At 38.9% G+C, this 288,137-nt stretch overlaps 15 protein-coding genes, 2 long non-coding RNA genes and 1 pseudogene across 29 annotated transcripts; 7 read left to right on the forward strand and 11 right to left on the reverse strand.

Moving 5' to 3' along the window:
- Nucleotides 1-993: 993 nt before the first annotated feature.
- Nucleotides 994-40,927, reverse strand: espn (espin). Of its 3 annotated transcripts, XM_085145449.1 has the most exons (16): nucleotides 40,384-40,927; nucleotides 39,788-40,279; nucleotides 36,747-36,940; nucleotides 29,720-29,906; nucleotides 29,178-29,360; nucleotides 28,354-28,485; nucleotides 22,893-23,148; nucleotides 22,182-22,474; nucleotides 18,479-18,637; nucleotides 16,354-16,585; nucleotides 15,402-15,455; nucleotides 12,165-12,310; nucleotides 11,492-11,908; nucleotides 4,030-4,109; nucleotides 3,272-3,292; nucleotides 994-2,933 (listed from the first exon to the last, which is right to left on the reverse strand). In XM_085145449.1, exons 2-16 carry the CDS (start codon nucleotides 40,085-40,087, stop codon nucleotides 2,789-2,791), a joined length of 2,799 nt encoding a protein of 932 aa, XP_085001575.1. In that variant the 5' UTR covers nucleotides 40,088-40,279; nucleotides 40,384-40,927; the 3' UTR covers nucleotides 994-2,788. The 3 variants fall into 3 exon arrangements, with proteins under 3 accessions (XP_085001575.1, XP_085001574.1, XP_085001577.1); XM_085145448.1 differs by having other exon boundaries at nucleotides 39,788-40,927; XM_085145451.1 differs by lacking the exon at nucleotides 15,402-15,455 and having other exon boundaries at nucleotides 39,788-40,925.
- LOC146495201 (espin-like protein) lies at nucleotides 7,428-11,485 on the reverse strand. The gene has a single exon (XM_085145454.1). It carries the CDS (start codon nucleotides 9,508-9,510, stop codon nucleotides 7,465-7,467), a length of 2,046 nt encoding a protein of 681 aa, XP_085001580.1. The 5' UTR covers nucleotides 9,511-11,485; the 3' UTR covers nucleotides 7,428-7,464.
- On the forward strand, nucleotides 26,145-27,932 carry LOC146495202 (uncharacterized). The gene is made up of 2 exons (XR_014871468.1): nucleotides 26,145-27,604; nucleotides 27,691-27,932. It is a non-coding gene; the product is annotated as an uncharacterized LOC146495202 (long non-coding RNA).
- LOC146495203 (uncharacterized) lies at nucleotides 31,077-36,740 on the reverse strand. Its single transcript, XR_014871467.1, has 2 exons — nucleotides 32,887-36,740; nucleotides 31,077-32,768 (listed from the first exon to the last, which is right to left on the reverse strand). It is a non-coding gene; the product is annotated as an uncharacterized LOC146495203 (long non-coding RNA).
- Nucleotides 40,928-56,331: 15,404 nt separating the features above from the next.
- On the forward strand, nucleotides 56,332-58,075 carry LOC146495204 (transcription factor HES-2-like). Its single transcript, XM_085145152.1, has 3 exons — nucleotides 56,332-56,924; nucleotides 57,032-57,215; nucleotides 57,326-58,075. Exons 1-3 carry the CDS (start codon nucleotides 56,631-56,633, stop codon nucleotides 57,649-57,651), a joined length of 804 nt encoding a protein of 267 aa, XP_085001278.1. The 5' UTR covers nucleotides 56,332-56,630; the 3' UTR covers nucleotides 57,652-58,075.
- Nucleotides 58,076-68,206: 10,131 nt separating this feature from the next.
- On the forward strand, nucleotides 68,207-70,263 carry LOC146495205 (transcription factor HES-2-like). The gene is made up of 4 exons (XM_085145153.1): nucleotides 68,207-68,519; nucleotides 68,627-68,722; nucleotides 68,838-68,925; nucleotides 69,021-70,263. The coding sequence occupies exons 1-4, from the start codon at nucleotides 68,430-68,432 to the stop codon at nucleotides 69,344-69,346; spliced, it is 600 nt and encodes a 199-aa protein (XP_085001279.1). The 5' UTR covers nucleotides 68,207-68,429; the 3' UTR covers nucleotides 69,347-70,263.
- A 198-nt stretch (nucleotides 70,264-70,461) lies between these two features.
- Nucleotides 70,462-147,216, forward strand: acot7 (acyl-CoA thioesterase 7). Of its 5 annotated transcripts, none has more exons than XM_085145150.1 (10): nucleotides 70,462-70,693; nucleotides 81,805-81,922; nucleotides 82,864-83,020; nucleotides 92,204-92,295; nucleotides 92,604-92,718; nucleotides 93,804-93,818; nucleotides 94,415-94,501; nucleotides 109,296-109,412; nucleotides 114,025-114,209; nucleotides 135,865-136,019. In XM_085145150.1, exons 1-10 carry the CDS (start codon nucleotides 70,596-70,598, stop codon nucleotides 135,961-135,963), a joined length of 1,083 nt encoding a protein of 360 aa, XP_085001276.1. In that variant the 5' UTR covers nucleotides 70,462-70,595; the 3' UTR covers nucleotides 135,964-136,019. The 5 variants fall into 5 exon arrangements, with proteins under 5 accessions (XP_085001276.1, XP_085001277.1, XP_085001274.1 ...); XM_085145151.1 differs by lacking the exon at nucleotides 70,462-70,693 and adding an exon at nucleotides 76,288-76,691; XM_085145147.1 differs by lacking the exon at nucleotides 70,462-70,693 and adding an exon at nucleotides 80,262-81,010 and having other exon boundaries at nucleotides 135,865-147,216.
- gpr153 (G protein-coupled receptor 153) lies at nucleotides 142,104-175,961 on the forward strand. Of its 2 annotated transcripts, none has more exons than XM_085145145.1 (6): nucleotides 142,104-142,239; nucleotides 158,683-159,307; nucleotides 164,175-164,604; nucleotides 169,100-169,289; nucleotides 171,609-171,793; nucleotides 173,827-175,961. In XM_085145145.1, the coding sequence occupies exons 2-6, from the start codon at nucleotides 158,823-158,825 to the stop codon at nucleotides 174,667-174,669; spliced, it is 2,133 nt and encodes a 710-aa protein (XP_085001271.1). In that variant the 5' UTR covers nucleotides 142,104-142,239; nucleotides 158,683-158,822; the 3' UTR covers nucleotides 174,670-175,961. The 2 variants fall into 2 exon arrangements, with proteins under 2 accessions (XP_085001271.1, XP_085001272.1); XM_085145146.1 differs by lacking the exon at nucleotides 142,104-142,239 and adding an exon at nucleotides 142,284-142,392.
- Nucleotides 175,962-179,542: 3,581 nt separating this feature from the next.
- On the reverse strand, nucleotides 179,543-181,182 carry hes3 (hes family bHLH transcription factor 3). The gene is made up of 4 exons (XM_085145155.1): nucleotides 180,952-181,182; nucleotides 180,752-180,847; nucleotides 180,558-180,639; nucleotides 179,543-180,449 (listed from the first exon to the last, which is right to left on the reverse strand). The coding sequence occupies exons 1-4, from the start codon at nucleotides 181,003-181,005 to the stop codon at nucleotides 179,995-179,997; spliced, it is 687 nt and encodes a 228-aa protein (XP_085001281.1). The 5' UTR covers nucleotides 181,006-181,182; the 3' UTR covers nucleotides 179,543-179,994.
- A 6,478-nt stretch (nucleotides 181,183-187,660) lies between these two features.
- tas1r2.2 (taste receptor, type 1, member 2, tandem duplicate 2) lies at nucleotides 187,661-194,281 on the reverse strand. Its single transcript, XM_085147032.1, has 6 exons — nucleotides 193,710-194,281; nucleotides 193,223-193,520; nucleotides 192,376-193,101; nucleotides 190,705-190,911; nucleotides 190,272-190,392; nucleotides 187,661-189,001 (listed from the first exon to the last, which is right to left on the reverse strand). The coding sequence occupies exons 1-6, from the start codon at nucleotides 193,889-193,891 to the stop codon at nucleotides 188,073-188,075; spliced, it is 2,463 nt and encodes an 820-aa protein (XP_085003158.1). The 5' UTR covers nucleotides 193,892-194,281; the 3' UTR covers nucleotides 187,661-188,072.
- A 3,745-nt stretch (nucleotides 194,282-198,026) lies between these two features.
- Nucleotides 198,027-198,994, reverse strand: LOC146495210 (taste receptor type 1 member 1-like). The gene has a single exon (XM_085147044.1). It carries the CDS (start codon nucleotides 198,887-198,889, stop codon nucleotides 198,080-198,082), a length of 810 nt encoding a protein of 269 aa, XP_085003170.1. The 5' UTR covers nucleotides 198,890-198,994; the 3' UTR covers nucleotides 198,027-198,079.
- Nucleotides 198,995-199,904: 910 nt separating this feature from the next.
- Nucleotides 199,905-201,074, reverse strand: LOC146495211 (taste receptor type 1 member 2-like). The gene has a single exon (XM_085147045.1). It carries the CDS (start codon nucleotides 200,929-200,931, stop codon nucleotides 200,242-200,244), a length of 690 nt encoding a protein of 229 aa, XP_085003171.1. The 5' UTR covers nucleotides 200,932-201,074; the 3' UTR covers nucleotides 199,905-200,241.
- A 10,850-nt stretch (nucleotides 201,075-211,924) lies between these two features.
- On the forward strand, nucleotides 211,925-226,148 carry LOC146495212 (dihydroxyacetone phosphate acyltransferase-like). Its single transcript, XM_085147033.1, has 15 exons — nucleotides 211,925-212,146; nucleotides 213,338-213,538; nucleotides 213,636-213,812; nucleotides 214,489-214,618; nucleotides 214,750-214,877; nucleotides 214,974-215,049; nucleotides 217,801-217,952; nucleotides 218,056-218,186; nucleotides 218,620-218,861; nucleotides 219,373-219,630; nucleotides 219,714-219,793; nucleotides 220,043-220,183; nucleotides 222,580-222,679; nucleotides 223,636-223,729; nucleotides 223,846-226,148. The coding sequence occupies exons 1-15, from the start codon at nucleotides 212,135-212,137 to the stop codon at nucleotides 224,030-224,032; spliced, it is 2,109 nt and encodes a 702-aa protein (XP_085003159.1). The 5' UTR covers nucleotides 211,925-212,134; the 3' UTR covers nucleotides 224,033-226,148.
- A 1,311-nt stretch (nucleotides 226,149-227,459) lies between these two features.
- LOC146495213 (taste receptor type 1 member 1-like) lies at nucleotides 227,460-233,393 on the reverse strand (annotated as a pseudogene).
- Nucleotides 233,394-234,228: 835 nt separating this feature from the next.
- rer1 (retention in endoplasmic reticulum sorting receptor 1) lies at nucleotides 234,229-242,012 on the reverse strand. Of its 2 annotated transcripts, XM_085147047.1 has the most exons (8): nucleotides 241,871-242,012; nucleotides 240,425-240,506; nucleotides 240,018-240,122; nucleotides 239,490-239,586; nucleotides 238,681-238,759; nucleotides 237,460-237,595; nucleotides 236,120-236,174; nucleotides 234,229-234,740 (listed from the first exon to the last, which is right to left on the reverse strand). In XM_085147047.1, the coding sequence occupies exons 2-8, from the start codon at nucleotides 240,503-240,505 to the stop codon at nucleotides 234,730-234,732; spliced, it is 564 nt and encodes a 187-aa protein (XP_085003173.1). In that variant the 5' UTR covers nucleotide 240,506; nucleotides 241,871-242,012; the 3' UTR covers nucleotides 234,229-234,729. The 2 variants fall into 2 exon arrangements, with proteins under 2 accessions (XP_085003173.1, XP_085003172.1); XM_085147046.1 differs by lacking the exon at nucleotides 234,229-234,740 and having other exon boundaries at nucleotides 235,378-236,174.
- A 180-nt stretch (nucleotides 242,013-242,192) lies between these two features.
- On the reverse strand, nucleotides 242,193-263,372 carry tp73 (tumor protein p73). 4 transcript variants are annotated; one of them, XM_085147035.1, is made up of 13 exons: nucleotides 263,271-263,372; nucleotides 262,120-262,270; nucleotides 256,093-256,341; nucleotides 249,146-249,332; nucleotides 248,724-248,839; nucleotides 248,066-248,175; nucleotides 247,808-247,950; nucleotides 247,104-247,192; nucleotides 246,784-246,911; nucleotides 246,199-246,353; nucleotides 245,953-246,085; nucleotides 244,459-244,552; nucleotides 242,193-244,088 (listed from the first exon to the last, which is right to left on the reverse strand). In XM_085147035.1, the coding sequence occupies exons 1-13, from the start codon at nucleotides 263,327-263,329 to the stop codon at nucleotides 243,690-243,692; spliced, it is 2,013 nt and encodes a 670-aa protein (XP_085003161.1). In that variant the 5' UTR covers nucleotides 263,330-263,372; the 3' UTR covers nucleotides 242,193-243,689. The 4 variants fall into 4 exon arrangements, with proteins under 4 accessions (XP_085003161.1, XP_085003160.1, XP_085003163.1 ...); XM_085147034.1 differs by having other exon boundaries at nucleotides 246,187-246,353; XM_085147037.1 differs by lacking the exons at nucleotides 262,120-262,270; nucleotides 263,271-263,372 and adding an exon at nucleotides 257,146-257,745.
- A 3,427-nt stretch (nucleotides 263,373-266,799) lies between these two features.
- Nucleotides 266,800-283,417, forward strand: wrap73 (WD repeat containing, antisense to TP73). Of its 2 annotated transcripts, XM_085147039.1 has the most exons (14): nucleotides 266,800-266,959; nucleotides 267,402-267,431; nucleotides 267,852-267,965; nucleotides 268,127-268,279; nucleotides 269,164-269,280; nucleotides 276,483-276,555; nucleotides 277,304-277,407; nucleotides 278,360-278,446; nucleotides 278,955-279,089; nucleotides 279,358-279,435; nucleotides 279,513-279,615; nucleotides 279,720-279,845; nucleotides 280,484-280,675; nucleotides 282,143-283,417. In XM_085147039.1, exons 3-14 carry the CDS (start codon nucleotides 267,897-267,899, stop codon nucleotides 282,253-282,255), a joined length of 1,350 nt encoding a protein of 449 aa, XP_085003165.1. In that variant the 5' UTR covers nucleotides 266,800-266,959; nucleotides 267,402-267,431; nucleotides 267,852-267,896; the 3' UTR covers nucleotides 282,256-283,417. The 2 variants fall into 2 exon arrangements, with proteins under 2 accessions (XP_085003165.1, XP_085003164.1); XM_085147038.1 differs by lacking the exon at nucleotides 267,402-267,431.
- On the reverse strand, nucleotides 282,751-286,730 carry tprg1l (tumor protein p63 regulated 1-like). Its single transcript, XM_085147043.1, has 6 exons — nucleotides 286,321-286,730; nucleotides 286,012-286,103; nucleotides 285,880-285,930; nucleotides 285,664-285,789; nucleotides 285,210-285,363; nucleotides 282,751-284,682 (listed from the first exon to the last, which is right to left on the reverse strand). The coding sequence occupies exons 1-6, from the start codon at nucleotides 286,546-286,548 to the stop codon at nucleotides 284,488-284,490; spliced, it is 846 nt and encodes a 281-aa protein (XP_085003169.1). The 5' UTR covers nucleotides 286,549-286,730; the 3' UTR covers nucleotides 282,751-284,487.
- Nucleotides 286,731-288,137: the final 1,407 nt, after the last annotated feature.

Here is a 288,137-nt window from a genome sequence, read left to right on the forward strand (position 1 = left end):
AATAAATCTGGAAGTAAAGAAACACTCAACACTCAAATTGAGTAAAGTGCTGTGCTGTAAAATACAGTGCTGTGAGGAAATAACCCAACACAAACACATTTAATATGATTCAAATGATTATTGATGATTTCATTTACTAAAGAAAAAAATCTATTTAAACCTACCTGGTCCTATGTGAAAAAGTAATTGTCCCCTTTGTTAAATCATCATGTATAATCATGATGAATCAAACTGAGTTGAATTTTACTACACACACTGAGGCCTGATTACTGCCAGATGTGTTTAATTTAAAAAAAAAAATCACTTAAATAGAACCTTACAGATAAAGTGAAGTTTTGGTTTTGGTACTCTACAGTGAGAGCCATTATGAGAAACCTGAAACAGTGCACACTGAAGACTCATCCAGGAGGTCACCAAAGAACCCACAGGAACATCTAAAGAACTGCAGGGCTCAATGTCTCAGTTAGTTAGAGTTAGAGTTCACGATTCAACAATAAAAAAAAGAGACTGGGCAAAAATGGCATCCATGAGAGAGTTCTGCGCTCTACCTGAAAATCCTGAAGGAGAATGCCTGGCTGTCGGTTCACGCCCCGTAGCTCAAGCATATGCAAAGGGACAACAATCTGAAACACACCAGCAAGTCCACCTCTGAATGGCTCAAAAAACCCAAAATGAAGTGGCCCATTCAAAGTCAGAACTTAAATTGGATTGAATGCTCAACAAGTCTCCAATGTGGCTTAAACAAAACAATCCAAAAGCTTCACCAACAGTTATCACAAATGCTTGATTGCAGTTCTTGCAGCCAGCAGTGGGACAACCAGTTTTTAGGTTTAGAGGACAATTCATTTTTTGTGTAGAGCCAGTGTGTTCCCGTCCATATAAGATTTTAAGCTTCTTCAAAAAAAAGTATATATGACAAGTTTGTATGGGAATTAATTAGTGTTGCACAAGTATTATATTTTTTGGAAAGTAACACAAAAAAGGAAGCACACATTTTCTCTTTTTTTGGTAATTTAAGATTTAATTTCTTCAACTTTAACAGTCTGAAAATATGATTACACATTAACCAATATTCTATTCAAGCAAGGCTGAGACATGTATTATAATGCAATGTGGAAACAATGAGGTGACAAAATGCTGAGGGTCACTATGTACACAGTTTATATATAAAGAAAATCAAATGGCAATGACATTTACACCATCCTCAATTTCAATATCATATGGCATCCGATGAAAGTGAATTAGAATATATCCAAGTGATCAAACAGTCCCATGATATTCATGTGACATCGTGTGCATACTTGTAAAAATGTCCATCCAACAAAAATGAAACATCATGTTTTTAACCACCGGACAAACACAGCATGATTTCATTTCATTTAAGAGCTTTACTCTCACTTAAATGCCACTGTGCAAATGCGTGAACTGGTAAAACTTGCAGTATGTTTGTCTACTCAGTTCTGCCGAAAGTATTCAACACAGCTTTTCCAAATTTCTATTTGTTGGCCAAAACTGTGCCCAACAGATGTGCGAATCATTAAGAATACTTGAAAAAGAAAAAGAAAAATCAGCTTTTTTGTAGTCACTGGGGTCGACTACTGAAACTGTCGTTTCACAAAATTTGTATCGTGACTATGTGTGTAAGCAGATCTGCTCATCAAAGATTTAGAGTCCAGGTTAGTGGGACAAAGACTGGAACATGACACAGGACAAAATGTTGTCTTTTCTCAAACTTTTGAAATATTTAGTGTGAAGATGACGACTGCTGTAAGTTGCCGATGTGCATTTCTTTTAAAGGCTATGCTCACATAGAGGATGCCTAGACAAGACTTTCTGTGTCTTTTCTTTTCTTCCTTTACTTTGAGAATATCCAGGAACCCCTGGGTCAAGTATGCTTAACAAAACAACACAACTTGATACGCTTCATTCCACACATGCACACAACATGTAACATTCATGCTCAGAACAGCTTAAAGTTTAAAGTTTAGGTCACAAACTGAAAAATCTAATTTGGATCCTTTTATCCTTTTCCAGTGAAAATCAATCTATATCATTTTGCATTTTCTTTTTGAAAAATAGGATATTTTATCATCTTTTGAAATCCGCTGAGAAAGCACGACAAGCATAACTACGAGACGCTGATACGTTTGAGCAGAGATTTTGCTTTAAAAAATGGAAAAGAATTGCAACCGTGGCAGTAAAATGAAGCCTAGAAAGCGCTTCTATGAGACTGATACAAAAATGTCATGACTAAGCCATGATGGAGATGTAACACTATCTACATATAGAATGCATTAGCTGCTTCATGAGTATTTTTTTCCCCATTCATTACATAAAGGTGAGTGAGTCTGGCATATAGGCTTAAAAGTAGTCTCTTTCTATTATAAGTCTGTTAAATGTTCTAACTTTTATCTAGTCTAGTGATTTGCAGGAAAGCGGATAGATGCTATGTTCAGGACACATACATTTATCGGGTCACAAGAATCAGTGCATCTCAGAACTGTTGTTAATGTTAAAAAAAAATGAAGAAAAAAAAACAAGATTTTGTGTCAATAAAACAGGTGCAGGGTCATCCCAAGCTGAGCCTCAGAGTCCGTGTGGACAGCAGCAGCCACAGCATGGCCCTGTGTGTCTGGAGGCCAAAGAGTAACACACAGTTTAAAGGAAGACCAGCTTTTCCCCTGTGGACCTGTGCAGTGTGGGATGCAGGATCAGGGAGGGGGAAGCATTGGTATAAGTTGGGGTGGGGAGCGCTGCAGGGCAGAGGATGGGGAGATGATCCTGTTTACTATTTGGGTATATCCCCTTTCTTCAAAATGAGCTGCCGCTGCCAGGGCGCCAGTTTGGTCTCGTCATAGCCTAGGTTTCGTATTCGCTCCAACTCCGTCTTCTCCTCGATCTCCTTCACCTTTTTGGCCTGCTCCTCTTCTTTTCTACGTGCACAGGATAATTCACAGTAGTTAGAGCTGTACAGTAAATCTTCAGTTTATAGTTGTTACTTATAACATATGCAAATGACCACATCTCAAGACACGAAGCACTCAGAAGCACAAACCACCACCAAGGCATCTCACTTTTTGGGCAGTATTTACTGTTAAAAGAATAGTACTGTATTTTCTGTATATTAAATTTATTTTCTTTGCTCTTTTTAAACGTAATTAAAGACGTTTTTTAATCCATTGATCTCAGACTCACAGCACCTAACAAATTTCTCATTCAACACATTTTGTGTTACGTGTTGTATAAAGCAGAATGAATAAAATTTTCTTACCTTTTCTGTTCCCTGTCACATCAGGAGATGGTGAACACAAGAAGACAAGGTTTAAATATCTCGAACAGCAACAGCAGTTAATCCACAAGTTAAAGCAATTAAATGAGAATTTTAACACGTGCAAGTGACAAAATAGGAAGTACACTTTATACTCTAAACATCGAGTTCAAATTGTTCAACAATAAATGTCACAAAGAAGGCTAAAGATCGCACAAATCTTGAGGTAAAGCAGGATTAGTCAATATATTTTTGCTTCCACTGGAGGAAAAAAATGAATGAAACCTTTCATGTAAGGTTCTCGACTCTTTTACTTCTTCCGGGCTCTGATTTATGGATTTAAAAACAGATACAAAACTAGCCTTTTACTTTTAGTGCATATGACGCACCTGCAGTTTTGATTAGGTCCAACATTTTCCCAATGCAAACACAAAAAATACATTTAGCAAGCTGGGTATTTTTGAATATTTTGGAAATACAGAAGTACAATATAGTTGTGCAGAAGAGCTTCTTGAAATGCAAATAAACAGTAAATTAATAAAGATGGCCTGCAATGGCAAGAATTTAAAGTGCTTTGCTGTGAAAAAAAACTCTCTAGTAACCAAAACCCCAACTGGTTGGATGTTTTGGTGGCATCACAGCCACTAAGTGTTTTCTGCCAACTTATTCCTGCCCAGAGCGCCTTTATGTCATCCATTTGGGTTAAGCACTGCTAACCTGCCACCAAAAATGAGATGTGCTGAGTAACACTGGCTACTCACCTCTCTTCATCCATTTTCTTCTTCATCATGTCTCTCCTCCAGGCTGGCATTGACGCCAGGCGTGCCGCCTCCTCCTCAGCCTGTAAGGGGACAGAGGGGTCCGGGGAGAGACAGAGATAGGGGCCCACAGCAGTCAGCAATGAATTTGTACTTTTAAAGTATCTTCTGTTGTGAGGAGACTTGTGTCAAGATTAAGAGAAATCGCGAGTGCAAAATATGTACTACATGTATTTGGTAAATGTGAGCAAGTTCTTCAGTCAGTTAAGTAGCCAACTCTGCTACAGACTTCACTTGCATCATCTTGTGTGCAACCTTCGTCTTTAAAAAAGTAGTAATCTCAGTCTTCACCTTTAGGTTAGCACACAGTCATGAACAGATGTGCCCCATGAGATCATTTTTAAAATATCTGGTTATAATACACCTGGATATAATAATAGATGTGTTAACATTTGAAATATTTGAAAATTACTATTGAGTCTATTATATTAAATTAAAGGTGATATGGAGATGATTTATGTCGGTAGCACTGCATAAATCATCACTAAAGCAGGCAAGCACCTGCATAAAGAACAACTGTAATGAAATGTTAGTCCAGTCTGTTTGTTTGTGCAGATTCTCAAATGTCAGTTTTAAACAAATGGCCTTTATGTAAGACTTAAGAACCTAAACAATGGTAACCCAATATAGTTGAAACTAATGTATGAACTCACCAAAACAAACAGATCTCACAAAATGTCTGCTTCTGCTGTTTGTTTAAAATGAAACAAAGCCTTTGAAAAGGACAGTGTTTTACAGGATATTCTCTGTGTACACATATGGTAACTGGATCCTTTTTTTCCCTTTCAGGCTGTAACTGGAGGTGGAGCGGGAGAGAAAAAGGGCAGCCATCTTGGATTTCTCATCTTCGCCCAACTAGACACATTACCCTTCTGCATTCATTTTACTGAAGGATTTCACTTGCCCTAGCCAGTGTGAATCCAGGTAAGATTATCTATGGAATTAATATTTAATGAGTCCCCTGGGAATTTTGCCTCAAAAAAAAAAAAAGAAAAAGAAAAAACATGGAGAAAACAAACAAAAATAAACAAATTTACACCGCCCTCCACCAAAACCCTTCACCAAAAAGTAGCTGATAGTAGCTATTAAAGGTTTAAAAGTAAGTGTGATCAAGTCAACTGGCAGTTAAGTAAGAGTGACAGTTAAGCTAACCAATTAAAAAAGAAAAAGCTGCAAAAATACGAATTAAGCAGCTCTCTTGATGGGCTTAATAAAGTTTTTTGGTTTTGTGGGCAATATTTGTAGTGTCAGTGGACATCCACAAGGGTCAGAACACACAACCCTTTGCTGTGCCTGCATACTGTTTGGGATTATAACAATTGTAGGCTATTAGATCTATAAATTTGGAAGTGTGAAAATGACATTGTATTATTAAGATGAAGTTATTGCTTAGACTTTGCTGTGCTAGCAGCTATTTCAATAATCAATAATAGTTTTAGGTAATTTTATTGAATCTAGCATTATTTTTTGTCTAATGAAAGAAAAATAAACAAATAAACTGTAGTTCAGTCAAGACTAATTCTGTTGAAACTGTAATTACTACAGCAACCTGACCTCCAGTTCCATATATGCAAGAGCGCATTGTGCAAGCTCAGCAGATTACATCATAGTCTATTATAGTTTTGCCCATCTGTTAAGGCAGTGTTGTTACTAACATCACTCTTTACTGTAGTGTGTACGTGCTCCAACTCGGCCTGAAATATTGTGCAAAGGGGAAAAAGTTTGATAGGAAGTGGCTTTAGGTTTACCAGCTGACTGCCTTCTCGTGCGACCTGCGAGTTGATAAAGATTCACTGTAACCTCCTTATGGCTCCTGTAAGCCACAGATAGAAGGACAGCAGGGGGTGTTAAGAGGGTTATTCCAAGGTAATCTTGATGCAATAGAACAGACACTATGAGAATAGTGTGCAGTGTGCGGTTTATTGCATCGACAAGCATTGCACTTGAGGATTACACATTGAAGAGTGTGTGTTTGACAGTTGCTCTTTCATTGGTAAATCAGTGTCGTTATGTAAGTTCTCAAAAGGATGGAAAAAATATCTTAGGTAATCTATTGTTCTGGCCTTTTTGCCAAACAGGTGCATCAGTGCAAAAACTCCAAACGGTTAGTTGCTGCTTAAATCTGCTAATCCCCAAAAATGACAGTTTTATTTACTTATAACACCAACCTAGAAACCAATAAATAGAAGAACATGAAATCAATTATAGAAACTCTGAGCCAATATTTGAAATATACTTATATAATAACATAAGCAAACAATGGAATAAACACCATAAAGCAGTTGTAACATTTAATGTGATGTTTTATTTAAGTTAAAGCTTTGACTGGTGAATACTTTTAAATATGCTCAGAGAAAAAAATTGTAACTTTTGAACCATTTTCACCATATTTCATCAATTCTGTAATGTTTATTAAAAGGCACACCTTATAAGTAAATAATCCACTTGTATTTAAACAAAGACATTTGTGAACCACTAAGTAGTTCTAAACTTCAAACCCACTAAAGACTGAGCTACTTTCTCTTTCAGTTCAAGCAAAAAGGAACCATTTAGACAGTAAGGCCATTTTCCCCTTCAATAATTATCAAGAATGAAGGTAGAACAGAGGCCAGATGCTGCTCACTCGCTGTCACTTGCTGTTTTTGTGTGAGTTCACTGAGGCCAGTGTTTAACTGTCCTATAGCCAACTGGCTAAAAATGTGACAAATAGGAGAAAAGGGGACACGTTTGATCATGTGCATAGAAAGAAAGATAAATGAAAATGTAACTTTTATGTAGCAAAAACTGTGTGCAATTCCATGTCATTTTTTAAAGTCAGTGGAATATATGAATGTTATCTATAGACCTGAGTCTGTCACTTAAAAGTGAGCCACATCTTCTTATGCACGTTACATAAACCAGCGCCAATTAATCACCTACTGTATGAAAATGAGATGGGATAAAACCCTCACATAAACGCAGTCTGAAATATTCAGTGTAAAACAACTATGCAGAGTTTTACTAATCATCCCCATTACAAAGATGACCCAAAGAAACAAACAGCATTGATTTTTATGGCAAATCTTTTCCTTTTAAACTTTTTTTTCCTTGTGTTTTGTGGCAATCAATCATACTTTGTCTGAAAAGCTCTTGGTTTCACACAATATGTGCATCTTTTGTAATACAATGCATACTTCTCTCCACTTAAACATACAGAAGCTGTAATGTTAGCACAGCAGCATGGATGCTCTTTGCTGCAGTTAAGTCCATTATGTGACATGGCCTAAACATTAACAAAGCAGATTAGGTTCTCTTGTCAGCATGTTGCACTGTGCGTGCTAGTTTTCCAGAACTGATCTTAGCAGTGAACCTTCAGCACAACCTTAGCCTACATAGCTGTTAGATATCAAAAAGTTCAGCTTCCTTTTCTTTCCAAAAAGCAAAGCTTCGGTCAATGTATTTAATGATTTCCTCATTGCTGAACTCTTTAAGCTCATAGATGACTTTAATTGAATCTTCATTGGGTTCTTCTTTGGGTGGAGGTTTATCAACGTGGGGTTCTTCTTTGACTTTAACAGTAACAGGTTGGGCATCTTTCACTGGACATGGTGTTGCTGTGTCTGGAAGTGTCTCAACTTTAGCTGTTGTTTCAACATGTTGCACGCTTGCCAAGTCCTGCATGTGGTCCTGCTCTGAACCTTTCCTATTAGAAATTGCAGGCTTATTTAAACTGACATTCCCCTGAACACTGTCCTCCACTGAGTCCTTGGGGGGTCCCTGCTCCACACACTGACCATCGTGAGCCACAGCAGGTGACAAACCTTCAGAAACCCCCGGATGTGAGACTGGTAAGGAGGGTTGTTGTGATGGTGCAGGTGGTGCAGAGTGTGCATTCGAAAGTGGGAGTTCAGGAGGTGGTGGGTGGGATGGTGGGGGAGGGAGTGTTTCCTGCATTGGCATTATGGAGATGTCAGGAGACATGGAATGTAGCGATGCTGTCAGCATGCCTCCTCCCTCACGCGAATCTCCAAAGTACTTGACTTTTATGTCCTCAAAACCATCCGCCCAATCTCGCTTCTCGCACTCAATTTCCTCCATGACCTCCTTGTGAAACTGCCTTATGACCTCCCATTTGTGGCTGCCAAGACGGTCAAACATCTCATAGCATAAAAGGTGTCGGAATTTCCGCTCACTTCGAGACATGTTCATTTCCAATAGCTGGAAATAGCCAAGCATGAAAAGGTCAAGAGTTAGGCTTTCATAGCTCACAGTTGACCCGTTGATGTGCGGCAGGAAATGCTGTGGCCAATAGATCATCTGAGCACGACTCAGCCGGCGGATCTGGCGTGTGGGCACTTGACTCATGATTGCCCTCCAGTAGCCAATCAGATTCCCTACTACCTGCTTTGATTTCATAAATAGGAGGAGTTTATCGTCTTCACTGTGCATCTCTCCACCAATCTGTGCACTAAATTGGCTGTAGTCCTCCCAGTCCACGTCTAAATGATTTCGCCTCCTGCCAGTATATCTAGTCTGATAAGACTCAGAGACTGTATACTTCCGCCAATGTTCAAGGAAAAGGAAGACAATTCTCTCTTTCCTCATTTCAATACATTCCTGGACATAGCTTAGATCTGTCTGCACCTCCAAGCTTCTTGTTAGTTGATCATTATTTAAAACAGGGTCTGCAGAAAGAACCTGGCTGAACTGTTCAATATTAGTTGGCGCCATTGCCTCAGAAGACATATATGTCTTAGGAGCATGAGATGCGGTGATAGCTGGTTCTTCAACAAGTGGTAAGACTGAATCCTCCACTGAAGTTAAACCACCATTGGTATTGGATTCCAGTACGGAAGCAGAGGAACAAGGGACCTCATCCTCACAGACTGTCTCTGGATGATAACTAGACTCACTTACCACAGGGAGTGACCTCTTGCGTTTGTAAACCCTATTTGCTTGGTTGTCTGCAGACTGCGGCTGATTCTGAACTTCATAATTAGCCTTTAGGTTCTTCACTGAAACGCCGCACTGCTTTATTTCCTTTTCTACATCCTCTCTTGTTGAAAAGGATTGAGAGCGTCCCATAATTCCAGCTGATCCCACTGACTGACCTGTGCTCACATTTCTTGTGTCTTCTTGGGAATATCCAGGACATATAAGATCCAAGATGTCTATCTCTTTGCCTCCCAGAGTGGCAAGAAGGATAGCCATACTCTTTAGGAGGGTAGAAATCTTGCTGCACCAGGCTGGAAGATCTTCAGCTTTGCCATGCACCTGCTTTGGATTGACTGAGAAGTGCCCCTGATTGAGAGCAGCAGAAACTGGTAGAAGCTGGTGAAGCTCCTGCTCCAATTCACTCAGTTCCTTCTCGACTTCTGATACCTTATGCATAACCTGTAGGTTCTCAATTTGCTTCTCAATTCGGTTCAGGTCGGCCTCAGTCATCAGTTCACCAAATGGGCCCAAAATGGCATTGTGGGCGTGGGAGTAGTGCCATTCCAGAGGCTGGTACTGCCCAGTTGATGCAAACTAAATCAGAGGTCAAAGGAGACCAATAGGACAAGGAAAAAAAAGGAGGAAGGAGGGAGGGATTCCTTCAGCTTGAATTTCCTGGTACGAACACACGCTTCAGTGCAAATCCATCCTAACACACAGGATTTACATGGATTTAGTGGTGCAATGGCACTGCCTGATTACAAGCACAAAGCTTTCCAATGGAATTTTGAGTCAAAGAACAGTGACTACTTTGTTGAGTTATATGCGAAATTATATGTTAGCTAGACCAATACTGGCATGCAAGAGTTACAACATGTTAGTATTTGTATTTTAGGCACTTAACACTGCAGATGTTTCACAACATTTGCGTAATGCCTCTTAAAAGGCTCTATTCTGTTTTTATGAGCCAGTGTTTACTTTTGTCTGATATTTTTTTTATGCATCTACACAACGCTTCTACTACAAGGACGCTGACACTGCAAACCATTGCCGTTACTCTTTATGAGATCATGATCTGCTCGCACCCTGCCAGCTTCTCCCCCCCAAAAAAGATGTTGGGGAAATTAAAAAAAAGACTGCTACAATGATTAGATAGAGATGATTTAAATAAAAAAAAAAAATCCTCAATGGACACAAGTTTTCAGTATTGTTAATATGCTATTTGTGTTACTGTTGGTATCAATAATGGTTGACTTGTAGTGTGAATGGACCCGGCATCACACCACTGAATCAGCATGTAAGAACTTGGAACAGCAAAACTCCACCATCAAACACCAGCTCACACTGTGAACCCATTAGTCAAGTGTGCCAAATTCTGTGATGGTTGTTGTAGCCAAGTATTCAATTCAGTGCACTCCAAAAAGGTCTGCTATTGGCAAGAAGTACAAATACGAACAAGAAACATGTGAAGAAATGCAAAAGAAGTGGATAAATAATTGAAAAATGTGAGAACAAGGAGATGATCATTTTGTGGACGTGAACACGTTTTCATGTGTTATTAGCTGTGTTACCAGTTTAATGTTTTTATGAAAAAAATGGAACTAAACAATTAAAACACTGCACGTGAGCAGTGTGTTTAAGCTTGTTGTTTAGTGGTGCAACATTACAATTCCTTAGATAGCAGTAAATTATTAATCAGTCAAATTTAATCAAGCATGTTACATACTACTAGGGTCCTTCTTGTATTACACAGGATTAGCAAGTGTTCAGATTGTTCCGGTACAAACTGCGAATTAACATCTTGTCTAAATAGTCATAATATAGTGCTATGACTGTGCATCAGTGTATGCTGGCTGTAGTCCTTGAGAAAAATATGACCCCACTGAATGCTTAGCTTTAAACTAGCAACTTCTAAGAAAAGCCAACACAAAGAGCAAAAATGATCTCATGCAAAAATGGAACTAAATTAAACATGCCTTCGCACAATGCCAGTGTTCAAAGCATAGACAGTATAAAACATGGATGTAGTTTCTGGATAGGAAGAAGGAAGTGCTTTAAACCTGCTAAAAAGTCTATTTTTGCAAATCTTGTTCATACCATGTTTCAAAATGGCAGATTATTTGTGAAAATGTCTTGTGGTTGCCAGTGAGTGTGTGGTTTCACAGTCAAAACTCCTCATCACATCCTTTTTTTTCCCGAAATCAAGACGGTGATGGAGAAAACGCTCATCTTGAGGTTTCAAAACAAGACTGCAGAAGCAGTGGGTGATGTAACAGTAGCTACGTCCATCTTTTATACTGTCTGTGGTTCAAAATCACAAACTTCCACGCTCAAATCCAAGCAACAGCTATCCCCTTTGCTTTGCTCATGATCTGAATCTGTCATTCAGATCAATGACAGATCAAGTCATTTCTAGTCACTTTTACTGTACACTGTTAAATTTATAGGCCCACAAATGGGATAGCTAATGACACTCAGCCATTATGCCTACCTTGCGTTTGTGCTCTTCTTCCTCTTGCATCTTGACCTGAAGCTTGCGCACCATCACCTGCCTTTTCCATTCAGGGATGGCTTTCCCTTGTTCATCATGAGTAGGCACTAGAGCCTCAACATCTGTGAGACTCGTCTTCCGCCCTGAATCCGCTTTTGCTGTGCCTCCACCACTGTTCCCATTGATCACAGAGTTGGAGGACAGCTGCTCGTTGCTCCCAGATGTTGACATGGTCCTGCCAGATCCGGAGCCAGCGGGGCTGGGGCTGGGACTGGGACTGGGGCTGGGGCTGGGGCTGGGACTGGGGCTGGGGCTGGGATTGGTGGGTTGTGAGGTCACTGGTGCGCTGGTTGGCGGAGGGGATGGCGGTTTGGCTGGTGGGCTAGATGATCGACTCTCTGGAGATGTAGAGTTTTCCTGAAGAGAAATAAAGGCACAGATGGAAAAAAACAAACAAACAGGAGTCACATAAATTTTAACACATGTGGCTAAGAGAGTGAGATTTTGACTTTCATAAATCAGGCCAGAATGTGGTTAGATTTGCATATAGTTCATTTAAAATAGAGAGCGTGACATCAAATCCACAGTTGATGGTAAAAACTGTGAGTTAACTTTCAGAACGATCCCTTCTGCATGAGTCACTGTCTGTAGCTAAGGAAGCTAAGTGACCTACATTGTTTCCTGTGGGCCCGCTGTTGGAAAACACAGTGGTATAGCCTTTACTGTGAGGTGTGGGCTTGAGGCTCTTCCCTGCCTTGATCTCTGCCAGCAGCTCCGAGTTGTCGCCGGTGGGGGACATCATGTTGAAAGATTTTGCGCCTGCGGACAAAAGGACGGAGCAGGCAAGTGAAACCAGGTAGAAAGATTGAGCAGAGAGAGATGGATACAGACAGACTGAGAGAGGTAGACTGATGAGGAGAAGAAGGGCTTGAGTGGCATTTCACTGTTAAATATTTCATCCAATCAGCAAGGTAACAATGCTGACCTGGAGCATGTTGGACAATGATGGGAGGTCATAATGGTATTCTAAACCTCACTCATGGATAAGCTAGATAAGTTTCTTTTTAGATTTGATTACTCTGGTTGGCATCTGCCTTTATTCCTGCTGGGGTCGAATGTTTGCTGGAGACGTAAATATCGTTGGGCAACTGTTAAATCGGCCAACAGCTGGAGTGAGCCAGGATTAAATGAAGATGAGCAATTAAATATACTTTCATTACAGTGAACTCAAAGAACAGAGACACAGTCTCTTTCATTGTCATCTGACCATTATCGTTACAGCTCAGCTGCTGTTAAACACCCTAAAAAGATATACATTCAGTTCCCGTTTACAATAATCTACTGAATGAATCCTTCAACAAATTTAACTACACTTCAACTTCAAACTCAGTTTCAATGCAATTGAAAATTAACTTCATTTTCACTTATAAAGGAAAAATAAAATTGGTCCTATGCCAATCAGGCAATGTCAAAATATGCCGCTAATTTATGCAATTATACATTTAGATCAGCTTTTCAAAATCATTATACTAACCATAAAGAAAACCATAAAGTACTGCATGCAAGCACCACTGCAGCTGTCGTTTGAGTTCTTAAGCAAGAAAACATTTAAAGTGTAAATGGAAAAAGCTCAAAGATGATGCTGTAGTGCACAACTAACAGTTACGCATATCTTTTTACCAGGATTTAAATGTCGAATATTTTGAAGCAAACGCACAAAAGAACACCTCACCTGTTTTTGCGAATGTTTTTTTCTAGGAAAATAAATATCCTCAATCCTTCATTGTTTACTCATCCTCTATGTGCGGAATGGAAACAAAACAAAACAAAAAAAGAGTCCTACTGAAAAAGTGCTCCCTGTTGAGACAACCGCAATGCTCCGGCCGGACACAAAGACTCGCTAGCGTGCCACCCCTCCTCACTCTCCCTGCTCTCTCTGTCTCTCTCGTGGGGAGGAGAGAACAGCTTTCCATTAAAGACCTATCATCACAGTTGGGGGAAATCTAAAGGAATCACCCGTAACTGGAAGTGACAGCCAGCCATTGGCAAGCCAGCTAGGAATTAACACACACAAACGCACACACGCACACCGTGTTTCAATCCCCGGCTTCTCAGTGCCCAACGCCAGACCAAGATTCAGTTCGATCGACCTGATAAACTGTTTCGAGACACATACAGCTGCCCCTCATATTTTCTGCATCACATAGAGAGAGAAAGAGAGATAGAGAGAAAGAGAGAGAGAGAGCGAGTGAGAGAGCGAAAGAGAGAGAGATTTGCCTGTGTGTGACACCACTAAGCCTTTTACAATGTGTGCTTGATTGAAGCTGCGGCCTGTGTAAAGCTTCAGCATAAAAAAGAAAGAGCTGAAACACCTTTGACGGCTATTTAAATTCATTTTAAAAAGCTCAGTACATCGCACGAGAGGTACAAATCTAAAATATCCTGGGCTAAAATGTAACTAGATCAGTTGCACATAAGCATGATTAAATGCTTTTTCAAACTTAAAAACAGCTAAACAACATTAAACAGCTGTATCTTTAAAAAAAAGACACATTCTAAGTTGGTGTGCTTGCAACTTTTTGAAAAGAGACTAAAATTTGTGTTTTTGAGTCTTTGCTAGTATGATTGTATTTAGCCTGGGATGTGGGTGGAGAGAGGGTGGAGGTTTCTATGAAGAGAAACGGGCAAACAGTGTGACATGTTCCTATGGTGTGTTGCTGTTAAGGTCAGCTATGACCTATGATATAAAAAGCAGGATCCTTTGCACCCTTACAAACTGAAAACCACAGAGACATAAACCTCTTCATTCAGCCGCCTGGTTTGTTGCTCCGAGATTAATAGAAGGCTTTTAATTTTATGGCCTGTTTATCACTACTGGTTAATTCTGTTGAATAAATCATTAGATGAAAATGTGCGCAGTGCAATATAAAAGGTAAGCAGTTGTTCTCAATAGAAGAGCAACAGGACAATAAAGGACTCGTAACCATCGCCATTGTTGCAGCAGCATTTGGAATTAGCCACTTGTTCTGCTGCTGTGGCGTGTGTGGAGTGTTTGAGTTGTAAATTCATCTTAAGCTCTCAAACGAGTTGGTGGCGTTTAATTTTATGACCACTAAACAACTTGTTTAACAGTTCACGCGACTCATGCCATTAGCGAGCACACACCACTCTTTAGCTTTAAGTCTTTTATTGCTCTCCTACCATTGGTCGGCAGAAGGAGCATGAACAGATAGGACAGTTGGATAATTGCTGAACAAAGCGTACAGATAACATAAAGAGACTGTAAAAAGGTATAATTGTCACTTATGCTATAGCCAGGTTATACTTTAATGGTGCGTTTACTTACAGCTTTGTTTAAGGTAACAAAATGCCTCGCCTGCTGTACTTGTTACAAAATGTTTCTTAATTAGATTGTAATGTTAAATTTTCTGTTATTCTGTGTTTTATGTTGCCGTTTCGCTGATTCTGAAATCTTAGTAAAAATCTTTTTTTTTTATGTTGTTTTACCTGGAATACAGTAACTCTGCACTAATACTCGTCCTCACTGTATTGACAGGAAAACCATGCGGCATTGGGTAAAAATACATAAAAAAATGTAGGTAATCATTCAAACATTGCCTTTGTTAACAGCAATCACGGTCACATTGTACTTAAAAGTAAATTTCCTTCAGTTCAGTTTTCAAAGGGTGATAGAACAGCTGCTTTGATAAATTGGATACTCATGGTTTGAAACAATATCTTATATAAAGTTATTTACATAAAATGCTATGGACAGGTTAAAACGCTCTAGAATTTAGACAAATGTTATAAAATGTCATGTAAGTGGGAAGGACAACTGTGAACTCTGAATGTATCTAAACAGGATGAAGTGATTTAGCTTAAATGCAATTGATTCGCAGTCTCTACTTACTCTTCATCTGTCTAAGTGCTCCTCCCTCTGCCTGTGAGGCAGAGTTATCTCTGCCTTGACAGAGCACATGGTGGCAGGCAAGAAGAGGGAAAAAACAAAAGAAACAAAACAGAGAGAAGTGCATGGAGAGCAAACAGGAGAGATAAAGAACATGTAAACAGAAACGTATAAAGCAGAAAAGCAATGCTGAATTGAAAGTGACAGTTTTTAACCAAGTGACATCAATGTATTTAGAATTACAAGAGAAAAGAGTATTTTGTATATTGTCACTCTTCATGTAATATCTTTATCAGGTAAGACTGATATCTGCCTATCATTAACAAGATTCTTTAAGCAAAGATTTTTGGTATTTTTGCTCAGTTTCCAGTTTGCTTTTGTAGTATACTGACCAATAGTATAAGCAGGAAGTTATGTATGTAGACATGTATGCAAAGAATGGCAGATGTCAGCTCCAAGAACTGGATTTGTCATAATCAAATTTAGGAACTTCACTTTCACTGAATTTCCTTGTATATTAAGGAGTTTCTAGAAAAAGGAAATGCATTAATCAACGTTAGAACAAGATAGATATTTTGTTTCAAATCTTAAAACACGTATGTATTTTAAAATTCCACATTTTTAGCACTTAAAAAACAGCCTTATACATAAGTTAAAATTTCCCTGCAACTCGAGCGGCATGTGCACCGTCAGACTGCATCATCCAGTGCGTCCAGGGCACTTAAGGAAATGGCTGAACACTAAACCAGTTCTCAGGGTAATGCTAGCGCTACATCATTAATTTATAATCTCTTATTTAGAATGCTAGGGTCAGACTCAACTCATCATTACCCAGGGTGATTACTTGGTACCCATTAATACACCAGTCTCTGCTTTCTAGGACTAATATAGCAGGAAACAAAGATGGGGAAAAAAGTATTGAGATTAGGGAAAAAAGCAGGTTTGGTTGACTTACTTCCTGACGACGAAGATGGGCGTCGTTGATTGGTGGGCGTGACGTTGGCATTATTCTGAGGGGTTTGTGTCTCCGGAGGCAGAGGAGGAGGTGGCGGGGGTGTTGGCATTGGATTGCTTGGGGGGAGAGGTGGTGGTGGAGGAGGTGGTGGTTGAGGAACAGATTCCTCTGTAGTCCCATTTTCAGAGCTTTGGGCGGGATTTTCATTTGGCTCCTCCAATAACACAGAACCCTGAACCAACAAAAGGGAGGGTAAAAAAAATGTCACTCATTCTGCATTCTGAGGTTTTGTCTTAAAAACTACATTGTTGTTAACTGGAAACACTGCTTTATCCTGAAAGAATTAAAATAACACTTATTTTTGCTCCACAATTTTTTTGCATACTCTTGAGAGTTTCTTTGTGCCTTACAAAAAGTTTTTTTTTCAGTGTTGGAAATTTTTTTTAAAAATTCACTGGTGAAAAAAAGATGCCACAACATTTATCTAAAATAATATCTGAGAGAGCTTGAGATTCCTGCGCTGAGGCTTGACAGGCGCAAATGTATAGTGGCACGATACTTCAGCTTCCTCCTGTCTTTCATTAACTCATAACAACACAATGCCCTTTGCTAATAACAGCTAATATGACATAATCTCAAGGGGGAAAGGTCTGAGGGGAAAACAGCCATCTGTCACTGCCCCGCCCCACCCAGTGCATACGTCTGACACACTCTGAAAGTGTGCCGCACCTCCTGTGGAGACAAATTAATAGACCATGACATTTAACTCGACTCCACCGCTCCATTATTCCTCAGACGCGTGCTTGTCATTGTTGCCGCCTTTACTTTTCAAACCCCCCAGAGAGCTGGAAGGGGGTTGGCCATGTCCAGATGGGTCTTGGCAGCACGTGCCGCTTCTGCTGATTAGCCAGCCCATCTGCTAGGGTTGTGCTGAGACCAGGAGGGGCCCCGCTGAGGCCTTAATTGGCTCAATGAGGATTATAACCCATGTCATCCAAAACACCCCCACCCCTGATACCCATGAGATTATAAGAACACTTCTCTAGGGATGTTGGTGAGAGTCTGCCAGATTCTATTCATTCAGCTGCCTGTGAAGGTATGTGGCAACAAGCACACAGTTTATATTTAATACTGGGATTGACATGCAAATGCGAACAGAAATTTTCCTTGATCAACTTTTCAGGGCACCTACAATGGCACGTAATTTTGGACTAACCTTTTGTCCTTTCTGGGGAAATTCTGTTGTGTAAGCGCATTATGTCAATGGTGACCGAGTAGGCTAATAAATAGTGCCTAAGTCAATAAAAAAGCATTATCAAAATGTTTACATTGCAGTCTGATGTACATGTGGGGGATTTTATTACAGCCTAACACATACAAGCTGGCCACTTATCTAACAAATACGTTCAGCTTCAGTGGGATTCTCCTTTTTGTGTCCCTTTCGTTGGTGATTTCTTGCTAAGTGCTTTGTTGTCAGCGATCATACTGAGTTTGATCTACTGTAGCCTCTTGGACAGTTTACACAATGGGGTGGAGACTCAAGAGGCAATGGAAATAAGGGGATAATTTGGATCAGGTGGCAAACAAAAGTTCAAGAGGACGCAACATTATATAACATGCTGAGTGGCAATGCTTAGGCAAATAGTGCAGCCAGTTTTGTAACCGAATGCCATCGTCAGCAAGCTAAACCTCAGACTGGAATGACCTTATAAGGAGTTAAGAAAGGAAAAAGGAGAAAAGGAGCCTTCATGGAAGAACCAGGGCACACTATGTCAACCCACTACTAACCTTACATCCATCAGACTTCCAGCTCATGTACTGACTTTCAATGTCACCCAAAATTTTGAGACAACTGAATTATAACAAAGTAATATTTATTTTATATTTTTGTATAATGCACACAATATTAAGCTGCCTTGTGTTAAAAAAGGTATGTCACATAAAGAAATAAAAGCAAACATACCAGGGCAAAAAAAGCATTTTTCACACACATTTCCAGAAACATATAGACAAGTACATACATTAAAATAAGAACCTATAATACAACAAACATATATAGAGGCAGACGTATTATTATAATTTTTAACCATGTATAGTTTGCATAAACGGCAGAGCTCGGGCTCACCTCCTCGTTGGGTGCCATGATTTTGCTCCCACAAGGCTCGGCCGTGTCGCTCCCCAGGGTTTTGTAGTAGTCCCCAGTGCTGGGCTGCTTGTTGAAACTCCTTGACTTCCTGTTTGAATCCACACGGCGCAATTTGTCGTGGCTCTCTCCAAGAGTTAACTGATTAAGAGATTCAAACAAGAGAGAGAAAGGAGAAATGTAATTTATGTTGTTTAACCCACCGACTTTCACATGAGTACATTAACGTTCACTCACGTGAGTTGTTTTTTTTTTTTAGTTTGAAGTGCATGTAAAACCAGTGAATGAATGATTGCTATCGATAGACTGATTATTGGATTTGGATGCAAAAATGTATAATCATTTATGTTGTGCTGAATTGCATTGAATTATTTTATTGTGACTTATAATCATTGTCAATGCTTTGGGAGTGAACCTTTCATTCTGCGATGCTGTGTACAACATATTTACCATCTTTTATTCCCAGATTAGCCTTCTCTTGTGACCAAAGTGGCTTTATTCACTCACAACACTTCACAACAAGGCTTTAGTTTGGTTCAATAGTCATTGATATTCCATGCTAAATTTGTGGAGCTATAGGACATAATGGTTCACATGCAATGCAACTTTTACACCAGCGTAAGGGAGACCATTCTCTAAGAGCAAGGTCAGAGGTCACTAACTTGAACCTTTAGTTATGGACTCTCACTTTCCACTCCGACATCTATCCAACAATTGGAGCTGTAAAGCCAGGATATCAAAGCTGGTGTTAAAAGAAACTGTGTGGGTTAAAGCGTGCATATACATGAGAGTTACCAGGTTACCGGACAGTAGCGATGGATGCGATCACATTGCATTATGACTAACATGCTTTTCCAGGCTTTCTGTGGACAGATTTTACTAATGCAAAAAGCCTCAAATTTGCATTTACTCAACTCAAATCAAATTCAATGAAAACTTTTTAAAATTGAAATAATTGATTTTCAAAAGTGTGCACTACAAAATGTGTGTAAAAGACAACACACCACATTTTTAATGTTTAATGTCAAAAATGAACCTTAAAAGCTTTCAGCTACAAGCGTGCGAGAGTCGTTGACGGAAAAAAATACAATTACTTTGCCTTTCAAATCCAGGGCTAGGCAACAGACTTGCGGTCATTTACATTGTAATGCGTGCATAGGTCATGGCTTCGCACAAAATCCAGACAAGAGCACAGTGTTTAACATAACCAATAATGGACAGCTGACCCCTGACCTCTCCTCCTCTGTGGTGTCATGTTCTGAGTTTTTATAAGCCTATTTAACTTTGTTGACTCATGTCTGCTGTCACAGAAATGGTCCCTGAGCACTCATCAAGTAGGAGAGTAATGTGAGCTGGGGAGTGCTACAGATGGTTTGTCATCCTCCAGGGAGGTGGGTCAACAATAGCAATTGTACAAAGCATTATAGCTGCCCCCCGCTCCCATCAGCCACAGAGAAGCATACACACAGACAACCTTTCTTCCCATTATATAGATCTATCTCTCAGCATAAAGTCATATGTTTTATACACACGCACGCACACACCCACAGATAGATAGATAGATAGATAGATAGATAGATAGATAGATAGATAGATAGATAGATAGATAGATAGATAGATAGATAGATAGATAGATAGATAGATAGATAGATAGATAGATAGATAGATAGATGGTTGTTTAACCTGTTTGTTGTTGAAGAGGTTTAGCACATTTGCATGTAGCCTTGCAAAAGGCACGGTCGTATTAAAATATTTTGACATCCTATAAAAGTTAAAAGCAAACCACTGAAATAACCTTTTATAAAGTAAAGTAAATCCAAGTCTAAAATTCAAGCATGACTTTTTATGCAACACACTCATCGTTCATACAGCGGCTTAAACCGCTCCAACCTGAACCTGGAGATAATACGTGAAACAATTTGTAGCATCTTTTTTCTTCATTTTTTCCCACTACGTGACAGCACTTTTTCCTGTTAACACCTTACCTCAGCGCTGTGAGTCCTCTCTTATAGCTCTCCTCCAGTACAGACAGAGTCTCATCCACAAAAACCCAGCAGAGCAAAGAAGGTAGCTGTCACCAGATCCAGAGCTTCACCTCCTCTCTCCTCAGTGCTGCCTGTCACTTTACCTGCCCTCTCAATTTACCTACAGGTCTCATCAATAACCTATTGGGCCGGCCACAATGCTGGCAGCGATGTCACCACTAACCCGTAGACCAACCACTCCTCAACTCTACCCGTTTCCTCTTATGCAAAACACCAACACCCATGTGTTTCCCTGACCGTGGTCAGTCACATGCAAATCTCCCAGGCTTTAGGATTATGAGAATTTTCTAGCTTTCAGGGCCCAGAATTAGCAGCAAAGATCTCATGTAAGTGAGAGTTCAAAGTCCAAATTTTTCCAGAAAGACTGCAGATGCACCCCCCCCCTCCTAAAATATCTTTTAGTAAGCTTTTAAAATAATTTTTTGCACATGAAGTTCCTTTACTAGATTATGAAATGACACTGTTCACTGTTTCAAGGTAATTTGTTTTCTTTCCGACGTATGTTGCGCACAATGATCTTATGTGTGCTTTCATTGTTAAATGTTAATGATGGCCGCCCAGGGCCAGTCACCTGGGTACAAAGAAGGGAGGGAGGGGTCGGGGTACTAATTAAAAGCTCCACATGGCTGACGCCACATGCTCCTAGATACAAATACACACAGAACTCACCATGGAGATGATCTATGGCGAAAGGACACTTTCACTAACTGTGGACTTGATGACAGCGAACAACAACCATACACACGGCCCCTGTCTGAACAATTGATTTTTTTGTTTAGTCAGCTGGTTCTGCTGCCTCCTGACCTTCATATATATATATATATATATATATATATATATATATATATCTGCTTGGTTTGAGTGTTTTGTGGAAGTCAAGTAAACTTGTAACTGGACAGAGACTCATATATTAAATAAATTCACATGTACTGCAGTGTTCCCAGAACGGCTCTTTACGTTTCAATTATAATTACACCTACACAACCATTTTTAACACTAAATCAACAAAAGCATTACAGACACTAATGTTTATGCCAGTCCTAATGGCTGCTTCTTGTCAGCTACATTTTTGAGTGATCTTGGGCCAGATTAATTACTGGCATTAAGATCAAACCCATCAACCATTGTTTGTGCGTCAAGCCAGAGCCCTGCTACGGTAATGAGCATATTCTTTGCCCTCGTTAGCAATGCTAACACAATAACATCATTGTGGGTATAAGACAAGGCACATTGTTACATAAGAGTTATAGCTCACTGATTAGGCACAAGGGAAAATAACAGCTAGTGGCTAGTTTATTACCCCCCGCCTCCCATTCCTTCTGTTACTCTAGTATTGGTCACATCATGTCACTTTTGGTGTTTTCCCAAAATGAATGACATCTGAAGTTTAACTAAAAGTGAGCATGTTGAAGCTGATGTTGTGTGAAGTCACATTAAAGAAATCTTCTGCTGGTCTAGCGGTATAAATAAGCCAGGCTGTGAAACCCTATCCCTGCTGAGATAAATGCACAAACACTAATTTATATAAATATGGTTGCTTTCATTTTTCTGTCAGATTTTCCTCCATAGAGAGAAAATATTTGCACAACCTCATGGCACTTCCGACAAACAGCTTTTCCTCAGCTGAACCGGGAGCTTACCAGCCTCTCTTTTTTTTGGGATTTGTTGTCCACACGGCGCAAGTTGCTTTTGACTTTAAGGAACTCGGCTGCCAATGGCTCTTGTGGAGGCTGTGGAGCTGGGTAGCTGGGGGGTGGAGGGGGTCTCGGAGGAGACTCTGGGGGAGGCGGTGGGGGAAAGGGCGGCGGTGGTGGCGGAAGCTTGGAGGCTCCATCATCAGGCTCCTCATTCTTCTTGTGCGTATCGGAGCTGATGTCTGGGTTTAGCATATCCATGTAGGCCTGCATGTCTGAAATGGCTGTCTCTGGTGCACCTGTGAAAACAACAGCCAATTACAGGAAGGAAAATGTGTGCATTTGTAAAACATTCCCTCCAGTCTACATCTGATTACACAACTGAGAGATGAATGAGAAACATGAATGTCACACTAATGACGTCTGCACACAGGCCACTAGGGTGCAGCACTAGTATGGCACCTTTGACATCAAGCGACAGCAAGCAAACTGCTCCATGCTGTTTCCTGCGCTTTGCTGACTGTATTATTGCTGAAATACCATAATAGTAGAGTCAGGATATAGACTGAAGATAGCAAGCCTTTCATGCAACAATCTTATTAAGATGAGATTAAATATAATATCATATATGTAGGTGTTGATCTGATCGGCATTTGTCATTCTGAAATGCTTGAAAAAGATACATATTATATCCTTAATGTGTAAAGAGCAGCAGACCTGTGTGTGCAACTGCGCTCAGCTGAGCAGGTGGGCCTCGTGACGTTGTCAAGCTGCTCCTCTTCTCCCCAGTGCTGGACTGACTGGAGTTGGCTGAGTCGTAGTTGGACAGGGAGCTGGATGGTGAACCGATGTCAAAGTGTGCTGCCTGGGCGGAAGGAGGCATGGTGGTGTTTGGGGAGGACAGGCCAGAGTCTGGCTGCTTGTACTCAAGGTCCGTCGAGGGATCCCGGGACAAAACGCGGTGCTCCACACTCTGCGAGGGGACAAGTTTTATGAACATTCAATTTTCACGATTGTTCAATTTATTCTACTTGGTTGTCTGATATATGGATATCATTTCCACATTACTAAAACAAAGCAAAAAGCATTTGCACCTCAATTAATTACTTATTAATCATTAATAAAACACATCTGGTTCATTAATTTTTAGATTTAGGAAGATACAGGGTCATTATGGCAGGCTCATAAATTTGTCTCTTATTAAAATCTATATGTGCATTCATCAGCTGTTAAATCTCACTGCCACTCAGTCCCTGGTGACTTAACGAGGAGAAGAACAGCATTGCAGGCACACTAATGAAACACCTCACAGCTAGTGAGAATGGCTCTGGGGATCTTTTTGCTTTTCCCACAATGCAGGACTCAATTGGCTGAATGCGCCCCATGAGAAAGAGCACAAGAAGAGAGAAATATGTCATCGATGCCAAACGAGCTCTGTGAGAAAGAATTATTCCCCTGGCCACTCAGGAACATCAGAGGGTTAAGGCCATGGAGAGCACTGTGTGTCAGGTAGCTTGACTAATTATCTGAGTCTGAAGTCTGTCATGGGAGGCAGGTTCATAGAAAGCTAAACATTATTGAAATATCTCCATTATTAATTCTATCTATCTATCTATTAGGGGTGCAACGATATTCGTATCGATATTGAACCGTTGGATACAGTGCTTTCGGTTCGGTACGCATATGTATCGAACAATACAAAATTTGTAATTTATTTTATCAACTTTCCTTCTGACGATGCTGTCTGTGTTGAGCGCTCAGTGGATCTGCGCTTGACAGTGCAGCCTAGGCGGAGTAGTCGAACGCAGATTCACTGAGCGCAGGGCAAGCTAGCAGACAGAAGTTAGGCTCTTGTTGCAACATGGCAAATTGAACCTCCCCCACCCTAATTCAGATCTGGCGTTTGGAACTATTTTGGTTTTCATGTGATGTATGACCCTGAAGGTAAGCCATCATGGACAAAAGTAAAACAGTATGTCAAATGTGACACGCAATGCTCAATTACATTGGTGGGAACTAGTGCGTTAGCGCAGTTAGCTCGTTAAGGTGTTGGCCGTCTAGCCCCACTAGGGTTGCCAACCGTCCCTTAAAAAACGGAATCGTCCCGTATTTAGAAACAAAAGTACACGTCCCGTATTGAGCTGAAAAGGGACGCACTTTGTCCCGTAGTACAGTGAGAATCAAAAGTAGTCTATAAGTTTTAATGTAATTAACGCTTTGTTTGAAAACATAATTCCCAGCCCCGCTCCTGCTTTGTGACCAATGAGCTGACAGCACACTTATGACAATTCGAGTATGACATTCAGATTACCGCTCATCTCATTGGTTGAGGAAAGGTCGCTTGCGGAGAAAATACCGGAAGACAACAGATGACCACAACAAAAAGCATGGCCAAGAGGGAAACAAACGCCGACACTGCGGTGCAAGTCTCAAACGACAGTACACCTGAAGCTGGGCAAACACTGTGCGATTTTCAAACTGCACGATTGGCTCGCATGGGTTATAAGTTCGTAGGTCACGATGCAGGGTCTCACACTATACCGCCCGATGCTCTGATGCGACCCGAGTGCTCACACTGTGCCTCCATAAAATGAAGGTTATAACAGAAAATCTGTCGCTCGCTCTCCCTCTCTGTCTTTCACTCACACAGACACACACCACCATCAACTTTGCTAAATTGCTAATGAAAAACATGATCAGGCAGCTGTGATTGAGCAGCAATGTAAATCCAACTATTTTCACGGTTGTTGTGGTCGTGATAATTTGGTGATGCCACATCGAAAAGGCTCGGATGAGCTTTCCAAAGTTCTACAAGTTGTGCCTCCATCGCTTGTGTCCAGATCACACGCTGCACAGCCGCTCCGTCTTTTTCACCGACGTTTACGTGTTTGCGCGTGAGCAGTGTGAGCGGCTGCGGTGACACCCTCACGAGCGATTGATGAGCTGGTCATGAGGTGTTAATCGCTTCTCGTTACCCCACGTATACTACACGATGCACGTTGAAGGCCAAAATCGGGCCGATCACCAAATTGGTCGCACGACTCAAAAATCGGCTCAAAATGGGCCAAAACTCGCACAGCGTGAGCCCAGCATTAGACCAGCAATGTTTGTTCCTCTCAGAGAAAGAAAAAAGGCTGCAAAAGAACAGGGAAGAATGGGAAAAGGAAAACACCTATACATGAAGCACATGAAGAACATGAGGGGCGTGAAAGCTCGGGGAACCCTTAACCAATTTTTGTCCACCAGGCCATGGCAGAAGCAGATATGGTTTGTAAACACTGGTTTGTTTGTTTTTAAACCCTCTGGTTAAGGTTAAAATGGGCATGTGCAGTGAATATCAGCGCTATGTGGCCAGAAGTGTGATAATATAATTTATTTTGTGTAATAAACAACTGCAATGATAGATGATTACAACAAATAGATGAGTAATACATAAAAGTAATACATAGATGAATAATGATGATGAGTTATGATGCGTAATCATGGGAACAAGTGGGTTTACAAACGGGAGCAAAAGCTGAAATAATGCCTCTACTGAAGCCAATTGCACTAAATGCACTAAATGTGCACTGTTACAAGAATATTTTTCTTTCTATTGTTTTCTATTAATTTATATAATTTTAAGTTAAGCAGGACAGAGTTCTTTTGAAGAAAGATTTACTTTTATTCTCAAAAGTTAAGCATGACAATCTTCCGTTTAAGAAAGACCTGTTTTATTGTGTTAATGTTGTCATTTTGAGCTAAAAATAAATGGCTAAATGATTTTTGTTTCCCATGTGTTGATATCACAAAGAATACGCATCTACTTAAATCAAATTCAAGTCAAATGGTTAAAAAAATAATTTCACACACAAAAAAGGAGCTAAAAAATTCACCACACTGGGAAGAGTGAAAACAACTGGGTCGCCCGGCCCTGGCCACGAGGTGTCCCTTATTTATTTCTCAGGGAGTTGGCAACCCTAAGCCCCACGCACGGGGCAATCCGCGGTAGCTCGTTAATGGAGATTTGCCGTGTTGTGGCGTTAACCTCATTTCAGATTAACGTTGACAGCACTAGTGGGAACACAACGAATATGACTGCACATTTACTCCGACATCATCCTAGTGCAAAGACAAGTGGAAGCAGACAAAAACAACAAGCAGGCATGCTACAAACTTTACCAGAGTCATTTAGACAGCTGTTAGCACATGATTCTCCTTATGGGGACCTGATATGTTTAATATGCTGCTGAGAATATAGCTCAAAAGAAGCGTATAGTGTAGCTTTTATTTTGGAAAGAGCCATTTCTCTGTAATAAACTATCTTTTCCAAAGATGAGTGATTCCTCAATCAGATATATATATATATATATACAGTGGGGCAAAAAAGTATTTAGTCAGCCACCGATTGTGCAAGTTCCCCCACTTAAAATGATGACAGAGGTCAGTAATTTGCACCAGAGGTACACTTCAACTGTGAGAGACAGAATGTGAAAAAAAAAATCCATGAATTCACATGGTAGGATTTGTAAAGAATTTATTCGTAAATCAGGGTGGAAAATAAGTATTTGGTCAATAACAAAAATACAACTCAATACTTTGTAACATAACCTTTGTTGGCAATAACAGAGGTCAAACGTTTACTATAGGTCTTTACCAGGTTTGCACACACAGTAGCTGGTATTTTGGCCCATTCCTCCATGCAGATCTTCTCAAGAGCAGTGATGTTTTGGGGCTGTCGCCGAGCAACACGGACTTTCAATTCCCGCCACAGATTTTCTATGGGGTTGAGGTCTGGAGACTGGCTAGGCCACTCCAGGACTTTCAAATGCTTCTTACGGAGCCACTCCTTTGTTGCCCGGGCGGTGTGTTTTGGATCATTGTCATGTTGGAAGACCCAGCCTCGTTTCATCTTCAAAGTTCTCACTGATGGAAGGAGGTTTTGGCTCAAAATCTCACGATACTTGGCCCCATTCATTCTGTCCTTAACACGGATCAGTCGTCCTGTCCCCTTGGCAGAAAAACAGCCCCATAGCATGATGTTTCCACCCCCATGCTTCACAGTAGGTATGGTGTTCTTGGGATGCAACTCAGTATTCTTCTTCCTCCAAACACGACGAGTTGAGTTTATACCAAAAAGTTCTACTTTGGTTTCATCTGACCACATGACATTCTCCCAATCCTCTGCTGTATCATCCATGTGCTCTCTGGCAAACTTCAGACGGGCCTGGACATGCACTGGCTTCAGCAGCGGAACACGTCTGGCACTGCGGGATTTGATTCCCTGCCGTTGTAGTGTGTTACTGATGGTGACCTTTGTTACTTTGGTCCCAGCTCTCTGCAGGTCATTTGGTTCTGGGATCTTTGCTCACCGTTCTCATGATCATTTTGACCCCACGGGATGAGATCTTGCGTGGAGCCCCAGATCGAGGGAGATTATCAGTGGTCTTGTATGTCTTCCATTTTCTGATGATTGCTCCCACAGTTGATTTTTTCACACAAAGCTGCTTGCCTATTGTAGATTCACTCTTCCCAGTCTGGTGCAGGTCTACAATTCTTTTCCTGGTGTCCTTCGAAAGCTCTTTGGTCTTGGCCATGGCGGAGTTTGGAGTCTGACTGGTTGAGGCTGTGGACAGGTGTCTTTTATACAGATGATGAGGTCAAACAGGTGCCATTCATACAGGTAACGAGTGGGGGACAGAAAAGCTTCTTACAGAAGACGTTACAGGTCTGTGAGAGCCAGGGATTTTCCTTGTTTGAGGTGACCAAATACTTATTTTCCACCCTGATTTACGAATAAATTCTTTACAAATCCTACCATGTGAATTCATGGATTTTTTTTTCACATTCTGTCTCTCACAGTTGAAGTGTACCTCTGGTGCAAATTACTGACCTCTGTCATCATTTTAAGTGGAGGAACTTGCACAATCGGTGGCTGACTATATACTTTTTTGCCCCACTTTCAGCAAAATTAAATTTAAAAACTGTACTTTTGAGTTAAAATATATATTTATCATTTTAATAAATTACAAATTAAAAAAGCATGAACATTTTTTTGTATCGAAAAAATATCGAACCGTGACACCAAAGTATCGAACCGAACCGTGAATTTTGTGTATCGTTGCACCCCTACTATCTATCTATCTATCTATCTATCTATCTATCCAACATTTACATTTTTTTAGACATGTACTCTTACCATGTTCTCCACAGTGTGCAGATACTTGGCACACTGGGAGTGGCCATTGTATTCGGCCAAGTCTGCTGCAGTGAAGCCATCCTGGTCCCTTATGCCCAGGTCAACTCCATTAACAACAAGGATCTGACAGCACTGAAAAGCAGACAGAGAAAGTTCCAGAGTGGACTGATGTCAGTGTTTGTGAAACAGGCTGCTTAAACTCATCTTCAGTCAGCAACGATAAAAACTGTTTACACTCCACTCAGTTCAGTGTGACAGACTCTCAACATGTAAAATGTTTGACATATTGAGTGGATAAATGCAAGGCTTAGACTACATGTTAACACAAATTGTGTTTTGTTTCACACTGCATCAGACCAGAAAAACACCATATTATATCACCACACTCCCTCACTGATCAACTAATTAATGTAAATGTCCTAGCTAAAAGCAAAATACTTAATGTAGCAGTATCATGCTTTTCTTTGATCTTCTCTTAGTTATCATTCATTTTTCTCTTTCTCATGAAAAAGTTTCTGTTTCAAAGTCTACAGAAACTTGGAAACAGTTTAAAGCATGAATTTAACAAGCTTTCTACCAAGCACCAGTGGAAGCTGGAATAAGCTTGTTGTTCTCAGACTGAGCAACCTTTGTTCTTCCCTATTGACTTGTGTTTCAGTGAGCTTCTTAAAAGTCCACACTGATCAACTCTTGTAAAAAAAAATATATAAAAAAACATAATCATGAAAAACATAGTTTTCTCTATATACTTCAACAATTCTTGAAAGAGCGCTTCTTTACACATATTCTGCTACTGTGCTGATCCAATAAGACCTAACACACACCTCAAGTTCACCATTCTCTGCAGCATCATGGAGGGGGGTCCCTCCCCAGTTGTCAGTGACGATCTCCCCACCATGCAGCAGAAGCCAGCTGAGGACCTTTGCGTGACCACGACTGGCTGCAAAATGCATCGTCGTGGCTCCGTCACCATCTCTGTCTGTCAGGCTGATCTCCGTGAAACTCATCTGCACGAAACAAGATGGAGGTTAATGCTTAGCAGTCATCGGAAAGATTTCAGCTGCTTTTGGTCCAATTTTTGTGACTCCAGTAGTAAATGGTGGTTTTGGCACATTTTTCAAGCAAATGATGAAGGAAAACTTTGGTTAAAAGTTCAATTATGATGTGACTTCTGGTGATATCACAAGCTATTTTAGATATCACAAGCATATTATACTAATACTACTAATATTAAGTAATTTGCTTAATCATAAATATCAGTATTGTACCTTCACTTGTTCCGTTTTAAAAAAAACCCCACATTTAGCGAAGAAAAACTATTCCATTATTAAGACATGATCTACAGTGTTCTGATAGTCCAACGCACCAGCCAGACAATGACAGTGTTGTGGCCCATCTGGGAAGCAGCATGCAGAGGTGTCATCCCATCATTGGCTCGAATGCTCGGATCCGCTCCACAGTCTTTGACCAGGTATTGGACAACCTCCAGATGGCCTTCCTGGCAGGCCAGGTAGAGTGGTGTGGCACCATTTTTTGTTTGGGAGTTGACAAGGCTGTAGGAAAGTGAATCAGTAAGGAAAATGATAGACTTCTGCATAATAAGAAAAATAAAAACCAAATTAGTGATAATACAGACCTGTAAAACCCTGTTTCAATGTTATGCTTTAATGTATCATGAAAGAAAAATAATCTGGTCCATACCAGGTTCTAAATTGGCTTAAAACAACCGCTGAAGAGCAACAACGTGTGATATTTGACTTTATTTGTGTAATAAAAAAAAGTCCAAACTCCAGAAGCAGTGTGAGAAAAGCCAAGTACACCACATGATTCAGTGGCTTTTAGCAAAAATGACATGAAGTGATGGTTTTCTGACATTGTTGTGAAGGAACTTTGCCCCACTCTTATTTACAGTATTGCTTTAGTTCATTGAGATTTGTGGGTATTTGATTGCACGCAGCTCTCTTAAGGTCCCACCACCGTATTTCAGTCAGGTGTTAATGACTGACCAATACATTCTGTTGTAGATTTGCTGATTTTTCATTTTAAATTGTATTTCAATTATCACAAAGGTAAAAAAAACGAAACAAAAATAATCTCTTTGTGGCAATTCTGACAAAAGATGGCAGTCTTTATACCGAAGAGAAGAAACCTGGCTGTGTCTGCTCCTTACAAGATGATGGGTGTGCACGTTATTTGCCAGCCAAAACATCCGTTTCGTCATGTGTGCACAGAGCACTCTATGAAAATAACCTAAAACAACACAAGCCTTATCTTTTTAAATCTTCACATGTAAGCAATGGTATTAATCTAAAAAACTGAAAGTGTAAGCTGTAGTTAACAATTAGCTGGGACAGGAAAAGATACACTTGTCAGCATTAACATGCAGCTATTTTGAGAGCAGACAGCAGTGATGCACAGCCAGATCCTGCTCACCTTTATTACCCTTGGCTCCGCCTTCAATGCAAAACCTCATCTGATGCTTGTATCCCTTCTTGTCCCAGATCTTTATAGTCACAATGGGAGGTCAGAGAGTGAACAAACATATCTCCACTAAATCCTATAAGGTAGTGCTTTATTTGGACTCTGACAAATGAGCAAGGAGTCTCTTAAGAGGATTATCACTCCACTGGCTTTACCTGGCTTGCTTTGTGCTCGTCCAACAGTGCAAGTAGAAAAGACAAACTGAGTAGCCAGAGAGCAACAGAAGTTGAGTTAACTGAGAGGCAGAGCTTAAGTGGATGGTTGGTTCCTGCAGAGTCAAACACAAACCTGTCGTGCTTTCCCTTAAAAGGATTTGCCTCACTTAACGCCACATGTGAATGACAATCAGTCAGGTCCTATTCTGAGACAGGAAGAGTATATGCTAAGGAATAACTTAACCTTTGAAGATCAAAAAAAGGAGGGCCTATTGGGTGACTGAGAAAAAAGTTCCAAGCAGAAAAAGTACATACTAAATATTTCAAAATAAGAAGGGGAAGTAATCTGCATTCCTGTCATCAGGAAATGGGCAGTCAAATTATTTATTCATGAGTGTAACAAAAGTGTGAACAATTTTATCTGCACACAGCCGTCCGTGTAGAAGAAAATGTCTATTTATCATTAATCATAGCTGAAAATCTTGATGGTTACCAGGCTAACAAAGCACAGTCTCCCTTTGTCACAACTCTTCAAAGTGAAGAGGCTTGAATTCTCTCTACCAAAGAAGTGGAGAACTGGTGTAGATTTCAAAGAGCTAAGAAAGTGCTTAGCCTTGTGTGACAACACAGCTAGCAAGTGGCACAAGGGACGCTACCTCGTCAGCCACTCATGTACACGGTAACAAAGACCAAGGTTGTCTTCATTACTAGTAAAGTAATTGATGTCACACTAATGGCCTTCTTGCTTGATAAAAGCTTGTTACCCGCTCAGTGGTTTTTCCCCATCTGAATAATGAAAAATATCATATGATTTATTTAGCTTCCCAGCCTGTGAGTTCTTTGTATGAAATTGTATGTTTTTACATATTTCACAATGGAAATCTGATGGCACAATACTTAGCTCTAATCTGCACCTTTTCTATATACAGTAATTGACAGCACAGCCATAAAGGTATAACTGAAACAGCGATATAAACCAGCGGGAACATACAGGGATGTCTGATGTGGTTCTAAATATAAGCAACACTTCTGGCTTATAGCTCTAACTGACACTGTGCACGATGAAAACTGAATAAAATATACTTTGTTTGGCTTCGTAACCAAACATTATTCATGTTGAAATCTGTGAAAGTATTTATTGATTCACTTTAAGAAACACACTGCACAGATGTTATCCTGATGGCAGGTGTGCTACCTGCTTGATAAAGAAAGAAGCCTGACAAAGAAAGCTGTGGCTCAGTTGCCCACTAATCTGAAGGTTTGATCCCCAACTGCAGTCTGTGAGATGGCGTGACACTGGGTACCTGATTTGTTTTTATCATCTGTGAATGAGAAAGTGAGTGTGGGCTGTAATTTAAGCGCTTTGAGCGGTCACTAAGACTAGAAAAGTACTACAAAAATGCAGCCTATTTACATTACTGCCCCTCAGTTTAAACCTGTTTTTATTAAAGAGAGCAGAAAGTGGGTCTACTCAACATGTACCAAGACGTTATTAAGAAGATTTAAAAAAAAAAAAAAGTGCAGCTAAGCCACAGGCTGACTAAACAACTCCACTGGCCTGTTTACCCTTTACTTTCCGTGTATCTGATCGCGAATTCAAACAACATTATATTTAAACAAGTCAGAGACAGAATAAACACCAGTTTTGAGCTGCTACACCTGTTGGATTATAACAAATATGTTTTTTCAGAGAAAAATGAGAGAGCGTACACATCTTTAGAAAACACACTTAATGTTCAATAATCTCATTAAGTACTATGGTCTAAATAAATGTTTAAACTAGTTATAATGTTGTCAAAGGAGCTTGCAAAGAAAAGCGTCTGGACTTCTTTTGGACGCTTTTCTTTGCAAGGTCCTTTGACTACGATGACCTGGATGACTGAGAACCTTCACAGACATAGTTATAATGTTCTGTCTTTTCTTATGTTTTTCAGCAGGGAGGTTTTCCCGTGCTCTTGATGCTCAGATCATCAGATACATGAGCGACACCCAACCCAACACAAGGTTATTTCTTGGAGGGAGAGGACATGCTTTGTTAATAGAAATGGGTTTACATTCTGGATTTCGCTAACCATTTCAGTCATAACCAGTCCTGTTTCAGCAACTGCTACACAACAAATCTGTGAAAAGCAAGAAATGAACAAGCTGATTTGATGAAAGTAATCAAATATTTGATGCTTGTTCCTTCTGCATGTTTCCAGAGGAGGTTAAGACGCCCACTTTTCTGGATTATCTTAATGCAGAAGTGCAACCTTTTCGACTGCATGAAGAAACTGTGGCACGGCCAAAGATCTTAAGCTGCACTAATAGATTGCATAACCTGTCTGTAGCCTCTCACGCTCACTCCCTCCTTCACCATCTCACATTCATTCACTCTTTTGTGTACTGAGGCTATCAGCAGAGACACAGCCCAGGAGGGTTTTCGTTTTGGTTTACTGGGACGTGGGTGGGGGTGAAACCCAACAGACACCCTGGAAGTAAAGACACTAATGTGTCCCGGTCTGATTGCGCACCCAAACAATGATGTTTGTTACCATTCATGAGTTCTTGCGTTCATGAGTTCATGCGTATCAAGCTAATTTTTTTTAAAGATTTAAGCTAAATGTTTTATTTATAAGGATGAATAACCAAAAACACACTATTTATCAAACCATATCCACATCGCATCGGTTGCTGATAATTTGTCTATCTTTTGGGGGACACTACAGACAACTGATGAACAGTATTTTGTAGTTTGTAACTGGCGTTAGGCCCTTAAACTACCAAATGACCTCCATAAATACTGATGACAATTTTAAAAAATTAATTCCAATATGGATTCATAAGACGTGTTGTCACTAATTTGCAGTCTAGTTCTTGTGTAATATGCCATACCACAGCCTTTTCTCCCTGTTTGCCTTCCTTAAGAACAGCTTATTGGCAGCCACAGTGACCATTTCTGATGAGGGTTTAGTGGACAGTAGATGGATTAACTGAAGGTCCCCGTGTCAGTTCCTTAAACTACTTCCTGTTCATTAGGGATATGATTTTTAGTTTCTGTTCATCAGTTGTATGTAGTTTTTAAGGCCTGGCACTTCTTCTTATGTCTTTCACTTGTCTGGTTTCCTCAATTTTTTTCAGGACTTGTTGCATTTTCAGTTAAAAGTTCTTTGAGAATCGCCTTTCTGGTGCAGAAATACTAATTTATCCCTGTCAAACTGTGTTACGTTTGTTATTTTTCATAGATTCAACTAGAAATAGGAACAAATAATGTGACAGGAAACTACTAACAAAGTGCCTAAAGATACAATTAAAAACTGCTCCTTTGCTAAGTTGTTTGTTATGTGTAGACACAAAAATGGTTCATCTCTTGAGTTATGTACAGCTTTGATTCTTGAATGATTCATATTTCAGTGTTAAGTGTCTTACAAAACAAAAAAGCATGCTCAGAAAGCCTCAAAGACTATTGCTTGCAACTCCTTGGAGGCAAAGTACCAAGAAATGAGGTGTAGCTCAAGACTACTAAGTATAGGGGGAAATACTCTATGAGGTCTTGTATAAACATATTCACTCTTTTGATGTTGTATAAGGAGTTCTTTTCTAAACCTTAAACCCATTGGTTTATACTGATGAACAATGCTGTGAGAGTAAAAAGTCCTGGTGATTTTTTGCCTCTTAAAACTCATTAATACAAATTTGCAGCTTGTAATAAACCCTGAAACAACAATTTTATCTCTCGGCTGCAAAGTTGCAATCTAAACAATGCCGAGGCTACTGCTTAGAGAGCAGCTTGTCTTTTCAGATGGATTTGTTTTCCTCATTATCTTATCACCAGTTGGAGCTACTGTGTGTCACCATGGTGATGGTGGTAAACAGCAACAGTGGGAGGGGTGGTGGAGAGGAGTGAATGAAGCCCAGCTATCGGGGAGCTAACATGTCCATGAGACTCATTAAAATTTCAGATGGTATGCGTCCATCTGGGGTGCAAACACACAATATTGAAGGGTCAATGCACAAGGCTCATGCTTGTCATTTTAAGTCAGTCTAGTTCTAGAAAAGAGTTTGGGTTAAAGACTGAGTCATTATTTCATATGGTAGCAGTATGTAATTCTTACTGATAGTTGTTCAGATACAAGCACAAAGAATATCCTTTCACTGAGCAGTTAATGTTTTCTGTTTTATAACTTTTATAGTATGTCAAGTAATAATAGAGCTAGTGATGGCTACAGCAATAAACAAACCAAACGACGACAGCCATGTGATTGAGCACCTAATCCATGCATGTGGCTCTGGGACGTGTTAACTAACAGCCGTACGTGTTAGCTAAATGCATCTGACATAAGTGCTAAGGCAAACTTTGATTGTAAAATGACGACTGGCTTCTTTAAAAGAAGAAGAGGTAGAAAGTAGAAGAGGTAGAAACTATACACACACACACACACACACACACACACATATATATATATATATATATATATATATATATATATATATATATATATATCAACATGTATAAAAGATTTTATCTGGTTTTGCTGCTGCAAAGAGCTCAACCAATGACTCCCTCATCATGGCGCTAATACAGTGGTTATGAGCAAATATTATCTCTGGCACAGATGGGTCTGACACTGCATTGATTAGGGTAATATTCATTAGGAGGCAATCACCCATGCACATATGCACACATATCTTACAATTACTGGTCAATTAACTGTTCTATAGGCTGGTGTTGTATTTAAAACCTGTAATGGTGCTGTCCATTATTTAGTGTTTACATCTTACCTCAGTAGGACTTGTCTTGTTAAATAAAACAACATTTAAAAAATTTATATAAGTTAATGCTAGTTACATATTCACAAATTTGCTGTTTTTCTTAGACTTCAGGTATTAGGAAATCCAATATTTAGGACTTTTGCACTGGTGTTGTTAATCAAGTAAATAACCTGATGATTAATTCATTATCAAAACACATTTTTTTCTTACAGTTTACCAATTTTTTAATATGTACAATACAATATATACTTAAAATGCAGCTATACAGACCAATATCAGCATTATTACTTAATCAGCATCAATGGTGCAGTAGTGTGCAGTATTTTGGGAAAGTTAAACCACCAAGAGGTTTTTTATCATTTGTTTTCAAAACAATATATGAGCATTTACATTGTAATAGGTAGCATTTAGTATCAGGTATCAAATTAAATCTTTAAGTTCAACTTACTTCACCCTAGTGCCAAGTTGTACTCTACAGACTATGAGTGAAAGTTGGTGTTTTCGGCTATTTCTGTAGCAGAGTTAAACATTTTAAACCTCGGAAAAGAAATAAGAGTTGTTGCGCTAACCTTAGTAAATCACAGTACGTCATTTATCAGCGTCAGACTTTCTAAGTGGTTTTACTGAGTCTGAAACCTGAATCTGTGGAATTGATCTACTGTTACATATTGTTACAACAACAGCTCTATGCATTAATTTTCTGTTTTATATTCTTAAACATTTGATTAGATATGCAGTTAAGAAAGTGGACTGCAATTTGTATACATATCGCAGTTCATATGCCCCTCCCCAATTTAAATACAATATTATACGATTTTTGTTGACCATTTTAAAATTTAGGTGGTGGCACCCGACTTGCTTTTAGAGATTATGTTCTAAATAAAGAGCATCTGTAGTTCCTGCTCAAAACATCAACTGAAATCCTACAAGTTACCAAAATATATGACTATCAATCAACAGCAGGATGAAGACAAAATTGTGGAGACAATATCATGTTGCTCTTACTTTGGGCTGTGCCCCAATAACAGTCGGAGAGAGGGCAAGTCTCCCTTGGCAGCAGCATAGTGAACAGGCAGGGCACCTGTATTGGTGGGGGTCCCAGGGTCTACCTCACCATTCTTCAGCAGCCAATCGGTGATCTCATGGTGACTGAAGCGGGATGCGAGATGAAGAACAGTGGCACCAGAACTGTCCCTGGCCTGTAAAGCAAACAAATAAGGAACATGTTGAACTAGGGAGTCCTGTAATCCCACCTTTTAAAATAACTGTGACCAACTGTCAGCCTGACTTTGCATTAATAAATGATGATTTGATAACTAATTTAATTTGAACTGGTTACTTGTTTTTCCAGAAAACAATAACCTCCAGAAAATAGTTGATACCCATACTTTTTTCTAGCCACTTTTACTGGCTACAAAGTATATTGTACTGTTAATAATAATAATGGATTGCATTTATATAGCACTTTTTGAGACCTTCAAAGCGCTTTACAGTTCCACTATTCATTCACTCTCACATTCACACACTGGTGGAGGCAAGCTACAGTCGTAGCCACAGCTGCCCTGGGGCAGACTGACAGAAGCGAGGCTGCCACATCACGCCATTGGCCCCTCTGGCCATCACCAGTAGGTGGTTGGTGAAGTGTCTTGCCCAAGGACACAACGACCGAGACTGTCCGAGCCGGGGCTCGAACCGGCAACCTTCCGATCACAAGACGAACTGCCAGCTCTTGAGCCACAATCACCCTGTTCACTGTTACGGGAAGGGGAATCAATTTTTATTTTTTTATAAATAAGTAAAAAACCTTCATAACTTACCACAGTAGCAAGAATATCAAGCACAGAATTGCTCTCAGTGCTATAAAACAATTAGCTTTAACAAGAGGCAGACCAATAGCTAACACAGAAAACCTAAAAGACCAAACTTGTGTGGTCCTTGAACAGACATGTCATCTGTTAACATCTTACTAACACAGATGCTTAGGTCTGAGGTAGTGTACTGCTACAGACTAATGGTGTTAGCATCAAGTAGACTCATGATCACAGTTTTGTAACACAAACAAGAAAAAAAGAAAACAAAGGTGAAAACCAGCAATAAGCACTCAAGTGTACTGAGAGTTTTGACTGCATACCAGCCATGTTACCACTTCATCTGTGGGCACTCTTTGTCACTTGAAGATGGTGTGCTTATGACTGTTCTTCACGTGGATAACTTAATACTGCAGGGTTGTAGGACTGTGTTGTACTCATAATAACATAATATGAATTTGTCACTTTGTCAGTTTCACTTTTACCTCTGCTCAAGAAGGTGAAGATAAATGAGACCCATGTGGGTGAGTCAAAGCAAAGCTCCTCCTCCTCCTCATTATCATATTGGTAACATAGGTAAACTCGAAATCTGAATTTCCTTTTAAGGGCACAAATGATGCACATCTGTGTATCTTTCTGGAATATGCTGGAATATGCAGTATACTACAAATAAATATATACAAGAATAACTTTTATGTGTTTATACATTTAAGTGTTGTAAATTGGGGCCACGCTAAACTGTAAAACTGTATCTTGATATCTGTACTATAATTATACATAAGGCAAAGTTCAGCTTCAATTTGAAAAGACTTATATCAACATAGAATAACCTTTACAAGGTGTCCACATTTTGGGATTTAAATAGTAAAAGGCAAATCGATTTAAGAATCATCTGAGATTCAAAAAAAGCAAAAATATGCCCTAAGATCATTCTCGAGTGGATTTTGCACGTCCTCACAAGTTTTCTGCTCCTGTTTTCATATTTTTTTTAATAATAGAGGTCTAATTTTTATTTTTGCAAGGCATCTTTGATACCTCTTTGATAGAGTTGTGCTTTTTGAGTCTCATCGTTTTGTGGGTCCAGTGATTTCTTTAGTGACACTGTCAACACTTTGCTCTTAATATCAGCAGACAACTCCTGAGTCTAAATGTCAACTCACTAGTCGCCACCAGTTCTTATGTGCATGAGCACTAAAAAGACACACAGCTGCCCAAGAACTGTGTTAAGAGGGATAGAAAACTCCTCAAACAGGCCTTTGAGTATTGATGTAAACCTCCACAAATTAATGCTGAGAGATTTAACGTATTACCTAATAAAACGAGAAAACCCACTGAATACTTATGGTATGGATTATGTTATTGTGTTGGAGCGTTTACTATGACTCATTCCCAGGTGAAAAAACGCCATGTGCACAAATAGGAACAATAAAAGGTCGAAAAGGTTAATAAGATTTATTTCATCATGTGAAACTTCAACCACAATCCTTACAGCACCAAACACCACCCCTCATTATAATATCAAACTACACTGTCATTATGTGTTTCTTTTTGTGCCTTTTGTGAGTCACTGTTTTTACTGTACAGGAGATATTGGATTTGCAAATCCAGTTTTGCATACTTTATTACCATAGAAACATGACATAACACTGAAAATTAGGATTTTAGACTTTTTTTTTTTTTTAAGTACAATTTTCTGTGTACTTACTTTACTTCTGGTATTTAATGTGATTTCTTTCATACCTACAACAGTGTTTGAATTTGTTGCATTTCACTGTCTTACCAAAACAATATGAAAACAACTTTCAGGGCCTTGTGAAAGAGGAAGGTCCCTTTTTGAAAAAGACCAGTGGGTTTTTAAACCTTCTGCTTTTATAGTCAAAACCTTAAAGATTACAAGAGAATTAACAACATCATCAGGACATTTAGAGCACACCAAATGGACTTGGGAGCAAAATATCTGACAGTGACACAAAACAACCTGCAAACCCCACAGAAAGTTATGTTAAAATAAAAGCTTAAAGACTTTATTCCTACGGAGAAGGATTTTTAATGTGTATGTTAGGAAAAACGTGGAGGTTTAAGGCACTAAAATAGATATAATGTGTTTTAAGGAGGAGAGCTGATTCAAATAGGGGTTGGAGTAGGCTCCACAGATGAGAAATGACAGCCAAGTCGGATGAAGCAGAGTTAGGTCTGCTACACTTTTAGACCGATCCAGCTACAACTGTAGTAACTCACCTCTGGCCGACATCCACCTTGGGTCAGTAGCCACTGTAGGCATGCCAGGTTGCCTGTTGCTGCTGCGTCGTGCGCCGGGCTTGCCCCGTTAGTTGCCACACAATCGCCCGGCAGCCCTGCCTCCTCCACCAAAAACCGCAGGCAGGTTAACTTCCCCGCCCGGGCTGCGTGGTGGACGGGCGAAGCTCCCAGCGCATCCTGGACGTCGCTGGTCAGCGCATTTGCCGCTAATTGCACTTTTAAAGTCTGCACGTCCCCCTGCCTTGCGGCCAGCAGGGTCTTGTCACCCTCCACCACCATGACTGCTGCAGATTGCGCGACTCCTTCCTTCCTTTGGTTGCCTCCGTTGACCCGATCACCGTGCAGATAGTGCGGATAGGGTCAGAGTTGTATTTATAAATGAGTGGATCATGTCAGTAGCCGGGTTAATTTTGGGGTGGGGTGTTGGTGGGAGAGACGCTTGGTTATCGCTCCATGGGTCTTCCCAAAGCGCTGTTCAAATGAAAGATCCCTTTATCGTTCATAGTTTTTTGTTTTCCAGGTAGTGCAATATTTACATGCTGAAATAAAACTTCATACCCGACTGACAAACTAACCTCTTTCTTAGGCTTTGTCTGGCCCGACGTTGTAGCTCAGTAGGTTATCCGCTGTCTGTCTCCAATAGCATCCACCTGTTGCACAAGTTGTGTTCTGGGTTACCAGCCGGTCTAAACTACCTTTTCCCCCCAAATTAGTTTATTAACCTTTTTTGCTGCTGAATAACTATCGCGTATCATGCGCCCCAGGGAATATTCCGCTGTGTTTTTCTTCCTATAGCAGATGGCGACATGGGACTCAGCGCCTGTTAAATAATCCATCAGGGGGAGGATCACTGAGCCTGTTACAGGTTGCTGCTTTCTGGAAATCGGCTCAGAAATTAAAGGAGCAGTACGTACATGCTACTTACAACTCTGGATATACATTAATTATGCTGCTGGGGTGAAGGTGCTCGTCGCTGCCAGTCAAGATAGACTCACAAGGAAACATTAATTCAGCAATGGACTTTTTGAACACACCCCAGATCCTGTTTGCAAACAGCATTAATATTACATGTGGCAGAGAAATCAGCATCACATGATCCGAGCATACTTTTGCACACTACAGAGGTCCATCTAGTGGCCTTTCACGGGAGTGTAACCCCCCCCCCCCCCCAAAAAAAAAAAACAAACAAAAAAAAACACCTGTTGGGTGAGCACATAACTGCGCTGTAGAAATTCGCAAGTAAGCTGCCACTAGACCTGCTTTTTCCTTTTTTCAAATGTTACTCTTGATATACTCTTGACATACGACTTTTTTCTCTCCACCCTCCACCAAGCCAATATGTCCCAATAAAAGTAGGTTCCTCACTGAGATGAAAAAAAAAGTAACTATTTTGATTGTTATTATAGACCGCATGTTAATACGTCAATTGGCAATAGTTATACATCTTAAATGATGGCAGATTAAAAGATGAACAAGTTATTTCTGAGGAATAAAAGCTTGATGTTGAAACCGGATAAATCACGAGAAGTAGTCCTATACCGCTGTCCAATGATCGTTTATGCATTTTAGTGCATTTACGCCAGTGGTGCGTGTTTCATTGTTTGGGTGCCAGAAATGAAATAAAATAGCTTAAATTAACATTCCCTTAATCAACCACAACAAAATGCTGCTTGCAAGCTATCCAACACCAAGATAAGGCACAGATGCAGGACTCTTTAAAAAAAGTTTCATCTTTTACATTTGGAGAAAGTAAATATTCATCATAATGAAACGTATTGCAAGATTGCAAAAGCAGTTTTGTGAATTTTTTTTATTTTAATTTTTTTTATTACATATACGAATGCAAATTTGTCTTCCAGCGATACTGAAGTCCAACCTACTTGCACTTTATGGAGAAAACCCACTGAGCCTTTGAATTCATGTGTGTTCAGTGTCTAATCAAGCACCTAGCCGCACTCTGACTTGGCAAATATTTGTGAAACAATGGGTCTTTCTGGTGCACGATTAGTGACAAGATGCCATTGAAATGTCTTGATGTTTCCCCCATGGAAGATGTTCCACGATCAACTAATTGTAAGTGGTTTTACTGAAAATTTGACGGAACTTCAGCAACTAAGACAAAGTTTCAGACCAAGTAAAGTTATGGAGCAGGGTCGTTGTACTGAGTAAAAGTCTCCAAAGCTCTACTGACCCAGTAACTGCAGGGCTGCGAACCTGCTTCGGCATTACAGTAAGCACAAAAACTGTACAGGGAGCTCAATGGCATGGGCTGAGCAGCTCCTGTAGGTGCAATGTATAGATGTTCAGTAGGCCTACTCTTGTCCATAGCGCAAAAGCTACCTACTTTAAACGTTTAGCAGCTATACCTGCGGAAGGTATAGAAGCACATGTTGGTGAGCATTATCTTCTACGTGGCCTTACTGACAGTTTTAACAAAAGTTTCAAAGGTCAAGTTTCAATGCAAATGATGCAGATAGGCTGTCTGTATTTTCATGAACATATTGCAACGAACTGTAATACATTTCACCACCAAACGGTGGCAGGAAAGCCTCGTATTCTGCAGCTTATCTCCACCTGGAACAGGTGTTGATACCTCACGTTATTTGAAAAATTACAAATTTAAATAAGCTTGCACACCGGAAGACTCAGATAACATGTCTTAAAAACGACAAATTTGAAAGTCTTAATTTTTATCTCAAAAAATAAGCAAAACTCAGCAATATGCTTTGTAAACATACAGTCTTGGTATACACTGCCAGAGGAGGATTCAAACAAGACTATGCTATAGTTACAGCCTAAGACTAGGGTATTTAAATGATTAGATGTGGGGCAAATTTTGAAAAATAATGAAGCTTCACACCAGGTTAACTTTCTGCCAGACTAACTTGATTGATTTTTCCGCTCAGGCAACTTCTGCGGTATGCGGGTGGTTTCACTCCGGAGTATTTGGAGTTGGTGGCGGGGGGCGGGTTATGAGCGAGTCTCGTGCTCGGCGCGTGCCTCTTTGGCCCATCTGTCTCACAGGTCCAACTGTCATGGACACCGCGCGCCAATTTGAGGGGGGGAGGAGAATTCCCACGAGCGTGCTAACTACAATTCCCCAGAGGAAATGGACAGTAATAGCTCTCAAACAGGCTGGAGATAAACGAGGGGGGAGGAGAGGTCATTTAACCTAGAAGATTTTTTTGGCTCAGTCTAAAGTACATATATGTGGAACAAGTCCGTTAGCTCGGAAGCAAAGCACATTGTGGTCGTTTTATGGGCACTATTAAATCTTCGCACATTTCCATACGCTAGCACTGTTTGTTTATTTTCAGACACACTGCCCTGACTCACAGGAGAAAAAAAAAAGACCTTCAACTGAATATAACCTCAGCTGAATCTGAATAAAGTTTATTTTTTATTTATCACGAGACCCACAGTTTCAAAAACTGTCGACCTTTTTATAGTAGAGTATTCAACTTCTAGCTACTCACTAAAATTGGATTGTCCGTTTATTAAATACGGTATAGATTATTTGACTGCCACACTAACCCCATCTCCTTGTTTTGGGCTTATTATTTCCCACTTTGGTATGTGGACTCTAGACGTGAAAGACGGGGTACTTTTGTGCTGCAGCTGTAGCTTTTGATGATCGGTCTAACACAGGGTTTAATCAAGTGTAGGAAATTGTGGAGTCTTTTCCCAGACTGTTAAAAGACATTCCAACAACCTCAACCAGTGAGGAGCCAAATCCCCATTGAACTGGAAAGAAGCTGCCAACGGTTTTCCCCTCCCTCAGAGCCTGCAAGCTGGGATATTTCTTGCACGCGTCAGAAGTGCGACAGTTATTCAAATTGGACTCGATTATTCAGAGCGTGGGCCCCATCTAACCTATTGTGTGTTCACATCTGCTGCTGCGCGGGAACATTTAAATGAGATATTCTCTACCAAGTTCAAACCAACCTCTTGTAACCCAACAACTGAAAAATTCAGTATTTCTGACACAATAAGATCCCAAAATAATCTAGACGTGAGAGTTTACTGTGGTCAGTGACTGCCACAGATAGTACACTTGTTTTTTTTTAATTAAAAAAGAGGGGGAATCCTCAATAAATACTGGAAATTGTAACTTTAGCTTGACCATTTTAACATACTGACGATAAATGCGTTATCATCTTTAGTAAAGACACCATATATTCATTCAGTTTTCAGTCTCAGTTTATCGTGTGAGGAGGCACAGTTTTGAAAACCCGTTTATAACTAGGCTATATGCCAGAGTAATAGCTCCCTGTCCAGCCTGCTGGTCGGCGCGTGCCACAGAGGAATTGCTTTGGATTGGGTAAACTCGGGCGCGTGCAGGGAAGGGGCCTCCGGTGTGCAGCAGGGCATGCTCAACCACAGACACAGGTGTGCCTTTATCATCGTCGTGTCAAATCTAAAATTCCCAAACAAACAACGTAATTATGTAATATTAAAAAAAACCCACAAAAGGACTGTGGTAAGATTACTGTTCATAAAAAAGACACCAGACACCAAAAATAAACTTTATTTGCTGAAAGAAGACCAACACACAAAGCGAGGAAAATACTTTATTCTTTTCCATTCTCCCATCCCCAAATGCCTTCTTTCTTTCTTTCTTTCTTTCTTTCTTTCTTTCTTTCTTTCTTTCTTTCTTTCTTTCTTTCTGAAATTGATACAATGTAATTGAATTACTATTGTAATGAGGAATAGAGCATACTCCAGATATTTAAATTAGCAACCCTTTTGTATTTGTAGCTGCAAGTTTTTTGTATAGGCCTATATTAATAAAAACTTCAGTTTTCTGCAGCTTAAGTCGGTATGACAACATATATTTAGAAAATATGAACATTTGTGCTCTAAAGACATAAAGTATGGAATTCCTCTATAATGTTCGTATTTTTAATCTAAATATGAGTGCACCTGCAGTTTGAACATATATTAAAGAGTTTTTACTTTTTAACATCTGCGGTTGAGCGCAGATTTTGTGTAAAATTATACCTTTTTCCTCGCAGACTAATAAACTCCAGGCTTGTAAGACCCTAAAAGATAATCTGCATTTTTTATTATAGTAATAGTTATTGAATAATATGCATTATTATGATACCTGGAACAATGCACTTTTAGAAATATTAAGCATACGGCATTACTGACAAGTCCTATTGTCAGTAATGCAATAGGACTTTAGCAATAATGCCTATTGCTAAAGTTCCTTTCTTTAAACCTTTACTGTTGTTCTCACAGCCTTTGAGACAAAACGTAGACGTCTTGTGCCCCCTTGAACTTACCCTGCAGCCGTGATGTCTGCTCCACAGCGACCCAGTCATCCGTGAGCTGCAGTGAGAATATCTGCGGTCAGAGTTTCTCACACTCAGGGTCATTAGTGCCGGACAGAAACAGGACAACTAATTTGACAAGACAGGCGTTTTAACAATGCAACATCTGCAGCAAAAAAATTCAAAAAGGCCTTGGCAGCACTCTGATGCTCTAGTGAGTCGAATAAAAAGACAAGCTTATTTTAAAAGTTAAGCTCAGCTATATTATTCTGCTGCAGATAAACATAATTGGACTAACTCAAAAGATGGACTCCCAGTGTTCCCTTTCTAAGCATTGTTAAAGATAATCTACGATACTGTAAAACCCCATGGTCACGTGTTATAGCAGCTTTAGTTATAGGTGTCATATCAGCTTGTTGGCCAAACACTACAGCGCAAACAATATAGTCTACTTCAAATTGTGACACCAAATATCTCAGATATATACATCCATTAAAATAAAAGAGCAGCAGACAAATGTTATTATAAATAGCTGAGCTCTCCTACAAAAAGCAACACTACTACACTGTATCTAACCTTTATCTATATATTTTGTAATCAGAAAGGGTATGATGCCGTTTAAATTAAAAGTGAAAAACATACCACGTGTGACACGCCGATCCTGTGCTCGTGGATCAAGTCCCGTGTAGTCAGTCTGATGGCTAAGGTTGTATTGAGCGCCCTTTTAGAACACGAGATTTGGAGGCTCACTGACAGAGACGCTTCTGTCTGTGGGCGGGCACCCCTGCAGACCACGCCCACTCACTGGTTGAAGGACTGTGCAGGAACTTATAATAGTACAGAAAAATAATATAAAATAAAATGAAATAAAAATAGAAAACAGCAACAAGATTAAATGTTTTAAACTTCTCTGAAGTTGAACCCAGTTTGGGTTTAATGTTCTGCGCTGGACTGCGAGCTAAAGTCTCATCAGTTTGACTATAAGGGGAGCATTTCAATAGTGTACTAATTTGCTTTTGCATTCTGAAAATAAAGAAACGCAGAAGAATCGTTTCGAGCGTTTTCGCCTTTTGTTGTTATTTTTTAAGCTATTTTTTCTGGTTTATTATTCTCTGCGGAAATAATAAATGGCAAATCAAATAAAGACTTTAAAGAACATAAAGAAACCCCTCGTAAAGACCACTTCTCTATTTCTGGAACTGCTGTAGTAAAAATTATTTTTTTTCTACGTTTTTTTTTCGTGATTAACTGCCCACTTCTAGATTTCCCTTTGGGCAGCTCTTAATGGCCCCTGTGTCTGTGTAACTTCAAAAAATAATGTATCGAAGCAGGAAGCCATCTGGTGCCTTTGTTCTCTTGGCTCGTGCTGTTCTCGTGCCCCTGATACGGCTGCACAATGGATTCCCCTCAATCAGAAATCCAATATTCAAAAACCCCGCCACCACGCCGCATGTCCTGCCTGTCCAATCCCTGCCTCGAAGCTGCTGGCTTTTCTTATCCACACTATACTTCACTATTTACTAAAGAATTAAGAAAGACACAGTCTTTAAGTTACAGCTAGGTCTTCTATATACTATAGGACATACATATGACATGTCACTGACGCACAATCGAGTTTTTGTGTGCTGGTTCATTCAAGTGAGAGAAAGAAAAGTGTGTCAGAGCTGGAAACGTCAGCTATTGGCGGAGAAGCCAATGAGACGCTGTAAGTTTACCTATGTCAACTTTGAAGAGCAAAACAAATGTGCGTCACCAGATGTGTGCTTGGAGCTTGGCTTTTGGCTTTGTTAGGCTTCTTTGGATATTCAAATCCTGTCTGAGCCATCCATTTGGTTTGGGCAATGCGCAATTACACGAAAATATCTCCCCGCCTCTGAAACGAAAGACGCTGGCTTGCTATTTTGCACTGCAATAGATTTCATTTTAAAGAGGGCACAGCTAAATAATAATAATAAAATAAATTAATAAATAAGTCGTTACAGTTAATAAATCGACATTAACTACTGGCTCAATGCAATCATAGCTGCTCTTTCATTCAGTTGGTTTATTTATATTTCATCCTTTTGTCTTTTGTCAGGAGTGAAGCAACATGACATTATGGACGTATTCTTATGTGCAAACACAGTTTTAACCATGATTCCATTGTGTAAAAAAATAATACATTCTGTGCACTGATAACAGTGGCAGTAGCAATAAAATAACGCTCATAGCATAATATTTGACTAGAAAATAGCTAAAATGATTTATTGTCATGTTTAATTGTAGATTTTGATATTCACAGTTAACATCTGAAATAAATAAAGAGCCAATATAACAGTTTGATGGGGCTGATTTCTTATTACTTGATAGTGGTGTTTTAATTAGACAGGTTAGTTTAAGTTCAAATAAAAATATAAGAATATCCACCTTTTGTCTCCTATAGCGTGTGACCTGGGGGGACGCTCAGGGGACAGATTCAGTGACGTCAAATGGTCGTCGTGCATGGTAAAAAAAAAAGAAAAAAGTTTGGATTTTCCCCAATCCGCAGATGCCTTATGAAAGCGGCGTTGGTTTAAGCGTGGGGAGCTTGTTGGCACATTGTAATACGTGTTTGTTTGCGTCCCCAGATGATAAAATGTGACATCAGTGCTTTGACGACATGTATAAAAACAACGCTGGTGCTGTGTAAAAACATTAGCATACGCATATTACGCGCACTGTCCCCACATCTGATGCTAAAAAAAGCGTCATTTCTTTTATTACGCAAACAAAGCTGTTTACTATTTGTGGAGGGACACACAGACCGATTAACAAAGTGAAATGAGACTTTAGTATACTCTAATATAATCTAATAATGATCTTAGTATAATTTCCTTTTCTGTTTGTGTCTGCTTTGAAGATGAAATAGGGGCAAGGAAGTTTGGATGGTTTATGTATTTGATGATCTGAAACATGTGATACATGCAAAAATAATAAAAAATAAATGAAAGAAAATGCTTTTTCCACACACAAAGAGCAATGTGTTATGGATTGTCAGGTCTGGATTGATGAATGCACAGACAGAATCAGACACCAAACCATAACTTTAACCTGTCAAATGTTTTTATTTTACACGTTTCAGCAATGTGGACATTAGCAGTATCAGAAAAAGTACCAGAAAAAAGGATACCCTTGCAACATCTCAAAGTTGTTGAATCTCACGTCCTGGTCTGCTCTGTTCTTTGGAGATCAGTGACCATGTTGCTGTCTACCAAAAAAAGACACAAGATTCCTTCCAGGAATTATTTTTGGTTTTGGGAGATGCCTCTTTTGATTTATACCCAGGATGCCATTTCTTAGAAATCAATGCAGCGTGTACTATACAGACACATTAGAATGTCGGATATTTTCTAAATGTAATTTTTTTTGCAGTCTTTTCATCTACACCACTTGAGAGAGAGACCCAGGCACACTATGTCTAGGGGATTTTACACTCAACCAGCCATCAAGGGGAGACTGTTGGATTTCTAATTTTTGTAAAGTCTTGACTTTACTTTGTCAGCTTCTCAGAGATTACATTCTATATATCCTCCCAAGACCCTGGAATTCGTTATTCTCCTCTATGAAGGACATGAGTCTGAAACTTCTACATCAAATAGAATTTATGCAATATATCTTAGTCCTACTGTAGAGTCACTAGGACATCTTGGGCTTTGTATTGATGCCACATTTGTGGGGGTTGGGCAAACAGAGCCCTTTCTTTTCAAAATGACAGGCATTACAGCATCCACATTTTATGGCCAAGGAAGCCCAAGTGATACAATATTAAGATTCTATCGGTAAAACTCAAATTGTTTCTTGAATATCATATTTTTTATCTTCAATTTGATAGGATTTCAAAAATTTGCAGTAAAGTAAGACTTTAAAATAAAGCTTTTATTCAGTGTTCTTCGTATTAGACAAGAGGACTTATGAACTCCCATTCAATTGAATTCAATTCAATTCAATTGAATTCAATTCAATTCGATTCAATTCGATTCAATTTGATTCGATTCAATTCAATTCAATTCAGTTCAATTCAATTCAATTCAATTCAATTCAATTCAATTCAATTCAATTCAATTCAATTTTATTTATATAGCACCAAATTAAAACAGTGGTTGCCTCAAGGTGCTTTATATTGTATGGTAAAGACCCTACAATGATACAGAGAAAAAGAAATAGAGAGAAAACTCAACTATCAGATGAACCCCTATGAAAAAGTACTTGGTGACACTGGGAAGGAAAAACACCTTTTTAACAAGAAGAAACCTCCAGGCTCAGGGAGGGGCGGCCATTTGCTGCTACAAGAGTATTGTTTGATACAATTAAGAATTTTCTCTCCTGATATTCCCCATGTCCTAGTCTATACCAAATCTGTAATGACTTTTTAAATTATTTTGTTAATAAGGTCGCTGCCGTCAGGTCAAATATTTCTCCATCATCCTCCCAGTATCACACTGACACTTTGCTTACCTCTGATACCTGGTCCTCTTTTACTCCTGTTACCTTACAGGACACCAGTGTTTTGCTTGGTCATATGAAACTGACTTCAAGCCACCTTGATGTACTTCCTCCATTATTTTCCATTAGTGTGTTTGACTCTATTGGCCCCTGTATTCTGGAAATAATTAATACTTCTCTTTATACTGGCTCAGTTCCCAGCTATTTTAAACAAGCTATTGTTGAACCAATATTAAAGAAAACAAATTTGGACCCATCTCTTCCAAGCAGTTACAGGCCAATATCAAAATTACCATTGGTGTCAAAGATATTGGAAAAAACAGTTGCAGAACAACTTAACAACTTTTTGGAAAAGAACAATGTTCTGGACATTTTCCGCTCTGATTTCTGCAAATTGCACTCCACTGAAACCGCTTTACTTAAAGAGTCTAGTGGCATTCTGATGGCAGCAGACTCTGGAGAGTACTCCGTTCTGGTTATGTTGGATCTCACCTCTGCTTTTGATACTGTTGACCACAGCGTCATGATAAATAGGCTGAAGGACTTGTTTGGGATTACTGGTGTTGTTTTAAAATGGTTTATGTTGTATCTATCTGAGAGATCTTTTACTGTTTGTATGAATCATGTGTTGTCTGAAACATTAGTTCTGCCTTCTGGGGTACCTCAAGGATCTGTTTTAGGTCCGATTCTCTTTTTGCTGTTTATACTCCCTCTAGGCCAAATTATGAGACATTACAATAATATTTCTTATCATCTCTATGCTGATGACATTCAGTTATACTGTTCTTTCAAAACTTCTGAGTTTTATAAATTGTCGTGTTTAAATAATTGTCTGTCAGAAATCAAACAATGGTTAAATGACAGTTTCCTCCAGTTAAATGCAGATAAAACAGAAACCTTGATTATTGCACCTCAGAAATTAAGCAGCATATCAGTTTTTTAGACCCTTCATTCCAGCCGAGTCTCAGAAACTTAGGTGTTATATTTGACAGTTCCATGTCTCTTGAGAAACACTTTAAACAACTTGTCCGGAACTGTTTTTATCATCTAAGAAACATTTCTAAACTCAGACTACTGGTGTCAAAGGCAGAACTTGAGATGATTACTCATGCTTTTATCTCTTCTCATTTGGCATATTGTAATAGTCTTTTTACTGGTGTCAATAAATCAGCTCTGGATTGCCTTCAGACCGTACAGAATGCCGTGGCAAGACTTTTAACTGGCACAAACAAGAGCTCACACATTACTCCAGTTTTGGCTTCTCTTCATTGGTTGCCAGTAAATTTTAGGGTTCATTTTAAAATTTTAGTTGTAACTTTTAGAGCTCTTCACGGTGAAGCTCCCCAGTATATCTCTGACCTGTTGAAACCTCCTGCTTCATCTCGAGCACTTAGATCGTCAGGTCAGAGGTTACTGGTGGTCCCACATACTAGGTTTAAAACACGTGGGGATCGGGCTTTTCAGGCACTGGCACCAAGGTTGTGGAACTCTCTGCGGTTGTATTTACGCTGTCTGGACTCCACTGACTCCTTTAAAAAGCAGCTGAAGACATTTTTATACAAAAGAGCTTTTAATTAATTTTTTCACTGCTTTATATTATTTTATTTGTATTTCTGATTTTACTGTGAACCACTTTGTGATTTTTATCTGTGAAATGTGCTATATAAATAAATTTTACTTACTTACTTACTTACTACAAGTTGGTGGTGATAAGAAGCAGTGTGTAAGCTAGGGCTCTGAAGTTTTTTTCATAACAATATGTTGAAGGGAAAATATGAGCCTTTTCAGTTGAATTCAACTCTATTGAAATTGGGTTGAAAGACTTTTTTTTTTTAACAAGAAACCCAAACAACATTAGCACAAACACACAATCTGAAGGATCTCTGATTACATCAGACAGTAGTTATGCAACCAGGATTTTAAAAATGTCAAAACATGTAAACCAGAAACACAAACCAAAGGAAAGTGCTCATCTCTTAAAGCTGAACGCATTATTCATCATATCTGTGTATATGGCATACCTGGGATACCCTAGGACTTGAATAAAACCGGTTCTAGTTAATTGACAATTCACTGTGCCATCCACAAATGTGCATATTAAAGCTTAATGATGCAAGAAGAAGCTATGCAAAGAACATAATCCAAAAATGCTGCCATCTTCTCTGAGTTGAACCTCATTTAAAATGAACTCCGGCAAAGAAGAAAACTCTTCTGTGGTCAGACAAATGAAGTGAATTTGAAATCTATCCAGCTTGTTATCAGTACTCATTTCAAAAGCCTGCATAATGCTGATGATGGTACAAGGGTGGGCTGTGCATCTGGAAAGGCACCATCAGTTGTGAAAGATGTACATGCAAGCTCTAGAACAACACATTCTCCAATCCAGAAGAAGCCTTCTTTAAGGAAGGCTTCACATATTTCAGCAAGACAATGCCTTACCACATGCAACATCTATTACAACAGAATGGCTTTGTACTTGAAGAGTCCAGGTGCTGAACTATCCTGCCTGCAGTCCAGACTTTTCACTAATGGAAAACATTTGGAGCATCATGAAATGATAAGCATGACAAAGTAGACACAGAACTCCTGAGAACCTAAAACACTATATCAGACAAGACTGGGACAACACTGCTTTCCCAGATGTTCAGCAGCTTTTTCCCCTTAGTTCCCAGATGTTTACAGACTGTTGCTCAAAGAAGAGTGGATACTACACAGTGGCAAACTGTGACAACGGTTTTGAGATGTGTTGTTTCAATCAATTTTAAAATGATTAAATATTTTTCTTAAATTGATACATATTACAAATGTAAAGATTTGAGTTGTAGGTTAAATGTAAAATGTAGGTTTATGAGATCTGCAGATCATTGCATTCTTTTCTTATTTACTTTTTACACAGCTTCCCAATTTTTGAAACTGAGTTACCTTCATTGTCTATGCTATTGTCTCGCATCCCCCCCGAAACTTTGATGTGTCTTGTATTGAGAAGGACTCACACAGAATTCAATTCGGGGTTGGAGTCTGGCTGGCAAGTTAAGTCTAAGGTGTAAGCTTTCTATTTTCAAACATTTAAGCTCAGTTTCCTGTATTGGAATATACCAAAAATGCCACAGATATATAAAATCAAACACCTAGCCATACAATGTGGCTACATTTCTTAAAAAAAATAGTTCATTTTAAAGAGATCATTGAGTTGGAATGTGGTTTTCCCATGGCTGAGCAGCTGCTGTAGTGTAGGTGACCCAGTATACTTCAGTCATATAATGTGAATTCTATTACAAACTACAAAGAATATAGGGGGATGGTAAAAGAAAATTAGATGGTTTAAACATCGTCATGGTGTTAAAACCATACTAAAAGTTTACAGTAAGTGTGCAATGCAGATGACTTAGTTTACCATGGATCAAACCTTTTCTTAAGAAAATGGCAAACAGTAAAGCCCATAATAATTTTTTACAAAGCCAAAGTTAGTGCACAGTTTGTTTGTGTCTTATCTGTTGGAAAATCCAAGCTATTCAATTTACCAGGTTGTCATATCATGTCAAACAAAGGACACAGTCAAGGAATTAGAATTATTAAATATTTGACATTTCAATTGAATCAAATATTTATTTCACCAGCCTTCATCTGGAATGGCATTTTTGTTTAAGCTTTCAGGAAAAAAAGAAAGAAATAATGATAAATACACCAGTGCTGATATGCTTTTAAGAAAAAAAAAAACATCAACTGAAATGTTTGTCTTATGTCTCTCATGAGTCCGGCACTGAGTGCACAGTATCACATCAACAAAAGTCAGTCCTTGTTTGAGCCAAACAGAAGGGTACTGTAGTCTTTTTGTGTTTTGTGGTACTTTGTAGATCAAAATAAGACTCATTGCTTCTGCTACGCCTTGTGACCTCTTGGTCTTGCCGTCACTTTGCTGTGGCTTGCTTTTTGTAAAACCTTGCACTGTGACAACTGGGAAAGGCTGCAGCCTGGACTGGATAAATGTTTAGGAAAATGGATGGACGTTTGTAATTTCTAAACAGTTTCTGCTTATATATCTGTACTATGTGTGTAAATAGCTTAATAATTGATTACAATCAGATTTTTGACTGTTATAATCAAATTTGTATGAAACATGCTTTACAAAGACTTCTATGTTTCATCTTAAACACATTTAGTGTAATTTAAAATATGATATGCTTTATTTTCTTAACTAAATGTACAATACGTATTTGTGGGAGATTTTTCTAACAGAATTAATGTGGAGCCAAACATTAGTGACCATGGAAAGGGCATATTTTAAAATAAAAACAAACAAAAAGATGATATTTTATATATAGCCTAATTGTCGTCTTTAATGTTTCTGCACATTTTGCGTATTTATATTATATTCATATATATTGTTTATTGCGATTACTTCTTGCCTTTCTTTTTGTACCGATGTGGGACAATACTCTAATTTCGTTGTAAATTGCACAAAGTAAGATCGTGCAATGACAATAAAGAGTTCAGTTTGTCAATGAAAGAATGGAAACTGGCAGAAAAAACGATTATTGGATGTGTCTTTTTTTTTTTTGAGCATTTCACAAAAATATGTATTTTTGAGCTTGCCGTTATGTATTTGGTATATAAATTTTCAGTCTACTTTAGGCTACATAGAGTAAAATATTTTCTTTTGTTTGTTTGTTTTTTTGCTCCGTACGGAAAGGTCAGTCCTGAGTCTAGCAGATGCTTTCGTGTCATGTGGATAATGGTAGCGTAGAATTTGGCTTGGGTCGCCAAACATCGTTTAGGGTGCAGTCGCGATTTGAAGTCTGGAAAATCTCCAAGTCTGGAAATTTTCATGTGGCTCCGTGAAGTGGAGACGATCACCTTTGGCAGAGCAGAGTCCTTCGACGCTTTTGGTTTTACGCCTCAGTGCGCTTCAGCTCCATCTGTCTGAACGCTTTGGCTCGTGTCAGTCTCATGCCGTTTATACAACCAAATTCTATTAAATCTCATACGCAAACTCAGCGATTAGGGTTTTAAAGATGTTTTCGTTGAATGCACAGGATAGCTCTTTGCCGTTTCATCTCTTCATCCAGATTGTACCTTGTCCAAAATTATACTGAAGATGTTATAATTGGTATTCTTATTGATTTATTTCCGCGGTAATAAACAATTTGACAGTTTATTTCATTTAGTTTAGTTGAAGAAATGAAATGGGGATGTAAATACCTAGTTTTACTGGATAAAACAAACAAAATATGTGCATCTCCCACACAGTTGCTGTAAAACTTTGAGTGACTCCAATTTTCTGTACACCCTTCAACAAAGGATCACTGTGCCCTGATCGTGCACAGATGGATACCCACGCTGAAACCAAAACAAAAAAGGGTCCCAACCGAAGCCTTTCCTGGACTTTTTTTTCGTCTTATCGCGAAGTGCCAGTTCCCATACTGGACTTGGTGGCGGTTATTTGAGGCCCCATGGGGCAGGGCGCGTGCAAAGCCGTGCATGTGTAATGTTTGACAAAATAGGAAGGTTAAATCCCTGAAGCTATAGAGCAGAGCAGATTGCAGTCGATGGGACAGCGTATCTTTGCCTAAATTATGAGTTTGTTGTGCGGTATATCTGGTTTCGCGTGCGTAAAAATTTACTTCAGTGTAATGCACATGTCTCGCTCCTTCTTGTTTCCTTGGGAATTCCCTGCGCAAAATGCTTCCAATTACATTAAACATCAAAAGATCTATTACTAAATTTATTTGACATCATTTAAAACAGAGAGAGTTTATATGCATTTTTGCAGTTTTGTCTATTTTTATTATGAACTCCTAGTTCTGAGTATTCTAGATGTTTTCTCCCTTTTCTACTCATCATGTCGTTTTAACTTGACTGTTACAAAAATACAACAATTGCACCATTGCGGTCATGTCCCCCTCCCCCACCCTCGCAAAAAAAAAGGAAAAAAAAAGAGACAAAACAAGAGTGAAGCAAATTTATGGCGAGAGGACACATGATCTGGAGCAGGGGCTGGGATGCTGATGCGAGAGTGGTGCAGCAGCGGCAGACGGGGGAGGGTGGGGTGTGCATAGAGACGGGAGACGAGGAAGGCGGGGGGTGAGGTGGGGTGGGGGGTCCCATCTGTTGCTCCGATCGTGGCGCGTGCCGAACGCGTGAATCCTACTGGCAGCTCATAGGCCCGAGAAACTGACACTCTTTAAAACAGCATTTAAATAAAAGCTGTTTAAAGTTCTGGAGGTTGATGTTATATGTGTCACAGTTATCGTTTACAGATTGCATTATTCTTGTATTTACATAATTTGTAGGGAATACTTAACATTTCCATAATTCATAATTCAAAATTCATATTTAAGTGCGTCAATTAAGTCAATTTTTTTTCAATTCTTCCTTTAAACATGTGTATTGTATTGCACATGTATTGCACGGCTATGATATGCGATCTTATATTGCACATACACGCTTCCTTTTGCTTGCATTGCGAGCTGTCCGTCACCTCCCCCACTGCTACAGGTAAACACCGTGTTGTCGATATTGGAAACAGGCTGCTGAGGGTCCAGAAGCAGATGTTAATCCATACACGGCGTGGCTTGGGTATCTGGTTTATTAATTTTGGAATAGATTAGTCTCCTCCCCTCAAATTCATTCATCTAGCTCCTTTTTGTTTTGTTGTGGCGGGAACGAAACCATAAATAAACGCACGGTATTAATTTTCATTATGCAGGATGTTTTCTTTGTGTGTTTTTTTTTAATCTAACGTGTAATTGTTCATTTATAGCTGTTTAACTTTCATGGGTCTCATAAAAACATGCTGACTTTACTTGTAGGAAGTGCTTAATACAAACATAAACAAAATGATACATAGGCGACTTTTAATAATTTAAGTTATTAACTAACAACGTCACGAAAAGAACAATGATACACTGTAGATAATTACAATGGCGGTTGTCTGCCTATACTAAGATTAAAAAAAACAACAAGTTTTCATACCCTGCACTTGTAATTTGATCTTGGATAGACGTTGAAGCCTTAAATTTTAAATGCAGTAAAACGCAGCAGCATCACGAAACTCCGCATACCAACATACAGACGCGGGGGGCCAGATGGTCCAGACAGGATCTCTACTCGTCTCCCAAGGGCCTCGCCCCCTGTGTCATCCCCCCGCTGCAATGGCTTGTGTTCCCTCCCCTCTGACGCTCCGGCTCCACATAAATAGGAAGCTCGCCAGCTCAGCGGCACACTTCAGCTCAGCCGCTCAAGAAGCAAATATCTCCCGTCAAAAAGCACAACAAGAAAACGCAAACAGAATGAGTCCCAGCTTCACTACTGAGGCCAGCCAGCCTCTCCCTGCAAGGTCCACCGTGGCCCAGAGAAAACAAGCCAACGAACTTAGAAAGGTAAGGAGAAGACGAACCACTACGCAGCTGTTTTTGTTTCTGGAAATGTGTTCTGCGCTAACTCTATCGGTACAGCCTAGTAACAGTGTTGAAATTATTTTTTGTAGACTCTTAAACCCCTGTTGGAGAAGAGAAGACGAGCTCGCATCAATGACAGTCTCAATCATTTGAAGAGCCTGATTTTGCCCCTTGTTGGCAAAGATAACGCACGCTACTCCAAGCTGGAAAAAGCGGACATTCTGGAAATGACAGTCCGCTTCCTCAGAGATCTTCCTTCCACCCCTGTCAAAGGTGAGCATTACCTCTACGACATGCATAGCACACTGTTGTCCTCCAAGTTTTTAACACGCTTCTTGTGAAAATCCCAGCCACTGATCAAATATCTCCTGTCCTCTCTCTAGACTCCGCAGACAGTTACAGAGAAGGTTACAAAGCTTGCCTCCAGCGCGTTTCCGCGCTGCTTCCCAAAAGCCTGGACCAGGACGCGTGCCAACGGGTGCACGACTTCGTCCAGCAGTCCATGTCTGCCACCGTCACTCCAACCTGCCTGAACTGCTGTGCCCAGAGCTCCAGGACTTTACCTCAGATCCAAGAGAAAATTATGAGCCTCAAATCCAGCTTCACCTCCAGGCTGGAGACTCAGCACCGCAGCAGCAGCGCAGTGGCTCCAAGCAGAGCGCAGGCAGACCAGCAGGCTGTCAGCGCTGCTATGTGGAGACCTTGGTAGATTAGATGCACAGTTATCGCACGCCTGTTTATTTTGTGCTGTTTACTATTTGTACTAAATTAGAGGTAGTTTTAGTGAGTAAGGTGAAGAAGAATTGTTGGAGCTGTATATAAGTTTAAGTCATTTTGCGTTTAATGCTAGAAGACTCGAGCACAGATATCAAAGAAACTGAAGGCTTTGAACTTAAAAAAAATGCAATCCTCTTTGGGGTTTCAGAGTTACGGGTTGTAGACAACACTTTTGTAAACCCCACGGGTTATTTTGTTTGAGGTTTGCACGATTGACTTAAATGTATTTTGGTCTGTGCAACAGAATAGTCAGTAAACACTATGTGTTAACTAGGATTATATATTATTTATGTACGAAAAGACACGTTTTATGACATTTCTGTTTTGTCAATGACAAAATATTTTCAATAAAAGTATGCTCGACAAAGATGTTTATGGTGTTTGATCGTTTTTGTTCCGGTGATTGAAGGACCTCAAATTTATCACTGACCCCGGATGCCTTAATGAGACGATTTTGGGTGAAATGAAAGAAGGAAAAAGGCGCGCAAACGCACAAAGCCACAGGTCATCCAGTGTTGCCAGAGCCCATTGATGCTGCTGAGCAGCTGCTCTATTGTTGCTGATGTGAGGCGCCGCTCTAGTTGCCGCCAAATCTGTGGGAATAACTACTGGTTGTGTCACAGGAAACACACTGAGATTACTGTGGGAGTAACAACAGACTAGACTACTCAAAAAATAAATATATATATATGTGTGTGTGTGTGTGTGTGTGTGTGTGCAGTGTATGTCTTGTATTGCTTTTAAATAATGTATAACCTTAATACAGAAAAACCATAAAACACCTTTTGCAGAAAACGCACTTGGTGTGACGTAGATGGTAGATGTCATCCCCGTGCTTTATCTACATTCAGTTTGTGAAAAGAGCAAACCGTTTATAATTATGTTTTATTCAGATACAAATGATAATATAAAAGGTTTTAAAAAACCTTGCAGAAATCGTATTGTGTAGAAATTTTGTTAGACCTGCATGAGCTCAAAATAAGGAAAATTCGGAATCTAAGAGGAGTTAACTAAAAATTTGTTTTCAACCAATATGGTGACAGCGCATAACCTAAAGCATCAATGTGTCTTTTAAAAAAAAATGAAAAAGAAGCTGGTGAAGAGCAAAGATGGTTGTACTTTATAGAGATGAAATATGCAGACATTTATTTGAAGAATTTATTTTTGCATTTGATGTTTTTCAGGTGTTTAAGTTAAATTGTTTGTTGCATAGCTGCTGGTGTTGTAGCATTTTTTTTAATTAGGAGAAGGATATATACTGCAGAATGTATACATTTGGAAATCTAAATAAAACATTGTAAAATGTTTTCTTAAAAACTAGAAACTTCTATCTGCATTTCCATATGGTATTTTTGACTCTTATAATAATGCTTAATCAAATTTCTGACCACTATTTCATGCATAATTCTTTTAGTTAGAAGATATTTGGGGGTCCTCCTATGCAGTCACATTACTGTCAGTACTCCGGTTATAGAAAGCATTTCCTGGTGATATCTCTCATATCAATGGATCCTTTGCACATTTTCTTTTGCCACGAATCCACACACTTCTATATGTTAGAGATCACTAGAACTATCAAAGGTTTAAACAGCCTCCAACTGCCATGTGATAAAAACAAATTAGTTATTTGGCGCCTTTTCCAGAACCCCTAATACTGATTTTAACAATTGGAATATGAACTTATTATTTCATGTATTTCATCTATTTTTTCCCATTGATGGTGACTTTGAAAAATGTTTACCTTTTGTATTTTGGTCTCAGACTTAGAGAGACTCGGGTGTTTTCTCTATTTTCTGATAATATATCAGAGAAAACCTCTCAGTTGTTTCACCTGAACTATTATGCTGTTTCTCCATTTCATAGCCTTGAGCTACATCCATGAGTGTCAAAATCTGATTTGATGATAAATAATTTTGACACAAAATGAATCATGGTGCAGCATGGTGGTGCAGCATGGTGGTGCAGCATGGTGGTGCAGCATGGTGGTGCAGCATGGTGGTGCAGCATGGTGGTGCAGCATGGTGGTGCAGCATGGTGGTGCAGCGGTTAGCATTGATGCTTCACTTCAAGAAGGTCCTGAGTTTGACTCCACCAGCCAGCGGGAACCCTCCTGTGTGGAGTTTGCATGTTCTCCTTGTGATTGCGAGTATTCTCTCTGGGTACTGGGTACTCTGGATTCTCTCTGGGCGTGGTTTTAGCTCAGTCAGATGAGCAGGCAACCATATGCCTCATGGCTGAAAGCTGAGGGCCTAGGTTTGAGTCCGACCCCTGGCCCTTTGCCGCATGTCTTCCCCTCTCTTTTTCTCTCACAACTCCACCCAGTGCTTCCTGCATAAGTTCTCTAATGACTCTGCAATAGTTGACCTCATCATTGATGGGGATGACAGGGAGTACAGAGAACTGACCCAAGGTTTTGTGGACTGGTGCCAGCAGAACTGCCTCCAGATCAACAATAGAAAAACCAAGGAGCTGGTGGTAGATTTCCACAGGCACAAACATCCTCCTCTGCAACCAATAAACAGCTGTACATTCAGGTTGTAGATAGCTGCAGGTACCTTGGTGTTCATCTGAAGAATAAACTGGACTGGATTCACAATTCAGATGCTCTCTACAGAAAAGGGCAGAGCAGGCTGTACCTGTTTCTTTTGAAGTGAAAGACCCACTCCTGAAGACCTTCTATGACTCTGTGGTGGCCTCAGCCATCTTTTACGGTGTGGTGTGATGGGGCAGCAGCATCTCTGCTGGGAACAGGAAGAGACTGAACAGGCAGATCTGGAGGGCCAGCTCTGTTCTAGGATGCCCTCTGGACTAGGGTTGCCAACTCCCTGAGAAATAAATAAGGGACACCTCGTGGCCAGGGCCGGGCGACCCAGTTGTTTTCACTCTTCCCAGTGTGGTGAATTTTTTAGCTCCTTTTTTGTGTGTGAAATTATTTTTTTAACCATTTGACTTGAATTTGATTTAAGTAGATGCGTATTCTTTGTGATATCAACACATGGGAAACAAAAATCATTTAGCCATTTATTTTTAGCTCAAAATGACAACATTAACACAATAAAACAGGTCTTTCTTAAACGGAAGATTGTCATGCTTAACTTTTGAGAATAAAAGTAAATCTTTCTTCAAAAGAACTCTGTCCTGCTTAACTTAAAATTATATAAATTAATAGAAAACAATAGAAAGAAAAATATTCTTGTAACAGTGCACATTTAGTGCATTTAGTGCAATTGGCTTCAGTAGAGGCATTATTTCAGCTTTTGCTCCCGTTTGTAAACCCACTTGTTCCCATGATTACGCATCATAACTCATCATCATTATTCATCTATGTATTACTTTTATGTATTACTCATCTATTTGTTGTAATCATCTATCCTTGCAGTTGTTTATTACACAAAATAAATTATATTATCACACTTCTGGCCACATAGCGCTGATATTCACTGCACATGCCCATTTTAACCTTAACCAGAGGGTTTAAAAACAAACAAACCAGTGTTTACAAACCATATCTGCTTCTGCCGTGGCCTGGTGGACAAAAATTGGTTAAGGGTTCCCCGAGCTTTCACGCCCCTCATGTTCTTCATGTGCTTCATGTATAGGTGTTTTCCTTTTCCCATTCTTCCCTGTTCTTTTGCAGCCTTTTTTCTTTCTCTGAGAGGAACAAACATTGCTGGTCTAATGCTGGGCTCACGCTGTGCGAGTTTTGGCCCATTTTGAGCCGATTTTTGAGTCGTGCGACCAATTTGGTGATCGGCCCGATTTTGGCCTTCAACGTGCATCGTGTAGTATACGTGGGGTAACGAGAAGCGATTAACACCTCATGACCAGCTCATCAATCGCTCGTGAGGGTGTCACCGCAGCCGCTCACACTGCTCACGCGCAAACACGTAAACGTCGGTGAAAAAGACGGAGCGGCTGTGCAGCGTGTGATCTGGACACAAGCGATGGAGGCACAACTTGTAGAACTTTGGAAAGCTCATCCGAGCCTTTTCGATGTGGCATCACCAAATTATCACGACCACAACAACCGTGAAAATAGTTGGATTTACATTGCTGCTCAATCACAGCTGCCTGATCATGTTTTTCATTAGCAATTTAGCAAAGTTGATGGTGGTGTGTGTCTGTGTGAGTGAAAGACAGAGAGGGAGAGCGAGCGACAGATTTTCTGTTATAACCTTCATTTTATGGAGGCACAGTGTGAGCACTCGGGTCGCATCAGAGCATCGGGCGGTATAGTGTGAGACCCTGCATCGTGACCTACGAACTTATAACCCATGCGAGCCAATCGTGCAGTTTGAAAATCGCACAGTGTTTGCCCAGCTTCAGGTGTACTGTCGTTTGAGACTTGCACCGCAGTGTCGGCGTTTGTTTCCCTCTTGGCCATGCTTTTTGTTGTGGTCATCTGTTGTCTTCCGGTATTTTCTCCGCAAGCGACCTTTCCTCAACCAATGAGATGAGCGGTAATCTGAATGTCATACTCGAATTGTCATAAGTGTGCTGTCAGCTCATTGGTCACAAAGCAGGAGCGGGGCTGGGAATTATGTTTTCAAACAAAGCGTTAATTACATTAAAACTTATAGACTACTTTTGATTCTCACTGTACTACGGGACAAAGTGCGTCCCTTTTCAGCTCAATACGGGACGTGTACTTTTGTTTCTAAATACGGGACGATTCCGTTTTTTAAGGGACGGTTGGCAACCCTACTCTGGACTCAGTGGAGGTGGTGAGCGACAGGAGAATGGTGGATGAGCTGTCATCCTTGTTGGACATCTCCCACCCAATGCAGGAGACTCCAACAGCACTGAGCAGCTCCTTCAGTGGCAGGCTGCGACATCCAGGATGTGGGACGGAGAGATTTCACAGGTTTTTCTTTCCAACTGCTGTCAGACTCCACAACATGGTCTCTGCAGATGACCACACATGTGCGGACAGACAGACACACACATCCAATTTACCATGATAGCCTTCGCCCAGTCTCCCTTATGTGCTATATTACTAAGTGCAATTTCCCTGATATGACATAGTATTTTATTCTATTTTATCTTATTCTATTTTTTTTTGTAATTTTTTTGCTGCTCTTAAATTGTACCGTCCACTTTCTGCTGTAACCCAAAAAAATTCCCACGTGTGGGACTAATAAAGATTTATCTTATCTTACTCCAGGTCTTTCCCAAAGTCCAAAAGACATGCCAGTCTCATTTTCATGGCTAGAAAATGAGACTGGCATAAAGAGCAAAAAGGTGACCTTTTATACTATAACTTTTTTTGATCAACCCCCTATCCCTTATGATGATACAGCCCTTGAAGGTTTAACCAAAATGTGCTTTTCTACAGTGACTTATCATAAAACAGATAAAACATCTATGTATTGTCCTTGTTTCTGTCACAATTAGTCACTGATATTATATCGGTGCAGTTTCAGTACACTGATACTTAAACTTGGTTATAGAAAGAAACCAAAAGAGACTCTGGCTTTAGACTGGGACACTTGGATATAGCATAAAAGTGATTTGTTTCCAGTTTTTAACAGAGCTTAAATTTGCTTCCCAGTGCTGAGAACTCAATCTGGCTATGTTTCACGTTTAAGCAATTATGAAGGCTCAAAAATTCAAAAGAATTCAAAAAGGAGTTTTAATCTATCTCTATGAGCTTTGGGGGGCTGGAACATGTGATATATTTATAGTATGATGATAAAATTTGGCATACTTTCAATAAACACATTGATGTTTACAAAAATGGTCAAATACACTTGATAAAGTCCAAAAATGCTGATTTGGAGGGGGTTATATGGGAGGCTCATTGAATTTCCATGGAATTACTCATTTGGTGAGCAAAAGCAAAGACTTTTGCTTAACATTAGGAAGTAAATGTTTTGCCATTTTGCATAACCAAAAGAAAAACACGAGGCCAGTTCTGACATCCCGTTCTGATTAAACTTGTACATAAAAATAGAGAATGAATTCTGTTCTGCCATTAAATTTCTAGCATTTCTAATTTATGTAGATGTTAGGCAGCACTTACCAGCACCAGCCAGTCATCAGTATATGACTGCAATTCACATAAATACTCTTTGCTTACAAATGAAATGCACTAAATGGACATTATTGTGAACATTGCTGTGAACAGCTCCATCACGTCAGTCATAGAGTTAGGTCCATATTTATTTGGACACTGATACAATGATAGTGTTTTTGCAATGATCCCTCTTTGCACTACCACAGTACATTTTACATGAAAACATTAAGATGTGATTGGAGTTCAGATTTTCAGCTTTAATAAAGGAAATGAGTAGAAAACGTCTCTGCTGACCCCTCACATCCTGGACATACACTGCTCAAACTGCTGCTTTCAAACAGGCGCTCCAGAGCTCTGTTTACGAACACCAGCCACCACAGAGACAATTTCTTCTCACAGGCTGTCACTGTGACGAACACATTTAAATAACCCACTGTTATATTGTTCAGGTCATATAATTTCTGTGACTTGTTATTTCTTACTTTTTTAAAAAGATTTTTCTTTTCTTTGCATGCAGGAAGCAAAGTAAACTGGAAGCAAATTCCTTGTTTGTGTGCACAAATGTAGCCAAATAAAGATGTTTCTGATGTTATGACCATGTGCCATTTACCCATTGTCTGCCTCTGAAATAAAAAAGTACTGCTTTATTAGTGTCAGAAGGCTTTAAAAAAAAAACAATTGTCCCATTCCTATATGGATTATTCTTGTGTCTTCAGTTTGGTGGATATGCCAGGATACTGTCCCTCCATTTTACTCTTCATGTAATCCCAGACACACTTGATAATGTTGAGATCAGGGCTCTGTGGGGGCCATACCTTCCAGTACTTCTTGTTCTTCTTTACGTTGAAGATAGTTCTCAATGACTTTGGCTGTGTGTTTGCAAATACCTGATGGTATTGCATGATGGATAAGTATCTGCCTGTATTTCTCAGGATTAAGAACACGATTAATCCTAAACTTGGATGTAGGCTTCCTCACATTAATTGGCCAAATATCCAACTCCATTTGCAGAAGTGCAGCCCCAAACTTCCAACGAACCTCCACCATGCTTCTGTTGAAGCATGGTGTTGCTTCGCTCACTCACTATTGTACTGCTCTCCAGCACTTCGATGAACAAACTGCCTTCTGCTACAGCTAAATATTTCAAATTTTGACTCGTCTGTCCAAAGCACCCCAGTTCTTATGTTTTTGTGCATACTTAAGTCACTTGGTCTTGTTTCCACGTCAGTGGTATGGCTTTTTGACTGCAACTCCTCCATAAACATCACTTCCATCCAGACTTCTCCGGACAGTAGATGGGTGTACCTGGGTCCCACTGGTTTCTGCCAGTTGTGAGCTGATGACAGTGCTGGACATCTTCCGATTTCAAAGGGTGATAAGCTTGATGTGTCTTTCATCTGCTGCACTTTCCTTGGCTGATGACTGCGTCTACGATCCTCAATGTTGCCCGTTTCTTTGTGCTTCTTCAAAAGAGCTTGAACAGCACATCTTGAAACCCCAGTCTGCTTTAAAATCTTTGTGTGGGAGAGACCTTGCTGATGCAGTAAAACTACCTTGTGTCCTTCACAACCTCACCTTGGTAGCAGAGTTTGGCTGTTCATCACCCAGTTTTAGGTCTCTTACACAGCTGTTTCTGACCATTAGCACCTGTTTGGTATAATTGGTTGATCACCTGACTGTAATCCTACAAAGTCCCTGAATTTGATCAAGTGTACCTATGAGAATTGATGCTGGTTTGTTTGTTCGCTCATTTTGTAAACTGATAAAAAAAATAAACAATCATTATTTATCTTTCATAAAGCATTCTCTGTTTACAACATTTTTTCCACACCTGCCTAAAACTTTTGCAAAGTACGAGAATTTACTTCCATTTGTTCCAGTTCCAATTGGAACAAATGGAAAAATGTTCCAATTCATTTATTTCTCCATAGTTATGACTTTATCATAGAACAGTTTATGATAACAGTCAGTTGTCATAGCACTTCACAGTTTAGGTGTCAGAAAAAAACGGCTTAAATTCTTATATGAAGTAGTAAAAAGAGATTCATATTGATTCATATCACTACTCTTTAGATTTTTAACTCCCTGTTTGGCGCTCTGCACTCGAGCAGACATATAGACGTTGTAGTAAGAGCTCAGTTTGGGGAGTTTAGCCTAATTGACACTCTTCTGAAGTAATTAATATTCATACTCTTTCAAACTTTGACATTCACCGACAAATTATATTTTTACGTTTCCACCGAAGTGATAGCCTCCATTAAAATAGGTGAACTGTACATGGTTAGAGAAAAATACTGAATTTGGTGCTCTCCGTCGAAAAGCATCGAATCTCGAGATGAGGCAAAAAGTCTCTCCACCCTTAATTCCCATGAAGTGTCGGTACATTTCAGACAAAGGCTCGCTGTTATCGGTCTGCACAGATGGTTTGTCGACGCCGAATTTGATTGAAAACACAAAAGAGGACTCTAACCGTAAGAGCGAAACAGAGAAGAGCCGACCCCTCCCACCACCATCATCCTGCAATCCCAGCAGGGCGCGAGGGGCGCGTGCAGCAAGTGTGCCTCTCAATTTCAGGACAGGGTTTGACTTCGTTTGAAGATCTTTTGTAGGCTTCTGATCTCCATACTTTACCCCTTTAGTATTTATTTGTTTACATTTGAAGTTAAATGCTGAACTAAGATTTAACAAATCGACCCCATTGCAATATTATACCTATACTCTATTGCGTTAGAAAAATATTAACTCAAACTGAACCAGGTGGAAAGATAGGATATATATCATATTAGAGAATTTAGTAGTAGAATTGAGAATTTTACAGTCATGTTTTATTTTATTTTTTTCTACCACTGTCTCCGGTAAGACAAAATAATACTCCTTCGAAAAGATATCGACAGAGTCATGCACTCCTGCTCAAACATCTTTCATCTCTGTGAAAAGATTGAGCTTTGTTATCGTGTAGTTATGATAAACAACCATGTCACGATAGCGTGGACGCTTAAAAAAAGAAAAACAAAGAGGCAAGCTATGGGAGACAACTGCAGCATAGAGTAAAACGGGATAGATGCAAAGCTTCTTTCAGTTGGACCCTAACAACATGGACCTATTAGAAGCTTGCAGATGGGATACCCACGCCAAAAACCGCGTTGAGATCGTGTGTCGTGCGTGTGAGGTTTATAGAAAAAGAGCACAAATGTTTGGAACAGTCTCTCTGTGTGTATGTGTGCGCGCGCATAGACTGGACCAGGAGACTCCCTACTCCGGATGCTACAGAGGTGCAGGAGGAGTATGCGGGGTGTGGGGGTCATTAATGGAGGTTGGGGGTTGGTAGAGTTGGGAGCTCTTTAACAGACAGCCATCTGGTCCCCGTGGCGCGTGCTGCGCGTGTGGTTCCCCAGAGTGCAGTGGTATTTGATGGGTTGTCATGCCTCTCCAGTTTATATTTTAAACAACAACAATAATATCACAGTTATCACTTAAAGTTGGTTCACACTTGTCAGGACAGATTGATGGGTTATTAAATACTTTTAGACTACGGACAGGTAAACGGACAAAAACATTTAAAATGCCTTGTGAGTAAGTTACAACCTGGTGTCCTTTTAAATTTTGCTATGGCTATTGTGATTTAATAAAATGCACCCACAGCACCCACCCTTTGTTTTTTCAAGCCCCCACCTCACTGCATGATGCGTTAGCTGTAGTGGGATACACCCTACAGGTAGAGACCTCCCCTGGGTAGAGACTGCATAAAAACGTCACATGCAAAACCATTGTTGTAAAACTCTAAGAACAGATGTTATTTGAAAGTAGCGTGGCTTGGGTATATATGCCTGGAGTAAGATTCTATATCCATGTGGACACTTTTTTTCTTGAATGCAAGCCTGGCCCCTGTGCGACTAATGCATGTACTGCATCCTCTTGTTTTAAGTTGTTATTTTTTATTTTTAAAAACACAGCTCCATGCAGAGAATATATGAAGAATATTGTGTCAGAATTGCACGCATTATATCCCAGTAAACGAACAGATTTGAACAGCAACAGGAAATTCAGCTGTAAAGAAAATCTTAATAATAGCCAGTGAAAAGTGAGAATACGGATAAAATGAGATTTTATATGCGTAGCTTGTTATATTTCACAGTTAAATTACAAAATGAATAATTCTATAGCCTGTATTTTCTTTCCAGGCATCTCCGAGCACTGCGTCATTACGCACCAGTAGTGTTTTCTAAACAAAACAAAATTTAGTTCCATTAACTGTGTAAGAAAAAAAATGAATCTATCTTTGTATTAAAACATCATATTTAAAATATGATGTCAAATGTATGGCTTAATGAGTGGATATTTGATGAATTAGCATTTGACGCGTCAAAACTGGAAGCTTCTTTACGCACAGATTTCCTCAGCTTTTTGGCGCAGATTTTGTTTGGTCTATGGATCATAACGCAGACACGCACCGCAGCTACGCTTGGATTAAAGTAAAAGACAGATGGTTATCTGACTAAATTTGATGCTTTTGTCTTGTTTTCGTAGAATGTGGGTCCCGTTCAAATCGTTTTGTGCCAGCTTGGGGGCGTACCCATGACGCACGGAAACCGACGCCACGGACCTGGATATATACCCCAGTACTTGGCCGTTAGAGGCACAACTTCGCCTATCTTGGTTTTGAACACTACTCTGGCACAAAGACGACGCTGAAAATGTCTCCGAACATGACATGCGAAGCTCTCCAATCTTTTTCCCCAAAGCTATCTCTTGCCAAAAGAAAAGAAGCTCTTGAACTGAGAAAGGTAAGCGAAGTGGCTAAATTTAGTTTCATTTCCTTAAATATTTTACCGCATACTTCACACATGTTGTAATGAGCGAATACTAAATTCTATGTGTCCTTTTGTTTCAGACTATGAAACCGCTAATGGAAAAAAGAAGACGCGCCCGTATTAACGAAAGTCTGAACCGCTTAAAAAACCTAATCATCCCCCTCACAGGCAGAGATGTAAGTCGTTTGAATTTACATTTTCAGTATGCTCACTTTGCAGATGTAACTGACTATAGTCAGCACAGCATTTTGACTCGTACATCTAACATCTTCTTTTCCCTTTTGTCTCCAGCACTCTCGTTACTCCAAGCTTGAGAAAGCAGACATCCTGGAAATGACCGTGTGGTTCCTCGGTGACATTCAACCTGCTAACGCTAAAAGTAAGTTAGCTATGACTTATTTAACCCTTTTATTTCTAAATGTATTAACAACAGATTAGATGAACATCAAACCTAACATTTATCTGTTTTTTCAGGTTCTGCAGAGAATTACAGGGAAGGTTTTAAGGCGTGCCTCAAACGCGTCTCTGTTCTGCTTCCCCAAACCAACTTGGATCCAAACGCACACCAGCGCGTCAATGACTTTGTCCAGCAGTCCATATCCGCCACCGTCACCCCAACCTGCCTGAGCTGCTGCGCCCAGACCTCGATGACTTTGCCTCAGATCCATCAGAGACTCTTGAGCATCAAATCCAGCTTCAGCTCCAGCGTGCAGAGCCAGCAACGCAGCAGCGCAGCGGTCCCCAACCAAGCGCAGTCAGACTCGCAGACTGCCAGCGCTGCAGTGTGGAGACCTTGGTAAATTTCTTAAGTGGTCCTCCGACAGCTGTAAAAAGACTGTAATGTGTTTAATGTTGGGAATAATGTTGAGAGAGCATTGCCTGTAAATACACACAGTGATTAAGAGCTTGGATTCCGTGATGAAAAGCAACAATTCATCGTATTGGTTGAGTATTGTATACTCGTTTTGCGCGCGAGTCTTTTGTCCTGTACAAGCTGACAAGTGTAGACAGTCGTGTATATATGAATTTTTAAAAAAAATCTGCATGTATGTATACGTTAAATATTTAGTCCTCGTCGCGGACTAAGTAATCAGGGGCCATTGAAACAGCCCTGTAAGACCCAAAGGGTCAGTTTATGTCTGAATTTGCACAACAGACTTCAGAGTCCTGAATCTGTGCAGATGAACTTTGTAGACATAAAATGTCTGCAGTGAGTATCTCTGTTGGGATGTGTTGTATTTTTGCTGTTTACAGCAAATTGTATTGTATATTTTGTACAATAAATGAATAAATAAACTAGTTAGATCTCGCTTTGTGTTTTTGCTTAGACTTTCTGGTCTTTTACAGGTTTATTGATATGGATCGTTTGCTCAGTAATAAAAGGAAAAACGCTCTTTGGACCCTTCGCACACAAAGATGACTGTGATTTAACTGTAAGGACAGGGGCAGGACAAGGCACGCAGCAAATTTGCAAAGCAAAACTGGCAGTATGAACTGACCTATATTACAGGAAGGAAGCAGACAATGCAGCACCAATGTGTACATTAAAAAAAAATCAGTTTTTTGAGCTAAAACGTGGCGTAGAGAATTGAATGCATTTTTTAAATTAATGAACAAAGTATTATATGACACAGTTGTCAGGCAGATGTGAACAAAACTGACGCCACTGGCTGCAAAAACTCTGGGACGCATTTTGAGGTCAAATGCGCCCACAGCAAGCAGCATAAAATACTGCTCCTGAATGGATGAAGTTTGAGAAAGTGCGGTCTCTGCTGCCCCCCTCTGGGCGATTATAGGTATTGACATAGCTGAGGTTTCTGTTTCTCAAACATGCCTTTCTCATTTACCAATTTAGGAAGCTATGGAATGCAAAGGATCTTCTCTGGCTTATTATATCGATAATATAATCGTTTATTATTTTAGGGCAATTTGAAAGAACAGATTTTGCAAAACATTTAGCAGATAATTTCTACGAGCTCTGCACATTTCCTCTAATCGAGCCATTTCGCAAAGACACTGTGACCACAGCAGCCGGCGGACGCCGGGAGAATGATTTCCCTTCACATCACACACGAATCTCACTGCAACACGAGAACCATGTCGGCACCGCAGACGGGCGAGGCAGCATCCCCCCTTCAGATATGCAGGTAGGACGTTTAATAAGACACGTTTACACGAGTGCTACCTTCACACACATGCTAATAACGTGCTGCTGGTCGCCAAATGAGGAGAACAACGCGGCTACCGGCGTAGTTGCGTGAGAGCTGCTGACAGGACGATAACCCAGATAATCCGCTTCTGCTTCTTTTTATATTTTTGCGCAGACTCTATCGCCCGAGTTCAGCCGCTGGTTCAAGATGTTTGACGTGTGCTGTTGTATAAAACACGAGACGCAGTTTTTTCAGGATGTTTAGCGTGCGAGCTTCGTCAGAGGTGCGGACCGTCTCAGCCGCGTTTCGCAAGTGATGACCTCAGCGCGGTTAGCTCATACAAGACAGGCGAAACACGGCCAAGGACGAAGACCACTACAGTCGGAACCATTTTACCCAAAGTCCAAGAAAAGTAAACACTTTATCGCGTGAAAGTTTATCGCGTGACTCAATTTGTCTGGACATTAGTTTAATTAGTCCGCACTTTGCCCCTTTATTTATTTAATCAGATGATGAACAGATGTAGAGCCCAGAAAGCAAACAGCCATCTGTGATAGTGATGGGTCGTTCGCGAACGAAATGGCTCTTAGAGCCGACTCTTTGAAGTGAACGACGCGAGCCGGCTCCTTATTGGGAGCCGTGAGGTTTTTTTTTTTTCTTTCTCTCACCCTCTCTCTCGCCCTTTTTTCCGCTAAACTCCGCATGCGCGGCCTGTACTTTGCGCTGGGCAGAGGGGGGAGGGGCGTTAGTTACACTCACAGTAGCACAGGAACAGAGCCAGAGGGAGAGAAAGAAAGCCAGGGACAACAACGTCACATTAGAAAGGTATAGTAATCATCCACTATTTTCAGTTCCAGATGATAAAGGATTCAGAAATCATGCAGGCCCATATGACAGAGAATGTGCATCTTTTTTTTGTTTTAATATTTTAATTTATATTTAATTGTGTTGTGGTTTGCAAGTGTTTTGTGTTGTTTCACGTTAAGTTTGTTCAAAAGGAAAAAGCTGAAAATTTAAATAGTTAAAAGTTTAAAATGTAAATAGTTGTTCTTTTTATTATATGATTTATTTATTACATTTTATGTGGAGTGAATAAATAAAGTATATTTATGGGGGCCCTTAGAGACAAAGCACGTACAAACTCCAAAACACGTAAAAACTCCAAAACACGTAAAAACTCAGGAGCACGTACAAACTCCAAAACACGTAAAAACTCAGAAGCACGTACAAACTCCAAAACACGTAAAAACTCAGAAGCATGTACAAACTCAGAATCACGTACAAAAGACAACAGAAGTGCTCCAGGATGCTAGGGCGCAGTGTTGAGCTTTTGTTACCTAGTGGCTACACAAGCCAGCAAGTATCAACAACCGGATTTGGTGTGTGGTAGTAACAGGTAAATAAACTTTTTTTTCTTTTTTAATTATTTGAATATATATGAGTGCTTGTGTATAAATACACAAACCATACACACATGCTTTCAATTGTGTAATTTAAGTGATCTGGGTAGCTCTGTTTTGGAAGTTCAGTAAACGCTAGAAATGTGTTTTAGAGTTTGTACGTGCTTTGTCTCTAGGGGCCATATATAAACATATATAAATAAAACCACTTTTATTACATTAGTAATTCCTTTTCTGCATAATTTTATATTATTGTTAATGATTAAATAATTAAAGCAACAAAACAACCTGAAGAGCCGGTTCGGAGCCGAAAGAGCCGGCTCTTTTTAGTGAGCCGAGCCGAAAGAGCCGGATCTCTAAAAAGAGCCGGAAATCCCATCACTAATCTGTGATAATAAGGGCACGACTGCGACCTATTAAAATACCTTTCAACTGCGCGTAATTTTCCAGAGAATAGGTGGTAGTAATTGCGCTCGTCCATAGATGGAGCCAAACTTCTCTTGCACACCTCTGCTATGTCAGAAATATATGCCTACATTTAAAGAAAAGAAAAAAGGAAAATAAAACATTTCCTCAAGTAAAAACACAACGAAAAAGACGAAAAAAAATGCACAATCAAAAGAAGATTTAAATTATTCTAAAACAGCAACATATGATACTTATATAAGTCACTATGACACAGTGTTGGGAAGGTTACTTTTAAAATGTATTCCATAACAGATTACAGAATACATGCCCCAAAATGTATTCTGTAACGTATTCCGTTACGTTACTCAATGAGAGTAACGTATTCTGAATACTTTGGATTACTTAATATATTATCATGCTGTTTACAACTACATGCATGTACTATTGCTGTGGTTTATTACTGTTACTGAAGGTCCGCGGCTCCGAACCGTAGTAAAGGGACCTCTGGCTAATACAGTGGGTTCTGTGTCGGGCTCGTAGCTGAAAACTAGCTTTACTTTGTTGTCTGGGTCAACTTTGCTAGCGAGAGACAGAGAGAGGCGTTGAAAGGCTGCTCCAATGGAACTTATTGTTTTTGGAGGAAAACAGGAACACGGTGTACAGTCGAGTCTTAATAGCTTACTTACAACTGGGCTTGTCAGGCACTCTTCTTGGCTGCAGTGGTTATTATTATATTTACATGCTTCCAGCTCCCATATTTGCTCATGACAGCTCGTACTTTTCATTTTTCTCCCTCCCTCGCTCACAGACACATAAAGTGTATGGCAGTCCATTCTCCCTGCAGCACGGACTACACTGCCTATGATGCTACATTCTTTAGAGCTATACCGGTAGCATTCTGCCTATTAGCTTAGCACAACAACAACAAAAAGGCCTCTCTCACCCAGGAAACAGAGAGAGAGAGAGCCACCCTGTAACCATGGCAACCGTAACGCTGCCGCCTGGAACAACAGACCGTAGCTGTCAAACAAAACCGAAACAGTCCTGACCTGCCACAATATGAAACAGGGAAGTACCTCTGTGTAATCCATTTATTTCAACAAAGTAACTGTATTCTGAATACCACCTTTTTAAACGGTACCTGTAACGGAATACAGTTACTCATATTTTGTATTTTAAATACGTAACGGCGGTACATGTATTCCGTTACTCCCCAACACTGCTATGACATTTATAGGACATTTAAGTTTTATAATCTTTTCTAATTTTTCACTGCTCAGTGTTCAGTTTCTGAGAAGTTTACCACGGTCTTCGGAAGACTTTAATGAATCATAACTTCAAAAGTATTTCTTCAGACATTGGGTCTGATTCAGGTTGGGTCAGTGAACATATTTATTTAAGCTTATGCTATAAACTCACACTCTCTACTTCAGCTACACTACCACAAGCCCAAAACAGATTTAGCCTCGCTAAACTAACATGAAAACCATGTAATGTCTAAAAGCAAAGAGCGAAGAAAAGAATCCCACCAACCACAGGTTGTCACAGACTGATTGGATGATTCACTGTATAAAAGGTGCACTCACTTATCGAATACATCATTCTTCATCATGCTTCAGTGCACCAGCTTCTAGATAAATTGCTCACATAATTCAGTATGAGTGCATATTTTCAACATTTAAGGGCTGAAAGTGATTCAATCCTTTACAAAAGGACCAACACAAACTATTCAATCACCAGAACGTCACCTTTTGGGCCGTGTGTGTGGAAAAGTCACTGAGAGCCCAGCTCAAACCCAAAATCCTAGTGGTATACTCATCCTGCTCTCTTCTCTCCTTCCTCTTGTTGCTGCACTGGCAAATGCCTCTACGTGTTCAAAAACAAATTCTTACAGAGTTGATGTCAACAAGTTCATGAGCATTGTGCACATATGACAGGGAGCAAGACCAGGAAGTGCAAGTTTATTATGTGAACGTCTCAGCATGGCCCTCTGCCATCAAAGCTTTTCAGAAAAGGTGCCTATTTTAATCAATGGAGTGTAAAATGACTGAATAAATATTTGCAGAGCTAAAATTCAAATCATAAGGAAAATGTGTACTGCATAAAACTTTTTAATAACATGTCCACTTTGCCACTTTACCACAACACTATGACTGTAAACACCCAGTATAGTCCAGAGGACGGCTTTTTTTGTTAGTCATTTAGATTGAGGTCTTCCTAAGAAGTTACCCTGACTGATTCATTGGATATTCTGTCTTTGCACAATGATCTTTAACGTCACTGAACAGTTAGAAGTGGATGTATGTGCATTAACAGGAACTTAGTCATCTAGTTCTTCTTTAAGTCAGCTTCACTGACTATATATCAAAGATGCACTCCTTCTGATTTCTTCACAGCAATAAGAAGCTAAACAGGATCCATCCAAGCGCTCTCGTGATTAGTTTAAGAGTGCATTTGGAAGCGTTATGATCTTTATATTGTTGGCTTTCATTTGGCCTCATATCCAATATTTTTTGACTTTCATTTTGGCACTATTAAGAACTTCAGATTGCTTTTCTGCAACACACTAGGAAGGTATATGTGGCAGGAATAAGGCACGGCGGGTCCAGGGATCAGTGTTTTCAGACATCTTTATTCAAAACACCACACACCACACACACCTGAGTCCCCGTGTTTTTAACGTGGCGGGCGTGATTGCGGATGCCGTGCAGGTGCGTCCGCCCTCCCTGCACGCCACCGCAGACCACGCCCCACCACACACCCCCATCGCCCGATTGAGGCCGGGGAGTCATCCGGCCGAACCTACTCCCCCCCACCCCACCGGTTGGGGGGAGCAACGTCCGTTGCGGAGGCCGCCCCCACCTCCAATGGCGGCGAGCCTTGTCCGGGGGTCGGCCACGCCTCCAGCAGCAGCGGCGAAACCGGTCCGGAGGCCGGCTACCCGGCAAGCCGGCACGACCCCGCCGGCCCCGGGAGGGGCTCACTACCCGGCGCATCTGACGCTCCGGGGCAGCTCGATCCTCGACCTCGGGCACAGGTCGAGCAGGCTCCCCTGGCACGGGGACCGCCATCTCCCCTCCCGGTTTCTCCACCTCTTCCGGCTGGAGCGGCTCGTCCGCCGCTGGCTGGGGCGCTGGCGGGAGCGGCTCGTCCGCCGCTGGCTGGGGCGCTGGCGGCTCCGGCAGCCCCTCCCGCGACTCCTCTTCCTCCAGCCGGTGCAGACCCTCGCGCGCCTCGTCTGCCGCCTCCGGTCGGAGCGGCTCGTCCACCGCTCCCGGCAGGAGCAGCCCTTCACCCGGCTGTTCCCCCTCCTCCGGCAGGCGCAGATCCCCGCGTGCCCCGTCTGCCACCTCCGGCTGCTCAGGTGCCCCACGCGGCTCCTCCACCGCTTCGCTGTCCTCGGTACACACCTGTGGGGGTGGCGCCCAGGCCCAGAGCAGCGCCGCCAGCTCCCCAATCCGTTGCAGGTGGCGCTTGGACTGGTCCTGCTGCTCTGCCTGCTGGCGACGCACCTCCGCCGCCTGCTCCCGCTGGGCGGCCGCCATTTCGGCCACCCTCTGGGCCAGCTCCTCCACTCCCTGGCTCCGATAAGAACCCGCCGTGCCGCCTCCTGGGTTTCGGCACCACTGTGGCAGGAATAAGGCACGGCGGGTCCAGTGTTTTCAGACATCTTTATTCAAAACACCACACACCACACACACCTGAGTCCCCGTGTTTTTAACGTGGCGGGCGTGATTGCGGATGCCGTGCAGGTGCGTCCGCCCTCCCTGCACGCCACCGCAGACCACGCCCCACCACAGTATATTTTTTCCAACTGTTTGCTCAGAGTTCAGTTTGTTCCTCTCTAGAAGATTTGTACAACGGCTTTGTGAAAAGCTAAAAAACATAAACAATTTAGTTTGTGACTTTTAATACAGAATAGGAGAACACCAAGTGGTAAGACAACATTCTTTGACTTACTGTTTATGCATACAGCGATATGTATGTGTGGATGGATGTGAGTGTGTTTGCCAAATGCCTGTCTTACGTGGTAATGTAAGTATGCTTGCAGTTAAACACTAGGATGCAAAATCACTTTCACACCTGTGCTGTGATCTTGTTCTGTGGACAGCCGGGAGAGAAATGACACTGAGACCCCAGTTTGTGAAGATAATTCGGTCTTTCAGCCAACATTGTTCTCCACGCAGGTAAACTAAAATAAATAAATAAATAAGAGTGTTTTTGCAACAGGCAGAAGATTTTGTCTTAGGCACCCATTAACAGCAATATTTTGCATTTTCAGTTAGTTATCATCTATATATCGTTTGTATGTTTAGTCCAGTGGTGCTGCTTCTAATCAGAAACAACGTCAGCTTTAGTGTGTACTCACCTGTGTATGTAATCTGTGTATTATAGATATTTTGGTTGATTTACATGAGTAAGCAAGTGATTAATCAACTACATCCTGATTTGGAGGTGTGTAAGTGTGATTTGAAAGGTTCGTGGACTCGGCTTTCTTTATTTTACTTTTTTAAGCCTGCTATTCTGTTGAACATATTAAACTGTATTATGTTGGTACTGGGGTGGTTACGCAAAATCGCTAGCCCGACGTCCAGGGGCTAGCGATTTTTCCAGTCGGGCTATCAAAATCTATCTCTGCCCTGCCCTTCGGGCTATTGTAGGAAGGAAAAATATATGTCAATGCTTTTGCATTCTTTCGGAAATGTAGCTGGGTAATTACAGTGGGGCAAAAAAGTATTTAGTCAGCCACCGATTGTGCAAGTTCCCCCACTTAAAATGATTACAGAGGTCAGTAATTTGCACCAGAGGTACACTTCAACTGTGAGAGACAGAATGTGAAAAAAAAATCCATGAATTCACATGGTAGGATTTGTAAAGAATTTATTCGTAAATCAGGGTGGAAAATAAGTATTTGGTCACCTCAAACAAGGAAAATCCCTGGCTCTCACAGACCTGTAACGTCTTCTGTAAGAAGCTTTTCTGTCCCCCACTCGTTACCTGTATGAATGGCACCTGTTTGACCTCATCATCTGTATAAAAGACACCTGTCCACAGCCTCAACCAGTCAGACTCCAAACTCCGCCATGGCCAAGACCAAAGAGCTTTCGAAGGACACCAGGAAAAGAATTGTAGACCTGCACCAGACTGGGAAGAGTGAATCTACAATAGGCAAGCAGCTTGGTGTGAAAAAATCAACTGTGGGAGCAATCATCAGAAAATGGAAGACATATAAGACCACTGATAATCTCCCTCGATCTGGGGCTCCACGCAAGATCTCATCCCGTGGGGTCAAAATGATCATGAGAACGGTGAGCAAAGATCCCAGAACCACACGGGGGGACCTGGTGAATGACCTGCAGAGAGCTGGGACCAAAGTAACAAAGGTCACCATCAGTAACACACTACAACGGCAGGGAATCAAATCCCGCAGTGCCAGACGTGTTCCGCTGCTGAAGCCAGTGCATGTCCAGGCCCGTCTGAAGTTTGCCAGAGAGCACATGGATGATACAGCAGAGGATTGGGAGAATGTCATGTGGTCAGATGAAACCAAAGTAGAACTTTTTGGTATAAACTCAACTCGTCGTGTTTGGAGGAAGAAGAATACTGAGTTGCATCCCAAGAACACCATACCTACTGTGAAGCATGGGGGTGGAAACATCATGCTATGGGGCTGTTTTTCTGCCAAGGGGACAGGACGACTGATCCGTGTTAAGGACAGAATGAATGGGGCCAAGTATCGTGAGATTTTGAGCCAAAACCTCCTTCCATCAGTGAGAACTTTGAAGATGAAATGAGGCTGGGTCTTCCAACATGACAATGATCCAAAACACACCGCCCGGGCAACAAAGGAGTGGCTCCGTAAGAAGCATTTGAAAGTCCTGGAGTGGCCTAGCCAGTCTCCAGACCTCAACCCCATAGAAAATCTGTGGCGGGAGTTGAAAGTCCGTGTTGCTTGGCGACAGCCCCAAAACATCACTGCTCTTGAGAAGATCTGCATGGAGGAATGGGCCAAAATACCAGCTACTGTGTGTGCAAACCTGGTAAAGACCTATAGTAAACGTTTGACCTCTGTTATTGCCAACAAAGGTTATGTTACAAAGTATTGAGTTGTATTTTTGTTATTGACCAAATACTTATTTTCCACCCTGATTTACGAATAAATTCTTTACAAATCCTACCATGTGAATTCATGGATTTATTTTTCACATTCTGTCTCTCACAGTTGAAGTGTACCTCTGGTGCAAATTACTGACCTCTGTCATCATTTTAAGTGGGGGAACTTGCACAATCGGTGGCTGACTAAATACTTTTTTGCCCCACTGTATGTCATTGGCATCGGTGAGCCACTGTCAATATGTGACATATTGAAATCGCATTTGAATTTGCGCTTGTTTTTTGCTTTCACTTTGCAATCGGGCGAACTGTGTATAGAGAGCGACAGTATTGATTGGTGAGTGACGATAATTTGCGCACCAATTCCTCTGACGTCGTCTTATCAATCGTTAGCTTACTATCAAACATGACAAGTGAAATCTCCCGCAGCAAGCTTAAACATGTGAGAGGTTGATCGCGCAGAGAATCGCTGAGCGTTATGTGAGTGCGTGTGTAAAAGCAGCAGGATATATATTTTAGTTCTGCTGAGCCAAATAAGACAGGTCAGGGTGAAGAAGTGACAAAACGGAAAAGTTATGACAAATCAGACTATAAGGCAAAAAGAAAGTGCAGCTTTATGGTTTAATGGACAAAAGAATTTCTGTGGCTGCAATATGACGAGCTAAATAACCAGGGGTGCACATAAGTGGTCCGCAGGTGCGCATTCGCTGTCAAAATAAAAAACGGGCACAAGATAAGAAGTTGCAACGCGTGTTTGCGTACATAAGATTTTCTGGAGGAGGACAGACATTTGTTTAGAACTCTTAAAGATGTCGAAGAAGCTCCTTTAAGCAATTACTTTGGTTTTCCTCCACCTCCAAAGAAATGTCAGAAGGAGTCCGAACCACAAAAGAAGCGCGTATTCTCGGAAAAGTTGTTGCAGGAGGTGAGCTGGCTTCAAACAAACGATGAACGCACAGAGATGTGGTGCAGAATGTGCCGTGAAAATCCCACTCTAGCGGACAAAAACAGTGCCTTTTATATGGACGCAAACGCGCGTTGCAACTTCTTATCTGGTGCGAGTCTTTTATTTTGACAGCGAATGCGCACATGCGGACCACTTATGTGCACCCGCGTAAATAACATAATGTTCTGCCGGGTGTGTTGTTGGTTTTCCCTCGATTTCTGAGTCGACAAGCGCCTTTGTTACTGGGACCAGTAATTTTAAGAAAGGCCCCCATTAGAGCCCATGAGAAATGCAAGAAATGCATTATTGTTCAGTCTGCAATATCTTAAACACCAATTGCAAATAACATACTAAAAATAAACCTGAAAATCAGTTTAGAACAGCATACTATGTTGCAAAGAGTAAACTACCACTGGCAAAATGTAGCAGTCTTTGCAAACTTCAAAAAGCAAATGGCCTCGATCTTGGTTCCACTTGCCTCTTACCTGTGACTTCAGTGGAAATTTCAGATTGAGGATCTGACACAGACTGATTCATGTTCTACACAGTTCTTACAAGTTCATAGAAAATTCTGTTCAATTAGAACCAAGTATTTCAGTTGATGATTGTAATTTTTATACAGTGTTGTAATTTGTTTTTCAACAATTTTTTGATTAATGTTTTGTTTCCTTTACAATATTACACTTTAATGTATAATATTGTAACGGAAACAAAACAGGAAACAAAACATCAATCAAAAAATTGCTCTCTTTTTTATTCGGGCTACTTAAATTTATTTTGGGCTTCCAAAAACTGAAGAGTCCCTGCCCGAAGGGCTACCAGGGACTTTGAAATTTTGCGAGCCCTGTGGTTGTAATCTTGGCCAATTATCTTCAGTTTGTTTCCTAAATTTCTAAATTTAGTCTTTACTATAGAAAAATACAGCGGAGAAACATTCTCATAAATTAAGGATCTGAGACAAGTTTCATTCATCTGGTGCTTTACATGTGTCTCAGGACATCTTGGCAGATTTGTTACTGTCAAACTCTGTCAGCTGCAAGACTCAAACCTCAGTGTGATGATGACTTCTTTCATTAGCTAACTCCTGTCTGTCTTTGTATCAGCGTGTCTGCTGAGATCCAGTTTGACTAGTTAATGTGGCTTGAGCGGTAATACTCCATGACATCACTCAGACCATCAACGTCAGATCTCAAAATCTCGAAAGCTGGGTTCTTATCGCTCATACACAGAGGAAGTAGGTGAGAGACGAAGACTGAGAGCCAGTCTGTGTTTAGAGATGGATTGCTCTAGGGCTCAGCAGAGTCAGGCTTCAGATGAAGTGGAAGTGGATAAGACGACTGCAGTGGTGGCGAAACAGCTACATAGTCAAAGTAAGCAAGTAAGCAAAGATGTCAGGGAGGGTGAGAAGACTGGAGCTTGGAAGTGTACCAAAAATCATCTTAGCAGGTACTTGGTTACTGATGCATACACGCCCACACACAGTCTGTTTTGATCATTTTGTGTTGGTTCCTAGTCATTTCCTACATATGGTGAGGAGTTTTTTTGAATTCTAGTAAACAGAAAACTGAGAATTGTCAAGTTTTATGGGAAGTTATTGATCACCTTTCTATTACATAAGGGCTTACTAATGCTGCCAAGATGCGCATTGTCTTCCTTTTTGTTCTACACACACACACACAGTCTAAATCTTAACCGTGTGTGTCACAGAATTAGTCAGTGCAGTGGCGCACTGCATTGTTGTGGTTAGACATTTGTACATTTTGGATTAACAGTGCGTAAAGTGATTACACCAGGTATAACTGGTACGACTCGTTTATCCATACACTAAAGAAGTGGAGCCACTTCATGCACCGTCTGCGATAATGATGCTGTGCTTAAGTTGTGATGCAGCACATGAGTGACTTTCTGGCATTTAAAAAAAAGTTTCTCATTTTTGTCTTTGTGTTTTTTTGGACAAAGTTTCAGAAAACTAGTGGTTAGTAGGTACTTAACCTTAAGGTGACTTAACCTGAAAAACAAGAAGGAAAACATACTGCGTGCACTGCTTGATAACACTATTCGGAACGCTTATAATACAGTTGGTGATATGTAATAAAAATATAATGACACAAATTTGAATGTGTCATCAGACCAAAAGTCATGGGTCATATAAAGAGCCTTGAGGCAACTGTTGTTGGGATTTGGCGCTGTGTAAATACAATTGAATTGAATCGTAGTAATGCATTCATTAATTTTTGCAGGATTATGCGGCCAGACGATGCCAACGTTGCGGGCAACGTCCACGGTGGCAACATCCTCAAGATGATAGAGGAAGCCGGATGCATTGTCGGCACGCGGCACTGCAACACACACAACGGGGTAAGAGACAACAGCCACTGTCATTCTGGACTGTGCTATCGTACTGTTGGATAAATGAAGTCAAGGAAGTTCTCCATAAGTTCCTCTAATGTTCATTTTTTTGTAGCAGAGAGGTGTCGTTTATATAATGCACTGCAGTACTAAATGTTTCTTTTTTTAGCACCTGAATAAAGAGACTAAAATATGTTGTGAATAACAGTGTTGAAAACTTCTGTACTATAAGTGTAAATTGACAGAAATTAATGCAAGAAACTAAGAAATGATAACCATTACTTTTACAACTCAAATTTTAAAAAAAGTTTAAAAAATGTGAAAAATTAATTAAAAACACAATAAAGGAAATACAAAATCTCAAAAGGGAGTTATTTCTGTCTAACTTGCAGTTATACTAGCATTAAAAACATATTTATCAAATTAGTGAAGTTTCCATCCATCCATCCAATCCAATTCTTCCACTTATTCATTGTTCTGGGCTAGGATATAGCCTGCCAATCACAGGGCTGACACAAAGAGACAGACAATCATTCACATTCACACCTAAAACCAGTTTAAAATCTCTAATTAATCGAAACCCTGTGTATGTCTTTGTGGGAGGAAGCCAGAGCACCCAGAGTGAACCCATGCAGAACACACAGCCTGGATTTGAATCTAGGACCTTCTTGCTAAGAGGCGACAGTGCCTCACAGAGTGTGACATCTGTAGCTGATACACATCATTAACCTCATTTGGACTATACAACCTTGCTCAGTGGTATTATTTTTATCACTCAGTGTACAGTCATGTAACTAGGGGAATCAACCTCAGTGACTCAGGATTTAAAACCAGATTTTCCCTCTGATCTTCCAGCAGAGCAATTTCCAGATTCCTGCCATTGCAGTCAGATGTTGTGATTATGTGACTATGTGTGTATAAGTTTTTAGTCTGCTGTTTGTCTTGTATAGGACCGCTGCTTGGCAGCTCTGGTTCGGGTGGAGAAGACAGAGTTCCTGTCCCCCGTGTTCATTGGCGAGGTCACCCACGTCACTGCTGAGATCACGCACACCTCCAAGCACTCGCTGGAGGTCCAGGTCAAAGTCATGGCTGAGAATATCCTCACAGGTGAATCGCTGTGATATTCAAAAATGAATGCCTAACCCTAAACCTTAGCCTAAACCTAACCATAACCTAAATGTAACCCTGTCACTAAAACCACATTTTACCACATACAGGTTTGGGAACCGTTTGATAGCATTTTTCAGTTAATGAAAACGATTTCAATCCTGCTTTGTTTACAGAAAAACTGTTTGTTATAAGATAAATTTAACATTAAGCAAGCTACTTTTGACGGCTCCCTTGCCACAAGGGGTAACCACAGCGGAAAGATCTGCAATGTTTTTAATTGACTGATTTTTATGTCCTAAACAAACCCAAAGGGGATTTATGTGTCCAGTGGAATCTAACCAGCAGTGGTTAACTGCACATCAGCATGCACATTGATGTAGGATTTCTGCTTCCTGGATGATTTTGTTTGAGTCACACTACTTTATCTGTGCATCATTGTTCACCTTTAGCCTCATTCTCATCATTTCAGAGAACCAATGGTATGCTAAACATTGATGCACTACTTTATCTGTGCATCATTGTTCATCTTTAGCCTCATTCTCATCATTTCAGAGAACCAATGGTATGCTAAACATTGATGCACTACTTTATCTGTGCATCATTGTTCATCTTTAGCCTCATTCTCATCATTTCAGAGAACCAATGGTATGGTAAACATTGATGCACTACTTTATCTGTGCATCATTTTTCACCTTTAGCCTCATTCTCATCATTTCAGAGAACCAATGGTATGGTAAACATTGATGCACTACTTTATCTGTGCATCATTTTTCACCTTTAGCCTCATTCTCATCATTTCAGAGAACCAATGGTATGGTAAACATTGATGCACTACTTTATCTGTGCATCATTTTTCACCTTTAGCCTCATTCTCATCATTTCAGAGAACCAATGGTATGGTAAACATTGAAACAGAAAGTTGACTACAGAAAGATAAAGTTGACAAACACAGATATACAGATATCTGCATGTTCAGCATGTACTGTAAAAATTGGGGCTGCAACTAATAATCTCGTGTTGGGGAATCTGGAACAAGTAACTATCTGGAGCTTTTGCTGGGAAATATCTTAATCAGTTCTCAAAGAGCTCTGTTAATTATTCAAAAAATTAATTTGTGACATTAAAAAAAAAGCAAAAAAGCAAACGTGTGTGTGAAAGTTTAGCAGTAAGCTTTATGGTGTAAAAAGTGCATAGGTGCAACTTTTTGTCTGGTTATTTGTGCAGGTCAAACATTAGTTTTGTCTTTATCTCTTTGTCTCACTGTCAGGCAGAAATATTTATGAATTGGAATTTATCTCTGTGTTTCACGCGTTATTTCTTAAATGGGAAAGACTTCTTATGGAAATATTTTGTCACTTCTGGAAAATTGGAATACTCAACGATCAATGAAAAATGACTTCATTGTGATATTCCGCTGTTTGATCACAAGAGGGCAGCACATAGTAAGTGGTACTGCTTGTGGCAGCATGAATAATGAAACTCTGCTTTCACAAGGGACTGCATTATGTGCTGTGATAGGGGAACAGAATGTAAGAGGGATGCTGATTTCTAGAGTATTTGGCAACTGATGATGTTTCTAATTCTGTAATGCACGTAATACACTTTATTTATATGTGTGCAGGTTAACTTGAACACACAGGCTCCCACAATTCTCAGAGTACCTCAGGTAAAGATGCAGAGACCACTTTGGGTTGCTGTATCTGAACCTTTAAATGGCACGGGGACAGAAGTCTGCCTGTGATAAATGTCTCTACAAATTTAATATCTTAAGGCACTGTAAAGTATGTAATTAGGGGTTTATCTGTGAGTTTTGGCAGTTTACACCAGGTGCAGTTTTTAAGTATGAAAGAAAAGCAAATTTTAATAGTTGTGCAGTGGTGGTGTCCATCTTTCAGCTGGTGAAACTAAAGACAGGAGGAAATGGAAAGAGAGGCAGATGGAGAGCAGCAGACAGACATATCGATGGGGAAAAAGATAGCAAAGAGAATTTAAGAGGAAAAATAGCAAGAGTAGCGAAGAGATAGAAAGAAGGATGAGGAAAAGGAGGTGTGGGAAACAAAAGAAGTATCCCCTAGACAGCCGTTGCCCTAGCAACAGGCTTATACTGGTTGGTTGGCTGGTTGCTGGGCTGAAAGCAGGTTGACGGAGGCGGAGGCACAGATATGAGGTGACAGGTGGAGAGCAGCATACATATGTGCAGGCATCGGAATGGACAGCCCTCTACAGTGAATGGCCCGTTAGGAAGGACCCCTAATGAGGGGGAGATCAGGAAGCAAGCACATGGACTCAAAGCATTGTTCAGTTTGGTTCAAACATTTCTAACAGGGGAGGCATTTTCAATAAAATGGAATCTAGCTTCCATTCCTATATTCACTATTTAGTCACATCAAGTTTGTCTTATAAAACATGCTAAGAAATCCTAATTTGCATTGCAATATGTAATAGGTTTTAAAGCAGTAGTCCACAGTTATAGAAAATGACACAATGCATCTTCTGGTACTTTCAATCATTATTAATTTCTAAATTTTCTGTTCTCTTGAGAGTGAAAAATCTATAACTATACTCGCATAAACAAAGAAAAAGGATTCGTTCTGAGGGTTTGAGTGTAGGTTTAGTGTCAGGGCAATGTGGGTGTAGTGTAAATAAGAGGAGTTGTAGTCCGGGGTGGGAGCAGGCATGGAGGTGAGTTCCTCTGGGACACTAAACTTTGCTACTGAGGTCTCTGGAGGCTGTGTGGGCCAAGCACAGTAATAGAATTAGTTTATATTGTATGCTAAATTTTATGTACTGTAAAAAGTACACTGTTTTCCTGGTTCACACTTAACAGCAACTTATGTCAGTCACAAATACCCCCCCCCCCCCAAAAACAAAGTCAAGTCAAGTCAAAGTTTATTTATATAGCACATTTAAAAGACTAGTGTACATCAAAGCGCTTCACAATAAAAACCGCAGTGCGGGCAGAACAAAGATCAAATAGTACAATTATACTTAAAATTGCATTTACATGGTGTAGTGCAGGCCGAATGAAAGTCAAACTAATTTGCTTCAAAAGCTAAGTTAAACAAGTGGGTTTTTAAACGAGAATTGAACGATTGAATTGATTCCAAAGTACGGATTTCGGCTGGGAGATTATTCCAGAGTCTAGGGGCAGCGATGGAAAATGCACGGTCACCTCTGGTTTTTAAACGAGACCTTGGTTGCATTTGGAGCAGTTGGCTGGAGGATCTTAGTGCTCTCTTTGGGTTGTATGGATCAAGGGGATCAGTTAAGTAGCTAGGGGTCAGGTTATTTAGAAGAGAAGAGAACAAAAGTACAAAACTGCTACAGATATTAATCATTTGAAGCGATCAAAACCTGCATATAGTAAAGTGAGCTGGCAATGTGCAAGACTTCATTAAACATTTAAAGGAGAGCCCGAGAAGGAGCAGCAGCTTGGTTGTGTAGTAGGTCATATTTACAGGAAGTGGGTCATATGTGTTTGTATACTGTAACTATGGTTGTGCATTTGAGTTGGCGCAGCTGCTAAAAGCCAATGGTTATGCATTTAATGGATCTATTTTTGTCCAAATCTCAGTAGAATACAGTATGCTCAGCTGTGGCCGAGCACATGTTTTTAGTTTGTATTCTTGTTAGATGGGCACTTTTGTGCATCATTTTTTGAATGCATATTTGGATGTTCCATGCGCACTTCATACATGCATGTGGGTTTTCGTCTGTGTTTGGCCCTTTAAAAGGTTCCTGCAGGGCAGAGAGGGAAGAGAAGATAACGGGAGCAGACATTATTTGCTTCTGTCATGTTGGCTTAGCATCAGGCCTCACACAATGTGGCCCAGTCAGACACGGATGCCAAGTGGATGTACCTGCACACATTCTCCGTCACAACGCATGCACGTACCCAACACACTGAACCACGCCCATACACACACGTGGTTGTGCAGGGATGACCTGCATGCATGCAGAGCCTCATATGTGGACACTTTAGACACAGAAAAATAAATCACACACCTACGTGTTCTCACACCCACACTGAATGAGCACAGTTTCCTTCTTGCTAAAAGAGAACACATACCGAGACAGGACTGGCAGGTTTTACATATTCCCGACCAGCTCTTTTCCAAGGCAGAAGATTGATGGATTGCTTAAAACAGGAACACAGAACAAAGGATTTTACCAGTTGTAGACCATAATATGCACTTTGTGTATTTTCTGGTGTACATCACAGGGTGTGCATTTGTGCAGCCGTGCATGCTTTTTTAGCTCTGTGCAGATGTTAATGTGCATGCTCCTTGTATCTTGCACTCTTTGTGCAAGGATCTTTGCATTTATTTAATATGTATGTGCGTGTGTGTGTGTGCGTGTGTACGTGGAGGAGGCAATCATCCAGGTTCCACAGTCAGTCAGGCAGCATCTCGTCAGGCAGGCCTCAGTCACAGACCCTCAGGGTAAGGCTGCCTACTGTGGGCACGAGCCGTGATGATTGTCCCTGCTGGGGGGATTGCGCATGCGTACTAACATACACATGCACACTCACGGTCAGACCTTCCCACACTACAGCACGTGCAGATTTGCAGATGTGAGAATACACATACATAATGAAATGCCACACTCTCTCACACACACACAAACACACGCCACTTTAGAGAATGTGCACATACACGCACACACACACATGCACACACACATACACAAGTGCGCTCTGTACATTCATATAGTGTGCTTGTGCTCAGTCACTAATGGGACTCGCATATATATATGCAATGCTACTTGTGTTGCACGCTCACTCTGGCGCACATTCACATGAACACGACATACACAAATCCCTCCTGTTCAACACACATGAGCAGTGAGAGAGCTGAGAGCGCAGCATTGTGGGTTTGATGCTTAAAATGTTGTGTGTGTGTGAAGGTGTGTGTGAATGGGTGGATGACAGGTTGTGTAAAGCGCTTTGGGGACCTTAGGGACTAGAAAAGCGCTATACAAATACAGGCCATTTACCATTTACATTTACCATTTTAAAATGTTGTAACCATGATAGTTCCTGTAGGTCACAGAACTGCACATCCTCAGAGTGCTACAAGAACATACAAACACATCTAAAATGGATTGTTTTAGCTTTAAATTCAGCTCAGCAACATAAAAAAAAGATCATGCTTTTTTTTTGTAATAGTGTAATTGTCATTAATATATTTACATGAAGAAAATGTGTTTAAATCTAACACAGAAAAAAATATACTTAAAAATACCACACAAAACCCCTTAACAATAAAGCACAAGGTAGGTTTGACTTGAAGGCATCTCTTTTTTTTTTCTGTTAAACATGATGCTACAACAAAATGAAGGTTAGTTTAGTTTAACAGGGAGTTGTTTATGTGGACTCACAATGGAGTCTGTCAACTGTGCAAAAGCTTTTTGTCTCACAGCTGGATTTCCCAGATCTTTATTTTGCTTGAGAAGAGAGGTCCTCGCAGTAACGATGTTCAATTCAGTACGCTAAGCACAAACAAATATTAAAAAAAGTTTACATTGAGTATCGGATAATCCTCACTCAGAAAGCACTGTTAGAAACTCCGCTGCTGCCATGATTTCATCTATTCCTATCAGGCTGTAAAATTCCCCAGAGAGGAAATGTAGTATTATTAAAAGCAATGGAGCCTTGGCTGAGTACAATGGAAAATCTGTGGTTTTGATCATGGGGATCAAGTACCAAGAACGATCCCCTCTGCACTGTCTCAGAGTCTGGAACAAGCTGTTCAGAAAGGAGAAAAGAAAACAGGGTCTTTTTTCTGCTTCGAGAGAGAATTAAGGCGAGTGAGTAAGAGACCAAGGGGAGAGCACAGAGGTGAATCAGTAAAAGACACAAATCAAGTGAAATAGCTCATGGTGAAAGAAAAAGGAAAGATATCGGGTAAAGGACAGGAAGGAAGAGCAGGAAAGGTGAGAAATTACACACACTGAGGTTGTCAGACTGGGACTGCCTAAAATGTTTTCATTTGAACAGAAAGTGTGAATTTTACTATGAAGTCCTGATTGATGCCTTAAACTTAGATTAAAGGAACTGAAAGATGTATGAGTCGTGCTGGAGGGACGTCGTCCCCTGCCACCCCCACCAACATAAGCACCCATGTGAGCCGTGAGATCAACACCAAAATGCTCTTATTTCTAATTAAATGTGAGCCAGCTTAGTGTTTTGAATTCTGCTGCATATTATGCTCAAAGAGTGTCTGTGTAGTACTTACAAAACAACACCCTTTGGATTCTTGTTCCATAATGAGGGTTTTTATTTTTGCCTGTCTCTTCAGAAGGTGAAGCTGTCCTTTTAGTGATATACTCCTGTAAAAAGAGCCAAGTGATACTAGTTGGCTTGTATCACGTGTAATGTGATTTCTTGCACAGGCAGTTGCAATTTTGCACATTAAAGCACTCACTGCACCGCTGCACTGGTCTTGCTCCACTGACACCCCATATATATTGGAGGGGGGAAAAAAAGGTGCCTGCCACTGCTAGGTGCCATTTCTCTCAGCTGTCATAATGCCTTTTACCATTTATGGAGGCCCTTGTTCCAAAGCTGTCACTGCCTGAACTTGAAAAATCATCCCCAAAGTCAAGCGAGATCCGTTAGCACAGAGTGTAGAAATTTGACAGAGCAGATTTGTGCCCGTGGTTCATGGAGCCAAAAATCTTCCTATTATGCAATTCGTAAATCCAAACTAAGTAAGCAAGCTGTCCCTCCTGCTAGTTCAGACCCAGCTTTTGTGAGTCTGTAGACACGTGTCAAAATCAACCACTTTTCTAGTAATGGTCACTTTTACATGCAGACAGTCAGACGATACTGACCTTAAAAAGCAACTTAAAGGCTGCTTCAGCTCGTCAGTGGGGCTGTGTCATCTACGGTTGTACCCTTGACAGTGGGTAGCGATTGGTGCCTGCCTACAAAGATCAGTCTTACACTTAAGGGCACTATTTATTCCTTGATGTTGTGACAGAAAAAAATATATACCTTTAACAAGGAGACCATATTACATATGAGGAAACCTACTGATTTATATTACATAAATTGCTACTTTTAGGACTAAACTGACATGTGCGCTGCACTTTTCCAGTCTCACAGATGACATAAAGTTTTAGCTTACTCATATCTGTACCTACAGTACACATATCAATGTTTAATCTAACATGCAGTACTTTGGACTGTGGGAGCAAACTGGGGTGCAAAGAAAATCACCAAACACAGTAAAAAAACAGCAGCAAGGCTCAAACTCATACATTTCCTGGTGTGAAGTGAATGCTAACCTATGTCCCCGTTATACACAACATATGCTAAATGAAAGTTATCTAAATGCTTTCTAATTGCGCTGAGGGTATATTTTAGATTTTGCATAATTTATTTTTGTTTTTGGCAGAACATAGACTGCTTCTTCTGATACTGCACATAAAAATCTTGAAGAAACAGTGAAAATAAACAACTTTCACTGCATGGGATCATATGTGTACTTTGTGTCCCTGAGAAAAGCATGCAGAGTTATCTTAAGGTCTAATAATTAGCCCTAAGGGGCACATTGTGAAACTGTTGTATTTTCAAGGTCTGCCTCAAATTTGTCTTGCCTTCAAAATGTGCTATGCCTGCAAGCGTGATGCAAAAGAATATGTGCTGTTTCAGTGGATGAACTGTGAAGGATAAAAGGTTGTAGCCTGGATGAGGATATGGTCAAACATTGACATTGTCTCCATTTGATGTAGAGGGATTTTAAATTCAAAGCCGGTTATCTGGTTCCTTTTCGATCAAAAAGGGCATCAGTCGTACTGGGAATGGTTCTTCCATCCTTTCTTCCCTTCTCGCTTCTCTCTCGTTTCTCCCTCCACCCTAAACACAGTTCACTTCAAGGTCCATCAGTAGCTAATAATAGAGTAGAGTCACTCAGTCTTGGGTAGAGTCAAGGATATGTAAATATCCCTCCCTTTTTCCTGTGGGCAACTTCCTGGTTGCTGACAAAGGCGGGCACAAATGAGAGGAGGAGGAAAGAAGCATGGTTGGCATGGCAACGAGGCCTGGCTGTCTGCACAGTTTTTAACTCGGGTGTAAAATGCAAATGCTATTTTCCCAGGAGTAGCCTGTTAAAAGCTGCTCGCTCAGCTCTCTTCTCTTAACTTCACATGTCCTCATGCAAAGAGCCCAGCTGGTTCACCGCTGAGACACATATTAAATGACATATTTTCTCTAAGGCTGTAAAGATGCCTTATTTTTAAGCCTGTGGTCATGCACATTTATGAAATTTGACTCAAGTTATCGTAATAAAAATGCAAGACGTTCAATAAAACATTTTGCTCATTCAGGCCTCAAAAAGGACTTCAAAGCTCGAAAGCTGAAAAAGTTAATTGGATATTGTAGGTAAAAAAAACCCTTTAAAACAGTCATTTCACTTCAACCTGCTTCCCCGATGCTGCCTTTAATCTGCGTGCCACAACGCCATAACGCCAACCTAAAATAGCCCCTCTCTCTCTCTCTGTGTTAGCAAATTAAGTGAAAAAGTGTGGGCAGAGTAGAACAGATATATCACTATGACAACCTTTCTGGCTGATTGCGATGTAATGTGACTTCTATGAGTTTTGTTTTCTGATCATCTCGTTCTGAATTTTCTGTAGGAATTCAGAGTCAGTGCTACAGCCTCCAACTGCCAAAGCATTACACCGTGGTATAACCAACATACATATTTGTGCAGACACTTGATGATGCATGAGTTGCCATGGTTTCATTGGTTTCATAATTATAACACTGAAATGCAGAAAATTCAGGATTTACAGATACGCCGGGCTTAGCTAGCTACGTGACTGTGAGTACTTGTTTTCTGAACAGGCAACAACTATTGTGTTTGAACACAAAGTGTTTTCTTCTCCTTTTCTTTTCACAAGAAAGACAAATCTTATGCAAACAGGCAGCGCCAATTGACTTGTTAAAAACTGAAGTGGCCTTTATTGTGGTATTAATAAAAGTGTCTGTTTTGACAACAGCCGTTTCAAAATTCTTTGCTCCATTGTTGTTTTATTTGAAAGACATCAAGATGTCAAAATTTCTCGCCAATTAGATTATGGTCACAAAAACGTTGCCTCTTCATTTGGTAGAAATGACGCGTTCCCTGACATTTTCCCTAGGACATGTACTCAACCTTTTCTCTGTGACTGCAGGTGCCAAGAAGCTGGCCAACAAGGCAGTGCTGTGGTACGTCTCCTGCTCTCTGCAAAATGTTGACAAGATCATGGAGGTGCCACCCATCAAGGTACATGGAAACTCAAATTGCTTGCATCTTAAAATTGTGGCATTTTATCCTTTAGCTTCTCTGTGTCTCAGTGACCTTTCCACCCACCTTCCCCCAGCCCCACATCTAAAATGACACGAGCAAGGCTATATGGTCAAGATAGAAATGACTGACATTTAACAATGTGAAAAGTCCCTTTCGCTCATCTTTGTTTTGAATACCTGCTTGTTTCAATTCTTTGCTTTACTCCTCGTGCATTTGTGCAGAGAGTGGTGTTCGAGTGGATCTATGCACAAGTGTTCAGCATGTTGAATATATTCTTTCTACAGTATGCTAGTGCTGAACAAGAGGAAGAGGGCAGGAAGCGCTATGAGGCTCAGAAGATGGAGAGACTGGAGACCAAGGCGAGGCCTGAAGAGGTGATGCCATCTCCACCCAACCCAGGTAATATATTCAAGCTTAGGGTCCCATATCAGTTTGCAGATACAAAACCACAGCTATAGAAGTCGTTTCCCTATCTTACAAGTTTTCAGTGATGATGCAGATATGAGTGAAATTTCTTCCATTTCCTCCCTCATGGGGTTTGCTAATAGTATGCCATAAAAATACTAAAAATACTGTACAGCCATCTTTGTTGTTGCCCAATTAATGCAGTGACGGGAGAAGCAATTTGTTTTTTGATGTATTTTCACTGCTGGCACCATGAATTCATGCTGAGCCGCAGCAGGAAGTCAAAAGCAAATGCTTTTTTCAAAGTTAAAACACAGAGATATTATTGCTGAATATCAAGATAAAACAATGATAAATCAAGCAAGTGAAGAATCCCTGGAGTGCTCTCAGAGCGCGTCCACAGGAATACATTTAAACATTTAACATGTAAACACGTGGGCCCTAGCATCCTCACAAGAGCACTTGAAGAACCCAGAAATGGATCCATTTGGAAACACTGCTGCGTGGGCACTTCTTTTCTCATTTCTGAGGCTTTCTTTCTCTGGCAGCGGGTGATACCCTCTTGAGTTAGCTTTAAAAATACCTCCTAAACCGATTTTTTTTCAGAGCCACTAAAGTATGCGTTTTACTTTGACTGTCTTCACACACGAATGGCAAATTGGCTGGTTCTTATATTTCGCTTTTCTACTCCACTTGATCTCTTAAAGTGCTTCACGCAACATGGCTCATTCACCCATTCATACCAACAATTATTTCTCCGTTTAAGTGCTTTCAATCTAACATTCACACTCTGATCTCACCAGTTTCAGCAACACTCTCACTAAATGTCCAAGCAAAGACATCTGTTTTATTTTCTTCTTCAACTTTTATGTTTCTTCTTTTGTAGTATTTTCTATAAGTAGTCAGGCCTCTGCTTCTTGTTTACATGTTGTAGGATTGAGTGGTCATGTGCTCTACATTTACAGGTGTGCATTAAAAGTATTGTATTCATCATTAGGTGCTATATACATGTATTCATCCATATTAAAACTGTTAAGACTCTAATCAAATTCCCTAATTTTGTCACGCTGCTTCATCAGAGGATCCACCAAAAGGTATGTGATCAGCAAGTAGCATGGCAGAATCTATTTATGCATGAAGGTATTGTTGGCATTGGCTTGCTTTGCTCATTTTTAAATGAATTCAATTTTTTTTAGGCTGACCGATACAGACATATTTTAAGACTGATACAGATAGACAGATTTGTTTCTTTCAGAAACACAAAACAAACATATTTCCCTGTTTATTTATTATGTGCACTTGTTTTTGAGTCATTATTAACACAATATAACAGTAAAATTGTGGATTAGTTGCTTATGCTCTGCTTAGTTCTGATTGGATCAGCTGGTTGTTGTGTATGTGCCTTTGCTAAGTGCCTTGCTAACAGGGAAGTTGCAAGAGTGCCCTCTGGTGGACAAACTCTGCAAAACCACTCCACATAAGATGTCCGAAGGGTGTTTCTCCCATCCTTCCCTTTTCTTTTCTTTTTCAAATCTTAATTTGTCACTGCTGGCAATACAATCAGCACCAATGTATTGGTAAATGGCTTATATCGAATGATACGCTGGCCCTGTTCGTCAAGCTCTACCTTAAATTGTTTATTATTTTTTAATTTTTCTGTTGAATGTGTGTTTGTCTGTTTGCCTTGCAGAAAAGCACACTGTTGGCTTTAGCCAGTCGAGTCTGATTCATCTGGTGGGCCCTTCAGACTGTACACTACATGACTATGTTCATGGAGGTTAGTCTATTTCTTTTTCTAGATACATTCACTGATGAAATGTTGTACAGGTAATTTCAGAGTCTCCCACTAATATGTATCTGAGAGCTGAGCATTTAGCATTTTTTTTATACTGCAGCATGAGGGAACATGAAAAAACACACTAAATTCTTGATGAAGATTTAGGTTAACTACAGTCTGGCTAAACTCAGTGTTATTAAACACATGACTCATTAGTCATAAACTTCATTTATAGAATAAATTATTAAGCTGTTAAAGATAGAAATACATTTTCAAACTATCAAAGAGGGCAAATTAACATAGCATTACATGGTTCAAACTAATGAAGGCTTCATTCTTCCTCTTAGCCTTAATCCAGTCTTAAGCATATACATTTTCTTCACATCCAAAGCTATATTGCATGAATGAATGGATTGCATGTTGACTGCTGCTTACTAATTATTTATATGAAGAGCCTACACACAACAGTAGCTGATGCTACTGTATTCTATGCACATTCACTGGATACTTTATAAGGTAGACCTCACTAGTACTGGGCTGGACCTCCTTTTGCCTTTAGAGCTGCCTTAATTCTTCGTGGCATAGATTCAACAAGGTGTTGGAAACATTTCTCAGAGATTTTGGTTCATGTTTACATGGCAGCATCACACAGTTGCTGTAGTATTATTGGCTCTACATCCATGATGTGAATATCCTGTTCCACCACATCCCAAAGGTGCTCTACTGGATTGAGATCTGGTGACTGTGGAGAACATTTCTATACAGGAAACTAACTGTTATGTTCAAGAAACTAGTTTGAGATAATTTGAACTTTATGACATGGTTTGTTATATTACTGGAAGCAGCCATCAGAAGATGGGTACACTGTGATCATAGAAGGATGCTCACTATCAAGAGCAATACTCAGGTAGGTTGTGGCATTTAAATGATGGAGCCTAAAGTTTGCCAAGAAAATATCTCGTGCACCATTAAACCACCATCACCTGAAGCACTAAAACAAGCAGGATGGATCCATGGTTTCATGTTGTTGACACCAAATTGTGCCCCTAACATCTGAATGCTGCAGCAGAAAATGAGAATTCAACATGTTTCCAATTTTCTGTTGTACAATTTTGGTGAGATTGTGCAAACTATAGCCTCAGTTTCTTGTTCAGTGCTGAGAGGAGTGGCACCTGGTATGATCTTCTGCTGCTATAGCCCACGGCTTCACTGCTTGTTGTGTTTTGTTGTGTCTCCAGAGATGCTCCTCTGCATGTCCTGGTTATAACTTGGTTGTTATTTGAGTTACTGGTGCCTGTCTATCAATTCAATGCAGAGTTCCAGAGTACTGCCACTCACTGGATATTTTTCTTTTTCAGACCCTCCTCTTTAAACCTTAGAGATGGTTGCGTGGGAAAATCCCAGTAGATGAGTGGTTTAGTACCTACAGCTGTGCCACGTTCAAAGTCACTTAAATCACATTTCTGATACTCAAATATTGATATGCCTATATTTACTGAGTTGCTGCTATGTGATGAGCTGATAAGATATTTCGTTTATTGAGTTGATCAAGTGTACCTAAGAAAGAGGCTGGTGAGTGCACATCAAAGATAATGTAAGCAAACAACCAAAACTTGCTATTTGCTCAAATCAGTAGAAAGTGAAATTTTAAAAGTGCTTTTAGTTTTATTCACACTGTGTGATTGATTCACTAACAGCTGCTGACAAGCCATTTCGGAGCTCAGTGTTTTCAAGTTGCCGTCTGCCATTTGTCATCTGCGTCTGTCAGACTTCTTTGTCATTCTCACGCAAGTAAAACAAAGAGCACGAATGACATGCTGTTTAGTATTCAACGCAGGGACAGGTCAGCCCATTCACTGCCTCAGTACAGTATGAAAATTCTGCAGGGAGTTGTGGAGGATAAAACAGCTGCTCAGAGTGGAGAACATACAGTAAGGCAAACAGGTTTGGGCAAAGTGAGACAGATTTAGAGGCGCAGAAGAAGATAGCAGCGAGGAAAGACATAAATATAATATAATATATATTGTTTGTTTTTTGGTGTTAATGCTTGTGTTAAAGTAAAGGCAGAGTAACCCAATGTCTGTGTAGGTTCTGTGTAGGTGGAGGTTAAAGTGGGATTTTGCAGGTGGGGGAACACTGGAGCACTGGAGGGAAATGACTCCATAACAAATAAGTCTGTTTCTCAGGTTTGACGCTCTTTGTGGATTTTGCCAGCTAAGTTCTTCAATACATATGTTAAATCAACCATCAACCATCAGGGCTACTTTCCAGTTTCTAGCCTGTATAAAGGCAGCATAAAAGTAGCATTTGGCAAGTGCTGCTAAAGAGCGTTATTGGTTTAAATTTAAATCAATGACTCTTTCAAAAGGGCACCTAGAAGCGATTCCTGCAGCCATACTTAAACACGCTTATTTTGAAAGATTATTTAGATTAGTTTTTGATTAACATTAAACATAAAACAAAAACTGCATGCGCAGAATATCTGTTCAGAATTTGCCAACTTATCTCACAAATACGGGTTTAAAAGCTGTTTTCCTCTGGAAGGTGTATCTGCCACCATCTTTGCAGTTGAAAAATTCTCATATAAATTTAGTGTCATTTCTGTCTCTTATAATGTCTCTACTGCAACCCATGACCTTACCTAATGGTGACCATGGAGACCGCACTCTGCCCTGCACCACTGCATCTAGTCCATCACTGAAAACTGTAAACAATACTGCAAATCACCCAGTTTAGCCTGCTGTGCTCTGCTGTGCACTGACAATAGTCTCTCATCTTCATGTCTAGCCCTTTCATTATTACATCTTTCCCCTTCTCGAAGAGTAAAATAACACACATTATCATTTTTTTTTGGCCTGGAAAATACAACAACTATACCTTTAACTAGGAGACACACTGTGTGCCAAACTGCTCATATTTGTTGAGCTATTTGAAATGTTGCAGGAAATGTACGCAGGTCCCTTGGGTGACTTAACTGCCTCGGTGGCAATAGCTGCAGGACATGAAGCCCATCAGATGTAATTACTCATTAACTGAAGGCGCAGGAATGCTTTTCTGGATCGTTCCGTCCCACTTTAACCTCTAGGTGTGTCATGGTTGCGGCTGTGTGCAGGCAGGATGAGGACCCAAATGCAAGCTCACGGAGGCAGGATTGAACTCAAAACACAGCTTTATTGCTGGACAGAAAAACCATACAAACTAAACTGGAAACTATAACATATTGCACGGAGAAACACACAGCCATGAATGAGGGAGAACGCGACACAGAACTGAGGGAGACACAGACATAAATACACAGAGGGTTAACGAGGGAAGTGGGAGCACACGGGGAACACAGGTGACACTGATAATCATAACAAGTCAGGGCAGGAGTAAACGCAACACTGACGGGAGACTGTCAAAGTAAAACAGGAAGTACACAGAGGTTCAGACAGGAGGAGAGAGAGCACGGGGAGAGCACAGACATAACGGGCTGGGGAAAACATGGAATAAAACACAAGGAGGGGAAACGAGGGCTCACAGATACACAGAGGGTAATCAAATAAGGAACATCTTAACAGAACCTAGGAACCATGGCATAAATAAAGAACAAAATACAAAACACACGAAAACCAAGAATACTGGGCCAACGTGGCCCAGGACCATGACAAGGTGCAGGTGAACAAAGAGGAATGTTCCAGTCTTAGATGGCAAATGGATGTCTCTTTCTCATTGCTGAACCAAAAAACACATCTTATGTAATGTTGTCAAACAAACAACAGAAAAGAACTCAAGCACAGCATCAAGTATTAGTGAGAGTTAGCTGTTAGATTGATTTAGGTACTGCACTGATGATCCACAGGCAGACTGCAAGGGGACTTTTTCCTCAGAAGCAAACACCGTGACACAGCAGATATTGACTGCCTGCGACTGAGAACAGGGAAAACCTCAGCCGACACATATGCACAAATAGTTGCTAGTTAATTTGTAAATGAGAAGGGTCAAATGGACTGGCAAAAAACTCAAGGACAGGAAAAGCATTGGCTGGCCCAGCACATTTAGAAGCAGGAGAGGCTTCTACTCCCCTTCATAACCCAGGGGATTATGAAAGAGTGGCTCCAGGAAATCTTGGTGGGCAGGATCAGACGGGTAACTGCCAGATTCAATGCTCTGCCAAGTAAACAACTGTCTGAAGTTAGCAGACCAAGTGGAGAGACTGGCTCAAGGTTTATACTTTCAGCCTCATATTAGCCCTAGCTTGGGGGTTACTGGAAACATGCAGAAAAGTATACGTGAAACAATTCTCAAAATCAACACTGTTGTAAAGGAACGTTTCTTCTGGTTGGGCTCATTGTTCTTCCTTGAGCTTTTCCATGAAAAGTGCTATATTTGAGTCTGTTCTTACATTAAGAGTGTCTGTTCATACAAGAGGACACAAAGGCCGCCTGAAAGAACAAATAATAATGACAGAGAAAGAAGCAACACAGATCAAATACAAGAAGAATTTGGACAAAATCCTTCAAGGAAAAACTGGTAAGAAGGGATTGGTCAAACAAGTGGAAAAGGGATTGATAGAAGTATTCTGAGCGTGAAGGATCCCTGTTATTAGTTTGATGGAACACAAAGCTGTGACTTAAGCTATGAGGTCTGTGAGTGAGATGTTATTTCTCCCATTTGTAGAGGAATTTGTGCAAAAACTATCCCTGTTATTTTAGTGTGAACTAGAACAGACAGCTTATGGACCATGAAAAACTATTTGCTGAATTTGTAAAAATAAGCATTTGGATTAGCACGACTGACTTTACCTTTAACCCCCAGCCTAACAGAGGCACAGTCGAAGAACTGCTGATTTAATCCAAGGAGAAACGTCCTTGAGAAGCATTTTTCTTGCTTTTAGTGCTCTTGGTGTCCTAAGTGAATGGAGAACATTTATGTGCATGTGTGCACTGTTGCATTGCTTAAGTAACTGCTTGGGTGGTTGTCGTTCTGTGTTACTTGCATAACGGCACTCGGTGTTATGAGGAGGAATGCAATGAGGGAAAAAACAAAATGCTGAACAACGAAGCAGGAAATAAACCACTGAAACAGCGAGCGGAGCTCTTTGTAACAGGAGGTACATGTGCTTGTTATCTGTACTTCATGCTACTCGAGGTGCTTGGATTTGGGGCATGTTCAAATTTCTTGCTTCAAAAATTCAGCCATTTTTATGTAGAGAAATTATTTTTTTTAATAGTATTATAACTGAAAATCTGTGTCTGTACAACCCTGAACAGATCTTTTTAGTTTTTTTGGTTTCCTTCTGGATGCTGCTGGGTTTTATCCACACTCCCCCTAAAAACAACCTTTTTTCAGTGTACTTTAGAGAAAAAGAGAAACAAAGCACTGTGCAAACAGAAAGCGAACTAAGATTAAAGGCAAGACAAACACGAGGGTAGCATAGTCAGATTTGATGTTTAAGCCAACTGTAACAACAAAAATCTGCTTATCTGATGTTCCAACCTTATAATAAGCAAACTCTTACTAGAAGGCATTCAGGCTGCCCTTCTATAAAAGAAAAACAGCATTTTATCAGCGCAGACCAGATGCCTTTTATCAGTTGAGATATATTGTTTGGGCTTCGATGTTCTTGCCTCATGCTGACATTTCTATTGAGGTCAGCTATGTAAAGAGGCCATCAGAGAGACACAGTATATATAAGGAGGAAGAGAAGCAGAAGAGAGATGTTGACTGAGAAAGAGAGAGGTGAAAAGGAGACAGGACGGGGCAGCGGGGGCGGGGGAGCAAGGTGGGACATATAAGTCTCGCACGTGTCACGGTTGCCTTTTTAATTAAGAGGGTTTGCTGAGAACTCTGCCCAATTAAAAATCAAATGTGGAACAAGCATGCAGGTCATTTAGAACGCACGTATGCACACGCTGCCGACTCTTTCTGTACATGCCGTTGCTTGTTAGGCAGTGTTCCCTGTTGTTCGCTTCTGCTGCCTTCACTGCACTTAATTTGTTTACATAACCAAGTGAGGTCACAGAGCCAGGGTGCACGCTCTCAAAACCTTACAGTCTTTTCTCCACTTGGGTAAGGAGTCTGTACAGAAAAGGAGTGGGTGTTCCTGAGTTGTTAGACATGATTGGCTGGAGCCACTTATGTCACTCCCAGATCAACTGGTAATCCTGACCCTAAAACAGCCATGTCTAACAGCAGAGGAAGGCCCGCTGGTTTACTAAATAAATCAATTACATCTTGACCTGTTTTGGTTTCTAGCATGCGGATGCAATGTAGTTTGGATATTATTCAACAAACTTCCAATATTTTTTCAAAAGTTTATTTTTAAAACTGATTTCTACTGAGGAATATAGTCCCTTTGAGGTATGTGGTGATATAGAGCACTGTTTGAGAAGCACAGTTGGTTCCTTTCATCCCAGCAGGTGGTTTAGAGACAGATGTCTCAAAAATTAGTCACACAAATCCAAAACTATATGCATGACTACATAACGCCAGGAATAAATGAGAAAACACATCAGTGGATTTTGAAATGCAGTTCTGGTGCTTTCACAATCTATGGTGAAAGGACTTCCTTTTCTTTTTTTTTTTTTACTTTTCTTTGTTTTGTTGCTTATTCTTTACCATCTGCTTACTTCTCGTTATTATATCCTGCCCCCTTTCTCTCTCTCTCTTCTCTCTCTGCCCGCTCCCTCCACCCATTGTGTTCTAAGGAAGCGTGCCACCTGTTTCTATGGAAACAGCAGCTGATTGCCACAGGTGGACACCACTGCGACCCGATTAAAACAACTAGAACAAAAAAACATAAAGCGAGAGAAAAATAAAAAGACAACACTGTAAGCTGTGTTTTGTAATGTTTGTCCACGCAAATGCTATGTTATGAAGAAATCCTGGACTGCTAATAGACAGAGTGTCTCTCATGCCACCGATTAATGCGTGCATCTGCACGTTGTGGTTCTGTGCACAGGTACTTTCGCTGTCCGAATCTCTAAAAAATCAAAAAACAAAACCAAAAAACATCAATGATATCTCAGAAAACCCCTCCTGCAGAGCTAAACCAATGCATCACAGTAAGAAAGCAAATATTTAATCCTGATTTTAAATCAAGTTTGATCTATAATTAAGTTCAATTTCAAATTACTTTTATTTATATCACAACAACAGTCATATCAAGGTGGTATTGTCAGGTATTGTAAGGCAATGACCCTACAATAATTCAGAGAAAACCTCAACAATCAGACAATCTCCAATACTGTGCAGGTTTATATGAAAGAAAAGATTGTTTGGTTGTTCAAAAACATGTGCATTACAAAAACTTTTTTTAAAAATTACAAGTAAAATATTTCAAACTGCTTATGGTCATATTCATAGAAGGAAAGCACAGGAGCTACATGATGTTAAAACCAGGCATTAGCAGGGAGTAGTGTTAGAGAAGCGTTGGTTTAATTGTGCTAAACAATGACTTGAAATCAATAGAAGAGAGAAAATGCACCAACTTTAACTACAGCCGATTGATTCAGCTCATCACAAGCTGATAGACTGGTATAACAAGCCTGTGTTGGATCCTATGTGAGTTTATTTATCTCTGCCTACCCAATAAAGTCACTCTGCCCCCTCAGCTGAATTCTGCTGATATACCTCAAGTATAAGTTGCACTAATTGTGGGGTCTAAGCAGGTCAGACTTTCTCTGAAAATAAAAAGAGGCGATTCATTAACTTGTGTAGTCAATTTTAAAGCATGACCATGCTCATAAATTGCCAAACAAATATATAGTGTATTATGTGTTTATCTTTGTTTTTTGCTTTTTTTGTTTTGTTTTTTTTGGAATAGCAAAGTGACTTGAGCCAATTGTCTCTTGTTAAAGTTGGTTTCCTGTCCAGTTCGTATGGTCTCCTGCTGACCCAGTTTGTATATTTATAGATGTCTGTATGTCCAATTCACATGGATACGCACACTCACCGACCACTTTGTTAGATACACCTGCTCCACTGCTTGTCAAAGCAAAACTCTAATATGGCAGCTACTCAGTGCATTCAGGTATGCCCATATAATCAAGATGAACCAATAAGGTTAAAACCGAAAAGGGAAGAAATGCAATTTAAATGACTTCAGCAGTTGTTGGTCTATTTCCGAAACTGCTGATCTACTTGGATTTTCCCACACAACCATCTCTAGGGATAAGAAGAGAGTGCTCCGAAAAAGACAAAATATACACATTGAACGCAGCTCTCTGGAGGTCAAAGAAGACTAGCTGAACTGTTTTGAATTGATACAAAAAGCAACAGTTAGTAAGATAACCATGTTACAACCAAGGTATTTAGAGAGGCATCTTAAAGGAACAATACAGGTAACCCAAAATAGCGCAGTGGTGAAAACTATGAATTAAGGAAAGATGAAAATATCAAAAACTGTAGTTCCTGGAAAGGCCACTTGAGACAGGCCAGAAACCTCCACTTTATAATGCCCAAATTTACAAATGAATAGAAATGAACTTTTTATAGCTCCTCAAAAAGCTCTTTAGTCTCTATAGATAGTTTTCCCTCTCATATAATTTTGTTTTTTATAACTCACCAGGTGAAATTATAAGAAATCTTACATGTATCCATTTTTATGGTTGTCCTCCAAACTATGGTGCTTATTCGTATGTTACTTATCATTAATTAGTAGGTATTTCTTAACAGAAAGCAGCCATGTCAATCACTCTAATGAAGGCCAAGGTTTAAATGTTGAAAAATAATTGACAGGAGAAGATGAAACACACCTTCATAGGTGGCGAATCCCTTTATCGAAAAACACGTTTTGTTTTTTTGGGTTTTTCTTTACAGAATTTCCATTACAGGAATTTTATGAGTCATTTTCTGTGGCATCAGGTAAATGGTAACTATGACCGTGCTTGTAATTAGCACATATAGCATTTTTTAGGAGCCACACTGTTTAATAAAGCTCACCCAGAACGTTAAAATATACAAAAAATGTAGCGTATGGGACTTTGTAAGAAGATGTGGGTGGGTTGCTGCATGGCAGTAATGTTAACAAGAGCTGTTTCTATAGTAACAGCTCATTAGGAGGCAGTTTGAACCATTTGATACTGTCCATGATTAAAGCACGTGTTGGGGGGTGGGGGCCGAGTTGTGGACAAAATTGTCAGCTGTAGATGAGGACAGACAAAATGCAGGACAGAAAAAAATAAAGACGCAGTTATTGAAGGGGTGAGTATAGGAGGCCATGAGAGAACGCGTAAGAGAGGCTGAGGCCTCTCATGCTTTGCTGTCGATATCCTTTGGTCTCACACGTCTCTGCCTTTCATCCATGGGTGCCTTGCGTAATGTGCGGAACTGGTTCTAATTAAAAGTGCTTGAAGTTAGTACAGAGAGTTGATGGGCAACAAGAGCTGCCTGGAAGACTTCCTTCATTGTTCTCATTGTGCCTGTTGCCTATGGAGAGCATTGTCCGTGAAGATTTGGGAAAATCGTCACAAGGAATCTAATCACTGAGGTATTCTGCCCCATGGCAAACTGGGCTGCACTACGGACTTGGTTGCTAATTGCCCTTTTTTCCCCATTGGAGTGAGCTGTCTTTCCTCTTCACACACACGCTGCCCCTCCCCCTCCCGCCTTCTGTGTTCCCACCCTACGGCAAAGGGAGAGTCATAGTGTGCCATGTCATTCTGTGAATGTGTAACGCCAGGCCCAGGGCTGACTTGGCCTTGCATGTCCTCTTTTGCAGTCTCACATTGAGCCTCACTTTAACCTTTTACATTGACTGTACAGAGAGATTTGTGCAGGAGTTGCATTAGCAGTTCCTCTGATGGTAGTGATTAATCAAGACAAGCATCTTTGGTCCCCAAGGACAGTGCAGTCTTTAACTTGATGTGGCACAACATTGTAGTCATAGGGTTTTGTTGCACTTGGTAGTTTGGGAATCCAAGCTGATCTTGGAAGAAATAAATGATATGCAAACATTTATTTGGGTTCAAGAAATGTGGAATATGTGCAGCTAAAATGAGTTGTCAGCAGTTACCTGATTTTGACTGTTGTCTCTTCTGTGGACAGTAAATAAGACACTGCATTTACCAAAATTGCAGTTTAGCTTTTTTAAAATTAGCTTTTAAAATTTATTTCAATTAGTACAAAAAATGTCTGCCAGACAGAAGTTAACCTTTAAGTGTCAATAATGCGTTGTCCATGATGTTCCTCCTATGTACATTTTCATGTAGTTCATGTACATTGAAAGTTGCATATTTCATGCACATGTTACACAGCCACTTATGTGCTTAAATGTTGGATTAATAAGGAACTATACACAGTAAGTAAGCATTTTAAATAGGCGACAGGTGGCATGTAGTAGGATGCAGATGAAAAAAGTAAAGGGCTATATGAAAGAAGTTATATCTTATTGATTTTATGCGTATAAAACATGTTTTTTATTATATATTTAATGTTTTCTTTATTTAATGCTTTCTATTCTATTCTATTCTATCCATCATGTCCTGTCCACGTAACAAAAGGTTTTGTTTTTTTGTTTTTTTGTAGCTCTGGTCAGCTTTTTAATAAAACAACTGGGGTCCTAGCATCCCCCATGTTCTTTATACACACTGGCACGCACTGCTTTTCCCCAACAACAACTTAATTTAATAGCAGCGCTCTGAAGTAAATACAGCCTATAACTTTACTGCTGCTGATGAGTAATGCTAATGAACTAGTCTGGGAAGTGCTAAAGCATATTCCTGTAATTTGACAAGCATATGTTGTGGAAAAAAACAAAAGTAAACTTAACAAAATTTTAAAAATGTAGATAATGTTGACGATTCTTCATAAATGCCTCTCAGCAAGGCCATTAAACTTCTAGCGAAAAAGTGCTTGTAGTTATTCTTAGCCGCCAGAAGTCTCTGGGTTTATCTGTTGACGCACGGCTGCTTCCGACTCGGATACTTTGTTGTTTGAAATGACGACAAACAAGACATTAATGTAGAAAATGGAGCTGCACTATCTACTTACTGCTTATCTGGCTCAGTTAGATTGCTGCCTTAAATTCTACTCTCAGATTTCAGCTTCAATTGTAATAACCTTGTAACAAATCTGAGTGTATGATTGATGTATAATACAATAAATTATCTTTTCACTACCAAATGCCTTAACTTTAGTGGAAAAGATTTACATAAAATGTTGCAGTTCATTAACAGCTGAAAAACAGCCCGATGCCTGGATGGTTATCAGTTTATGTCAGGGAAGCAAGATTTTGCTAAGCCAAATATCAATATTCTTATAACTAAGAAGCTCATCATTCAAAAACTGAAATGACCTTTAAATAAAAAGTCTTCCTAAAATCCTAAATGATAAAACACATAATGTAGCAAAGGGAAGGACAGCTGTTTACTTACTATGTGTAGAATCTTTAATATCTACTTACAGAAACTGATATTTCAGATCAGATTCTGTAACAGGGAAATATCTGGCCTTTTGCTGCTAAATGCTTCACTCTGTTAATGAGCCGGTTACTAACTTTGCATGTAGTCTAGTCCTGGGTGGGGGATTTTCCCTGAAAACAGCTGCTTCCTCTGTTTAAAAACATCGATCAGAGCTGTGAGACGGAAAAAATAAATGCAGCCGAAATCCAAAACAACAGCTAGAAGTTGTTATAAATGTTAGGGTGATTATGTGACCTATTTTGCATGCAAACAGTACTATGAAAAAATGTTATTGTCTCCCTTTTTGTTTTGTTTTTTAATAAGGTAATGATTAAATTTGTTGGTAGATAAAATGGAGTGAGCTGAGAGGAACTTTCAGTTAGAGGGGGATCCTAACAAACTAAAGTCGGGAAGTTTACCACTTTGATGTAAAGCGGCATTTACTTTCAATTTTATCATCTTGTTCAGGTCAGGATCCATCTCCATTAAGTGTTACATGCTCATACACGACAGCTACAGGCTTTGAATTGTAGTAGCCTGCTGTGCCTTGTACCCAGGGGAAATTTTCATCTTATCTTAGGTGAGATCCCATCAATTTTCACAACATAGCAGAAATGAAAAAAACAAAAACAAAGCAAAACACAAAACAAGATTTAAAAAAAGTTGCTTTAAAAAAAAACAATAAAAACAACTTTGCAACAGATTTAAGGACATAATTTTGTTTGCCCAAACACATTTTAGCTTAACATGCTACTGTCCCATTTATGTGTGGCAACAGCATTTCCTTAAACGTAGTCATATCATCAGCCTCAGTCAGAGAGCACTTTTGACAAATATACTTAATCAATCAGCCGTTTTTTGTTTTGGGTTTGAGTTGAACCAAATAATCACACATCAGAGTCAGCGCTAATCCATTTTCTATTTTAAAACGTCCTGTTGGAAAGTCATGAACTAGTACAGCCTGTAATGGTTCTACTTAGCTGGACAGTGTCACTTTGCAGACACTGGGACGGTAAATAAAATTACCGTTATTCTCTGAACATGATTTGTTGTAAGAGCATGTCTCAGTAATAGCGTGTTTAGTTCTTAATCAACTCAGTGGGCCCACTTTTTACAGTGAATGCTGATTTTTGGAGAAGCGGTACATTCTGTTTGTACTCCCACACATTTGGCTGTCACAAACAGAGCTACACAGTGCAGATGGTATGAACCCTCGGGAGCCAAATCAGCAATCAGAAAGCACACTTATTGATTTGCTGTAACACAAGCCATACAAAAAGCAGCTCAGAGGGAACAACTGAGGCAACCGGAGTGTCTAGCGGAGGGTACGTCTGTCTTCAAATGAGCGTAGGTTCACAAAAGCACATGTGAAAGAGTGCACACACTCTTTCACAGAGTGCACAGACTCTTTAACAGAGAAGACAAGCAGACGCCATCCTCTTTCTTTTTTCTGTTCATTTTAAGCCACACACTTGCTTTCTGCGAGAGCTCAACTAACAACTGCTTCCTTTGCATTTGACACAAGTTGCCAAGTTGCGTGTTGTATAAACGGCAAAGCTTTCGTGTAATCTCTAAACTTTGATTTCAAACTGTTTTCTTGCACATCAGACTATTTCCAAGCTTTATTTGCGAGTGAAAAGGTGGTCTGTAAACTTTTTTGTTGTTGAATTGTTTGAAATGTGATACTTTTCACTCAATCTGTCTACATCTTAATCAAATGCACACCTTCCTGTTGACTTTAAAAGGAGGCTATTGAGCGTTTGTAGTTTCATCTCTCACAGAGAACAGACTTCACTGTTGCACTTTGGAATAGCTGCAGGGCTGAGACTGAGTACCCAGTCATTGATAACGACTGTAATAACAAACTTCGGCAAACAATCTATCCAAGTCTTCTTCACATGTGTTACGACCACATGTTTTCATTTTTTTGAGAAACAGCTCTTTGTCTTTGTGCAGGTTGTGTTCCAGATACTTACAAGCACCCTGTTTTTACCAAGATTGGGCTAAACACATTGACTGCACACAGCAAACACAAACACTTATCTCTGTATGCGTTTCAAACACGCAGGGCTTACTGGCTCTGTCGGAAGCGTGACTGTAGCTCACTAATTAATGTTTATTTGATCTGTAACAGTAACGACGACACGTTTACTGGAAATTAGATCTTGGCCAGACGGCAATTTTTCCTATCTTTGTGCTTCTTGCCTGGCCAACACCGGTTCAGACGTTTTGTGCAGGAATAATAATTTTACACTCTTCAATCTCTTCAGGCTTCTTAGGACACTCACTATGTGCAGGGCTGTATAAACAGTTTGCCAGTTTATGGTGTTTGTCTGAATATATAGTGAGTTTTACTATACCCGTTTTATTAGACTCACACTGTGCCTCACAAAAAGCAGTGCAGGACCAGTGGTTACTGTATACAGTCAAACATTGCAATAAAGGAAAAATGGCACAATTGCTGCCTGTAAACTATTTGTATGTACTAATTTGAGAAAATATTGTTACTTAGATTTAACATAAAAAAAATAGGTTTTGGTAATGTTACTCTGTCCTGTTTTAATTTAAAATGTAAATAAAAATGTAATATAATTATCCTGTTTTAATGGTGCAGACAAATGACCCGTGTAGTGTCTGTAAGTGTTTTTTCAATTTGCCTTTTCATTATATGTTGTTTACAGTGGATAAACAAGCTGTAATTTGAAGAATTACCAAACATGGGGGAAATGTAAAAATAAATAATGGCTTTTATTTAATTGAGTCCTGATGACATCTTTCAGCTTACAGTGAGCTGACTGGAAACACTTCTGGTAGACAGTCAGCTCATACACATTAGACTAATGCGTCTGAAAGAAAAGGTAATGTTGAGAAAATGGCAAGCAGACTTGTTCATTATTTGCCATTTAACTTTAGGTGGATAGTTTTCTAATTGCATTAGGAATCCCATTAGCTTCCACATCCAATAATCTCTTCTCAGTGAAACCGTGTCTCGAACTTGGCGTCAACTTGATGACTACATTTTCTTTTAAAAGCTTTTGTCGATTTAAAGACAAGCGAGTGTCAAGTTTCACTGGGGATGAAAAGAGTGCTGGATGCTACAGGTTGTACAGGCTCACAATCACATGTTGGTCAGTTTTGCTTCATTCTTGACCCTGAAAATGTATTTTTATTACTCACAAACAACAAAGCTATTTTGTAGCTTGAGCAGAGCGTGGAGCACATTAGCTAATATTCATATGTAGCATCGCTACAGAACTGATGGACGGGTGGCGTCATTAGTGTCATATTGTTCAAGAGAGCCACAGTCGAGTAAGAAAATTTGATTAGGGTGGTGCAAAAGGGTTATCTACGCAGCTTCTTTTTTGGCTGGACTGCATGCAATAAATTAAAAGTGTGTGTGTTTGACACAGGTGTGACCATGAAGCTGATGGATGAGGTCGCTGGCATTGTGGCAGCTCGTCACTGCAATACCAATATTGTCACTGCCTCAGTGGATGCCATCAATTTCCATCACAAGATCAAGAAAGGTGAGGAAAACACAGAGAATACACTCATACTTTTAAATCTCTGATACTTACAAATATCCAGAGATGCAGGGAGATATTTCTGCGTGATTATTGCTTTTTTTTTTTTTATCTTGTCCATTTGCTTTACCAAGAGGAATGCTGCAAAATGTTTTCTCGCCTTTTGACCAGAGATGATGAAATGGAAACTCTAAAGCGTTTTTCAATTTAGCCTCTGGCGGTGCTGTTTTAAATCAACTAAGCCAACGTTAACAGCTGTCACACGGTTGCTATCCAAGGCCAACTGTGTTTTGTAGAGCTGCCACTACATCTGGAAACACACACCACTGTTAATAATGACCTAACTATTTTCCATTACCAAACTTTGTCTATTTATACTGTATTTGCTGTAAGCGCCTCACAGTCTGAAAGGTTCAGATGAACAAATTCTAAGCCTCTAAATACCTTTATCCATGTAGCCTTTGATATTTCAGTTGGAAAATGTGTCCAGTTGAACACTGGAGTGCAGAATTTTTTGCCAGGACTTCCTGGATAAGCGAGCTTATCCAAAGTCCTTCAGGGACAGTCATAATAAAAGCAATTCTAAGAAGGCAGGAACATAGTCTCCCACAAAAGGCACACATAACAGATGATACATGTCTGACAATACAGTATAACTGCAACCTCCTCAGTTCAGTTCAGGGTTGTGATCTATCTTGCATGTTACAGCCTCATTATCTTCTGTCTGTGCTGTTAGCTGTTCCACCAACTCGCACAGTTTGTTATTTTGTCATTTTGTGGAATTTGAACACCTCTGAAGTGACTGCGTCTTTTCAAAGAGACTTGTGCCAGTGGAACCAAAATACTAGTGCTGGTGGTGGCTGGTGAATGGGTTGTGTCGGGGGGGGGGGGGGGGGGGGGGGGGCATCTGGCATCAACATGTGGCAAATCAAAAATGCATCTGAAATAAGGGAGCTACTAAGAGCATCTTTAGTGTCTGTTATCTGTTGATGTACTAAACATAATGTTCATATTGTTAGGTTATCATTTGAAAACAACAGACCAGCTACATCTCTGCAACCCCATTGAGTAATTAATAGTTTTACAGCTTAGCATAAGTGTACAAGGTCAGCTGTGCAGTATATGTGCTTTTAAATACAACTTTCATGCAGCAACATTTGCTCAGTTCACTGTTTTCCCAACAGTTTGAACTATACAGACAGAGTGGCAGGATGTGAAGGAGTTGGGACCTTTAAAACATTTAAAACCCTCCTTTCAGGGGTGTGAGGAGCAGAAAACTGAACAGCACAGAGTGGTGGAGATCCATGACCACATCTTTCATCTGCCCCTAGTTGCTCCACTTGCTACCTTCATCTGTCCTCACAGTTCAGTTAGTGCTGACATGATTTCCCCTGGCTCCACAGTGATTTAGGGGTTATGTCACTTCTACAGTTCTCATTTTTGCTCTAGCTGGTCAGGCAAAAAAAAAAAAAAGTTAAGTTTAGGGAAATAATGGAAATAAGTATCAAAACAAAAAGGATCCTAAAAAACAGCCACTAGCTTTGTCGACTCTAGCTCTGGATTTATTTTGTCATTTTATTTTTATGCATTTTCATCTCGCTACTGTTTCTTTTGCCAGTTGAATTGCTCCCAACTGTTTGGTGCTAGCATTTCAACCTTTGCCACATAAATATATAAAGGAACAAACAAATGTAATTTTAAGGTCCTGGTCACTAAGTGCCAGACATCTGGATAGCTTAATTTTAATTGTGGTAATACAGTAGAAACATTACAAAAATTTACCTAGTTGTGATACCCAAGAGGACGGTGGACTTTTCACTTTAAGCACCATAGATAAGAACTGATTTGAACTGCCTCAGAGGTCCACCTTCGAAAAATCACAGAAGACACAAAGAACACCAGAATTATAGAAAAAAAGCAGACTTAATAATTCAAATATTGAGGCACTGATGAGGATGCACTGGTGATAATATACTAGTCAATAATGTACCATAGGAGGGTTCAGGCAGGGGTCTTTTCTGTGATCCATTATAGCAAAACAACCAGAGATACAAATAATGAGAAGAAAGGCATGAAACTTCAAAAGGTTGGATGAAAGGACATTTCAGAGACGGGGACTGGAGCGCTGATGGTGAGAGTGAAAATGTGATACAGAAGAAAAAATAAAAGGACCAGTGTGTCATCGTGAGTGGTTACAATGTTGTTCTTGTTTATTAAGTGTACATTTCATTTCACTGAAAGCATTATTTGTTAAAACCCCGACATTTCCATGTACTGTTTAGCTAAAGAAAAAAAATGACCTGTGGAAAGACACTCAAATGTGTTTTTGTCTTCAGTGCTATTTGTTAGTCAGTGAAAAGACTAATAGAAAAGCCTAGACTCCATCCATCCATCCATCCATCCATCTTCAACCGCTAAAATAACAAATCTGTTGTTGTGAGGTATTACATTACATGCATACAGCACTGAGCCTGGACGTGGACTGGGTACCTTCATCAAAGCAGATTAGCTTTACCAGCTCTTCAGACATGGGTCTCTGCCAGTTGTTTTGGTTGGCTGACCTCCAATGCTGCACAAGTCAAGAGCTACATTCTGCATTAATCTGAAGGTCTTCAAACTCACCCATCATCAAGCCTCATTTTTGTGTAATGTCACTGAGCAGAGGTTGTTTCACTGAGCCTAATAAATCTTAGTAAGAGATAGTTTATCTAAATGAGACTTGACACATGGGAGCATTAAAAAAAGGCTCTAGAGGTCAGTCGACAAGAGAGAAATGAAATGCTTTAAATTTGTGGTCTCGGTTGTCAGGTATGCTGAAAAGACCTCACCGCAGTTACTGCACGTTATTATCTGTTTAAAGTTCTTTATCCATATGGGTTTTCATGATCACCTTGTTGCCATTTCCTAAATATGTCAGCATCCAAGGTTACTGAATGTGTGATAATGATAGCGTAATAGTCATCTTAACATATATAAAAATCTAAATCTAAAAGTTGAATTTTCTCAACTTGATTAAAGACCTTGTGCATATTGTTGGATTAAACATTACAGAAACTTAAAAGTGATTTAATTTAAGGCAGCTGTGGCTTAAACCTTGTATTTGGTGGTGATAATCAATTTGTTAAGCTCCGTATATCATTAGAAATCTTGTTGTTTGTAATTTAAGATTTTGGACATTTTTTGCATGTCATAAACTTTGACTGTGTTATTTTCTCAGGTGTGCCTACGCTGAACCCGTGTGCAGTTTTGCATTTCTTTGCCATCTCCATTTTTTTTCTTTTTACCCTCAGTACTTCAGTTCTAGGCTGCATCACAGAAAGCCATAATCAAAACAAACACAAAAAGTTTGTTTGTTAAAGCCTTAAAAACTGCTTTATAAATGTAGTCTCGTTGTTCCTGTGTGTGTTTTCTTTCCACACGCTCTGGGCTTCCTCTCACACTTCAAAGACATTCATGTTAGGGTAACTAGCTATTCTAAATTGGCCCTAGGTTCGAATGTGAGCGTGAATGCTTGTCTGTCTCTTGGTGTCAGCCAAGTGATAGCCTGACAGCCTATCTAGGGTGTACATGGCCTCTCAACCTGTCACAGCTGGGATATGCTCCAGGCCCCTGTGATCCTGAATTGGATAAGAGGGTGGATGGATGGATGGGTTAGGGTAACAAACCTGGGTTTACTGTAAAAAGCCTAATTATTGACTTTATAAGCATATCTTTTAACAGAGGCTTACTTGTCAAGAAAACCAAACTCATACCCATGAATTTTGCAGAGTATCCTGCATGAATACGAGATCTGTAACTGAACAACAGTCAAGTCTAATTCTGGTAGAATTCTTGTATTGTTGTTATCGTGTCAGAGTGCTTTGCAGCTCATACACTGATAAAAGCCTTTCCCCCCTTTTTTATGTGCATCATTTATTATTTAGGACTTTGACTATTTTATAAGATCTCACTCATATACTTGCGATCTGTTCCTGACTGCAGGAGTAACACCTTCTTTCCTCGTCTCTATGGCAACTGCAGTAATATTACAGTACAGGCACATCAAAGAGAATAATGAAATACATCAACAATGCTCTGCAATATTATTTGATGACTTTTTTTCCCACCTCGCTGCAGTGACAAAAGCAGGAGAGAGCACATTTTTGAGTGAAACACGGTTGGTTGATTAGATATCTGAGAAAGTGCAGCTTCAATATTACTTCAGCGTGAGCTTTTAGCCAGAGGTCGCCGGCCTGTCTCAAAAACTCCATGATGCAACAATGCGATAGAGACTGCAAGACCAGAGCTGAAATCTTCCTCTGCTGGTTTATTATATAGATCATATTCAGTGTAATTAAAGCTATTTAGCATGAGTTTACTTACATTTATTCAGTATTTTGATGTAGCGGTTGGAATGCTGTGTTTTTGTGAAAACCTGATGCCTTGTGCAACTTCTTTTTTTCACCTTTATAAGACTAAGTGAAGCCTTAAAATAACTGCTATGTCTGAGAAATGGTAGAAAATGTTATGGTAAATATCAAAAAATGAAAATGTCTCTAAATGGCAACATATTTAGGTTTTACTTTAAAACACTGAAAATCAGAGTGCTCAATATCCTTTTCCTCTTCTTCCCAAGGGTGTGTGGTGACGGTGACGGGACGACTCACATTTGTCAGTAACAAATCAATGGAGATTGAGGTGTTCGTAGACGTGTCCTCAATAGTGGAGGCACAGAAGGGGAAATATCGTGCTGGCTCAGCTTTCTTCACCTTCATCTCCCTGGACAAGGACAATAAGCCCCTGCCTGTCCCTGCCCTTAAGGTTGGTATCGTCCAATCTCCTTCTAAAGTCTGCCTGTCTTTTAAAACATTGATACATAATTTGTGATGTTATACATTATTTCATATCCATATCCCTTAGTACAGAGTAATTACATTCACAAACACTGACAGTCAAGCCTGTTTTTTTTACAGTATTGTAATGGAAAATAATCAAGGCATGGATTTTATTGCCTTTTTGCTGCCATATCATCTTTTAAAGGCTAATTATTTTTAGCTTGGTCTTTTCTAACTGCTGATAACATTTCCATTAGTAATTTTTCTTTATCGTGACACGTAAAAGGGCCATTACAAGACTGGATCAATGGAGCCTTCATATATAGAAAATGTTGAGTTGGGTCAGACTGATCTTTGATCCAAAACCACTGTAAAATTTTCCAGATAGCTGAAATAAATCACAAATATGAAAAAGTATACTAATACTTTTAAGATTATATATTAAAGACTGTCTTCACAGACATGGTTTTTGGAAAGCTCAAAGATACTGCCCATTGTTTAGGAATTCAACATTTCAGATTCTTTAAAAAGCATTCAAATCCTCGTAGTGTTTGGGTATTATCCTTCAGCAGTGAGCAGGGCTGAATGATATTATTCCCACAACATCTCCGAGATGAGTATCTCTGGGATGAGTATGCCTGACTCAGCACTTACTGTCAGCAAGCAAAGACTGCATGCTTACCTGCAGACAGGAGAGAGATGCCTGCTGTTTGTTCAGGCTCTCCAACACATAACGATCCAAACCTTGTTTTTATGCAAACACCGAGCTCATGCGCCATCTGTTTAAGTCATTAATATTAATGAGAAGCTATCTTTTTGCAATTTTGCACAAGCGAGGAGCTTTTAAAACCGTATTCTAAACACTGCAATGCAGTTTGTGTTAAGGTTCACATTATTTTTAAGTGTCATGATTAAGATTTTCACTCCATATTTTATAACTGAGCAATTCAAATTCTACCTAATGTTTTGTTTGAGTTGTTGTTGGTGTTATTGTTATTAATGATGTACTGCACTCCATTTTCTTGATTTGGTAGCTTTGCAACAATGACATGAGATGGGTGGGCAGTTTCAAATTTGGCCGACCAGCAGCAGGTCATTATTCCCTCAAGTGCACACTTGTACAAATTTCATAGAGTTTACACCAGAACTTATAATTAAACTAGAAGTATTTGTAGAATACTGAAAAAACCAAAGGCAATAATACTAGCAACAGAAGAACAAAGAAGAAAACAAATAGTATGATAATAAGTACAAATTGAAATAATAAATCTTTGATTTTTGAAAATAACACATGTATTCTACAAAAATGCATTTTAACTCCCGCCTGCATGACACTATGTCCTTCCATGTTTTAAGTACCATGAGCGTGTAATAAGAAATTTGCAGGAAGAAAGCTGCTGTGGTTGAGAGTGAAGCGTGAAAAAGGATTGTTATAGGTGTGTTGTCATGCCACAAGTGCAGCAGTGACTCATTTGACCATCAGGTCACAGTTGAAGGTGCAGTGTTAGCCTTTATAAACCACAGCACATTTATTCAAGACTTCTCTAATGATGCCCCTGCAGATAGAAGTGTTCATCGAATGCATGTCGCCTTTGGTTGGCCTTTTCAAAAGTGTCTGTCAGTCCCCTGATTTCCATTTCACAAAACCTGCATTTGGTTTGCCCATTGTGTGCCTCTCCCTCCATGCATTCATTACCTGGTTTTCTGCCTCACGTAAGCTGCTCGTTGCTTTTGTTTTAATAGGAGGGAATTGTAGCAGTTATTAGACTCATTGTAGTTTCTATTCAGACCTCAATGTTATCAAAAGAGAGGCTAAAAAATCTCCTGGTGATTTTAATAATTCATCCTCAACACTATAAATGGAAATCTAAATGGAGCCTAGGCTGCCAGGGATCTGATGTAGCTTGTCAAATAAACAAGGGCAGGGCAAAAGAGAAACGCGTGTGTGAATGAGTTATGAAGAAAGTGCATGTACACAAACACGAGCCCTTTGTGTGTAGGTCTGCATGTGTTAGAATGAGCATTGCCTGTGAATGTGCACATGCATGGAACAGATCATTGAGCACAAATGCGTGCATGTTTATTTGTATGAGCAAGAGGAGGAGGACAAGGCTCGATCGGTGCTATTTCTGGCTTTATGACTATTTACTGGGGGCATAAGCATGAGATGAGATTGACTCTGACTCTACTGATGGCAGTAAACCTTTTCATAATTGTTGGTCTTTGGTGTGTACACGAGAAACGTCATGTGCAGGAAATAAGGTTCAACACGTCAGTCCAATTAACACCCAAATTTTCCCTAACAGGAGAGATGGGACCATGGGAGTTGGAAAGACAATACACAGATCAAAAAGCAAAAAAAGCATCGTAAGTCAGATGATTGTGAGCAGAACAAATCAAAATGGAAGGATGTGGAAGTGAAATGTTTGTGTGTATTTGGCCTCCACATCCTTACATTTTGGCCACATAAAAGGTCTTGTGCAAAAGTCTTGATTCCCCCCTCATTTCTTTATATTCTGCTTCTAAAGAGCCAGACTTGTAATTTTTAAAATAGTGTTGAGTAATAAACGTAGGCCGACCATTTTTAGTGGAATTTTATTTTTTTTGGTAACTTAATACTGACCTGTGAATCAGTCATAATAGACATAATAAAGCATTTTGTCTGCACACACCAAACAAAATAGCAAATATTTTATTTTAAATTATATCTTTAGGCACAAAAACATATCATTTGTTTCCAGTTCTTTTGTTGAATCAGTATCTCTAAAATACTAACGATTATACAGTCTCAATCAAAAGTTTAAGACCACTTGAAAAATGGCAAAAATTCATATTTTGCATGGTTGGATCTTAACAAGGTTCCAATAGACCTTGAACATGCATTAAGAAGAAATGGGAGTGAGACAAAACATTTTTTCGAGCATGCAATTTATTGAAAACTGAAACAGCTGATCAAGATTAGGACCACATGCCATTAAAAGGTCAAATCTGTGCAAAAATCTTGATTCATTGTCATTTTCTGTCAGGTCACACTGTCATGACCTTCGGATGGCAAAGGCAAAAAAAAAAAAAGTTCACTTTTTGAACATGGTCGGGTTGATGAACTGCAAAAACTTTGGGACCTGTACCATTTGAGAGGGATAAAATAGTATTTTGGCACTAACAAGCTAATTCCCCAAATATTATTAGCATTAGTGTGCTGCGTGTCCTTAAAAAATCCGGGGAAACTGCAAAAGTGGAAAACAAAGGAAATAGGAGAGGAGCAAGATGCCTCTGTCTAATGTTCAGTGAAGCCTCATCAAAAATGGTCTCAGTGAAAGGGTGGCTGTCAAGAAGCCCCTGTTAAGGAAGAAAAACAGGGAGAAAAGGCTGTATGCAAAATTAAAAGAACAGAACTGAAAATCAGTGGCAACAGTTCTTATTGAGTGAAAAATATAAATCTGAAATTTTTGGGTCCAGTCGTCATCAGTGTCTTTGCAGGAGATACAATAATCAGTGTCTACAACACACACAACATCCAAATAAGAATGTCCTTCGAGAAGACTAGAGAACTATTTCTGTAGACTAGTTTAAAAAATTGAAAGAACTCTTGTGTTCAGGCTGTGTAGAAATATAGGTGTCGTACCAAACAATGACTTTCAAGCCTGTTAGAATCGTACAAACTCTATTTTTGCCTTATGTACATGTACATTTGCCTGTTTCAGTAAATCGTTTCACCTATTGCCAGGTTTACCTAGCAAAGCATAAAGAAACAAGGACTGGCTCAAGACTTTTGCATGGTACAAAATAGTATTATCAGCTATTTCCCAGAAATAGTAAGCCGTGGTATTTACTGTCTCTGTGTTAAAGATCCTCCAGAGAATTAAAACCTTTTCTTCTGAGCTAGCATGAAAGTGTGATTACACAAAACGTGTCTGACAGTTAGCAGTTAGTTTGGCACAAAGAATGGAAACCTTGAAGCAGCCACCCTGGCTCTGACTAAACATAACAAAAGCTATCTACCAATGCTCAACAGTGGGACTTGGTGTTACTTAGACTGCTACTTCAAGAGTCCTCAAAGTCACTGTATCAGCTAAAAATACTCCTGTACGTGACCACAACTTAATTTGACCTTTAGAGATGGGTAATTTTGTTACCCATGAACAGTGCAATGCTTCTTGTTTTTAACCTTTTGACTGAAGTAAAAAAAAAAAAAAAGCTTGTTTGGCTTGGCATAAAATTTAATTAAGCTTCATTTCCCCAAATACTAAACTTGCTTCCTCTTATACATTTAATCTTCTAATACCCCATAGCCCTTTTCATCAGAGAATACTGAAAAGGGCTCTTTTGTCTCTCTGATTCTTTTTGTTCTCCGTTTGTTAAAAAACAAACAAACAAAAACCAAGAAAAAAAAGGTGATTCTCCCTGCTTCTCTTTTATGTTTATAATGCAATTGTCTCTTTTTTTTTTGTCCTTTTTTAGTACTGCTGAAATTTAAACTGAAAACACTCCTGAAAGCTCAAACCATCACTTATTATAATTTCATGGCAGCTTTTGCCCCAGTTGAGCTCTATAAATAGTCTGATCGACATGACTTCTGCTATTTTTGACTGCAGGTGCTTTCCCTCCCATTTTCCCTTCCTTGATTTCTTGCCAATGAGCTCAGTGCAATCACTATTTTTAGATTTTTCAGTTTCAGCTCACTAGGGAGGTAGGTACGGTGGGAGTGTGTGTATGTGTAGCTGGGCTGTCACTAATGTTAGCATACTGTGGGTTATGCTGAAGTGGGGCATGAGGACAGCAGGCGCACAGAGGATAGTGGGGAATGCCTTGCCTATCTATAACAGTAATCTTGAAAATGAATTACTGAAATATAGTGTATATACATGCTAGGCCACGATTTTGGTCAAAACAGCAAGCACAAAAAATGCATTGTTAGTAAAAATACAGTATTAATAGGTCCACCATTCATCCCTGCTGAACAAAGAAAAGCTTTGTGTCTTTGTGTATGTGTGTTTTTCTTTATTGCATATCTCCATTTATTGATTTAAGTATTGTTTCACTATATCTCTCTTATTCTTGCCTTCTTGCTCCATCTTTCCTCTGATTTTTCCTTCCTCCTTCTATTCCATCTCCCTCCTTCCTCGCTGGCAAAGACTCAGCTGGCCTCCCTTGACACGAAAACAAGCCTGGTCGTCATGGCAACCTCATGTAGTTCACATGAAGTTTATTTTTAGATACCTCCCATTTAAGACAATCAGAACCGTGTTAACGGGTACACCCGTTAAACTTAACGCCCAGATCATGCCTGCATCTGTAAGGCACTGCTAAATGTGCACATCAGGGGGTTATCATTCTACGTCATACACTAAATATTGTGTATTCACAGCTCGAACTAAATTCTCTTCAGTTCAGTGAAACCCAGTTTTCTCTTTGACAGTACATGATTTAGATATTTTTTGGTTAAAATTATTCAACTTTTATTACTTTCCGATAAACATCTGTCTGTCAGCAGCACCCAAAAGAAGATTAAAAGGGTAATAAGTTTTGTCTGTGATGTTGTATTGTCATGTTGTTGCCTTAATTTGAGATCAAATTCAAAATTAGATACTAAATCATAATGAAAAAGTATAATTTTGTTATATTTAGAAAGAGTAATTTAGCATATTTATAATATGAGTCTTATTAAAAAAGAACAAAATTCAGTACTTTCAGAAAATCTTTGATAGAGATCAGTGTCACTTCTAATTTTCTTGTAACTGCAAATTACTTGTTCTTTAAATTAAATTACAAACCCTTTTGCAAAGTATGCAAATGTAATGCAGTATTTAAACTGCTACATAAGCAACAACTTCCCTCAAAATTCCCTCAAAGTTACCTGATCAATCTTTCATACTACAGTAGAAAGTTCAGTATAATTTCTCTCAGCTATCTTACATTAGTAAACTGCTGAAAAATAGGATCCAACTGAGGCTGTATACTTCAGACTCTTCATTGCTGTTGCTAAAGCTGCGATGAAGCCCATAAGAACGTGGTATGTCTGTATTATCAGATAGCTGCAGTGAAAAAACTCAAAGCATTTATGACTAAATGAAAAGATCCACTGGAAGAGCTCCTTTCACCATCCAGAAGAGCCTGGCTGATATAAAAGGATTCATTTTATGACTAGAAATGAAATACCTTTCAGCTTTGTCTAAAATGTCATCCTTTGTGTATACCTCTCGGTCCCTCTATCACACACAGATATATAGGTTAGTATCCAGGCTCATTCTAGTCCAGATGGCTATTATTTGTCTTGTGCTGGCTGTTTACAGCTTTGTGCTACCTTTACACAGTGACATTTGCCAGTGCCACTGATGCCCCTTGCCCACTCTAATAACAGCTCGCGCCAACACAACAGAACCCACCTGGCATTTTGCTGGCATTGTCTGAGCAAATCTCCTTTACATGTATTGTCCCTGTTCCACATTTACACCGTATTGGTTTTTCATGCTCCATTCAGCTGTCCACCTACTGGACTTAATTAACAACAGGTGAAACATCTGTCCTGGCTGTTTGACCCAATCAGCCAAAGTTCTGGGCTCTGATATTATCTCGCTGGAAGATTTTGAGAGTAATTCTTTTTCCTCTTCTTCTTCATCTTCTGGGCTTGTAACATCAGATCATCTGCCTCCATCTTACCCTAACCTTAGTATCATCTTCATCATGTTTCTTCTGATCATATCTATATATGCAGATAAACAGCATGGGTCAAGAAATGGCAATGCCAGCCTGTTAAGTCATTGATGATCAAGACTAATAATGGATGAGTAATTTTCCGAGTTTTCAGTGAGCACCAACACAAGGACAAACTGTTATGCTGAACAAAATGATGATTTAACAGTCACAATCACATTTTTTGTTTGTTCAATACTTTGATTTATGAACAGAATAGATGGGAATTTAGGGACATCGCTGTTAACCTTTTTTTTTTTTTTTTAGCATTTAGTTTACCAAAAACCAAAAACAAGCTTCTTGTAAGTCCATAGACGCTGAATCAGCTAGGGTCAGCTATCATTCTTATTGTAAAGATAAATAACCTTGATGAAACATGAAATGGTTCAGTTTACCCGAATGCCAATGCATGTAGTGATTGTCACTTGACACTGCTGGAGTATAGGCAGTTGCCTTAAACACAATATAACAAGCATGCTGGTTTTTGCAAGGATATTTGTAACCCAGTTCCTAAAATCATCTCAAACAAAAGAGAAGAAAAATGAAAACATTTAATGTTCATTGTTCTGTTCTTACTGTCCCTGTTAATGAAAGAGAAACAAGATCAAAATATTTATTTAAACATGGAAGGGACGCAGATTATATATGATATGCTCTGGTCAAACAAGGGTTAAGTTTTCTCAGAGGGTTGATGAGCTCTGATGAGAGCCTATTGTTTTACTCCACTCCTCGCATGTCAGCCAATCGGTGAAGCTCTGGGCAGCTCTTGTCCCTCCTTAGTACCAGCTCCCAAGTTTTCAGTCTCTTGCTTCTACAGCCAAACAGAGCAGACGGACTAAAACTTTGTTATCGGTAAGCTGGAGAAATTAACATCTAACGAGTTAAAAAAATACCATCTAAACTGATATTTTTTCACAAATTATGGGTTTGCACTTGTTGTCGTCAAGGGCAGAGCGAAACCGGAAGGTTTACTGAGCTGTGGCTTCACGTAACGCTGAGCATCCACTCGACGGCGGTAAGCTAAATGTGGCTAATCAGACACGTGATGTGCGGAGTGTGGGTACAGTTGTTGGATGTCTCTGAAACGCACTGTTGTTAATCTAGTTAGTTAATAATCTAAGTTATTAACATGTGAAAAGCTGTAAATGGTTAAAGCAGCTAAAAATAACTTTATGAGAGATAATTGTAAGCAGACTTTATCCTGCTTCCTGTTTAATTTTTGATGTCAATCAGTTGTTTTACTATACTCAGTATTGAATACTTGGAGGTAATTTTTAGTGTATTTCCGCTTTTACTAGTAGGCCTATGGTACAAGTAGGATTAAGCACGTCTATTTAATACTCCTATTTGAGTCCTTGTGTTTACAGGTTATTGAGATTGATTATTTGCACTTTGTTCAATTTCTGATAAGCATTTGCATATTATTCCATTTCTTAAAAGGGGTAATATACTTATTTATTTGTGATTTATATATATATATATATATATATATATATATATATATGTACAGTGAGTATTTTGATGGATGTAATTGATGTTTACAATGAAAATGAATTATATGGTGACTATAATTCCTGAATGTTTAAAACCTTGCAGATAATCTTTAATGTTACTGCAGGTTACAAATAATTGAACCTTGATACTGTGAAATTTTGGATATTGATACTTTGAACTTTGAAACTTGATATTTTAATGTTGTACAACATGACTGAATTGAATTGATTGATGACTGAATTGATGATAGCTGATCTGAATAGTTGTTACTGCACTGTGACACTACTTTAGTTAATTTGTGAGAGTTATCCTTAAAGGGGACGTGACATATATTTGGCCATTGTTTATAGGTCAGGTTTTTATATGGGACGAATCCAAAGACCAGGTCAGCGATTCCAGAACCCAGAGTGTTCCAGTGTTCATTGGATGGCGAGCCAACCCAAGATCCTAGGAGACGATATACATATACACGCACACTCACACGCACATGGACTACAATCCTCTACTGTACAAGTAGTACGGTAGGACAGACAATCACACACACTCCTTGTCGGACAAATTCTTTTGCCATACACCCGTTTGTCATGGGCCCCACCGGTATCATTTGGACTTAAAAAAAGACTAATTCTTTTATTTGTGCACAATTTTATTTTATTCTATTTTTTTGCTACTTTGGGGGAATTTTTTTTTATACTTGACATTCTGTTAAAACCTATTGAAATACTGTGTTGTTTACAAATTTATTTTACAAAGCTTAACGTCACTAAAGTACTTTTAAAGCCACACAACTGTGTTTGTCTGGTTTCTCTGCCATTCGTGTACCAGAGCTCTAAGAGTCGTTCTCAGTCTTCTGATACTAGCCCAAATTACTTATCACCTTGGTAATTATCCAATGGTACTTTATATAACTCTACGTAAGTGCTACAAAAGTGGCGAGCCAGCCAGGAGCTCTTTGGTGCATGAATATCAGCATTGAAACCTCCTTAAAGTGTGTATTGTCATTGAAACATCTTTTGCTATTGCCACAAGATGGATTTTGTATTGAGCTCAGGTATCAAAGTCCCCAATGCAGTAATTGTTAGTGGTACACTCAATTCATCGGATGATGAAGAGGTTCTTGACTTTTTGAAGCAGTATGGTACCTTTAGAGCCGTCCCAGTTGTAGATCCAAACTCAGAATTTTTCAAAAACCTGATCGTTGAGTACCGAAGTGGTAACTCCATTGATGCCTTAACTGATCTTTTGCCATACACATATGAAGTTGAAGGGAAGCCCGCTGTAAAATACCATGTAAGAGCTCTCTCCAGCGTTTACACTGCCAAGGTGGGAGGCAGTGCTACCAAATCCTACTTAGATGAAATAAAGCAGGTGGCAAAACTGAGTGGCAAAAGTTTTGAAGAGGTACTGAAGTCGATGATGACAGAGATCAGTGAAATCATTGGGAGTTCAGAGACCGATGATGAATGTATGCTCTCCTCCATGCAAGTTGATGATCCAAACAGGGAGAACCAGCTTCACCCCTCTCTTGAAACGTCTGAGATTGCACGCCAGCAGTTGTCTGAAGATCTACCACAGGTAGGATTGATTCAAGGTGGTACGGAGCCCCACCTACCTGTTGATTTCAAAAAGAGCCCATTTAGTGCGGCAAACAGTTTCAACCCACCTGAAATTCAGAAAGTCATTGTGGAACACATCGTGAAGAAAGATGACTTGATTGCACATTCATATTCTCCAATGAGACTCCGCTCATTCTCTGGCAGGATCCCCAAACCCAGCGGTGAGACGGATTATGACACATGGCGTTCACATGTTGAACTTCTCAGGAAAGACACTGCCATGTCTGAACTTCAAAAATCTAGAAAGATCTTTGAGAGCTTGTTGTCCCCTGCAGCTGACATTGTCAACAGACTGAGCCCAGAAGCTACACCTGAAACTTACCTTCAGTTGTTGGATGCAGCTTTTGGAACAGTGGAAGACGGAGAGGAGCTTTTCGCTCAATTCATGAACACTCTTCAGGATCCTGGTGAAAAGGCCTCTGCATACCTCTGCCGTCTTCAGGGCGCATTGAACCTCACTCTGAAGAGGGGAGAAGTCTCTGCTGAGGATGCCGATAAACACATTCTCAAGCAGTTTTGTCGTGGATGTTGGGACCACACCTTGCTCTCAGATCTTAATCTTGAACACAAGAAAAGCCAACCTCCAACATTCTCAGAACTTCTATTAATGCTCCGAACAGAAGAAGATAGACTGGCAGCTAAAGCCACACGGATGAAGAAACACCTTGGTTCAACCCGGCAGCGGGTTGTGGCACACTGTCAAAAGACTTGCACCTGTAGTGAGCTACAGACAGTGACTCAATCTGATTCTGACCCGTTGACAGATCTGAGGAAGCAAGTTGCATCCCTACAGAGTCAGCTTACTAATTTGATGGCAAAGAAACAGAAGAAAAGCTCGAAGCCTAAGGACAGGGCTGAGTGTGATTTACGTGAGATGGCTATGGCAACACCTAGCATCAAGGTCACAAGTGCGAAGCCTGCCAACTTGCGGCAGAGCACCCAGCCAAGACCATGGTACTGCTTCAAGTGTGGTCAGGATGGCCACATCTCAGCAAGTTGCAGTAATGACCCAGACCCCACTCTTGTCGCTGATAAGAGGAAGCAATTGAGAGAGAAGCGTCGCATTTGGGAGATGCAAAACACTCCATCTGCTGACCAGGATTTTTAGACGCAGTCTCAGTTGTGGGGCAAACTGGGACTGAAGCAGGTCAACATCGTCCCGCTAAATCTGGAAGTCAAGCTAAACCAGGAGCACAGGCCACTTTGAGGCAATCCCATGTTGGAGAACAACCTTTCAGACTACCTAAGAGGCTCATAGGCACAAAGAGTACAGGTCAAGTCACGATCAAAGGTAAGGTGTGCAGTTGTCTCCTTGACACGGGTTCTCAAGTGACCACTGTCACCAAGTCCTACTATGACCAGTATTTGTCTGAGCAACAGATAGAGCCACTACATGACCTTCTGGAAGTTGAAGGGGCCAATGGGCAGCTTGTACCTTACCTGGGTTATGTTGAGATTGGAATCACCTTTCCTAAAGACTTTCTTGGTGCTGAACTAGAAGTCAAAACACTAGCTCTAGTAGTCCCAGACACCGGGACATTAACCAAGTCTTGTGTATTGATTGGAACAAACACTCTTGATGTAGTGTATGAAATGTACACAGAGGCAAACCCAGAGGGCTACCAACCCATTCCTCATGGGTACAGAACCGTACTCAAAGTACTGGAGTTGCGGCAAAAGCAATGTCCAGATGAAAACGTTGGATTAGTGAGGATGCGTGGAAAGGATGAAGTGATCGTCCCAGCTGGGAAAACAGTCGTTCTTGAGGGGACAGTATCAATCAAGGAATTTTACACTGAGAGATCTGCCCTGTTGGAATATCCTTCAGTATCTTCCCTGCCTGGGGGGCTTTTAGTACAAACCTGTCTCCTTGACTTGCCGAGCAACCAGTCGTGCAAACTACCTGTAGTAGTTTCCAATGAGTCAGAGCATGACATTACCATCCCAGCTAAGAGCGTGATTGCAGAACTCAGTGCAATACAGACTGTCCTATCTCACAAACACATTGTGAGTGAGCCATCAGAGTGTGAACCATCCAAGACCTCTAGTGTGACATTTGACTTTGCCGACTCTCCTATCCCTTCTGACTGGAGAGACCGCATTACTCAAAAGCTGAGCAGTGTGCCAGAGGTCTTCGCCCAGACCGATCTGGATTTTGGAAGGACGGACAAGGTCAAACACCACATTAAGCTATCAGATGAGACACCATTCAAACACAGAGCCCGACCGATTCACCCGCACGACATAGAGGCTGTTCGAAAGCATCTGCAAGAGCTTCTCGCAACTGGAGTAATTCGCGAGAGCGAGTCCCCATTCTCCTCGCCAATTGTTGTGGTCAGGAAGAAGAACGGTCAGGTACGTCTGTGTGTTGACTACCGTAAGTTAAACTTACAAACAGTGAAAGACGCATACGCCCTCCCAAGACTGGATGACACCTTCACCGCACTTTCAGGTTCCAAGTGGTTCAGTACACTCGATCTTAAGTCCGGCTATTATCAGATCGAAGTTGCAGAGAGTGATAAGCCCAAGACTGCCTTTGTCTGTCCACTAGGTTTCTGGGAGTTCAACCGTATGCCACAGGGAGTGACAAACGCGCCAAATACTTTTCAGAGGCTTATGGAGAGATGCATGGGAGACATAAATCTCAAGGAAGTTGTTGTTTTCCTGGATGATCTCATAGTTTTCTCGAAAACCCTTGAGGAGCATGAAGCCAGACTCATGAAAGTCCTGGAACGCTTAAAGGAGTATGGGTTAAAGCTGTCTCCCGAAAAGTGCAAGTTCTTCCAGTCCTCAGTTCGGTACTTGGGGCATGTTGTTTCACAGCACGGGGTGGAAACTGACCCAGAAAAGACGGCCACACTTAAAACTTGGCCAGTCCCTCAGAACCTCAAGGAGCTGAGATCCTTCCTTGGGTTCTGTGGGTATTACAGACGGTTTGTTAAAGGCTACTCAAGTATTGTGAAACCGCTGAACGATCTAACGTCCGGTTATCCACCACTGAGGAAACATTGCAAATCAAAAGGGAGGAGTAATCAGTATCATGATCCAAAAGAGCTGTTTTACGAACGGTGGACCCCTGCATGCCAGAAAGCATTTGAGGCTATCATTGACAAGCTAACGTCGCCTCCAGTCCTGGCCTTTGCTGACCCAAAGCTGCCTTACATCCTTCATACAGATGCGAGCACTACGGGCCTTGGAGCAGCCTTATACCAGGAGCAGGAGGGACAGCTGCGGGTTATCGCCTACGCAAGTAGAGGTTTGTCAAGTAGTGAGTCCCGCTATCCAGCACATAAGCTCGAGTTTTTGAATTTAAAGTGGGCTGTAACAGAGAAGCTGAGTGACTACCTCTATGGCAATCAGTTCACCGTTGTCACAGACTCAAACCCTCTGACCTACATCCTCACCTCAGCAAAACTCGATGCAACCAGCTACAGGTGGTTGGCGGCCCTCTCTACCTTCAATTTCCGACTCCAGTATCGTTCTGGAAAACAAAATGGAGATGCCGATGGACTCTCACGTCGTCCTCATGGCAAGCTACCTGATGACCTTACATTTCAAAAAGAGAGAGACCGGATATGCCAGTTCGCAAAACAACATCTGTCAGATCCTGACCATATTGACTCAGTCGATCAGGATGTTGTTCATGCTATCTGTGAGAGACAGTTTGTTTATCATTCAACCACCTCTGAAGCTTTGGGTGATGATGCAGGTATATCCCTTGTCGAAAGTCTTGCCATTTCTGGAGATGCTGTACCTGACAGCTTTGAGCAGGAAGAGACGTTGGGAGGCCTAGACACCATTCCCAAACTCTCACAGGCAGATCTCAGAGACAGCCAGAGATCTGATCGGTGCATCAGACATGTTATTACTCAGATGGAGAGTGGGGAGAAACCCCCTCCCACATTGAGGAAAGAACTTCCAGACATAGTCCTGTTGCTGAGAGAGTTGAACAGGTTTGAGCTGTGCAATGACATTCTCTACAGAACACGAAGAGAAGGCAATAATAAACATTACCAGTTGGTCTTACCTGAAGACCTGCGAGAGTTTGTGTTGACAAGCCTACATGACAACATGGGTCATATGGGAATAGAGCGCACACTCGATCTGGTCAGAGCCAGGTTCTACTGGCCGAGAATGTCCTCAGATGTGGAGAAAAAGATAAAGACCTGCCACAGGTGTGTACGCAGGAAAACGTTACCTGAGAAGGCTGCACCTTTGGTGAATATCATGACGACAAGACCCCTCGAGTTAGTCTGCATGGATTTCCTATCCATTGAACCAGACAGCAGTAATGTGAAAGATGTTCTTGTCATCACAGATCATTTTACTAAATATGCAGTCGCTATCCCAACATCGAACCAAAAAGCTCGGACTGTTGCAAAGTGTCTGTGGGACCATTTCATAGTACACTATGGCATTCCTGAAAAATTACACAGCGATCAAGGGCCTGATTTTGAGTCTCAGCTGATCAAGGGGCTGTGTGAAGTAGCAGGCATACAGAAGATTCTGACTACGCCGTACCATCCCAGGGGCAACCCGGTGGAGCGTTTTAACCGAACACTCTTAAGTATGCTTGGAACTCTGGAGAACAAAGACAAGTCACATTGGAAGGATTTTGTAAAGCCTTTAGTTCATGCGTACAACTGTACCAAGAACGAGGTAACTGGATTCACACCGTATGAGCTGATGTTTGGGCGTCAGCCACGGTTGCCTGTTGATTTGGCTTTCGGTTTACCTGTGCGAGAACAACAAAACAAGTCACACTCCCAATATGTTAAGGACCTCAAATCCCATCTTGAGGAGAGCTATAGAATAGCTACACGGAGTGCTGCAAAGGTAGCCGAAAGGAACAAAACCAGATTTGACAAACGTGACCACATCTACCTTGGAAATCGGGGACCGAGTGCTGGTAAGGAACATACGCATTCGAGGAAAACACAAACTCGGCGATAAATGGGAGCAGACCGTCTATGTGGTGGTAAAACGAGCTGGAGACCTCCCCGTCTACACTGTTAAACCAGAGGGCGGGAATGGCCCCATACGCACCCTACACAGAGACCTCTTACTCCCTTGTGGGTTCCTCTCTGCAGCCAAGGAAGTGAAACCTGAACAACCAGAACCAAAGAAAAGGCCCAGAACGCGACAGACCACTCACAAAGACAAGGAAAGAGCAGATCACCCCTCGGATGAGGATGATATTGTTTCAGTCCACTGGTTTGCAGATAGATCAGTGCCAAATGACTCGGTGTACATTGTCAAGCGAGATGTTCTGCTGACTCATAAATCAAGTCTTGGTCGGGATGATGTGATTGCAGATCAAGACAAGTTGGCTGGTAATACTTCAGCTTGTACAGACACCATATCCGATGTTGTTCCAGCCAGTCATGCTGACCATAACCAACATTATGACAATCAGATCGCAAGTTATGGAGAAGCCTCGTATGAGGAAGACTTACCTGAAACGGAAAGAGACTTACCTGGAAATGACGAATCTGAAAAGGAAAAAGACTTACCTGGAAATGACGAATCTGAAAAGGAAAAAGACTTACCTGGAAATGACGAATCTGAAATGGAAAGGGACTTACCTGGAAATGACGAATCTGAAAAGGAAAGAGACTTACCTGGAAACGACGAATCTGAAAAGGAAAAAGACTTACCTTCTACGGATCGCCCTGACATGAGGGATGAACAAATCCTACTTCTCTCAGACATGTTAGGGAGTGATGAGGAAGGAGAGGACTTGATATTTGACAGGGAAACAGTAAACAAAGAGAGAGATGAGCAAATAAGCAAAGAAATTCCTGTCCGACGATCTGAAAGAAGTCGCCAGCCACCAAAAAGGCTAGACTATGCCGAATTGGGAAATCCCCTTGTCACTGTGGTCAAATCATTATTTCAGGGTTTAACCACAGCTTTCATTGACTCTTTAAATGCTAAAGCTGAATTATTGTTCTTAGATGATGCAGTTCGCAGTGGACATGCAAAGGGACTTGCATGAATTCAAAAGGGGAGGGTGTAACCCAGTTCCTAAAATCATCTCAAACAAAAGAGAAGAAAAATGAAAACATTTAATGTTCATTGTTCCGTTCTTACTGTCCCTGTTAATGAAAGAGAAACAAGATCAAAATATTTATTCAAACATAGAAGGGACGCAGATTATATATGATATGCTCTGGTCAAACAAGGGTTAAGTTTTCTCAGAGGGTTGATGAGCTCTGATGAGAGCCTATTGTTTTACTCCACTCCTCGCATGTCAGCCAATCGGTGAAGCTCTGGGCAGCTCTTGTCCCTCCTTAGTACCAGCTCCCAAGTTTTCAGTCTCTTGCTTCTACAGCCAAACAGAGCAGACGGACTAAAACTTTGTTATCGGTAAGCTGGAGAAATTAACATCTAACGAGTTAAAAAAATACCATCTAAACTGATATTTTTTCACAAATTATGGGTTTGCACTTGTTGTCGTCAAGGGCAGAGCGAAACCGGAAGGTTTACTGAGCTGTGGCTTCACGTAACGCTGAGCATCCACTCGACGGCGGTAAGCTAAATGTGGCTAATCAGACACGTGATGTGCGGAGTGTGGGTACAGTTGTTGGATGTCTCTGAAACGCACTGTTGTTAATCTAGTTAGTTAATAATCTAAGTTATTAACATGTGAAAAGCTGTAAATGGTTAAAGCAGCTAAAAATAACTTTATGAGAGATAATTGTAAGCAGACTTTATCCTGCTTCCTGTTTAATTTTTGATGTCAATCAGTTGTTTTACTATACTCAGTATTGAATACTTGGAGGTAATTTTTAGTGTATTTCCGCTTGTACTAGTAGGCCTATGGTACAAGTAGGATTAAGCACGTCTATTTAATACTCCTATTTGAGTCCTTGTGTTTACAGGTTATTGAGATTGATTATTTGCACTTTGTTCAATTTCTGATAAGCATTTGCATATTATTCCATTTCTTAAAAGGGGTAATATACTTATTTATTTGTGATTTTATATATATATATATATGTGTACAGTGAGTATTTTGATGGATGTAATTGATGTTTACAATGAAAATGAATTATATGGTGACTATAATTCCTGAATGTTTAAAACCTTGCAGATAATCTTTAATGTTACTGCAGGTTACAAATAATTGAACCTTGATACTGTGAAATTTTGGATATTGATACTTTGAACTTTGAAACTTGATATTTTAATGTTGTACAACATGACTGAATTGAATTGATTGATGACTGAATTGATGATAGCTGATCTGAATAGTTGTTACTGCACTGTGACACTACTTTAGTTAATTTGTGAGAGTTATCCTTAAAGGGGACGTGACATATATTTGGCCATTGTTTATAGGTCAGGTTTTTATATGGGACGAATCCAAAGACCAGGTCAGCGATTCCAGAACCCAGAGTGTTCCAGTGTTCATTGGATGGCGAGCCAACCCAAGATCCTAGGAGACGATATACATATACACGCACACTCACACGCACATGGACTATAATCCTCTACTGTACAAGTAGTACGGTAGGACAGACAATCACACACACTCCTTGTCGGACAAATTCTTTTGCCATACACCCGTTTGTCATGGGCCCCACCGGTATCATTTGGACTTAAAAAAAAGACTAATTCTTTTATTTGTGCACAATTTTATTTTATTCTATTTTTTTGCTACTTTGGGGGAATTTTTTTTTATACTTGACATTCTGTTAAAACCTATTGAAATACTGTGTTGTTTACAAATTTATTTTACAAAGCTTAACGTCACTAAAGTACTTTTAAAGCCACACAACTGTGTTTGTCTGGTTTCTCTGCCATTCGTGTACCAGAGCTCTAAGAGTCGTTCTCAGTCTTCTGATACTAGCCCAAATTACTTATCACCTTGGTAATTATCCATTGGTACTTTATATAACTCTACGTAAGTGCTACATATTTCTGCTTTATTTCTGTAGGGAAGACAAATTACTTAAGAACACAACAAGGACCTTAATAAGAAAATGAATTGCCTCATTGAGTTATGCAAATGTAATTAACATAATGGTTAACATACGCACGACACACGTAACCTGTGGTACTGTGTGTAGATGGATGTGCACCGGCCATATGTGCATGTTATTATTATTATTAGTAATATTATTATTGTAATTATTGACTATTAAGTAATAAAGGTAAAAAAACAAGGTTTGAACAGTGATCAGGAATTTGTTTTTACTGGATGGGTAAGCTGAATGTACAAATTGGTGTCTGGAAATATAAATCAATTATTCAATAACAAAATATTCATGTAATTAGTTCAAATCAATTTCAAGCTGTGCAGGAAAAATTGCACGTTAAAAATGTTTTATAATAATTATTATTTTATTTTAACAACCTTTGATATGTTAATAGTCAAAGCTTACATAAATCTCTTCTTCAGCCAGACAGCGAAGCTCACATTTTTCCTGCCAGAATCATTTTTAGCTGTCATTGTCAGACAGTCTGCAGCTATGATTCATCCGCAGCAGTAAGGTATACAGTTTCGTTTTGCTGTTTGTTAACTCATCTCAAACCGTACATCGATATGGTTTTAAAAAGAGTGATTTTTACTATTTACTAGTACAATTTTTATTCTTTAAAAAAGTTAAATAAAATATATTAATTCATTTTTTAAATTAATTTGATTAATTAATTAATTTGAACCTTACGGTTCTGTCTGATCATAAACAGTCTCACCATGTAAACCTTTTTACTTTTGCTTTGATATCATGGCTGCAGTTTTTCAGACTTAAATAAATAAACAATAATGTCTTTGGATTGTTCCAGCCTGTTCAAGAAGGATGATTTATAAGCCTCTAATTGGTGTTAGGATCCTAAATCACCTTGTTGGGGGTTATTTCAGTAATGCTATAATGCAGCTCCCTGCACAGCTCAAAGTGTTAACTAGATAGAGCAAGATGCCTCTGTCTCATTAATGCACTCAATGAATTGTTAGGCTAGGCAATAGATTGTCCACAGAGTTAGACAAAAGGAATTATGACATTATAGGTCATGTTTGTGTATTTGTCTGCCTTCCAACATTGCAACAGGCAATCATTTGTAACCACCTTTATAATAAACTGTATAACAGCGAGAAAGGAAACACCATTTAACTGAGTAACTGTGACTTGAAAATTAAATATATGTCATTATATTTGTCTTATGTGAAGAAAATGAATAACCACTAAATAAAAAATTATATGTATATATGGGGGCACATATTTACAAATACTTCATTAAATGAATAGAAATGAAATTCATTGGTTATAGAGTATGCTAATATTTAACAGATACGTCAGAAATAAGCCCAGCTTCACATTGACGACCTGTCCAGGGTTTACCCTACGCCTCGCCCTATGGTGGCTGGGATAGACTTGGAGCTTGTAGAATACAAAAAAAGATAATATGCTAACTTTTTGCCAACACAGAGATACCAGTTAAGACGCTACAGATGCCGCTGGAGCATCCAGCATTTAACATTTAACATTTAACAGTTAGTTAATGTACAGACACTTAAATATAGTAAACTTTGCAATGTATTTTTTAAATAAAGGAGCAGAACGTTGTGTGCATAAGTTCTGCTTATAATCATTTTATTTACTCTGGTAGTTCTTCATTTTCATTTTTTACTGCCGACGGCTGCGTTTAACTATTTTATTTTATTTGTGGTCCTTAACTCAAATTTTGTTTTAATTGTGCTTACTTATGTCTAATAATTAATTTTTTTTATAATGCAACTTAAGTCATGCTTTTTTCACCTATAAAGAAATGGATTACATAAATAAAGTTTTGCTAGAACATCTCAAAACCTTTTAATTGTGTCATTGCATTATAGAAAGATAATCATACTACAGTAGTAACAGTAGTAGTAATAGTAGTATTTTTAGTAGTAAAATACAGACCTTAAAATTTGTAAAACACGGGAACATTTGATGCAAAAATTAAAAAATGGGATCAGCATTGGTCAACAGTGTATGCATGCATATATGAGGTCATTACGATCACAGTGCACTACATTTGGTTGCTGTTTGGGGTGTAAAGCAATGGCTAAGCTTGTTTAGAGTTGATCTGACCCACCCTGCCTGATTCTGTAACTCACAGTCTGTAACCCATCTCAATCCAGTTAGAACTTCATCACACCAGTAATCACTTATATAAATACACATACCTTATATAATTATAAATAATTTTATTTGTGTATTTAATTTTTTTTTCACTTTTTTTGCAGCCTATTCACCTACCTGTGTAGATATTCTGACTGAACAGAACCACGTTTACATTTTACATTATGTACAGAACCACAGTATGTGGTTTTCAGCAGGTATTAAGTATGTGAATATGTAAGATACGTAAGCAATCATTTTGATGGTCATGACTTGTTAGTTCCTTGGTTATATTACATGACGCCCAGATATTGTATGTTATATGTGTCTATATTATTTTTCTGAAAAACTTGTTCTTTCCCCCTCTCTCTCTTTTTAAACTCAATGAACTGGAATTATCCATTACTTTCAGTTGAATGGCAAAAGCAAAACTGACTGAGCAGTATGTTGACTGTTATATAACTGCCATACAACAAACACACCAATATTACAGCTGTATGCTCCTGAACCTGTTCTACAGATAAGATATTCCCACTGGTGTTGTGTTTGTAGCTCAGCGCCACTGTTTTAATATTCTCGTCACATTTGAGTAATGACCCCCTTGGGCTTGTCCCCGGCATTATGTTTTGTCATGTTTGTTACCACCCTGCTCTCTCCTTAAATTTAAGGTGCCATCTGTCAGTTTTGCACCCTGTTTGTGTGAGTGGCAGGTGCTCTTGAATCTGCCAACCACCTGGTGTGTACGCAGCAAAGAGCCTCCATCAGAACATGTCATTAGCTCTAACAGTACGCTTTATATATGAAATACAAACATGTTCACGTACCCTGCTTTGTTACAGCGCTTTGAAGATAAGGAAAGGAGAAATCAGTCAGCACCTTCAAAGAAAGTGTGACATGGTCACTGGTGGTGGTATTGTTGCAAATCATAAGGTTGGCCAACAGTCAAATTAAACTGTACAGAATATTGAGTGCTTACTCCTATAAATCAGCAGCCACATTTAGCTTCAAAACAAACAACTGCACAGAATTAAACAGTAAAAATGATTCATAACAGCTGTAAATCTATAGAGTGTTTCCAGAGGCCTGCAGCATCAATAATACTGCACTGGTACTGTGCATAGAACACACTATCATGGAAATGTGCGGTCAAGGTTGGTCAAGAGAAGGTTTGATGAGATGATGACATGAGTTGAGAGGCTAACACTCACCACAAATTACAGGAATTGCCCTTTATGTACTTCTACTGCATTATTTGCTTAATTATCAGGTTGTGTATAACCTTGTGAGTAGATGTTGTTACTATGACCAGAAAATGGATTCATGAACCTGATCAGCTGACTCATCACCATTCTCCAGTCTTGCTATTAGTGTTGCATTAATATAAAATGTGTTGCTGGCGATAAACGCATTCACACACCTTTAAAATGCAGAAATTTCATATGTGGCAATGTCCTGCATATGTCACATGTGGTTTCACTCAACTTCACTTATATGTAGTCTTCTTCATATATTTTGTATATCATGCTGGGTCCTTACAAGCCTAGAGTCAGACGCATTTGTTCTATATTTCACCTAGAAGATGAATGGCAATTTCAGCAGCACTGTCAAGTCAATTAGATCAGAGCTTCATGCCCACGGTTAATATAATAATTAGAGGGGAAACATTCCAGTGTGTAGATGATAAATGTGTCTGGAAACAAATATTTTTGTCTGTTTTCTTTTCCTCTAGGTTGAAGGCGAGGATGAGCAGAGACGTTTTGACGAGGGGAAAGCACGTTACCTCCAAAATAAAGAAAAAAGGCTGTCAGATAAGACGCGCGGGCAGTGACGCTGCCACTCAGAATTTAACACCTGCAGCAACAATACAATAACCCCACACAATATGTAGTATGAAGAAAACAAAGTAAACATTTTCTGCTTTATGATTATTGCTTTCTCTTGAACTTGAACCTGTGATTTTTTTTCCTGTGCTACACCAAAGTATCCACATATACTGTATATGTATGTAAGAGTACATAATATATTTTGGAGAGAATTTTAATGACGTATGAAGACTGTTTTTTTTTTTCGATCACTGTCTCCTGTCTCTGTGTAGAAGAGTACTATTTTGATTGTGGAAGATCTGAAGACTTAATTATCATGTCAGTTTAAAGTGATAATCTGAGCACAAGGAAACTGATGAATAAGCGAGTGAGTAATAATGAATAAAAGATCCAAGTGCTAGTCTGGGGCTCTCGCCTTGTGTCCTTGCTAGTTTGATGATGGTGATGTCATTGTCTTGGGCATGCCTTGGCACAGAGGGCACACGCTATCCATCTTTTCAGCACTGTGTCTTTCACAGAGAAATCAGGGGAGCTTGGGGGTTTTGACTCAACTTGCATCTCTCCCACATCACCCCCTCCCACTTCCTCTCTGCTCTCACCCTGCTTTGCCTGTCTATCACACTATGCCTTACCACACTCTCTTTTCCCTCTCCTCATTACGACCTCTTCTCATCCAATTCCATTCTCCCATAATGTTGCTTTCTTGCTCCTGAGTTTCTCTTTATTTACCTGTCTGTCTCCCTTGTACCCTCTTGTACCCATATTGTTCTCTTTGTCTCCAGATGACATTTGAGGATTCATCATTGTCTGATAAACAAACTGAAGTGGATAAAAAAAAAATGCCTCTATTAGTGTCTTTCCATTTGTCCTTTGTAAGTGCGTGTGTGCACAAGGTAAAATCAGAAAGATAAATTGGGCCAGTGAGAAATCAATATTACCATGGCCATTGCTATATGGCCATATAGCCATATAGCTATATAGTTAATGATCACAGACTGAACACTGTGATCATTAACCAGCCATAAATACCATGGTATTACATTTCTTTTTTTTATTTATTTTGCATTTTATTTCATTTTAGGCCAGAATCAGATTCATCAAGAGGTGTAGGTAGGGCTGCGCACTGGACGACAGGGACTAATTTCGGATCAAAACCAAAGTGAAACTGAAGATTATTAAAGTCCAATGTGGAAGCTCAGACAGTGACAAAAGTCTGAACATTTGTAAATTTTCTTTTCTTTGGACCTTGATTCCTCCTCATACTGCCTTTCTGACATGGACAGAAAATGATTTGTCATTGGATCATGAAGGTTATTGTTATTTTTTTCCTCTGTCCCTCCAGCCAGCAGAGTATGTGTGCTTTTCATTTCCCCCATGAAAATAAAGTTAGGCCCAAGCTGCACTGGGGGCTATATCTATTTTTAACCCTAGTTATGCAGAAGCGTCTTGTGAGAGGAGGCGAGCACAGGAAGGGAGAAGACGATACAGTGAGACAGTATGCATGTCATATGGTAAGACGAGACTTCTGAGAAATATGAACTCATTGAAAAGCATTCGCCATACGTACAGTATCATGACAATGTCATTATCTAAAATAGATGTTTCTCTTTCAGCTAGCAGCAACAGCAACAGTGTGCTTTTAATGAAGATAAATTATGTGTCCAACTGACATAAACCTACAGTATATATTTAATAGGTTAAAAACAGTGATACTGAATGAGGCTATATACCAAACTTGTTTTCTCACTGAGAATAACAGAAAAATTCGAATGAAAGACAAAATCTGATAACATATTTGCATGTCATATATAAATGAAAGCACAGCAGTGCTCTCAACGCTGTATACCCGTGCAGAGGCTACTTAGATGAATGATCCTCTGGTGCGGCACAAGAACCATTAAGTACTTTGAGCAAAGGATAAATGATAAAGCGAGGTGGTGCTCAGAAGACTTGGCTTTTATTCCTGAGTGGCCTTTGCATTTTCTGCTCGTTGTGCTCACAGCTCAAGAATCTCTCGTCAGTCATTTTCTTGCAGCGAGGCCTTGATTTCACACGTGAGACAAAACTCAGTAACCTGAACAATGTGCTGTTTGCACTTCATGGTCACGCTTGTAAATATGTCTGTCAATATTTGCATGAGACAATGTTTCTGCTAAGTTTGTTGGCAAAAGCTGCTGATGTGTAAGAACAAAAGACTTTAACAGCAAAATATCTGAAAAAAACTCTTCCTTGGAACATTTTCAAATAACTGAGTTATGAGCATCACATTCAACCATCCTGTGTAATCTGGGCTTGGAGCCAGCAGGGCTTTCCTCGCGGAGGAGTAGGTGATGGATCATGCTTTGTCTGGCTTGGAACCTCCCTTTTTGTTTTTACAGCCACAGTGGACCTTTTGGGGTGCAACTAAATTTGGCTAACTTTGAGTGTAAGGAACACAAACTTTGATGCACAGAGTGGTGGCCACCCTGGAAAAATTCAGAGAGCATATTGATAGGACATTGAAAACAGCATTAAGTATTAAAAAGATGCTGTCCCTGTGCCTACATATCTTGGAGCTGATGGTGGTAGTTGGGGCAGCCCAGTGACACTGAAGCCAGTGGGCGGGAATGCCTTCTGTTACTTTTTACTTCCAGGTCACCTAGCATCACACAAACTCAAGCTCCCTTGCCATGTCCAGTACTGATAATGGGTTTACTTGAGTCTAAAACAACATCAGTAACAGGTTACACCTGCATGCATCTTCATGACCAACACAAAATAACAAATTCCAGATTTTGTTACACAAATCAAATCACAAATTATTCAAACTAAGCTGGACTTGTTTTCCACAAGCCAACAGCCTAGCATTAATTGATGCCCATTGTAGTGTTGTAAATGGGTTGCTAATTCATGCACCCACTGAATCAGTCCTGACTCATTTTACCCTGACAAGTTAATAATGAACATACCAAAGACTCTGTGAAGTAAAGGTAGATTTGGGTGTGCTCCAGCAGAGCCACACTGTTCAAATGTAACACTGTTCTTCTCTAAAATTATGCTTTGGACACATTTGTTAATCCAATTGTGCCATTTACTTTGCACATGCCATCTCATTTTGTTCATTTCCTCTTCTTTGTTCTCTGTGTTTTTGCACACACACATGCATATTGGTTGCACGTATGCACGCACAGGCACACATATCGTGGTCTCTATTGTATCCCTTATTTGTTTCTAATGTTATTTTCAAGTGACTTGTGTGCTTTCCTGTAGTTTCCTCTGTTCCCTGTCTTTTTGTTTCAGTTACTGCCTGTCTTATTATCAAGACTTGCTTCCCCCTGTTTCTAGGCAGGATTGAAACCAGTTTAGACATTAGTGAGGTCCACTTTTTTTTCTTTAATGTTTCATATTAAAGATGCAGCACCTGCGCTCCAAGTAGAAGCCATAATATTTTAGAATTCCCAGTCTTTTTAGGCAAAAACCACCGAGAGCCACATACTGATTATCTGTTTTTGCTTCCTTTTCTTCATGTGACTGTGTGTCGTGCTCTCGCTAATGTCACCTGTGTCCAGTCAAAACATTATGCACATAGTTTAGCCTCTTTGCTCATCTGTTTACCTTCTGTTTGACCTCCTTGTACTTCTTCTGTTTTTCAAAAAGGATTAGAATGATCTTGGAAGTTTGTATCAGCTTTCATTAAGCTCACTTGTAGTTAGATTTGTCTGTGATGTATCTATTCAGCTCTTCTCTCCCATGAATCATAACACAATCAGCTTCTCTTCTTTTATCATGTTTGAAATCTTCTCCGGGTGTTTTTTATCAAATGTGCCTTTTCTTCTGCTACTGCTGTTTGAAGTTTTGAGAAAACCTAACACAGACAAGGAGACTCAGTGAATGTAGAATCATTCCCTTACCAAACCTTTACAAAATAAAACATGTACACAATGTAGTGTTTACACAGTTATAGTTCTTTACTCTTTATCCACGCACTGTGTGCAAATGTTTTATGAGCTGTAAGTGAACCGATTTAGCTGTAACTTTTGCTATTTCTTTCTTTCTTTTACCTGGTCAAGAAATGCAGTCAAAGCAGTTTTTATATTCACAGGTTCAATGTGAAATGGTGAAATTCCCTTTGCTTGGAATAGCAAATGGTTGTTGCCTATTCCAATTTAAAAACGAATAGTCATTTTTAATCAACTTGGAATAGGCTGCTTAAATTACCTCCAGTTGAAGTCAAGAATTCAGCCACATCTCTAGAAACAGTTAGTAAAATCCAACAGGGTGAGCAACATGGGTGCTCAGTCAGCCAGGCAGGCTTTATATGAAATCTCCAGTTTTTCCCAGTAAAATAGAATTATTTTGTGATGATTTTCTGGATCACAGTCTCCTAAAACCTGGTGCTTTACACAGCAACCATGATCTGCAACAGTAGCACTGAAACTAGTGAAAGAAATTGTAGCAAAAACTAATTATACAGCTAAGCTGTGTAAAATTACAATTTTGGCAAGCTTAGCTACTGCTCTTCTAAAATGAAATGTTTTAATTTTCCAATGCCTCAGTGAGCATTATATTATGCAGCAGCGCAGGAAGCAAGGCAGGCCAAGCTTTTTCTGCATGATAAATCACTGTTTTTGATTACTTGCTCTTATGATTTGCTTGTATAGACATACTTGTCAAACAGAAGTACAACATGAGGACCTATATATTGACTTGTATTGATATAGTAGCAAAGATAATACTTTATCTGTCCCAAATCCAAATAAATATAAATATATATAAAATATATTATTATTTATGCTCTTTTATGGGAATTTTATGAAATTCTCAGTTGGTGAAAAAAAACCCCCACTACAGCTGCAAGGATTGCATTTTAATTTAGCAGATTATAGTGCAACAGAAACAACACAGTCTGGATAATAAATCTGAGAAATGTTAACTATTTGATGGAGTATATGCCTGTGCAAAGGCAAGACTAAGAAAAATAAAGCTGGTCCAAAATAAATACTTCAAATACAACATGACTACCTTTTAACAATAAACTACCAGTTTAAAATGTGACTAAATTGTGAGCCATATACATATAGGTGCTCTAAGTGGTGACTGGATTAGCTGTGAAGAAATCCTTACTCAGTGTCTGGAGAAGCTTTTTTTAAAACGTACTTCATCACTGAACAGTCTGGCTGTGCCCTGCACGGGCAGCTCCCAGGTGTGGTTTTGTGTATCTGTTTTAATGAATGGGAAGCTGTGCACTGCTGTTCAGACCATCCGGTGAATAAATGAAAAATAATCTTTATAGTGGCAAAAACCAGGGAAACAGGGACCTCTGTGTCTCTTCTCTCATGTAGGGCCTATCAGTTTTCTCACTGGGTACAATCTTCACCCTGCGGGAGGAAAGCCGCTCTTACAGAATCATCCAAGGAAGGAGGCTTACGTAACAAGTCGTATAATGTCAATTAAAAGACCCATTTAAAAAGGAGCATGAATGGCATGAAGGAAAAAAAAGAGCATCAGCGAGATATAAATAACAGAAGATCCATCAGAAAAGTCTTAAGAATGACGACATTTATTAGATTTCGTGCATGTTTTCACACTCAACTGTAGTAAGCTATTAAAACAATGCCCTTTCTGTTTGCACTGCATCAGATCTTTATTTTAACTCATTCAAATGAGACCTTTGATGAAAGTAAGCTCTTGATGTTCTTTCAGAGGTTGCAGGGCCTGTAAAAAAAATCAAAGAAAATGTTCAGCACGCAACAGCAGCTCTGCTCTGCTAAAATACCGACCTATTTTTCCATGAATTATTTCTTATTGCGGTTCACTCCCACGACCACGGAGCGTCTGCACGAGAACGAGCCAACGCTGTCGGGAGCGCGCAGCAGTCATGCCTCATCCGTCGCTCGCCTCGTCAGTGTTGGAAAACAGAAGAAGAATTTTGCCTTTTAGCTAAAATAAACCGTTTTATTTTAGTTCTCGTGCTATCGCTCGACCGCCCGCTTCGTGGAAAAGAAAGTGACATATTTTGCCAAACTACTCGATAATTTATCTCCCCCCCTCCACAGTCAGCGAGACAAAAGAGGGCAATAAGATAAAAGAGGAGTGCAGCTGTGGTGATGTGCCGTTTCGGGTTCTCATCCTTCATTTCGCAGGTCATTCCTCTAACCTGATGCTGTTGATACTCCCGACGCTGTTCAGTTCAGGGATGGGAATGCTTTGGAAGCCACTTCAACGGACCTGAAGCCATGACCGACAGAGTCTTCATCCCCCGGAAACAACGAGCAGTCAGGAGCCTCAACATTTCGTGAAAGGTAAGCCAAGACCCGCACAGCTGGTTATAATTACGTCAGACTCGCCGGTGATTAGCGTAGGTGTACAAAAACAAACAAAACAAAAAACAAAACAAAAAACAAGGAGAACAACAGAGCTCCATCCAAACAGGTGGTGTCCTGCAGCAGGAACAGGTGATACTAAAAAGTGTATTTCTGGATTTATGAATCGAAACGTGACATTCCTGTGGACCCGCAGTACAGAACTGACCTATAGATCGAGGATTTTATTGGTATTAAAACGCTTGATAGACAAATGCGGATGGAGAAGTGACCTAATTGAAAGATGGAATGACAATTATTACGATGGCTACTGTCAACTATTATACAGCAGCACACTAACTTAACAGAGCGAGCAGCTTTTAGGCCTACAGTAAATCTATGTGATGTAAGTGTGGTAATTAGTGCACATTGGCGCTGATTGACAAGAAACGCATCAGTAAAAGGGACAGTAACCTAGATACAGTACTTGTGCAGGCACAAGGTTGAACTTAAACAATACTGAACACTGGTTTTCACACGCCTGCAGAGAGCATGTAAACTTCCTTAGGCAATTTTTAAAATGTTCTGTGCGAAATTAACATAATTTAAGCTGTGCTCTGCATGTCTGCTCTTTGTTTTAGTTTGTGAAATCTCATGCATTTCGTGTGCTTTTACAGACATTTTGTTTAAACAAAAGCTGTATATAACTGTACAGTATATATACACTGGTTTCCAAATCTAAAAAAATAAGCCTAAATAATATATATATATTGTTTTTTGTGTTTGTGAGACATAGTGTTGTGACACAATGGCTTAACTAAGTAAAAGCAATTAATCAGTAAACCTGATTTATAGCGTTGTTTTCCTCCCAAGTCATTTATTCAACACTTTATATAATTAAGCTTTAAGACAAAAAACCCCTACATTTTTTGTTCTTTTTCATAAGATTCTTACCAGAGCCATAACTTTGAACAAAAGTGGCCCTATACTTTAAACATGTGCAGTCCAATATATATTAAATATACAACAGCATTACCAGTGTAGGTTTGCTCTACAGCCCCTGATATCGAGAGAGAACTGGCAGGAATCTGATGACATTCTTTCAAATGCTATTTTAATACACTATCCAAAGGAGATAATTATTAACCGAGGAGCTATTGCATGCTGTCAAAGGTCAGAAAGTGGCCATGCAAGCCAATGATCACTTTTACTGCCCAGAGAAACTGCTGTAGCCTGCATGTGACAGTTACTTCTACACCACAAAACCTCACAACAGATCTCAGTGTTTCGCAGGGCATGTGTGACATTTTGTTTGTCACACGTTCGGCTCTGTCATTTTGTGACCGTGCTAGCCCGTGTTCACACTATTCTATTTTTTACTCGCCCACAACACGTTGACCGCCTTTCCCCACACCATTATATGGTAATGGAACGTCGTGATTAATGGCAATGACGATAGCGTGTAACAGTAATGAGCTTTTCTTGCTGCTTAATTTTGCTTATACAAGTGTATTGCGTAGCTTTAATCTACCACCTGATTCACTTAAACTGCCATAGATGCCTGTTTTTAAGAAAAACACTAGTTCTGCTACCATATGGTGCCCAGTGATCCTGCTCCAGTCATAGCTGGAGGTAGCTTAACATAAACTGGAAGAAAGCCTCAAGGGTTGCATTTGTAATGGAAAATTCAGCTCCTTACTCTGTGACAAGCTGGCCACCCAGCTAAGACCAGTACTCACAAATGTCTCAGGAACATCAAACAGCACACCGGAGTAATCTTTTATCACACTGGTGTGCTGTTTCAGTCTGGGAAGCTTACTTTTTGTATTGACCGCATGTCGTTTTGAAGAATATAGTGTCAAGCTTGACTTGAATAGATGGTCATAAGCTAGAGAAAATGGCACATCTTCTATTCTGTCCTTGATTTGTCCATTTTCTAAATGCAAGCAAAGTGGTCTCAACTGGCTTAATCCTCTTAAATCAGTTTTATTCACTGAATCCAAATAAATAAAACTGAATATAAATAAAAGTAATGATTTCTTTGTTCATACCCACCGCACACAATGCAACCAAAAACCACAGTGGTCTTATTCTATTGATTAGTTCACTTTTATTGATTTTTTTTTTTTTTTTTAATAGATACATGATCTTAGCTTACCTTGGCAGGAGGATCAAAGGTCAAGGGCACAAAGCACCTCTGGGCCTTCCTATTTTCTGCTGACTGGAGCTGGCAGCCTTTCACTGGCTTGGTTTAGAGACTTCATGCGAAGAGGGCTGGCACAGTGGCTAGAATCTGGTTAGAGAGCCGGCTGCCAACTAGCTCTGCCACCCTGCTGTGCATTAGTGAAATGCTGTGATTAAGTGGAAGGGGTATGTGCTTAGAACATGTTATCATCGTTGTTTCAGTGCTTGAGTATATGTACTTGCATATTTCTTGTCTGTAGTTTTGCCTGTAAGTATCTTCAGACTGACACTATGGAGTGTTGCTGACTACAGGATTTTATACAGATATTTGGCTTCAAACTGTTTTTCATACATACTAGGGAAGCTGTGACTCAAGAGTTATATAGACCTGTAGTATCCTTAGTTAAGACTCGAACACCAAGTTTCATATGTGTGAGAGCGTTTGTGTAAATGGGTGTAAATCTTGATTCTGAGTTCCACATGGAATCAATGTTCTAATTTATGTATCAACTTGAAAATCTTTTTATCCCTACACCGCAACCTTCTACACATATAAATTGTTCTGGTTTGCGTTGAACAGACATATAGTTCAATTTTTTTTGGAGGTGCACATAAGGTTACATAGAAGGTTGTGGCATAGGGTTTAAATGGGGTTGTGGTTATTGCGTAAGTTACAACATAGCTCTGATGTAGAGGTATAATTCACATGTAACCCCAAAAGACTGAAGCAAAATGGTGGCATACATTAGTACCAAAGCTCTGGGGAAATTGATCTAAGTAATTCTTATTTTTCCAGTGTTTTTACCCTTAATCATCACATCATATCAATTTGGAATATAAATGTTGTATGATATACCTGCTTCAGCCTTTAAAAAATGTGATATATTTAGAATGAGACTCAAGTCTTAATTACTTCCATATATCTAAATGAGTATAGTCTTTTAAAAACATATTTTTTTAAATGTATATTTCAATTTATGATGTATGTCTTTCATATATATATATTAGATATTAATAATGAAGTTGTTATGCAGCATGTAAAGAAAGACATTCAGTCTGGTGCCTAACGTGATAGTGCTTATCTCATAAAGACATAATGGCTTGTCAGGTGTTGTTAGCTAATGGGTGCCATGTTGAAAACAGCTGGTTACTGTGGTCAAAGGGTTTTGCTTGTGGTGAGAAAGCTATACACTCAGAAAACACTTTATTAGGTACACTTTGCTAGTACTGGGTTTGACTGGTCTGCTGGTGACTGTGGAGGCCATTTTAGTAAAGTGAATGTTGTTCTTGTCATGTTCAAGAAACCAGGTTGATTTGATTTGAACTTAGTAACATGGCATGCTGTCTTGTTTAATGCAGTCATTAGAAGTTTGGTTCACTGTGATCATAAAGCGATCAGGAACAATACTCAGATAGGTTGTCACACTAAAACAATACTAAGTTGATACCAGTGCCCAAAGTTTACGAAGAAAATATCTTCCACATCATTACACCACTGCAAGCAGCCTTAATCACTGATTCAACGAACCTACCATGCGAATGTTACAGGAACACATTGGCCACCTTCCCATGCTCCGTTATATGGTAGTTGATGCCATCATTATTGATATTGATGATAATCTTTAACTCTTATGATATTTTTTAGATGCTTAAGTTTGCTTATACAAGTTTAAAACTGATAATGTGATGCATGGCTTTAATTACTTGATTAGCTTAAACTGCCATAGATGCCTGTTTTCAAGAAAAACACTAGTTCTGCTGCCATATGGTGCCCAGTGATCGTGCTCCAGTCATAGCTGGAGGTAGCTTAACATAAACAGGAAGAAAGCCTCAAGGGTTGTATTTGTAATGGAAAATTCAGCTCCTTACTCTGTGACAAACTGGCCACCCAGCTAAGACTAATACTCACAAATGTCTCAGGAACATCAAACAGCACACCAGCGTGATCTTTTATCACACTGGTGTGCTGACACAGGCAACATTTTTCCATGTTTTTCTATTGTCCAGTTTTTGAGCCCTTGCTCAGTTTCCTGTTGTCAGCAAATAGAAGTGGCACTTTGTCTGTTCTGTTGCTGTAGCCCAGCTGTTTCAAGGTTTGACGCGTTGTGTGTTCAGAGACAGTCTTCTGCATACCTCTCTTGTAACAAATAGTTGACTTAGTGTTGCCTTCCAATCAGCTCAAAGCTGTCTGGCCACCGTCCTTTAACCTCTGGCATCGACAAGGTATTTTCCCTTGGAGAACTGCCAATCACTGGATATTGTCTCTTTTTTGAACCATACTTGGTAAACCATGGTGATGGTTGGGAAGGGAAAGTAGATCAACAATTTCTTAAGCTGCTTTAAAACATTTCTAACAGTCAGTTATGGTTTCTCCTTTGGTTGGGATGTGAACGCACTGTTAAAGTAAGTACTCCTGTAATGGCTTTTAGCAACAAGAGGTACAGAGAGATTACAAATTTTAGCCTCTTTCTAAACACAGAAACTCTCTCCTCACCTTCACTGATTTTCAAAATTTCGCTTCTGGCTGCCCCATAAAACTTCCATTCAGTCTTATAGGCATTAGGCATCAATTGGAATTCCTGTCAGCTTTGTCACATTTAATAAACATCATACTGTATGTGCCTTCCTCTAAGGAGCTTTGAGAGCTTCTGCAAGTTGTCTTTTGACATATTGTTCTTATACTTTGCTAAAAAATAATACGATAAAAATCCCCCTGATTTTTATCTATCTACCTACTCAAGTCTTAATTACTTCCATATATCTAAAGTAGTATAGTCAATTAAAAGCAAATTTTATATATATATATATATATATATATATATATATATATATATATATATATATATATATACACACACAAAATAAAATTATATTTTTAGATATTAATAATGAAGTTGCTATGCAGCATGTAAAGAAAGACAAAGCTACATCACCACTACTATATCCGCGTGGTTACCCCTCATCAGTTTGTCTGTCTGTATTTGGAGGTCCCTCAGGATCTTAGCTCAGTCATTTTCACCCACCCTATGGGGTGTGTCCCATTTTGACCGAGGGACTTCCATTCCAAACTCGGCACAGATGTGCCTGTATACTATGCCAGCCACTTGGTTTTGGCATTCCATGCATGCCCTGTCTGCTAGCATCTTGCAGTCTCAAGACAGTCTCAGTGTGCTGGATTTGGGGTAAAACCCTTCATGCATAGTCAGGAGCTTCCTTGTCTTGATTTTGGTGGCTTCCTCCTTTGGCCAGCATATATCCCAGCAGAGTACATGACCACCGGCAAAGCGTAGGTGTTGATTACCACGATCTTGGTTTTATTGTTCAGTTGATTCTTTAGGACTTACGTGACCCTCTGCAGATGTCAATGTCAACCATGTGGAGAGGAGATGGTTGACAGTTGCTCCATTTCATAGTCGGTATCCATAGCCAGTCTTGTCAGTGATTTAACTTAGGGGGTTCTGGGGCAGAGCGTCTCCCTGGTAAATCCCACACTTGATGGTGAGGGTCCTATGAGTGTTTTAGAGTCCTGTTAATCCTGTATAGCTCTAGATATTCCACGATCCATGTGTGGAGTATTGAGTCACGGGCTTTCTTTTATCAATCCAGGTCATGCTTAGGTTGGTGAGGCTGGTCTTGCAATCTCGAGCAACAATTCTGTCCACCAGTAGCTGATGTTTTGCACCTCTGGTATTCCTGTTGATTCCTTTCTGTGTCCCACTCATGTATTTGTTGTTGCCATGTGCTTGTTCATCTTAGCCACTATGAGGCCTGACAAGGGCTTCTATGTGGTACTGAGGAAGGTTAATAGCTGGTAGTTGGGACCAGTCCGTTCTGAAGATCCTTTGGAAGTAGGACTGTTCGGCATTCAGTTGGCCTTTCCAGGTGTTTCTTGTTGATTAGCAGCTGGTTCATTTGTACTGACAGATGCTCATGGAGTACAGTCAACTTCAGGGTCTGGTACGGTCCAATTCTTTATGCTGCAGACCTGTTCTTGGATGTCTGCCACTGTGATGGTTACTGATCCCTGTTCAGAGAGGTTGTTGTGGTCTGCTCTTAGATCCACTAGTCACTGAGCTTTGCCGTTATGGCTGCGTCCTTCTCCCTTCCAGTACTTCTCATCTACAGCCTTGGTGGTACTGTTCTTATGTTGTTTCCCTGCTACCAAGAGCACACCTTGGATGATTCAGTAGAGTACAGCTGTTTTATTCTGCCTTCTATCTCTCTGGCTCTTCAAGTGGCTGGCCAAGGCTGTGAGTCTTTGTTTTGAAGTTTCCAAGGCCTCAGGCATGGACACCTTGCTGTACTTCTTAGCATCTGCATCTTTCTCCAGCTCCAATAGTTGGCTAACTTCCCTCCATGCTACCTTGATGTTGGCGTCTTGTCTTCTTCTCCATGGAGCAGATGACTTCTAGTAGACCTTCAGAGGGTACTTCACTTAATTTTGGTAACCAGCTCCGGAGGTTCCAGGTTTCCAGCTTCGCTATGATCCACCATGACCTGACTTCCTGGCCCCCCCTTGCTATAGCATTTGTGTTGTACCTCATCAATCTCCAGTTGTGATAGCAGTTTGTTCTTCTGAATGTTGGAACACTGAGCTACTAGTTTTTTCACCATGAGTGTGGATGCTGGGTATCGAAGATTCCAGAGGTTTCACATTCTCTTTATGTAACCTCTTCCACTGGGGTTACTTGCATAGTAGCATTCCAACAACACTCTGCTCTCATCTCTTCCCCACTTATACCTTCTTGTTCCAGTAGCCCACTTCTCATCAGTGTGTCCTGGTTCCTCAACAGCTGATGTACATATTTATAAGATTGGGCAGCTCAAAGTTTTTTCTGGTAAAATTACTCTTTGGGGAAAAAATGTAATTGGGGATGGGGGTAATTTTGCAACATTACTCTCTTTCCAACATTACTCTCTTTTTTTTTTTTTTAGTATTCAGCAACACAAATATAAAAAGTTATTTCCTCAAATATTTTTGTATTCATGAAGTCCAGCAAATTTCCACTTCCATGTTTTATGGTTGTTACCCTGCAGTCATTCTGGCAGTCTTGCTCAGGTCCATGGCAAACATGCTGATTTGCATGTAAGCACATTGATTTTGGTTTCATTTGACCAAAATGTGGTTTGAATACTCATTCACATGTTCTCTTTTTTTTTTGGCAAAGTTTAATCATGTATATTTGTGAGCAGTCATTTTCTTTTTGGATGTCGTCCACAGCCGTTCATGACTTCATGAATGTGTGCTTTGCATTGTGTGAGCCATTTCTAAAACATCAGTTTCCAGTTGTGCCAAAATAGAAGAGCTTATCCATATGTCATAGTGAATTCAGCTTGGTGATTAGAATGGCCATGTACATTCTGTTACTGGGATATGGATCTTCCTTTACCAGTGCTACCCAATTTTGCTATGTTGCTTCTTATATTTAATAGCCTAATGATACTCTTACCCTCTCCCTCGGTTATGAGGTCTTGGAGTCACGTTTCCAATTTGTTACCTTGTGGAGATTGCATTTGACATAAACCAAGACAACCTGCCTAAAAGCTTTGTTTTCTTGTGTCTTATCAGTTGTTAATATATTCTTAAATTATATTTCTCCAGGTTGAATTGCAAACATATTTAATAATAAATGCATTCAATACTAAATAGTGACACCTACAGTATAAATAAATCATATTTTGGAATGATATGAGAGTAGTGTAGATAGTTATCTACCATAATTTAGGTAGGTTTATTCATTTATAATGCATAAATGCATTAATGGAAATTAATGTGCCTTTATGAAGCATAACATTATGACGACTGACAAGTAAAGTGAAAAACACTGATTATCTCTTCATCATGGCACCTAAACATACAATCAAGTGATACAGTATGTTATAAGTTGATGTGTTGGACAAGTTTTTAGTGAGTTTTACAAGGGTCAGATTGTGTTGACTGGGACAGAGCATCTCCAAAACTGCTGCTCATTTGTGGTGTTTCCAGTCTGCAGTGGTCAGTATCTATCAAAAGTGGTCCATGGAAGGAACAGTGGTGAACCAGTGACATGATCATGAAAGGCCAAGGCTCATTGATGCATATGGGGAGCAAAGGCTGGCCCATGTGGTCCAATACAACAGAGAAGCTGCTGTAACTCAAATTTCCCCCCAAAACGTTCATGCTGGTTCTAATAGAAAGTTTTCTGAATGCACAATACATCGCAGTTTGTTGTGTATGATGCTGCATAGCCTACTGCAGGAAAAGCATTCCTGCTGACTTTAATTTCAAAGTAAAGGAGCTGTAATCTGTAAGCGTCATTGATGTAATATTAAATGGTGAGGGTTGCAGTGCACTGGGTAGAGCAGTACTGTCTAACAGAGCAAAATGTTTTCCTCTCTCACAGCTCCAGGGATGAATGGCTGGTCTGGCAGTAGGACCCCATGCATCACACCTGTCAGCAGGGAGCTTTTAAAAGTGGCCCACTCCCTGGTTTATGTGAAGCTAAGAGATATGGGTCAGCATCACACATGCATTGCAGCTCTCAGTTTGCACCGCACACACACTGACATTGTGCTGATGAGCATGGTTAGATGCATCCTTGAAAATCATCATGTTCCTTGGAACATTTTTCGATGCAATTATTCGTCTGATCTCATTTAGACACACTGTCATCTATTCTGGCCTTTGTTTTAACAGATAAATCTTTCTTAATGTCTGCCAAAATGTGTCTGGGCAACCTTGTCTCCTCTTCTCTCTGTATCTCAGCTGATTATAGTTTCAGATGAAGAATAAAAAAAAGTGTTTGGTCCTTTTTTTTTAGTAGTCCAGAATATGACTCATGTGTAAAGTGATAAGTTAGTCATCCAGCAGAAAAAAAGCACTGTTCTTCATACAGCAGTTTCACAAGGCCACCACAAAGTATTTCTACGAATGTCTTTGACAGAGAAACTGTGGTAATAAATGTGTAATATATATTCAAATATACACATAATATCGTGGTAGCAAGCACTATAGTGCATAATATGTGTACACTATTAGCATTTATTCAGTCTGGCTAATATTTCTCCATTTTCTCAATAAGGATGCAGATTTAATTATCTTGTGTATTACTCAACATTTCTAAGCTAGATAGTCATGTCTTCTAACTAATAACTCTAAATACTAACATATTTAAGCAGTTTGCATATTTAACTGTTTTTTGTTACTTTATTACCTGTATATATTGTAGCACTAAAGGTTATCTCACCAGTTTGCTTGAGTGAGACAAGAGGGAAGCCAGTGTACTCCAAGTGATGGTCCCAAGCCCGGGTAAATGGGGAGCATTGTGTCAGGTAGGACATCTGGTGTAAAATCGTGGCTGAAACATGCAGGTTATAATGAGTGAGATTTCGGATCGGTTGGTTGGTCAGTTAACACAATATTGGAAACAACATCACTTGGAAGATACTCAAAAGTACCATACCCATCAATGAGGATTGAAGCTAACTTGTTTTTAATGCCACCATTAATAGCAGATTGATGGGAAATTAGGTAAGAACATCACATTGAGGGTGTCAGTGTAACACACTGAGGTGGTGATTCTTTGTGGGACAGTGAAGTGATTCTTCACATTTGCCTGAAAACTGTTAAAGGGTATTGGCTGTACATGAAGATGTGACAGCCAGTGGCTCCCTTTGCTGTTTTTCATCCTTGTTGAATAAGCAAGTAGTATTTACAATTACAGACGACACAAGATTTAATAAAGAACAGCACACCTTCAGAACTCTGTCGTGTATATACAGTATTCTGTATATCCTCAAACTGTTGTTGGTTTGAGCAACATATTGTATCATGATAGTGTTATATCATATTGTGGGTTACTCTGCAATTTCTACCCCTAGAGAGATTTTTCTACTGTGAGAGAACACAAGACTCCAGTGGGATGAGAAAGGCAGACCCTGTGTTAACAGCAGTGATCACTGGTGCTCAAACTCAGTTAAACAAGATGGAAAATATTTACCACCTGTGGTCGTGTTTTTTATTTTTTTATTTTTTTATTTTTTTGAGAGCTCACTCGTGTGTTTTCCTCTGCTGTTTATATTAATCTGGATACAAATTCATAATATGGGCTACAGGTGTAGAAGGCACTGCAGAGAGGGATTAAAGAACATGACCAGGGCACATTTACAGTTACTGTCATACTGTAATTATGATTACGCTATAAAACCTTGCATTGCATAATGGGGAAAAAAAGATTGTAAAATAATTAAATTAATTATTAAAATACAGGATATATTTTTATGTTTTCTGATCTTTATTGTTTTAGTGCTATGATGAACTAGACACTCATTTTAACAACTCATCATTAAGTATCTTGGTATTAGAGAGAGTCTTTGCGTCATGTGTATGTATTTTCTCTTGTGTACACTGAGACTAATTTGGCTTTGAGGCCTGAGGGACTGTGGTTGATCGAGCTGATCGTTTCACTCTGGTTAGGAAGCTTGTCAGTCAAGCATTTGGATAAAACCAGTGCTACAAATACTACGACTGCTACCACTGCTGTTCCTGCTATACCTCTAAATACTCCTTTAACAACCACAACATGCATACACAAACTTATACATGGTGCTACACAAGCCCAACACTGAGACCAAGGTTTCGAGCTTTTGTAAATAGCAGATTGAACTACAGTAAAACTACAGTACGTGGTAACAGTAGAACCAGCAGTAATAATACTAATAGCATTTTCTTTAGTCATATTATGTTTACTAATAATTATTTGGTTTCTTTTTTTTAATTTGTATTTCATATCAGTGTATTAAGTAAAGGTTCAGGGTAGGGCACTTTGAGCACCTTTAAATAGGATGTCAAGAGAATTGTTTCAAGTACTTTAAATTGCACTGCATTTTACCCACATTGTACAGGGTGGGCCATTTATATGGATACACCGTAATAAAATGGGAATGGTTGGTGATATTAAAGTCCTGTTTGTGGCACATCAGTGTATGTGAGGGGCAAACTCCTCAAGATGGGTGGTGACCATGGTGACCATTTAGAAGTCAGCCATCTTGGATACAACTTTTGTTTTTCAATAGGAAGAGGGTCATGTGACACATCAAAATTATTGGTAATGTCACAAGAAAAACAAGGGTGTGCTTGGTTCCAATGTAACTTTATTCTTTCATGAGTTATTTAAAAGTTTCTCTTTGTTCACACCCATTGACATGTCGAAGAGGTTAACACGTGAGGAGCAGATCGAAATTGTGTTGATATCTGGTGAACGCAGTAACCGGGTCATTGCAGCAGATTTCAATGCAAGACACCCAACGAGACCACCCATCCCCCATGCTACAGTTAGCAAACTGCTTGCTAAGTTTCGTGAAACTGGTTCAGTGTTGGATATGCCAAAATGTGGACGCAAGAAAACTGTCACTAATGAAGAAACATCAGTGTCTGTCCTAGCTTCATTCAGCAAGAGCCCACAGCGTAGCACTCGCCGCATGTCACTGGAGAGTGGTATTAGTCGAACATCCCTTCGACGGATATTAGCTACTCACAAATGGCACCCTTACAAACTCCAGCTACTGCAGCATCTCAACGAGGATGACCCAGATCGGCGCACAGAATTTGCAGAATGGGCAAAACAAAAATTGGAAAAGGACCCTCAGTTCACATAGAACATTTTGTTCAGTGATGAGGCAAACTTTTATGTGAATGGTGAAGTTGACAAACAAAACCACCGCTTTTGGTCTGACACTAACCCACATTGGATGGATCCCTCCAAGACGGTTGGAACAACAAAAGTGATAGTTTGTGTGGTATATGGGGTACAACGATAGTGGGTCCATTCTTCATCAATGGAAACCTCAAGGCCACTGGATATTTGAAATTGCTACATGATGATGTGTTTCCCTCTTTATGCACTGAAGCTGGCACGTTCCCTGAGTTTTTTCAGCAAGATGGTGCACCACCACATTATGGGTGCCAGGTCCGAGCATTCCTAGATGAACAGTTTCCTGGAAACTGGATTGGTCGTCGTGGGCCAGTTGAATGGCCCCCAAGGTCTCTTGATCTGACCCCCTTAGACTTTTATCTTTGGGGTCATCTGAAGGCAATTGTCTATGGTGTGAAGATATGAGATGTGCACCACCTGAAACTACAGATACTGGATGCATGTGCTGGCATTTCTCCTGCGCTGGCATTTCTCCCACTTTTCACACACACAGTGTGTGAAGAGTGGGAGAAGAGGGTTGCATTGACAATCCAACACAATGGGCAGCACATTGAACACATTTTATAAGTGGTCAGAAACTTGTAAATAACTCATGAAAGAATAAAGTTATGTTGAAACCAAGCACACAATTGTTTTTCTTGTGACATTACCAATAAGTTTGATATGTCACATGGCCCTCTTCCTATTGAAAAAACAAAAGTTGTATCCAAGATGGCCGACTTCTAAATGGCCACCATGGTGACCACCCATCTTGAGGAGTTTGCCCCCTCACATATACTAATGTGCCACAGACAGGACTTTAATATCACCAACCATTCCCATTTTATTACGGTGTATCCATATAAATGACCCACCCTGTAGATGTAATTAACTGACACTACCTTTTATTTTATGAACATGGTGCCAAAGGGCAATTTAATGAACTTTTTTTTATCATTTTTTAACCTTGTTATTTGCTGCTTTAGAAGATTTGCAGGCTTAATTGAAATTTAATTGAGATTTAGTAAGAATGACAAAGAATTCCACCAAGCACAAATTTGAAATTTATGTCATGTGGAACAACCCTAGCACATTTGAGGATGCACACTCCATAATACAGCAGTTAAAGTGAAACCTCTGAATTTGAGGTGTCATGTCACACTGTATAGTTGGATTACTGTGGCAGTGGGCTTACCTTGCTACATAGGAAAACTGCTATCTGAATTTTTCTGTACTTAACATTTTCAGCTGCCTTTAATACCTGTTATTAAATTTTATATTTTGGGGTACTTCAGTTTCTTCTAAAACATTTGCTCACTTAAGTTAGAATGACAGTTTTGAAGTTGGGTTTTTACATTGTCATGGTACAAAAGGGGAATTCAAGTTTACATAAAAAAATATAATCTATGCGTTTTTTTTTTTTTAAAATAATATCCATATGACCTTCAGCTGCTCCCAGAGGTAAAAAAAAAAAATTGGACTTGGCTGTAAAGACCCTGGTATAAACATGTTAGAGCTTAACACAATTTCTTGTATTGAATGGAAAGCTGCTGTTCCTCTTGAGTCTTGTGAGTCATCCAAGCAGAAGGGCTCCAGGTTCATGGTCACTGCTCTCATCTTACACTTGAAAATTACAAATGCAACTAGATAAACAGAAAAAGAAATAGTTTAAAAAAAATAATAATTCTTTTTTTTGCCTGAGGTGAAACACAAGTTATCTTTATTATGGAACACACTTTTAGTTGTTTGTATGTCTGTGACTCAGAAAAGTCAGTTCTTTAACTGTGACTGAAATTGGGTTTTTTTTCTTTGTACAATTGTTCTCTCTCATACTAAACCGATATGTACAAAATTATGACAAACACAAGATGATATAATCATAAATTGATTATTTGACAAATAAAAGCAGGGTATAATGAAGTCTTTTAAACTCATCATGTTAAACTGTCAGCTGTTCATCAGCTGTGACTTTTTAAATCAAGACTGTTAATTGTGCTTCTTATCAGTAATGAGTCAAACCATTAAAAACTGAAGGATACATTTTGACTTCCGACTCACAAAAAGGGGAGCTGAGTCATCTATATGATGTGATCATTTCAAGAGCTCAAATATGACTCATGCAATGCAAGTTATTTCAGAATGCGTTAAAAACACAACTGGCTTGTGGTGATTTATCAAACTTATACAGTAGAAATTACATGTTATGCAACATTTTTATCCAGTTACAGACTTAGATGGCGTGTTTGCTGCCTGAGTCACTTTAATAAGCATTGCATTTCTGAGCTATTTTGGAGTTAATGCAAATGTGAGACTGTAATGTGCATAGTTTAGATAACTAAACACGTTGGTTAAGGTTGGATAGAGATTGTGATTTTGTTTAACAAATTCCATACATGCTAATGTTACCTAGCTAGTTGTTAGCAACCAGTAAAATGTCTTATACATTTTACATTTACAAAATTATCTAATGCAGTCACAAATGTCCTTTTAAATATATTTGGTATAGCACATTAGTTATTCCCAACCTCGGGTGTTTGTAAGTTAGTGTGCTCCTAGGTAGTTTACAGCTCTCCCAAGTGTGGATAAAGTGTGGAGGGTTGCATCAGGAAGCATGTCTGGCTTAAAAATCTTTGCCAAATATGCAGCTCCATCGGTTGTCATGTCCCCTTGAGTTCTTCTTCTTGTGTAGCACAATTATGTATAGAAATATAAGCACTAAAGGCTGAATTTATGATTGACACAAAATATGACAATGTCACCTCAACCTCAACCTCAATAAAGAGATACCTGCATGCCTGGTAATCATTTTCTAGTCTTTTATTGATCGTTGGATGCAGGTAGGCAGTGAAGAAAAAGAGGGACTTCATTTGACATTCATTAAAAGAGACCACAAAGTTTTGAATTGTATATAAACCAACCAAATTGGTTGGTTGGCCATTGCCATTGCCCCCAAAAGCGGAGTCAATACTCGTACTGCTTCCCAGACTGTCTAAGCTAAATCTATTTCATTACATTTATCAATAATGAGTTTCCATAATATGAAAGATTTAGCACTACTGAAGAATCCATAGAAGCTCCACACTGCGCTCATTTGTTCTGACATTATCACTGAGATGTTTTTACCTGTGAAAGCAGGAAAAGCATCACTGCAATGAAAAATAATAATGGATGGAGCCACTGTTGATAGCAGGCACCCAGTATGTCAGTGAGTTTGCTGATTCTGGATTCAGTCTTCATTTTGGCTGTGCTTTTCTGTTCTGTTCCTCTGCAGCTGGTGAACTTGAAGAGATGAGTGAATATACCAATAAAATCTGATTTCCTGTTCAGCAGATGCACTGTATAAACATTTAACAAAAGGGCTTCGGTTGACATACAGTGGAGGAGCGGGACAGGAGGGGTGATGTGATCAACAAGGAAATTCTCTTCTTTCCATGCACGAGGCATCAATGTGTTTTAGGCACTGTGTCCAGTATTTTAGGTGTTGATGTTATACTATTTTTTTGGTTACGTTGTTTCATGCCACACCAAAGAGAACAGGGTTATGATGATGCTATACTTGTCATTTCAAGTGTCCCCTCCGAGAGTCTTGCCTACAGCATATCAGTGTTTGGACAAGCCAAAAGACAGGGCATAGATGTGACAACACTCTCCAGCTGTGCCAAGCATTTTTCACTGGAGAGTGTGGGAACAAAGAGCTCTCATCTGCTGATGATTCTCTCTGTGTATTATGCTGGAAATGACCTTTAAAAAAGGAACAAACTGCTGCAAACTATTTCTCATGTTCTTTCAAAAACTGCATATAAAAAATAGCATATAATTACATTATGTTTTTGTCCTTTTGAAAGTGGTCTACTGTCTAAATTGTCGCAGGAAAAAAACCCCTCTGTTGCCTTAGTTATACGTTTGTAAATTGGTCAAAGAAAGTTAAATTCCCATCTCAACTTTAATAGAACCTCGGATGAATTACTCATTCAGGAAAAAAAAAAAATGTAAAAAAAAAAAGGACAGTCAATTTTCACAATTAATGAGCTGCAAGCAGCAGCTGTTTTTCTTAATTAACAACTTAACAAATAGCTGATTGTCAAAGTTACTGATTAGTCTACTTTGTTAATTATACAAGAAAGTCAAGTAATTGAGTGGGTCCCTAAGTGTGCACTTCTGTGGTATTGATATTTATCTCAGTATTTTAATGTTTGATTTTTTTGTTAGTACTTTATTTACTCATTGTTGTTATATAACTTGATCCTTGTTTTTACGGATGTCACAAGTGTTTCTATAATATCCCTGAATAACTGTCACCAGTAGAGATGTGTGGATTGCATGACTGCAGCTAATCTGTGTCAACTGGACTTCTTAAAATAAGACCTGTTTACTAATTAGTGTTCTCTCTTAACCTCATTAAATGGAAAATTTTCAGGCTTAACACATAGAGTTAATCTGTTGTGATTAAAATAACCCCATTAATTCACTGATAAGGGATTATGTCTGGTCAAGGATTATTTAGAACTAGATCGACCAATGTAATTTCTTAAAATAGTTTCTCCCTCTGACCACTTTGCTTCTGTCGTTTCTCACCCCGTTTCTTCAGCTTTAGGACTGTAAGGGAACTGGCCCAGCTCTGCCATCCTCTAACATCACACTGCGTTGCACCACAGTCATGTCCTTTCCCCACTGTGCCCGACCCATGGAGAGTACACACCCACCCAGATAGGATGCCTGCTCTGCTTGATGCCCTGCATCCCCTCCTGCCCATTACCACCTCCTCCTTCTCCTTGTGTGTACCTGCTCTTGCCAACAGTTCCTTGCGGCCCCCCAGGCTCCACCCTGCCTCGTTACAACATGGTGGATGATTTAACCACCATGAAGGATGATGTCATCAACGCCAACACGCTGGCTTGGCTGGTCTGTTCGGGCGTGTCCATTCTTGCCAATACTTGGAGTATCCTTAGTGTCAGTGCCAAGCAGAAGAAGTGGAAGCCGCTGGAGTTTCTCATCTGCACCTTGGCGGGCACACATATCCTCAACATGGCCATCCCCATTACCATGTACTGTGTCATAACATTGCGGCGTCAGCACTCCAACTACGAGTGGAATGAGGGTCTGTGCAAAGTGTTTGTGTCTACCTTCTATACTCTCACACTGGTCACCTGCTTCTCGGTCACCTCACTCTCCTATCACCGCATGTGGATGGTTCGCTGGCCTGTAAACTACAGGTAAGGCAATTGATTTTGTTGTTTGTTGTTTATGACTGACCCTAGTTATAATCTTTATTCAGGTTGCCTAAATTTTAAATGGCCATTTCATCCAAATTTCAGTTTCAAACAAGGTATTACACTTTATATATTTCAATATTTATTTGCTATGGTTTATACACATCTGCTTCTGATGTTTTTTCAACCCAGTACATTTTATTCCTCACTCTGAACAGTCATTACTGGAAGTATCCAGTAAGTATCCGAGTATCGGAGCAGTTGAGACGCATTTTTTCTAAACACCGCGTCTCTGTGGCTTTTAAACCCCAAAACAAGCTGCACCAAAAATTGGTCCACCCCAAGGATCGGATCCCCTGACACAAACAGAGTAACATAGTGTACGCTGTTAAGTGCCAGGAGGATTGCCAGGATTTATACATCGGGGAAACCAAACAACCTCTGGTGAAGCGGATGGCACAACACAGAAGAGCTACCTCGTCAGGCCAGGACTCTGAAGTCTATTTACACCTACAGGCCAGTGGACACTCTTTCAATGATGAGGATGTACACATCCTGGACAGGGAGGACCGCTGGTTTGAGCTAGGAGTCAAAGAGGACATTTATGTGAAAAGGGAAAGACCATCTCTGAATCGAGGAGGGGGCCTAAGGGTACATCTTTCGCCATCTTACATTGCTGTGATTGCAGCCATTCCCCAACTGTCTGTGAATGGTACTCATGGCCATTGATCAGTGGGTTTTGATCAGTGGTTGTTGATCAATGGTCATGAGAATTTGCATAATTATGATTAAGGAACTGACCTCCCAGCCCATTGTTCCTTCACTGGGCTGGTTTCAGTCATTATGTGCAAATGCACTGTTTATAAGACTGGGGAAATCTGCAGTCAGCTGAGACTGAAGAAGTCACTTGGATGAGTGACGAAACGTTTCTCCCACAAAACGCTACGTCCAGATGAACAAAATCAACTTTTGGAGAATTACTGGAAGTACTTTCTATTGAAGAAATGGCTGCTTTATAAGCTGTTGTCTAGTTTTATCTCCAGATAAAAATAGACCAAAGTAAGAAATAATACTTTGTTTTGTAGTTTAGGGGGAACCAAATCTTTAGGTTTGCTTGAATAACACAGAAATGTCAGTATAGCGGATACAGTATTATGTGTGTTTTTAAAAGTAAAATAACATAAATAAATGCAGTGTGATCTTTAGCACAGAAAACATAAATGTGTTTAAAGGCACTTTTAGATGTTAATCTCCTGCAAGGCTCGCACTCAATCCTTGAAAAATTCTACAGTTAAGCTTCAGGTTTCTTTTGGGCCTCTTCCTTTGACAACTTCTCGCATAGGATATAGATAGATTTCAATTTTTGTGGCCCATCACCTTATTTACCTTTGATTTTGAGTGTGATGCTCTTCATCATGCAAAGACTGTCCCCTGCCAACACATCTGCTGGTTGCAGCTATTTGGGGTAACACCATGTGAAACCTTCTAGACTGAGCATCTGCCAGCTCTAGCTTTCACCTTCATTTGGCTCCTCATAACATGTGATAATACTAAGTAACACTGAATAATAAAGATCAGGTTCACCTCACACTAACAACACCATTTTGGTCCTGTAAGATTTCCAAGAAATCTGCTGTTCACACATAATCAGATGTTCTAAGGAAAGGTTCCCTTTCCTTTAATGTGAGATTTGGATGCTGTATCTCTTCTGATATGTACCAGTGCTGCTCTGAACTGACACATGCTAATGATTATTAAGAAGCACCTCTTGATTTGTTCTAAGATAAGATTGTAATTTATCATGATAATGAGTTGCACAGCAGACCATATTGACTGTTTAAATGATTAATGTGAAGGTTTGTAATTGGTGCATCTTAAGAACATTTGAAGCACAGCTCAGAGGCCATGGCTTTGTTGCAATTTAGCTGTTACATTCAGAGCTCTAAGCTCTGCCCATCAGGTGCAGCATAATCATTTGCAGTCGAATGCATTTTGAGAGCAAATACTGTAGGAAAACAGCCAGAGAACCTATAAAATCAGCTGTCGCATCTGCAGAACACATACCAACTAAAATGTGGTGCATGTGGTGAACATCAGTCTTCTGCTCTATCACTCTTTCTCTCCTGCTGAAAATCTACGAGCGATTACATCCTGTGGCATCAAGCCTGCAGATACTAAACATGTTTTCAACTTGGCCAATTTTGCAGATAAGCAGACATTCAAATAAGATATGCAAACTTCCTTTTAAATCTAAGCCCAATCTTGCTATCTATATTGCTTCTGCAGCTGCCAGTATTGGCCGATGCCCACACAGTGATATCAAGCTTTACACAGATGCTTTTATCTCCCTCGTCTGTTCCCTCACTCATCTGACTGTAGTCTCTCTGGTCTCCTGTCTGGGAACACTTTCCACTCAGCAGCTTGTCTTCTTGTGTTCAAGTCACCTTTAACAACAGTATAGTGGAGTGATAGCTCAGGTGATGCACCGTATAATTGCTGTTCATCTTTCATTTAATTCGCTCCACATTTGCCCTGCTGAGCTAGCATGGCTGCCTTTACTCTGACATTAACATACACTGAAGGCCTGAATTATGAATTCCAACCTTGTACTTAGGCAGCTGTGCTCATCACCCTGCGTTCACTATCTCTTAGGAGGGGTTTTTTCCACTCACAATGCTCTCAGTCTGGTAATAGATTTATGCAGCTTGGTGATGTAACTGTCCCCATGTACCCCAGGCACAATCAGGAAAGGCTAGCATTATTACTCATTGTGACAACAAGACCTACTTGTCTTTGAATGAAGCCATAGTGCAAAGATGGAGGCTACTGCAGTACTACTGCTACTGCGACTGCAGGCTATTGTAGTACTCTTATTGCGTCAGTGCATGTAGGCTTATACTTTACTACCTTCAAATGTTTTCCATTTTATTTTGCCAAGCTTTTTATGTAAAGCCATCCATTCTAGCCAATGTGCCCCCAAAGCATTTTTATGGAAATGGAGAAGGGAATTGGTGATATGCATTTTGGTTCTCATTGGGAGGTATATTTGGCTTCCTAAGCTGACGCTTAATGAATTAAAGCATCTTTTACCACACAAATGAACCAGTAGAACCATATTAATTGTACTTTGTTACACAATAGAGGCATAAAATAGTCTATACTTACATGTTCTAGGAACTGAAAGGATTTTTTTTTATGTATGACACACACACACACACACACCTATATTTGTGTGTGTGTATATTTTTGCTTATGTCTGGAACAGCTCAGTCATACTTGAATACAGTAATCTAGCCAAATGTTTTGGCAGGTTAGCGTACTCTTTCGTCATGTTTGGGAAATGAGAACGCCAGTCACTGCTTGATATATTTTTAGATGTATGTTGTTTCTGCAAACCTTGAAAAGTGCCACATCGCCAGAGGTCACAAACACATTCAGCAAATTGCTCGACTGTAACAATTACTTGGAGGTGAGAGGAAACAGAAATCTCTTTGTGTTGAAATGGACCTACATGATAAATAGACCGAGGGATATCAAAGGCAATCTTTTACCATCAACAGATAATCGATTTTCTTCCACATTCATCTTCAGTTTATCTAAGCTGTGCCTATGTGGGTTGATGTTTTTATCAGCTTATGTATCCCAGCTTCATATCTGCCATTTTACAGTATTTTTCCATGGTTGGGGTCTGTTTCACTTGTAATACTGGTCAGATTTCCTGACCATGAAAAAAAGTCAAACACAGACCTTGTTATCAGTGTTCTATTTGAATCATTTTGTTTGAATTGTTGAGGACAGATCGCAATTACTGTAGGTGCACTGTTTGCCAATATTGTATAGTGTGTGTCTCTGATGTGTAATGATTATGAGAAGGAGTCTGAAATCCTCCATGTACTAATAATATTGCAATATTGCTTCATAAGTTAATTTAGTACAGTCAGAGCAGACCACACTGTACTTGTTAACAAACCGAGCAAAGACACAAGTCAATATTAAAACCAGCCTACACATTTTTCTGTGAAACAAAGTGTAATGCAGAATGGGCTGTGTTGTTCTTCTTTTATAGCTGCACAGTCATTTTAGTTACAATTTTCATCAACTCTTCAGTGAATCAACACTCAGCTTTAGTTTGAAGTATGTGAAGAGGGTGAACACCGTAGCATAGTGGTATCTGCACCAAGTAACGTAGATATGTAATTACAGAGCTACACAGACAGTTAAAATGCATGAATGAATGAATGGATAAATAAAACTCTGTGCAGAAATCCGCACAACTGTATTTTAAAATTTGTTTTAAGTGAGAAGGATTGAGTGTCCTATTCTATAATTCCAGTAAAGAAAAGACATAATATAAGTTAGAAAAATAGTTCAGTATGCTTTCTTAAACAGAAAACCAGCAAAGATTGGTAAGATAGACTTCTATTTAGATATATTTTGTCAGTGCAGGTTTGTAAAGACAGGATGGGTAATATCTTGGTAGCAATCAATGTGTCATGCTTTTGCTCTTTGGAACTGTAAATGCAGGGCTATAGCATGCTGTTAACTATAATGTTTATCCAGGTAAAGACCGCCTTTGAAATGCATTAGAGTGATTGAGGTTATTTTGTTCCGAATCTAATAAGGATCAAATGACTGTGATTAAAGACAATTTCCTTTTTCTTAAAAAAAGATAAAATGCATTCCATTTTTTGTTATTTCTCTTTGTTAGAAACTCCTTTATAGTGTGTACTTGTATATATTTTTGGATCAGATTGGAAAGATCAGACAAGTTAGGATCCACAGGTTTTACACTCTAATGAACGACACAGAAATCAAAGCCAATGGGTATTTCACTTGATTTCCTGCAAAAAATCTGTTGTTCTCTTTCCAGGCTAAGTAACACAAAGAAGCAGGCAGTACACACAGTGATGGGTATCTGGATGGTCTCCTTCATCCTGTCCACACTTCCAGCAGTGGGTTGGCATGACACGATTGACCGCTTCTACACCTCCGACTGCCGGTTCATTGTGACAGAGATCGGCCTGGGCTTCGGAGTCTGCTTTCTGCTCCTAATCGGTGGCAGTGTGACCATGGGTGTGATCTGCATCGGCATCGCTCTCTTTCAGACCTTCTCGATTCAGGCAGGTCACAACGCTGACAAGAACAAGTTTAATGTTCCCACCATAGTGGTGGAGGATGCTCAGGGAAAACGCAGGTCATCCATCGATGGATCAGAACCTCTTAAGACGTCGCTGCAAATCACCTACCTGATCAGTGGTATTGTCTTCATCTATGACTTCCTGACTGGCTTCCCCATACTGGTGAGTTCACTCTTCTTCTTGCTTGATTATAAAAGCATTGTAACAGGAAAATGTACTTGATAATATAATAATAATGTTCTGTTGATGCACTGTACAATCACAATTAAATCAAATCACAATCAAAGACAATTATAGCCAATTAGAGAGGACATTTTGCAGTGCACCTCTATTCATTAACTCACTGTTGATTCATATTGAATACAGGTTTATACACACATACTAAGATTAAACTGCTTCGGTCATAATTATGAATTGTGATACTTTGAAGTATAAGAAAATTCTAGCCTTTGACTCTCCCTGTTAATGTTTTTGCACCGTTTCTTTGAGAAAGGTTCCCATGCTTGTTTTTGAAATGGTGTAGCCTCTAAGAAAACCACCTCTAAGAAAACAGCTACACACACTAAGACAGTGATGCCACACTAATGGCATACTTTTTTTTAATTTAACTGTTCTTTTCCACTTGAAGGTGAAGATTTCATTAATAACGTTATGTGAGATACATGTGACAATGAGGTTACCTGTAATCTGAAGTTAAACATAAAAATATTCCATTCATTCGGAGGCTGTAAGGAGGTCAGGTTAAATGTGGACAGATTTGTGTTTGATCTCTTTTACATATTCTACAGTGTAAGCCCACCAATGGAGAGATAAACAAAACAATTAGCAATAAAAGCGATGATAACAGTCACAAGAAAAACATGTTGGCAAGCTAAGGCTGAAAAACAGGTAAGCACTGAAATCATTATCATGCTGTTGGCTTTTGGGGAAACAGACTTCAAAAACAGAGCAACTTCCTTCTGCCAAGGTGGTATGCCTTCGCATCAGGGAGTAAAAGCGTGAGTTGTTTTTCTCTAAGTCGCCATTTGGTTTGTAAATTCCACCCTCAGGTTCTCATGTATTTTTTTTTTTAACAAGTTAGCTCACTGGTTTTCTATATAAACTTAAGAGCCTGCAGAAAGCTCAAGGCTTATTGTTTGTGATGCAGCCAAACAACCAGCTTGTCTTCTGTGAAGAGAGACAACTTAATAGAGCATTTTCAGAAGGGCAAATGAACTTGGACAGTTTTTTATTTTGGACCAAGTATTTTTTGTTCATGTTTGGCCACCTGGGTTATCGTAGAAGTTGATATTAAATATTCTAAATGGTTTTAAACCATACATATAGTGGAGCCCACTGGTTCAGTGTGTGTGCATGTGTGCCTTTCCTGATGAAAGGCACACATTTTACACATTTTACAGATGGCTGTAGATGGCATTGTAACTCTCTCCTGATCTCCTCTGTACATGTTGATGATGATTTGAACCAAAAACTTTCAAATTTGAAATCATCACACATCACTAGTTTGTAAGGCCCATTGCCTCTGATTCCATCTTTTCACCTTTTCTCCTTGTTTTCCCTTCTTTTAAAATGGCATCTTGACAATGAACTTTCGATTGAGTCTGTTTCTGATGAGGCTTCAGTGAACCGTAGATGGATGAGCTGAAGGGTTAGATGCATGTCAATCTGCTGGATTTTCTTATTTCTTAAGGACTTAAGGACTCAGGATACTGTTCTTAAAATGATCAGGTACAAGGACTAGAATGAAAAAAACGAGTGAAAAAGCAGCCAATTTCTGAAGAAAACACTTGAAAGACTTTCATAAAGCCTAAAGAACACTTTAAAAATTACAGAATATCATCATTGCAAAAGATGCTTTCAATAGTAATCTTTATTTTTTGGCTATTTTATGACAAGTCTCTTCAATATATTTTTGCTATTTTCAAATTAAATGCTGCTCTTAGCTTTTAATGTGCTCTTAAATTTGAGTTTAAAACAATAATTCTGCTTCCTATGTGTGTGGGCATAAACCTTAGGTTGGGTGGGGGTCTAATAAATATGTTATGTATTCAGAAAAAGATCCCCGGAAATTGTTTATGAATTTGTGAATTATGAAGTGTAATTAAATTTTCTTTGCCACTATTTTTGTGTAATGGCTCTGTAGTGTTTGGTGTATGTCATGGTTTTACCCATAAGGTTTCACAATATTAGATGTGAATATTGATGTTGCAAGGTATATAAAACTCCTTTTTCTTTATTAGCTAGAAAGTATTATTATTATTATTATTATTATTGTTGTTGTTGTTGTTGTTATTAAAAAAAGACAACTGTACACACTTATAGCAATATATTGTGTTACTACTTTACATGTGTGCAAAACAAAAGGTGGGGAGCTGAGGAAAGATCACATTTCAGATGCAGTAAACCAAACAACAGTAGGCCTGCTAGCCATCTTTATGGCCGGGTGTAATGAGCTATTTAAATGCATAGAAACCTCTAACAGATACAAATGAGCACGTATATTTATTGTGAACTGTATGGTCTTACAAAGAATGATACAGAGGAGCAAATTATCAGAGCAGAATAGAATCACTACTGTTAAATATAAAAACTAATTTATGTGAACTGACTAAATACATGAATTTTCCAGGGGCAGATATACAGTATGTGAAAACACGTGCTTCATAACTTCCAGGATTTTTATATCAAAGTGTAACAAGTTCTGGGTAAAAACTGTAAGAAGCTATTCTTTAACTTAAGGACGATGAAGTTCTATATTCTCAGCTTTAAATCTAAAATCCTCAAATATTCATAAAAACTATATCAGTACCCCTTGAAAAAGATTCATACTACAGTTTAAAGTCACACCATGGGAAATGTTTAGAGCATCACTCATGGGGTGGTAAAGTGGAGAAAAAAACTGTTTAACTTCAGTGTGTTTTATTGTCTCAGTAGGCAAACAAAGGCAAAATCAGGTTAAGGCTTTACAACTTTATCAAGTCTCTTAGCAACAGGGATAAATGGTTGGTATTTGAGCACAAGGCATGATCGAAGGAGGTTAAACCTGAGATAATTTTAAGTTTGCAATAACCACTGGGGTTTTCACATTCACTTGACAAGTGAAAGGCCGTGGGTTCAGTTCCAGCCGGAGATATAAATCACCTTTCTGGTTGTGTCAGAAAGGGCGCCTGGCATAAAACTCCAATTCAAACATGCGGAACTTCCTGCTGTGCCAACTCCTATGACAAGGGGAGCAGCTGAAAGAAGCTTTACTGTAATCACTGTTGTGGCCCGATGACTGAGATGATGACTTAAACTTTAACATTTAACATCCTAACTGAAGCCTGCAGACTCTGAGATGTAGCTCTGGGTCTTGTAGTTTTTCTGAACATTGCATTCTCTGACATTTGCTGGGACAGACAACCTAGGAAGATTGTTGCATTGTGCTAAGAAACACCTGTAATGCTCCGGTCCAGCAAACTGGAAACTTTTGCTTTTATAGGGGTGGTCACACTTGCTGTTGATCAATTAACTAGGTTTTATTAGCTGCACATGGCTGCACATCCCTATGGAAACATTAAGGGAGTACTTCATTTTTCTCAGGACTTCATGGAGTCCTGTGATAATTGTTGATGCTGGAGGTTATTCATGATGAAAACATACATTGGACTATTGCAACTGCAAAAGTGTTGCATTAAATCAGTTGATTCTTCTAGTTTCTTCAAGCTTCCTTTGTAGTTAGCCACTTTGAAAATTTGTCACTGTAAAAGAAATACTTTGAAATATTGTCAAATGTACCTGTTTTTTATTATTATTATTATTATTATTATTATTATTATTTATTGCTTTAATCACTTACTTTATTGCTTTAATCACGTAATGGTAGTGACAGACAAAGGCCATAGTATTTGCCTTGTAAATACTGGCTATGATAGCCATACATAGGCTGCTTATAGAACTGATGATAGAGGGTACATAATACAATTTTCTAAAATATAGGAGTGGATCTGGACGATAATGTTTAGTAGGCACTTGGCTGCAGGTTTTTTTCATCTGGCACTGGAAAATCTGGACTGAAATGCTTCTCACAGGAGGGTTTTTTCTTCCTTTTACTTTTGGACTGTTTGCATCTGTTTCAAATTATTTTAACTTAGATTATCTGATACCATAAATATACTAGCAGGAGCATATGTTCCCAAGGGGGGAGATGTTGGAGTTTGGTCTCTGAAGTGCTGAGGTGACTGTTTAAAGTCTATAAACAGGTACATTTACTGGTTTACGCTGAGATTAAGAACGAACTGCCACCAATGTAAATGTCTAAGAGATGTATCTGTTCCCGCTCACTTTGCTTATTTAAACCAGGAAGTACTGTGTGGTGATCCTGTAAAAGATACCTGATGTTCTTTCTGTTGTGCTCATAAGATCTATTATCAGTAAACTCTTAAGCCTGGAAAGCAGTGCTGCCATAAAGATTTGATGCTTAACTCAGTATGTTTACCTTGCTACAGTCTGAGTGAATATTAACTGGTTTACTGTCGACTGATTTATCCATCCAGTCCATATCTTGTGCATCGCTGAGTGGATTTAAACAAAACTGGGGAAACTTTCTAAGTCCAAATCGTCACTCTTCATTATAACAGATTTTAAAAATATATATTTTTTTATTGACCCTGGGCAGGTGGTGAGCTTTGCTAGCCTGAAGTTTGACCGCTCCTATAACTGGATGGTTTTGTGTGTGCTGTGGTGCTCCATTGCCCAGTCCATCCTGCTGCCAATGTTCCTCTGGGCATGCGACCGCTATCGGGCCGACATCCGCATGGTGTGGGAGAAATGCGTCGCCATCATGTCCAACGACGATGTGGATGAGGGTAAGCTACTGTTAAGCATCTCCCTCCTCTCCTGCCTCCTTTTTCCTTCCTCTTCACCTCATGATGTGAATATTGATTGGTATTTCTTAGGACATACATGTGGATTAGTTTGAGCATTAAGAGTAGATTTTAAATGCTCTGTGAAGGCATGCCCAAACTGAAAGGGTGGGCTTTAAAGATAAAAATGGGATGTGATTATGATGTTTTAAATTGATAAACATATTAACTTTAAACTACACTTGATCTGTTCACAAAATCTCCTTTGACAGTGAAAGGTAAAGCATCACTCTCAGAGTAGAGGTTCATTTGTGTTGGCTTCTGGGCTGTCTCTTGACAGAGAGAGAAGCAATTTTGCAGCAAGGGAACAGAGTCAAAAACTATTTTCTCTATGGTGTAATGCTTGGTAGTGATGTCATCTTCTGCTCCCTGAGATACAGTGTGGTGTAATCTCTGCCTTTTACAGACTTTAATGTCTATGCATCCCTTTTGTAAAGTTACAACTCACAAATGTTGTAATCCAAAGGAAATCTTTTAATAAAATGATGTTATTCACTGATGCAGATAATACCTGTAACTACATCCTAAAATCATCAGGCCTACGTGTAAGGCATTTAAAAGGAGAGATCTGTGATAATAATTTAATAAATTGTCTACTGTCTACTAGCTTTAGGCTACTATTATTGTTGCTTTTAACTGTTTAGATGGACAATTTTAACATCTCCTTCTAGAATACAATTTGCAGATTAGTCATCGTGGTTTGGGCTGTTGGTACATGTTTCTTAGATTTAAATAGAATTGGCTTGGGGTGAATATTCTTAGTTTTTGTTTTTTATTGTAGTTGGAGGTCTGAAATCAGTGGTCAGTTGTTATCATGTGACCTATCAAGTGACCTTTGTTGTCAGGAGATGAAACTGGAGGGACAAGTGTCTGTGTAATTTAATTCTAAATATTCAGTATATCTTCTGTGTTTTGTACATGCTGTGTACTTTTCTAAAATGTTTGCTGTGTTCTTTAAAAAAAAAGAAGAAAGAAATAGGGCTGGGCAAAGTACATATTTACCTTGCAGCACTTTTGTCTTTTTTCCGCTCTGGATTTAAACTGGGCAGTCTTCCTCCAGAATGCCCTGGTGAGAGGATGTTAAAATAAATGGTTTCCCATTTATGTCTTAGAGTCCAGAGTCAAACTGGAGCAATTGCCGTAAAGCTGAAAACCACTTTCATGTCATTATGATGGTCATATTTTCCTCAAGTCACAAAAGGATACAGCCAAGATTTTTCCAGTACAACTCAAAAATACATAAAAATTGAAAAAAAAAAATCTGTTTATTGTATTTATTTTGTTTTTTCTTTCTTTTTTCTTTAGTTTTTTTTTTTTTTTTAATTTTTTAATTTTTATTTTCACTTTGAGTCAGATTGTAGCGATTTAAAGGCAGAAATATTTATTAAACATCACTTACTAGACATTTTATAAGGAGATTTTCAAAGGGGGGTGAAAGCTAACCTGTTTTACCAAGAAATCACAGACACTATCCGCAAAATCTGGTCCCAAAATTAGGTCACATGATAATCATGCGCTCATGAACTAGGTCCATGATATTTACAGCTATTGCAAACTGAACCACCTGTCTTTTTTTTTTTTTTTTTTGGACTATTGGCACTGTTTAAACTCAACCCAACCTGAATCCCTTCTCTCCTGTTTTTAACCCTCCAAACCTTTTGATCCTCTCTTATGACACCCTCCCTCAGAACTTCTCATTGTCCAGCAGGAGCCATAAAACAACATTAGATAGTTCCTTATTCTGTTTGATAATTAACACTACCAGTTCTGTGCTTTTTTTCCAGAGGGCTTGCCATGTATAACTCGTCACAGTTGTATGTATAAGGATTGTTTCCTGTTATTCCGAAGCTACTGACATGCATGCTAAGCTGCTTGTGCACATAGCTACTTTCATCTTTCATCCTTTTGGCAAGCATTTTCCTCAAGCATTTTACACCCATCCCCAATTGATATAACTAATGAACACAAATGTAGAAATTGGGAAAATATTCTTGGGAGATGGGTATTTCTACACTAAGAACACGTGATATTGTCCTGTTCAACTGTTTGGCATTACTTCAAAATTTTGAACCAAACACTGAAATGAAAGCCTTTTCTCTTGAATCTGAAGCTCATATTTCAGAGCAGACACGTAGGAAAGTCGACAAATCGGAGAACAGTTGAACTTGTCTCTCTTATCTATTCGTCTGTCTGTCTGTCTGTCTTGTGTATTGAGTCCGTTGCTCTCTAATGCTGACGCTCGTACTTTTCTGCACTTTGCAGAAAACAGCCAAGACGGAGGAATTCATGCCGACTTAATATATGACAGACCATATGACTATAGCTCGGCGCCTGAAATCGTGACGATAGACCGTAATGCCAAGTATGAGTTCTCAACCTTAGAAAGGGGGGTTCTGCAAGGGTATCCATTGAGGGAACAACAGGAAGATAAAATGCAGTATTTGCAGGTATATTTTTTATTGATTTTCTTCATTTCTTTTACTTGATCAGTTGAAATCCTTTTATTGTTAATGTGCATGGTGAAATGGCCTTGTGGGCCTGTACATCATCTTGACTGAATTTTCTGAAATTATTAGATTTTGTGACGCTATATCTCCCAGATTTTTGTCCTTTTCTCACATGAAATCAAAAACAAACTCAGGCTGACTATTGTTTGGTAAATATGACCATCAGAAGTCCCATCAGTTCATTATATGCGCTTTTTTTTTTTTTTTTTTAAAACAAGCAATGTGTCCTGCAAGCAGGTAACTACATTTTTACTTTGTAAGAGGGTAAGTGTTTAGTAATGGACTTACCTTCTACATTTCAGGAATCCTTCAAGGCTTCAGAAAGACACAATAAGCATTATCTCATGTTCTGCCCAAATGCATGGTCACCATTGGATCCAGCATCCATCCCAGTCAGACGCAGAACAATGAAATGATCATTTTCAGCTACATTAACAAAGCTTGATCTAACATGCAGCCTTCTAGGGCAAATCAACAACACCAAAAAGTCTGGGTCAATTTGAGATATTAAATCAATAATATTTAAAATTATTAATTAAAATAGAAAAGATTGTGACTCGCTAGACTTGGCCTGGAAGACTGTGGTTAGAAAACCTAACTATAAAATCAGCCGGTGCAACCTACACTTTATTAAACTTTTCTAAGATTCAAAACACTGTGTCATCTTTGTATTACTTTGATGGGGGCTCCACAGCCTGTAGCCCAAACTGCTACATTTACATGCACTGAAAACAATCATTGAAGTTGGTACAACAACTGGACAGCTGTCCAGCACTATAATGGACCCTTCAAAGACCAACACTCATGTGGAGTTCAGTGTCTATTCTATTTGACTTTACAAAAAAAGCTTGAAACAGAGATGTATACAGTAGCCATCACATCATTAAACCAAACATTACTCCATCCATAGTTTTTGTGTCATATGTTTATTTTCACCTGATAATAGATTCAGATTAGCAAAGCACTTTATAGCTGTTTTATTCCTTGCTGTATCTCTGTGACTGTAAGAACTACATTTCAATTATAGGACGACTGGCTGAAGTGTGATTCCGTCACATTTTTTGCCGTTTGCCCTGAAAGGCTTAAGGCCTAAATAAGTCATGAATCCACCAACCTCTTCAAGTCATTATCAAATAGCACCCCCATCTGAGAGTTGCTGTGATGCCTCTCAAGCGGTTTGATTGCAAAATAAAGCTCCTCCAGCTTTATTGGCTTGTCTCTCTTTCACTTTCGCCCTCTGTCTCTCTCTCTGTCTCTTTTTGTCCCGCATCTTAAGTCATTCTAATGCCTATGCTGCCCTCTGCTGTACAGCACTTCTGCCTGAATGCTACTGTATCGTCTGCTGTTTTAAATTTCTCTGCATTTACTAAAAGCCACCGCAGGGGGGCAGGCTGATTTCAGTCTTGAGGCTCTTGACGTCACCTTGACGAACCCTCTCTCTCTTGCATAGTTGTCAGAACTGAATGGAATGTGAGTATAACATGTAGGAAACTGTCAGCGTTTTCAGTTTTCTTCTCCAAATAATGGAGATGAGAGCTATAAGTTATAAGAGTTATAATCTTGTTGATGTGTGTCATGCATGGCTTATGGGACTGATTAAAATTAAGGTTAAACTTTTATGAGTAGGGTCTTCGATAAACAACTGATATATGCTACATGTAGGATTTTACACAAGCAAAACAACAGAATCAGATCTAGAAAAACAAACAAAAACGTTGGCTTTTGTTTTCTGGGAGCTAAATGCCTTCAGTGCAAATCAGCGCTTCTAAAACTGCACTGAACTATTACAATGACATTAACGACCAGATGATGTCGAATAATCCTACATGTACTATTCTGGGTCTTTGATAATGTAGTCGAGCTATACTAGTGCTCAACATGTATCTCATATAATGTGCAGCATTTATTAAAAATTTAAATTCATGTAAAAGTTTTGAAATAGCTAAAAGATTTGATCTGTGTTTTGCATCCAGGTGCCCCCTACAAGAAGATACTCCCACGACGAAACCGACATGTGGACCAGCGAGCGGATCCCCTCATACCTGCACAGATGGGGCTCCACCGAGGACATGATAGTGAGTGCCCATTACAGCTCCACCTTGCCGCGCCGCGAGAGGCGCAGGAGCAGCCTGGTCTCCTACCACGAGGAGAACCACCGACACCATCACCCTCACCGCAAGCGGCGACGCTCTGAGGATAGCATGCACTCTCTCAGGCATCTGCCCCGTGTGGTTTGTGGCGGGGAGCATTACGAGGATGAACTGCGGTGTTTCAGCCGCGACGAAGTGATAAACTTTATAGACGAGACGCCGCTGCCGAGCCCCAGAAAGAGCCCGAGACGTGCGTCCACCATCTCACTTATCCCTAATGTGTATGAACAGCACATAGTCCTTCCCCACTTTCCACTCACAGACTTTGAGCGTGAGCCTCAAGTGCTCAGGCGGTTGTCAGAACACAAAAGAAGCAGTAGTAGGGTCCACTCACCCGAGGGTTCACCCAAACCAGACAGACCTGCAGGAAAGAAGAGTCCTGGCGCTTGTGGTTCTGGGAAAGGCTGTCGAGAGCGCCAGCGAGATGGGAAACAGCAAGGGGAAATGGGCTCGTCTGGGTGCAGCCGACAGTCTCCAGGGCACTCTGGCTTTAGGCCCAGGACAGGAGGTGGTGCTGGGACTGGTGCTGGAGCTGAATGGGTACAACAGAAGCATCTGAGCAAGGCTGAGAGTAAAGGAAGCACAAACAGTTTTGCAAGCACACCCTCGGCATCATCCTCGGGATATATCACCTTTCGGTCTGATTCTGTAGGTTCTACCATGTAAAAGACAAGTTTTTCCTCATTTATATCAACATCATTACTGAATCATAACGAAAACCACTGGAATATTGGTGGTAACGGAAAAGTGACATACTGGAGTATTCCGGCCTTTTTACTCATGCCACACTTCTGTTTAACTATATCACCAATAAATATCTGTTATGCTAAATGGCCTTAGGAGCTTTGGACATAATGTTTGAATGGGCCTGTTGATTTATTCTGTAGGCTAGTAAAAATGTTTTCAACTTTTACATCACAGAGTATCCACTGAGGACATTTTTTCCCATCACTGATGCAGCGAAATAGTTTTTAAACCATGTGAACATCCTCTAACTCAGATTTTGGTGTTTTTTGATCTTCAAAGAATTGGAAGAGGTTGGTTTTTTTTCATGGTGGTGTTTCTTTATTTTTGTCACTCAAAAACGTACAGTTTTTTTTTCAATTTGCCCTGCAATGACTGTGTGTGTTTTGGTGGATGGATACAGAATTCCCTGAGTACTGCCACTGTACCTTGAGTTTGACATTTTAAATATGTGTGTTTTTTATAATAATGTCCACCTTTTTTTTTTTTTTTGTATCATCATTCACAACACAATAAAAAAAACTATTTTTCAAGCACCCTATGTTGAAGTAAACTGCCAGGGCAACTCCAGTTTCTGAAATGCCTATACTTTTACAGTTACTCTGTGAGATATTGAGATATAGCCTGAACACCCCTAAATCCTTAATGAAAATGTGAAGTCTTTTTTTTTTTTTTTAAAGAAGATTGACATGTCGTGTATATATAGAGGATATCTTGATTAATGGTTTTAGTGTTTTCTGTTTAATTAGACCTATGGTTAGAACATTTCCCCTCAAGTCTTAATATCCCAATGTTTTGGGTTTTGTTTTGTTTTTAAATCAGATCATCAGACTAATATGCAAATGGTACTTCATCTTCATGACAGCGCAGTATGTCAACCTCTTAGAAATATCAGAAAGGATTTTTAAGTAGCCAGCTAAGACAGAACCCTTAAAAGTTGCTAACTAGTCCAAAGGTTCAATAATTACAGCCTTCAGGATGTGATTGAGATGTAGCATAATTTAAATGGAGTTGTCGCATCTTAAACCTTCAAAAATGTTAGCACGAATGAGGAGCGTTTTAAATAAAAAAGCTTTTGATTGAACAATACTTCTAGTAATTTTCCACACACAGCAAAAACCCAACCTTATATTTCACTCATAACACACAAAAGATAAGTAATGGATCTGAACTGTTTTGTGAGCATTTTTTAGTGTGATGTTACTTTTTTTTTTTTTAAACACCAGATTAATCAAAGTCAAACCAAAATCAGAGATAAAGCAAATTAAATATAAACATAGCCAAAGTATCAGTGAGTAATGCTGTTGAAGGATTAAAGCTTAAATGTATTTCTATATTTGGGTAGAGACTGTGATTATCTAACACTGTAAGGTGCAAAAGTTCAATGACACTTAAACAGTAAGCGTTTTTCTGAGGCATTGTCACATAGCACCCTCACTCAGAATAGACAGTAAAGTGAACTGACTGGTGTAGGTGATGTTAAATTAAAGAGTCACATCTAATTTATACCACAGTGATAATTTGTTTAAAAAATGACTGAAAATTCTTTGACTTAAAATAACAAAATAATAATAGCGGAACCAAATTCAGTTAACAATAACTTCTAATGTGAATGTAGCTGATTTGCACAAGTTAGGTGCAGGTTTTCAAAGATATTACAGCATGAGGACGAAGTGAAAACAACATATCCCCCTTGAAGCCTTATTAGTTGTGATTTTTTTCCCCATACTATTCAAGTGATAAAGTTATCAGTCATCTGCAGTCGTGTAAACTTTCTAATTTTTATATATTGGTGCACCTGCCTTTACTTGCAGGTATTAAAATGGAGAAGGAGAAGTTAGCTGAAATGTGTCTGTCTTTGAAAGCATATCACCATGTTCCCCTGTCAAACTTTGCTGTGTCATAGACTTTTTTTGGGATTTTGTTGTGTTTATTATATCATAATCTAATTTTGTAACATATTCAAAGATCTATGACTCAAATATGAATGATGTTATGTATGTTATGTTATGATTTTCTTGTTCAGATGACGACTTTGTTAAAAACATATGACTGATTAAATTCACAAGATGATGTTTCAGGTCCACTTTATTTGTTGCTTGTACAATATGTGCTTTTCATGGAACAGAGCAGAATTTCCCTGACGGGCAAAGAGATGACATCATTTTATGTGTCACCAAGGCCAGATGAAAGTGAACCTCATTAAGTCCTCGGTTAAAGACTAAGGTTTGACTAACAAGTTCTACTTAGTTTAGTACAGCCACACATTTTCTGAGCTCACCTTTAGTATATTAATTTGCAAAGCATTTGGGATTCTAGCAGGATATAGATTTGGTCATTTGCCTTAGAATGCCCTCAATAGTTATGGAGCGCAGATTAATTAAAATTGGAACAACTTTTTCATAAAATCTCTTGTTACTTTACTCATTTACTATTGTTTTAATGATTTGGCTTCTCATATGTTTTAATAAAGGAATTCAATGCCATGCCCGCTGTGCCAAAAAGTGACTGGTGGCGTTTGATAAAAAATGTTTGTCTGTATTTGTTGCAAATGACTAATTGACCTATAATTAGTCAAAAATATATCTAATGAAAAATAAAGTCATTTTGAATGAGGAGGAAAATTTCTGTCAAACGGTAAAAGCTGCAATCTGTCTTTTTCAAGCAGCCTAACCAAGGGGGCAGTAGAAATTACAATAAATAAAACTATTTTGGCAAAGCAAAAAGCACTGGATTGGTTATGATGTAGAACACAGAACTGGTGTAATAAAGCACGCTCTTAGGGATATTTGCAAAACAGATTATTCTTGATTTTATATAACCTGTACAAACAAAGCATTGACTTTTTGACAGATGATCACTTTTGGGTATACAGGAATAATAACTGAGCTTAGTTCAGAGGGATAAAGAGATGATTTTTCACCAATACCTGCAAAACCATTCCCTCTTTGTGGGTTATCTTGTTGCCACTGAAGTACACCTGTTGTCACTTTGATTTTCATCGGAAATACCCCTGAGGTTTAATTGACTGTTAATGTGATGATCAAGTTTAATTTTATGATCAGTGTTTGGTTACGTTGTTCTCTTTCAGCTGTTGATCGACAGTGAGCATTATTCTAAAGTAAGGGAAAATTTGTGGAGAAGTTGGCGTTGTCTGTAGCCAGAGGTTGTTTTTTGTTTTTTTGTTTTTTTTTAACAACAATGATGTTCACGTCACCTTCTACGTGCCAAAAGGTAATTCACGTGGTTTAGAAACGGCTTGAAACCAATGACAATCTCTAGTGTGTGTGTGCATCTGACTGTGGCGGCAATCTGTAGACTACAGTTTTAATTGCGCTGATCATCAAAATAAATTAAAGCACTGCATGGCTGTGCTGAACCCGGGCGAGCCAGGTCTGCTTTTATTGGCAAGGAACAGAGACGTCTGAAGCGCACTTCATCCACGTCTTCTCTCTTAAGTGCGCTTCACTGGGCGCAGTTTAATGCTAATAAAGTATTCTCTCTTTCCCTTAGGTTTTCGGCTCTAATATAGTTAGCTATTATAGTGGACCAAACTAGGCCAGTGCAAGAAGAGTTCATAGAAATTCTTAGAAATAGTTTAAAGTCATTCAGTGTGAAGGTCACGTGGCATTTTCTTTATTGTATTAAACAAACATTTCTTGTGCCGTGGTCTGAGACCCTTGTACGGGTCTTATGGAAAGCGCAGCTTTGACTTTGCGGGGAGAGATTTTCGCACAGGGTTTTATTAGCAGACCAGTCAAAACAAAACAAACAAACAAAAACAAAAAAAGATGGAATAACAAACAGTTTGGACAGAGACAGGATAATAACTGAGGTTTCTCTGACCAAAAACAAAACAAACAAAAAAACAAAACAAAAACAGGCTGCCCTTATCACATGGAAACTTCTTCTGTGAGACAGCAGTGTTTTCAGCATGGGTCGTCTGAAATAGCTGTGGGCGTTGCAGCAATTCTACTCGCTTTAAGGTGCTATTCTCTCCAGCGCTGCTAGAAAAGAAAGGGGAGACACTTTATGGCACCTCCGCTGAAGCAGCGGAAGAAAGGTGCACTTAAAAAGAGGTCTACAGCCAAAGCCAGCACAGCCTATAGTGCAACAAGTTGATGTGGTTATGCAGTTATCCTCAAAACTACGTGACCTAGTCTACAAACACTTTTTTCACCACTGATTAACAAAATGAAAAATCTCAGATGCATTTTTCCAAAACAGTTGCTACTTTCCATTCTACTGTGGATTACGCGCATGTAGAATAAAAAAGACGTCAGATTAATGAGGATTACAGTAAATTTTACAAATATGGTCTGGAACTTCACTATGTAAAGCCCAGGGAGGAGTTATATGAATCTATAATAATGCTATTATTATTATTATTATTATTATTATTATTATTATTATTATTATTATTATTATTATTATTATTATTATTATTATTATTATTATTATCAAATAAAAGGAGAGACTTTAACCTAAAAGTGGGAAATCCCAGTAAAGAAGGACCTCAAAAAAATAAATAATAGAAAATCCAAAAGGTGAAAAAAGATAACTGGATAAATTCAGATTGAAATATAACATGATAAAGCTCAGATCAGAATCAAATAAGCGTATCCAAATCTAGAGGGCACCACTGAGCATGTAATTAGTTGCATATAGCAGAAAATTGCTTTGCTGTCCAACACGTATCTGATTTGCCCGCTACTGTTTCGGTACTTACGCGTGAAACCAGAGAAGAATGGAAGAAATGACAGTCAAACCCCACCGTGTCCGTTTTCCTCTAAACTCCACAAAATGACGTCATAATTTCCCATGACACAAGTCAAATTAAGTTTAGAGAAATGCCACAAAGAAATAGAAATTATGAAGTGCTTCATTTTTAAAGTTTTAAGCACACATAGGTTCTCGGGCTTCCCACAATCACATTAAACGTTTTGAGGTTTACATTTTTTACAATAATCTGTGTCGTTTTGGATCTCTCTTTTTTTTTTTACACTAATCCGTGCTTACAGCAATATATGTGCCACTTTGAACACAACATGTTGTATTTGACATTCAGACTGAAAGGTTAATGTCATGTTACTAAACAACACAGAGGGACGTTTCCTTTGCCACGTTTATTATGGAAATAATACTGTATTAAAAATAGGTAACAACATGTCGAGGGAAACTATAGTGCAATCATAAACATAAACAGTTAAATCAAGCTTTATTTACAGGATATTTACAGATTTTCAGCTACCAAGGTCGCCACATGCTTTGCTGAACGTTCGCGCCTTCATTTATGTCGCTGGAGCCTTTTTTAGTACTATTTTGTGCAGGAGCCGCAAAAAGAACAGCCTGTTTGGCTTCAGTGGAGCGGAATGCTTCTTCTGCTGGTGGAAAAGAAGACGTGCTTGCATCATGGACTTTCAAAGTTTTCGTTCTGGTCGTTTTTTTCTCCTCGGTTCCGGATGCGGATGGAGAAAGTTTCTGCGCCCCGCTCTGAGTGTCAGTTTGCTTCAGACCGCTGTCCATGGTGCTGAAGATTTCCGCTCTTCTCCGAGAGCGAGAGAGTTTATTGGAAAGCTGCGATAACATCCAGCGGTCGCTCGCGTTTAGATTATCTGCCATCAGCAAGTACTGGTTGACATTGGTTAGACATCTGCGGAAGCCACTTTGGTAGTCGGAAACGTCGAAAGCAGACGCTGCGCCTTAAATCATGAAAAAGGCATCTCAAAGTCAGAGACGTTCAAATTCTGCATAAAGTTGTGCTGTCAAAAATACGTGAATATGTATTCAAGAACGAAGTCATAACTCACAAATTTGAATTTTTTGGAGGTTCTTGAGATGTTTCACGGTGAGCTCCAAGATGTCAGCCTTTTCCAGTTTGCGCTTTCGAATCTGAGAAAAGAGATTACACGTTACTTAAACTTTTTTCGTAAAAGAAATGCTAGCTCATCAAAAGTAGCAACCCAAACTGTTCCAGCTCTAAAGTTGTGCTTCTCATACTTACACTGCTGCTGTAGTAGCTCTCCAGGAGACATTTTAACTGGTCCAGACACTGGTTTATGCGCGCTCTTCGCTTTTTTTCCATGAGTGGTTTGGACACCTGTAAAGCACGCGTAAAGTCAACAACCCATGCTTCGATAATTCGTAGTAATTGTGAGGAATTTGCCGTTTATTAAGTTCCCTTTAACAAGTTCTTTTACGCACCTTGTTTCCAGCAGTGGGTTTGACTTTCTCGATGCAGTCTGTCGTCGCCACCATTCTCTTAGTCCGTTTTGATTTCCTTGAAGTTAACCTCTTTCTGTCTCTGGCCCACGGACGAGGGGGTTTATCCTGAGTGGATTTATATAGAGACACCCACTTAACATGTCAATGCAAACAGGCCCGCCTCTGTCTCTCGCGCTCAAATGGGCAGCACTGGCAGCCATAGTTGGCTTGGCAGCCCACACTAACTATAGAATCAGACTCTAATTATTTGAAAATCTATTTTTTATGCTGCTCCTTGGTTAATAACTGAGGATAAATGTATCTCGCCTTGATCCAAACTCACACAGCCTGGAAGTATTTTTTGAATTATCTGGTTCATATTTTTATTCCTTCAGGTCCTCAGGGTCTTGCAGGGCACAGAGGAATAACCAGACTGGAGTTTAACGGGAAAACAGACTTATAGCTCTAGATCTAGTTATAGAGTCTATGCAATCTACTGCTTCATATGTTGTGCAGTGTCTACCCGGTGTCTAATAATCAACTTGTGTGGCAAAGTAGCGTAAAAATAGTAAACATAATGATAATGGTTTTGCTTGGTGTGCAGCATGGACACTATTGACTCCTGTATTCAGTCTTTGTGCGTGAGTTACACGCCACCAGGTTGAAGGCAGCACCGTGGAAATTCACGTCGTGTCTCCACAACACTCCGATTTTCCGGTGACCGCTGATAGTAAAACCTCTGCACCTGCAACATCTTATTAGATCAGCCAGACTACTTTTTAAAGGCAAACAGTGCAGGTATTTTAATATATATTTGTATAGACTATACACGATAAACGCCCTAGATGCTGGAACAAAAAAAGCAGACCAGGTTCCAAGTGCCTTGAGGACACTTTTACACTTTTAGCATTCTTTCGCTATTGTGCGTCAGCACTTTTTGTCTTCATACCAGCCTCAGTGAGGCACCGAGGAGAATCGCGAGCCGCCCCTTGTCCTTGCTCCCTCGCTTCCCGATTTTCCACACTTCCCACTGAAAGGAACTGAGCCTTGGGAAAGTCATAGCAGCTGAAACAATGTATTGACCATAGGATCACCGCAGTCCACTGGGCATTTTGTGCTCAAACTCAGACCATCTGAAAATAGGAAAATAGGGATGAATCATCTTACCAAGATGTGTAACAGAACTATCGGCCGGGATCTCAGAATAACCCAATAATAAAATAATATCAGCAAAATGTTCACTAAGCTTTTCTAGTATGAAAACATCATAAATTCCTTCCGTTATCCCTTAGTTTTTGTATATGTAATTGGCATGTTGTGTAAAAAAAGAATAAATGTCGTCTTTAATAAGGCCGACAGACTTTTTATAGTCTTTAATTAACAAAAAAAGTTTTATTCACAAGCAAAATTCTCACATTTACTATTATTATTATTATTATTATTATTATTATTATTATTATTATTACTACTACTACTACTACTAGTAGTAGTAGTAGTAGTAGTATAGTCCACACTGTGATAATTTTGCTTTCAGTCATTTAAAATAACATTTTGTGTTATTTCTTTTATATAAAATTATAAACACAACATGCCGCATGTTGTTGTTCTGACAGCACGACAAAATACAAAAACTGCTAGTTGACTCATTCCCTGACAGTGGGTGATACTTTAAACGAGGGCACGTGGTGTGGCCCACAGGAACTCTGCACCCCGTAGGAATTCTTTTGAAGCACCCATTGAAAACAAACAAACAAAGCAAAACAAAAAATGCAGCGATGCAAACTCATTAAAAACTGATTAACAAAACGGTGTTCATTTTTAACTGATATTATAAAACACGCATGAGATATGAAAGTTAAAGAGTTGTGGGATCAAAGTGGGACTAAGTAAACAAGGGCTTATGGCGCACTGGATTTTATCGCTGTAGTTTTAAGGTAAACGGGCTCAGTGTATGCAGTTCATTCAGTAGATGTATAGAGCTGGTTGCGCACTTCAGGAAAGTTTATTTGAGAGACACGCGACACAGTAGAGAAAACCTGTCTCACACTGCCCCTGTTCTGCTGCTTTATCCTGTGTACAATGCCTGTGTTGAAATGAGTGAGGCCCTGCTAAAGGAGGGGCATATTTGTATTCAGTCTAAAGAGGCCGAGAATGAAAAGAGGCCAAATTTTAGCGGTGTTCCACTGATCTTTTCTTTTGCTCTGATTTGTAACTACAGTGTGCATCAAAAGACTCCTTTCACTTTTAAACTGAACCAACACTAGTTTCCTCTTCATCCTGCTATGAAATGGTAATCAGTCAACTTCTACAATGTCCCTGCTGCAACCCTTTTACCAACCGGACATTTAATTTAATTTAACGGGCTTCTGAAATCCAAGGCTGATGTTAAATTTATTGCCTTCGCAGAACTAAACCACAGCCGTGAAGTCCCTCAGTCGAATGAATTGAATTGGCAGAGTTGTGTCAGGAGTAACTAATTGAGTAAAAACCGAAAAATTGCGGGACACAGTTCTGGTGTTATGCTTCAGCGTTTAATCGGTATGAAACTTGGCCGAAATGCTCTGGGTGTAAGTGGGCCTTCTGATGCCTTTTGTCCGATATCCGCCACATTATCTGCTTTTTCACGCTTGGTTTTTACACAGGACCGTGGAGGGCTGATTTCAGCGTGGAGTCATGGCATCAAAACACTCGCCTGTCTTGTTATTCTGTGTCACAGAGGAGCGATTTCTCCGCTGATTACTCGGTGTAATTTCAATTAGTGTTGGATTTTTCGTTAGGACAAAGGAATAAAAAAAAAAAAAGAAACAACAGAAACAAAACTAGATTTCCAAAATGAAAACAGGGGGGTCGGTGGTCTTGTTTCTGGCGGAATGCAATCAGGCTTTGAAACTCTTTTCCTCCAAAACCGCCTCACCTCTGTCATAAGTTCTTACGGCATCATCTACCCATGAGAATAGCGCAGCGAGAAACTTGTGTCCTCAACGGGCATCATAATACAAGTGCCATTAAATGACAAGTTAAGTGTATGTTTTTAAAAAGGACAAGTCCTTCGCTCCACTTTTACTTTTCAGCCTCAGGTCATTCATTAACGCGATCGGACCTTTGTCATGGATTCCTGCCGGAGGGGACCTGACAAAGATGCGGTAATAATTGGACTATTGGGGAACTTGTTAACAACAATTAGTGAGGTAATTATATAATTACTGCAATAACTGTTTTCTTCCTAAAGGGAAAGTGATGCATTTGCAAGCCAATAGGCTTGTGCCTAACACTAGGCTACATGGGTAGAAATACAGAGGTCACCTTCATGTTAGGAAACGTCAGAGTAAAATAGTTTATTTTAAAGGTAATTAAAAACTATAGTTTTAGAGCAACCTTTATGTTATATATAAGCTATAAAGCAATGCTTATTTACGTGATGCAAGTGAAGTGTATTTAGATATATATAACAGGCCAAGAAAAAAGTAAAAACAGCAGAAATTAAATCTTTAGTATTATAATTATATCCACCCGTGTTCAGCCCGTGTTATGGAAATACATTGCAGGTTATAGCCACTTCTCATGGCCTCGAAGACCTGTTAAAATATGCAAACTTGGGCCCAAAAGTTGGCTCACCGTGAGCGGAGCAAATCGATGTACCGCCTCCCATTCAGATGGACCCGAGGCAGCACTGGTGCGCCCAAAAGGCTAATTGTTGAGCAGCAAGGCCACAGTAAAGAGAGCAGGTACACGAACAGGTGCACTGCAAAAGTAATATTGGAAATATTGACAGGATTTTCTGAAAAGCCACGCGACGGACCTGTTGGCAAAGCTCTGATCACACATCAAATGAAAACGGCATCATGAATTTCTATAGACTGCTCCTCGGGTTATTTAAAGACTTCTTACTTTGGTTTGGCAACATAATGGCCTGTGTTTGCCTGTGTGTGCCGGGGTTAACGCATGAAAAGGACAGAGGTGCACATTAACATCGCTTAAGGTTTTCTCAAGGGCCGAAATGAACTGACTGGAAAGTAACTTTATAACTCGCTGGAGGATGAAACCTTTGTTGGGCTCTGTTGTGAAAGACACAAGAGCTTGACAAAAGGAGAGCGCCTTTGTTAAACACTAAAGCGCATGGGTATTGATGTGCCTTGAATTGCAAAACATCTGCCATTTACTCTGAACGACTAGAGCGAAATTTAAATGAAAATAACCAAGCAGCCTTTAGCGCGGTGTCTTTAGCCGTGCGTAAAACAACAGTCATATGAGCAACTTGGAAAACCCCCCTTTTTGTTTTTCAGGTTTTAAAAACATCAAACTTTCCTTTGTCAGTGTGGCCAGATGGATCAACACATGACGCCCTCTTTAACTGTAATAGTGCAATACTTTTTTTCTTTGCAGACGTTTAATCTAGTCTAAGTTCAACTCACAGTGTCTTACTTTAATGTTGACAGGTCCCTATGATGATAGAGGCTTGCTGGTGTGACTGCTTATTGTGAGTAGAAAGACCACTGTGAATAGAGCTGCACGGACAGGTGCAAAAGTATTTCAGATGCTTAAGGGACTTTCTGAAAAGCCACGAGCTATTATGAAAGTTGTTGGCTCTGATCAAATAACAGAAGACACAGATTTCCTCGGGATATTTAAAGGCTTATTAAAGACTCTTACTTTGGTTGGATACACTAAATTACGTGTTAATATTTAACAAAAGACCAGAACAAAAAACGAAACGAAACACAAACAAAAAAAGCAACCCAGCGATGAGACAGTTAAAGGCTTTGTGTTAAGGATGTGCAGACTTAAAAATTGCTCAAGTCCAGTCATTTAATTAGTCGTTAGCACTTTTGAACTTAGATTTAAAAATTTCAATAATATTCCAGTTTAACTGTTCCTAAACACAATAAGGAATTATAAACCCTTAACACTGAACTAATGGAAGCTATATGTTAATCTAAACTCGTGGTATGGACTCTGACCTTCGAGTGATCTGTGTCTTTCGATTAAAAAAAGGTATATAACGTTCTAGGAAAATCCCATATGGACACCAAATGCAAATTGCCTCCATTAAAAATGTGTTTTGTTTTTCGCGTTTGGGGGGGACCAGTTGCTGACCAACTTTTTCCCATGGTTTTCCCTTTATCTGGGCAAAGTGGAAAATTGAAAGGTACAAGTGAAAAGGCGTGGGGCGTTACCCTGATTTTCCTCGCTCTATATTTTGTCAGACAGAAATGTGTGCCCCCTTAGCTGAACCAACGTTTTTAAAGGAAAGAAATTCATTTAATACGAGGCTAATCCACGTTTAAATTGTTAAATAGAAAAAAGCTGTTGGAGTCTGTTGTAAGTTGCAGATAGTCATATCACATTGGAAGCATAGGCTCATTTCACCCCAGTTAAATTGTTGAAGTTGGTAAGCACACTGAAATTCTGCATAACATCGTGTGTGGCGAATGTAGCTCTGAAATCAGTATGAAATTGTCAATTTGCTGGTGTCAGCGTATAGCCCTCCAAACGCGCCATATGCCATGCTAAGTGGCACCATTCACCAATTCGTTCCTACTTTCACGGTCCATCCTCCCCTTTTCCCTGCCAGGAAGCTGAATGGCCACAACAAAATGGCAATTTACCCTCTCGAATTGCTGCATACCCCCTGCGGGAAGGCTCTTTCCGTTTCACCTCGCGGGGCATCCCAATCCTACTAAGCGTCACGACGTGAAACTTTGACTTTCAAATGGAGAGAGAAGTGTTTGACCATCAGTCCTGTCACAGCTGTCTCAATAGTTTGTGTCTGGCTATAAGTTTGACGGGACATCAAAGAAGAGAGTAACAAAACGAGGCTGGTAAAGAGGCCAAACAGCAAAAGTACACGTAACAAAATTAAGGAATATGAAGGGAAACGTTTGATCTCTGATCCAATAATAGCCTACAAAGAAAAACGAGTGAAGATCCCTGCATGTGATCATCTTTAAGATCACCAATAAACGCACACACTCGCCATTTTTTATGTTCTGTAGGCATAAAATGCATCCAAATGAAATACCTCCCCTAAAAACGAACCATGTTCATCGATGTCAGTAAGGTTAAGCGAAGACAGTAAGGTTTGTATTTCTTTAATTTAGCTTGTCAATATAACTTCAGTATGAAGGCTATGCCTGCCAGCTATCAGTTTTACTCACGTTTACTGAATACCCGAACACCTATGGAAAAATCAAGCTGCTGGTATTCATTTAGCTTTTACTTTTAACTTACCACCCATCTGAACCATGCTGCTGAATAATCGAACGGACTATTGCAGAGTTAGTGGTTTAATTCACACCTGGACAGCCCGTCTCAGAGATGTCTGATAGGTTTTTGAATGCATTGGGCCTATTTTTAAAATTAAATTGTATGTTCACAAAATGACGGTCAGTCACAGACTGGAAGTTATTCATAGTCGATGTAAAGCGGTGGTAAGTGTATAAATTCACAAGCTCAATTTGCCCAGAAGCCTGTATTCTCTATCCAATTTTTGACAGTTCTTCACTGTAACATGTACAATTCTTTTCATAGTGCAATACAAAACTGCATATTTTTCACCAGAGTTTGGCTTTGCACTGGCAACGTTGAAGTACAGTATGATTGAACCAATGGCCTGCTTGTAGACACACTGTGAAGTGATGCCACCAAGTGGTCACATTTGTGTTACAGCAACCAAAACAGAAAATAGGAAAACATCTTATTTCATGTTTTTTTAATCACTGATTTTTACACAGCTGTTCATGAAAATATCACAATTAGTACAGAATTCATTCATGTGTATATTTACTTCATGCTTCAAAGTGATGGAAATGCATATAACCTTAAAAGATTTTGAAAACGATACATCCATTCTTTAACACAATATACATAAACAGAAACCATAACCCCCAATAGTAATAATTTAATCTTGTGCCAGAATCCTACATAGCTGACTACAGATATGAGTTATGTGAAGGCTCTTTAGAATATAAAGCACATTTCTAAAAATAAAATTGTTTGCTTTAAGTAACTCAAGCATGATCTACATATATTTCAAAGAGGATTTGACATTAGAGCATTGAACTAAAAAAAGATCCATCTATGACTTCTCTATCTGAAGTGATTGATACATTTCCTGAAGTGAGCTACTGGCTAATTGTTTTGGTATAATTTTGAATGAGACCTTGGAAGTACTGCTGTGTGTTTTTGTGGGATTGAAAAAGAATGATGTAACATTTTGGGAGGAAATACCAAAACATAAAAGAGTACAGGCTGGAAAGTACAGCCAGGGCACTAAGAAGCTGTATGTACTTCCCACGGTAAAGCATGCACTCTGTGGCGAAGATGATCCAAGTGAGGATCAGCAGGAGGAGACAGAAGGTTATTGCTTTGGCCTCATTGTAGTTTTTAGGAAGGTTTTTGCCCATGTATGAGAAAATAAAGCAAAGAGTGCATATTGATGACAGTAAAATCACAGAAGCTGTAGATGCTTGTAGACTGATGTCACAGCTGAGTATGATTTTGTCAGGGTACCAGGATGTTTCATTATAGGGGCTTGGAGGTTTACAAGAATAGCCAACAACGAGGAAGATTGCTTGAATGACAAATGCAACAACAATGACCAGCCACTGTCCGTTATATTTTACCCACCAACTGTGGAGCTTTGGGATCTTGGCCGCTATTTTAAAAATGCAAACAATCTGAAAAGAGCGCACAACAAAACATGCTAGACAAATAGTGTAGAATAAGAGAAATGGTAAGTATCTCAAAGTACAAAGAGGGACTGTCGGCTTACCAAAATGAAAGAATACACTAAGATTACTCAGACTTAGACAGCCTAAAATTAAGAAGCACATTGGTCCACCAGCAGATCTGACGACAGGTGTGTTGTAGTTGACTGAAAAGAGAACAGACATGGCTAACGTCATGCACACAAATGCACAGGCCGCTGCGAAGACCAGCATAGCCACAATATCTGTGGCTGATATGTACTCTACAGCCCGCAGATTACATGATGTACTTCCCACTTCAGACCATTCGATGTCCTTACACTTGAGGCATGCGTATGGACTCTCTGTTTTACAAGAGACAATAAACCATATTAATAGATTTATATTTGAAAATGTTCAGTTTTTGATCAAATTTGTTTGCATTATTCATAGCTTCATTACACCCAAAATAACTGTAATAACTGAAAAAACTGCATCAATACTATTGAGGAGACAGTGGTCCATTTAGTTTTTAAGGATCAAGATGAATCTTTAAAACCACGTGAAATAAAAGTATAGTTATCTTTATGGGAAGAAACAAAGTACTAAAAACATTATTACTGCACTTCTGTAGAATTTAGATATCTGTACTTTACTCTTTACTTTAGTATTCATCTTTCTAACAGCTTTTTACTCCCTACATTTTAACACAATTGTCTGTGCTGTTCATTAGATTTTCAGAACAGGCTTGTTACTTCGGATTTTATACATTTAAGGTAAGTTTCTCCCCCCCAACACTGAGTGCCTTCAAACATCCAACTGATTTGAGCTTAAATGGAGGGAAGAATAATGCATAAAAACAATCTTTTGGAGTTTCCAATAAGATTGGGCTTATTGCTTATTGAAATAACAGAAGAAAGAGGCAAAAAACACATAATATATAATTTATGTATACTGTTTTGTATGATTTATATCATTATACTCAGGGGTTAAAGTAGGACAGAATGATGCATTCTTTATTTGTTTTTTGGTCCAGATGTCTGTAAGTTGTGGTCGCAGTTAGTGCTATATGATAGTACAAATTCAGGTATCAATCCAATACCACGTAAGTACCGGACTGGTATTGCAATACTGATACTGATACTTACAGCGTATTTAGGGGGGGGGGGGGGGGGGGGGGGAGACGGACGACAACTTGTCATGATTTACTTACTTTCCACAACAATGAGTTAACATAAGAAAGCAGTTTTTTAGAGACCTGAAATGTAAATGTGCATGTCTTTAAAGCTTGAGTCAACTTCTGTTGATTAAATGTACTATATTGATGAGACCCTACAACAGATTTTAGTGTTTCCCAACCTGCCTGAGTCACACTTTAATTCCTGACTGTGCTCTTTCTTCTTAGGTGTGAAAACATTTGTATTCCCATGTACTAAATAAAAAAAATTATATATTATATATATACTTTTTATTAATACTTGTGCCTTTTCACTTTTATGTGACCAAAAGAAGTTAAATCAGTACTTTTTTTTTAATCAAAGTGTTTTTAACACATATGTCTAAACTTGTACTTAAAGAAAGTATGTACTTTTGCCATGATGAACCTGTATATTTAGTCACGTTGCGAACCATTACCCGTAATGTTGGCGTAAGTTCCATTTGGACAGATTTCACAGTCGAAGCAGCATTCATAGATTCCATTTCGCTTTTTTTTATATCCTGCAGGACATTCTGGGGAACATAAGGAAGTAGGTACCTGTACAAGACATTTATTTAGCACATAAAATAAGTTGAAAAAAAAAAAAAAGCATTTCTGAAGGGTAGCAACAGATTGGGGAGACAAAACAACACAAAAAAGATGCTTTATATACAACAACAAATGACAAAAGAAACCTGAAGAAAAATAAAAACAAAGGATCTTTGATAGTGTGTTTTGACTTTGGCTGGTGCTTTTAAATCATCTTGAGACAAACAAACAAACAAACAAAAAACAAACAAACAAACATTTTTCATATATTACATTTAACTAAATGTTGTATTAATAATAACAACAACAATAAAAACTTACTTTTCCATTGGTGTGCCATTCAATTTTGCTATCATCCACGAAGAAATGCACTTGTGAATTAAACTGATAAAATCCAATCTCCTGTGCATCACCACTGTTATTCCAGAAAACTATTGAATAGGATCCTTGCTTTAGATTTCCGTTGTCATCAAACTGAATACTATTATTTACAAGTGTAAAATTTGACTTCCTCAGCTCTGCTAGAACCTGATGTGTGCAGAAAAAATTACACAACCATTAATTCTTTGTATTTAAAATGAAAAAAAATCATATATTGATGATATAGATAATAGACCTAAACTTTTTCACAATATGAAATGACAAGCTCTACAACTATTGAAAAAGAGTTTGGTTTCAGAATTACAACAATACATCATCTCAGTTTCAAACGACTTGCAGGCTATTGTTAAAAGATGGAATTCAACACAGTAGAAGGAAATTCCCTGTTCTAACTGCTTAGAAGCATAGAGAGTACTTTCTGTCAGTAATGACTTGGTAATATTTGGGTAATTTGGTAACAAGAAAGTAATAATATAAAAGTATCAAGTTATTATCAGTTAATTAGCAAATCATTATCCAAGAAGCCAATTGGTAGAAGTATAGTATATTATAGCATATAATATGATACAATCTATTGATATGGTGGTAGTAATATGATAACCTGTGCATTTAAATTAAAAAAAGAGAGACTTGTTGTAGTAAACTCGTAAAATATAATAAGGTAATATTGGTTAGTGCTTCAAGACTCTGGGACATATTTATCCTATTATAATGTTAAAACTAATCCTACATTGGTCCTCAGTATTTTTCTTTGTTTCAAGATGAAAATACAAATGACTGTGTTTTAATGTTGTGGCCTATTACCTGGAAGCATGTGGTATTAACTAGAAATCAGGGATGCAAAATGCAAGACCGCCAGTTTCTAACTACTGGCATATTATTGACATATTTAAGTTGAATATATTTTCGAACAATTTAAAATGATTATAAATGTACACTCAAATTTATTTTCAGAGGAATCTTTTTTCATTAATAAAAGACAATTAAGCTCAATTGCCTGCAATGGTCAGGATTTTAAAGTATGGTAATCTACTGCTCTTTTTTGTTTCCCTACATAGGTCTTACGGTGTGATCAAAGCATATTTACAGAGCCCCAGCTTCTTGCATTTGCATCAGTGAATCTTTTATGAAGATACTCCATCATTCTGCAGTTGTGCACTTTGCAGCCCTGATTACTGATTATTATATAAAAAACTACCAAAGATATTTACAGGTAATAAGCCACAACATTCCAGCTTTATAATAATAATATCTTATTATGGCAGTAAAACCACAAGTCAGCATCTAAAAATCCTAATGCAAATATATTACAGTTTTATTGCGTGCAGGTTATCATGTTGTTTCCAAAATATGACAACACAGTTTTTAATATATATATATTTGGTTCCACAATATTACTTCTAATTTCTGGCTTGCTATTACCTAGTCATATAAATTTTGCTGTAATATTACTCAACTATAACCACTGTTGATACAAGATAATTGCTTGGCTTTTATTTGGACATTATTGGTAGTTAAGTAGTAATAACTTGTACTTTACACATTATTACCACCTTTACATAACATTATTAGACAGTTCTCAGGATGATTAAAAAAGGCTTGTATACTTACAATGTAGGGGTACACTGTGATATTGCTATCACATTTGTCAGCTCCACATCGTAAGGTATTGTGTAAGGCATGAGCAATGGCATATATGGCAGAGTAAATTGCAAAAGAGTATGATGGGTCTGCAGCAAAGATATCCTCAGGATTCATGCAACTACAGTTACATTTCTGATTGCAAAATGTGTCTTGCTCTGCATATTTACAATGAAGTTGGGCTTTGGAAGAATGCAAAAAATCACTGAAACCAGGTATTGTCACTACTGGCTCAGCTACTCCAAGTACAGTTCCAATGTTTTTGATTCCTTTCATTTTGGGGAGTTTTTTGTTCAAGGCCCATGCATCCCCTGCTATCCACACCTTATTTGTCACATTCAGTAGCACTGCTGACTCAATGAGAGGTTCAACATTGTTGTCTAGAGCAAAAACAATAATGACATTTATCTGTTGTGCCTCTATCTGTTTGAACGTTTGAGAGTAATTGGTCCTGTCACTCAGGCCTTTGGAATATGGTAGGCAGATCTCAGTATCCTTTATCCTCTGAGCGAACAAATCCAGACCATCATTACCATAATCATCATCACTGTTAAGGAAAGCAACCCAGCGCCAGTTGAATTTTTGCAAAATTCTTACAATCACATCTATCATGTTTGAATTGGAAGGCAATGTACGCATGAACGATGGATATTTTGCCTTATTTGAGAACACAGAAGTAGAAGTTGCATAATTAACCTGTTAAATAGAAAATAATAGAGAATTTGATCATTTTCATGTACAATAAATAATGACAAAAAAGAAGTCATAATCTTTCTATAAAACTGTTTTTTTGTCATATTATTTGTTAATAACTTACCATAGGAACAAGATTTATCATGAATAGTGGGGCTACGGTCAGGGATTGAGTGCTTGTGAAAGGACCGACCACAGCTATTACTTTAGACAGAACACTTTGTTTGTCATTCCAAGGTTGTATTGAACCATTTGCTGAGATTAATTTTAAAACACCTGGAAAATTCTGCGTATCTGAGCAGTGGTCAAATATGTCATAGCCAAGAGATACATTTGGCAGTAAATTGGTAGAGTTATTAACTTGCTCTACAGAAAATCTTATCATCTGAAATCTCCGATAATTTGAGAATGTGAATGGTTTACTGAGGACAAGAAGACAAGAGAACAGGATTAATCATAAAAATCTGAAATATTGCTTAAAAGCTTCGTATTTCTGTAGTTTTGTTATTATTACATAAATTCAATTGAACAAGGACACAGATCAGATTAAATTCTATACTACGTAGTTGGACTTTGTAAAGGCATCCAACTAGATTTATCATAAAACTTACGTGGCGCAGTCGAGGGCTTCTGGTCTTTCATGATACACTGAGCCAGTGTCGTCATGAATGTCAAAAAGTCCACCTATCAAATAATCCCCTTCCAGCTGAAACTCTGATGCTGGGATAGTATGTTGAGTGCAGACATGTAGAAATGCTCCTAGCAGACAGAAAGATGCTAAAAAATGTTTCATTGCTGAAGCTCTTTCTTAGCGTTCTGTTGTGCACTCTACCAAAATGTGCCTCTGCCTTTAGTGAGTTATGATACAGTGATGACTGTCCCCTCCCGTCATCATTTCCATGCACGTGGTGATGCACACCTATAAATGGTTGAATGAACTTTCACAAATCAGTATGCAAAAGCATCCAAGCTGCTGTTTGTGCACAAAGTTGAACAACCATCACAAGCAAATTAGTGCAATGCTTCTATCTGGAATAACTCAATTAATCATTTCCTTCCTTTAGACATTATAACACATTTACTTTAGATTTTATTTGACTCCATGACAGATATGGGGTCTTTAAAATATCTTTGTCTTCTTTGGGCGCAACCAAAGCTAGAATTCTGAAATGCTGGCATAAATACTGGCATAAAACATGTGGGCCTTGATTTAAAAGCCCTTTGGCTTTTAAATAAAGGCCCAAACGTTTCATGTTTTTAAATCATGTTACACTATCACAAAACCATTACGTCCACTGTCAAACTATTTATTCGTATTTGTAGATATTTATTAAAAGCACACTAATGCTAATTACAAGCTGCTCTTTCCACTGCAGAAAATGTGTCAAAATGCATTTGTCCTTTGGAAGAAATGTGTACTTCAACTAAGATTGCACTAGGTCAGAGCAACAAAAGACACAAAAACAACAACTCACCCCTCGATCATTAGCAAACAGTAAGTGACCACGTCCTCTTACAAATGATCCCTGTATAATCTAACATGTAACCACACAGACCATTCAAAATTTGCAATCACTCAGCAGATGAAAGTGATGAATGACAAGAACCCTAATCCAAATTTGAATTCAGGTAACTCCCTGTTTGAAGGGCAGAACTTTCTGGTTCATATTAAGAGATAGGTCTCATCTGGTGAGACTGTGGGCTGATAAACAAAAAAATGTGTTTCAACTATAACTCTGCATTAAGACCAAATGCAACAAAATATTACAGATAAACTTGCTTTAACTAGCAATAGTCAGTAGTTTGAAACACTTTCATATAGAATCAGTTATATGCTAATAGTTAAAGTCATTAGGCATAATAACAGTCATCTGTTTGTTTGTACTTTAATCCCAAAACATTTTCTTTACTTTATAATTAAAAGTGCATCTATTGCAGTTACGTTAGGTTTTGTATTATTGTTATTATTATTATTATTATTATTATTATTATTAGAATTGTAGGAAAGATACATAGGGTGTTTTTCATTATGGACCAGATCCAAATCTGGTCTTTCCCTGTCTGTGGAAGGCTGTCCACTGTTTACCTTAGCTCTCTATACTGGGTGAGAAGTGCCCACCTCCATTTACCCTGGAAGAGTCTTTAAAACTTAGTTAAAAATCACAAATCTATAAACGGCAAACAATAAAACTAATAACAGATCAATACTCAATATTTCACAACAAAAAACAAAAACATGACAGCAAAAAAACAAAACTGGAACACCTGGAATTCTTCTCAATAGGGGGTGGCTGTAGCTCAGGTGGCAGAGCAGGTCAGCCACTAATCAGAAGGTCGGTGGTTCGATCCCAGGCTGCCTCCTGGCTGCATGCCAAATATCCTTGGGCAAGATACTAACCCCATGTTTGCCTACTGGTGGTGGTCAGAGGGCCCGGTGGCGCCTGTGTCTGGCAGCCTCGCCTCTGTCAGTGCGCCCCAGGGCAGCTGTGGCTACAATGTAGCTTGCCATCGCCAGTGTGTGAATGGGTGAATGACTGAATGTCATGTATTATGAATACAATACTTAGGACTAGAAAAGCGCTATACAAATGCAGGCCATTTAACACCTGTACAGGTTAGTGAAACAGAGAAGCTCTTCACTTCTGACAGATGACTTACTGAAGTGAGTTGTTGAGGATCTGCTTATCAGAGCTTAAGTGGGAATTTTCAGATGCTCAAGCCCAGTTAGCTGCTGTACTTGCAGCTTAGAACAGCTTACAACAAAAAGCTGTTGTTGCTGTCTAGCCAGCTCTTTCAGCTGCCCATAGATACACATGTGAACCTCCCAAATAGTGTTGCAAAATATAATTTCAACAGTATTGGGAATAGTGTTTATGCACTATTTTGCACGAGTGGTGAGGTTTTGAGGCTTGAGGTGACAATGATATTTTATTAAGATTTTATTAACCCTCTCAAGGCAGGCGTTGCAGATTTGCAACAGTTAAAAGCTAACAACCTGATTACCCAAACATACATATTTTATGCGGGGTTTTTTTACTCAGAAGTACCACTGCAGGTATTCTTTTGTGCAGTCTGAAGGTGTGCCCATGAATATAAAAATCCCTCCATGGTACACAAATGCCTATGACTTTTTTTACTCTCCACCTTTGGCGAATTATACACACACGTACAGCAAACCCACTCCTATGTATTTTTAAAAGATACATTTTATGTTTATGAGAATGCATCAGTTTGTTGGAAGATGTAATTACACACTATGTATATCTATGAATACATTATGCTTTTTTTCCTAATAAATAATGCCAAAAAATTACCTTTAATGTAAAGCCTTGTTGTTAAAGCATCCAGTGCTTCTATCAGTGCACTGTGACATCATGACATCAAGAACACTGGACATTTAAACCTGTTTCCTTCTGACATGCAACATTGTCAATAAACAGTTTGCCAGAATATGATATTAGAGGTGAGATAACATAAAATTACATTATTATTACTTCTAAATAATAGAATTGAAATTTAGGGATGCTTGAGTACCCTTAAAAAGTGTCTAAACAATGAGCAGAGCAGTGCTTTTGTATAAATGCTAGGTAAGTTTGCTAATGTGATTATAATCATAATAAAATGTTTTGTAAAGCACATCCATTTTGGTTATTAATTTGAAATTAGCACCAAAGCTGTTATTAGTAATAAGATATTATTTTTTGCAGTATTTGGTAATGAACCAGCATTTTGTAAATTATTAACACGAGCAATTTAGATTCATCCTTTTAACCAAATCCAATCCAAATATTAGAAGAGGTTTAGGTAAGGTCTAGAACGTGCGATTAATGAGGGAAACCCCACAATTTATCATGAAAAGAGGCATTTTAGAAATCCACATTGTAATAAAGATGCAGCTACAGGTACAATGAATGATAGTATACAAGGATGTTTTTAGTGAGATGTCGTATTACTATACTATACTCTAGGGCACAGGTGTCGAACTCCAGGCCTTGAGGGCTGGAGTCCTGGATCCAACACAGCTGATTTAAATGGCTAAATTACCTCTTCAACGTGCCTTGCAGTTCTCCAGAAGTCTGGTAATGAACTAATCATTTGATTCAGGTGTGTTGACCCAGGATGTTATCTAAAACCTGCAGGACACCGGCCCTCGAGGCCTGGAGTTCGACACCCCTGCTCTAGGGGGTATAGAACAACACTGAAAAATTTAAATAAACATCTCATGTCTTATCTACATGATCACTGATTTGTCTGTACCTTGCTTAAACAAGTTGCGTGTTGGGAAAACAAAGAGAGCACAATAACAAAGGGAAAATTACAGAACAACATTTTGCAGTTGGACAGAATTGGCTTCCAAACTTGATGTGTTGATGAATATATTAAGTCTGGAGAATTCACGACTTGTCTAGTAATGGTTAAACTTTATTGGGTTTTGCTTATTAATTAAGCGCAATATGAGTGAAAAGCACTAGTACTGCTACTACTACAGAAACACAAACAAAGAAAACCCATCCATTCAAGAAAAGTTTACATTTTATACAGTACACATAATTGCTTTCTTGTGAATAAGATCAGAGAATTGATAACACTCTCCTACAGCTTTGTTGAGAACAAGGTTCTATTCAGAACCAATTGATTGTAAAGCCTAGGAACAAGGTAAAAAAACAGATTATCTTGGTCCAAAGGAAAATATATATTTGTATAATTACATTGTAAACACAGGTATTAACTAATTGTCTTATCTCATTTAGAGATAATTTCATTTAGAGCAACATAAGTGTAAGTAAGACTGGTAACTTCTGAGAGAACAACATCTTCTCATTCATTTTCATCTAACTCTTGTCACAAAAATCCATAAGCATATTTACCAAAACAGAACTCCTGATCTAAATAAGAAAATTACTTAAAAGCAACATTTTAGCAGAAGGCCCTGAGTACATTAGTTTTTCTGCCTGTGGAGACACAAAATTATTAGAGGCAGCTATTGGCTAATTGTTTTGGTATAATTTTGAATGAGACTTTGGAAGTACTTAGGTGTGTTTCGGTGTGGCTGAAAAATGATGATGTAACATTTTGGAAGGAAGTACCACAACAGAAAGCAGTAGAGACTGGAGAGTACAGCCAGAGCATTAAACATTAGGATGAATTTCCCACGGTAAAGCATATATTGTGTGACAAAAATGATCCAGGTGAAGATCAGCAGGAGGAGACAAAAAGTTATTGCTTTGGCCTCATTGTAATTTTTTGGTAGGTCTTTTCCCGTGTAGGAGAAAGCAAAGCAAAGAGAGCACAACAATAAAGGTAAAATCACAGAGCAAGATATTGCTTTAGGATTAATTTCACAATCAAGTATGATTTTGTCTGGGTACCAAACTTTGTCTTGGTAGGGTTTGGGTGCAGCATATGAATAGCTAATAAGAAGCAAGAAAGCCTCAGTGATAAATGCCACAGTGATAACTAGGTGCTGCCCATGATATTTCATCCACCAACTGTGGAGTTTGGGTATCTGGGCTGCTATTTTGAAAATACAAACAATTTGAAAAGAGCGCACAACAAAACATGCTAAACAAATAGTGTAGAATAACAGAAATGGTAAGTATCTTAATACACAGAAAGCAACTGTTGGCTTGCCAAAGTAAAAAAATACACTAAGACTAGACAGACTGAGACAGCCTAAAATTAGGAAGCACATTGGTCCCCCAGCAGATTTGACAACAGGCGTGTTGTAGCTAACAACAAAGAGAACAGACATGGATAACGTCATGCCCACTAAGGCCCAGGCACCGACCATGATCAGTATAGCCCAGTTTATGTAAATGGCATATACTCCACTACACGCAGATCACATGAAATACTTCCTTTTTCAGACCATTGTGTGTCTTTGCAGTTGATGCAGTTGTAGCGATCTTCTGTTTAGACAACAAAAGGACAGACCATCATTAAACTGATTTTTGAAAAAGAAAATGCTGCAGGTAATTTATGATACATGAAACTCTTAAAATAATTTACCTGTGATGTTGATATAGGTTCCATTTGGACATATTTCACAGTTAAAACAGCATTTGTGGATTCCAGTTTGCTTTTGTACATATCCAATAGGACATTCTGCTGAACATAATGAAGTAGGTACCTGTTCAAGGATATTATTTTGTAAAATATACAGACAACAGGAAAAGGACTGCAGCCACAGTTTTTAAAATTTAGGGCCACTCACTAGATACTAACAACCACCATCTGTTTATTTACGCAATAGTATGTTTTGACCCTGGAATAACTACACTAGTGTGTCTTTATGTACAAATGTATCATTTGAAAGGAAAAAAGATACAAAAAAGGATGATTTGGTTACTTTATGCTGTCTAAAGTGTTGATACTGTATGAGAAGATTCAAAAACACAACTTACATCTCCATCTGTGTACCATTTAAATCATGGTGTTGTTAATGAAGAATTGAAGAGATGGATAAAAGCTGTAAAAGCCAATCTCCTGTGCATCTCCAGTCTGATTCCAGAAAACTACTGAGTATGATCCAGACTTGAAATCTCCATTCTCATCAAATGGAATATTCTGGTTTAAAAGTGTAAAGTTTGACTTCTGCAACTCTTCTAAAACCTGTTGTAGGCATAAAGAGGTAACTGTAACAGGATATTCACACTTACTTAGGTTGTTAAAATATCCCAGAGAAAGGAGAAACTGCAGTATGGTGAAACCTTTTACAGAAAGTGTACATTTTAAGGATTTTGAGGACACAAGAAGTAGGAGGTAATGGCTGGATGGATGCATTTTAAGAGAGACGTAAAGTTTGATACTATGCCTATGCCCTCCCCTTGATCAGGTACTCTGCTGGAATAATAATCTGGCCAAAGGAGTCCAGACTTTAACATGATTGGTGCAGTATGGGATGATCTTGACAGAGAATAGAACAAAATGCAGCTACAATGTCCTTCAAGAAGCCTGGAGAACTATTTCTGATGTTACTTCTTATATTGACTTTTAAGCTCAATAAACTTAAAGATAGAGAGGGTGGCATCTTATTCTATTTTACCCACCTTATATACCTTGCTCTATGCAGTGTGTGATCACAAAAAAGATAGGAAGGATCAGTATTTTAAAATGTTTAGACATACATAGAGGTTACAGTTGTCAGTAAGATGAAACACATAATCTCTTGAGTACTGTTTGCACACTTACCATATATGGGAACATGGTAATATTATAACTGCATTTACCATCTCCACATTGGAAGGCATTGTGTAAACCGTGAGCAATGGCATACACAGCTGAATAAACAGTAAATGAATAAGACGCATCTGCTGAGATGATATCCTCTGGAGTCACGTAGCTGCAGTTGCAAGCCTGATTACAAAACCCATTTTGTGCTTCATTTTTAAAAAACGTCTGTCTTTTGGTAGAGTAGATAAAATTATTGAAGCCGGGTACTGTCTCTACTGGCTGAGACACACCTAGTACAGTTCCAATGTTTCTTATTCCTTTCATCTTGGAAAGCCTTTTGTTAATGAACCAGGTGTCACATGCTATCCACACTTTATTTCTGAAATTCACTTGTACTGCTGTCTCAACAAGAGCTTCTGAAGTCGCTTCTGGAGCAAAAACAATGACAACATGTATTTTTTGTGCTTCTATCTGTTCGAATATTTGGGAGTAGTTTGTATTGTCATTGAGAACTTTCGTATAAGCTAGGCAGATGTCAGTACCGTGGATCTTCTTTATAAAAAGATCTAGGCCATCACGACCATAATCATCGTCACTGTTAAGGAAAGCAACCCAGCGCCAATTGAAGTGCACTATGATCTTAACAATGACTTCAATCATCCCGTCATTGGAGTGCACTGTCCATAGGAAGGAAGGAAATTTTATTTTATTTGATAGGCGAGAGCTGCCAACTCCATAACTGACCTGTCAAAAGAGTAATGGAGACATTTTTACTATTTCTCGTCATATATTCACGACTTTAGGTTAACTTCATTTTAGTTTATAATTCTAACTTACCATAGGAATGAGATCTGTCATGAAGAGTGGGGCTATAGTCAGGGCATCTATGCTTGTAAAAGGGCCAACCACTGCCATCACTCTGGAAAAATTCTTGAGTTGTTCAAACCAAGGTTGAATCAGGCCATTTACTGAGATAAGATTTAAAATTCCTGGGAAGTTCTTTGTATCTGAGCAGTGGTCAAATATTTCATACCCAAGGGACACATTTGGCAGTATGTAGGTAGAGTTATTAATTTGTTCCACAGCAAATCTCATCATCTGAAACCTCCGATAGTCTGAGAGACTGAATGGTTGACTGTTGACAGAGAAAGAGAGTAAAAGTTTTTAAACGAAACATAAAAATTGTTCACAACTGACTTAATGTAGTTATCTTAATGTAGTTACATGTAAATGTGCTACTAAGTTACACTCACTGACTTAGTTTAGGTGAAGTTATATCATGTAAGGTGTGTCATTTGGTTTGAGTTCCACATATCAAGATTTGGTTAGAAAGCTTACCTGGAGCAGTCAATGGCCTGTGGTTTTGTTTGATAAATACCGCCGTAGGCATAATGAATATTAAAAGTCCACCAATCAAATAATCTCCATCCAGATGGAAGTCTGTGGTTGACACTGTGCATTTAGTCAAAGTATGTAAAAAAGTTCCCAGCAGATACAGAGAAGTAAGAAAATGCCTCATAGTTACCATTTGCCAGTCTGATGTGGCATCTAATGAGATTACACTGTGCTTATAAGAAGCAATGCACTACTTGTATGAGCAAGTTACCACAATTTATTTCCATGAGCTTAGTGATGCATGGCTGTTGATATCGTACATACGTACTTGTTAACGGTTGGAAGACAATTCACAAATTAGTATGCAAAACACATCCAAGTTGCTAAGTGCCTTTGATGACTGGATAGTAACTGAAATGGATAAATGAGGCATTCTTTTAACTTGCACTTGATTATATGTTACCAAAAATGATTTATTAAAAAAATGTATCCAATGCAGAAACCCATTGTCATAATGCCTGTAAACTGCATGATAAAACTTAAGCCAAGAATCATTGGAGAAGCTTAATGAATACTGGCAGCACACTGGTTAGAATAAATTTTCAAAAGAGTGTAATAATACCACTGTCTTTAACAATCCCTAATGGCTCATACTACATATAAATATGTTCATAGTTGTAAAAGTTTTTTGATTAAGGGTTTGCAAGCTTGTCAGCTTCCAAAAAGACAAAAAACAAACTAAAAACCAGCAACAAACAACTTAAACATTTACAAAGAAAGAACAATACAGTATCCACATCTGAACCAAAGAGTAAAACAGTGAAATGTGGATTATTAAATATTAGGTCTCTCTCCTCCAAGTCTCTGTTAGTACATGACTTAATAATTGATCAACAAATTGATTTACTCTGCCTTACAGAAACCTGGCTGCAGCAGGATGATTATGTTAGTTTAAATGAATCAACACCCCAGAGTCATTCTAACTACCAGAAATCTCGAAGCACAGGTCGAGGGGGCGGTGTGGCAGTAATTTTTCACACCAGTCTATTAATTAATGAAAGACCAAGATAGACTTTTAATTCATTTGAAAGCCTGATGCTTAACATTGTCCACCCCAGCTGTGAAACTCAGAAACCAGTCTTGCTTGTTATCATCTATCGTCCACCTGGGCCTTACACAGAGTTTCTGTCTGATTTCTCAGACTTTATATCTAATTTAGTTCTGAGCTCAGATAAAATAATTATTGTGGGTGATTTTAACATCCATGTTGATGCTAAAAATGACAGCCTCAACTTGGCATTTAATCTGTTGTTAGACTCAATTGGTTTCTCTCAAAATGTAAAAGAACCCACCCACCACTTTAATCACACTCTAGATCTTGTTTTAACATATGGCATAGAAACTGAACATTTAACAGTGTTTCCTGAAAACCCTCTCCTGTCTGATCATTTCTTGATAACATTTACACTTACAATAATTGATTACGCAGCAGTGGAGAGTGGACTTTATCAAAGTAGATGTCTTTCTGAAAGCGCTGTAACTAAGTTTAAGAATATAATCCAGCCACTGTTATCATCGTCAATGCCCTGTACCAACACAGAGCAGAGCAGCTATCTGAACGCTACCCCAACAGAGGTCGATTATCTTGTTAATAATTTCACCTCCTCACTACGTACGACTCTGGATACTGTAGCTCCAGTGAAAACTAAGGTCTCTAATCAGAAGTACCTGACCCCGTGGTATAATTCTCAAACACGTACCCTAAAGCAGATGACTCGTAATCTGGAGAGGAAATGGCGTGTCACAAATTTAGAGGATCATCATTTAGCCTGGAGAAATAGTTTGTTGCTTTATAAGAAAGCCCTCCGCAAAGCCAGAACAGCTTACTACTCATCACTGATTGAAGAAAATAAGAACAACCCCAGGTTTCTCTTCAGCACTGTAGCCAGGCTGACAAAAAGTCAGAGCTCTTTTGAGCCAACCATCCCTTTAACGTTAACTAGTGATGACTTCATGAACTTCTTCACAAATAAAATCTTTATCATTAGAGAAAAAATTACCAATAATCATCCCACAGATGTAATATTATCTACAGCTACTCTTAGTACCATTGATGTTAAGTTAGACTCTTTTTCTCCAATCGATCTTTCTGAGTTAACTTCAATAATTACTTCCTCCAAACAATCAACGTGTCTTTTAGACCCCATTCCTACAAAACTGCTCAAAGAAGTCCTGCCATTGATTAATTCTTCGATCTTATATATGATCAACCTATCTCTAATAATCGGCTATGTACCACAGGCCTTCAAGGTGGCTGCAGTTAAACCTTTACTCAAAAAGCCATCTCTAGACCCAGCAGTCTTAGCTAATTATAGGCCAATCTCCAACCTTCCTTTCATATCAAAAATCCTTGAAAGAGTAGTTGTCAAACAGCTAACAGATCATCTGCAGAGGAATGGCTTATTTGAAGAGTTTCAGTCAGGTTTCAGAGTTCATCACAGCACAGAAACAGCTTTAGTGAAGGTTACAAATGATCTTCTTATGGCCTCTGACAGTGGGCTCATCTCTGTGCTTGTCCTTCTTGACCTTAGTGCAGCATTCGATACTGTTGACCATAATATCCTATTAGAGCGATTAGAACATGCTGTAGGTATTACAGGTATTGCACTGCAGTGGTTTGTATCATATCTATCTAATAGACTCCAATTTGTGCATGTAAATGGAGAGTCCTCTTCACACACTGAGGTTAATTATGGAGTTCCACAGGGTTCAGTGCTAGGACCAATTCTGTTTACATTATACATGCTTCCCCTAGGCAGCATCATTAGAAGACATAGCATACATTTTCACTGCTATGCAGATGACACCCAGCTCTATCTGTCCATGAAGCCAGATAACACACACCAATTAGTTAAACTGCAGGAATGTCTTAAAGACATAAAGACTTGGATGGCCACTAACTTTCTGCTTCTTAACTCAGATAAAACTGAGGTCATTGTACTCGGCGCTGAAAAGCTTAGAAATATGGTATCTAACCAGATTCTTACTCTGGATGGCATTACCTTGGCCTCCAGTAACACTGTGAGGAACCTTGGAGTCATTTTTGACCAGGATATGTCCTTCAACGCACATATTAAACAAATATGTAAGACTGCGTTCTTCCATTTGCGCAACATCTCTAAAATTAGAAATATCCTGTCTCAGAGTGACGCTGAAAAACTTGTTCATGCATTTATTACTTCCAGGCTGGACTACTGCAATTCATTATTATCAGGGTGTCCAAAAAACTCACTGAAAAGCCTTCAGCTAATCCAAAATGCTGCAGCAAGAGTACTGACAGGGACTAGAAAGAGAGAGCATATTTCTCCTGTTTTGGCTTCCCTTCATTGGCTTCCTGTTAGATCCAAAATTGAATTCAAAATCCTGCTCCTCACATACAAGGTCTTAAATAATCAGGCCCCATCTTATCTTAATGACCTTGTAGTACCATATCACCCTATTAGAGCACTTCGCTCCCGCTCTGCAGGCCTACTTGTTGTTCCTAGAGTATTTAAAAGTAGAATGGGAGGGAGAGCCTTCAGTTTTCAGGCCCCTCTTCTGTGGAACCAGCTTCCAGTTTGGATTCGGGAGACAGACACTATCTCTACTTTTAAGATTAGGCTTAAAACTTTCCTTTTTGCTAAAGCATATAGTTAGGGCTGGACCAGGTGACCCTGAATCCTCCCTTAGTTATGCTGCAATAGATGTAGGCTGCCGGGGGATTCCCATGATGCATTGAGTTTTTCCTTTCCAGTCACTGTACACAGTCACTTTCTCTGTATCTATGAAGCGCCTTGAGGCGACTTTTGTTGTGATTTGGCGCTATATAAATAAAATTGAATTGAATTGAATTGAATTGAATTCAAGAGAGTGGCAAAATATACTTTTTGTTAGACACTGATAAAGCATTATATATATTATTGCTTTCTCTTGTGATACAATTATTATTTTATATTATATACAGTTATTTATTATTACACTTTTTTCAGTTAAACCATGAAGGCACCGCAAATTCACTTGCAGATCTCTAAAAGAGAGCAGCATAGGAAAAGTGACAGTTAGTAAGACAAAGTAAATCAGAGAACTAATTAAGTGAATAGACACATTATTACAACCTTTCAACAGTTTTAAGTGATGAGTTTTCTTTAATGTAGGTTTTGTTTAAGGGAAAACCTATGTATGACAGTATGCAAGTACTGATTTGGCTGGAAAATAATATGGGGTTACAAGCATATGCACACATGCAAACTGTATTAATAATTCGAGGATGTATCTTTGGGTTATGCCTAAATGATACATCCTGTTGCATAAACATCCTGTTTTGCATGACCTAACCTTTGACCAAACAGGACATTGGTGAGATCATTTGCACACACTACACTGTGAATAACAATGACAAGCGACCAGGCATAAGCTGAGGTTTCAACATATTCATCATAAAACTGATCATTTTAAAAATATATATATCCTAATATCATGTGTGTTCTTCTCGTGTTTTGTGTACAGGTATTTTTATGCCCCTATGGGTCACCTGCAATTCAATTCAATTTGATGAAAAATGTAAATGTTATCTGTATCAAGTATTTCTTTAAAATATGCATAAAGAAAATAATTTTATATGGAGTCCTGCGCTCATGTGGTCAGATTTGTATGACAACATTAACCAAATAGCTGAGCAGAAAATGAAGCCCGCTACACAATTGAGTTTAATTGAATGAAATTTACTGTTATTAAACTGCAGTACATTTTGATGTTAAAATGTTTAAGACAATAAAATTAAAAATATCACTGAATTTCATTAGCCTTTTAATTAATATATAATCTTGTAAGATTTCAAAGTTTGTATATTTAAGAACATGATCTACAGTGAAATTAACAAAAGTACAAGTTCCATGACGGAAATATTGTTATTTAGTAGCTTGAGTACAAAATACAATACAATTGCTTCTTAACATATATAGATGCGTGACTGTGAAATCAAAATGATATTTCCAATGTTTTTGAACCTAAAATTGTTTTATACAGATTTATTTCCCAACAACCATAAAAACATATATTACATATTATTACATACAAGAAATTTTGTTTCATTTTATTGTTCCATGAAACAATCAGCTATATGTCAGAAAAGATTTCCAGTAATTCTGTTAAACTGTATGAGTGCATGAGATAGATAGATAGATAGATAGATAGATAGATAGATAGATAGATAGATAGATAGATAGATAGATAGATAGATAGATAGATAGATTATGCCCAATATATAAGCAAATGCTTGCTCTTATCCGATGAAATACTATTAGTTTAGTATACAAGTGGCTGCAGTATTTGCATAAACAAATGCTACCAAGACTTAGCTACTGGCATATTGGGTGATATAAGGGCCTGTCTCACCTTTGCACACTGACTGGTTAAAATAATGTAAAATAATGTAAATACAGTTTTAACTGTGCTTCAGCCAGCTGTGTATTTCAAATGTTGTGTGAACTGTCTCAGATAAAGTATGAACGTCCACTGAAGGAGTTGTTTTGTAAAGTCAGATGACGTCTTTTTTCAATGTCTACTGCGCGTCTAGTGTGGTTGTGTACCAGCTATTTATAGTTCAAATGTGGTTGTTGTGGATGTCTTTTCAATGTCAAACTTACACTCATTTTAGAGATTGGATGATATGTTTTCTATAGGCTACCATTTAATTTTTCCATCACTTTGTTTACACCTTTGGATGCGTCTCCAGTTGTCATCTGCAGCTGAAACAAATCAAATGAAGTTATTGGAAAATGATCTGGAACAGTACACCACCTTGTGAAATGGGACTAGATCATAACAGTTATGTGTAAAGGAAAGCAGAGTGATCAGCTGATGACGATGGCACAATTCAATTCAATTCAATTCAATTTTATTTATATAGCGCCAAATCACAACAAAAGTCGCCTCAAGACTAGGGCTGGGTATCGTCACTGATTTCTAGAATCGATTCAATTCCGATTCACAAGGTCCAGAATCGATTCGATCCACGATTCGATTTAATTCGATTCGATTTGATTCACTTCGATTTGAATCTGGGAAATTTTGACAGTCAGAAATATTATAATTCAGATCAGTACATTTACATATTTTTGTATCTATAAAAAGGAAGCTGACACACGCAAGACTTTATCAAAGGTGTGAGCGTCACAGCAGATGCCTTTGTGTCAAAGTAGCTGAAGATAAAACACAGAAACACATGAAGGTGATTTTTCCTGGCCTGGGATTTTATAAAAATATTCTGCAGTACATCAAAAACGAAAGAAAACCATTAATCAACATATGAACATTACCTCTGAAGTTACAGCGGTTTTATTAGAGACATGGCTAAGCATTTTGCATTTTGCATAATTTTAAAAAGTTTACATTTGTTCAGCATTGAACGGCAGAAATTAGGTTTTCTTTTCGGAAGTATATAAAACGGAAAGAAAAAAAAGTCGGCCGATAGCGCTGTAAACAAAGGTAGACTTGTGCAACAAGCAAGCGAATAATGCAGAAAACCATAAAGAGAGAGAGAGGGGGAGAGAGAGAGAGAGAGAGAGAGAGAGAGCTGTGCATCATGGTAGAAGCAAAACAGTAAAAGTAAGAGTGAATACATGACGATGTTTATGTGAAGTGTAGTTTGGATCTTCTTTTGCTGCTGGTTCGGTCAATATTGTTTGGAGAGACATCAAACTAACAGCTTTACAATCAGCGCATAAAGGGCGTGAACACAAAGCCCGGACCCGCCGACAGATCAGAATCAGCAGCTGTCGGCTTTCAGCCCCGACTGTGAGAAATTCGACATCTGATTCTGATCCGTGGGCTGCGCTGTATGTTTAAGTCTTTGTGCAGAATCCGCGTTCCTGCTCTCATTTACTGTTTTAGCTGTTTGGTGGTTGTTGAAGTTTTGTGAGATTTCACCTGAGATTCTGGCATTTCGGGCAAAATAAATTTATATTAAAAAATCGATTCAGGATTTTAATGAATCGATTTTACGTAATCCAAGCCAGAATCGATTTTAATCGATAAATCGATTATAAAAACCCACCCCTACTCAAGACGCTTCATAGATACAGAGAAAAGCCCAACAATCATATGACCCCCTATGAGCAAGCACTTTGGCAACAGTGGGAAGGAAAAACTCCCTTTTAACAGGAAGAAACCTCCGGCAGAACCAGGCTCAGGGAGGGGCGGCCATCTGCTGCGACCGGTTGGGGTGAGAGAAGGAAGACAGGATAAAAGACATGCTGTGGAAGAGAGACAGAGATTAATAACAGGTATGATTCAATACAGAGAGGTCTATTAACACATAGTGAGTGAGAAAGGTGACTGGAAAGGAAAAACTCAATGCATCATGGGAATCCCCCGGCAGCCTACATCTATTGCAGCATAACTAAGGGAGGATTCAGGGTCACCTGGTCCAGCCCTAACTATATGCTTTAGCAAAAAGGAAAGTTTTAAGCCTAATCTTAAAAGTAGAGATAGTGTCTGTCTCCCGAATCCAAACTGGAAGCTGGTTCCACAGAAGAGGGGCCTGAAAACTGAAGGCTCTCCCTCCCATTCTACTTTTAAATACTCTAGGAACAACAAGTAGGCCTGCAGAGCGGGAGCGAAGTGCTCTAATAGGGTAATATGGTACTACAAGGTCATTAAGATAAGATGGGGCCTGATTATTTAAGACCTTGTATGTGAGGAGCAGGATTTTGAATTCAATTCTGGATTTAACAGGAAGCCAATGAAGGGAAGCCAAAACAGGAGAAATATGCTCTCTCTTTCTAGTCCCTGTCAGTACTCTTGCTGCAGCATTTTGGATTAACTGAAGGCTTTTCAGTGAGTTTTTTGGACATCCTGATAATAATGAATTGCAGTAGTCCAGCCTGGAAGTAATAAATGCATGAACTAGTTTTTCAGCGTCACTCTGAGACAGGATATTTCTAATTTTAGAGATGTTGCGCAAATGGAAGAACGCAGTCTTACATATTTGTTTAATATGTGTGTTGAAGGACATATCCTGGTCAAAAATGACTCCAAGGTTCCTCACAGTGTTACTGGAGGCCAAGGTAATGCCATCCAGAGTAAGAATCTGGTTAGATACCATATTTCTAAGCTTTTCAGCGCCGAGTACAATGACCTCAGTTTTATCTGAGTTAAGAAGCAGAAAATTAGTGGCCATCCAAGTCTTTATGTCTTTAAGACATTCCTGCAGTTTAACTAATTGGTGTGTGTTATCTGGCTTCATGGACAGATAGAGCTGGGTGTCATCTGCATAGCAGTGAAAATGTATGCTATGTCTTCTAATGATGCTGCCTAGGGGAAGCATGTATAATGTAAACAGAATTGGTCCTAGCACTGAACCCTGTGGAACTCCATAATTAACCTCAGTGTGTGAAGAGGACTCTCCATTTACATGCACAAATTGGAGTCTATTAGATAGATATGATACAAACCACTGCAGTGCAATACCTGTAATACCTACAGCATGTTCTAATCGCTCTAATAGGATATTATGGTCAACAGTATCGAATGCTGCACTAAGGTCAAGAAGGACAAGCACAGAGATGAGTCCACTGTCAGAGGCCATAAGAAGATCATTTGTAACCTTCACTAAAGCTGTTTCTGTGCTGTGATGAGCTCTGAAACCTGACTGAAACTCTTCAAATAAACCATTCCTCTGCAGATGATCTGTTAGCTGTTTGACAACTACTCTTTCAAGGATTTTTGATATGAAAGGAAGGTTGGAGATTGGCCTATAATTAGCTAAGACTGCTGGGTCTAGAGATGGCTTTTTGAGTAAAGGTTTAACTGCAGCCACCTTGAAGGCCTGTGGTACATAGCCGATTATTAGAGATAGGTTGATCATATATAAGATCGAAGAATTAATCAATGGCAGGACTTCTTTGAGCAGTTTTGTAGGAATGGAGTTCATGAAGTCATCACTAGTTAACGTTAAAGGGATGGTTGGCTCAAAAGAGCTCTGACTTTTTGTCAGCCTGGCTACAGTGCTGAAGAGAAACCTGGGGTTGTTCTTATTTTCTTCAATCAGTGATGAGTAGTAAGCTGTTCTGGCTTTGCGGAGGGCTTTCTTATAAAGCAACAAACTATTTCTCCAGGCTAAATGATGATCCTCTAAATTTGTGACACGCCATTTCCTCTCCAGATTACGAGTCATCTGCTTTAGGGTACGTGTTTGAGAATTATACCACGGGGTCAGGTACTTCTGATTAGAGACCTTAGTTTTCACTGGAGCTACAGGCTCTTGCTGCTAAAACAAAAGTGAACAGCTACACAGTGGATTTTGAGCAATGTCCCCACCTTCTTACCGTCATGGGCTGTGTGCAGCAGGCAGGACTAGAGGACCCAAAATGCAAACTCCAGGAGGCAAAAGGTAAACTCAAAAAACAGCTTTATTGCTGAACACCTGGAACCGACACTAACTGAACAGGAATTACTAATTAAACTAAACAGAGAGGCAGACTGGCAGGTAGGAGAATGCAACACTGGATGGAAGAAAACAAAGTTCTTAAATACCAGTTTTGGTCAAGTTACTTGAAAAAAGTAATTAGTTACTAATTACTGATTACTTATTCAAAAAAGTAATCCTGTTACTTCACTGATTACTTATTTTCAAAAGTAATTAGTTACTTTGTTATTTTTTAAAAACATGATACACAACCTGAATACCTAATAACACCATAGACCTTTCAGCCCAATTCTATTTTTTCTGCATAATCCATCACATAAAATTGAACCAAATGGAAAAGTATTTTTTTTAATTTGTTTTATTAGTTTTAATCTTTTAATTTTATGCACATTGCATCAAGCAAAAATTAAATTATATGCAATAGTCTTTGACTTGAAGAAAGTCGATTTTCTGCACAGTCCAGCATGTAAAATAAAAAAATGCGCGTGCTCTTGGCGAGCTCGTTCCCGGTTTGTCAGAACACCGGCTTGGAACCAGCGCCCTCTGCCGTCAAGGGCAGTGGTAGTCATGGTAGTCATGTGACTGATGCAAGCCAGATCCTTTTCAAAATTTTAATTAATAGTTAAATGTTAGTGTTCGAGGGGCAGAGGCAGGACTCCACGCGCACACACATTAAAAAACAAATGCCTCAAGAAAAGGGCACTTGGGGCACCCATCGGGAAAGAGGCAGGTGCTCAAGCCCCCCTCTGCATGTGCCTTTCAGTTAACGTTTAATTCCTGGTTATGTGCCATCCCAAAATATTCAGACATTTTTTCTGCAATAGACAAACTCCAGTTCATTTGAAACATCTATCCTACACAACAGCGGAGGGGTTACTTGAGAGCAGAGGACTGAGCATTACAATTTGGAGGAGGAGTTTCCAAAACCCAGCCACACCATTGGCCCTGGGCCCCGAAGTGCTGCATACATCACAAGTGTTGAGCGAAGATAGCGTCCAAGTACAAAAACCGAAAGTCAATGAGGCCCATCACCTCCCGTGGTCGTGTTAGTGCCCCTATAGAATGACGAGTACGGTAAGAAGCAAGTTTTAAAAGCGTCTGTTTTATCGTCTTCTTTCGAGCCTGTCGACGCTTTTCTCTAAACCTTTCAAAGTTACCATGATATATAAAAGCCAGAAGGAGCCCGCTGAACGAAACTTGTAGCGATGTTCGCTGTTGTCTGTCTTCAAGCAGGAATGTTTTTTGCTGTTAATTACGCAGGCAGGGGTGTCCTATGGAGACTGGCAGCCGTAAGCTGGTCAAAAAAAAAAAAGTATATGTAAGCCGGTGTTGCTTAATAGTTTGTCACCAGCCAGTGTTGGCAGGTCACAGCAGCCTGCAGAATAGAGCAGAGAGGAAATAATGACTTTTTACGGGGTTTCCTCGATAAACTTTGTATTCTTTATAGGGTATTTATTTTCTCTTAACCCACTTTTCAAAATAAAAACAAAACCCAAAACGTATTTTTCCCTTATTGTAAAGAGAAACAGAAACTATAAATATCCACTGTATGTGATTTCGATTCCAGTCACTTATGCTTTAGGTTAAAAGTGGTTTCGAAGGTATTTCGGGTGTCAAAAATTAAAAACAACCCCCTGCTTATAATGTGAGGCGAGCACAGTACAGCATAATAGCAGATTAACTGGATAACTATAGCGATGCACAATTACAAAATAATTGTTCAAAAGAACCCGCTTGTGAATAGCAATCATTCATCTTCTTTCTTTCTTTGTTCTTTCATTTTTGCTTTTATTGCTTCCGCTTTTGTAGCAAAGAAATCTTATTTTTTAACCTTTTGTGCTGGATAACTGTTATGATAGTACTATCATGCTTCGGGGCCCAGGGTAGTTTAGAAATAATGCTGTGATAATGCACTTGAGCTGTCTTCTATTGTCTTTCGGGCTTTTGGTGTTTCTGCAATGGCCAGTGCATTCCTTTTTAGGTATGTAGGTGATTGTTGATTTGGCCACCCCTAAAATTTTTGCTATATCTCTGATACAAAATACTGTGTATATAAATGGGTGTAATTCCTGAATAGTTAATTAAATACTTTTGTTGAATTCCTTGAATTAAAGCTGAAAGTCTATAAAACGTGATGCTAATGAATCCAAATAATGGTGTCCTGTGCTGCTGCCCACACCTCTGGTCTGTTGTTTTCTATCCTGTTACAGGTGTCCAACATCTTAACTTTACGACTTTTAACATAAACCTTACTCCTTCCTCCAGTATAAAGATTCAGGCACTGCAAGCCTAAAGGATGAGGAAGAGTTCACGGATATATTGGAGGAGAGGAGGCGCACCACTGATCTTGGTTATGCCCTGAGAACCTTTAACCCGCAACCGTACAAAGGAGCCCCAACCCTTTCCACCTCTGACCTCAACAAAGCTGTACTGGAGTCCCAGTATCTGTGCTATATTATCAAAGAGGTGAGTCTTTTTTTTTTTTTAAATTTAAGGCAATGAAGCTTTACACTATAGCGTTGTCAATATGGAGTCAGTCTTTTTGGCTCATATTCCCTCTTAGATTGCCATGGAGACGGGGTCATCTGTGGAGAAGGTGAAAGAAGATGCTTCTAGGATTTTGAAGGAAATGTCTCACAATCTGCAGCTGGGGTTTATCAGGCTAATGGGCTACACTCTAAACAAGGTGTTCAAGAGACTCTACAGGAGCATCTATGTCAACATGGAAGGACTCAACATGGTCGGGACTCATCACAGTCAATACACTTTAATCAACTGTTTAACAGTTTGTTTCGACATATATAGTAGAATATATGTGTATAGATAGATAGATAGATAGATAGAGAGATAGAGAGAGAGATAGATGTAGATATATATAGTAAACCATTTTTACTCCTCAGCCGTAAAAGGCTGATACAGTATTGTAGTCACCCTACAGGCAGGCAAGCAGGCAGGTAACGTGGACCCCTAAGTTTGTGAGTTTGATAACTTGAAAACGAAGCAATGTAGGAGTTTCACATTAATACTGTAGGGGTATCTACTAAAAATCTCAGATGAGTTTGAATCTCATTGACCTTGACCTCAAGGTTGGAGGTCAGAAGTGTAATTTTCTGTACATCTTGTGAATCTGATAACTTGAGAATGACGACGTAGAATTTTGAAATTGATACAACTGGTGCATCCTCAAGTCAAGCTGGCCACCACCAGTATTTTCATATATTTTCCTATATTTGCTGTAGGATTCAGAGGTTTGCCATTTAACATACTTTAGCTACACAGTATTTTATTAGATTTATTTTACTTTTTAGCACTTAGAATTTTTTTGTTCCATCTTACTAGTACTACAAATAGAACCTACTAGTGCAGTGTGTAATTTCACTGATTTCTGGAAAATTAGAATTGTTCTGTCACTGCAGCTGCAGCAGGCCATCCAGGAGAGTCCTGTGATCTTGATACCCAATCACAGGAGTTATGTGGACTTCTTGATTATATCCTACATCCTGTTCACCTATGACATCCCAGTACCTGTCATTGCTGCAGGAATTCGCAAGTATCTATTTATATTAAGACAACAAAATGTTTTTTTTAATCATACTACATTATATCCAGTTAATTATAGTGTAGCAACAAAGAAATATATTTTTTAAAATTTTTGTCTCTTCTGCTCCATTTTAAAGGTCTTGCAGATGTGACGATTATTGGAGGGCTTCTGCGTCGCTCTGGAGCTTTTTATATCCGACGAGCAATCGGCTCTGACAAGCTGTACTGGGCGGTGCTTTTAGAATACGTACAAACAATTGTCAGGGTAAGACAATGACTTTGCAGCATATTCCTGAATGCATCTTTGGTAAACAACTTCAATCAAAGGAAGGGTTCCAACAGCATAATGTGTTTTCTGTAGACAGGATATGCTCCTTTGGAGTTTTATGTGGAAGGTTTCAGAAGTCGCACACTGAAGTCTCTGGTGCCAAAGCTTGGTAAGTATCCAAATTTACCACCTTGTTTTTTTTAAGTGTGTCCCAGGACATCAAAGAGCGTGCATCTGATTCTTTTGGACTTTTTCTGTCTTGCTTTAATTTCATTGTGTAACTAGGCTAAATTATACTTTGCTGTAACTGACTGGTTCAAAAATATGACTTGACTCTGCCTTGTGTAGTAAATGATGGACGAGACTTGCTTATCTTTTAGTGCTGCCATTTATTAATTGGGTAAGTACTAAGTATGTACTGGCCAGGCAGGTTGACTCATTGCAGGTGACTTAAACACAGTACACTCAGGCTCGTCCCTCATAATCTGGCAATGTTTTAATGCTGAAAACTAATATAACAAGTTCATTAATATAAATATTGTGTACCTGGATAAGAACAGAATATGTACCGGTCATATTCTGGTTATGTATTTGTAGTGTGCTGTGTTTAAGCTGCATGCAAAGGTAATAGCATATTATGGTAGCATAGTATCTTGCTAGCTAAGCTAGCCAGTGTACAGTACTATTATGTGACTGTTTTATCACCACACATTGGCAACAATTCACCTGAACTCTTCTTATTAACAGTCAGACAATTTGCAGTGGCCATATGCTTATCATCAGAAGGCATAGCATACATTTTCACTGCTCTATAGATGACACACAACTTTATCTATCCATGAAGCCAGATAACACACACCAATTAGTTAAACTGCAGAAATGCCTTAAAGACATAAAACCCTGGATGGCCTCTAATTTTCTGCTTCTAAATTCAAATAAAACTGAGGTTATTGTACTCGGGCCTGAAAACCTTAGAAATATGGTATCTAACCAGATTCTTACTCTGGATGGCATTACCTTGGCCTCCAGTAACACTGTGAGGAACCTTGTAGTCATTTTGACCAGGATATGTCCTTCAATGCACATATTAAACAAACATGTAGGACTGCTTTCTTTTATTTGCGCAGTATCTCTAAAATGAGAAATATCCTGTTTCAGAGTGATGCTGAAAAACTTGTTTGTGCATTTATGACTTCAAGGCTAGGTTAGTGTAATTCATTATTATCAGGATGTCTCAAAAACTCCCTAAAAAGCCTTCAGTTTATCCAAAATGCTGCAGCAAGAGTACTGACAGGGACTAGAAAGAGAGAGAATATTTCTCCTGTATTGGCTTCCCTTCATTGGCTCCCTGTTAAATCAAGAACTGAATTTAAAATCCTGCTCCTCAGATACAACTTAAATAATCTTAAATAATAAATAATAGTCTTAAATAATCAGTCCCCATCTTATTTTAATGACCTTGTAGTACCATATAGAATAGAATAGAATAATCCTTTAATTGTCCCACAAGGGGAAATTTGGTTGTAACAGCAGCCAAAAAGACAAATATACTACAAACAGTACACAGGACACAGAACAGAAACATACACAATTTTTCTTACATATTTACATTAAGGACAATGGTTACTATAAACAGAGAGTACTTACAGTTATTAAATTAAATAAAAATAATTACAGGCAAGAGGCAAACCAGGTTGTAGTGCAAATTGGTTAATTAACTAACTTATTGCAGTTACAGCATTGATGTAAACATCTATGTTTGTTGGGAGCAGTTCAGATTGTACAGTCTGACAGGTGCAGGGAGGAAGGACCTGCGGAAACGCTCCTTCATGCATCTAGGATGCAGCAGTCTGTCACTGAAGGAGCTCTGCAGTTCAGCAACATCTACATGCATGGGGTGGGAGACTCTGTCCATCAGAGATGTTATTTTGGCCAGAGTCCTTCTGTCTCCCACCACCTGTACTGGGTCCAGGGTGCATCCCAGAACAGAGCTGGCCTTCCTGATGAGTTTATCCAACCTCTTCCTCTCAGCTGCCGATAAACTGCTGCTCCAACATACTACACTGTAAAAAATGACAGATGCCACCACAGAGTCATAGAGTATCATATATATCACCCTATTAGAGCACTTCGCTCTCACACTGCAGGCCTACTTGTTGTTCCTAGAGTATTTAAAAGTAGAATGAGAGGCAGAGCCTTCAGTTTTCAGGCCCCTCTTCTATGGAAGCAGCTTCCAGTTTGGATTTGGGAGGCAGACACTGTCTTCACTTGTCGCCAAAGTGCTTGCTCACAGGGGATCATATGATTGTTGCATTTTTCTCTGTATGTATTATTATAGGGTCTACCTTACAATATAAAGTGCTTTGAGGCGACTGATGTTGTGATTTGGCACTGTATAAATAAAACCAAATTAAATTGAATATCCTCCATATAGTGGTTGTACAAATACCAAAATCTAATGATCATGCACAGTGCTGTGATATACAACCCACCTCAGGCTTGTCCCTCGTAATCTGGCAATGTTGTAACGCTGCCAGTGGTATTAATCCACTGCCTATGAGAAAAGGGCACCATTGAGTCAGTAAACATCACAATACACAAATACATCGTGGTTAACATGGCAAGTGGAATCACATACAACATAAACACTGTTACAGTTGCATATGAATGTGATGGACTTTCTCTGTTCTGCTTTTCTGAAAGCTCTTCTCCACGACCCTAATTACAGAGATCTTTATCTGGTTAATAATTTATGTTTAGGTCATATTGTCCTGTATAGGGATGTTTTTCTATTATTTTAGTCCTCTTAAACTGAAGGGTTGTTCTAGGTTTAGGATATTTTAAGAGTTAAAAGTCAAACAAGTTTACTGGTCATTTTATTTATAATTTTAATATTTATTGTTCACCTTTTTTTCTGTAGGTATGCTGGACATGGTGCTGGAGCCATATTTTAAAGGTGAGGTGTTTGATATTACCCTGGTGCCCATCAGTATCAGCTATGACAGAGTGCTGGAGGAGTCATTGCTTGCACTTGAGTTGTTGGGTGTCCCCAGACCAAAAGAAAGCATCACCGTAAGTTTCAGCCTCATTTATGACTTGATAAAAATTCCCATATAATCTTTGGTTCTAAAAGATATGAAACTACATGCTTCTTGCCCTCACTCTTTCCCTGCAGGGACTCTTTAAAGCTAGCGGAGTCCTGCAGGAAGATTATGGCTGCATGCATGTGAACTTTGGCCGCCCCCTGTCTGCCCGACAGCTGTGTGAAGGAAAGATAAATTGGAGTGAGTACAACCTCATACCAAGGTACAGACTTTTTTTTTTGCCAATATCACACATGGCTGTAGGTACAAATATGAATATTGAGTATCTACCAACCAAAGTCTAAATAGAAAAAGTCTATAGAGTCTATAAAGTCTAAATACTAAATAACTTAAATAACTGTAATTTATCATCTATATATTCTTTAATTGTAATCTCCATTAGTTGTATACAGGTAATTCAACTGAAGAATATAAAAACCTTTACATTTTAAAATTGTAATTTGATAAAGTTTTTACTTACAGTGAGTAATAAAAAACTAAACCAAAATGACTTGGTAAAATGCACCAAATTAACAAAAACATTAACAAGTTTAATAATAATATAACTTAAATTAATATTTGTGTCACTGTAAACCTTCAAAACTTCAAGACACAGCCTGTATATAACTTTAGAATCTGTCTCGTTTTCTATTCAGAAATCTTCCCCAGAGGCCAACTGCAGAGACCCAGGACTGTGTGAACTGGCTGGCCCATTTGATTGTGCGAACCCAGGAGGAGGGCTCTTTGATCAGCCCTTGGTCTCTGATGGCCTGCCTGTTGCTCCAGACTCCATTCACAACTTTAACGGAAGAGGGTCTGCAGTGGCATCAGCTCACAGAAAAAACCCTCTGGCTCAGGAAGCTGGTGCTGGATTTCGGGGCCCGTCTGAACTGGCCTGGTGGGTGGGCCAGATAGATTTCAAAGATATCAATTTATTTGAATTATGCTGTGTAGAAAAGCAACAGCATCAAGCTTAGGGTTAAGATCAATATAGTCTTTGCTTATAATGGGCCTTTAATGAAGCTTGCTTTCCCTTCAGTAACCAGTAGGTGGCCTTAGGCTACTGCAATGCCAGACAACCAGACAGTTAATGCATGTGACAGCGTCTCACCTCAGGGCACCAATGGCTCTTTTTGACCTGGTCCTGTGTGGATCATAAAGATTAGGTGAATGCAAGTTGGCACAAGTGTCCAGAATCACTTAGGAGATGTTCAGTGGATTAATACACTTTAAGTAACTTATCCTAAGAGAATGCCACTGAACTATCTCACTTCACAGGTGTCCTGTGTGTGAACATTGACACATGCAGGCACGTGTGCACACTTAAACACACACGCACACACACTCGCACACATGACTTTGTGAAGGTCTTATGACCCTCAAACTTATGTGAAGGTTGCATTTTGCAGCACACATCCCAGACTCAGAAGTGATGTCATCCACCGTGGCTCTTCATCACTCCATTGTCCATCATAAAGAGGACCGTATCTACCTGGTTCAGGATGAAGACCCTGCGAGGCAAGATCCACTGAGCCCAGAGGAAGGTGTGATGAGGATGGCGGTAGTGGTGCTGATGCTGGTTTCCTACAGGAATCAGGCATTGCATGTCTTTGTGCGTCCAGGAATACTTGCTACAGCCATCCACATCACAAAACACACACGGAAGGGTAAGAGTTAGGTGGGGTTACAGATTCTCAGTCTCATGAATGGGCATATCTTGTTTAGCTGTGACCCATTTTTCTGTTCACAGATGAGCTCTTCAGCTTTTTCTGCTTCCTGCGGGACGTCTTCTCCAATGAATTTATCTTTATCCCTGGCAGGGCAGTGCAGGTAACAGCCATGTTTGTTAGGATCAGCATTATTTTGTGCATGAATTGAGTCAAAGGCCAAGGTCACTGTAGCCTCACATTTATCCCATTTTTGGAAAAAAGCTGACCTAAGAAATTTTGTGCTTATGGTCCTTACGTTTTTTGCTACTGTCATATTCATACACACTTGTGTGGTTAACCATGAGACAGATTATTATCATTATCATTTATTGTTACTCATATTGCATATATCTGTCTCTCCATCATTTAGGACTTTGAGGAGGCATGTTCACTCCTGCAGAAATGTGCAGCAGTCCACATCAGTCAGCAGGAAGTGACCGTGTTGGAAACGGGGCTGGAAGTTTTATCCTTTCTGCAGAAGCTGCTGCAACCCTTCTTAGACTCATATCAGGTCCTTTAACTTGAGTATCTCTCTCTGTGACTAAGTGTATTTAGTGAGGAGTGACTGTTGTGAACAACATATTGTGCACACCATTTTTCCTGAGCAGAACTGAATCCAGAATTATCCTCCTACAATTTTAATTTGGAACTTTATTTGATTACACATACCACTTTTGTCATATAGTTTTATTAGCTTGACATGCTGGCACGTACACTAATTGCAACTGTTTTCAACCGCACATTTCTAAGTTGTTTAAATAATGAACTTGTTGTATAGAGGAGTCTAATTCTACTTTAAGCAGCAATCACATAATCCTTTTTCATCATTAGAGATTTCAAAGAATAGAAATAACAAGTCCTAGGTAGAGTGACAGAAGCCCTGAGGTGAAGATAAAGCCCTTCAGATAACAATCTTGCTTTCCAAATCACAAGCTGTGCATGAAACAGAAAGGAATGAAATCTAAGCAAAAAAACCAAAAGTCATAATCTTTGGAAAGAAAAGAGCACACATGCATTTGCTTCTTCTCAAATTCAGTAACTCTTTCACTTTTAATCCTGAAAGTTGTGGATCTTTTGAATGGTTTCCTCCTGCTGAACCAGAGCATCCAGCATAAACAACTACTTTGGTCCAAATATGTCTGCCGACACCACAGCTATGGCTATGAATGTCCCTGGAGGGTTCAGGATCCCAACGAAGAGGAAAACAGCGGTGACCAAAGCCATTTAATTAGTTTGATAATAAAGCAGGTTGCTGACAACTCTGTTGTTCCATTTTGCAAAATCTGAGCCAGGAAAGAAGTAGCTCCACAGTTGGAGCGGTGTCAGCTCCACTCTAGCCATCATTCCTGCCTCGTTTAAATACAGGGGCAGCATGGTGGTGTGGTGGTTAGCACTGTTGCCTTACAGCAAGAAGGTCCTGAGTTCGCTTCCACCACCTGACCAGGGTTAATTGGTAATTGTAAATTGCACATAGGTGTGAATGTTTGTCTGCCTCTATGTGTTAGCCCTGCAACAGACTGGCGATCTGTCCAGGGTGTACCCTGCCCATAGTACCTGGGATAGGCTCCTGCGACCCTGACAAGAATAAGTGAAAGCAGACAGATTTACTGATTTTATTTTTAAATATATGAACTGATTTTTTTATACTTTGAATGTACAGTATTTTCGTCCATGACTGTCTAAAGTCTAGAAACCATGGACACCAAATGTTGTACTTTCTCCCTTGAATTGCTCTGCCAGGTGTTTACTACAGCTTCCTTCAGCTGCTGCTTGTTTATGAGGCTTTCAGTTTCTGAGTTGAGGTTAGATGACTGATTTTTACCGAACCATTTCTTTGTTGATAAAACCCTTAGATTGCTTGTGCCGTCTCTTAGATGTTTTCTGCCAAAGTCTAATCTGGCCTTCCTCTTTCATGTGTAATCAGTGGTCTACACCTAAACCCTCTGTATTTCCAGAGGGTTTACATTCTTGAAGGCTTTCTGGATTCAACACTGACCATGATAAAACCTATCTTCCTGAGAGTGTTCTTGACTTGGTTAGATCCGTCACCATCTAGTTTAAGTTGTCTTCTGTGATCTTTCAGATGTTTTGGTTGTGGATTTTATAGCTGGTGCAACCCTTCCGTTCACTAGTGATTTGACCACTCCTGAAGTTTTTTTGCTATCTCTCTGATGGGTTTATGTGGGTTTTTCAGCCTAATGATGGTTCCCTCACTTGAGGAGAAAAACACAAAAAGTGTCAATGTCCAACAAATTATGGACCTTTTAGTGTAATCTAAGAAAGGTCATTAAACATGAATCACTTTAAAAAAAAATTATCACATAATATTTATGACTAACAATCATGGCATTGTTTCTAACAACATGAAAGGACATGCTGTACCCTCATCTTTTAAACTTATAAAATTTAAATATTTTCCCTAAGCCATTTTATGACCATAAACCAAAACTGTATTAAAAACTTGATTTATAGAATTTGAAAACTTTTTGTCTTTAGTAAGACAAATACAGTTTTGTCTACTTCATGGTTTGCCTGCATACAGCACAAATATATTAAGATCTTTAGAGAGGGGGTGCAGTTCATATCACAGAGTCTGAAGAGATACTAAAGATAAGTCCTACTTATGTGCTTTAAAATTGGTATCCAAACGTCAATTGCAACTTTATTTTAGTCTTGTGTGTAATGTTTATAGACTTACAGATGCATAGTAAAATAATTAATGACAACTTAGTTACCATGGTCAGGATGGTTTACAACTAAACTATTAACCATTTAGAAAACATTACCAATCATTTTATTGTTAGCAGTTGTTAACATTGTTAATTTACTATTGACTGAATTTTATTAAAGTATTAGCTTATTCGTTTCTTCTTTAATTCACTGGAATGTTTTTTTTTTATTGTCCAGCTGATGTTCAGGTACTTGTGTGAAAAGGAAGATCACGTGTTTACTGAGGAACAGTTCCTACCTGATGTCCGAAACCTGGCTACAAAACTCATCCTCTCAGGTACAATGAGTGTGTGAAATGACCTCTGACCACTAGAGACCTCTCCCACCTGGTAACTAGGGATCAAGAACTGGTTCTTGTAGAGAACTGGTTCCCATTAGCCCAAATCCTGGGAATCGTTATTCAGCCTGCTTATCAGTCCCTTTTTTCGATTCTTGCACTCTCGCTACAATCAGCTGATTTTAATTTGTGTGTCAAATTGGAAAAATAGTGGCACAGTCTCCAGCGTGGATATGGACATTACTTTTATTTTTATTGCAAAAAAGAATGAGAGCTTGATGGTAAAGTGGAGACTGATCCAGAACAGAAACATCTGGATTATACTGTTAATACAACTTAGGCTCTTTGCAAGCACCTGCACAGACAGCATGCTAATGCTAAGCTAGCCAGGAACCAAGAGTTTCGTTAAAGCTGAGTAAATGCTGACCCCAGCCCAGCACCATGATAAAGTGAGCCTTCATTTGCAGTGAAGCCGCTGCTTAACTTCAACAGGTAACAAACTGATGAGTAGTCAGGCTGCTACCTCCGTTTCTACCTGTTCATGTTTCTAGAGTAGAGTCACTGTGATGATCACTTAAAAAAATCTCTTTGTGCTGGTTTTTTATCTTTGATTTGTGTTGTCAGCTTTGTGTTCATAGCTAAATACTTAGAGAAAGATCACTTTTGTAACGAGTAGAATAACAAATGTCTTTCTCCTGGGTGTAATTAAGTAATGTACTTTTTTACTTTACTTTTTTTGAGTAATGATCCCAACACTGATCACAACTAAAATGGGAAATTTGTAATTACTTTGCATGAATGTAATGTCATTGATATGCTGCTTAGAGATGGTCACGACCCTCAAAGTGGAGCCAGTGAGAATCGATAATGGAATTGCAAAATTCTTATAAATTCCCATCCCTACTGGTAACTTACAAACTTACAGTTTGTGGGGTGATTGTTTGGTTTTTTTGCAGGTGACCTTCACACCTATGAAGTCCTGTCTTCTGACACACAGAAAAATGTTCTTTCTGCACTGCAGAGGCTGGAGGCGGTGACGAAGTTGAGGGTGTGAGTAATGAGATTAAACCTACATCCCTGTTTGGTTTAAGCTCATTTTCTTTGCTGGTTGAGGAGCTGTCCATAATGCTGATGCCAAAGTTACAGATGCACTCCTCTCATCTCAGGTCCCAGCAGAAGGAATACAAAGTGAACAAAGCAGCTGTCAGCAGAACTGGTGACATACTCTGTAAGTTTATCATTACTGGAGTATCACAAATAAAGGTTTTTTTTGTGCATCGTGAGAATTATTATTTCTTTTATCTTGATGTCTTTAAATATACTGATTATGGGGGGATTAGAGGGCTGAGATGAAGCTAAACGCCCTGCAGGATAAATGCTGGTAATATAAAGGTGGTCTATTACTGATTTTGTTTGACTTTAACCAAAATCAGTAGGTGAATACTAACATTTAGGTTAAGTTAACTGTACTTTCCATTGCTGATCTTGTGGGGGTTTTTTTTGTTTGTTTGGTTGTTTGTTTGTTTTTTTAATATATTGCCATAGATGTATTGTTTACTTCCATAGATGTATGACTAACTGAGAAAATTAATAAGAGAGCACTTTAATTAAACTTGGTTTCCAGTAAGATTTGGCATAAAACACTTGGTTGTATGTAAAAGAATGTTGCAATAAGGCTCTAAACACGATAACAAGCAAAGATCTCAGGTTTTGTTTGAGACATTTTTTTTCTTAACATTTCCATAAAGGTGAAACAAATGTAACAAAATGCACCATAGTTGTCTTTCCCCACCAATTCCCCTCAACAGTGAATGAAAACCAGAAGTCAAAGTTGAATCTCCTGCCCTCCCTGCAAACCAATCAACACGGTGCTGTACTTCTAACCCCTCAGCAGTTAGAAGAAGGACCTTTATGTGCCAATCAGCCACAGGAAAAAGATTATCTGTACATGGGTGGCACGTCGACCTTGATGCGTAAAGCGCTCATGGGGTCTTGACAAAACATAGAGATGTATTCCAGCACTTTGGAACTGAGCGCTGCTTCCCTCGTGTTGGGCACTGTCTGCACACCATACACATGCCCTCGAGGAAGTGTAGCGTGCCTTTCCTGGCCAGGTGTTCGCTCTGATGGATGTAGCCGGGGGGAGAGCAGCCCTGCTGAGCACGGTTGACCCAGTTATGCGCACTGTCAGCGAAGTGCGTGGTGGCTCGGCACATCGGGAGCGGGCCCAGGTACAGGTGACAAGCGGCTTGGGTCAGAGCATGGAGCAGCTGCAGCTCAAGCATGACGTTGCATGGAGATTAAAAGGTAACTGGGTCAAACTGGAGTCTAAATGAACACCATGGCTAATGTGGAGAACCACAGACAACGCCTGATGTCCACATAATGTTCAAAAAAATTACCAAGTCCAAAGTTCAAATGTTGAGTGCTGTATGGACGATGTCCAGAATTGGCCATGGACTGGTGGACCCAATATAGACACGATCTGCATGTCTAATGTTTAGTGAGGTGAGAGTCACGTAACCCAGGCTGCCATTGATGACATCCTAAACCTCCAGGAGATAGAGGATGTTCAAGAAGCTGTGCTACTGTCCCTGTCCAAAAAGATGATCCTACAGCTACTTCATGTAAACAAAACTGATTTTGATAGAGGAGGATTAGTTAGCATGTGAAAACTGATATTTTCCAAAACCTGGACTAACAGATGAAGCGGCGTTTTATGTCCAGAGATGGGAAACAGAAGGTGAAGCACTTTGATTGCATTATTGAGTCAAACACAGTTCTCAGTGCTTCCCACAGATTTAGATTCTTTTTGTGGTGTGCGGTGTATGTGGACTGTGATCAGAGGAAAACAAGCTTTCTTAAATAATCTAATAAGACAGTTCAAAATAGTCTGTCCAACTGCAGTTGAGTGATTTAGGACAGTCACAGCTGGTAAAGAAAAATAGGGGCCATAAAGGTCTGGGGCTAGCAGCTGTTCATTTACCTACATCTTAAAATCTGTTTGTGGGAAACACCTTTTCTTTGTTATAAAACTGCAAAACATGAATTCTGGACAACCTGACAGTTTTCCTAACCGGGTGTACTCTGCCTCTTGCCCTATGGTAGTCGGAACAGGCTCCAGTTTCACCCCCAGAAACTCTGAATTGGATAAGTGGAAGAGAAAGGATGGATGGAACTATAGATAAATAAAATAAAGAGTCAAATAAATAAGAACATTAAGTGCCATAAAAAAATCCAATTTTACAATAAGTAAATAATAATAATTAATTAACTTTTCAACAGAAGCCCATTTAAACGACAATGTTTTTAACTGCTTTGTCAAAGAGTCCTTAGAGTCAACTAAATGTAGTGGCAGTGGTTGCCTGATCCACAGCCTTGGCATCACTGACTGAAAGGCTCTGCTCAACTGGTAATAGAGTAGAACTCAATGATTTTTAGCAAATTTGGCATCAAAGTGATTTTAGTTAAAACATTTACATCAGTAACAAGAAATCTTACTGTAAAATTTGAATCGATTGACATCCACCATGAAGCATTTTCCACTGTCAATGCCTGATTGCTTGTAAAAATTACAGTTTCTATGGCTTTGGTTTCATTGAACTTGTGTTCTAGTGTGGTTAACACCTAGGTTAAGTAAAGCCATTGACTATATGTCAAATGAGATAAATTTAACAATAACTGGTGAATCATGTGTATATAAACAATGGTCAAATATAAGTGACATATATTTTGCAGTAGGTAGATAGCATTTTTGATTTTTTTCCACAGAAAATCTATTAAGAGAGTCCTCTGATAATTTAGAAGAGCAAACTCTACTATAGAAAGAACAACAGGAAGTGACAGTTACTACTACTACTACTACTACTAATAATAATAATAATAATACATTTTATTTAAAAGCACCTTTCAAAACACTCAAGGACACTTTACAGAACAAATAAGACAAGCATAAAAACAGGAAATGAATACAATAATAAAATAAAGTTTAAGAGCATGGAGTAGTTATACAGAGTAGGCTATCTTGAACAGGTGGGTTTTGAGGGTGGACTTAAAAAGGGGGAAAGAACTGAAGTTTCTGAGGTCAGGGGGTAAGGAGTTCCAAAGTCGAGGGGCAGAGCAACTTAAAGCCCTGCACCCCATGGTAATAAGACGAAATGAAGGAACAGAAAGAAGAAGAGAAGAGGAGGATCTGAGGCACCGGGATGGGATGGAGATCTGTACCAAGTCAGAGAGATATGATGGGGAGAGAGAATGAATAGCCTTAAATGTGTAAAGGAGTGTTTTAAAAATTAATACGGAGTTGAACCGGGAGCCAGTGAAGCTGCTTCAGGATAGGGATGATGTGGTGAGTAGAGGGAGTCCTAGTAATAATACGGGCAGCAGAGTTCTGGACACGTTGAAGCTTGTTGATGAATTTTTGTGGCAGGCCAGATAACAGTGAGTTACAGTAGTCAATCCGAGAGGTAACGAGACTATGGTTGAGAATAGCAGTGGCATGTGGAGTGAGGCGATTGATGATACGGAGTTGGAAATATGCTGAGTGAGTGATATTATTGATGTGAGAGTTAAAGGATAATGTACTGTCAAGAATGACGCCCAAAATTTTCACAGAGGAAGAGCGGGAGAGTGACTGTTATTGTAATTTATTAGAAATCTGTTTGTGTGTATCTTTTTATGCATTTATAGTGAAACATTTCAAGGGATCCCTTGAAATGCTGTCCCTGTTTTGCTAGTCACTCTACAGTAGTTACAACTTTAGAAAATATCAACTCATATTTATTATAGCTTATATATAGGTATATAGGTAGTCCACCTACCTAAAATCTGAGGCTTAGGGTGTACCTTAAGTCAGAGCATGAAGAAACATTCCTAGTTAACACAGAACAGTAAGAAAATCTCAAATAAAGTAATGCCTTTGTTGTAAACTCTAAATGGATTTCCCTGGATTTTTAGTTTGTTGTGAGAAACGGACTATTACGCCTAATCATTTCCATGCAAATGGAAAAAAACAAAAACAAAACAAATGGTTGGGAGATTTTCACAAATCAGTATCCAAAAGTGTCTACACAGCAGCTGTACTCAGATTCCTGTGACATATACACACTGAGTTTAACAGTCATCGTGATTAAGCACTTTTAATGCCAGATTCTTTTAAAAGTATAGCAGTGAACTGGTAATAATTTTGGCTCAGGTCTGATTACTGGCAGACATGTTGAATCAATAAATCACTTAAATAGAACTAGTCTGACAAAGTGAAGCAGGCTAAAATTACTCACAAAGCAACACATCTACAATATACAATCTAAAGAAACACCTGAGAAACAAAATCACTGAAATCTATCAGTCTGGAAAGCATTACAAAAACATTTCTAATGCTTTGGGACTCCAGTGAAACACGGTGAGAGCCATTATACACAAATGGAGAAAATATGGAACAGTGGGGAAGCTTCCCAGGAAAATTATTCCAAGAGCGCAACAACAACTGTGACTCCAGGAGGTCACAAAAGAACCCAGAACAACATAAAAGAACCTCGTGTCTCAATTTAGGACAGAGTTCTCGACTCAACAATAAGAAAGAGAGTGGGCAACAACTGCATCCATGGGAGAAACCCACCGCTGACATGCTGTAGACAAAAAGAACACAACACTTGACTCACATTTGGCAGAAAACATCTTGATGATCCCCAAGACTTTTGGGAAAATACTCTGTGAACTGGCGAGGCAAAAACCTTTTGGAAGATGTGTGCCCCATTACATCTGGCGTAAAACTAACACAGCATTTCAGACAAGAAACATCAAACCAACATCAAATCAACAGTAAAATATCGTGGGACCTGGAAGACTTGCTGTGGTAAATGGAACAATAAATTCTGCTGTCTACCAAAGAATCCTGAAGAAGAATGTCCAGCCATCTGTTCGTGACCTCAAGCTGAAGCGCACTTGGGTTTTGCAGCAAGACAATCATCCAAAACACATCAGCAAGTTCACCTCTGAATGGCTGAAGAAAAAGAAAATGGAGAATCTGGAATAGCCCAGTCAAAGTCCTAACCTGAATCTGATTGAGATGCTGTGGCATGACCTTAAAAAGGCAGTTCATACTCGAAAACCTTCCAGTGTGGCTGAATTACAGAATTCTGCAAAGGTCACTGGGCCAACATGCAAAAGACTCATTGGCAGTTATCCCAAACACTTGATTGCAGGTGTTGCTGCTAAGGATGGGCAAACCAGTTATTAGGTTTAGGGGGCAATCACATTTTCACACAGGGCCCTAAAGTTTTGGATTTTTTTCCCCCTTAATAATAAATACCGTCATTTAGAAACTGAATTTTGTGCTTAGTTGTGTTATCTTTGTCTAACATTTAAATTTGTTCGATGATCTAAAACATTTAAGTGTGACAAACATGCAAAAGAAGAGGTAATCACACCATTGTATAAATCTAAAGCATATCAGTCTCTTGTCTACATCAGCTCATATGTATTAGAGGCAGCTACTGGCTCATTGTTTTGGTATAAGATTTTGAAAAGTAACGCTGGGTGGGGTTTTTTTGAGGTTGAAAAATTATAATATAACATTTGGGAAAGAAATACCACAACAAAAAAAGAGTAGAGACTGGAGAGTACTGCCAGACTCTGCAGCAGCTGGATGTATTCGCCCTGATAAAGGATGTTTCCCATGGCAAAGATGATCCAGGTGAGGATCAGCAGGAGGAGGGAGAAATTTATTGCTTTGGCTTCATTGTAATTTTTTGGGAGGTCTTTTCCCATGTAGGAGAAAACAAAGCAAAGAGCACACAATGGTAAAGGTAAAACCAGAGAAATTAATGCTGCTTTAAAATCAATATCACAACCAAGTATGATTTTTTGGGGGGTTCCAATAGATGTACATTTTTGAACTCAGGGGAGCATATATATAGTTAATAAGAAGGAAGACTGCCTGTGTCACAAATGCCACTGTCCGTGATATTTCATCCACCAGCTGTGGAGTTTGGGTATCTGGGCTGCTATTTTGAAAATGCAAACAATTTGAAAAGAGCGCACAACGAAACAAGCTAAACAAACAGTGAAGAATAAGAGAAATGGTAAATATCTTAAGATACAGAAAGCAACTGTTGGTTCACCAAAATAAAAAATACACTAAGACTAGACAGACTGAGACAACCTAAAATTAGGAAGCACATTGGTCCCCCAGCAGATTTGACAACAGGCGTGTCGTAGTTAAGGGCAAAGAGAACAGACAAGGCCAGTGAGATGAACACCAAGATAAAGGCACCAACCATGACCCCATAGCCCAAATGTCTGTAAATGGTGTATACTCCACCACCCGCAGACTGCATGATGTACTTCCTTCTTCTGACCATTCTGTGTCTTTACAGGTGATGCACTTGGAGGGATTGTCTGTTTCACAAGAGAGATGGGCAGAAAAGAAGCATCTTTAAAGTAGACCCATGATACCTTTCTCCATTGTTTGAGAGTTCATACATGTATGTTTGTGTTTGTATTTAGACACACAATTATTAGTGGTTTAGTTAGTCATTAGTCGTCAGTAGTCAGTTATCAGTAGTCGCAAGCACAAGATTTTGTAAAATTCAGACTGATCAACTTGTAAGCACAGTTTATGATTGAAAAACTAGATCTACTATTGTGCCCCTAAATAAGCAAATATTTAACGTGTTGTTTAACAAATGTTTGTTTCTTCTGATGTTTGTCCCATCCATTGTCATGTTACAGTTCTCATGACCTCCGTGGTGGCAAGCGGTAGAAAAGGTGTCCATCGGCACAAAATTTTATTTATGGAAATTATATGTGGTACAGCCAATCAGAAAGCGGCTTAGAGGAAAAGATAACATCATATTGTTGATGAACTGAGCCGTACCAACATTCAAGCAAAGATTGTGAACCATGCAAAATTGCTTTTAAAATAACAAGAATTTAAAAATTAAAGCTTCAAAGGTGTTTATGTCTGTTTTAAACTACAAACATTTGACCTGTGATACACTATGCTCTCTAAAGATCTTCCTTCATGTTAAACCTGCCCTGAACTTTACAGTTTGCAGCTATACACCTTAGTGTAAATCTATCACGACTAATAATTGGCTGCTTTTATATGAGCAGTGGCTGGAACAAAAATGGAAGACTATGGCTTAGTCTATATGAAAACAATAATAGTCTTTAAAAAGCATAACTTTAACTTCCATTACAAGTGACAGCACTACTTTCACTCTTTTTCTACTGTCATTCAGAAACAGTTTACCTGTCCTGTTGATTTAAGTCCCACGTGGACAAATTGTCCAACTGAAGCAACACTTGTGGATTCCAAGTTGTGTTTTCTTGTAGCCTATTTTACATTCTTCAGAACACACTGAAGTTGGTACCTACACAAGAATAGTGGGTGTAAAAAGGTCAGAAAGAACATACTGCACTTCCCTACCATTTACTGTAACGGTAAATTACGGGGAAAGTACCAGTCATTAAATATATTCACACAGGTTTTTTGAATTTCTAAAATTGTTTCGTAACATGTAAAAGTATTTCCCTGTTACATCTAGACAGCCATGCAAATCACCTTATGAACACCTACAACTGGTAGCTGCTGTGTGCTTATATGTATCTAGGTAGAAGTCTAAAAAACTAAATTGCTAAAACTTAATTTTATTATTAATCTTTGTGTTGAAAAAACAAATAAAAAAAACTTCTTATTACTACTACGTACTTGTGCACTTGTATGCCACTGAATTTTGGTGTCGTTGATGAAGAAATGGAATGATGGATGACAAGTATAATAGCCCACTTCCTGCACATCACCACTGGGGCCCCAAAAAATGACTGAGTGGGATCCAAACATGGGGTCACCATTCTCATCAAACTGAATGGTTTGGTTTAAAAGGGTAAAATTTGTCTTCCTCAACTCTGTAAGAACCTGATGTTGGAACACAACAGTAACACTGAGTTCACAATGACTGAGGTTTGGACAAACACAATTTGCTTAACCTAATAATTCTGTCGTAGATTAACTTTTATGTTTATGGTCTAATGAGCACAGATTTAGGCATCTCTTTAGCTCAAATATTTTCTATGGTGCATTGGCAGATATATTGGTAGAGCCCCACTTAGAGGAATAAGTGCCTCACCTGTGTATATAGACACTGGACTAACAAGTAAAGTTAGATTGGATTAAATCAGTGTTTTTTGATAATGCTTTGGAAATCTTCTGGGAGAATCTAGTTAATTATACCTGTATTAACCTTTTGTCACAGGTAGCTCAAATGCTTCAGTAGGTGGATGAAGTCTAGTAACCCAAATCACATTTTTAGTTTTCTTTTATTACTTTAACTACAGGTTTAACTAACTCTGAGATTCCAGTTAGCTTATCACATACTTCATATACACTATCACTGGTTTTACTACGGATAAGAAGAATTATTCACTCTTAGATAATTTTCAAAAAGTAAAATGAGAAATTATCAAATAATTAGAATGCTTACCATGTAGGGGTAGACTGTAATATTGTCTTTACATCCATCAGCTCCACATTGTAAGATATTGTGTAAGGCATGAGCAATGGAATACACGGCAGAATAAACAGGAAAAGAGAACGATGGATCTGCATCAATGATTTCCTCAGCAAATCTGATTACAAAACTTCTGTTGCTCTGCATTTTCACAGTGATTCTTGGCCTTGAAAGAATGAATGAACTCACTAAAACCAGGTATTGACATTTTAGGCTGAGCAACCCCAAGTACAGTGCCAATATTTTTGCTTCCTTGTATCTGGTCTATTATTATTTTTGTTTAGGGACCATGTATCAGTTGCTATCCACACCTTGTTTGTAACATTTTCTCTTTTTACTGACTCCATGAGTTCTTCAACAGTCCATTCAGGTGCAAAAACAATAATGATATTAATGTTTTTTTTTTCATCAATCTGTCTAAACATTAGACTGTAATCTGTATCTTGATCAAGGCCTTTGGTATATGCAAGGCATATACCAAAGGCCTTGAGTCTCATTAATTGCTTTTAAAAACAAGTCCAGGCCATCTGTTCCATAATCATTATTAACATAAAGAAAAGCAACCCATTTCCAGTTGAATCGCTTGACAATACTAACAATGCCTTTTATGACCTCTTCATTGGGATGCACTGTTCTTAAGAAAGAGGGAAAGGTCTGTTTTCTTGAAAAGATTGAACTGGAAGCTCCATAACTGACCTGTTAAGAGCAACAGAGAAAATGTCACTGTGATCATTAACAATAACCAATCATTTATACTCCTGAAACTTGTATTATTTTAAACATGGAAAACTTGACTTAACTTTTGTAAAGAATATTTTTTAATAAAGAATATTGATCTGGTTTAAAAAATGTCAAAGTACATAAGGCCTCATAGGTTTACCATTGGATGAGATTCATCATGAACAGTGGGGCTACAGCTCGTGCCTGAGGGCTTGTATAAGTCCCGACCACTGCTATCACTTTGGATAAGTTGTGTGGTTCTTCCAGAGGGCGCATAAAGCCATTAACAGAGATTAGGTTTAAAGGTCCTGGGAAACTCACAAAATCTGTGCAGTGGTCAAAGATTTCATAGCCAAGTGACACATTTGGCAGTAGCTTGGTAGAATTGTTGATTTCTTCTACAGAGAATCTCATCATTTGAAACCTTCGATAACTGGACAGAATAAAAGGTGCACTGTGGGGAGATGAAGGACAGTAATAAATTCCGTTTCAATGCTTGTAGTAAATATGTGCAATTTTGGACATCACTGAATAATTATGATCACTTAAAATAGGATTTCTAGCTAAATGACCATGTCAGCAGTGCTGACTTTAAAAAATAAATATTAATAACACAACAATTCATTTCACTGGTTTAAGATTTCTATTACCAGTTTAACCAGCGTCAGGTAAACTTTTTCGGTTTTTATTAGCTTTATCACAAGAAAGTACCCAACAGAGTTTAACTTACCTGGAGCAGTCAATGGCTTCTGGTCTTTGATGATGAAGAGAGTCATTCAGCTGATGAATATTAAAAAGTCCACCTATCAAATAATCTCCTTCCACCCGAAACTCAGATGTTGAAACAGTGTATTGAGCCAAAGCATGTAGAAAACACCCCAGTACACAGTGATAGACAACAATGCTCTTCATTCTCAAAACAAGAAGTATTTACTAGTCTACGGTGAGCCTTAACACTCTGTGTGATGTTATGAGACGCTGGTAATGCTGGAGCCTCTGAGGAATATCTATCATTGAAGGATTCACAAATCAGTATGCAAAGATCAGCAGCTAAATGGCAACTTTGTCTCATTAATCTGACAATGCTGGACATAACTCAAAAGATAACAATGAATTTCCTTATTTTATAGAGGTGACCAAATATATTCAGATTCTAGTCATATGTGCCATTAACTTAAAAAAAGAAAAAAATTACAAAGGAAGAGCTGTACGAAAATAAATTTTGATTAGGATAAACAGAAATGCACTGGACCTCTCCAACTGTCTTTAGTTGCAAGGCTACCCTTTTCCATGAATACTTGTAAAATATGAAGCCAAGATTCAAATGCACTGTTCAAAGGGACACAGCCTCTTTAATAGCATTTGGAGTGAAAAAATTACACTTAAGTTATTAAAATCAAGTTTCTGTTTGTAACTGTAGCACAAGAAAATAACATGCAATCCATGAAAAACATTTAATTTATCAGATCTGGAACCCAATTTAGCAGTTTTACTTCCATAAACTTCAACTGAAATAGTTTTTCACACTCAAACAGTATGGTGGTGGATGAAAAAAAAAATCTTAAAAAAAAAAAATTATATTTTAAAATATATATATTTATATACACACAAACCCAGACAACCTTTTGAAACACAAACTTTTTACATGAATTTTTTTGATCCCTTACTACAGTGCTGATCAAAGTTTAATAATCACAGATTTGCAGCATTTTGAAAAAAAAAAAAAAAGGAAAAAAAATCAACTGGTTCATAGAAAAGTATGTGATCGCCACCCACTTCATCCATTTCTTTTAATAAAAGCTCTCAATCTCTGTTTTCTTATGTTTCCTCTGAAAAAGAAAGAGAACAACAGTTTGCTTGGAATGACTACATTTACCACAACTCTTAAAAGATTTTACACAGAATGTGAAAGACAACAACAGCCAGTGTACAAATTCCAAATGAGCCTCAGTCTTTGAAACAAAGATCGCTAAATATTTCAAAGAGATGGGGTCATTGAAATAAACTTGCTTGATTGACTGCTCTCAAATAAGCCACATTATGAATTTATCTGGAATACTGGTTATGCACTTTAGGACACATTATGTTTTGAATAAATACCCACTTAACGGTCTAAAACTCTGAGGTAAAGCAAATTCATTGACTTGCCATTTTAATTGCTCAGTCACCCAATTTATCTCCCTGGGGTAATTACACCCAAAATGATTTCCATCCCAGTTTCCCAGTAGTTAAACTCTACGAAGGCGAAAAAGTAGAAATAAGTGATTTAAGAATGACTGCAGACTACAGGCAACTAAGTTATCTGGGATTAGTGACACTCTCCTTGAATTACACAATTATACAGGGTAGCTAACAAATCAAATGTACAATCAAAGTTTTTAAACATTGTGCTGGCTGGATGTAATTCATTTTGTAGATTAACAGGAAGCTTTTTGTTTTGTTTTTTTTTTTTTTTTTTGGGGGGGGGGGGGGGGGGGCCCTTCATGAATGCATATTCACGTAAAAAGCAGCCAATTTTTCCAGGTGTCTTTATTTAGAACAAAGGACAAGTGCCAGATATATTTAAGTCAGAGCAGCAGGATATTCTCATCACAAAGATGAAATTTTTTAATTTGAAGACTCTTGCATTTCCATCTGATATCACGTTAACAACTTTATCATATTTTTGTAAATGAGAAATTACATGAATTAAAAGTTAGTGAATTTTAGAGAGGGGGTGTACTGGAATAAACCAGTGGAAACAAAGCATAACAAAACAACAACAAAAAAAATCACTCATTTTACTGCAAATTTCTTTCAGTTTTGATGACTTTACTGTTACTCTTTAGGGTTAGAAAGGCAAAAGGTAGCACTTAGTCCTAACTATTACTGAGTAACTGCAGATCAATCCTTGAAAAACAAAACAAAAAAAAGCCCCCAAAAAGCAAACAAACAGAAAAAAAACCCTCAATAGACAAAGGGAGCATTTTAGATTTTTAGACTAATTTGATCCATGCTGCTCATATCCTCGTCCAACACTGAGAACACTGTGGATCAAAACTTGTATTTTTCATGTTTTCGTGTTACTGTTCAACTGACAAAAAGAAAATACATCTCTAACCCTCATCATTCCCCAATGGCTGTGGCCAATAAATTTTAAATGCAACAAAGAGGAAGGGAGAGTGGGAATTTTTTTAACTAGCAAAAGCTTTCCCTGTGTCTTCCTTGCCTTTGTATGTCCTCTTCCCATGTGTGAAGGGTAGGTATCTGTACTTGACCATATGCTAGAAAAGACAAGGAAGTAAAAAGGAGAGTTAGCAACACTTACTTTAAGGCTTGTGCATACACTTTTAGTGACTTAGCATATTTTACAACACATTCAGAACCACAATATAAACTGCACTGCAGATAACAACAATGACACCCTTTTCATAGAATAAATGTCCTTCAATAAAATACAAGGTTAAACCTGTGGCTCTGTCTAACCCAAAAGCAATTTGTGGACTGCAATGTTTTTATTGCACTGTAGGAAACTGTCATAGGGACACTGGGGAGCTCACTCTTGAACAACATATCTTCAGGAATAATGACAACTCTAACAGTAAGATTTAGTTATGCAACAGCAGGGAAGCAGTTGGTGTAGGACTGTTGTTCAATATTGTTAACTGAGTTCAAAGAACTGTAATAGTCCTGTCCTTGCTTGCTGTATGTATATAAAAAAAAATGCAAGTAACCTTGGGGTCTGTTTACAATGGCCACTCCTCTGAGATTAAAAAAACAAACAAAATCCAGCTATGTAGGCTCTAACACAATGACTTAATTGATTTATGACATAGTATGATATCATATCTCGATATAGTATCTTTATTACTAGGTGATTTGTTTTTTGTTTGTTTGTTTTTTTTTAATTAAATACAATTATACTCTAAGATAAGTGCTAAACAGACAAAAATGAGTTGTGCTTTAGGCATCATTATCTTCTAATTAATAAGTTCCAGTGACTTTGGCTTCTCAGTTAGACATACTTATTGTCCCAATATGTTTCAAAATACATCACGATGTCACTGGTTGGAATACTTAGCTCAAGGTTTCAAATAGGGACTATGGATGATGAAAACATTCCTCCAGACCATATGTCTGTGAAGGTTCTCAGTCATCCAGGTCATCGTAGTCAAAGGAGTTTGCAAAGAAAAGCGTCTGGACTTCTTTAAGTTACTTGAAGACGTTTCACCTCTCATCCGAGAAGCTTCTTCAGTTCTAAGGTCAAATGGTGGAGAGTCCCAGATATAAACCTAGTGGGAGTGTCCCCCCACAGAGGGACAAAAGGACCCCCTGATGATCCTCTAATCGCCTGAGCCAAGGTGTGAAACTGAGTGTGGGTCCCAATCAGCCAGAGTTTCAGGTGAGCTCATTGTGAAACCTGGCTCCACCTTATCATGCGAATTCCTGAGGTCAGAGAGCCCAGGATGTGAGTGGGCGTTAAGGCGTCCACTCACATTTGCAAGCTCCTTTGACTAATGCAGCTATGATCAATATGTACTAAGCAAAGAGATGTCTGTTTGTACTTACCTTAATCTGCCTCTTCATGGTGATGCAAAAGAGCATGATGAAGTACATTACAAGTATAGGCCAGAATACTGGCACATTGAAGGCATCAAAAAATGTGCAAATCATGGCGATGACGATGCCTTTTGTCGCTGAATGCCTGAAAAGAAAAGTAGCAAACTCAGTAAAAACAATGTCACTGTTAAAGTTTTGATTAAAATAAGGAATCAGAATTAATCATCATCCTAAACACTTAGGTAACTTAGCAAATGGGGATTGTACTGTGCACTTAAATGTGTCCTAAATTTAGCAGCATGACAACAACCCCAAACACACAGTCAGGGCCAAAGTGTTATCTTAAGCAACAAGAACAAGGAGTCCATGTACAGCCGTGTACAGAAAAACAAGATTATGTAAGTTATAAAGAGAAAGAGAATGTCTGCATATAGAGTAGACAGAGCGCTAAAACTTTTATCTGGTTAGGCTTTTGCATTTTAAAAAGTTTCGTTTGAAACTAGACCGCAGGCTTGAGATTCTTTTAAGAGTAAAACAGAGTGAGACCTTTCTAATAAATAGGTCCAACACAGACTGAATACTCTCTCGAGAACTGACCAGCTACATGTACTTTAATTGTATTCCACAGTATCTAAGATAATTTGTACTGATGTATTTGTTTGTTTTCTGCCTAAATCTTTTACACAGTACTAAATCACTAGGTACGGTTGGAGATTAACAAAGAGAAGGTAGTGGAAAATGCAACAAAGTGTAGTCTGACACAAATTTGAGTAGAAACCAGAAAGATGTTCTTAGCAAGACGTAATAAAATATAAGACTTAAAATCTTTAGTTTAGTCAGCAACCCTCCAAACAACAAATGAACAAATAATTCAATCCTCTAATTGTTATATCCCTTAAGCTACCAGCAGGTGGTGAGTAAAATTTATTGCTGCTGTGAAAATAAATTAAGTTGTGGTTTTAAAAATCTGAAGAAAATGTTTGTATTTAAACTATTTTTGGAAGTCAGGGTTACAGACACAACCTTTATGTCAATGAAGTAGAAATTAATTTGAGACAATGAGGTCAAATCAAAATATACAAAAATGAATTAAACTCGGTGTCTTTAGTTTCACCCTAAAATGCTATACCCATTTCTAAATGAGCTTTGCTTAATATAATCTTTCAGCACACAGGTTGTTCTAAAGAAAATAATTTGCAATTTCCCTGGGTGACCGTGTTGAACTCTCACCAGAATTTGAATTCAGGCAACCTCCTGATGAAAGGGCGGAACTCCTCGTTCTGCTTGGTGGGAAGGGATGGGCCCTCATCTGTAGGAAATATAGGTTACCAGTTGAGTTATCCCATAACAGCAACAAGAACGTCAACAACAACAACATACACTTTAGGAATAGGACAATTTGAGTTACATACAGTAAAAATGGCTAATTCATATATTTTTGGGGAACAGTCACTACTGCACACATTCCATTCAAGGAGGTCACTTGCTCATAAACAGAGTGCTACTATAAAACCACATTTGGGTGCTCCACGCCAACTGTGCATGGTATAAAATATAAATAGTAGGAGAGCAAGAATAAATAACAGACGACAGGAATATATACAAAACAGAAGGAAGGCACACACAATAGAAAGGCACGGATGAGAGAACATTTTGCAAAGTGCCTAAGAGTAGTAGTAATAGATGGCACAGAGGAAGAAACTGTTTGTGAGACTTTGTTATCTACTAAGATGCGGTGCCCTTTCTGTATCTATATGGACTCAAGCATTTCAGTTTTGAGATACGTACTTTTAAATATGCAAGTGTACAGTAATAGTCTATTGTTCCAGTAACTATTTTAAAATCTCTCATAATAAATTAAAAGTTATATTAGAAAATTCTCAGAAAAAAAAAAAAACTGATTGGGCAATTGCTGGCTTAGATTTTTGATTAGATGCAAGTACTACGGTCTAAATGAACAGTTTTGTAATACCCCATGAGGTAGCCTACTTCCATGTTCACATCACAAACACTACTTTAATGAGACTGAGTTGACTAACCTTCTTCAAGCAGTGAGGGATCCACTTTTGGCGACAGAAAAGCAATGAACAGGTTGAGATGGTAGATTCCCAAAGCATATGTTACTATATACCAACCCTGAAAAGGAGCATCAGAAAATAACCTTATTAAAGGACGTCTTTGCTAGAGTCAGTCAAGACACATCAGTCAAGACACATAAGAACTTTATTATATAAACACCTAACGAATAGAGCAATATCCCAGTCAAAACAAGACAATAATAAAGGCAGAGAGATGTACAATAAAATGCATTATTTTACTTTTAATGAATAATAGCAAAATGAAATAACCTTGATCTGAAAGTAAGACACAATTGGTTAAAAACTACTAGAGGTGAATAAGGATTTCAAACCCTCTTTATAAAGAGTTGGCATTTTAAACTTGATAAAGATAGTATTTATTATAGGCCAAGCGAAAAATTTAAGTATTTAGAATTCCTCATTAACATTTTCTAACTTGGCTGACTAATTAAAAATAAATCTGAAAAACACACAGAAATACACAATTACCTGTAGTAGATACACTCTGATCATGTAGACAAGAGTAAGTAGTAGAGTTCCTGCCCATCGCATTGCATAGAATGGTGTTGACTTGTCTAGCCATGACTGATAGACCTGTGACAAAAAGAAACCAGAAAAAACATTGCAGAGGTGCTGAAAAACATGAAGTTCATATTTATCTGTTGTGAACATCAGTTCTGACGTACTTATATTTGCAAGTCAGTTTTAAAAATTTCTCTACTGAGATTTGGCTCAATGAATGCTAATGTTTAAAATGGTAAGTCTTTGTTTAATGACTTGGTTCAAAAAAGATATATCTAAAAAGGCATTTTAAAAAGACAGAATTTTCACAATCGGTGCATCCCTAAATTTAAACCTATTTAAAAGAATATGATATGCTTGATCTCACACATTACCTGTCCAACTCGTGTGAAAAAGGCAGCCACAACAGAAGATTTCCCATGGATTGACTCCCCAGCACTGTCCCCTTCTGACATTCTTATTGAGACGACAAAAAGATTTTGATTAGTGGTGTATGAACTTAATCTACTTTAATAAGAGTACTGCACAATACTCTTATTCAGTATGACAATGTCTACCAACGGCCCCACTTGAAGATACAAAATGGAGGTGATAAATTGACAAATGACAAACTCTTCTGTGCCCATTTTGTCTTAAAGGCTTTGGAAATAAATACCCAGTAAAACGAAAAATTTGTGAACGATTTTACCAAGAACTGCACATTTTGGAACGCACGTTTCGTTTCAGTTTGTGTAATATATACTGTGTAAACTGTGATACAAGTAAATACAATAGACATAGGCTGTCCGGTAAGACCTGTATCTGCGAGGTGCATATGTCCAGAAGAGGGGTTAATCAGAGTGATCAGATAACTATCAAGGCGCAAATAGTCAAGGTGAAAAAATCTTTGTAATTTTCTTTTAATAATCAATTTAAATATGTATCTCTGTAAATTAAATCTAACCCTAGGTCCTTTAATAGAATTTTAATTGATTAGCTGATCATAAATATTCTCGGTGCGCTTGTCGGTTGCTCAACAAAACAACATTTATATCCACTGTAGCCTAGGTTGATTGCTTAGATAACTACGCATTACGCGTTAGGACATTTAATGATTTGCTATTTTTATTTTAATGGGGAAAAGAACAGGACCGTGACGAGCTGTGGTTGTGCCTGGTTAGCATTAGCTGCATAACTAGCTCACAGCTTAAGGAAGGCAGGATAACATCTAGGAAGCAATATCTACCAAAATAGGCTCATTTGCAAAATGGAAAATAACTACGATGTGCACTACAAATTGAATAAGTTGTACTAGAGGTATTATTTTATCTTATATTATTTTAAATTCTTCGCGTTAGCTTAGAAATTAGCCCCGAAAGCGGTCCTAGCCGTCGAAACGTACACTACCTTTGGCCCCAGTTAACGTTTGTATGGGTGATGTAGTTTTGTTCAGCTTCATTTGACCCCCTTCAACCGTTAGAATGAAAGTATTGGACTACATTTCCCACAACTCCAATTGGGCACATGTAAAAGTATGTAAAAAGAATGTGTAGTTTATTATTGACTACTCCTAGGTCGCAAGAATGGGTTTGCGGACACATTTAAACTACAACACCCAGCAAGTACTTCACAAAATTGACAACTCACTTCCGGTGCTACGTTGCCAATAGTTTCACAGCTAGCTAGCACAGTTAAAATATAACCATTCTATACTAAACACCTCCATATTCAGTGAATGATGCGATCACAATCAATGTTGATTCTGCGATTCAATACCTCTTTGTATCTCTCAGCTGTATTAGCAGTTACAGCGAAAATTGTCAATGGCAGTTCTTTCTTACCTGATACGGCCGCTGTGACACTACCCGGCTCTACCTAGCTAGCTAAACTAGCCACTTCTCGTGTAAACTGGTGTGTACACGTCAGTACTTCCGCGAGGATACCACAGGCTGAGTAGCAGAAATCCGAACACCTCGATTCGCTATGACTCTTCAGACCTCAACGATCACAAACGAACCGATTTCTCGGTTCAAATAATAAAAAGTCAGCGCAGCATCAGAATGTTTCCTCTGGTTGGCCTGTTTCCTTAAACATTCAGTACTAGTATTTCCGACCGCTGGGTTGAAAACCTTGTCACTTTGAAAAAATAGACCGTAGAGGCAGACGTTTTAACCAATTTAATTCGTGATTTTAACAACAGCAGAAACGAATGAATAAAAACACACAAGTAAACAATTTTTTTCTTTTGAAAAAAAAAAAAAAAAAAACAGAACAAGAAACGGAGAAATGCTTTTATTTACACTGTGGTGTTAATACTGAAACACCTAAATGATTTAATCGCATTAAAGTGCTCTCTCTCTGACCATTTGTAATAATGAGATGAAAAACGACGAAAATTTGTCTTTCCAAGAATGGGCCTTAGAAAGGGAGACAAAAACCTTCGCCCTGGTACAAGTAAAGGTCAAGCAAATATAACACAATAAGAGAACCATTCAGCTTCATGATGGCAATCCAGAAATTAAAGTGGAATGTTATTAAATACCTACAAATAAGTGCCATGAAGATTAGCTACAGAGTCAGCTATAATGAATTTATAAGTACCTTGCCCTGCAAGGTTTTCAAAATACAAATACAAGGACAAAAATGCTGCTCATTATCTAGTTTTCTTGATGTACAGGGATAGCATAATATCAATTCACAAATCTAATCAAATCCCTGGTATTAAGATATAATACTGAGTATGCTTTTTTTGTTTGTTTGATTGTCTCCTATCTGTTTTGCAGTGTGTTACTATAAAATAATGAGCAGCATATTTTCTAGAACGTAATAAAAGTATTAGGCAATACCTAATTTTTAACAATAAGTGTCAGCGTACAACTACTAACACCAAAGCACTTTTTTTTTTTTTTTTTTTTACACATAAACGATACCACCACACCGAACCACATTACGGTCATCACGTTATCATACCCACTGAAAATACACAATTGTGTTCCCATAGTTATGGATTCGATTTACCCAGTTCTAGTCATTTGGTTCAAACAGCAGATACATCATGTTGACTCTATTATTTCCAACAACATCTACTCAAAAACATTTACATGATAAAGTATATACATTTGTACAAGTGAAGGACAACTTAAAGAAAAAAGAATAAGTCAGATGAGAACCTTTTTTTGGCATCTAAACACAAAATGCAGTGGTGATTTACCTCTTTTGACATTTATGTTACTGTGAACAATGTCACATATGCTGTAAAAGAAAAATGTGTTATTACTTATTGCACAGTGCACCCAAAATAAAATGCCTCTGCACTTATCAGTGTTCCAAAAAGCAAAGTCCAGATCATGTGTGTTCAGCATTGCTTTGACAATTATATTGTTACAATGCGTTTTGTTTTGAAGACTGAAGACATAAACTTTGTTATGTTATCTTCAAATATTAGATGGAACAATAGTTCAAGCACAAACGTCTGGCTGCACATGAAAGTGCATGAGCACACTGAAAATATCTCAGAATCAAAATTGATCAAAGTTGATCATCAAAATATGACAAGAGCAGCTAAACACATATTTAACAACCCTAGTCACGTAGTTACACTGCAGTAAGCTGATGCTGACAATAACTTCTGGGAAATAAGATCCAAGATTTTATTCAGTCTCAGTGAATGTCACTTTCCATGAATTCCTCCTTGATGGAGTGCTTGCTCCGTGACACCTTGCAGTCAGGCATGTCAAAACCAAAATCAGCCCACTCATCAGCAGCCGTCATGCCTGATGTCCCAACAACGCTGGACCTGTTGGGGATAGTGATGGTGTGGCGGACGCGAAAGTGCACAGCTTCCATGACCCGCTGGCGTTGCAGTTCCCCACCTGTGGCCCCAATGGCCGCCATTGCGGAGGCAGTCATGTTGCTGCTAGAGCGAAGCAGCTGCTGCCCATGATAGTCATGATGATGAGAAGAAGCAGGCAGCTGCAGGGAAGCGCCTTGTTTCATGTCCTGCAGACCTCGCCAGATGATGAGGCGGGACTGTTCTGGTATCTTTAGCGCACCCAAATCCTAGTGAGGGCACACAGACATTGGAGGAGTTCAAGAGTGTAGCAAAAAAGCAAACACAAAGCAATAAGAGTGTGTCTTTACGTGTTTGCTTGAAAATGCAAAAGGAAGTCAGGAAGTATTAAGCCTGCTTAATAAGGTAATTCTTTGCATCATCACTAGTGGTCAGTAATTGTCTGGGATTTGTTTGTACCTTGTTGCTTTACTTTTCTGTTTTGTGTCTCTTATTGCAGTTTCTTTTTTTGTTGCAGTTTTTACCTTTTCTTCTCTTTCTTTTATTTGTTTTAATAAACCTCAATTACATGTAACATTTCTTATTATGTCCATTATTTCTACTGCTTGTAGATTGTATGTGCAGGAACAAACTGGTTACCTCCATGGAGAGAGTTTGGAGATGGTAGATAGACTGGAGGCCTTGGGAAGTGAAGTACTCAATGAAGTTCTGACAGCCCAGACTGGTGAGAAAGCTGTATGGGGAGAAAAGAAGGCCTGCTTAGACCAGAGATACAACCTAAAACTGGGACTTAAACAAAAACATTACTCCTGAGAAAAACTGAAATAGAAAAACAAGTATTTTCTGGATTTACTGTAGTGATATCTATAGGGGGACAAGTCCCTATAGCTTAGTCTAAGTAAAATGAGAGGGAGATTTAGGGCACAGATCTAAACTAAAGGATACAGAAACTATACATCTGAAGAACTGTAGTGAAATTAAAACCATAAACATACATTTATACATTATTAATGATTCATAAGGCCATTATTGCTTTAATGAAGAAGCTTTATTATAAATACATGAATGTTAACGTTTTGGTAACATACAAAGTAACTGGAAAAAGAAGCTAGCTGTACAATTTAACGGTTTAATTAACATAATAGTCTGCAAAAACAAAAAGACAAATCCTGCTGTATCAAAAAGGCTAAAATTGCAAGAGCAAGTCATATGACTGCAAAATGGACAAAATAGTTTACAAAAGTAAAATTAATTAAAAAGAAAAAAGAAAAAATATAGTTTAAAATTAAATAGAAATTAAACATTTCTTTTGAAGAAAAAAATCTGCTGCATTGCATTGCATTGCAAAGAATGGCTATTTACACAGTGTCAGTGTGAAGGAATTTAGAACTAGGTAAGACACACAGTTTCTGCTTTTCAAGTGCAGGTAACAAATCCATAGCAGAGGTTTTACAAGTCTTGAGAGGTTATGCTGTATTATTTAATGAGAGCTGATAAACATGTGATTTAAACACTTATATGCATCTAGCAGAAACCTGAAATAATAAATCCAGCCAGATGAAAGCATTGGTGTTTTTTCTGTTTTTTCTTCTTTTTTTTTTTTTGCTGTGTTCTGTTTTTCATTTTTCTCTGCACGGAACAGGAACATTTTAATATTAAAGGGGCCAAAACTGAAAAAAACAACAACCCCCAAAACAAAAAATGCTCTTTTCACTTTTATTTTAAATATTACTGACTTGACCTTTCTACTTATTGTTCTTTTCCACTTCAACTGTGCCATGTATACACATTTTTTCCATGTTACCAAGTCTCCAGTGGGCCTTCACTATGGCACTCTCAAAGGGTGTTTACAGATCTGTATTGTTATTGCAAGCCTTTACAAAACAGCCACAACATTATGTTTAAAAAAACATAACAAAACAAAAAAAACAGCTCAATCTTGTCACATTTTGTGGCAAAATAGAATGTTTCCAAAACACTGTTTGACATAATACTATGTAAACATGGCCAAGTAAAGTAAAGTATTCTTATGCCACTAGTTTACATTTAACCAGACAAGTGCATCTGATTGTCAAGCGGCCTTTTTTTTTTTACAGGTGAGTAAAGGAGGAGTGTCATTGGAGGGTGAGGTACCTGACAAGGCTGGGGTCAGGGTTATACGGAGGGGGCGGGCTGCAGTGAGAAGCAGACACTATATTCTGACTGTTGTGGCCACCGTTCATTTCTCCATTTGCCTGCATGTGGTTGCTGTTGAGCATGTTTGGACCTGTAGGAAAGGGACGGGTGATCAGTAAAACTAACAGCAGCAACCCTGGATAAAGTACTGTAACAGTTTTGGAAGTAATGTCTCGAAACAAAATCACACACATAGATAATCACCCATATGAGCCATGGAAGAGGGGGCAGTGTGGTGTTGCTGGGGCTGCTGTCCTGCGAGCTGGTTGACTGAGGGTGGCTTGCTGAGGCCTCCGTGGGAATGCAGCTTGTTCATGTTGGACAGTGGAGAATAGGAGGAGGGTGATGCCACGTGGCTCCTAACGGAAAAAGATGTTGCAGAGATTAGAGCAAGAGTTTGTCTCAGTGTTACTGAGCATGACAGACACTTTACAGTTTGATGAAATACAGAAGACTCAATGTGCATTTGGAATTTTGCACTGTGTTGATGTTGTTCCTACATCATCATAACAATGTCACAACCAAACCACAATCAGTAGCCTAAATTTGGCTGAATGACATAATTAAGTAATGCACTGCATTACTTTAAAGAAAAAGTAACAAGTAGTGTGTAATACATTACTTTTATTGAGTGTTGCTCAGTTGCAACATTAAACCTGGAATGACAATATTATGGTCATGCAGGAACAACAGCAAAACGGGCAAATGCGATGCACGTTCCTAATAAAATAAAAAACACAACTTTTATATGTAGAGCCAAATGAGTGTATGTGCATTGAAGTGACTCACGGTCTCTGCAGCAGCTGCTGCTGTGCTTGTTGTCTGTAGGAGTCCACCAGCTGCTGTGGCACAAGCTCCACCAGCTCCAAGCTGTCTTTAATCTTCATCAGCAAGTCAAAGTTCTCACGACCACGAACCTACACACAAACATGACACAACCGTTATCCTAAGCCATCAATGACTGCTGAATCGATCCATCCAATAAAAATAGTGCTTTTGTTCCAACAATTTAATAAATTAGCAAAAAACTCACAAACCGTGAGTCTGACAGTTAGAAAGCTAATAGATGAATCTAAATTTTCTTATTATACATGTGTGAAAGCTCTTACAGGAATATAGTAAACCTCCTCTTCTCCATGCCGCCTTTTCCTCATATTAATGTTTGGACTGGGAATGTTTGTTGGACTCTGTTTAAAATCTGCAGATAAGAGAAACAGAAGCATAATTAAGCAGATTTATACCACTGTTTTAGACAGCAAACAACCAAGCATGATGTATAACAACAATGATGCGGTTTCACATGAAGCTGATGTGCTGCACATAATTATTGCTAATTTCATTTATACAGAGGGGTATGAATATTGCTAATTTCAAGCCCTTGTTCCTAGTTGGGTTTTTTAGAACCACAATACACATATAAAATTTTACAGTCTTCCATTACATGAAACTGTAGCACGCTTTAGACCTGAAACTACAATAATACACATAAGAATGTACACTAGTTAGAATATGATTCTACAAATAAGAATAGTTATGAAATTATATGGCAAAGTCAATTCAATTCAATTGGGTGTAAAAGATTTCATATCTGGGATTTCAGCTGTTAGTGTGTTGATCTTTATGGAGACTACTTATTGTCCAAATTTAGATCTTGGACATTCACCATGCTCCTCTGGGGCTAGACTGTTTATATATTTGAAAACTAAATTAGGAAAACACAAGTGAATGAAACTTTAAAAGCTAAAATGATTGTATCTTTAACTGTTATAATTTAAAACAAACTTTTTCCCCATGAAGTCTTATTTCAACTCACTGCGCTTGTTAGCACTTCCATTTTTGGCCACACTCTCATTCAGGGCCTGCTGTTCCCTGAAGTGGTCCTCATCAGCTTTGCGGTCTCTGCCCGGACATGCACATATCCGACCTTCAAATGACCTTCTGCCCAACACTTGGCCGCTGCAGAGATTATATAGAAGAAGAAAATGTACTAATTGCAGCATGTTTTCAAAAAGTGATGAAATGTCAAACCAAATATCTCTGTTTGTGTAGGAAATATGAATTGTTGCCTTACTCCCTGGTTTCCAAAGTGATGATAATGAGGATAGGTCTCCTGTTCATGCCGCCGACACAGCTGCTGTTGCACATAAAATTATATAGGATGGTGGTAAACTCAGTCCCTACCTGTAACACAGAGCAACAAGGTTTTATTTTTTACTTTGCTTCCGTTAGTGCATAAGTACTTATATCAGCATAACATAATGGTGGGAAGTGTAACTGTAACTGTACACCATTTTAGGTCTCGGTATTTATAAAAGCTCATTTCTTTTCATCGCTCAAGTAATTTTTTTTCAAAAACACCAATTCACCACCAGAGGGAGGTGTTGTAGCGCACGTTGATGTGATGAGAGACAAATGTACTTTATATTAACTTTTTCATGACAAACATGATGAATCTTGTGCTTGCGTGAACATGTCTGGCATCTTTATTTATAGATGAGCGTCGTATTAAATTCTTAACTGTAGCTGACTGTTTCTTTGACGTGATCATCATATGTCTCGTCTTTTCTTTTTAATGTCCAAAAACAAAAGAGATATCTGCAAAATGTCCATTTTACAAACAACTAAATTTTATCAGAGGCTTTTTCTGTGTATCTTTAAATACCTGATGCAATGCATATGTATATCTCTGCTGTTATGACCCGCTGCAGGTCAAGTACACTACCACCAACCTGTGGAGCCTCATACGGGACGATGACACTCTGCCTGCCAGTAACAGGATCATCCACATACTGGCAGAGGTTATTGCCCTCCACTCTGATCAGGTGACTGGCCGGAGCTGCTTGACCTGAGGAGATAACATGAGAAAGAGTTGGTTTATTTAAGTGGAAACCCCCCCAAACTTGGCAGACACCAGGTACAGTTTATTGTGTAGTATAATGTCCAGAAAACTGTTGTTCTTAATGATGCTTGTGGTTGTTAAGTGAACTGCATTTAACGTTCTGCTGCTCTCTGTTACTTGCATTTTACAGGCTCATTCTGCAGTCCCCCATGCAAGCAAGAATTAGCCAAACACTAATGAGACATATAAAAAAAGTATAAAATATGTCAGCCTAATTACTTATGTTCAAAAGAAGAGATTAGCAGATTGTACCATCATTGAAGTCTCGTCCTAGTTCGTGGTTGGGGCATCGTTTGACCACTTCAGTCACGTGCTCCGCCTTCTTATAGATGGGCATGGCTCTGATGATGCTGCCATGCGGAGGAGAGGAGGATAGCTTGATCTGGATTGGACAGGTTTTGGCAATCTGACAGTAGAGCTTCTTCAGCAAGGGAGAGTACTGGGTAGAGAAAGAACACACGCGGTCAAGTTTCAAATCAGTGGTCTGAACTTATAAATGGGAATTTAATGTGCTTGTGAAAAAAGCAAAAACAAATCAATCTAAAGGTCACGGCCAATGAGGCGTTGCAGTCTTGCTCCAGTGACTTTTGTCTCATGCTCTCAAGAATAGTTATATATAAACGTAATAAGAGAACACATTACACTACTAGTGACATAATTACAAAAATAATCTTTCAGGAGGTGGGACTGTTGTCTCAAAATTAAATAACCTACAATTAAGTCACCTATCAGCAGACAAAAAAATAAGTCTCTAAGAGACAGAAGACAAGGTGGACAGATAAAAAGCTGGGCAATATGATAATAAAAAAGTTTTGTGTAAAAGCAGCACACTATGATTACCACATAAAACCATGAATGAGAGCAAATGTTGTCAAATAAAGAGCAGAAGAGTATGCATGGAAGAGAGAAACACATCAGCCAGTCAGCAGTAAATTTTCATTTGTGTTATAAAGGTAAATGTTGTGTAGCATGAATACATGATAATTACCCAGAAGACTGTGTTTGTGGGTTGTAATGTGAGATACTGCAAGTGATAGAGAAAAAGCGTAACTGTACACCTTCTCTCTGGACAATAGTATAAAAAATACAGTTTCTTACAGGAAGCGTAGCAGTCATCTAGTTAAAGTGAAATAAAAATATGCTGATCTGTGCACATCCAGAGCCTTCACTAATTCCTCAGTTTACAAGTATTTCCACATGCACATACATGCGCTTTCGCATGAATGTGCATGTGGAAATGCCATTACACATGCACCCAAAGACATCACAAGGAATGAAATGGCCTAAACATGCCCCAACACAATCACAAAATCTTAAAAATCTCTCCTGTCGTGATCAAACTACGACCTTCCAGGAAAAAAAAAAATAAAGTCTGTTCTTTCCTGTGTAGACTTGCTAAAGTGAGCTTGAAATGCAAATGCGTACCGTATGGGAGAACTACAGCACTCACAGGTCAACATTTGTGTTGCTGCGTAAGAAAAAAGCAAAGAGTCCACGTGAAGTTGTCTCTTTGCATTTCCTAGATTATAGAAAGCAAAAAGAAATAGAAACACGGAGAGAAGAAATAATAGAGAGAGACTCGTGGAACACGGCAGGTACATGATAAGTATAGGACAGTGTGTTGGCAATTCTAAAAATAAACAAACAAACAAACAAGAATTATTTGTGATAGTAAAGAAAGAAATTTATTAGACAAAAGTGAAGAATTTCATTCTCAGGTTATCTGACTCTCAGGATTCAAGTATCTCTGCATTACAGAGGCCAACAAGAAAAAGGAAAGGCCACATGTACGTGTTTGTGAGTTGGTTCAGATGTAACTGATAGACAGCGGCTATCACGACCACACTATTCCTTTTCCCTTCTTTTTTTTTGTTTATTTTTTGCCCTTTATTACTTTTTTTAAATTTCATTTTTACACACACAGACACAGACATTTTTCTGTGTGTGTAAATGTAGCTCCCTGTGTTGGTGTCAGAAGTGCAGTGTTATTAAAAGAACTGATGCAGGAAAAGATGAGTGATGGACAAGTTGGGCTTTGTTTCAAAACACAACAAAGGCACAGAGAGTAGAGAGGAAGAGAAGGAGAACAAATATGCCAAACTTGGATTAGTAGCTTTGTCACTGAGTTGGAATAAATCTTGTGGTGACTGAGAAAAGGAAATTAAAAATGGACAGAGGGGTAAAAGAATAAATTGTAAGAATACAATTTATTAATTTAAAAACTGAACGAAGCGATCTCTTTATACACGTCTGTCTGTTTATGCTTTTCTTGACAAGAAAAGGAGAAATTTGGCACGTATCCTGCTGGGAATCAAAAGAAGTGTAGTGTTGTGTTTAAAGTTGTTCGGATAAATAGTGGTCTCATTTTTTTTTTTTTCATTTAAAGTTTCCTAAATGAACCTTTAGGAAACTTGAAAATTAAGTAAAAGCTTCACCAATTTAGTGAAAACTGTTTTTTAATCGACTGCTTTTGTGATAAATTATTAACTCTTATAATATTCTTTCTGACTTTCAGATGGACAAGTTTTGCGAACAGTGCTTCTAGCCACTGACAAAACATTGTTTTAATGTACATGTTGTATTTCCTTTGGTCAGTGTGTCATTATGAGAGTTTGTGATTTACTGCAGTAAAAGTGTATTAGATCTGCATTAGAAGCTCACGTGTTTGTCTTGGTCAGAAACATACATAAATCCACACCAAAAGACTCCTGTGTGATCAAGTTTAGAAAATTATGCCATAATGGTAGGGACAGGAATTTTATTGCCATCTGTCCATCCATCCATCCATCCATCCATCCATCCATCCATCCATTCATCTTTGCTTCTACACGGTGGACCAACGGAGACAGGCCCTGACAGGTTCCTTGAGAAGAGGTGTTAATTGCCAAACTGTCATCCATACTCACAGGCAGCAGCTTGCCCGCTGTAAATTTTTATAACAAATATCAGATTTATTTATGTACATTCATACACACACAGACACAGTGAGCTGATATGCAGTACCATATAAGCTGACTTTTCATACACTGTAATCATCGTGTATTGGAATGAAATTAGTATAGGAAACCTAAAAGTCACCCATGTTAAAAGATCTAATGAACCATAATGAATTACAATCTTACAATATAGTAATCGTTTTTGTCTAATCCAAAAAGTAAAGCTTAGGCTGCGAGGGAACCATATGAGCACCTTAAGAGCCTATTAAAAAACATTTAAATAAATAAAACATAAATAAGATAAAACCATTAGACTTAAGTGATTTTCAAGTAGCTACATGCACAGTCCATGGAGTCTTACGGTTAACTCCTTTAGAGTATTAACATAAACACTGTGTTTCACAGAGTATTATGGGACACACAGCATGACCTAATGCTTAAAATATTAGCTTCCTCCGTGGCGCTTAGCTGTGTTATCAATTCAGTCCAGAACATCAACAAGAGCCCCTGTTCTATAGTGAAATTAGTTAAGATATTAGCTGATTAGGCGGATTTCTTTAAACACTGTATACTACAAAAGCACTTGTTTTACAGCACAAAACGATCAGTCCTCCAACTAGGAGCACATTTATTTCCCCTGTGAAATGTCATGCGTCCCAAATGTGTGAATTCTCTTTCTCATCAACTCTGGTTTCTCACATTTGATGCTTGGCAGGAAAACCAGTGGTGATGTGGCTGGTGATGCATCAGGAAAGGAAGGGAGGGATGCATTGTGCAGAACATGTTGGGACGTGTGTCCTAACGGAGAGAGGCTAATAGCTGGGAAGAGCAGCTTCTGACAAGCCGCTGTGTAGTGCATGCTCGAGCCTGCATCCTGAGTGTATCACACCCCTCCCTACTACTGCCACATACTGTACACACATAGACAGACACACAAACACTTGTGCAAGTGCATATACACTTACACACAAACTAAAGTCTGATTGTATGGAAAGGGGTCTTATTATATGACAATACTAAGGTGTTAGATCTCATTTCTAGCCATGGTGATGCTTGCCTGCATCCAAGCAGAAGAATCATCTTCAAGGGGCACGAGAGCGTCAGAGTTTCAGAGCTATTATCACTAATGGATGCTGTCTTGACTAGACGTGGGTGGGGGTGGGGGGGTTGATTGCCAGAGCAGCTTAACATGGGTTTGGATGGACTAACTCTATGTGGAAATACTTTGATAGATGAGAAAACCAATTGTGTCTCCTCCTTTGTGTTCACCTGACTTCTCATCTCCTTTGAAAGGTACCAGAGTTGGACTAATCTAATGACAAGTTCTATATACCACAACCAAATGCTTTGTCAGTCACTAATGATGTCAAGTCAAGTTTATTTATTCTGTGCCAAGTCACAACAATAGTCACTTCGAGGCAAAGACCTTACAGTATTAAGGAGAAACCCCCAGTAATCATATAATCCCTACTATGAAAAATAATGGCAGCAATTCTGATTAAACTGATAACGTGGAATGTGAGACGAAGGGATTTAATGAAAAATGCTCAATGGAATAAGTAGACATCTTCCCTTGAGAGGAAAAGGCAGAGGGGCATGAAGAAGGGCAGCTAGGAAGCTGCTCATATTGAATATGCCCCTACGCCATTTGGTATTCCACATTGCCTGAGACCACAAGGAATACGCATGAAACTCCTGTTTTCTACATTCAGACAACGTGACTCAGTCTTATAGTCATCCCTTTTTTCCAAACAAGTTCAAACTTGGGCCTTTTACTGAATTTCGCATAAATACGCACACCCATATTTGCATCCACATTTCAGACACACATAAATCCTCATGTAATCTTTTGGGTAATCCCCTACCATTAGTAGAAATGTAGTCATCCTGAGAGGCTTGACTGGAATGCCTTTTCTTTCTGATTATTGTTTTATTTACTTCACTGGAGTCTTTCAGTAAAATGTAAATATGTTGTCATTTTATTGGGAAAGAGTTTATGTCTATATTCCAGGATGTTTTACCCTAAACGGCTGCATATTCTGTAAGTATTACATGTGGTGAACTTCTTTTTTAACTATCTGTAACACTTCCTGTGAATAAATCAATGCTTTTTACAGTAGAAAATCATATATTATCATACTCATTCATTTCACAGATTAAACATTTTCTTTTTTCCATAGCTATATAATAACACTTATAATTTGCCGGTCTTATAATCAGGCATTCAAGATAAAACAAAGCATTACAGTAAACTCCACCAAAGCTATGAGCAATCACCCAGTCTCTCTTTTTGTTCTAATCCCTCCTGTTTAATGGCAGCGGAGGCATCTGAATAATCACAGGTTTCCTCACAATCCTTTTCTGCTGCCTCATCATTTGTATCTTAAGTCGTGTGCCAGTCAAACACTCCTTTGTTTCTCCTCTTATAGCGCACAGACACACACACACACACACACACACACACACACACACACACACACACCTGCAAGACGCTATAACTTAAATTGTTAGGCAGTTAAAAAAAACCTTTCTCTTCTGTTCTGTTAAAATCGTAGCAAAATACAGTTTTCAAAAACTATTAAGAGTTTTGCTGTAAAAACAAGAGGTCTGTCGGCAGGCTTTTATTGATTTTTTAATTCAAAGCTAAATGGTACTGTTAGAGTTCTTTTTCGGATGTTATGTACTTTCTGAATGAAGTCAAAAGATGTATTCTGAACTTTAAAATGGCACGTTAGGTAGAAAAAGGCAGGGTAAATAGTAAGTATCACATTGAACCAAACAGGTCACAACAAGTTTTCGGATCATTTTATGGCAGTAAGTCATCAGGTCAAACTAATATTTTTGTGCATGTTTTCTTTGGTTTCTGTGGATGTGTTTTGGCAGAAGATTTAATGAAATGGATGAGAATAGAAGTTAGACAAAGGAGATGACAGGTATACTCAAGGGCAGGAGAGAAGAGCAGAGGAGAGAAGAGGGGGAACTTTAGGCGCCAGAGGTGACAGCCATGAGTGTGTGCTAAGACCGGAGGAAGAAAGAGACAGAGAAAGAAAAGCAACAGGTCAAAGACCACAGTTCCAATGTCCAGAGGAGGATCTTCTTACATCACCGAGGGCTGAATGAAGAAGCTCACCATGCATGATTAACTTTAGCAAACACATACGCAGAGGATCTCAATCTATCACACAGACACATTCACAGGCCTCAATGCACACAGAGACAAACACACACACACACAGAAGGAAGTGCGCTTTTTCTTTCACTTGTTTCTGGGAGGTCAACTGTGAGACAGTTGGAGGTGACACTTTTTGAGGAGAACAGACTTCTCATCAGGTCATAACAACACACACAGCCTCTATTTCACCTACCCCTCACCACAATCACATCACAAAATAGTTGTGTGCATTGTGTTCATTAGAATTGATAATTGGTGTGTAAATTTCCAATACTCATATTCCTCTGATTTTTTTTAAATTATTTTTTAAAATACTACCTCAAAAGTTTGAATTCCAGCTGAAAGCTGTTAATGTAGCTCATTCTAGAGGAGTAGAAGAGGCAAACATCACATCCAATGTGAATTTTTATCCCAGTTCGATCAAGTAGAAATCAGTCTACACGCAGTTACAGTCAGCTAAGAAAATAACACAATGTCTACATTTTTGAAGTTGTGCTACAATCTGTTCAGGCATTGGCTATAAATAAAGACCTATTGATATTGACCAAAAAACCCCAAAACATGACGATGTTTTTTGCCATAATCAAGCAACCTTAAAATACTATTTGTGTAATTACATTATCATTAAAATAGATTAATGCACTGATAAAGTGAAACAACACATGAGGCAGCAATTTCTAATATACTCAAAGACAGTACACCAAAATATATAAATCAAAATAACCTCTAAATTACATAAACTCATATGATATGATATGATATTTTTATTTCTCACTCAAACTGCTTAAAGAAACCAAACAAAGTCTTCCAAAAGACTACCACAGAACAGACTCATAAAAGGTGAGTACAGGACAAGATGAATCACTGAGTCGTGCGCTACTTTCGCTTACACATAGCACGCCTGCACATGTACTGACTTGAGTGAGTGTCCATGTGAACGAGTGTCTTTGTGTGCATGTTTATGTGTGTTCGAGGGACTTACTTAGCAAGACAGAGAGCTAGAAAGAGCAAGAGAAGCCTGCATGCACAGACATACACCAGCACACATCATAGCCACAACAGTGTGTTTGTGTGTGTGTGTATATACTCACGGTCCATGTGGCTGACTTGGCTGTGCTGGACTGCTGGAAGGACACCTGGAAGGCATGTGGCCCAGGGTAATCGGTGTTAGAAGGGATGGCAGGGGCAGGCGACAAGCCCTCAAAGGTGGAGTTGGGCTGGGAGTAAGGTGAGGGGGTGGGCACGGCCGACGAAGAGGCGTTTTCGGAGCTGTAGGGGCTGGTGGATGTCGCACGGCTCCCCAGACTCTCCATGCTGCTGCTCAGCAAGTTGTACTGGGACTGTGAAGAAATGAAGAGAAAAGGCGATGAGGGAGGTGAAGAGGTAGGGAGGGGAAAAGGCAGAGGGAGGACACAGGTAGAGGTGTCACAGAGACAGGGGCTTAGAGGCTCAAAGGAAGGTCGGGTTACACTTGGAAGGGAGATGTGGGTAGTGCGCGTGATGCACAGTGCGTGTGGGGGCATGCGTAACTATTTTATGATTTATACATAAAATCGACATCAACAGGTGTGTTGAGGTGAATCTGTGAATAGCACTTGCAGTGAGGTCCACACTGTACCTTCCTCGGGGCTATAAGAGGTGTAGAGTTGTAAAACACAGGAGTGATCTGCCTAATTGCCTGCCATTCTCTTTTCTCTCTTCGGTATGATTGATGAAAAAAAAAGATTTGATGTACTGAACTCTGCTAGTGTCTCGTGTGAGGCCTGCATTTTGTTTTTAAACTCAAAAGCTACAGTAGAAGGAAAACGTATTAAAAACACGTGATTTCAAAAAAGGTCAGAAAACACAAGCTGCAGTCCACCACAGTCTACCTCCTGCTCTTCAAAATAAAACAATCTGTGAATAACATGAAACCAATAGTCAGTTGACTGAGACAGAACAAGAAAAAGTCGGCAGCAAAGAATATTCTGAAAACCAAAAATAATCTTTAGTGTGAAAACTCATTCCTGGATTCATCCCTGTTGCCCGCATTGTGCACGTGTCAAACAACTGAAGCTGATGGCAGCTTCCAGTTGAACCGTTTCCATTGCACACACATACGCAAAAAAAACCCTCCAAAACCAAACAAAAACAAAAGCCTTTACCTTCTTCTTCACGTAGTACATCCTCTACTGCTTTGGTCTCATTTGTCAAATCTTCAGTCAGTCAAACGTCCAAACACAGCAAACCAAAGAGAGTGCTGGACCAGAGCCTAACCACAGAGTTCAAGCAAGGTGTGCATCAGTGGACATACCACGCTCACTCGCTCACACATAGGCGCATGTACTGCCAGGACAGGGAAGAAAGGTGAGGACTGGTCAGGAGAGAGAGAAACGATAGACTGAGACGAGAGGAGAGAAGCAGAAAGGGAAAGAGGGATGGGAACCCAAAAAATTGTACGACATTCTAATTATGGCATGCCCGGACATAGACGGCAATGCCGGGGTGCATGTACACACATGCTCCAAAACACCTTGTGAAGGCCTGCACTAAGTAAACACTGTCTGGTTTGACAGAGAGAGAGAGAGAGAGAGAGAGGGAGAGAGAGAGACAGAGAGAGGCAAGAAGAACAGCATATGAAAGGACAAGCGTTCAAGGGTCAGATACCCCCGCCACTCAGTCGTACCCCCACAATCAATACAACATTAGATTAGCACAGACTTTTCAAAACTTTGGTAGCCTTAATAAGGAAGGATGAAACTCGCTTAAGGTATAATCCATCCATGAGCATGTAATTACAGTGAATATTATTAAACAAACTGTTTCATCTAAGGTTGTGTGGGAAGGTGGATTAGGGTAGTAATATTTAATTAGTACAAAAGCAGTTATACCACTTATAAATTCTCAGACTGGGACTAGTTGAAAAATCTATAAACTGTGACTGGAAGTAAGATGAATCTGAGATGAATCTGAATTCACAGGGACATTTATCTGAAGAATCATGTGTCACATGGGAAAGCTGAGTGATCATTTACCTGGCTCACCACTGCACTTCTCCTTTTTTTCATTATTGTGTCTCGTTCTATTCACTTTCACCATAAACTGAAACTATATTGGATCACTTCACCACACGATCGTTCCCCAGGGCTCGTCTACTTATTACTTTAAGTTTGAGCGCTGAAACTTACAAGGACACAACATTTAATACAGTTAAACAAGGATACGTAAACCTCGTGTGTTTCTATGCCATGGTTCAGCAGCTGAAAGCAAAAGCACAGGTCAATGTCCAAGACTTAATGCAAACGATGCAGGTTAAATGAGGATGCACGCATGCGTGGGACTTTGGAGCCGTACACTGACACTAACTTGAGTTTATGTGAGATGGCACCTCACACAGGATACAACTGGGATAAACAGATAAAGAGGGAAAATTAATTGATGCTTAATAGACATGCAATTTAATTCCCAGCATGCATATCAAATATCTTAAATGTATAATCTTACAACAGAAAGAAGCACATTCATAGCATCAACTTAGATGAACGTGCATATCCTTTTTTTAAAAAAACATGACAAATATCAGCATTAATGCTTTTATTTGTCTTCTCATGAAAGGTGCATACAAATCACTCTGACATCCCTCTAGTATCTTAGCGCTTACCACCTTTGAATTTTTCCATCTAATAGGTATTATCAAAGGGGCTTTAGAGGCACAAGAGAAGCCCAGGTGTATGTGTCAACAACAGAAAACGCCACACACACCCACGCCTACGCCCCGATATAGACACACACACACACACACACACACACACACACACGCACACACACACACACACTGAGAGAGCAAGAGAGACTCACACTCACAGGTGCGTTGTGCTTGGTCTTAATACCTAAACTCAATCCATAACAAGTTGAAACAGAGCTAAAACCTCCACTGCAACTATGTGAGTAAATGTGTTTGTGCGATACGATGTGTCTAAGTGTTTACACTTCCCAGCCCAGCAGCGTCTGATGTCCCCTATGGGCAGTCATCCTGGTAGCTGCCACTCAAAGAAAAGTTTTAAAGACTTAAAACATTTACTTCAGGCAGCAGCAGCAACCTTCACCTGTCAAGATGAGTGAAACACAATAGGCTGAGGATAAAGACACGGTTTAAATCCTAATGACCTGTTTTCAGAGCCACTTACTGAATGAAACAGCTTTCAGCACTTAACAATACAATATCCCAACTATTTATATTTTCCAATTGATTTAAGGAAACAGCATGACCAAAAAGAATAACTGTGCTGCATAAATGAATGGTCTGGTATTATATCAAAAGTGAAGCATGTCTAAACGACACCAGCCATGTTAAACAGAGGTGAGGAGAAGTGGAGGTAAAGAGTGGTGTGCGGTGTAAGAAGGTTGCCCTCTATTGGGAATATCTCCAAAGAGCAGGAATAGGATCTAAATTTCATTTTCACAGTGATCTGTAGACGCTGTAATTCTCTGTAGAGAATTTTCAAGCACAAAGTAAATCACATTAATGTTTTGGTCAATTTCTAAAACCCAGTGATTAATATTGGAATATAGTGGTATGATAGGGATGTGTTTGAGAGTTCTGCTTGTGCTTTATCATAGAATTTCCATAATAATCCAGTTTGTCAAAGTAGTGATAAAACTATCTCCATCTTTCCACCAAACGAATCAAATTGTTTTAATTCAAGAGCAGCTCCAATTCAAGCACATCTCACACATCCATGCGTCTTAACAGCATGATGAGTAATGAGCACTGCCATTGACTTGAAAAACAGTTGCTCTACAACGAACACCAAGTTTCAAACAAAGTAATATGAGATATTCACCTCTAAGTGTGCAGTTTCCAAAAGCAAAAAGGAAGGAATATGACCCAACATCAGCAAATTACACTCGTTCACTTACCACATCCAACAGCATCTTAGAGCTTCTAAAAAAATAAGCTGTGTTTCTACGATGTCTCTCATAAGACTCTGTTCAAGGGTGACTGTAATAGCTGAGTTCTCCATTGCTAGATGAACCTGCTCTAGAGCAGGGCATGATGGAGGGGAAAAAGATGTCCTGCCTCTGTTCTCCACTTGTTTCCCTTACTTTACTGGGCCTTCTCCTTCTTTTGCATCTAACAACAAATCCTTGCTCCACCTCTTTTCTTTCTCTCATGACTATTCATTAACCAGCTTGGCAGGCCCAGGCTTGCCCAAATAAAGATTATATCTGACCAATACTCCAGATCAGAAGGGGGAGGGGGGGGCTGAGTGTAGCTGGGAGTTCCTTTTGATTTCATATGGAAAGATCAAGTGGTTGGAGTGAACAATTAGGCAAAATGAAAGTGTATATTATAATAAATTTTGTAAAAACTGTAAAAGAAACTGTAAGAAAACTGAGAATAAATTAACTGATAAAACTGCTGTTGACTCGGCTGGAAGACTGTGTAAACAGAATTCAATGTGAAATGTATTCAAATAATTTAAAGCTCATTTATAATATTTTACTCAAAAGACACCATGAGTGAAACAGACATTTTAATTTACCTGTATTTTGAATCTATTTGTACATTTTTAAGCTCATATTGAATTTGATGATAGCAAAACATTGTCAAAAAAGGGAGCAAAATTAAATAATGGAAAAGCCCTGCAATCTTCATCATCTTATGAATAATTAGGGTAATCCATAATATTGACGCTGTTAGAGTCTCCCAGAAGTAAATCATTGTTGGAATAAAAATGTATCTCGTACAGTGAGAAACGTGACCTTGTCCTGACCTTTTAATTCTGCAGACATCAAACTGAAAATGAGCAAGATTTCACAGGACTCTATGAAATCCTTAAATAAGAATGAATGGATCACCAGCAAGTGTGACACCTCTATAAAAGCTTACATTTTGCCTGTGTTCTGCGCTAAATCGTTTAGCACAATTCCACAATCTTCCTAAGAGTGGACATTTGTGTAAATTCATCTCAACATTAGAATATAAAAGACTAAAAGAAATTCCCCAAAAAGAGCTACATCTCAAATTCTGCAGACCTCAGGTAACAGTAGAATTAGAAAAGGACCGAACAGGTTAGGCAGGTGTGGAATGGTTGCCCAGAGAAAGCCTCTCCCATCTAAGAAGAACATAGCAGCTGTCAAGCGCAGAACCTGATTATTTTGCAGTCATTGAATCAACCATACCAAAGTATTCTAGAGTCAAATGTGAGGCCATCTGTCTGATAGCTAAGGCCTTAGCTGAAATTTGGTCATCTAACAATGATCCCAAGCACAGCAGGAAATCTACAACTGAAAGGCTAAAAAAGAAAAGAATCAGGCTGTTGTAATGGTCCAGTCCAAGTCCAGACCTCAACCCAAGTAAATGCTTTGGTGCATAAACAAATGCCTCCAAACCTTAATGAGCTGAAGCAAGGCTGTAAAGAAAAGATGGTCACAATTCCTCCACAGTGATGTGAGAGACTGATAGTGAAAGAAAAAGATTCACAGGACTTTACAGAGTCTTGTTAAAAATGACTGCATTCTTCAAGAAACAACGAAAATGTCTGTCTTTCATCTTGTGATATATATAAGTTTTAAAGAATTTGCAGTACATTATACTATGTTTTTGTCACTTTTTAGCTTTCCCAATTGTTCTTTTGTAAATTGGAATGTAAAAAAAATGCATTTTTTTCTGTGGATGGTAAGCCCAGCAGGTGAATACACCTGCACCGTGTACGCATGCTTGTAATGTACACACAGACACACCCCAGCCTACAGATGGTTCTGCAGTGGAGCAGCAAGGGGTTGTTGCTTGGTATTTAATGACCATTCTCCACGCACACACACACACACACACACACACACACACACACACACACACACACACACACACACACACACATCTCACAGTCCCTAAAGGCCACCCAGAAGGGAAATAGAGAGGGAAAAAGCTGCAGAGGAGAGGGAAACAACACAGAAGGGAATCTCCTCAGCACTGGAGGGAAAATACAAGTAGACAAAAAAAAAAACATTCCTAGATGTGTGCGTGTGTTCTCACAAGATAAACTACCACATCCGACAATGACAAGAAAAACTTAACAGATTCTATATAAAAGCAAAGCCTGACCACAATGTGTGAGATGAACTCGTTTTCCTACCATAACATTCTCGTTCATGTCTCTCATATGATAGACATCCATGGAGACCTCTGCAGTGCTGTGGTGGTTCCCCGGGTTGCTGGTAGACGGCACTGGTTGTTCACCTGGCTGGCTGCCTGGGGGGAGCTCAAAATAGGTACTGTCTGGCTCTCTGTGAACACACAATGCATATAAGATGATTAATGAGATGTGGGATTTCAATAAATAATTATAGCGTAAGTGTGTTTTTGTATCATATAATAGAGAGAATTATATAAAAAGAAGAGTTTGAAAAAAAATACTTTTTATCCATGTAAGTCATAGAATACAAGTATACCCTTTATCTCTACCAAGTACTATAATTTTTTATCCTTTCTTCCTTAAATTGTAACCAATTATGATCCTTTATATTCCTTGCAATCAATTATTATACAACCCAATTCTTTTCTTTTTGAGCCTTCCAGCTATAGATTTCCTGCTGTGTGTCTTAAGAAGGAAGACAGCAGGCAAATGTGGGTTTTCCCCCTTTTTCTCTTGCTGCTTAGTTTAAAGATTTTGGACTATTTGCTTATCTTTATTCTTTCAGCGCAATAAAAATGAAATATCTGATAATAAAAAATAATTTTATGGTAATATACTTTTTTCTTAGCAAATTTGTGAATTTAAAGATATCATCCTACTTGCATAAATAATCTGTCATCCAAAATGATAAAATATCAGAACATGAGAAATCAAGTCTGAATTCTCATAGTGACAGTTTTGTTCTTTTTGTGTGCATTATGCAGTAAGAAATATTGTCTTTTTTTAACCAATAAGTATTAAAATACAGCAGTACTTTTTAGCGTTTGCTGAATAATGCCCACACAGAGGAAAAAAATTAAATCAGCTGTTAGATAAGGCAAGTATTTATCTTTAGCTCTAGTAAACATATTTAATAATTTCACTGTGTTATGCAGAAAAAAGACGTCACTTTCCTTCATATTATGTATAAAATTGTGGCATTAAAATTAATCACATATTAGGAATTGTAATTTGTAAGAAAATAATATTTTAGATAATGGAGAGATATATCATATAATTAACTTGATACACTTACATTTTTAATCAGATCATTATATAATTTGGAAAACATGATGGGAAGTATATCAGTTTTCAGTGATGTTGACACTCACAGGGAGCTCCACAGGTGTTCAAAGGTGCCTCCTTCTTCAGTAACAGTGGACTGGGACATCTTAGAGGATGGGTAGTCTGGCGAGGGGAAGACCACTCTACAAAGAACACACACAGGCACGGACAGTTACACAAAGATCTCTTTTCTTAATTAAAAATGTAGGGCGGCAGTTACTGAAACAATTACCGAAAAACTGACTTTTAACTTGAAAAATTAAAACGTGCAAGTTCAAATATATGGTCGGTTTTTTTTCCCATGTTAAAAAATATATTAGACAAAAGTTCAAAACATAAACGCACATTCATCCAGGTGTGATCGCACTAATGTAGTCCCACTGAGGTGGCACAAGGTATCGTGGGGCCTGGGCTTGCCCGGGCCTGCCTGACTCATCACCGTCTCACTCCGAGGGGAGGCTTCTGTCCCTCAAAGGCTGAACATCACATCCTCCGTCTCTGTCTGGAAATAACGCCTGCACTACAACTCGAAAATGTATTCAGACTGGAGTCGCCTAAGTAAAAACGCAAGTCAGGATAGCCCTGAGTAGATGCGCATCTGGTTTCCTGAGCGAAGATTAACGCAACTTTATTCAGAAAACATAGTATCGCCGCTTGTTAAGTTAAAATGATGGCATGATTGTGGAAATTTAGGAAGGTACTCGTCACATCCGGGCATGTTTGCAGTGTTAAATAAGTATCGAGGTGTCAAAGTTAGCCTCGTTTGCAAAAACCTAGAATAGAAGCATACAGCACTACAGGCCTACCGGGAAAGGCGATAGGGGGATGTCTTGATTTTCCATTGAGTCTCCAGCTCGATTTGCTGACGAACACATCCAACTGAAAATCCTGTCGGGCATATTTGGTCCTACAAACATTTTTTTGTGGGCCTACCCACTGCTGCCCACCATGGCGGCGTCACATCTCCTTAGTAACCCCTCTGCAGGATTGTGGCAAAAACTGTGGCAAAGGTGCAAGGCTGAGAGATGTAAATTGCAGTACATAAATAAACGCAAATCTTCAGTGTTTTTAGCCAGTGTGGCTGGAGATACAGATTTCAAATTCTATGAATTTAGGAGTTTAAGTTTAATCTGTATGTCTACTGCACCCTATAGCCTTATCTCCAGGTAACAGAGGTCTTTTCACTTTGGTCTGTGCGGAATCGATTGACGATATCCAACCCAGTAAACATCTAAAGTGATGTCATGTGTCCTGAACAAAGGCTGTTTTCCTTAGTTTCCTTACTTTTTGTTGTAACTGTTCTTGTGGCCATTAAGCTTGCGGATTATGCATGGTACAAAAACCACCGCATTTGGCATTAAAACAATAGTGAGGCGCACTGCGCATCTTTAAGAGCCGCACACGTAAGTGGACACTTGTAATTTGGAACTGTGGAGCTGCAGCTCAGCTGTGTGGCTTCAGGTTCCCGCTGTTCCCGCGGAGTATGCCGCCGCAGAAACCAGCTCCCACCAGCTCGTCCTTCGGTGCCGCCTTGAAAATCCCAAATCAACCAGTATGTTCGCACAGGGGATCTGACAAAGAACCAGTGCGAGACGAGCAGCAGAAAAGACAGCAGCTCGGCTCCCCACGTTGAGAAGCTTAATTGGCATTCCACCTGGACACATAGCCTACCTCCTTTTCACTTAGCCCGCACCACAGGGGGAAAAACTTACACTTAGCCCGTTATTTAACTGATCAAGATAGATAGATAGATAGATAGATAGATACTAAAAGTCGATCATTCAAACCTGAAAAAAGCAACAACAAAAAAGCGACCCCCCCTCCAAAAAAACAAAAAAACAAAAAACAAAAAAAACCCCAAACAAACAAAGGTTCAAAATGAAATAGGCCTATTGAATGAAAGTACAGTTGGCACGATTTGGCATGTACTTGTTACTTGATTTGAACATGATTTTATATACATTTTTATCGTAATTGTCGACTTTCCCATGATAAGAAACATTACCGTTTTATTTCAATAAAACATTGCTAGTCGCCTGACTCTCGCCTTCCTTTTGAATATGACATTGCGCCTCTGTGATATTCACCTGTCTCTATTTTGTATCTCCACTCCAGGGTTACAGCACCCATGACAACACACATACACACACGGTGCCGTCCCAAGGGCCATTTTATTCGGAGAAAAGTCTTAATTGAGAATAAATCAATTTTCAAAAATATGGTCTTAGATTCGATGGCCCTCCTTAGGGCCACGTGAAATATTAAGGATTCATAGCGTTGTCACGGTTGAAGTAGTATTTGGATGTCACTCCTTGTGCATATTGAAAGTTTTACCTTGAAATGTATCCAAAATAATAATAAAGAAATGCAAAGACAAAAAGTATAAGTGGGTTATTCAAATCAAATAATAAATTGCAACACGGGCCTTATAGTCTGCATAGGCTCTGTTTGCTGTACGCTAATGCTTTTTCAAAAGGCCTAGTATTAAATTTAAATCATTATTATTATCATCATTATTGTTAGCGGGCCTATTATTTGTATTGGCTACTGTCCTAAGAATCAGCCATGTGAAACAGACCATTAGGCTATCCAAACCGCGACCTTGATCAACAAAATAACCAAAAGGATTTTAATATAGACTGTAAATTTTACTTTATTTTTTACATTTCACTCTTACCCATCCTTTGACATTTCTCAATACGTCTTGTGAATAAGCTTCTTTTAAAACTCAGCCTAATTGTCACATTTTGGGAGGAAAAAATGCTCACAAGTAAAATCCAGACCACCATTTGTAACATATAGCTCATTAAACATTAATAGACGTGAGCCTACCTGAAGGTTATTCTTATTCCAATCCAAACACCCAAGAAATATGTTGCGTCCAGCAGCTGTCTGTTTATTATCGAACGTGCCGAGAGAGTGACCCTCCATAAAAAATAGCAACAAGGAAAAAAAAAATGGAAAAAATCGATTGACTCAGGTTGATAACAATGACTGGAGTTGATTGACTTTTCTGAGAAGCAATATTAACCGGATTCAAGAGGAAAACTGATTTGCATGCTCTCCAGAGAAGTGTGATCTTTGCTGAGGGTGACCGAGGAGGAGGTGAAGCGTTTTTTGCACTGGGAGAGCAGGGAGGCGGTAGCGCGGTTCAGCCGCATATAAGCGGGAAAGCTTTGGCTCAACTAGGAGATGATGCTGGGGGATAATAAAAATGTGTCAGGCTGCCTTTTACTTATACATTCAAGTATGTATAAATGTGTTAGGCTGCCTTTGCTTATACATTCAAGTATATATATACAACTGTAGGATACAATTAAGAACGAAAGAAACATGATGGGGAAGAACTTGAGAGGCAATGAGCGAAGTGAAAAAAAATGTATCATGTTCTAAATTACACTACATGATTAAAAGCCCATAAACCTGTGATGATAATATGATGCTTATATGTTTGTATTGATTTGGTACAGAAACACACGCTCACGAGCAGTAGGAAACAAGTCAAAAACACACTTATAAACTACATTTCCCAGAAGGCAAGAAAACTCTAACAGCAAACGCTGATTGGACAACACCAGAATGTCGTCATGTATTCGTCCAAACAAACCAGCAGCAGTTGAATCAACAGCGTATGCACCAGAAGGCAGTCATGTGGAAAAAAAACTTTTCTGAAGTATTTCTTGAACCTTTTACGTTAATATTTTAAGTGACAAAAACAACTCAAGTAACGCTAGAAGTAAGTGTTTGCATTAAACGGTGATATTTGGTCGAAAGCTACCATAGAGTTTTTCGTTGCTAGTAGCATTACATGCTAGTCTCGAGCGAGCTCAGTCATTGGTGACAGCTAGTTAAACAGCTAACTTTACCTTAAGCATGTAGTGGTCAGTTCTTATCCACTGGTTAAATAATTTGACAAACATCGCAGTGAAACACATCTTTCAGACATGGTTTGCTCGACGAATTAGTTTCCTCCATGTCTTTCTTTAGAGTTAGCTAAACCAAGATAGCTACGAAAATTGCTTTGTTTGTGATGATGCTCAATTTGGGAAAGGATTAAGTCCGTTTTATGTAGCTAAGTAGTTGCCATATAAGTCGAGTTATTTTCCTGTACGAAACAGTTTTTGTGTATTTTCTGCATACCTATTTTTTGAGGCTTAGTCATTTTCTTGGACCTTTAGCGCCATCACGTGTTAATACCTGCAAACTACGTAAGTTGGCATGAGTGGTACAAATTGCAAATCTTTTGCAGTTGTTTTAGTTAAAATTTATGTATTTGAAAAGGACAATGACGTTTAACATGTTCCCAGTGCGGAGCATGAAACTGATGCGCTGCACATAGTTTATTGCTAATTTCTAACCCGTGTCCCCTATTGAGCTGTTATGTTCACAATGCACAGTTTACAACATCGAAATGACATAAAAACATAATAAACTATAACTACAGTAAATAATGTTATGGAAAATGTAGTGTAAGAAAAATAGACACAAGTATTTTTGGAAACGTATTTCCAAAAGTGTGAATAATAATAAAATAATATTAGCTGAAAATATTACAGCTCTGATTTATCTTTAAACAACCTTTGTCCTTTACCGTAAAAGATTTAATGTCTTAATCAATTTCATTTCAGTTGGAAATTGTGCTTCATAGATGACAAAACAATTGTCACTGTAAGATGAATTTCTCTGAGGTCTTCAAGCAGTCCAATCAGCTTTGTAAAGTTTCCCCAGATGGAAAGTATTTGGTAAGTGTTTGAGTAATGCAATATGTATTTTTTGTAGTATTTTAATTGTTTTCAGTAGAAAGAAATATTTTTCATTCACATTTTATGTTACCATTTCCATATGGATAAGATGGAAATAGGTAATTTCCTTGCTGATTGTTGTCTTTGGCTTTACTCCTCAGGCTACATGTGTGCAGTACAGGTTAGTGGTGCGAGATGTGAGCACCTTGCAGATTATGCACCTGTATACCTGCCTCGACCAAATATCCCATATGGAGTGGTCCTCTGATTCTCTCTTTATTCTGTGTGCTATGTACAAGAGAGGACTAGTACAGGTAGGTTGAGAGAAAAGTAATGTGGCTATCTGACCATTTATGTGGTGTGAATAAAGGTCGTCAGTCTACTAATTGAACACTGTTCACGATTATACAAATAATTACAAACTCTTTTAAATAATGTTGGGTTTTTTGGGGGGGATTGATAGAAACTGAATACTAAAGTGATGCATGTGGATTTTAGTTGGACAGGCTCTATTTAATCAAACTACCAATAGACCAGTTATGCCACATTCCCTAAATTTAGAAATATCATACAGAAATACTTCTTCAAAACAAATGCTCCGTATCTTCAGTTGTAATTTTTTGAGATTGTATATTGTACTTTAAATTTTTGGAGGCTTTAGACATGTCCTGTTTGAAGTCTCAATCACATGTACATCCTTCTTTTAGTCTTAAAAATGTATACTAATTAACTTTTTTATACATACATTCTTATTGCTGTTACTTTAAGGACTCAGTAGACTCCACATTAGATGAAGTAGTCTGAGACTGCTTTCAGTGAAACTCACTATTTAGCATTCAAATACGTACAATAAATTTTTAATATTCATTACTTCTGTCATTCGATGATCTAGAACCATGCTGTTTATTTTTTATTGTGCTTTAACTTCTTTATTTTAGGATGATCAAAAAGTGTTCAAAGTGACAGAATTGCAGTAATTATTGTTACTGAAGTGATGTCAGTTTCATGCACATCGTAGCTCAAGCTGCTTACCTTTGAAAGGGTATCCAGTGCCAGTCTTTCATTGTGTCTGATGTGTTCTTACTGTTTGAAATCAAACTGAGAAAGTTAGAGAATGTGTGTAAAGGATGTCTTGAGTAATTGCCGTTTGCTGTTCTGGAGTCCCGCTCTGTCTTCCTTCTGACGTTTTTTTTCTCAGGTGTGGTCTCTTGAACAGCCGGACTGGCACTGCAAGATTGATGAGGGTTCAATAGGACTAGTCTCCTCACGCTGGAGTCCAGATGGGCGTCACATTCTCAACACCACCGAGTTCCATGTAAGTGTGAAGTTGGTTTCTGCGTGTGTGTATGTGCATTGATGCACATGGAAATGTGTTTTATGCTTGTCTGGTATCAACTGTTGCTGGCCTGCAAGGAACGGGGGACCTGAAAATAGCCAGACACCAGAGCCTTTCTTGACTGCCCCCTACACCCCCCACCTGCTTCATGTATTCAGCCTGATTTCATAGCCGCCCTCCTGTTAGCGTCCTGTCATACATGGGCTTCTAGTACCTCTGGAACACCAGTGCAATGTGTATATGCCCTTCCGATGGAGGTCTGGTATTTTGTTTGGCATCAAGTCTATTTAATGATGTTTTATTGGTCATAAAAATACAGTAACTGTAGGCTTACCAACACTGATGGATTAAAACCAACCAGATCAGAAACGCCATACACTAACCAGGGGCAGGTTAAATGAATAACATTAATAATTTATATGGCTGTTACTTTTACTGCCCAAATAAAAAGCCAAGCAGAAATATGTTTTATAAGACAAGAGCCAAAATGCTCATTTAATTTAATTTAAATTCAATTCCATTTTATTTGTACAGTGCCAAATCACATGGACAGTTCAAATCACATCAACAGTTGCCTCAAGGCGCTTTATAATGATTTCCATCCTTGATGACTATTTGACTGTTAGTTATGGTTCACTTGTAGCTGATAGTAGTATGCTCTAAACATCAGATCCAAGAATACATAGTATGTGGAAATTAGATTTTGTTCTCCTTTTAAAATCATCAGTAGTTGTGACTTTTGGACATTCCTTCACTCCACAGTAATGACCTTGCAAAACAGGAGTACATATTTGATACCAGAAATAGCTTGTTTGTCTAAGGAGAAAGTACAGACAAAAGTCTTTAAGATTGCATCTTTTTATGTTTTATATCAGCGGTCCCCAACCCCCAGGCCTTGGACCGGTACCGGTCCGTGAGTCATTTGGTACCAGGCCGTGAGAGTAGAGGCTCAGGTGTGAAATGTATGGTTTTTATCGGTTTTATCGTTAACTCGGTTTTCCTGGGTCTTTTCACGTATGTTATGAATAAATATTCTTTTTTTCGGTACCGGTACTAGTTTTATTTTGTTGTATTTATCCGCGACACCTTAAAGGCCGGTCCGTGAAAATATTGTCGGGCATAAACCGGTCCGTGACGCAAAAAAGGTTGGGGACCGCTGTTTTATATCATTACTTAAAATATTTGAAATTTGAAGTATCATGCAGTATGTACATGCACCCACCAAATTCCAGCTGAGGAGATTTTGAGATTGCGCAAGTATATAAAACTAAGTACAAACCAAATAAATTGCCTGTGCCTCCAAATTCCTCTTTTATATTCTCTCCATAGTAAGCATATGTTGTAAGGGGTGCTGTTATAGCAGCTACCCTTGGGGCTCGTGGAATACGACGGAGGCACTGGTAGGCCATGTCTGTAACACTGAACCAGATTCCAGGAATCATTTAACAGGTGTTGTGGTCTAATACACAACTGTGTCTTGTCTGGAGTAGAGTGCAAGTGTCTGTGGTATGTCTGCTTTGTTTCGGTCAGAATCTTATTAATAAGTAAAGTTTAAAAAGGAAAAGAATTTGAAAGGAATGCATTTTCTTTCCCTAAAGATCTATGGCAATTTGTGTACAGCTTAGTGAATAGACAATCTTAGTGCAGTAATCTTGCATTTGAGTATGTGTGTGGGCAGTTTTGAATGGTTAATATAAACTGTACTCATTTTTCTTATGTTTCTACGTTGATTTGTGAACACATTCCACATAACCTCATTTAAATTGCTTGCTGTCAGTGCCTTGCTTTGATGATTCTTGATTCTTGATGTTACTTATAGTTTCTCTAACAAAATGTCAGAGTTCTTTCTTTCATTTCTAAACTATATATTTGTTTTTTTAATTAACTTATATGTGGCTATTAGAAAATGAAACTGATGTCATTACTTTTATTTACCTTTTAATCACCTTTTCGTCCAATATCCAAGTGCTGCAAACAGATTCTAAAAAACCTTAAAAGCAACTAAAGGAGAAAAGAGGAAAAAAGTTGTATCCATCACTAGGACAAAAAAATTTATTGTTTTCATTAATTACATGTACTACATATTTAATATTAACTTGTTAAGCTTTGCACCTTTTGTGGTATAGCAAAGTGCAGTTTTGGTTCAAATCACAGTCAAAAGGTAAAACTATAAAAGAAAAAAAGCAAATTATGCTAGAATAGAAAGAATTTTTGTAGTTTTAGCTAGGGCTGCACAATTTTGCATAAAATGAGAATCACAATTTTTTTTGCTTAGAATTGAGATCACGATTCTTTCACGATTTTCTTTTCCAATATAAATATTTATTGCACTTATTAACTGCACATCAACTTCGTAACAGTTGAGACTGAACATAAAAACAATAAATAAACATAAAAACAATAAATGTCTCACATTTTGTCGTTGCCGCAAAATGTTGTACTGCTTGTAATTCCGTCTCCACCGTTGCTCGACACTGCGTGTATAGAGCAGGTAGTGCAACATTTTTAAAATAGTTGCGGGACGGTGTTCTGAGAAACCATCCTACTCTGACAAAACGTCCTACCTGTATTATAATTTGACGGTGACTTGCGACTAAACCTAACCATAACCATAACACTAACCATAACCTTAAAGTTAATTCGGCGTTGGTGTTGTGCGCATGCGCCGCGTTTGCGCAGAAACATTGGGTAGGATGTTTTTTCAGGTAGGATGGATTCCCGTCACTTTCTTGGCCTTTACAGCTTCGTCATCTCTCACGTGCTCTCCGTTGTTTTTTCCCTGCCAGCTGACTTCTGTATCATGTGGTATAAGCCTCTGCCCCTGTCATTTGTTGAGCAGGAAGAGTGAGCGCTTGTTTTCATGCATGGAATTTTTTTGTAGAGCTCATTTTCCTTTATTTTGAAGGCTGTTTTTTGGAATATGTTGTGCTTTACTGATATTGTCACTGGGATCAGGTAGTAGATGAGGTTTCCAATGTCAGTCCCTATCCCTCTTTATGTTGAAACGTCCTTGGCCAAGGAACCCCAAGTTGCTCCTAATACCATACCTTTTTTGTCATATGGCGGCTTTGTGCCATTGGTGTTTTAGTTTGTGTTGTAGAACCACTAAGGCTGAAAGGTCTAACCAGTGCAGATTATTTTATCTTTCTATGAAGACAAGTGAAAATGTAAATTCAGTCTGAGAACGGTGTATCTATAAATTAATGTTCTACTTTGTTCAAACCAAATAGTTCTGGTAAACAACTCTCAGAAATGAGCCCCAAAAACAGACAAGCTCCAAGACAAACAGATGTCAGAGCAATTATAATACACTGGCACTTGAGGAAAATATTCTGCATGTACTGTGAAAAGGAGATATGATACTTTATGTGCTACGTTTACTGGTCATTACTCAATTTAAAAGGCCAATGTCAGACAGCATGGAGTGCCACTGTTGTGTGAACAATTGCAGCTGCTGTGTCTGTCTGTGACAGGTGAAGCTGCTGCTCAATATGGTTATTGTGCAAACTTTCTGCTGAAGTAACACTTTGGTTTAGTCATTGTCAAAAACTCTAGGTTTTTGTCAAAACATGTTTATATTAGTATAAGCATTTAATCTTTGCTGTTATGGAGTCAAAAACCTGTAGTTACTCATCTCTCTCATAACTGGCTAGATGTAAGTAGTTTTACTTGCTGCTTACTGAGCAGCCTTTTGTGGTGAAGGTTTCAAAACCAATTTAATTAACAGAGAAAAATTAGGAACTTGTTGTGGCATTTCCAGAGAGCCCACTGAACTTACCTTCACCCCAGCCCAAGATTTCATTAAGGCTGTGCCAAGCGGGTGTTCGTGTCAGGCTTAAATTTCAACCCACTCATAAACAGCCTGCTATATTAACTTGTTTAGGGACAGCTGCCTGTGGTGTGGATCATGCCTCTGTGTATGTGTTTGTCTGTCTATGTATCAATAAATCTGCTGTCTGTGTTTGTCTGGCTGTCTCAGTTGTTTTTTTTTTCTTTTGTTTTGTTTTTTTTAAGCAAAAGAAATTTCTAGGTCACAACTGTCATTGTGGCTGTACCAAAATGATTATATATTCTATCTAGTGTTAACAAAAGCTGTAGAAGTCAGAACCACTAACCACTACTTTAAATGTTGTGAAATGAAGCACCTTAAAGCCAACTACTTTGTTTTTGCCCAGATTTTTAAAACATTTGTCATATATGTAATAAAAAGTCACATTGCTGAAACTTTGCCTGTGTATTGTGAGACTTCACGCAACTGGTCTCCTGTTTGAATTCCATTCATTTATCTTAGGACCTCGCAAAATGCCACTCGCACATCCACATTAATCCTGCTTTACTAACTGAGGGTGGAAAAAGTCCAGCCAAGGACATTGCTGAGCTTGACTTGTCTAATGGTTTTTACATTGTTGGGATCAGATTAGCCTTAGAATTCTTTACTAGTACAGCTGTAGCCTTGCTAACGTGTAGCATTGTTGGCAGCAATGTGGCTGCCAACAATGCTACCGGACTGAACTGTAAATTTAGGGAGCCTAAGCACTGCAGCAGGGGACAATAGCTCACCCATACCCTATGTGGGCTGTGAAAGGCTCCTGTTTCTTGGTAGCATCATAAGGCTGTAACAGGAGAAATAGGCTATATTGGTTTGAGATGGCTTTCTACTTGGAATGCCTACAAGCTAATCCTCTGCTGACAGATAGGCCTATATGGCATCAAATACACTCAACCATTCTCTCACACTCGCTTAGGCGCGCAACAAGAATGGCTGATGGGTACGTTTTATTCCAGATTGCTGTCAGTAACTGTAGTATTTACATTCTTGTAGTTATCATATTGCCACCAGGTTTTCCTGATGGGAAGGTCCCCAAATTTTGATTTTATTTTATTTTTTTAAGAATACCTTATATCACATTACATGTATTTAGTGGTATAAATTAACCCCAATAATTGATGACATCATTTTAAGAATACTGACTTGTCATAATATGTCATGATTATTATTTGCTCCAACTTCTAGTATAGTCTCCAAGGGCTTTTCGTAACAATTTTCTCTGATAAATAAATAGCAGCTTTTTTAGGAGAGTTTTGTCTTTAACACCACTCCTGCCCCCATACCGTAGTCCTACGTTTCTGCTTACCTTTGGTGAGGATACTTTATCTAAAGGGGTAGTTTTACCACATAACAGTCTCACTGTACACGGAAAAGCATTTCTCACCTATTTTCCTCATGCTAACCTTCCTCCACCAGGTTTAAAGTTACATTGCCTTTGGGTCTTGATCTCCCAGCGCCCCTTATGTGGTGGATTCAGGGTATTTAAGAAGTGTAAGTCTGTTTGTGTTTGAGCGCTGTTGGTATTAGTTGTCATGGCACCATGTCTGAGGGGATGTCCAGGAAGCGTGCGGTGCGGTGTTATTACAGAGCCTACACAGCTGGATGTCTGGACCAAACATGTGGGTCAACACTTCAGTCCAGTCAGGTGACAGACTTGGACCGTTTCAAATATCTGTCTGTACACTCTGATGAAAGCCTCGTCACTTCAGTAGTTTTAACTTTGCCCATTCTTAAATGAAAATTACATTATTTTTTACTGCCAAAAATAAAGTGTTATTTGAAGAATAATTTATTATTGCTGTTACTTCTACTCATATTATCAGACTCAAATGAAACCATTTATTTCCAAGGATAAAAAATGCTTTTCTTCAATAACCTTAAATTATACAAAAAAGCCCTTGCCTTTTTAACTGTTCTGTGTTCAAATTGTTATTCACATTTTTGTTCAGCATGCTTTTTGCCATTACTATTTAAACAGATGTAATACTACAATTACAAAAAAATTGTAGTATTAAAAAATTTACATTGACCAGTCAATTAACATTGACCAGTCTTAAAAATTAAGACTGAAAAAATTCTTTTTAAGTCTTGAGGATTCAAAAATAATATTCCTTTGCACAAAACTGGAGACAAAACATAAAAAGTGATTCATCTGCTCAGCCCAGAAAATTTGCGTCGATGAGATATCACAAAACTTGTTTTTCTAGCATCTGGAAGTTTTAGAAATTTGTTGTTGGAATGGTAATGTTGCAATTGTATTATAGTGAACACTGGGGAAAATTGGCAACAAGGTTGAGTTTTGCTGTTGAATCTAACTTCATCAATCAATCTCTGAACAGCTTAACACATACACATAGGCAGTACAAACCACGTATTCTGTAACAGTGTCTCAAGAGTCTTCTGGTGCTCCTTATTTGAAGGTCAAGATACCGCTTGTCATACTCCTTAGATCAGCATATCTGTCATGTTTGGCCACTTGCTTTTGTTGGCATGAGTCTGGCTGAAGTGAGGCCGCTGGGTATTTAGGTGACTGCTGTCAAAACTTAGAATTAACACGTGTTCTCTTTGTTATGCCGACTTGTGGTCAGTTAGCTGCTTCTCATTTGTGGCAATGTGCACAACTTGCTGTCAATTTGTCACACTTGTAGCAAACATGTCTGACATTACATCTTGGCTACTAAATTGACTGGTCCTATTCCTGCTATGTGTTGAGATGTTGTTTTATATCTGTTAATTTTATGTGCTCAAGTCTTAATTTAAACAGGTTTAAACTTAACTTAAAACTTTAACTTAAACTTTAACTTAAAACAAACAGGTTTAAACTTAATTTAAACAGGTCTTAATTTAAACGTAATTATTTTGGTCCCTTTCAGTGGCTACAGGTCTTAAACATGTGTATTCATTCCCTGGGGAAGCACACTGATTGACAACACTCCACACACTTGGCCTTTCCAGGCCATCGTCTAATGATAGATTGATTGACTCTCACAGAGATTTTTGCCCCTTCAAAGACATAAGACAGTCTTTCCACAGCTGTTAAAGTGCATGGTGGGAAATGCAGTCTGGATTTGCATAGCTGATCTTTACATATAGAAATGTGTTTGGTTGACTGACCTCATATTGGTGTCTATTGACAGCCACTTGTCATATGGATGTAACGCTTACCAAATAACTTATAATTAAATTTTCTTATTGAAGACCAGTGGTCGAATAGTGTGAATGTGTCATTGCAGTTAAAGGGATGGATGTGTTTACACTCTTTTTGTTGTCTGGTAGAATGATCTTTTCCATCATTTAACTTGGAAGATAATATACATTTTCCTTTTCTTTGTTTTCTCTGTTTTGGTTACAGTTGAGAATCACCGTCTGGTCACTGTGCACCAAAGCTGTATCTTACATCAAGTATCCCAAAGCATGTCAGAAAGGTGAGTATGAAATTGATAGGATATGAATGTATGTCTACTACGAGTGTACCTGAGGACATGGCCAGCAGTCTAAATGCCTTGGCATTCCCCATGAATCACATGCCGTTCTTTACCTTGTGGCTCTACCCAAGGATATGGGTCCAAACTATGGTCCTCTATGCTGACAGCTGTGCCTCTCCTCAGTAAATGGGGCATGCTCTTCATAACAGGCCTGTCAACAACTAGTGGAAAAATGATTGTGTCTGACTCTCCCCATTTTCCACATGTAATACCATGCCCTTTTGCAACCTGTGTATCTTCAGAGCTGTCATATAAATAATATTGCCATGATGGTTGCATACCAGACTTTATGGTGCCAAAGAATTAGATAATGAAAAATAGATTAAGCCATGTATTATGTGATCAGAATGGACAGTTGTCTTTTTTCCAAGCTGTTACATAGACATGCTTTAAAGAAAGATGAAATTATTTTGAAATTATTTCTGTTATACTGTTACTATAACTAAATATCCTCTTTAAAAATTGTGAAGGAAAAGTGATAATTTTATGTGTCATTGATGCTCAAATTTTTAATACTGTCCCTTTTACCATTATTATTATTATTATTATTATTATTTATTATTTTACCAGTGAGCAGTTTTTTGGAAAATAAAGTGGCATTTTAGAGTTGTTTTCCTCACCTTTTGTTCTTTGGAATTTGTTCAAATTCCCTCTTGATCTTCCATAGAAACCATTTGTATACCCACAGGTATAGATTTCAGCAGAGATGGGTCCTATATGGCCTTGGCTGAACGTCGTGACTGCAAAGACTTTGTTAGTATATTCGTGTGTGACGACTGGCATTTACTCAGGGTAAGTAGAGCTACAGCTGCATAAGATTTTGTTTGTAAGGCCATTTTAATGTACTCATCAATTGAGTAAGACTTGTAAACTACAGTGAAAGGGACCTTAATTTTGATTCCCAAAAAGATATAGACTTATTAGCCATACATTATGACTATCTTTATTGTTACATGAAATTTGCTGCTAAATTATATTTAAAACACGTAGAATTGAATCTATGGTATTTGTGTAATTCGTTCATACCAGTTTGATTTGATCTCATTGTGTGGGTCTACTCATTTTTCCCTTTTTCCCTCCAAAACATGGGATGTGAAATCATTCTCTGCAGGCTCTGCTGGGGAACTACTTTATATCTGATGTGGTTTAATTTTAGTCCGAAAGTTCTAAAAACAGTATGTGCTGTAAGGGACAAATAGCTGAGAGGCACTTGCTTATATGCTTTTTCTAGCAGCAGGTGGCACATGTTTGTAATGCAGCAAATGCTCATCCCATAAAAGGCGAATAGATTCTAGTATTAATTAAAGTCATTAGCATTCATGTATCTTACTTGAATAGCTGCTTTGTTTTTAAGTAGATGTCTGAGATCATACAGTTTAATACAACTTAAACGGCAAGACTACAACAAGGCAGAGCTGTCAAGTCACTGGGTCATAATTTTTAACAGGGCCTATAATGTGCCGTGATGAAAGGAGCCAGCAGTACTAAGAGTCAGTTACCGAGATTTCTCTTTTATCTCTGTTTCAACCAGATCAGACAGAGTGGTATTTGTGTGCACTTATGAACCTTGGACACCCAACACAGTGTTTCTGGGAACAGCTGAAACTAGCTTTTATTTTGTATTTTGTTTCTGTTTATCTTTTTATATTGTGCTAGATATGAGGAAAAATTAAGTTTAAGATATTCACATTTTTTTTAATGAATGTCTTAATTAACTTCATTTAATGTCACTTTTTTATTACAGCATTTTGAGACTGAGACACAGGACCTGGCAGGATTGGAGTGGTCTCCAAATGGCTGTGTGCTGGCAGTATGGGACAGTTGTCTAGAAGTTAGTTAATTACCTCATACACTAAAGATCCATCACTGTAATGTCAAATTACCTATCTCAGTTAAACATGAGCCTGTCATCATTGAATCACCCAGTAAAGTGTACCCTGGCAAGAATGGCAAGGGAATGGTTTAAAAACTCCAGTTTAGGAAGACAGTAATCAAAGAGTCAGCTTTAAATTATAAAACAACATTATCTGCAGTTTAAATTTTGAGGCATGGTTGGGGTACTATAAATAGGTACAAGTGTTCTTTATGTAAAGACTTATGCAGGATAGGACAAATTTGTATTGATCACCTCACAAGAGTCTCATAATATTGGAAACAGGAATACTGCAAAATGTAATTACACTGTATAAAAAGTCCTAAAATTTTAAAATGAAGCACACTGACATCTGTCTGCAACATCTGTCTACTAAAGGTTGTCTTAACCACTGTACTTAAGTGCTAGCAACACAATAAAAGCATTATTATTAATACTGTTTCATGTGTATGTATCCTCTACACAGTATAAGGTGTTGCTCTACTCTTTGGATGGCCGGTTGCTGTCAACCTACAGTGCCTATGAATGGTCGCTGGGTGTCAAGTCTGTATCCTGGAGCCCCAGTAGCCAGTTCCTTGCAATTGGCAGCTATGATGAAAAAGTATGGATGATGTTAAAAAATTGTGCTTCTTTCCTGATGATTGCCTGTTTTTAGTTTTTGTTGTTTGTTTGTTTTTTTAAGATGAGGTCTTCCTTTTCACAAATTTCATGCAGTTCCTCCTAAAGTCATAAAAAGCTTCACAACTTTTTTCATTCTCTCTTAAATAAAAGTTTTAGTATAGTTTCAGGTTCATTTTTATTTTGAGCAGAATGTGTTGTGTGCAATTTTTAGTATCAGTGAAATTAAGATGCTTTTATCTTTATGTCAGGTGCGCATCATCAATCATATCACATGGAAAAAAATCGCACAGTTTGAGCACCCTGCAACAGTGGAAAGCACAAAAGCTGTGAGTATTGAGCGTTTTTGATGGGCCTGAAAGACATTGTTTGATTGCCAGTTAATTACTCCTCCTTGTGGTTTTAGACTGTGTATAAAGAAGTGGAGAGAAGGCCAGCTGTTGGCACTGACGAAATGTCTCTGCACAACATCACTACTGGCAGCACACTCTTCAACACCCAGAGTAAATGTACGTAAGCAGTATTCATTTTTAAAGTGATATTTGTCTAAAATTACCAAGGTCAAGTAACCAATTTTGTCTCATTATAAATTCTTTGTTGTTGCCTCATATAGATGAGATATGCTCACTGCCAGTCCAAATTCCTGTGGTCAAACCAGACCCAGACCGAGCCAACCCCAAGATTGGGGTCTCTGTTTTGGCATTCAGCTCAAACAATCACTATCTAGCCACCAAAAATGGTGAGATTTTTTTTCTTTTACCTTTTTTATTGAACTTTCTTGTTGCACTAATTGTTGACAGGAATGTTTTATTAATACTGACCTTTGAAACATTTCTGTGAACAGCTCTTTTTCTTGGCCTAAAAGATTTCACAACATAATCTGCACCCACTTAGATTCTTAAATATGTGGTGGTGAAAGTCCCAAAAAGCCTCTTAACTTGTCAAAGGCAAAAGTATAGTTCAGAACTGAGAAACTGAATTACACAAGTCTGTAATGTGTCCTGGAGCCATTTCTAAACAACTGCAGATTCCTGCAACATCAGTTCAAACAACTTTAACTGTGTAACTGTATTTTGTAACTCCACTTGCAGAGGTTTTAAAAAGAAACCGCTTTCATCCTCAGCTGAGAGGAAGTTGGTTTGAATTACATCAGTTTCAACAAGAATTATGCTGATGGTTCAAGGTGCAGTGTGCTAAGGGACAATTAACTAAATATGTGCTGCTTTATGTATATTTTTTACCTTGTGTGCATAATTTTGACCCTATATAGTACAAAACTGACTGACTTTTGTTGTGTACATTTGTTATGATACTAGTATTGGCTCTTTAGGCTGAGAGTGGTTTTGAATGTGTATGACTATTTTTTTGTCACTGCAGACAATATGGCGAATGTTGTTTGGGTGTGGAACATGCAGATGATGAGCCTGGAGGCTGTGCTGGAGCAGACATCAGCAGTACGATGTTTTCAGTGGGACCCACGCCATCCCCGGTTGGCGCTATGTACTGGCAACACCAAGCTCTATCTCTGGTCTCCAGGAGGCTGTGTTGCTGTTCAGGTCCCAACTGAAGGTAATTTCCTTGGGTACTAAAACAATAGAACTTTCAAGTAGTTGGGAGTCCAAAGCTTAATTACATTGTTCTCAGATATAGGAAAGGAGCAGACCTCCAGTAACCATCCTGTCGTTTTATTTAATCTCCATGGTAACCACAAGGTCGCTGTTAAATTCATTCATTTTATTTTTTACACTAATAGAATATTAAACACTGATATCATGAAATAGAACTTAAGATTGACACCAAACATGCTTTTGCTTTGTTATTCTCAAATTGTTTAAAACAGCATGGCTGAAAGGAGTGGAAATCAGCAAATATTGATTTAGTTTAAATCGTAGTCTTTTGATTTAAACATTATTAGTTTTAATTATAATTTAAGCATCAAAGTTTAGTTTTAGTCAAAGGGTGTTGCCAAAATTTTAGCAACAAAATTAGAACTGGCTGAAGTTCTAGTTCATCTTAAAAAGCTACACTTCATTGCACTGGGCTTAAGAGCAGTCAATGTGGATCTCAGAAGTTTAAGAAAAAACAAGGACCAATGAATGCAGTCTGCTCTTAGTGGACCAAACCATTTTAAAAAACAATTTGTTTGCTAAACTACATGAAAACAAGAAACCTTAAAGTATTGTAACTGCACCAGTTTTTCTGAAGTGTATGTGGACAGTTTTTCTATGTGCTAAAGATTTTTTGGGCGTCTTGGATAACCTTCCATAGTTGTTCATCAAAGGTTATTTGCCTACCCTTACTGATTCAGTGATGCATAGATCAGATACCATCTGTTACAGACATGGACATTATTTTGTTCATACTTTCAAAAAGGAAGTTTATCCATAGTAGGTTCATTTAATAACAACTTTTGATTGACAAGTTGTTAGTAAATGAACGAGTGGGCCATTTATATGGATACACCGTAATAACATGGGAATGGTTGGTGATATTAAAGTTCTGTTTGTGGCACATTAGTATATGTGAGGGGGCAAACACTATTGTTTTTCTTGTGACATTACCAATAAGTTTGATGTGTCACATGGCCCTCTTCCTATTGAAAAAACAAAAGTTGTATCCAAGATGGCTGACTTCTAAATGGCCACCATGGTCACCACCCATCTTGAGGAGTTTGCCACCTCACATATACTAATGTGCCACAAACAGGACTTTAATATCACCAACCATTCCCATGTTATTATGGTGTATACATATAAATGCCCCACCCTGTAGTTTCACAGCATCATAGTCACATATTGCCTTTAGTTTAAGATTGTGTTGTTTATAATTGAAAATAGAATCAATTTACTCTATGTCTGTATTTACATGTAGAATGTCTCTGTTGTTTCTTTACATTTATTGCTTTAAATGTCCCTGGAATTGAAAATCTCACTACACAAAGTTGAAGTGTATTTTTTAGATACTGATTTCTTACTATGAGCATGTTTATGTGTAAAGGCATTGACATCACAGTTATCTCGCTTTTATTCCTGCCAGGTGGTTTTCAAGTTCATTCTTTGAACTGGCATTGCAGTGGCAACTCCTTGATACTGCTTGGAAAGGAGCAGCTGTGTTTGTGCTACATGGAAACTGATGAAGAAGACAAGTAAAGCACACAAAAAGAAAATAACTGGGTCATAGTTCAGTCTTATTTAGCTTTACACACAAGCTGAGTCAATGACCAGTGAGAACACTCCTGAACATGTTAGCTTGCATATGCTGGACTGTAGCTGTTCTTAAAAGTGTGGGCTACTGGAACATTGAAAGCAATTCCTACTGATAAATATGTACTCAGCACTAGTTGCAAACACTGTGAGAATGTGAAAGTTTACAATTTTCTATAGATTTCTATAGAAATCTATAGATTTCTAGAATCTAACTATCTATAGATTTCTATAGATAGTTTCACCTTGAAATTTTATATTTGTTCTAAATAAACTTTGTCATAAATTTAGTTGCTTATGGGAGTTTTTTAAAAGTGTGTTCAGCCTTTAAAAAATATGATTTGTTTTCGGTATATGTCATGTTACTGAAATCAGTAGCTGAGTTACAGTATCTTGATGAAATGTAGTCGCACTGTTGACATGAGCAAAGACATGAGACAGTTTTCTTTAGTTGGTAATTTTAAAGCAGTTCTTCATGACACAAGTTGCATTATCTTTAACCTGCAAATACTGCATCATTACTTGTAGCATGTAAAAGGCGTTACCCGCTATGACCAGACTGAAATGTCAGTAAGAAGTCCAAACAGCAACAGGCAGTACTAAATATATCAGGACAGTATTTCTTGTCTTCAAGGCATCATCTTGCTCTAAAGCCACTTGAACTGTAACTTCAGTCAGTCCTAGTAGTTTCAGTCCTCGACAGTACAAACGTAATCGTAAAGCAGTTCTATATCCACCCCAAGCCTCAGCCCTGACAAAAACATAGAGGCATTTTTAATTTTCCATAGTGGCTATTGTGCTACAGATATCTAAAACAAAAAACAAAACCTTCACGTGTTTGTAGAAATGAGTTAATATCCCTAAATAAAATACTTGAGAACTGTTAATGGTATATTCGTATTCTTAGATCACTTAAGTCAAATGCATTGAAAAAAAAATGTATACAAACAAAACAATCAGTATTTACAGATTCACTTGGGATATTTCTTTAAAAAAACATCTGTCATGCAGACTGAACATGCAGGGAACATGCACAATTAAGGCCAGAAAAAAAAAAAAAAGGCATTTTGGGATGTTTTCTGTTGGTATTGGCGATGCATGGGAGTATGTTCTGTAACCTTTGGCTGGACAATAATATCCACAACGCACACATTCTAGGAAGTTAATGTGCTTATGCAAAGCTTTATCTGCATCTGTGCCACTTTGTAACCCAACCCACCCTCTGCACAGTTTAATACAGCTGAGTGCAAATATATGTCTAAAACAAATGCAAATTGCAGCACCATAATGGCAACTCACAGAACAAATATAAGGATTTACATGTTCACATTGCACATATTATTTCTGACATAAAAAGAACATTTTTGTTATTGTAGCTAATACAGCTCTGCAAATGGTAGCTCCCTGCTCTAAGCAAAGACATCATTTAGGTAAATATAAGCACTGAAAATAAAACACGGGTTAAATACAAGAGAGAGGATTTTGATATGTAATTCATCATTACTACTGAACAAGCCCATGCATTCTGCAAATCAGTACCAAAGCTGAGCCCAGAGCACAGCCTTGCAGATGCTATGCTCTCCTATCTAGTTTCCTTCCATATCTCGACATAAATTTATTTGAATAATTATGTGACACAGCAATCCTACTCAGTTCATCAGCTGCTTTTCCATTCCAAAAAGCTACTCTATGGCTCTGTGGTCCGAATAATGCAAACACAAACCATATCATGTAGCAAACGTGGAACTCATCTTGGCCGATGATACGGTTTCACTGTTCTAAATATCACATTCATTTTGACAGTCTGTCATTTAGTGGTTGAACCAGAAACGTGAGACTTCAAGAAGCTCAATATAAAGTATGTGCTGTGCCTTTTATCTCCCAACTCTTATAGCACGGCCACACACTCCTGAAGGTCGTGTGTGTGTGGAACTCTTGACAGAAAGGGGGGGACTAGGGGCACAAAAAAATGAATGAGTAGACAGTTGTTACAGTGCTGTGCATCATTTCCGTACAGTTGGCTGACCATTACACCGACTCAGGAAGGTGTGTGGGCATCTCATGGATTCTGCATACACGCACAGACATGTTACACATTACACTGCAGCTTCCCTCAGACAGTGTAGTTTAACACAGACACATGAGTTGAACTGTTGTAGTTTGGAGAAACGACTGAATTTAGAAGCCAATCTTGCCGCGTGTCATGGAGTAGCCCAACTTAGCCTCATTGTTAATGAAGGACATTATGCCTAGATATGTTTCAATAAGCAGGGGTCTCTCCAGGATCAGCACACCGTTAGCTCGACCTGGGATCGGGTGCTCCTTATGGGCTCTCTTCACTGCCTGCACGAGCTGGATTTTGAAGTTGTCCAACTTGGGAGGTAGAAGGAAAAAATATGAACCTATTAACAGCCACTTCAAAAGTGCACAATTTATATATTTATTAAAATAGGAGTTGCTGTCTGGAGTTAAGTATCTGAGGTTGCTCTGGAATAAAGAATACATTCAAGATTTTGCAGTAGAATGAGCTTCATTCACTGCATGTAGCAATACCTGGATGAGAAATTGCCCAAGGCACAGCTGTTGTCTTGCCAGTAAGATGTAAACAAATGGCTTTAAAAATATCTATTGATATACCAAGTTGAAAAGTATGAATAACTGTCTTTATCTTGAGGGCTGAATTATGTCTTTAAGGCAAGCAATCAGTCCATTGTTTCCAGTTGAACTGTGACTGTTTGTTGTTTGAAACAACCATTCACCAGCCGTCACCATTGTTTCACAACACAGAAAAGACCTTACATTTTGAAGCTTTATTTGCTTAGTTTTCATGACGTCAAGTAGCCTATTATCAGAAATAATAAAAATGCACGTTTAGCTTCATTTAATTAAAGTGACTGTACCTGGCAAAGAGAGGCCACCTTCTCATCAGCATGGGCCATGGGGTGCTCTGTGAACGTGGTGTAGGGCATCTCTGTTGACCAGGGGTTCCAGCGGTTAAAGAATGAAGCCCGGGGACGTTTGTCCCATTGGACACGAATCCCATAGCCTTCTCTTCTGTTTGACAATACAACAGTTTTAATAAGATTAGAATATCAGACAGCTGACGACATTCATGCAGCACAACCACAGAGATGGACCACAACGGTTTACAAAAGACATTTTGTAAGTTTTTACATTTTACTTCTGTGTGCATCAATTTGAAAACATTTTTTTTGTATGTATGTATTGCTATTTAAACAATTAAAAGACATCATTCTGTTTTGCTAATATTAAAGGTTAATGTTGTAATGTTTGCACATTTATTTATTAATGTAAATACTAATTGGCTGTTGACAAGCTGAAATTCTGACATACTTGTTGAGGGATTTGGGTGGAAATTCAAACTCGCCCACTGAGATGGTGTCCACAGCATTGAGAGAGATCCTGATTACTTGTTGACACAGCAGGTTAATGAAGTCATACTTGCACACCAACAGGGACCTGCACAGAACGTCAAGACAATGTTATTGGCTACCTGATATGCCTCATTAAATATTAGTCACTTAAAGATGAGGTATGATTCTGACTCACCTATCAGTTATCAGCACAAGTCTCTCCTTTTCGTTGTTCCAGTGATCAATTCTGTAGAAAACAATAGTTCACACAAGTGTTCATTTTTTTATGCCTCCTGCCTGATAATAAACATGATGACGGGATACTTACTCAGCCAGCAGCCAGACACTAAGCACCTCTCCATCCTCGGACGGCAGTGCCACAGTCCTGATGTCGCTCACCGCCTGCTCAATGGTACCTGGCTGAGATCAGCATCACACAACCGTAAATCATCTGAGCCTCATCCTCCCTGTGATCTGTTACTGTGATTGTCACAACATGCTGCCCTGCACTGACGCCTATGGCTGGGGGTGGTTGTGTTTACTTAAAGGTACCTAAGCAGCGTACGATAAGTGCGAGTGGTTCATATATAAACAAACGGGCTTATCACCGGAGGCTGGAATGGATGGAGCAACTTACTCTGAACACGAAGTAGTCCTTCACTTTCGCTTGCATGGTGGGGTTATGCACATGAAAAGGCGTCAGCGTTTGTAACGGGGGACAGCAGGCCACCGAGGCGGCGTGTCCAAAGCTTCGTCCGGCCTCCGGCGGCGTGAAGGCAACCTCGACCCCCTCCTCGGTTTCTGCAGGGTGGAGAACCGCAGCGCCCGGACTCTCCGGCTCCATTGCGTCGTTGAGCTGAAGCATAATGAAACGTATGCGTTTCCCGGAGCTTCCCAACGATGTGCACCCACTGTAAGATCTAAAAATCTCCTGCCGACGATGCAGATTCACCCATTGCGCACAAATAATGTTGTGATTGTGGGGGTAACGAGGAAGTAGCTCCCCATTGCCTCACTTCCCCCGTTTAATTTCCTTCCTGTTAAAGGGACACGGTGTTTTTGACCCATGTAATTACCAGTAAATAAGTTATTTTTTTTAAAGCAGGTGTTTGGATTGGCTGGTTCAGTTCTTTTAAATCATTATCACTGCTATGATACGGAACGGATCTAAAGTAATGTTCTAGTTTTTATCGCATAATTCTATTGACGTTATTATCATGTAATTATTAAATAAGTGTACTGCCACTTGCTATAGTATTCCTGAAGATGCTGTTCTTGTACGTTTTATATCACAGTTAAAGCCACAGCAACCCGATAGTTATACTACAATAATATGGTAATAAGATTCATTTGGTTCATAACCTCCTGCCCAGGTAAGTCGGGAAATGGCAAGAAAAAACTTTCTTTTAGGTCAAGTGCCTGTATTGTCATTTTAACCATGTGCAGTGGTACAGTACACGGTGAAAGACCATGGTGCTACATAACAGACAATCAACACAGAATTATATAAAGTGCAAGTGCACAAAAATTGCAAAAAACAGTGAAACACCAGACAGAACGGAACGATACAGACACGAGACAGTGCAATACAAAACTGCAACAATGACAGTGGGTTGTGCAAAAGACTGAGCACTGTGCAAAAAGTAACTTGATGTATGAAGGTGTGTGTGTATGACATTGTTCAGTCTAAAATCATTTGTAGTATATCCTCATCAAAGGAAGTTTCATAACTGATCTATCAATATTAAGAGTTTTGCTGTAATAATATTTACATTTATAAGCTGGATCAAGAATAGTAAACTTCCTTTATATACAAATTTATTGAGAACGCAGCGCTACAGCAGTATTTAATCAAGCATTTAGCTTGATATTTAATCAATGGAATATTTATTTATTTTGTAATCTTGGACAGTTTTTTTATATTTACTCTTCCATGTTCATTTTTAGAAATTTTATGCCAAATGCCATCAGTATTTGAAATATTAGGCATTAAATATAATTGAAAACAATCACCTTATAAAGAAATGACGAACTAGGTGTGCTCCTGAGACCTAGTCTGTTCGTTCTTTGTAGTGGACAAAAAAAAGTAACTTAAAGATACTTTTTTCCCCTTCGGTTTTCAGGACGATAAGTTAACGCTCACAATTATTTCATATTGAAATTAACTATAACAGTTCCCTCTAGTGGAAACTCTGGAGAACTGTGATCTGAAAATGCATGTTTACAAAGAGTGTACTGTTTAAGAAGCAGTTTGCCCAGAAATGAAAATTGTCTAATAAACCAGCATTTTGCTTTAAAAAGAGACTTTTTGGAAGTCAAATGATAATGCTTTGTAGCTATATTACAGTGTTAAAATAAACTTGTCTCCCTGCTTTACCTGATGCTTGGGTGTACATTAGTCTTGGGGCAGGTTGCAGACTAGTAATGATGGTATTGATGATTTGTAGTGATTAG

Source organism: Neolamprologus multifasciatus, chromosome 20 (assembly GCF_963576455.1).
Source record: "Neolamprologus multifasciatus chromosome 20, fNeoMul1.2, whole genome shotgun sequence".
In the NCBI taxonomy this organism is placed as follows: domain Eukaryota; kingdom Metazoa; phylum Chordata; class Actinopteri; order Cichliformes; family Cichlidae; genus Neolamprologus; species Neolamprologus multifasciatus.

Bases quoted from the DNA above. Each gene is read 5' to 3' on its own strand.
- gpr153 (XM_085145145.1), top strand. From the start codon at position 158,823: ATGCCCTGCATCCCCTCCTGCCCATTACCACCTCCTCCTTCTCCTTGT. The intron at 159,308-164,174 runs GTAAGGCAATTG...TTCTCTTTCCAG, and splicing joins CGCTGGCCTGTAAACTACAG to GCTAAGTAACACAAAGAAGC. The intron at 171,794-173,826 runs GTATATTTTTTA...TTTTGCATCCAG, and splicing joins ATAAAATGCAGTATTTGCAG to GTGCCCCCTACAAGAAGATA.
- LOC146495205 (XM_085145153.1), top strand. From the start codon at position 68,430: ATGTCTCCGAACATGACATGCGAAGCTCTCCAATCTTTTTCCCCAAAG. The intron at 68,520-68,626 runs GTAAGCGAAGTG...CTTTTGTTTCAG, and splicing joins AAGCTCTTGAACTGAGAAAG to ACTATGAAACCGCTAATGGA. The intron at 68,723-68,837 runs GTAAGTCGTTTG...TTTTGTCTCCAG, and splicing joins TCCCCCTCACAGGCAGAGAT to CACTCTCGTTACTCCAAGCT.
- LOC146495204 (XM_085145152.1), top strand. From the start codon at position 56,631: ATGGTCCAGACAGGATCTCTACTCGTCTCCCAAGGGCCTCGCCCCCTG. The intron at 56,925-57,031 runs GTAAGGAGAAGA...TATTTTTTGTAG, and splicing joins AAGCCAACGAACTTAGAAAG to ACTCTTAAACCCCTGTTGGA. The intron at 57,216-57,325 runs GTGAGCATTACC...TCCTCTCTCTAG, and splicing joins TCCTTCCACCCCTGTCAAAG to ACTCCGCAGACAGTTACAGA.
- espn (XM_085145449.1), bottom strand. From the start codon at position 40,087: ATGGTGGTGGAGGGTGACAAGACCCTGCTGGCCGCAAGGCAGGGGGAC. The intron at 15,456-16,353 runs GTAAGTCAACCA...TGCTCTGTCAAG, and splicing joins CCCATCTTCGTCGTCAGGAA to GCAGAGATAACTCTGCCTCA. The intron at 11,909-12,164 runs GTAGGTCACTTA...ATTTCTCTTCAG, and splicing joins GCGGGCCCACAGGAAACAAT to GAAAACTCTACATCTCCAGA.
- LOC146495212 (XM_085147033.1), top strand. The intron at 213,539-213,635 runs GTGAGTCTTTTT...ATTCCCTCTTAG, and splicing joins TGTGCTATATTATCAAAGAG to ATTGCCATGGAGACGGGGTC. The intron at 215,050-217,800 runs GTAAGTATCCAA...TTTTTTCTGTAG, and splicing joins GTCTCTGGTGCCAAAGCTTG to GTATGCTGGACATGGTGCTG.
- hes3 (XM_085145155.1), bottom strand. From the start codon at position 181,005: ATGGTGGCGACGACAGACTGCATCGAGAAAGTCAAACCCACTGCTGGA. The intron at 180,640-180,751 runs GTAAGTATGAGA...CTCTTTTCTCAG, and splicing joins AGAGCTACTACAGCAGCAGT to ATTCGAAAGCGCAAACTGGA. The intron at 180,450-180,557 runs GTGAGTTATGAC...TCATGATTTAAG, and splicing joins CCTCCAAAAAATTCAAATTT to GCGCAGCGTCTGCTTTCGAC.
- tp73 (XM_085147034.1), bottom strand. From the start codon at position 263,329: ATGTCCCAGTCCACTGTTACTGAAGAAGGAGGCACCTTTGAACACCTG. The intron at 246,912-247,103 runs GTAAGAGCTTTC...GTTTGTGTGTAG, and splicing joins AGGAGGTTTACTATATTCCT to GTTCGTGGTCGTGAGAACTT. The intron at 246,086-246,186 runs GTGTGTGATTTT...CCTTTCCTACAG, and splicing joins TCATATGGGTGATTATCTAT to GTCCAAACATGCTCAACAGC.
- rer1 (XM_085147046.1), bottom strand. From the start codon at position 240,505: ATGTCAGAAGGGGACAGTGCTGGGGAGTCAATCCATGGGAAATCTTCT. The intron at 238,760-239,489 runs GTTAGTCAACTC...TATTTCCTACAG, and splicing joins TCCCTCACTGCTTGAAGAAG to ATGAGGGCCCATCCCTTCCC. The intron at 237,596-238,680 runs GTGAGAGTTCAA...TTTTCTTTTCAG, and splicing joins TTGCCTGAATTCAAATTCTG to GCATTCAGCGACAAAAGGCA.
- tprg1l (XM_085147043.1), bottom strand. From the start codon at position 286,548: ATGCTTCAGCTCAACGACGCAATGGAGCCGGAGAGTCCGGGCGCTGCG. The intron at 286,104-286,320 runs GTAAGTTGCTCC...TGCTGATCTCAG, and splicing joins AGGACTACTTCGTGTTCAGA to CCAGGTACCATTGAGCAGGC. The intron at 284,683-285,209 runs GTACAGTCACTT...CTACCTCCCAAG, and splicing joins AGGTGGCCTCTCTTTGCCAG to TTGGACAACTTCAAAATCCA.
- LOC146495201 (XM_085145454.1), bottom strand. From the start codon at position 9,510: ATGACTGAGGCCGACCTGAACCGAATTGAGAAGCAAATTGAGAACCTA.
- wrap73 (XM_085147039.1), top strand. From the start codon at position 267,897: ATGAATTTCTCTGAGGTCTTCAAGCAGTCCAATCAGCTTTGTAAAGTT. The intron at 276,556-277,303 runs GTGAGTATGAAA...GTATACCCACAG, and splicing joins TCCCAAAGCATGTCAGAAAG to GTATAGATTTCAGCAGAGAT. The intron at 279,616-279,719 runs GTACGTAAGCAG...TGCCTCATATAG, and splicing joins CTTCAACACCCAGAGTAAAT to ATGAGATATGCTCACTGCCA.
- tas1r2.2 (XM_085147032.1), bottom strand. From the start codon at position 193,891: ATGAAACATTTTTTAGCATCTTTCTGTCTGCTAGGAGCATTTCTACAT. The intron at 193,102-193,222 runs GTAAGTTATTAA...TCTATTTAACAG, and splicing joins TGATAAATCTTGTTCCTATG to GTTAATTATGCAACTTCTAC. The intron at 189,002-190,271 runs GTAATGGTTCGC...CTTGTAAAACAG, and splicing joins AACTTACGCCAACATTACGG to AGAGTCCATACGCATGCCTC.
- LOC146495211 (XM_085147045.1), bottom strand. From the start codon at position 200,931: ATGATTGAAGTCATTGTTAAGATCATAGTGCACTTCAATTGGCGCTGG.
- LOC146495210 (XM_085147044.1), bottom strand. From the start codon at position 198,889: ATGGTCGGTGCCTGGGCCTTAGTGGGCATGACGTTATCCATGTCTGTT.
- acot7 (XM_085145148.1), top strand. From the start codon at position 80,841: ATGGATTGCTCTAGGGCTCAGCAGAGTCAGGCTTCAGATGAAGTGGAA. The intron at 92,739-94,419 runs GTCCCATATCAG...CTTGCAGAAAAG, and splicing joins GTAATATATTCAAGCTTAGG to CACACTGTTGGCTTTAGCCA. The intron at 94,502-109,295 runs GTTAGTCTATTT...TGTTTGACACAG, and splicing joins ACATGACTATGTTCATGGAG to GTGTGACCATGAAGCTGATG.